The sequence below is a fragment of the Liolophura sinensis genome, chromosome 6, assembly GCF_032854445.1.
Source record: "Liolophura sinensis isolate JHLJ2023 chromosome 6, CUHK_Ljap_v2, whole genome shotgun sequence".
Lineage (NCBI taxonomy): Eukaryota > Metazoa > Mollusca > Polyplacophora > Chitonida > Chitonidae > Liolophura > Liolophura sinensis.
The window spans coordinates 71368546-71599559 of NC_088300.1; the positions used below are offsets into that span (position 1 = coordinate 71368546).

Here is a 231014-nt window from a genome sequence, read left to right on the forward strand (position 1 = left end):
GGATTAACCCTGGATCTACCGCTCCCAAAGCAGACGCTCTACCAACTGTGTTATCTGGTTATATAAATTCAGCTTTTTTTTAGAGACAAAAATCACAACTCTAGATCAACTCCAGATCTATGCATGTATCAGAAGTCAATGACTTTTGGATGATCGATTGATGGCGCTGTCTCCTGGCCCCTTCAGACTCTTTCAAGTATTGGTATACAGCATAAGTATATGATACATACTATGTTATACAGACACTTTAAAAATGGCATTTGTTTGATACAACAGTTGCGGACCATTGCCAAAGCTATAGATTCCGACTCGCTCTAGTTTAAGATGTGCGATGCATGTGTGAGTTACGCGGAGAGATGCAGTGCGAATATCCGCCAACAACTTTAATCACCCACACTGAAGTGAAGGCTTCTTGAGTGAGATGTAAACCTAAATTAATTAGGTTGAAGCCCCCACCCCATCACACCACCCCCACAAAAAATTCTAACGGCAAAATATATCGGATGTCTTTTAAGAAGGAACTTGTTGGAATCATCGGGATGTTGGTGTAATACAACTAGACCTGTAGGCCCTACATATAAGATCCAGTGAAAGTTTTCTGACCGAACAGAGCACACAGTTAAGCCGTTTGAGGATGAATGCAGATAGTCGTTTGAACGAACCAGCTCACTTTCTCCCAAACGCATTTTAATTAACTTTTTAAACATCCCCAGCAGTCGTAAAATGCTTCTTCTTTTTTCAGAAAAGCCTAGCTGTAATCGATGTGGCTTTAAAGGGTTTTGGGCCATAGGCCTAATCCCTGTTTCACTGTTTGCTTGAAGAAAAGTTAATTTATGTGAAGTCATTTTTTGCTTAGAACTCCCATTTATGACCGTGTTGTAGTCAGCATTTGTCCCAAATGTTTCATTCCAAGATATGTACGAACATGATTTGTAATGTAATTTCTTTGTATCCGTTTACCCGAGGGTGTGCGAACGTGCGCTTAAAAATGAATGGCACAGCAGGGGGGATAAGGAGATATCGAACCTACCGATGCATTAGTCGATTGAGTTGTTCCCCTTGAATTTTTGGCCTCGCGAGATTTTAATTAGCACTCTATACCAGAACGAACAGGTCAGAGCTCAGATGCTCGAACTGCCACAGAATTGCAGATGAGAGAACAAAGAATACCACTAAGAATACGAAGGTACGACGGCTTAAATGATAAAAACAAAAAAAGAGAAATGAATGATACCACATCATCATGTGTGTATATAGCCTATGTATCCACTAAAAATTAAAGCTCTACGTGAAAAACCGATGGGTTTGTAGCCAGGACGTGAAAACACGCCTGTTTATATAGTATATATAAGGAAAATGGCGATCTGGTTACCATGACAACCGTAGAGCTGACACAACGTCATCTGTATAGGGGCCTCCGTGGCTCAGTTGGTTAGCGCGCTAGCGCAGTGTAATGACCCAGGAGCCTATCACCAATGCAGTCGCTTTGAGTTCAAGTCCAGCTTATGCTGGCTTCCTCTCCGGTCATAAGTGGGAGGGCCTGCCAGGAACCTGATGGTCGTGGATTTCCCCCTGGCTTTCTGCTCGGTTTCCTCCCACCACAATGCTGGCCGCCGTGAAATATTCTTGAGAACGGCGTAAAACACCAATCAAATCAAATAACAAAATCATCTGTGTATATGTATCCAGCAAAAATTAAAGCTCTACGCAAAAGGCAGTTGAAGTTATAGCCCGAATACGAAATCATATCTATTTTTATTGTATATGTAGGGAAAATGGCAAACTTAAGTTAATTTTATATTGGTAGTATTGACCATAAAGTTTGGTCACAAAAGTTACCAACATTTTTGTGGTCCACCAATACTACTGACCAAAAGAAGTCATGGTCAAATGTGGAGGTGGCCAGCTTTTTTATGATCGTAGCCCTTTCACCACATATTTTTTCTTGATTCCCTCAACCAGTTAGTGGGCAACTAACAAAATTTGAGCGACCAAGCTCTTCGGGAGGAACTTGTCTAAAGTATGTATACCTTCTACCTTTCGTTAAAGCAGATCCTCTGTGCTGCGCCTTCCAAACTGCAGATAGATGAGCTGATGTCCTCTGATTCCATTCCGATTAAACGTCAAAACGTCAAAAGGTCAAAACGGGAGAAAATGGGCAGAATTTGGTGATTAAACATCAGAAAATCTACTCGACTACGATCGAGCCACCCTTGACCTTATGACGTCACATGGGTACATTTAATGCAGACACCTGAGCCTTCGCTATATGTGTGCACCACAGATAAGAGAACAGGAGACAATCGCTATAATTTTAAAGCTAATTTCGAGATCCAAAACCGTAAAGCAGGATACTGTCAGGGTACATACATGGCCTAAAAATGCCACAAGCTGAGAAAATGTGGACCAGATCTCATTAAAAACGCTCTTTGATTTACGGGGTACTCGATCGAAGGCATATGAGCCATACATTCGGAAATAAAAGGCTGATGGACGTGCCTTATAATATCCCCTCACACATTTTTTTTCTGGATCCCGTCAACACATTGCTACAGGTTCCGTTAACATATTTCCCCAAGTTCCGTTAACACATTCCCACACATTCTTCAAATGCATAAAATGCCTCAAATGTTAAATGCTGTAAATTATCCCATCAACAACGTTTTAAAATGTTACGGCGTGTGAAGATTGTTTTTGCAAGACTTTTTTAACACACAATGTAAAATGCATCATAAAGACCAGAAAACAACACGTAAAAGATAAAAAAAATGTGACATCAAGATACATGCAATTTTATAGATCACAAAAATTGCGATAGCATTTTAAAAAGTGTTAAAATTATAAATGCTTTCCATGTCCCCTACTGCTGAGATTTTACAGATGTAACATTATATGTTACAATTATAAATGGCTTATCGGTTTTATGAATGGCTTATAAGCTTGTTTCTACTGAGTCAATGTTAAATCACCACAGGACCATGCAAGTAATGGTAAGCAGTTGTTCACATACGATTGGTCGAGCATATTTTAAATCTCGAGTCCAGCTGAACCACGTGATAAAAGGCAGCAAAGCCTTGTTTTTGCTTGCATGAAGCTTTATTTTTATTTATTCATTTGTTTGGTGTTTTACGCCGTACTCAGAAATATTTCACTTATACTACGGCGGCCAGCATTATGGCGGGAGGAAACCGGGCAGAATCCGAGGGAAACCCACGACCATCAGCAGGTTGCAGGCAAACCTTCCGACGTACCGTCAGAGAGGAAGCAATCCACCTCGGCCACGGAAGCCCCAAGAAGCTTTATAAGCATTCCCGTTCTCGGCTTTTGCTCTCACTGACTCTCGCATATAGGAGTTTGTCAGGTACCTTTGCGAATGCGCAATGGCTGACCCCAGGAACTCCAGTTTCGTCCAAATACAAACCTGACTGATTTCGGATAAGTGAACAATATATAGTATGGTTTTAAACACCAGTGAAATATAAGTGAATAAATCCTTTTTTTATATATAATGTGGTATATTTGTATGTATCCTGGGTAACACGACAGGGCATTCTCGTGTAACTTGAGCTAACACTTTTGTCCTGTAAGACTCCTCAATATATTACGCCATTCGTTTTTTTCTCCCTGAGCACTCGTCCAATCGACCTCGATATTTGTATACACACTGAGGGTTAATATCTTTGGGTGCTGGGAACGGGGGTATGTAGATTACCCTGCTCTCACCCTCTGTATGGGCCTTGGTGACAAAAAGTTATCGACGGTGCCCGTGGGGCTGTTTACCCAGTCGTAACCCCAATCGACGTCAAAAGACCAAAACGCTTACGACGTAATTCCAACCAAACTTGCCTGTTTTGATCCAATTGTCTCCCCTATTCGAATAAAGAGCCCAGTGATAATCTTCAATATTGATTTTTCGACAAATGAAACACTAATCCTAAATTTCAACAAGTTTATAATTTCTCTTGGAAGTAAAACAGCACTTAAATTAACTCGAATATGAATGTAAAACACGTCAGCTTGGAGACAGATAGACAATGAAACCTAGGATAATGCGTAATCGAATCTAGAATAATGCGTAAGCGAAACCTAGGATAATGCGTAAACGAAATCTAGAATAATGCGTGAACAAAACATAGGATAATGCGTATACGAAACCTAGGATCATGCGTAAACGAAACCTAGGATAATTCGTTAACCAAACCTAGGATAATGCGAAAACAAAATCTAGGGAATCTGTTGTTAGAAGGATATCCGGACATTTACAGCTTAGGTCCTTTCAAGGCTGAGAAACACATTATGGACGTCTTGATTACAGTCCAACAATTGTACCATGGGATACCAATCAGTTAATGACATGGTGCTAGCTTATAAAAGACGGGAGCACAACGTTGAGTAAAGGTTGAACATCATACTCTATCACAACAGACATGGAATCCTTTTCCTCTGAAGTCCTGAACGGATCTGCAAGCAATGACACCGATTTCAATTCAACAAGTGATGTTCTAGCGGACGAAGACACGGTGTTCGAACTTTTGACAGGCTTCACTGCTGTTATAAGGCTGGTCAGGATTCCTGGAAATCTCCTAGTCATTGCTCCAGTCATCATGAGCAAATAGCTAAGAAGCGCCCCAAATTTCTCGTCTTAAGTCTGAATGACTTTCTATTTTTAAGTATACCTGTTCCTGTTTACACGTATACAGACTTTACCGGACATCCACCAGCCTCGGAGGCCTGCTGGGCCATTGGCTTCATCACGAACTGGCCTCTGGAATCGTCGGTGCTCAGTTCAGGTGCTTTTGCCATCAACAGGAATATAGCTATTGTTCCGAAGAGCAAATACCACCAGATGAGTGATAATCCTGATGTTGCTATTACATGTACCTGCGTTATTATAGTGCCACTCTTGATTTCACCACCGACATTTTTTGACGCATCATTGAGAAATTTCGGGTGCGAATCAAGGGCTAGAAATGAAGGATGGTATTCTAAGACCTAGCCCAAGACCTCGGTCCAAGGGTGCCTTAATTACATATACTGATACGCGGGAACTGCTGGCCACCCCTAACACCAAAATTCAAAGATCACAGCCGACATCCTTGGCTATCTAAGACCTATTTGTATAGGTTTTGTTATCATTTTCTCTCTGATTTTCATGACTGTTACATTCGGATTGTTCTTTACGTGATTGCAAGCAGGAAGAGAGTTGGCGTCATTGGCCAAACGACAACTTCGGCGCTGGTCGGCGCACGAGACTCTCTCTGATGTTAGCAATGGTGTACATCTTGTATCTTGTCACGACTTACCGTCACTTTTGATCAAGGCCGTTTCCTAGGCCGGAGTGTTTATGCCGGACTGTCTTCACGTAACGTCCTTTACATTGGCGTGGATGTCTGGTGAACACTCAGTGATATATGTTATTGTAGTGGAATTGCCACGCGGGTGAACACCCAGTGATATATGTTATTGTAGTGGAGTTGCCACGCGGGTGAACACGCAGTGATATATGTTGTTGTAGTGGAATTACCACGCGGGTGAACACGCAGTGATATATGTTATTGTAGTGGACTTACCACGCTGGTGAACACTCAGTGATATATGTTGTTGTAGTGGAATTGCCACGCTGGTGAACACGCAGTGATATATGTTGTTGTAGTGGAATTGCCACGCGGGTGAACACCGCTTTAATGCCTAATGGTTAATAGAGCGTCCACCTTGAGGTTGGGAAACCTGGGATCAAACCCGGGTCGGGTCATAGCAAAGACTTTAAAATGCCCCAAGAGGACACAGCACATGTATGAACACCTAATGACTCCTCGGCGTCATATAACTGAAAAATTGTTAAATACGACGTAAAACCCCAAGCATGCAGGCATACATATACATGTATGTACAAAACGTAAACGATGTCTTGTCGTGCATGACAGGTTGTACATCACACTGTTGACAGGTGTCTATTATTTGTAGCAAGAAGTCGCAATATAACCTGTCAATAATGTTACATTTAATAGGTTACGGTCATAATGCTGTTGATTCGGGGTTGAATATAAAAGTAATTGATATATAATATCACGTTTTGTAACGAAACCTAGAATTATAATTTATTACCAAATCATGGCAAAGCATTTTTAAATGGCCTTCCGTGAAAGGGGTATACGTAAACAAACTTCCCACCCTCCGTATACACAAATAAAAATTAGGATTTATGTCAGATCCGAACATACATGTAGGTTATTTCGAAGACATACTTTGCAGTAGTGATTGAAAACTGAGAGATGGGTCAATAGTAAAAAAGTTTACATAACCGAGCTCTATCTCAGTATTAATTAACTGTATCCACATTTGACCAGTCATGTCAGACTTCGGTGTAAATAAGTCTGTTAAATATTTAAAATACGAAGTTATTAGACGTCTACCAACTGCCGCTCCGTCAGCCTACAACTGATGGAGTTGGGAAGACAATTTGCTTTCTCGTTTGGACTCGAGAGAGTATTTACATCGTAAATTTATTCATTTATTTTATGTTTATTTGGTGGTTTACGCCGTGCTCAAGAATATTCCATTTATACGGCGTCGGCCAGCACTACGGTGAGAGGAATACATTGTATTGGCATACGTATGTATAGTGTATACATGTATAGGTATGCTTGAAGTTTTACGTCGTACTTAGCAATTTTTCAGCCATGTGGCGACTAGGAGTAATTGGGTTTGTGTAAATAACTGTCTACCTGTGACAGGGCGAGTCCATGCCGCCAAAGTACTGTCACCACTGAAGTATCATGCCAAAGACACCAGACAAGACACCCAGTCACATTACACTGACAGCGGGCAATCCAGTCCTGTTTTCCGGTTCTAACCTCTTACTGCTGAGTGGCAAAAGAGGAAACTAAAAGCACCATTTTTAAAGTCTTTGTTATGACCCAACTCGGGATTGAATTGGTACGGCCCAACTTGGGCTTAAATTGGTATGGCCCAACTTGGGGAAGTGGTACGACCCAACTCGGGTTTGTATTGGTATGACCCAACTTGGGTTTGAATTAGTATCACTCGGGTTTGATTTGGAGTAAGGTTGAATAAATTTACATATATTTATGTAAATATATTTGTAGCTATATTAACGTATTTGAATTTTTATGACCTAACTCGGGCTTGAATTGTTATGACCCAACTTGGGTTTGAATTAGTATCACTCGGGTTTGATTTGGAGTAAGGTTGAATAAATTTACATATATTTATGTAAATATATTTGTAGCTGTATTAACGTATTATTTTTTTTTCAGTATGTATTCTTATTATGTTTCTGTATGTACTGTTGAGCAATGTAACATATTTTAATTATTTCAGTACTTTTTAATTGACTCGGCTGATTTGATCAGTAGCCAGCATTCCGTGAGCTTACATTTTAGAGATGTTTATACCAGATGTTCAGGCAATCGTAGCACACAGAAACAACACAGAAATGTGTTACTCCAACTCAAACATATGTTAAAGGCAAAGACCACTCTAAAATGAAGTATATACCAGATGAAAGGCCTTTAAAAACTGTCCAGAAAAATAGTTGGATTTACTTTTTTGGAATCTTTCTAAGCCAGTAAACTTGTGTGTAAAGATGAGATTCTTTCGTGGTCTATTGTGACCCAGAAGGTATCAATTACGTCACATCTATACTTTTTGGTTGAAATAATTTGTCTCTACATCAAATCAGCGAGTGTATTCATAGATCTACGTGTACATGTATTTTGAATGATGGAATGTAGCAGTCTAATGTGTGTTACGTGGCAAAAACATTTTGTGACGTCACTGGTCCCATCGTGGTCAGAAAAGGCCACCATAGAATAAAATATTCAAATGCGATTTACTAGGTTAAACAAAATGCAATAAAATAAACCCGATTATATTTTCCTGGAGAGTTTTTAATGGTCTATCATCTGATGCTTCGTTTTAATGTTTTCTTTGCCTTTAAATAAATATGAGGTTCATGTTTGTGTTAAAAAATAATAAACACAAACTTGTGTTGAATCAATTTGAGGTAAATTATGCAATACAACAAAAACTTGTGTATTTTGTAACAAGCTTTGTGTAAAACATCCAACACGTCTTGAGTTCGGCTCTTTCAACACAGAACCTTGTTTTAATTCAACACAAGTTAGAGTTGTTCAAATATCACTCAGACTTATTGGAAGTTCATACAACACAAGTGTTTTTTTTTGTGTTTGTGTGCACGAGCTTGGGCTACAACACGGGACATGTACACTAGTATTTGAGGTATATCCGTACGACACTTGTTTCCTGTGCAGGACATATGTATAAATACATGTATTGCATTTAAAAATGATTTTACCTATAAATCAAGAGATTCCCAAACTATGCATGTTAAGTATAATTTAAAGAGCTACTCCTTTACACAAGTCTGCTTTTTTGAAGAAGAGATAGACAATAAAAGTTGTGGCAAACTACATGGATTGGTGTGACACATTCTAACCATGCACTTTGCATGCTGGATGTCTATGCCTCCTTTGGACGTATTGAGGAATGGTGCGCACATTTTTTGCATAGCAATTTTCTGATTACAGCCATATGATTACAGTGTGGTCCCCTTCGCAAAGTGATTCTCTTCACAAAAATTCAATCTTGTCTCCCTCGGAACTGAAGTACCTTTTACATGAACAAGAATGTGAATGTAAAACGTGCTTCAACTTCCAGATAGATGTCACCAGGAGTGCTGGAATCATACGAAACGGAATGGAATACAAAAGGGGTACGGAACGATTAAAGGCGAAGAAACTTTCTTCTGTCATTTTGAGTTAATACATGAGTCTTTTGGAACGACGTGATCCAGTCGACACGGAATTCCCTGTTGTTGTGGAGATATATGGTTACTGTTATATACTCCAGTCAACAAAGGAAATATTTTAAAAAATACATTTATGATCTTCCTTTTTAGATAGGATTACAATGACAAATACCGAGGTAGAATGATTTCGCTCCAACTTACGACGCTGTCTTGTATAGTGAAGCCTGTTGGAATTGGACCAGAATCAATGGCAACTCTTAAAGAAGGCTTTGACCAAGATTTTTAACAGTGGTCAGAACTTCAGTGAGAAAACAGCTAGGCTTGGTTTTCAGCGGCCATGTTTGTTTTCCAGTTGATTGCAGTAATTCAAAGGCGCTTTGACCAATAGTCTTTGAAGAGCTTCAACAGTTGTCAGACTTTGGCGAGAGAACAGCTGGGAGTGGTTTTCAGTGGCTTTCATTTTTTGTTCTAGTCAGTTAACTTTGTTAATTCAAGAACGCTTTGCCCTACTGGCTTTAAACTATACGAAAGTAGTCAGACATTTGTGAGGACAGCTACGTTTGGTTTGATCCACGTACATAAAACAGTATGCGTGGGCGACCGTGGCCGAGGGAGTTTGCACACCAGCACGGCGCCAGGAGCCTCTCGCCAATCTGGTCGCTGTGAGCCCAGCTCATGCTGGCTTCCTCTCAGGCCGTACGTGAGAAAGTCTTCCAGCAACCTGTGGATGGTGATGGGTTCCCTCCGGGCTCTGCCTGGTTTTCTTCCACCATCATGCTGGCCGTCGTCGTATAAGTGAAATATTCTGAGGTACGGCGTAAATAAATAAATCAGTATATGCGCCGCGGCACTTTTTGTTTCCCCACATCGTCTAGGCCTTAAGTCAGAAACGCCTTTTAACTGGCCGATTGCCTGTATAAAGTTGAATCATACAGCAAGGATTAGGTGAGGTTATTCCACCACCCCTTTGTAAATCCCGTGAATTTAACTCACATTACTTAAACATAATTTCGGTATGCACTTACTATTGTAGTATTGCATTCGAAATAAATCTACATGTTGAAAACGAACGGGTTTTAAATTTGTGACAACAAATCGCCGTGAAAAATATCCCTTGGTAAATAACAGACCTCTCCTGGTCGGCGAACTTTACGTAACCACATTGGTTAGGATATGTTTATGGCACCGTTCTAGAGTCTACAATCTCCGTTTTGATCGATATTCTTTATGCTTCGTAAACTAAGTAATATTATCCGTCGTCTTAGAACATGACATTTCCGTGCCGGCATTTGCTTTGCGAGAAACTATGTCGAGAGTTGGTGTGCGAAGAAAAGACAACAGACTTGTCAAAGACACATATATAGGAAGGCATGTATATATAGCCTATGGAATTACAGTCTGACTATTATAAAATAATCGGAAGGCTATCAAGGCATCCGCGGAAAGCTCGCGTGACAGTCTAAAGGAGAATCAAACGATTCTGGGGGCATGCGCTCATAGCAATGATCACAATCAATTCACCGATTAGACTAGCTGCTCGGCACCAATTCAAAAAAGGAGGATGTACAGTGTTCATTTAAGTATGGACAGACTGTAGCAAAATGAGAGATATGGGAGGTTTGTCTTCTGAAGCCATCAACATTACTAGAGCCAACGATACCGCTTTCAATTTAACACTTTATGTTCTAGCAGATGGAGACATGGTGTTCCAAATTTTGACTGGCTTAGGATGTGTTATAATGCTGGTCGGGATTCCTGGAAATCTTCTTGTGATTGTTTCAGTCATCATAAACAAAGACCTGAGAAGCGCTCCCAATATCCCAACGTCCTGAGCCTTAGCGTTTGTGACTTTCTATTTCTGTGTATACCTTTTCCTGTTCACACCTATACATACTTTTCCGGACATCCGCTAGCCTCAGAGGCCTGCTGGGCCATTGGCTTCATCACTAACTGGCTTGTTGGGTGGTCACTGCTGAGTACAGGTGCTATTGCCATCAGCAGGTACATAGCTATTGTTCTGAAGAGCAAATACCATCAGATAAGTGACCAGCGAGCAGTGGCTGTAATATGGACTTGCGCTTGCCTAATGCCATTTCTGATATTATTGCCGGTGTTTTTTGACAAATCTTTGGGGACTTTCGGGTTCGAATCTCGAGACGGGATCTGCGGTTGGAGCGGGGAATGTATTCTAAGACCCATTTTCATAGGTTTTGTTGGTATATTCCCTCTGGTTTTCATGACTCTTTGTTACATTCGGATTGTTCTGTATGTGCTTGCAAGCAGGAAGAGAGTGGGCGTCATGGGACAAGCGACCACCTCCAGGACGGTTCGGAGCACGGAGGCCCGAATGACTCTGATGTTGGCCATGGTGTATATCGTGCATCGGTACGACTATACCGGCGCTTCTGCTAAACGCTATCTCACAGAGCGGGGTGTTTGTGCAGGAGTGGCTTCTTGTGGCGTGCTTTACTGTTGTATGGATGTCGTCTGTAACTAACCCTGTTGTCTATGAACTCGTCAACAAGAAATACAGGGACGCCTACAAGGGCGTGGCAGCCAAACTCAGCAGCTTTACGTTTGGACGAACGGCGACTGAAAGATTGGACGTGAACCCTCAATGATACATGAACACCCAGTGATACATCTTATTCCCGCGAATATATACATATATAAATGTTGCATCTGTAATTGCTGTGCACACAGACGTTGTGAAAAGACCTTACAAAGTCTGCGTCCAACGTATGACGTAAAAGTGGCTACAGATATACCGGCAGGTTATTTACAAATAACTTTAATGAAGACAATGATAATATGATAATGCATCGTTTTACTTTCGGAACAATGTCGGATTCCGGCATAAAACAATAGTTCCAGTGGCTATCACCAGGCTCCATTTATTATGTCGTGATATTGAATGCATGATATATACATATGTTCTGTCCAGTGTAAGTGTTAAAAAGACCTAAAAGACAAGTGTTTGATAACGATTGATGTACTTAAATAAGTCCATGTCGTCAGCTTGTCGTGAAAATGCCTTATGGTTTCCTGCTGCATTGCCAAGCAGCTGTTGTTTTGATCCATAGCCACTGACGTGTTATTCCAATGGCTCCCCGGTGCGTGTCATCACAGGATGACTTGGTGGGCACGTAAAACTATTGCTGTAAGCTATTTACAATTGTCTTGCGTTCAGAGGATGTTGGGACCTCACTCTATGGCTTCTACTAGAAGCCCGGTAGTCCACACCAGGAACAATAGAGATGCCGGTATAAACTATGTTCTAACTGGCTTTAATGTCAGAGCTTTTAATCAGGAGTTAAGTTGTGCTCCTATAGAGATGTGTTTCCCTGGGCTCTGTTCAGTTTTCTCCATCCATAAACCACGCCGTTATCAAATAAATGAAATATTCTTAAATGTGCAGGATACTATGACCAAATACTTGTATGTGGAGATGTAAATAAATAAATGAATAAATAAATAAATAAATAAACAACAGTAATAGGAAGACATGGTGTGAAGTTCAAACCCAGATGTTGGTTAGCAATGTTTAATTGAGCACTAAATAATTGATCCCTAGGTATTCTCATTTATGAGTTTGCTGATTTATAAAGTTTTGTACACAGGTTGGCCTTATATTTTGGGAGTAATTAGTTATTGAATCACCTTCTGAAAGTTTGGTGATTTTCGCAGGACACTCCAGTTCCCCCCATTCATGAAAATGACCACTATGGTATCAGTGAAAAATCACAATATACATGTAGAATATAAGTACCATTGGAATGGTATAAATTTCACTTCCAATTCTACTGTTCTAAATCCCATTGCTTGCTTAAATCTGATAGGGACCACACCTGTGTATAACCAAAAACTATGAAATGTCTTCATATTTATTGTAATTATACTAGCGGAACAATTTGCGAATGTACTTTATGCGAAGTGAAGTTAAGTCCTAATCATTCTTTCATTCTACCTTTATGCAATTTGCGTTATTGATAAGAATGAGCTATTACGAGTCATTAAGGGGTTCTGTTTCCACCAACTCTCACATATAAACTATTGTTGTTGAAGTATTACACATTAGGTGAAATTTATTTATTTATTTGATTGGTGTTTTACGCCGTACTCAAGAATATCTCACTTATACGACGGCGGCCAGCATTATGGTGGGTGGAAACCAGGCAGAGCCCGAGGGAAACCCACGACCATCCGCAGGTTGCTGGCAAACCTTCCCACGTACGGCCGGAGAGGAAGCCAGCATGAGCTGGACTTGAACTCACAGCGACCGCATTGGTGAGAGACTCCTGGGTCATTACGCTGAGCTAGCGCGCTAACCAACTGAGCCACGGAGGCCCACATTAGGTGAAATAGATCAAATGAACTGAAGACATCATTGTACAAATAACGAATTTCATAATCCGTTGGTATAAGAACCTTTTGTTAGAATATAAAAAGTTACTGGCCATATGTATCTTTATAGAAACTGTTTCCACAGGATATTCCTCCAATCGCTGGCGTCAATGCAAAAGATATTAATTATTAAGCAAATCACAAAAATACGAAAAGAATCATCAAAAAAGAGAAATTTAAGTTTACAAAAGTATATAGACTGTATGTTACAATATACGGAGTGCTGATATGGATTGTGCTAATCAGTTATTAGACAAGAATTGAATTAAACTGACAAGAGACCGTGTTTCAACGGTTATGTGTGGCCATTTGCCATTTACCACACTGTCGTCACTGCTCTGGTTTCACTCTCAATGCTGTGAGTATTTTATTATATTACCACATACACCGCTCGTTTTATTATCTTATTTTTAAAAAATCATTTTTTTTTTCATCATTAGTTTTATGTATATGTAATTTGCTTTATCATCATTATATCTACTGACTATAATGCTACAGATACTTTCCTTGAAACTACTGCAACTAATTCAATTAATTATCTCCAAAACTCGTTCATTCTTCTTCTGAAAAGAAACCAAATTATATACAGCGTCCTAACTTAATACCACCCAGGCAGTGATGGTTAGACTTACGGTTAGACGCCTTACAAATAACTTGATCGCGATATGCATAGTGTTTCAGAGAGAAAATTATGGATATATCTATAATCCGTATCCACAGTGATCTTTTTTACTAACGTTTGCACGAAATTGTGCTTGCAAAGTGGTATGTGGGGAAAAGATCGCAGAATTCGTCCTTGAAAGGTACGTATGGATTTAATGTATGAATGTCATATATTTATAGTCTAGCTTGTGTGATGTCGATTGGATATCTAATAGTGCTTGTGGGAGATCCGGTAATGCCATGATCCATGAAGCAGTATTGATGGAAGTTCACGGTGCATGGGCCAGTGTTATAACCTTGTGTTGACTATACCTTCCCAACTTATAGACGACGCCTGATTAGAACAGCCCTGATTAAAAGGTTGCAACAAATGATGTTCTAATGCTTGAGTGTTGTTATAATAATATGCTAATAATAATATTACTAATAATATTGCTTTAATCGTTTTGAAAAGCAAATACCATTAGGTGAATGGAACCTGTATTTGTACGAGCCCTTATTACAGGAATGATGCGCATTCCGTCTGGTGTTCATGTCTCTGTTACATTCGGATCGTAACATACACGATCGCAAGCTAAAGGAGTCTGGGAGTCACAGGAACCTTCGGCGCCTCTCGCAGCACCTAGTCAAGACTCTCTTTAATGCTGGGCATGGTGTACATCGTGTATCTCTTCACGACTTAACCGTCACTACTGGTATACATCTTTCTACAGAGCGGAGCGTTTGTGCCGGAGTGGCTTACCGCAACATTTGTTAAGGTGTCCGCAGTTAACCATGATGTCTATGTTGAAGAAGTAATACATGGACGTCTTACAATCAAGATCAACAGTTTGGCGTTTGGACGAATCGTGCTTGGACACTGATGCTCCGTGACAAATGTTATTACAGTATAATTACCGTGTAATTACCGTACGTGTACAACAAATGATGTTTTCAGTTTTACGAATATGTCTGCACCGTGTTTGAAAGGTTGGACACTAAAGCTCCTTGATAAAGATTACTGTTGTGTAATTATTGTGTTCACAAATATCATGAAAATCATAAATAATGTATTCAGTTTGTAGGAATGTGGTTATTAGCTCTGTTCAATTGGGAGCCCTAGCTTGTTGACTGGCTTAATGTAACCATAAACTATGGATCCATTTTGAACTAGCCGTAAGCTTTATAAACTGATATCTGCATCACTTTCTCCGTTTTTTTGTCCCTGGAATTATTTAGATATTTACCGTAATTAATTATTTATTTATTTATACGTTTAGTTATTTTTATATTTAATAATTTATTCATTAATTTATTATTTAAAACCATCAATCACAAATCTGTTTAATGGAATGTTCCTGATACACTTGTGCATCAATCAACTCTTTCGACTTAAACACGTGATATATCTGTGTATATAGCTTGACTCTGGATAGAGTGTACCAATTTTACACCTTGTATAAGTGGTTTATCGTGAAATATACATACTTTCCACACTGCACTGGATGTTTCCATGTGTCAACAAAATTAGGTGTCATCAGGTATACAACAGCTCCACAGTACACTAGATGTTTTCATGTATCAACAGAAACATGTGTCTTTAGGTATAAAACAGCTCCACACTGCACTGGATGTTTTCATGTATCAACAGAATTAGGTGTCATAACATATATAACAGCTTAATACTGCACTGGATGTTTTCATGTATCAACAGAATTAGGTGTCTTCAGGTATACAACAGTTCCACAGTGCACTGGATGTTTCATGTGTCAACAGAATTAGGTGTCTTCAGGTATACAACAGCTCCACAGTACACTGGATGTTTTCATGTATCAACAGAATTAGGTGTCATTACATATACAACAGCTCCACAGTGCACTGGATGTTTTCATGTATCAACAGAATTAGGTGTCTTCAGGTATACAACAGCTCTACAGTACACTGGTTGTTTTCATGTGTCAACAGATTTAGGTGTCATTACATAGACAACAGCTCCACAGTGCACTGAATGTTTTCATGTATCAACAGAATTAGATGTCTTCAGGTATACAACAGCTCCACAGTACACTGGATGTTTTCATGTATCAACAGAATTAGGTGTCTTCAGGTATACAACAGTTCCACAGTGCACTGGATGTTTCATGTGTCAACAGAATTAGGTGTCTTCAGGTATACAACAGCTCCACAGTACACTGGATGTTTTCATGTATCAACAGAATTAGGTGTCATTACATAGACAACAGTTCCATAGTGCACTGGATGTTTTCATGTATCAACAGAATTAGGTGTCATTACATATACAACAGCTCCACGGTGCACTGGAAGTTTTCTGTGTCAGGTGATTTATACGTCATTAAGTATTCAAAAACAATACAACGTACTGGATGTTTTCGGTATCAGGAGAATCAGCTGTATTAAATCATCTGATTTCTAATAAAACACAACATCGTAAATGATGGGCGACGAAGAACAGGGATATTTCCTTACAATAGTGTGGGATACACAATTTTTGAGGCTAAACTTGTTGTTACAAAGTTTCCTGTGGTCTCATGAAGATTGTCTTAGCTGAATGTACCAGTATAAAAACATTTGGAATCAAGACCCTTATAATATGTATGATGTGTTGTTTGAAAAATCGTTCGTTCGTTGTCGGAGAAAAATAATTGGCGTTTTCCTCTCAAATAAATCACCTTTGCAGCAGAATAAGTCTGGACTAAGACGAAACATAAGAAACCCGGTACTTCTTGGTTTGACGCCTAAATTGGTCATGTACAGATAGAAAAGCACCAATTGATCTGTCTGGTGTCACAGTGCTCTATAACGGGATCAGATGTCATGTCTGGTGTGTGGTTTGTTTGGTGTCACAGTACTTTGACAGGATCAGATGTCATGTCTTGTGCCTGATCTGCCTGGTGTCACTGTATTTCCACCAGAACAGCTGTCATGTCTGGTTTCTGGTGTACCTGGTGTCATTCTGCTCTGATCGTATCAGATGTCATGTCTGGTGTCTGTACTGTCCGGTGTAACAGTGCTCTGACCGGACAGATGTCATATCTGGTGCCTGGTCTGTCCGGTGTCACACTACTCTGACCCGATCAGATGTCATGTCTGGTGTACCCGGTGTCATTCTGCTCTGACCGTATCAGATGTTATATCTTGTGTTTGGTTTGTTCGGTGTCACAGTACTTTGACAGGATTATATGTCATGTCTTGTGCCTGATCTGCCTGGTGTTACTGTACTCCCACCAGACCAGCTGTCAGATCTGGAGTCTGTTCTTTCCGGTGTCACTGTGCTCTGACCCGATCAGATGTCATGTCTGGTGTCTGGTGTACCCGGTGTCATTCTGCTTTGACCGTATCAGACGTCATGTCTGGTGTCTGTTCTGTCGGATGTCACAATACTCCGATCCGATCAGATGTCATGTCTTGTGCCTGATCTGCATGGTGTCAGTGTACTCCAACATCGGCTATGATTTCTGTGACCGGTTTCACTGTGCCCTGACGGGATCAGATGTCGTGTCTGAAGTCTAGTCTGTCCGGTGTAACAGTACTCTGACCGGATTATATGTCATGTCAGGTATCTAGTCTGTCTGGTTTCATGTCTGGTGTCGTGTATGGCGTCGCGTATGATCTGTCAGGTGTCACTGTACTTTGACCGGATCAGATGTCATGTTTGTTGTTTGATGTCATGTCTGGTATTGTGTCTGGTGCCTGGTCTGCCTGGTGTCATTGTACTCTGACCATATCATATCTGCTGTGTGGTCTGTCTCGTGTCATGGCTGGTGTTGTGTCTGGTGTCTGGTCTGCCTGGTGTCACTGTGCCCTTACCGGATCAGATATCGTATCTGGTGTCTGGTCTGCTTAGTGTCATATCTGGTGTCTAGTATGCCTTACGTCATGTCTTTATCTGGCCTTTCTGATATCTGAAATGTCGTGGTGCCGACTTTTAAACACGACTTTCCGATTTTTTTTTATTTGAATCTCATCTTTTAGAGCGCCAAGTTTAAACGTCGGAGCCCCGAGTTTGTGGGAAGGGAGAGTGAGTGAGTGAGTGCTTGCTTGGGGTTTAACGTCGTACTTAACAATTTTTCAGTCTTATGACAACGAAGGAATCCTTAGAGTGCAGCCAGGATTAACCCTGAATCTACCGCTCCCGAAGCGGACGCTCTACCAACTGTGCTATCGGGGCCAGTGAGGAGGGCAGAGAGAAGTCCACATTTCACCGAATGCTTGTGGATTTCAGTATTACTCCCTTGACACAAATAAAAAGATACATGAAATATTTGTTTTTTTGTTGCTAAATATGGATTAGGATATGTTATTTCATAGAAAAGTACAATAAGGCTGATTGTCTTTGTTTTTGTTGCCTTAAAACTGCTTTAAACTGCAATTTTAAAGACCTAAGGGTGGGGGGAGTGCTGATAACGCGTTCTCAGAACGTTCATCAGTGAAATTTTATACTGAATTTTTTTCATTATACACAGATATTCTAATGTCTGTTTAAACGAATGAAGTCGCTTTGATGGTCATGCATATGCGGCTTTGTAACGACCTGTTTCGGATAAAGCGTTTAGACTCTTTGATACATGAACAGCTTAACTTGGAAATATTAATATTTGTAGTAACATCTAAATTGTTATCTCCGAACAATAAAAGTGTGGCCGTTACTAGTATGTCGTGTGTCCAGACGCAGATATTCCGTCCAGGAGACGCTGTCTGTTGAACAGTTTCATTACTTGTACCACATAAGCAATTTGGATTGTCTGTTGGATGGTTGTTAAGGAGATCGTCATTCAGTAGACTGCGGCCGTTCCTCATATTACTTGTACCACATAAGCAATTTGGATTGTCTGTTGGATGGTTGTTAAGGAGATCGTCATTCAGTAGACTGCGGCCGTTCCTCATATTACTTGTACCACATAAGCAATTTGGATTGTCTGTTGGATGGTTGTTAAGGAGATCGTCATTCAGTAGACTGCGGCCGTTCCTCATATTACTTGTACCACATAAGCAATTTGGATTGTCTGTTGGATGGTTGTTAAGGAGATCGTCATTCAGTAGACTGCGGCCGTTCCTCATATTACTTGTACCACATAAGCAATTTGGATTGTCTGTTGGATGGTTGTTAAGGAGATCGTCATTCAGTAGACTGCGGCCGTTCCTCATATTACTTGTACCACATAAGCAATTTGGATTGTCTGTTGGATGGTTGTTAAGGAGATCGTCATTCAGTAGGCTGCGGCCGTTCCTCACACTTTCAGGTCTCATACCACTGTAGAACCACGGAGGTGGGTTGGATATTTTAAAGAAGGTGATTATCTTCCCGTGGAACAACTCTAAGTTATTCATAATTCAATGAAATTGTCATTTCTGAAAATTTTCGACCATTCAAAATTGGGTGAGGGCTTTATCAAAAGATGCAAAATTCGCTTCAAAAATGAACTTTTATATGCTCTTTCAAAGAATCGTCAAGTGGTGATAAGTGGGGCTTTGTTAATCATTAAAATGCATGGTTATGACTTAATCTCCGCCAGTCTCAGCGATTGGCAGGTTTACATTTACGCCCTCAGTAGTATGGGCGTATTAAGAATAATGTCTTAGAGAGAAAATAATCGATATATGTATTACCGGTACATGGTGTCATTCTGACATCTTTATAGAAATTGTCAAGAAACTGCTCACTAACATGTGAAGGAAAGCTCGGCTATGCCTTCGTATACCTAAGACAGATGTAAGGTTCTCCATAAATCTTTACTGAGCCAGTCCGTCTAAAGACATCTAAAAATGTTAACATGAAGACCTGTCACGTGATGGTAACTCGCTCGTACCATGATCAAAAGAAAGTCGATGCATGCGCACACACCACGAAAGGCAAATGCCCTTTCGCCGATTAAAAGATAGTGTGCGACATGGAAGGCTTACGTTCTGCAGCCATCAACGGTTCTGGAGGTAACCTTACCGGTTTTATGCCAGCTGACGAAAACACGATATTCAAAGTTCTAACTGGCTTCAGCTGTGTTATAATGCTGATCGGGATCCCCGGAAATCTTCTAGTCATTGCTTCAGTCATCATCAACAAAGAGCTAAGAAGTGCTCCCAACTTTCTCGTCTTGAGTTTGAGTATTTGCGACCTGTTATTTGTAAGCATACCTGTTCCTGTTCATACCTACACATACTCCACCGGACATCCCCCAGCCCCAAAGACCTGCTGGGCCATAGGCTTCATCACCAACTGGCTTCTGGCATCGTCAGTGCTGAGTACAGGTGCTATTGCCATCAACAGGTATATAGCTATTGTCCTGAAGAGCAAATACCATCAGATAAGTGACCAACGAGCAGTGGCTGTAATATGTATATGCGTTTTCCTAGTCCCCTTTCTGATTTTATCGCCGACATTGTTTGACGATTCTTTGGGAAATTTCGGGTTTGAATCTTGGGACAGGAACTGCGGATGGGCAGGAAATGGTATACTGAGACTCGTTATCATAGGTGTTGTGTCCATATTCCCTGTGGTTTTCATGACTCTGTGTTACATTCGGATTGTTCTGTATGTGATCGCAAGCAGGAAGAGAGTGGGCGTCATAGGACAAGCGACCACCTCCAGGGCGGCTCGGAACACAGAGACCCGAATGACCTTGATGTTGGCCATGGTGTATATCGTGTATCTTGTCACGACTTTACCGTCACTTCTGGTCAACGGCATTGCACAGGCCGGAGTGTTCGTGCCGGACTGGGTTCACGTAATATCTTTTACCTTTGTCTGGATGTCGTCCGCAGCTAACCCTGTTGTCTATGGACTCGTCAACAAGAAATACAGGGACGCCTACAAGAGTGTGGCAAGGAAAATCAACAGCTTTACGTTTAAACGAACGCAAAGTGAAAGTTTGGACATGAACACTCAATAAAATATGCCACTGTAGTGTAATTGCTGCTCCACACTCAGAGGTAGACGTTAAAATGCTGTAATTACGATAAATATGCACATCCAGTGATAGTTATGGTGTAATTAGGTAAACGTGAACACTCGCTGATAAAGTTACTATGGTGTAAAAGTTTATGGTAAACGTAAAACCCTAGTGATAAGGTTGTTTTGGGTAATTAAAATAACGTCCACACCCAGTGACAAAGTTATTATGACGTAATTACGATAAACGTAAACAGCAAGTGATCCAGTTACTATGGTGTAAAATTTTACCGTAAACATGAACACCCAGCGATAAAATTAATGTGGTAATTACGGTAAATGAGAACAACCAGCGATAAAGTTATTATGGTAATTACGGTGAATGTGAACACCCCGTGATAAAGTTATTATGGTGCGATTACAGTAAACGAGAACACCCCGTGATAAAGTTGCAGTGGTGTAAAACTTTACCGTAAACGTGAAACCTAGTGATAAAGTTATTATGTTGCAAGTACGGTAAACGTAAACATACAGTGGTAAATAGTATTTATCGCAGTGTAATATCAGTGCACGTCAAGTAATAAATGTTATTTTAGTGTAATTGCTGTACACGCGCACACACAGTGGTAACTGTTATTTATTGTAGCCGTGTACATGGACACCCATGTAATAAATGCTATTTTATTTGCGAGTAAACATCCAGTGATGAATGTTATTTTAGTGTAATTAACTTGCGAGTAAACATCCAGTGATGAATGTTATTTTCGTGTATTTTAATGTAACACTGGGCCATTTAGAATCCTTTTAACACTGCATCCACAACCATATGCGGTACACTGTAAATACTTGTAACACTTTATATGTTTATTATTGTTTTAAAATACTTACTCCATGATAATTACGATTAGATATGTTTAATTACTAGTGGGGATTTTTCTCTAATAAGTCATATGTTCAGTGCAGTTTCTCAGAAAGGTATAGGCATTCTAAACACATCGCGTATTTGGTGTCGATCTATGCTACCTATTGTCAATTTGTTATTGTGTAAAACTGTTTATTTAGTAGATGTTATATTACATGTTGTGATGACATATATATTCATGAGTATTTGGCGTGTGAATCTATATGTAACATCTTCCTGTGACAATGTCGATGAATTTCGTATAATTACCCTGAAGAAGGCTGTTTGTTTTTCGTTTTTCGGAGCTTAGCATAGCCTTCTCCACTTACCAGCGATGTTGATCTAAGCGTTACCTACTAGCTCAATAGACGTGATATACCTCCGTAAACATTAATTTTTTTTTATTATTTCCTTTTTGCCACCGTAGTTGAAGGTTGATTACCATGTGACACAATGAATAAGTTTAGCCGTTATAATCACTGTATTAGTTTAACACTTCGTTTAGTTATCACGCGCTGTACATCACGCACAACAACATTAAAAACTGTGTTCGTCTACACGGTAAGCTGAGATGAGTTGATATTGAATTAATTTCGGGGCCTTTTTTTGAGTTTGTGAACGAAAATTTTTCATTTCATTTTCTGATAAATCAGTGGGGTAACAAATCACAACAACAACACACAACATCAGACAACAGCAACACCATGTCTCATCCTTGCCCATTATTTCGAAAACAAACTGCATAGTATTTCGTATTAATTTTTAGGTTTATCGTGGCATGTTTTATGGTTTTTTTTATAATTCACAGAAGTACAAAACATGAGGACTGTGTATGTACATTTATACAAGGATTTCGAGCAGACAAAGTTTCATTATATGGAAGAAAACTAGCAGAATTGTTCAAGGATTGAACATACGTTAAAGTCTATAAACCCCCACATACATCAATATTTCAGTGTAGTAAAATTGTACAAAAATATGCTGAAAAGACATGGTTACTCCTAACATACACTAATAACGAACTTCATTGCAGTTGCATTTATGTTTAAATACCCGCCATCTTGTATTTCTTACTTCTTGAAAACATGCTGTATTGGCAGACCTGTAGTGAGAAGACGCACTGGCTGGTAGCATAATCCTATTTTTCTTTTATCAGCAATAAACTTCCAAATATAAGCTTATTTTTGTAAAAGGCTATGAAATAGAGTTTTAAATATGTGGATGTAGCCCAGTACCAGTTATTATGATACAAGTGCTTTCTCATCTCCATTAAGAAGTTTGTTAAGTCACACGGTTTGTACACAGAAGTCTAAACATTATTTTGAGCATTGGTAACGTAGAAATTATTGCTTTTAAACAAATAATTGTTTAAATTGGGCCGATATCTGGAAACCGACAAGCTCAATCCCTACACGGTCACACTTAAGGTTGTTCACCAAAGATGGGAAGCTAACAATCGTGTTTGTAGCTGATGGAGTCTCTGTGCTGACTGGAAATTTTATCGTCAATGATGCTGTTTTGGTCCTCATCACAAATGGTTACGCAGTTGATTTGAATATTAAAGGCAGAGTTACGGGCAAGTTGTTTTGAGTTGTCAGAAGTGCATTGTGGGACAAAGTTGCCAAAGTGTTGTGAAGATTGCGAAATGCATAGCATTTTCCAGGACAAAAATCAGCAGCGAGAATGAAAGGTGATTCGCCCTGTTGTTGTCTATGTTTAAAAGACAGCAGTGATTTGAAGTGTCTGACTGGTACTTATTGACTTAATTCGTAGGAGCAATCAGTATGAAAAATAATTATAAATTTTGTGTACCGGTAAAACATTTCATATCACCGTCATCATTATACGGTTGAAAGAAAAAATAAAATACATTTCAATGGTAATATATGCTGTACTTTAACTTTATTTCTGAATGGATTAATGCTTGCAAAATATTGTATTGATGTTTGAAATAGAATCACAGTCCTCCTAGAAACTTAGGTACTTCAGTATAAGGTAGGTTTCTTATTTAATCTCAAGTGTTTTTTTATTTCTTTAATTTAAGCGATAAATTTTCTTCACCACGTTCGGGTGACAATGACTTTTGCTGTAAGTACTTATCTGTTTCTGCTTTCTTAATTTCAGATATACTTCAGCATCATTCTGACCAGGGCTTATATTTTGTTTGTCTTCTAAACATTGTTATTATTTTGGGAGCAGCTAAACGCAATATTGTGTTTAAAATCTGTTACAGGCCTTAAACACAAAATTGTGTTTAGTTTTTTAAACAGATTAAAGCGTTTAATATAAGTAATATAATGTTCTAGCATATAAAAAACACATTTACTGTTTTAAACGTCAGGTTTAGGTTTCGCAATAAATTTCTCTGATTGTCTTAGCAGATAATCTTTAGAAATTAACTTTCTGCACTGAGCGTTTTCGTCCCCCAATTAATGCGCAGTGCAATGCCGCTGTAAGCTGAACGACGAGTTTCAGAAGGCAGTCTGCGGTTTGTTCGGCTGAATCTCGACAGGACGAGTCTTCTTTTCCAGTTCAACAGTTTCAGATAAGGTTAGACTTAATTAGCTTTTAGATAACGAATGCACATGGTGATTACAGCATTTCTGCAAGAAATGATCTCTCAGAGGTCAGCAAATATTTACTATTATTTACACATTGAGAATCCTATGGAAAATTGAGTACTAAACAGGGATTTGTACACAATCGAATTTACCTCACATTCGTGCCTGTTATTGACTCAATCCACAATGTTAACATATATTCTTTAATAACATGTAAAGCATGAATGGTATCATATTTTTCCTGGAATCTTCTTTTGATTCTTTTATAATCTTTTGATTATTACGTGTTCGATAATTTACTGTTTATAATACTGTGAATAGTCTTTAAATACATTTGTAAATGGCCTCTTGTTTTCTGGACATCATTGTGGCCTTTTCTTTCTTTACACTTGAAGCATTATTGCATGCGTCACGCCGGAGATCGGGCTTACAGAAAGTTTCTGTACAATTCAATAAACAATTTAAGATCGACTAGTAACCTAAGAAACCAAAATAGTTTACGATCGTTTTTATCGCATTCTTTCACGAGCGTTGTACCTGGAAAATCTGGAAACTACTCGACGTGGGCAAAGACTCTAAACCAAGGTCTGTGTATATGTAATACATCATTGGGTATTCTCTGTTTTCGCTCATACCAATCTTTCATTCATTTTTACCCAACTTCCTTCACCCACAAACCTGATCTCTATCACAGCAATGAATTATTTCAGAATATCCGAACGCTTTCGCTAAGGGCGACTTTTTAATAATTTGTACGATTCATTTTTGTCTTAAAATGATGTATATGCGATAAATGCGTATTTTTTTTCTTACATTGGGAATTTTAGAGAATGAGAGAAAAGATATGAATGCTTTCTACAGGAATGGTGGACGTCAAAGCATGAAAGAATCACATCTTTCAGAACGCATAATGAAAAGGCAAAATACACTAAGATCTCAGCTAAGATCATAGCGGCAGCCAAAGTGTACTGGAGAAATTATGCAGCAGTGGACTAAAATATGTAGTGTGCTGAGGATTAACAAAAAATCTCAATTTCATAATTTGCCATTGCATAATTAGCCTATCCCCAGGTACATGAATGAGTTTACAAAACTTCTGTTCAATACAGCAGGTGTTTTATGATCCTGAACAACAGGTAGGGCTATTTATTCAGCCCGAAGCGGATCTACTAATGAATCACAGCAACGTAAACAATGAACGAGAGACGAGAAGAATGGGTTACACTATCACTATAGGCTGAGGGGTGGACTTCTTACATTGTACATGTATATGGCAAAGGGTCGTATTGCAAAGTGCACCGTGATATGTCCAACGCGTAACATGAGCAGTCACTGTACCGTAATGAATTAATAGATCATAATGAGAATGTTCCCGTTAGCTTAGACCACCATGAACCAATACAATGGCACCCACATTAAAGACATCTCAAAATAAAATAGTAATTTGCGTCTTCTGCCAACCATTTCTAAGGAATGTCTGTTGTACACATGCAATGCCCACAGTTATACCCAACATCACCATAGTGTCGTCTACATCGAGAAATACAGAAATCAGATTCTCAAAATGCCCAACCATTTAATGCAGATTCGATTTCCACGTATGTGTGCATCAGGCCTCTTACCGCTAATGTCAAAGTTTTAGGTGAGTCTCAGCAAGCCAAATCATTCTCCGGTCAGTCACTCATTTTACACCCCAAAAGGAATCTGTTCATTTTACCAGAAAGGTTGTTGTCTGAGTCTGTTGAATATAACACATATATTGTATTAATTCAACATAAAGATTCTATTAAACTAACAGGATATTGTGTTAAAATAATAGAGTACATTCTATCATCACTCAGGCTACAAACTTTCTGTTAAAATTAACAGACTATTTTTTTGGGTGTATCATACGGTTTCGATTTCCATATGTACCATCATTGCTTTAAATTTTGATAATAATAACAAGTATTGTTGTGAGATATACCTGTCGTAATCTTTTCCTGAATACTTGTTTGAAAAATTGTTCAAATAATATTAAGAAAAGAGATTTCATAGATAACCCTAAAAGGACATCAGTTTTTGACAAGTATTAAGCAGCAAGAAACTCGGCATACCTTATCGAAAATTGCAGCTGTATCTGTATATATAGCGAAACTGCATCAAGTATCGTTGGATACCCTCCGTTTGTAGTTGGAGAGAGCAAATAAAACACAAGAATGAAAGAAATTGTTAACAACTTTGATTTCATTTATTACACTTATGGATGAGTGATCGAGTACAATCTATGAATGTGAACACATTTTGGACAATAAGGGCAAAACTGCACATACCGTACAATATGTTACAATATGAAAGATTATAAAAGAATGAAAAGATAATTTCAGGAAAAAGGTGATACTATAACTATATATATATAGTTAGTTGTGAATGAAATGACATATGAATATACACCTTTCACACAATAGGCCTAAATATGCATTTTGATGGTTGGACCAATTATATCAAGGTCCATAACAGATACCGTATATATGGACATCCGTCCGGGAGCTATAGCAAAGGTTTATTTGTTAGGTCGCGTACGAACGGTATGACACTCGGAACAAATATATACCTAATTTTATATATATATATATATATATATATATATATATATATATAATCACAACTGAACATATAATAAATGTAAACATAAATGCTTAAAGATATTCAGTTAGGCCTATAACTGTTCCGCCATAAAGATTAGGCATATTCTGTAGGCCTACATACAGCTGCCATATACCATGTATATGCGATTATAAACTGACGGCCAAAAGAAACTTTGCAAAGAGTTCAAATCAATTTATTTTGTCAAAGCAAATAACAGGATGACTGAAGTTATATATATATTGAAAGGACCAATAAATAGATATTGAAAGTCTTGAGTAAGAACGGACAAACCAGCCCTCAAATCATTTTACAAGTGGACAAACAGAGCAGGGGTAGCCATTCAATCTTGATTAACAATGTGCAGGGTATACAAAAAGTTGATTATTAAAATTTTAAAATCATTCAATATCAAAACCAATCAGTATCGCTTGTGGCCACCCGTTCCTTCAATGCAAAAACTCTCCGACGCATAGAGAAAGTCAGTCGTCTGATGAGATGACGATGCCAAGATGGATTCGTTGCCATTCATCTTGGAGAGCCAACGCCAGTTCTTGTCGGTTGACTGCAAGGTGTGGCCGTTGTCTTACTCGACGACCCATGATATTCAAAAAGGTGTTCTATGGGGGACATATCTGGGGAGCGTGCAGGCCACGGCAAGACGTTGACCCCGTTGGCGTTCAGAAAGTTCTGCACAACTCGACCTGTATGGGGTCTGGCGTTGTCATGCTGGTACAGGACAACACGTGGCTGCTGTTGAAGGAATGGGAGGACAATAGGACGTAGAATTTCATCCACGTGACGTTGAGCTGTTAGGTTCCCGTAGATGATGACCAGTGGTGTTCATTCCTCTCCACAAATCCCATCCCACACCATCACGCTGCCGTCACCAAACGGTACCACCTCCTGGACGCATGATGCAGCCGTTCGTTCACCTTTTCCACGGTAAACTCGCTATCTGCCATCGGCTTGGAACAGACAGAAGCAGCTTTTATCAATCACGTCGCTGCCAACGGTGTACAATTCAAGCCCATAACAACCTCTGGCGCCAAGTTCGGCTGTCAACAGCTGCCCTCTGAATGGTCAATAGGCCCAAATTCCGTGAGCCATGAGCCTCCAGGACACGGTCTGCCAACTGACCCGTTGGCCTAAGGCATTGATTGGCGATGACGTCACTGTCAGGAAGCGATTCCTCAGGTGTAAGGGGCGCAGGTACCCGTCTTCTCTGGGCGTAGTTACCCTAGGCCTGCCTGCTCTTGGCCTGACCGATGTCTGCCCTGTCTATTTGTAAAGTTGCATCAAGTTTGACAAACTAGAGCAGCCGAAGGTCCTTGCAATGTGAGCATGGCTGGCTCCAATGGATACCATGCCCAGGGCCCTCTCGCGTTATTCTGGAGTCAATCGAGGCATTACTTTGGTAGTTTTTAGTCAGTGTGCAAGTCCAGCACACTGTGTGTAACGGTTTTATACACTTATTCCATGTACAGATGCGGCCATCCATGGGTCACGTGATTTTTCAACTTTCTTCGTTGTCTCAAAATAAATTCGTGTGGGCGTAAATGACGCTTGTATTAATTTGCTGAAAAGGCTGGTTAAATTTAACTCAAGGAGTCGTAAAGTTTCTTTTGACCGTCAGTCTATATAGGGCCAACTACTGAATCGAATATATATTAATCTTTAAGTTACAGGGTTACAGCAGGCCTATATATACAGAAACCTACATGTAACTAAACATATATATAAATGCAAGTGTAATTAAATAAATAAACAATCAAAAACATATTTGCCTAATCCAAAAAGCCACTAGGATTAAATGTATAGGAGGTATATCTCACAATTTAATCAAACACAACTTATACATTGGTCCAATATATACAACTGCGATTGAGACCTTTTAAATATGGGATAGCCTATTTATTTAATTATTTATATATTTGTTGGTTTTTACCGTAGGCCTATGCAGTACTATTTTGCATGCTTGTATGATGGAATATAGTACTTGCACTGGCCGAATTAAGAACCTAATAAATGAAAGTGAGATTTTTAAGTACCGCGGGCATGTGGTTAATCACAAATATGTAAATAAATACTTATATGCATGTTCGTATGACAGCGATCTGGTATATGACTGCATGTATGAGGAAATCGGAAAGTATTCGATAGATAGAAATGACTGCAGCTCGCAGTATATCCAACTCACGTCTGGATTCGAACCAGCGACCGTTCATGCACCAGTGGCTGTATAGTACATGTGGCACGAGCCTTTCATTTCGCGTAATTTAAGGATATGTGGACACAAATGTAAACTGAACGGATGCATGTTATTAATTTCAAAATTAATTAATTACTATTATTTTGATGGGATTTAAATCTTATAAAAAGAAGCTTTTAGTTTATATTTTATTAATGTTCATACTAATATCAGTGCTAAAGCTAACTTTGATATCTTGGTCTAAATTGAAATTTCACGTGCAAGTGAAACAAAATTTCCATAGACAAGACCATGACACACCCTATGTTTGTGGGGATACTCGATCTCCGGCACTTAGTAGATGAGCCATTATCTTTTATTTCCTTACACAAATTGTCGTATAAGCCAGGGCTATCTATATAGGCTTTAATGGTCTTTACAATTTCTTTACGTACAGACTGCTGTGTTCTTAAACGTTGATTTCGTCATTTTAGGGGTGTGTTCAGATAACGCCCTATAGTTGTGAAAGTCAGTACAGATCTATATAGGTTTGTGTAAATATAGATAACATGCACGTGGGAAAGGTATTTATGTGCGGAGTTACAGGCATGTGCAGTGTCCCCTGAGTAGCAGGTTGTACAAACATTGATATGAAATTCATACAAATGAAAATGTATTACGTATTTCCTGCACATAGTTTTAACAGCTCGTAACACTGTGTAAATATATCTTTGTGGCTGTTTTAATTTGTACAAGGCTAATAATCGAATTATAAAACAGGAGGAAGTTTGCCGGCTGTGCTTTAGTTCCGGGGAGTGACGCCGCTGCTCGGAACAGCCTGACCGACCTCGCCCATTTGTTGAACACAGGAGAGCTCCACACGAGGAGAGCGTAAACCGAGCACTGGGAAAACAGCCGAAGTATACCTGTTGATAAAGTGTCACGGTCAAACGTGACCAGAATTTGTGAGTCCGAGAACAGGTGAGGCGGCTTTATCCACCAGTAATACATTAGTCTGTGTAATTCTGTTGATTTATGGAATTAAACATTGGCACGTCAACGAATGATACGCCTCGAAACAGTTTCAATCTGGCCGCCATGTTGACGTGTTTTTTTACGTAGACTTCCGAATGCATCAATATTGAAGGTTACAATTGCTTATTTAGTATCGGTAGCAGAGGCGTTAAGGCGGAGTCAAGGGGTGAAAAGAGGGTCATTGCAGGAATTTTGCTATGTTCAAAGTTTAACAGAGTTTACACCTACAAATGTAAGTTTGATTGAGTTTCTTCTACCATTTTGAGATGTTCGTGTTTTTGTGTTTAATGGAGGGGAACGGATTCGGGATAAACCGGTCGTTTTGTTCACTGATAATGACTCCTAAGCTTGAGACTTAATTTAAGGAGAATCTGATATTCAACATGAAATGCCGCTGGAAATAGTGTAAAAAAAAAATGAAGGAAAAGCTCTATCAAGATCAGGCCTAGATATATCTTAATCCTTTAGAATTTAATTGTAAGTGTATGACAGGGTTGCATGGAGGGTACTTTGAATTAATAAACCGAGTGATAAACTCGGGTGGCCTGGTGCAAGTTCTAATTCTAATTATTTGGAAAAAATCAGAGTTAAGGAGGTGGAATATTGGGTCGGTTGCATAGCCTCTGACTTGATCCTTTTGTTAGTCTATGAGCTTCATCTCAGATGTTCATGGTGAAAAGCTGACTTTTCAGTGAATTGATGTCATGTCACTACCACATGACAGTAACCTCAACATTGTTGTCATGATATAGTTTGGAATCCATACATGCAGCATCGATACACAATTTTTGAGTTGTGTCATAATCATTATGAAAAGAGAATGATGCCTTTTTTGACCTTACGTAATTGCTTTAGAGTTTACAGGACATAGAGTGAGACGGGAAATTTTAACACGGTGTTGGGTTGGTACATATAATAGAGAAAACTAATTTAATGAAACAGAAATAGATTAATCTTCTGAATTGTATTCTTGGATGGCTGTGAGATTAAAATGCTTCTAAAAATTTTCTGCTGGTAGTTTTGTCTAAACACAGATAATCCCATGTTATGATACATGACATTTTCAAGAACATCATTTCAAACCTTCCCATAACTATTGATCATGATCCTTTAAAAGTACATGTGTGAAAAGTTTTCCAGGGGAAACAACGACAGTGGCTGAACTAGGTATAGTCTTTATAGTCAGTGTCAGACACTGTTTAATACCGCCCTTTATTGGGGCTTTTCCCACCCTTGGGGAATGGTGAACATGTCAAATCCAGTACCCTGACTTAATCTCTGCTTTGAACTGCCCTCACCTGACCTATAACAGTGATCCAGTTCCCTTGTCCAGTGGTTGATGTGCCCCTCCCCTAGTTTGCACAATTGTTAAAGCAGGAGATTTCATCACCATCAATGAAATGATTTATTTTTTTGATTGATGTTTACACCGTACTCAAGAGTATTTCACTTATACGACGGCAGCCAACATTATGGTGGGAGGAAACCGGGCAGAGCCTGGTGGAAACCCACAACCATCTGCAGGTTGCTGGCAGACCATCACACGTACTCAATGAAATGACGTAACTGCATGTAGTATACAGTGGTTTAATGTGAGGAGTGGTTTTAAGAGCAGTGGGCCTTTGCAGGACATGCTGGTTTGCATGTACATTGGAATGTTACGGCCATTCAGAATGTAATAATTAATATAACATGTATGATACATAATTGATTTACTGTTCCATGTGAGCTGTCAAAAGTATTAGCATAAGAGTTCTAACTCGAAACTCAAAAAATAATAAGTCCCAAATTTTAAGGCGCCTTAATGATTATACATCATTCTACAACTGCATCAGGTTAACAGGTGGTCAAATTTAGGGAAAAAGTCAGGGTTCTGTTCCCGAACTGCAAAGTCGTGTGCCCCCTCACATGAACTTACTTACCATGATGCACGCTGCAATATGATATCAATTATTCATTTATTCCTTCATTGCAATTTGGTACAAGACTGTAATATGTTCATGTACATATGTGAAGGGAGGTGATGACTACAGGGGGAGATAACTGTGTGGTGTATTTGCTTGATCGATAAATTCTCTTATAACCAGATGTGTAATATATATATATGCAACGTTGACATGACGAAACTAAAAGTACAGGTTTTTAAATTTTTTTATCTTGAAGTAAAAGCTGTAAGTTGAAACATTCACGATTTTGTACAGGTTTTATTATAATCTTGGCATAGCAAATTGACTCTTTCCTCTGGCTGAAAGGTTTAGATCTTCAGTTTTAACTGTGCAGAACATGAACATTTTAAATACTTTAGCCGTTTTGTTTATCAAAGTTATGAAGTGCTACTATTCATTTTGACAGTATTCACTTGTTTTTGATGAGTTTGAATCACTTTGTTTTCAGCTGCATACATGAATGTTCTTTTGGTTATTCACTTTGCCAGAGAAATCTTTGAATAAACATTAAACCTGTTTGATGTAAGTGGCATAGACTGTCAGTGTCCATGTACCAGTAAGTTGGCATGTTGACATATCTCACCATATACAGTTTCAATAAGAGACTCTGGTATGAAGAATGAAGGTTATCCTGTAGGTTATCCTGTAGGTTATCCAGTTACCTAATGCAAACAATGTCATGAATGCCAAGGAGTAATTTGGACTTGGGTAAAGTTATTTATAGTGACATGCTCATGGTATTCTGTGTTGGTGTTGAAAGAGCTTGAAATACAAGTGAAAACATTTATCATTTAGTTGAATTTAATTTGAATACATAAAGCTCATAATGATAAAGTCATAGTGCTTTTAATTTTATAGTTTACCAAAGTCTGTAGGTTATCAGATACAGGTAGTAGAAAGATTAGATAGTTTAGCTGTATTTAATTGTGATGTTTGTAATACATGATATAAAAATTGAAAAGAAAACGACAGAAGGACAAAAAGAAATGCCCGTGAAGCAATCAGTGAAGTTAACAGCCCACAGATGGTTAACTGTTGCCAACCCCTCATCCCCACAATGGTCGCCAGATCTCAAGCATGCATGCTTCAGTTGGTAAGTGGAATGCCTTGTCCTCAGAGGAATGGGCAGGCCTCAAGAATGGAGTCCAAAGATAAAAGAATGCATGCAGGTTAAGCTGAAGTATTTTCTAGTAGAGATTGTTATGTGGTTTAGGGGTAGGCTACCATACTTGTTAGGTGTAGACAGGTCACGGTACGATTCTCCAAATCCTGGTTGGATATGTTGGAGAAATTGTACATGTAGGTCAGTTCAGTATTTAAACAGGATTTAGGTCTGCAGAAATGTTGGTATCTATTTCATGACATTTACTGGAGAATTTTAAGGTGGAATGTGAACATTTAAAGACCCACTGCTTGACTTAAAAAGGTTTCTGTGTGTTAACCATAGCTTTTATTATGCTAAAAATTAAATTCCTTGTGCTATTTACATGTGTATGTGAAAAGATATCTACAAATCTGTATTCATCTCAGCTGTAAAAGATGAATTCATTCATATATATATATATATATATATATATACATGGACAATATGTAGAGTAACATAAAGATACCAGGCCAGTATTAATATGGGCTATCTTATGTACAATCTGATGCCTAAATTTACCTGTTAAAGGATAAATGAGACCATTGATATTCATTTCTGGTAAAGGTTGCCTGGTATTTTCTGTGTATTAATAGCACAGTTCGGTGTGTTCAGTTGGCATGGTGATATTGATAATCATTGAAAGCAGCCAGTTTATTTTGAATAAGAACTGTTCAATTATAAAAAAACATGTACATGTGCGATGTACAAAATTTTTGTTATGTGTTTGTAAATTGTATATATGTGATTAACATTTTCTTGTACTTACATGTTGTACATGTGCGCATGTAGTGGAGTGGTTTCAACTGTGAATTAAGTTTTTCAGCTATCGTACGACCTTATAGTCATTAGTCACATTTTTACGCAAGGTTCTTTCAAGCTTCATATGGAAAATTTATTTGTATTAGTCTACTCCATACAGAATTAGCTACAATTTCCATCCTTTCCTTAGAGTTTAGATAAATATTTAGACAACTATTGGCATAAACTGCATGTAAGTCGCATTTAGGCTTCAGTTGGACATAAAAAAATATAAAAAAATTATCATTCAAATTATTTTTGAGTGGTCATAATTTGCCTTTAATTACCTAGTTTAGATTCTGACCCCTCAGTCTGTCATGAAATTAATAAATGAAATATATATATATATAATAGAACTCAATTTAATTATGAGTTGTCTTGTTTTGCTGAATTTAGATTACAAGCAGGGGTGATTGTTTTAGGTTTTTATAATCAACACAATTACCAGTAAAAAAAGCAGTGCTAATAGACATTTTTTACATGTGCATATTTTAACTGTTGGGCAGATCAGTAGGTGAAATAATCGTAACTGCAAATGAAAGGACATGAACAGCTCTGCAGCTGATATCCACAGCACAGGTGTGAAGTATTAAGACTGGCCACACCTGTGTTAACACAGTTCTACAGTTGTAGTATTTGGTCCAAGTTGTAGGCTGTCATAACTATAGTCTGAGAGCTTAACATCTTTATCAGCTCTTTAGCAATTATTAAAAGGTAACCTGGTAATTGGTTCAGAGCCAGGTATGTTCAGGTGAAGAAATTTTTGGACAGTGAAAAAAATGACTTGCCTGCATCATGTGTCTGGTTCAAACAAATTTAATCTTGCAGTCATGAATACATCATTTCAATTATGTTACAGTAACCAATTTACGTTTGTTGCACTTTTGGTTTTATTTTCTAGGTAATGTTAGACATGATTTATTTATCATACCTACATATTCATGTATAAAGGTCTGTATTAATAGGACAGATTTAAAATGCATAAAGCAGTGTGTCTTATTGCTGTTTTACCTGAGGAAATTGGACATGAGCATATTATCAATGTTGACTGAGTTAAATCTTTTCTGGTTTTTAATTAAAAGTTTCAGTGTGAATGAATGACATTCGAAAGAGAAAGTGAGGTATTCTTCAGATATACTTTAAGCTCAGATCAACTATTAATATTGTCTCCTCTGTGGCTGATTTGTCTCAAAATTCATGCAAGCAATTAGTAATACAAATAGGCAAATTTGTTAGACTAATTTTTGTCCCAGAAAAGCTGTGTGTGTCAGGTCTATACAAAAGAAGTATTTGATAGCAGCACGAGCGTTAAGGTCAGAGGTCATCGCCATAGACAAGTGTTGCTGCAGGGCTGATACTATCTCTGTCAGGTGTATTATGAATCTCAGAGCTTTGTTTTTGGTGAAGAAAAGAAAATGTTTATAACAGAAGTTTATAGTCTACCTAACTTTTGTGCTGCAGTTTACATGGACATGTACTTGTAGGCTTGAGGGTCTCCTAGTTTAGGTGTAAAAAGTCATAGAATACTCCAGCTAAAATTCCAGATTTGATGAAGACATTTAAAATCAAGTGGTAACAGTTACGATACTTGTAAGTTTTACGTGCATCTCACTGTTTTTGTGATTTCTGCTTTGTCCCTCTTCATTTAGTTGTAATTATCTTCATTCATTGCCTTAAACTTGACAGCCAAGGACTGAGAGGATCAAAGAATGTGTTAAATTAAAAGGAAGTCGTGTTGAATTAGTGCATACATGTAAGTATGTTAGTTTGCAACTTGCTGCCAATCTGTCACATTTCTCAGTAAATATTTGTGTAGCTCTAGCTTAAATGTAGTGGCTTGTGCAAACTAATGTATACTCATAGGATGTATATATATATATATATATATATATATATATATATATATATATATATATATGGCATGTTTATGTGCAATGTTATGATAAATACATCAGACTTGTTTTCATGTACTGTAATTCTTCAGTTTTTTGCATGTTTGCAAGGTGTTTATTCAAGCATATTCTGAAGGTATTATTCAGTGTTAACTGATAAAATTATACTTTTTTTGAAGCCCTGGAACTGGGCAATCCAGCCAGTCTAGTGTTGTCTCCAAGATCAAATTCAAAATGTGCATTAATTGTGATCTCTCATATGCAAAAAAGTTGAGAAATTCGCATGGTAGTATACATACAATACTTTTTTATTTATTCTTCACTATATTTTTTTTATCTTTAATAATTAGTCGAATTTAATCTAATTTTTAACTTTAAATAACATGTGAAGAGAGAGTTTAACATTGTTAGTTCTTCAGAAGTTCTTTTCCAGTTCTATAGCTTTGATTTATAATAGTGTTAGGGTCATTGTGACTTTCTAAGCTTCAGTGCCTCTGGAGTCAGAGATATAAATATATGTTAAGTAGTCTGGCTTGTTTTGACTGTATATGTGACCTTTTGAGAATTTATTTATGGCTTAAATTTAATTGTAGGAATAAGACATAACCATTTTTATTATTATTTTTTTTTCTTACATCAGGTATGTCAGAGAAATGGCTCAAGGAGGTTTGTTGCCATGGTAACTGGAAGTCTAGACTTCATATTTGGTGTCTTTTTAATTTAAGAAGTGTGATTGTACATTCTAATGCCCATTTGTTTCTTTTTTTTTTTCTTAATGAGAAATTGTTCCCTTCATGGGTGTAATCTGTTGTTGTTGTGTGCACTGATGTGGCAGATGGTATTGTGATGGAACGTGGGTCTTGTAACACCTTTATGCTTGCCGCATACATACACACACTGTTCTAGGCATTCTGCTGTCAGGCTGCAGATGGGTTTAGATTGTGTGGCTGTAGATCTCAGAATTGGCACAGGTACTGTTTAGCTACAACTCTGCTTTTATAAGTTTGATTTATTTTATATGTGTTATACTTTACTTGCTTGTTACAATCTGTTTTAACTTTAATGCAATACATGATTGTAAGTGTAAATGAACGGTGATTCGTCAACCTTTGTTTACAGGTGTTTATTCAAGCATAATCTGAGGCATCATTTTATGTAAACTAATAAAACTGTATTTTTGTGAAACACTGATATTGGCCAATCAACCAAAATCAAGTTTCTCTTTCCTATACGAAAAGACTGCGGAATTATCGAAAAGATTGGGGAATTGGGACGTTCATTTTTATTCGTTTATGTGTACGGATCATGGAGCTGTTTAACTTGACGGCACTGTGTTATGGAGAAGATGAGGTTGGAAAAAATTTATTAGTATTCTAGGTACAGGTATCATCATCAGGCATGTTTACATCAACATCATGATAGGTATCATTGTGTTGATGTTACCCATCATTATGATGGGTATATCAGGCTGAGTGTCAACATCATGATGGGTATATCAGGCTGAGTGTCAACATCATGATGGGTATATCAGGTTCGGTGTCAACATTATGATGGGTATATAATACTCGGTGTCAACAACTTAATGGGCATATCAGGCACGGGGTCAACATTATGATGGGTATATAACACTCGGTGTCAACAACTTGATGGGTATATCAGGCACGGTGTCAACATTATGATGGGTATGTAACATGCGGTGTCAACAACTTGATGGGTATATCAGGCACAGTGTCAACATTATGATGGGTATATAACACTTGGTGTCAACAACTTGATGGGTATATCAGGCACGGTGTCAACATTATGATGGCTATGTAACACTCAGTGTCAACAACTTGATGGGCACATCAGGCACAGTGTGAACATTATGATGGGTATGTAACACTTGGTGTCAACAACTTGATGGGTATATCAGGCACGGTGTCAACATTATGATGGGTATATAACACTTGGTGTCAACAACTTGATGGGTATATCAGGCACGGTGTCAACATTATGATGGGTATGTAACACTCGGTGTCAACAACTTGATGGGTACATCAGGCCCAGTGTCAACATTATGATAGGTACATGTACATGTATAGCAGGCTACATGTCCATGTCATGATCAGTATATGGGACTAGGTGCACCCATTACAACGCGTTCAGGCTTTGTACATTTCACTCCAGCTGCGCCATCTCAAAACCATTAAAATAGCATATGTATAAATATGATTGTTGCAAAAAGATCAGTCCGACAACTAATAGTTTGCATGTACGGATCTGTTATCTGTTCAGGTGTTCTGTATACATGATCATGCCACATTGGTTGAGTTTTTTAAAATCTGGTGGACTTTGGTATCCTGTGATGATGAGTGTAATTGGTGATATAATATGAACAGGTATCTGTACTTGAGGAGCATTAGTGTTAGTGAACTCACACGATAGTGGTAAAAATGATCAAATGATAATGATGAGTGACTTCATATTTCCGATACTGTCAGATACTGTGGCTCATGCATTCTTTACCTTAATGCACATGTTTGTTTGCATTGAACTGTGTGTAGATGTACACTGGTTGAATAAGGCCTATGAATGGGTAAATTTATATACATGTATGTATTTGTATGATTACTGTATGAAATGTTTGAACAAAAAACAAGTGTTTAAAGACAAGTTAAAAGATGTGGTTTCTAGGTACATATACTTGTTCACATATACACAGTCTTTCATTCATGTGGTAGACTTCACACGTGCACAGTCTTCCATTCATGTTAACGACTTAACACATGCACGGTCTTGCATTCATTTGGTGGACTTCACACTTACATGGTCTTCCATTCATGTGGTAGTCTTCACAAGTGCACAGTCTTCCATTCATGTGGTGGACTTCACACATGCATGGTCTTCCATTCATGTGGTAGACTTCACTTGTGCACGGTCTTCCATTCATTTGGTAGACTTCACACGTGCACAGTCTTTCATTCATGTGGTAGACTTCACACACGCACAGTCTTCCATTCATGTTGACGACTTAACACATGCACGGTCTTCCATTCATGTGGTAGACTTCACACATGCACAGCATCCCATCATGTGGTAGACTTTACACGTGCACGGTCTCGCATTCATGTGGTGGACTTCACACTTGCGCAGTCTCACATTCATGTGGTGGACTGCACGCGTGCACAGTCTTCCATTCATGTGGTAGACTTAACACGTGCACAAGTCTCCCATCATGTGGCAGACTTTACACATGCACGGTCTCGCTTTCATGTGGTGGACTTCACACTTGCACGGTCTCACATTCATGTGGTAGACTTCGGACGTGCACCGTCTTCCATTTGTGTGGTAGACTTCACACATGCACGGTCTCCCATCATGTGGTAGACTTCACACGTGCACGGTCTTCCATTCATGTGGTAGACTTCACTCATGCACAGTCTTCCATTCATGTTGACGACGTAACACGTGCACGGTCTTCCATTCGTGTGGTAGACTTCACACATGCACGGCCTCCCATCATGTGGTAGACTTTACACGTGCACGGTCTCGCATTCATGTGGTGGACTTCACATGTACACAGTCTCCCATTCATGTGGTGGACTTCACATGTATTTTTAGTGGTTTAAGGATTGTTTGCCTTTCACAAAGATTTAGAAGGCTAAAGATGAACTATAATTATATGTACACAGGTATATATTGCTCATTTGCCCCTACACAGTTTTTCTTCTTACCTGTGTCGTAATATGTTATGACCTTACTTGTTGAGTTTTTCACCTTGCATGTTTTTGTTTGATGTGTGTGTAAGGTTTGATTAGTCACAGTATTACAGCACAGTGATGTCAATTACTCTATGAACACCCATCTTTTACTGGTTACGTAACCTGGATAAATAATGGGTGATTTAGACAACATTTATGATTGTCTTGTTATGAAGTATGGCAATTGTTCGTTTTCATCTCCCTTCATTTCTTTAGCAGTGTAATTTATCTCTGTTTGGGGGTCGATCTGTTATATTTCTTTGTCTGCCTGTCTATCATCGTCTTTATATTTGCCTTATGCTAATGAATAATTGCGAATAGTCATCAAGGCTCAGTGGTCTGCGTTTCCAATACCAGTGCTTTGACAAAGACTTTTTTGTTTGTGATTATTAAGTGTTATTTATCTGCAACATTTCTGATGACTGATCTCCATTCCCACGGTACATGTGCTCATGCCTGTTGTTCACGCCAGTTTTAAGGAATTTTTACTTCATCAAAAGTCTCTAAAGCCTTTAAGTTTTATTATTGCTGTTTGTTTTCAACAGCATCATAGAGTTTTTTGTGCTTACATACATACATATGGCCTACCTGTATTGAGTTCAGGTAGGAAAATGGTTGAAGCACTTGCATGTTGCAACTATCAGATGTGTTCGAATTTAACTCTCACTGTTTTTAAATGAAGATGCATGTCAGGTAACTAGAGTTTCACTCCCTGGCAATCGGGTTTCTTCACCTAACAACCTGACTTCATCATATGAAGTAGAAAGTTCTTATTATAAGTATATAGTGAAACTTCAATCAAACAGGTAAAAAATAAAAACATGCAATTTTAGATTATTTGGGGGAACTGGATTTGAACTCTGATGGACTTGCCTTACAAAATCCATGCACATAAACAGGGTTCGAAATTACCCAGTAGACAGCTGAATAATGAATGTAAACTGACCTGTATGTAGATACAAATTAGCCAGCCTTTATATAGGCATTAATGCATTTACACATGTTTCTGTTGTTTCATTGACAAACGTGATAAGGTGAAATTTATTAGCAGATCATTCTTCCTGCTTTGTGGAGGCTTGAGAAAGGCTAGGCTGACATTTCAGTGTAGTCACTCACTACAGGTGGGCAGTGTGCCTACCTGCACATATGCATGGTTTACCTGAGAGAAGAGTGTACATGTGCTATTAGTATCTATACATGTGTATGTGTGTATATGTATGTTCAGGTAAAGGCTGATTTTTACAGGTTGATTTGGCAGGTGTACACATGTTACCGATAACATATACATGTAGGTCTGGAATACAGAGGTTACCAAGCAGAAGGGGTGGGACTGAGCTAATACATGAACATATATACCCAGGTATATGTCTATGTAGGTTATATCAAAGGCCATTCCTAAGTTTCAGGTAGACTGTCATGTTTACTGTATGGTGGTGTACAGTAAACATACTGATACATAGGTAACCTGGACAGGTAGGCTCTGTATTAAACTACCTGCATACACCCATACCTGTCCCTGTGTTTCTGACGGTCCCATTTGTTCTGCCTCAACTCTTGCCCTCTAAGGTATCATATGGACATGTATGCCAGCTAGTAGTGTTGTGTTTCTAACCCAGATCGTTGTTTTTTCTCTCAGTGTCTCCGATCCCCCAAGAGTGACTGAGGATTTGGGTTTGGCAGTCGGGTGTAGTGGATAATGCCTGGCGTAATGCACAACGGGTATGACTATGATGACCGCAGCAGGGCTCATCCCCACCCTGGGGGAGGCTCCAGGTGAGAACTACTAACCCTCACTACTTCATTTTGTACCACTTATGTCCACAGGCGTGCTATGGACGTGTTACATATGGCATAGCCCATCCTTCAAGGTGCTTGTTTACCTTATTTACCTGGTGTTATAGATAACCATGGATTGCTGTGGTTCCCAGGTGTGCATGTTTGACTTTAGGGATGGTGAATGTCTTTATATTAGTATCAAGACAAAAAACAGCATTGTTCCCATTACACATATATACATGATCAAGTAAAGTACAGCAGGCTGTGTATACCTGGTTATACAGTACTGTAATATTGATACATGTAATGCGAGGGACATTATAATCCTCAATTTTATAAGTATCAGAATAGTATATCTATAATCGTTACAGAGTTGTGACAATACAAATGCTCATTTTAATTCCTGGAGTATGATGACATAAAAGAGTTGTGAACTTTTAGTTCAGTAACATAAATGCTAGCTTACTCTACTAATGTTTATATGCATAAGCCTGGCGCTTTCAATACAAACAATTCAGAGCTCTGTGAAGAGGGCTATGAACATTTGCATATACTATGTTTATGTGCCCCTTGAAGGGAGTCTAGCTTTAGTGTAGTGACAACCAGGAAGAAGGCATTAAACCTTCAGGATATAAGGCCATCTGTAAAAAATTCTTCCCCGGGGGTAATTTAACCTGCTTCCTCAACATTTTCCACCACCACTGCAACCAATACTTTGAAACATTCCGCGAGAACTATGGAGTGTGGAGAAATAATTTGCTCAGTTTTATGAATCTTGCAAATAAATTATTTTTGACATCATTTTCATAATAATTATATGCATAAATTCCACTGAAAAAAGTGCTTTAATGGTTGAAAAGATTGAAAATTTACAGTAATAAGGAAAAATTGGGGATTTTGAATGGCAATTTTATTATTATTATTATCTTTGCTGATGAAAAAGATAGGGGTTTTAAAGAAATTAAGAAAAAAGATCATCTAAAGCCTCTTTGTACAAACTTTGTAAAATACAAACTTTGATTCACTGCTGTTTTCGGATGGTTGGGTGGGTTACTCTCAACGAACATCGGTTTAATGATTGCCTAGTCAGAAGACTCAGGGGTCTGTTCACATATACATGAACCTTTGTCAATGCAGTATTTATGCTACACCTGAGAGTCAGATCTAGCTGTCAACTTTGGCTGTCTTGTTTTTCTTACATGTACTTTTCTCCAGTGTAGTCCACTTAAGCCTGATTTAGAAGAACATTTTGTGTCTGTAAATTGTAGGTTCAGGTGTGCTGCTGTTGTCAAATACAAATTGAAAAGTATGGAAGTTGGTGTGTGTCTAAACCTGTGTTGGCCATGGTTAGCTGTAATACACCTCCCATAACCCCTGAGGCTCATGGCTAATAAGACTCGAGGATGTCTTTCTTGCTTGATCTGTCTGTCACTAAAACATTGCGATCCAGTTGTTTCTCCTTGGTTATTGACCAGTTTCCTTTTGGATTTAAACCTGGCTGCTAAATATTCTTGAATAAAAAATGTTGTGCAACTTTGCGAGCAGACAGTCTATTACAAAGGCCAGGAATGAGTTCTGCATGTATGTTGAATATAGATGTTCATGTAGTTGTAGTTTATTGTTAAGTTTAGGTTCATCCACAACAGTAGATCATAGATTACTTTCCTGAGGATTTTTAGTTTTTGTGCAGTATATGAGACACCATGAAAGACAAACAGGCTTATAAAGGTTGGGTTCATGTACTTCACCACTTAGCTCACTCTATACACTAAAACCAAGGATGCTAAGCCTTTTTGATGCAAACTCATTTTCCATTTATTTTGTGAAGGCGTGTTGGTTACCTAGTAGCATTAGAACATGCCTGGGAATTTTTGCAAAAAAATCAGTGGTGATATTTGAGTTCACATTAAAGGCATTTTGATATAATCTAACCCTATTAACTTACATTTAAGCATAAAAGCATACAAGTAGCTCAAAGCATATAGGTTAATGGATACTGAGTCAATGCGGAACACTGCACAAACACTGGGATTTAATTCTCGTTACAGAAAACATGTCAGTATAAAACATTTCAGTATAAAGCATGGATTTTTATCTGTGACAAGCTTAGCATTCATCTTTTGATTATGGAGCTCACATGATATTTACATGGATGGTGTGTATATACCATGTCTACGCATACATCTTGAGAATTATGTCATGGACAGTGGGATAACAACTATCCATTTGAACAGAGTTTGGAAAGATAAGATAACCAGGTCAGATTTGGTAAAGAAGGAAAACATAAAAACTGAATCCATAGAAAAGTGAAAATAAATTTTGCACACACAGTCTAGCACACAGGTTGGTGACATTTTACCCCTAAAAGATGGTAACAAATAGTCATATGTCTACTCCTTATCATTAGAAAAGCGTTCTTACATAGCTATATGCAGTGATCACTGGTAAATGTATATTAGTGACAGGTGTGTAGGCACAGGCTTCTGGAGCGGATTCTACAAATGCATTTCTGACTTAGATCAAAGTTGAAATCCTCTCCACAACACTCAGTTTTTGCTACTGAAAGGTAAAATTGGAAACATTTGTCTTATGTTAACACTGATAAGGGGGACAAAATTTTATAAAACCGAAAAATAAAAGAATTCTGACCTAAGTCAGAAATGGCTTTGTGGAATTGGTCCTAGTTCATTGAATACCTCCTGTCTTCCCAAACTCTGATATAGGGAAGAATTTACGCCATTCATTTCAATGTTCATCAATATATAACTGGCAAGATTTCCATCTTAAAACATAGAGTCATTGTATAAGTGAGACATTTTTAGGAATGGCATTAAACAACATCATTGAAAGTAAAGTTGTGTATGCATTATAAAACATGTGGTTTGCAAACAGGTGCACATGTACAAATTATGTACCAAAGAAGTTGAAGAACTGCTTCATGGTGGTAACTGATCTGCCATGTTGATCAGGTTGTGTGTCCAGAAGAGGACCTGCACATGCACAGTTATTTGACCTGCTTGTGATTAGGGTCAGGTCACCCTCGGGAAATTGTGGACGATAATATCTTCTTTGATGAGGTGCTGTTTGGCAAAGTACCAGCACACTCAGACCTTGTAGGTTGTAAAATGCAGACCTGTGAATGAATCGGAGGAGTCCTGTTTTTGGCCTTTTTTCATAAGTCATTGGCACCCATGGATGACAATGACCCTCTATCCGACATTGGAACAGTGTTAATGTGTGTGCCTGTGCATACTGCGGGAACACAGATCACATTCCATTGTTGAAGCTTTCAGCTAATGTATTTCCTTTCCTGGTCACTTTGTGTGCGTGTAGTGGGAACCATTCTCACAACAATGGAGGATCTGAATGACCAGTGTTAAATAAACTCAAACAAGGTTCATAGAGAGGCCCGGCGAAGGTAATACACTCCTTAAAAACATGCCAAGACACCTGTTCCAGAAGACCAGATTGCACATACATGCCCTGTCCATATGGGGCTGTTCCAAGTCCGCATGTTGGCAGCCCAGTCCATATGACCTTATCCCATTCAACACAGATATCACCCCAGTCCATGTGATGATGATATCACCCCAGTCCATGTGATGATGATATCACCCCAGTCCAGTGACAGTGACAGTCCTGCATCAGAAGTTTTAAAATTTATCACAATTTGTCTGCATTTCATTAGGAGCTACTTGTTACTCTCTGGATGAAGTTTTCCATAATGAATACCTCCAGCGTACCTGTACATGTATGTTAGCATACAAGAGCTTTCACCTATGTATATTCTTCACCCTGTAACAAGAAATAGAAGACTGGACAAGTTCGTGTGCAATGACGTGCGAGTTGAAACCAATCTTTGACATGGAATTTATAGATTCCCCCACTATTTTTGTTTATTAGGCCTTTGTTGGAGAATGCTTAAAGGACAAGACGGCACCTGGCTAAAACATACTTCAGTCATAAGTGGGATATTCAAGCTTTCTAAAAAGTGTCATACTTTATTATTTTAATGAGACGGCTTAAGCTGTGACGTAGCCTTTACCCATTCATTCCATGAAGCGACATATGATAACACAGAACCACTGCATAAGACATTTTGAGCTAGTTTACAGCGATTAAGTTACGAGTAGCTGAGGGGCCATTTCACAGACTGTTAATTGTGGGACAGCTCTGTGTCATTTACGGACCACCAGGGACGTAACATCAATTGATTTACAGGCCATGTAATATTCAGCAAGGGTAGGCCTCCCCCATCACAAATTATTTCATACAGTAGCATACCGCCTCTCCCCAAATATACTTTTTGTCGTTCATTTTAGCGCTTAGTCAGCAGTTTGTAAATATCAGATATCAGCGTCAGTGAAAAGTTCACTAGGGATACAGAAGGTTTATGGGAACGAGAAGACGGCATCTCACCGGACAAAACTTCAACTTATTTAAATCTTACCACAGAATCTTTTTCTCTGAATTTATTACAACTGAAGAACATAAATTTTCTCCTTCGTTTTTGTCACATACAAGAGATGTTTTTTATCTTTTATAAAATCCAGTAAAATTATTGAAATTCCATGTTCAAGATGATGTGCTTTCTCTCATGTCCGTGGTAACTAGCTCAGCACTGCTTTCGTCTTAGAAGCGACCACTACAAAGTTGAAGCGTAAAATTCAGAGACAGTCGAATTTCTAGGTCAGCTTCAGTGGTGCTTAGATTTACTTCCATTTGTTTCAGAATTGAGCATGAACCCAGTTGTACAACTCCTCATTTGTAATTTTGAAACATAGGGGTCAAAATCACTAGCGCAACCCCCCCCCCCCCCCAGAGGCTACAACCTGAACCAGTATACCCACGGCCTTGCATCTGCAGCTAGGCTATTTAAACAGAGTTTCTTGTAAATGATATACATGTAGTAGGCCTACTGTATCAACAGTTTAAGTAGTGGAAGAAATATTCTTCCGGTATGTCCAATTTTCGAGAAAAGTATATTATCAATCGGGTCTTGATTGCCAAAGTCCACAAATTTTATCTGCCACAATCTACTGCTTAGACTATGGCATCAGAAATACCTTAGACGTTAGAGGGCTGGTGTAAACATTACGTCACCTTGCCCTTGATAATGGAAGTGTGCTGAAGCTGAGTCAAGACAAAGTTTCACTAAACACTTATTGGGTTGAAAAAAATCTAAAAAAAAAAAAATATTTAATGCCGGTTTAAGATACTTTGAATGGTAGACTTACAATGTGCAATAGTTAGGTGCTGTTTTTCCCGTCAATTAACTTCATCAGCATTTTATTAAAGGTTAGTAGACCAGCCCAGATGGCTCAGTTTGTAAAGCGTCCACTTCAGGGGCGGTAAGTCCAGGGTCAATCCTGGGTTGGGTCACACCTAAGATCTTAAAAGAGGAAGTTGTAGCTTCATCGCTTGGCGTTCGGCATTAAGGGGATAGTGCAATGACTGGTTGACCCGTATCATTATAATGGCTCGGGCGGGGCGGCTTACTTGCCTTCAGTTTCCTGCATCAAGGAGGCATATTACATGTATATGCACTCTAAGCTCTCCTTTGTCGTCATATGATTGAAAACTTAAGTACCCTGTTACACCCTGTTATGTTAGACCCTGAGCACGCACTCACTCAGTAAAGGTTGGTGGCCTATGCTGGGTTTCTTTCACGTGTAAAACTGACCCCCATGCAGTGTAGAAGTGAATGGTAACTGTATGGTGTTGAACAGCCACATTTTAGTCATTAGTAGAGCTTGATCTGTGTGTGTTGCAGTACAGTCAGTAGCGTTAATTTTTATTTTATAACACTGTTAATATTATTTTGGGGGAGAGGGGGCTGTTAATGTTAAAGAGCGATTTTTAAATCTGTCCGTGAAGCCCCTGATCAGTACTGTATTATTGTGATAAACATGATGTGAAATTGCATTGGTAAGCTGTGCGAAGCTGTAAAGTATCTTCTACTGGATAAAGCTGCTTAATCAAAGTTGGCAGCTGTTTAGAGTGCTGATAGCTGTTAAAACTCTAATTAATAACTCTAGTTAATTTACGGCTTGGTTTTGATGAAGTTAAGTGTTTTTGTTTGTATTCGCCGGCATGATTTTTTCTACCCAGTATGCTGACTGCCATTTTAATTGGGATGTGGAGATCTTTGTCAGGTATAAAATACCACAAACTTACAAAGTGGTATTGAAAAATTCTTTCTTTTTTTATTGGTGAAGTCTGATATATATAGGTTCTACTTGTTATTCTTGGTTATAATACCTTAAATGTTACAAAATAGCAGTCCTTTATTGTGTTGATTGTTAACAGATTAACCTGTAGTTTTAAGGTTTATGTACATATACTTCGTATACATTTATCTATTGAATTATATGTAACGTATACTTTTAGATATCAGATGCACATACTTTTCTCTGTTAGATTATTGAAGTTGTCTTTAAACTACTGTCACCTTCAGGTTTGAAAAGATGACATGGTTTATTTATTTGTTAAGCAATTTTAACAATCTTTTCACAAATATTTGCAAGTTGTTTACTCTTGGTCGTGTATATGGACAGAAATGCAGTGTTGTCGTGCAAAACAGCATAGGGTAGTGAACTGAACCTGGAGACATGGCTGAATCATGTACTCTTTACCGGACACAGCAACAGACTTGCTTGTGTTAATACATGCACATATATGCATGTAGTGAGATACATTTCATGCTTTAAATTTACGCAGAAATAAAACAGGATGTGAACCTGACTTGTATAAAGCATGTGCTTGAAAATATCCTCTTGATTATTCTAGCTGTTAAATACCTCATTGAACATGTTTTGTCAAACATATATTCAGTGACAGTGATTAAGCCATCTAAGTCTGAAACCTCAGCTGCTCTTTTCTACGTATACATTGGGAATGTTAAAAAGCACACATTGTTGATCCAAAGGCTAGAAAGCTATTCTATGACACATGTTACAAATGAAAAATTTGGTTTGTGGAGTTTGACCTTGGATGCCAAGAAAAAAACACTTCCTGTTTTATTTGCCTTAGCCGTGATATGATGTACTTTAAGTATCCTAATTTAGGGGCCTCCGTGGCTCAGTTGGTTAGTGTACTAGCGCAGCGTAATGACCCAGAAGTCTCTCACCAATGAGGTCGCTGTGAGTTCAAGTCCAGCTCATGCTGGCTTCCTCTCCGGGAAGGTCTGCCAGCAACCTGCAGATGGTCATGTGTTTCCCCCGGGCTCTGCCCAGTTTCCTCCCACCATAATGCTGGCCGCCGCCGTATAAGTCAAATATTCTTGAGTACGGCGTAACAAAAAAATCAGATAAATAAATAAACTAGTATCCTAATTCCACCTGTCCGAACACCTCTGACGCCAATATTTTGAAACATTGAGACCATCATGGGGTGGAGAGAAATAATATGTGCAGTTTTATGAAGCATGCCTCTTCAATGACGCAATTCTCATTTTTAGTGTCATTTTCATAATATTTATATACGTAAATTCCACTAGAAAAAGCGCTTTAGTGGTTGAAAAGTTTTACACTAAGTGCATTAACGTCGGTTAGCGCGCTAGCGCAGCGTAATGACCCAGGAGCCTCTCACCAATGCGGTCGCTGTGAGTTCAAGTCCAGCTCATGCTGGCTTCCTCTCCGGCCGTAAGTGGGAAGGTTTGCCAGCAACCTGCGGATGGTCGTGGGTTTCCCCCGGGCTGTGCCCGGTTTCCACCCACCATAATGCTGGCCGCCGTTGTATAAGTGAAATATTCTTGAGTACGGCGTAAAACACCAATCAAAAAAAAAAAAAAAAAAAAAAAAAGTGCATTAACATCATCCTTAGCACTTTAATTACCTAAAATTACAAAACTGACTGTCATTGCGCAGTTTCTATTATCATTCAGCTCATGTAGTCAGATTCATCGGGCATATTTGATAATCGGACCTTGTGAATGCTGCTGTACAAGCGTTTGTAGAATAGGAAAGATATGTATTCTCTTTTCCTCAACATCTTTACATGGACTTGTCTGTGGTCTGCATGATACCCTATTTCTCCAGCCTTTTCACCTGTTCATTGTCATCTTTGAATACAGTCTATAAACCTTAATTGTTTGATTATGACGATAGTGTGTGCGGTATCTTGGTTAGTCTGTCAGCAGTGGTCATGTTTTCACAGAAAGTATTTTTTTTTTGTCGGTGTGGGCAAAGAAATGCTCAAAATACAATTAAATCAACACCAGTTGAACATGCGGAAAGGTTGGAGAAATATTTTTTCATGTATACATGTGTGGTAAAAACTGAAGTTGTTGGGGCGCGTATATACACTGTATGTACTAGCTGATAAACTTTATGCTTTTATCTTGATGATATCATTGATCAACTAGTAACATGGCAGTGAGCTATGGTTAAATCTTAACACAATTACACGTACATGGTGATTATCTAGAATTTGTTCGGTGTATTTTCACTATCAAGCATTAGTCTCTTTCTGTATATATACATGTACGTACATATATATATATATATATACATATGGCTATAATATTTGTGACTTTCTACCCAAACAGCTTACCCGTTGTACTTCTCTAGTACAGTGACAGCCAGGGCTTTTGTGAGGCTGACGTTATCTGGTTCATATCATATACGGACTCTTGATGTCTCAATTTAATTAGATTAACAGGTTTATTAACGAATGTCCCCAGGTGAATAATGATAAACTGATAGTGTGTGAACTAACCTCATGGTCTGAGGATAAGAGCTTAATTGCTGATAGATAATTTCTTAACATTTCAATCCATTTCCTTAAGATCTGTTTGTTTCCTTTATTTTATTTTTAAAGCTTTATTCACCAGTTTGACAGATTTTGCACTTTTTTACCCACCAGGCAGATGAGTGCTTGTAATTAGCATATCACATTCTGTTTCCAGCCATCCAATATGGATTACTGGTGCATCTGAATGAGAAAGATCATATAAACAAAGTCTGGTCTTGTTTACTCTTAATGTAGAGCTGTATATGTAGATTTTGTTTATTTTTAAGCTGTATTCGCTGGTCTTACAGCTACATGTAAGTGATGCTCGTTTTCCTTGCCAGGCAGATGGGTGCTTATAATTAGCACAATCAACTTCTAGGCCTCCAATATGGAGTGTTATTTATTGCACCTGAATGAGAGCTAAAGGTCATGAAAACGCCCATTCTTACAGTAAATGTAGGTGTATTTAATATTGTACTTTGATCTGTGGAATAAACAAGCACTTAACCTATAGAACATGTAGCATGTTGACCTCTCTGTTTAGCCTGAAACTACTGAATTTTAACTGTTGTGTAATACTCAGCAGAAATTCTAATTACCATCATGACCTATTTTACAAAACAAGTGATTTGTTTAATGTGATTGGTGTTTTTACACCAGACTCAAGAGTATTTCACTTCAAAACAAGTGTAAACATTATCAATATCGTATGTATTGTTTATCGCAGGCATACAAGGTAGCTTAATACACTGCATAGACTCATTTCTATCATAAGCGTGCTACCTCTGCACAATGGCCTAGCAGGCTCTCACCCGTTTAGTGGCTGTGAGTTCAAGCCTTGCTCACGCTGGCTTCCTCTGGTGGTACATGGAGGTGTGGCAGCATGGGTGACCCCTGTTTCCTCCCAGTATAATTAAAGGAGGTAGCTGTGGTGAAATATTCTTTAGCTTTTACAACGATCATCAAATAAATAAATACATCTATATATTGTACAGTACGCACATGCATCAAGCATGAATGGAGAGTTACAAAGTGTTTTTTGCCCAATCATTTTTGTAACTGAGTAATTTTTGTCAAGATCAAGGCTGGAATGTAAATCTGTCTTGGAATCAACAGTGACCTACTACAACAACAGTAAAGTAATCTTAAGAGACCTAGAATGGCAACCTTTTTCTGTTTTATTTTCCTTAACCTTGATATAATTTTGCAGCTTTCAATAAATGCATCAACTTCAACAGTTTAAGCTTGACTGTCCAGTTGCCTTCACTTTATCTTTTTTTTTTCTTTCACATGCACACTTCACATATACATGAATCAAAGACTCAGCTGTTACAATTTGATGAGTACCAACATGTTGTAATTTGAGGGCCAGATACCATTATTTTCATGCATCTCTAGTATATCTTTTAATATAGTTATTAAATTAGAAAATAGAAGATAATAGTGCAATATCAGATTTAATGGACAAAGAAAATAGATGATAACAGTGCAGTATCAGATTTAATGTACATAGAAAAAATAGATGATAATAGTGCAATATCAGATTTAATGTACATAGAAAATAGATAACGGTGCAATATCAGATATAATGTACACAGAAAATAGATGATAATAGTGTCATATCAGATTTAATGCACATAGAAAATAGATGATAACGGTGCATTTTCAGATTTAATGGACAAAGAAAATAGATGGTAACAGTGTAGTATCAGATTTAATGTACATAGAAAATAGATGATAATAGTGTCATATCAGATTTAATGTACATAGAAAATAGATGATAACAGTGCAATATCAGATTTAATGTACATGTAGATGCTGGTGATCAGACACCGATGAATGCCAGAGATGTCCATGTTTGCTCAGTCAACAGGACATTGTAAGATCCCAATTTGGGATATTTTCTCAACCCATTTCCATTGTGTGCAAACAGCTGACCTCTAACCTTGCCAGAATGTGGTTACTAACAGATTTGAGGCATTTCTTACCTTTGGATCATGCCTTCTGAACATCTTCTTCTGTTCAGTTGAGGTCGCAAGGATTTCCTAAAAATCAAAACGTGCCATTCACAATAAGCAGTTGCTTTAGGTCTGTTTGATAGAGCAGAGGGCACTGTGTTCTCTGACTGGCTAAGTTCTCACACTCAAGCTAGAAAAAATAATGTCAAACATGGTCTTAGACAAATTAGTATCTATGGTATGGTCTTTTTGTGGAGGGTTTTCAATGCTTTGTTGAGAAATGACTGTGCATGGTGTGTTTTGTGGAAAAAACCACAGTAAGGTCATAGCTTTGGCTGTTGCACCCATATGAAAATACAAAGTTTCTTTAGACCATGTTGAGACATGCTTTTGGAGTGTTTTGCAGAGGACTTAAAAGTGAATTGTGTAGTGTGTATGCGGTTACTGGGTCTACATAATCAAATGTGTGGTAATGACGGAGAGGCCAGTCAAACACTCATGAATTGTGCTTCAGTGGGCTAGACACTTAGATGTACATTTACATGTGCATCTTGATTTTAAAACTGTGTTATTTATTAACCCTTAAGAATCTTTTCACGTTTTTGACTGCAGACAGATGTATCTCTGAACTATTCCAATTTCAAATCTCTCTTTAACAAACCCATGTGTTTGCAAACCAATTTGTGTAAGTTAAAACACCTTCAGTGAAAGTAGCGACGCATAATAATGCAAAATCGCATTATCGCAGGGTTTTTTTTTTTTTTTTTTGTTTTTTTTTTTGACATGTCCATTATGCTGAACAAAAAGGATCTCAGGTGGATCAAGAATGCTGTTGTACATGCCAGTGTTCTTGACACCTTTACATTATTCCAATGACCTACTTGAAGGGACGTCATCTGTGAGGCTGCCAGCACCCTGGTGGTTTATTGTGGCAATTCGGTTGCCCTAGTATCTGCTATTCTTCATGTCTTTTGGGGTATTTCATCTTTTCATCTGTTGATGTCATCTTAGTATCAGAGCTTGCTCAAGATACAAAGACTGAAGTGTAGTCAACCTCATATATTTGTCATGACCTATTTTGATAAATACCTAAACATAATGTGAAAATATGAAGTAACTCTTACACTAATTGTAGGTATAGATATAGATATATGAAAATATATTATGGATTATACAGTAAAAGACCCACAATCCTATGTTCTTCTGTAAGCATTGTGAATAATGAAGTTATTTATGTGGGCATCACAATGAGACATCCTGACATGCCTGATGCACATTGTGACAAAGGCCCCAAATCTCATGTGGATTCCTCAGAGTGAAGTTTATTATAGAAATTGATAGTGGTTTCTTTGAAGTAGAAAGGTGATGCTCAAGCTTTTCATAATTTGATACAGGTGAGCAATTTTGTTTAATAGGATCTGGTTATTCATATTAAACTTATGGTCAAAACAGATTAAATCTTCTCCTGGTATACACTGGTTTTTATTGGTGTGTTTTTATCTTCATCAGCTATGATGCATACCGAAGAAACGATGACAGGAGAGAAGAATACTTCAAGTGAGTTACGTCCCTTTAATACACATCATATCCGGTTTCTTTTAAGTAAACCTGGTGAAGGTCTATATTTCACCCAAACATTTTGAAGCCATCACATTCTTATTGTAACAGGACTGTTTGTTTTTTTTTTTTTTTTTTTTAAATAAAAAAGTTTCAGTACATGATTACATGTAGTTTTGCCACCTAAAGTATGATAAATAACCTAATGTTGATGTTGTACCATACTGGTGTTACTTTTGTGGCCGAAACTTCCATTTTCCTCGTAGAATATCACTCTACACATAGGAGCCAATGCGATCACTGTGAGTTTGTCTGGCTTTTGCTGGTTTCCTCTCTGGTGGTACGTAGAAAGGTCTGCCACCAAGCTGTGGATGGTTGTGCGTTTCCGTTGGGTTCTGCCAGATTTCCTCCCACCATAATGCTGGCCGCCAGTATATATGTGAAATCTTTTTGAGTACAGGGTAAAACAACATTCAGATAAATAAATAAATCCATTCAAACCTTCAATCAACTGTCTTAGGTCAGTAGATCTCTGAGAATCCGGCAAAATGTGCTTAGTAATGTACCGTAACTCAAGATGCTTGTAAGCGTTAAATCTGTTAAATCAGTCAGTATGTTAGCTTCATTTATACTGGTTAACCAGTGCCTGAATAATCTTTGTTTGAATCATCTTTGTTTTCTTTTTTTCATAGTGACTTGTATGCCAAGCCCCAGAGGAATGGCTATAGCTCCCAGAACGACCGCTTTAATTGGACTGACCACGTAACAGGTAACAAATTAGTGCTGGTAAATAAGTCAGCTTAGAAAGAGTTATGGACAAGCACTAAGTAGCACAGATCCTTGGGCCAGTTTAACAAAGCCGTTTTGAACTAAAGTTTGAATGTCCAAAACTTTTATCTTCTGTAGAATCAGAGGTCAAAATTTCATTGATGTAATGCATATTTACAAAGATTTTGTTGTGGATAACAGTTTTAGTCTGTTACATTTAGATGTTCTTCCTTGTTGCATGTGAAATCAAGTTCCTCTAAAAAATGGTTTAAGGAATCAAATTTAGGCCGACTAAATAACGTATGGAATGCTTGACACATACAGACAGTTCAAGTATGTTTCAAGTGGTGCTCCATATATTGTCAGAAACTCTATATCTGCTGCCATCTAAACTTAAACTAAGACTTGGCTTTGTCATAAATTTCAAATTTTTTTCTTGGCCTTGGCAATGTTTTTGGCATAATCCCAGCAGCCAGGTTTTTTCTGTCTGTAGTAAGATTATAAATGTGACATGAGACAGCTAGCAATATATTTTCAAACTCTTGAGACAATGTTGTTCAAGTATTCAAATTTATGATGAGGGTTGAGGTAATGTACTATGGGTCCAGTGATTGTATTATTTAAGTATGTCATTTTTTGTTATTGTCATCACTTTGATACCGGTCTGTAAGAGATCTCTCGTGAATAAGCCTAACTAGTGTTTCAGGGTCTCGCAGATATCTGTGAGACAGGTGGGAACTCTAGCGAACTAATGTAAATAAAAGACGTTATTTAAAGTTGTTGCTAGATTGATTACACGTCTGCCATTGGTAACTAACATACAGTCACGTCTTTTAGCTGTGGTAGTTTGCATGAGCCCCCAGCTTTCTTGCCGATATCTACGTAAACTCACAAGACCCCTGAAATGCCAGTCGGGCATATACAACATACATCACTCTGACAAAACCAAAAATTATTCCTGGTAGATATTTGCATGTATTTATGACCAGGCTAAGCTGGTTTTAGTTTGGGCTATGGAAGAAATAGGACTTGTCTACTTAAATTACATGTGCTGTTATTGAGCTGTATGCATTGTGTAACCTGTTATGTATAGGTACCAGTTTGTATTCATTGTCTAGCACTCAAGTATGATTATCCAATTGGGTTAAACAGGGCTCATCTTGGTCTGGAGCACAGTCGCCCTATAGACAGGTGTTAATTTAATCTGGAGCCAGTTGTCAGCCAGACACTGTTCCTGTTATGGCCTGCAGTCCATTTTGCCTGATCCATTGTGCTGTTATTGATTTGCATGACCTGGTTATTAGTTTAGAATTGATCACAGCTTGCCTCTCTGACCCAGCACTATGATGCTTTGTGTTTATCTACTTAGTCATGCACATGAAATCATAGGGTAGTTCGCAATAGAGAAATGTCCCTACAATGAAGCTTGTTGGATGCATAATCACTGACACGTAATCACTCAAAGCCACTGTGTTCTCTGGACATCTGCACCAGTAGAAACCTGTCCATTTCAGCAATACATCAGCCCTTCTTAGGGCTGAAATTTTGCATAATTTCCGTAGTCTGGTAATGATCTTGAACCTGTTTCCTGACCATGTGTCCAGATTTCCTCTCCACCTTGATGGTTGCCATACACTGTTTCAACCTCAGTATTCAATTGAGATTTGGTAGTTTTGTCCAATTTCTCTTTTCACATGGCTGTGGCTCATACATGTCATACACCTGTTTCAAACCACCAAAAATTATCTTTTGGGATATATTTTCATAAATAGCAAAACCTAGCCAAAATAGTTACATGTAAGTGATTATGAGTGTAGGGAGGCGCAGTCCCCAGCAAAAAGTAGCTTTGTACATTTTTGGCTGTACTTTCAAAGCTTTTGCTGCTAAGTACATGTATATACATGTTGTTATGTAGTTATTATGAGAGATGAAAACCTGATACTACATACAAAAAGCCCACCAAAAACATTTAATTGTGTGACTGTGAGAACGTGATTTTTAATTATAAATTTAATTAAAAGCATTATTTTCAATGAAAAAATGTGAGACTCGCATCAAAAGGTGAGCACTGATAGGTATACATGTATCCTTATATCCTAATGTTTCCTTGACACTTTCTATGCTGGTGTATATAGACATAGTCTACAGTACATATTGAAATCAAATGTTGGGACCTCCAGGGCTGAGTTGGTTAGTGCGCTAGCGCAGCATAATGACCCAGGAGCCTCTCACCAATACGGTCGCTGTGAGTTCCAGTCTAGCTCATGTGGGCTTACGTGGGAAGGTCTTTCAGCAACCTGCGGATGGTTTTGGGTTTTCCCACGCTCTGCCTGCTTTCTTCCCGCCATAAGTGAAATATTCTTGTATGCCGCAAAATGCCAGTCTAATAAATAAATCAAATCAAATGTGTTGGATTGGACAGTGATCCACCCCTCAATTTGGACATGGATGTGTCGCTGTATAAATCAGAGCGAAGGTTAAGTGGCCACAATGAAGGTAGATTTATGAACACATCAGCAAGTCGGAAACAGAAAACACTGCGTTCATGTGTACACCCTGTGCATTTCTGTGAGTGCTTTGTACAGCATTGTGGACTCGAGGTTAACAGTGTTTACTACAAACTGTTCATTAGCATCTATGCATTTTGAATGTTGACTATTTTTTGCTGTATCCCGTCTTCATTGGTAAGCATCTTCTAACAACCCAGGACAGCACCAGGATACTGTAGTGGTTAGACCATCCATATTTTTGTACAATTCAGGCAAAAACAAAAACATACTGAAACAAGATTTGTGAGTGGTAAAGGTTTTTCACACCTTTCAGTTCCACTGGCTATTTGCTTTGGGTTTTTAAAATCTTTAATTAGTACAGAGTCCAATCATTAATTTTGTTATCACAATACTTTAGCCAAATCAAGAGTGTGTATGTGTGTGTGTGTGTGTATATATATATCCTATTCTGTTAATCTCTTAGTCAGATACGTGTAAATGTAAATCCAGACAATTTCCCCTCGGTTTGACCTCGTGTCCACCGCTGTGAGAATACTGGACTTCTGGCATGCGTGCACAGGTAGTAAGTTTTACAGGTGGATAATACAACAGATAGCCTAACAAATCTAGGTGTGGTGTGTATGTGTACACTCAGTATTTGCATAGTCTGCAGTTCTAAAAATTCAAGGGCTATGTTCCTGATGGTTTCAAAAGAGTTTTCATTTGATATGTTATGGCCAAACATTTGACGAAGTTTCATACTATAATTGCAACAGAACATGCATTTATAGTTATGTTTAACTTCCTTAAATGAAAAGTTTTACATATCTTTAAATGTTTAGATTTAATACTGGTATTTAGTTTTGTTACAACTAAGGTAATGTGTTTTGATATACCTAGGTACATGTACTGTGTTTGGGTGAATTGGTAACAAGCACACTGCAGATGAAGTACCTGTAATGTTTTGTTCTATCCTCTTGATGGTCTGAATAATTTCTTCAATAAATGTGCATCCAATCTTTCAGTGCATCCTCAGTATAGCAAATATTCAGTATTCATGCATATCTAAGCAATTTCTTAGGCGTTTGTGTTTTGAGTAAATTTGTAAAGATTCTGAGATGATATTTGTCTTCGGAATCCTGTCTTGTAATATGATAAAAAAAATCCTTAAAGAATAGATACGGTATATATGTCTAAACTTGACTTGTTATATATGTGTACATGAAAGGATTGGAGAATGAGGGCAGATATTTCAAAGTTGAGATTGACTCATAATTACCCTGCACCTATTGCCCAGGACTATTTTGCTGTGGACTAATGTAATAGATAGTTACTTTCGATGTAGGTACATGCATATGTTGAAACGTGTCATTGCCCAGCTTTGGACCCAGTTAAGTAGGAATCACCAATGTTGTTCTAGTTGCTATGGTTGTGTGATACATCTAGACAGCCAAATAATGATCCATACATGTAGCTGTTTCGAATAATTGACATCTGTGAACAGTTATAAAATATTATTGAATATTTTGCCTAAGGGAGTTGACTGCAAGCCAAATGCAGGCTGGGAATTCTTCCTTGAAGCATAGCGAGGCGATCAATACACTGTCGTCTATATTCACACCTGATGTGTTCGTTTTCAAGAGCTACTAAATGGAGGTATTGAGTTTGTTGTGATTGGCGTTCTGTCCAGTAGCTACATTCTTCCATAAAGGCGAGCGTAGGGATTGCCATTGACTGTTTCCTTGAACCACTGATCACTCAGAGAAGAAGAAAGCACAGTTTTTTGTTGGAGAGTGGAATTACTCGTGTAAGCACCAGCCGACTGTGCTTTCTTGCTTACTGACAGGGTGCTAGCTGCGATAAAATAAGAACCGAGAGAGACACTCTGAGCCAGCTTTCTGTTTTGCCTGCCACACTTGACTGACTTTGGAGTCACCGAAGCGGAATTTGCTCCAGAGGTCAATTCCATGACTTGAGAGTAACTGGATTCTTTAAGACTGACAAGTAAAATAGCTGTGGTAAATATATATACGTGTAAGTATAAGGAGTAGATTATTCTGCAAATCACAGCCGTGCCATTGCATGAGGCGTGATTTACAGAGAGCTAAGCGCTTAACATAGACAGCAACTCAGCGTGTCTCTGAGATGCCAACGGCCAAACAGTATCTGCGGCCACAAGCCAGAAGGGCATCCAGCACACATCATGAATGGATTTACCAACCGAATTCCAGGAAATCTTGTTAGTTTTGTTTATAACTACAAGAAGCTGACTGACGTTTGATCAAGCTTGTCTTCCCCAAGCTCTTGTGATCATTTCTTGTAGATTATGGGGAATACAGCATTGGTATTTCTGCCATACCTGGATTACATGTAGCAGCTAAAACCGTGGAATGAGTAAATTTCTGCTCAAATGTTTTTGGGATGTGTTTTTGCTACCAAGGATTTTAATAACCGGTTCAAGTGTATGTTACATTCAGCCTCTGTTGAGATGGAGCCAAGGTTTCAGTATCAAAACACCTAAATGGTGATGATAGCAGATCTGTTTGCCAGCAAACCTATTTCAGCTTATTGTTGACAGCTTATCACCTGTTCTACATACAGGTGTATGTTAGGGGCAGAGTATTTGAGTGGTATGTGATGTGAACCCGCATGTATCTGAATTAGTTTTATCTGTGTTGAAGAAAAGTCTCCTCCATTGGCCTTTTTGATTCGTCAGCTCTGGACGAGTTATGATTGTCTTTTAAAACAACATGTTATTTTAACATACACGTGTGTATATATTATTTCCAAGTTTGTAGAAAAATCTTCAATGGCTGAATTTGATTTTTTCAGATCGCTCTAGCCTCGATGGCCGCCATGATGTCTACAAAGGTCACGAACCTGTGTACGAAGTGGATCATCTGGCCACATTCACGGCCACCAGAAGAGGTAAGTCAGCCAATCAAAAAGCGTGTTGCCTAAGCTGTGTCCTACATAGATGTAGATAATATGAAATAATTAGCAGATTTAAGTGGCAGGATCTGTTCCATAATATATGACATTGTACAAGATCTGGAATGCCTAAGCGACGCATCTCATTAAAAAGGAAAGCATTGAAATTCTCTCCTTTTTCGTAAATAAAATGCTGACTGGATTATTTTGTTTCCATGCACCTTAGCTTCAAGTTGAAAGACAGTCATTATACACTTGAAGTTTAGAGACATGATGAATGAACTAGTGACCAGTGCATTTTTGTGTTGTTCATTGACGTGATTCACCTGACTGTTGAACCTGTACATCTATTGATTTGACCCTTATCTTTGTGTCGGTAGTGTACCTTAACCTTTAGAATGCTTGATGCTGGAGCTACTAGTCAATTATTATCATTAGGGACCTGTTCTGTCTGTTTTTTTTCGGGTGTGTGTCGTCAGTTTGGGTGGAGCCTGTCACGTTGACTTGGTTTATGGCTTAAATCACGACTCCTCTGTGTTATCCATTGAGTCTTGCTTAGCTTTTGGGACATTCTTTACGGGAGACAAATAATACAGAACTATTGTCTGACATTATTTTCTCTCTATACTGAATACAAACATTTGCCCACGCCCAGGTTAAAAAACATGTTGTATGCATTTGTACATGTACCAATTTTAGTGTAGCTCATCTTTAAATGACTGAGGTCTTGTTTTAGAAAAAAGTTGTTAATTAATATGTTCAGAAATTACCCACAAAGCCTCTTCATATCATGTGGGTACAGAGTAGATATGATGTTCATATATGTACTTCGTTGGGAATTCTTGAAATATAAGAAATTTTTTATTCCTCAATATATTGATTTTCGGCTTGAGTTTTGGCTTAGTTGTGTTATTTTAATAGAAAAGTTTGACATTTTGTAATTACTGGTACATTCAGACATTTTATTACATGCACTTACATGTGCATATTGTACTTACAGACTCATATTGTACTTACATGTGTATATTGTACATAGATGCACGGATGCATAATTGACTTACATGTACATGTTATACTGTCATCCTACGTGTACATTGTGACATGATCTTGATTTCAAGTGGCACAGTGAGGGAGAGAATTTTTGGAGCGGACGAGTCATATTTCCTTTCTTAATTAATTTCCTGTTCTTAATTCTGAATTATTTGCTGTTTGCATTGAACTCCCTGCCCCCACATTCCCACTGATTCCACATACTACAGGGACTGAGGAATGTACTGGGGTGTGCCTAGATTCACTCCTTTTATTTACTGTCCCTGATGAATGACCTGTGGGTGTTACCCACAGATGAAGTTCCTGGGGTGTGGTTACCAGACTGAAGGCCTCACTACACAATCACTGACTAGTGCAAGGAGTTAAGAACAGGACAGAAATAGATCAGGATAGTATCATGTTTCAGACGTTCAGTATTCAAAGCTTATGAATTATTTTCTATGTTGGGCAATAACTATGTAGTCAATGCGTAACACCCTGACTATGAAACATATCTACAGGCATGCAACCCAAAGCAGAAATGCAGAGCAGGGTGTGCATGTGTGTATTTTGGGGTGTGGTGGGTGGGTATGATACCTGTAATGTACAATTTTACACCACATTGGTGACAAATGGACTGATTATGATTTTACCTGTGCACAGGTATATGTACTGTGTACCATGTACATGTGCAATGGTTGAAGGAGTTTATGCGTGGGTCATACCAGGTATCTCCGTAGCTGATGTCCAGCACTCACTGTGAATTTAAGCCCAGCTCTTACTGGCTTCCTCTTAGGCGGCACGTGGGATGGTCTGTCAGCAACCTGCAGGTGGAAAACTGCTTCTGTTTAACAATTGCTTTGGTGTGATTTTAATAAATATACTATTTCTTTATCTTTGAAGTGACACTTTAAAAGTCTGTGTCATTCCCTGAAGTCTAGCTTATACATTACGTATCTTTGAGCAAGTAATAGTGATATTCACCTGTTATTTGAAAAAGTAATATGAAGACCTGGGCCTAGTTTGCATGACCATGTTTGCCGCATGGCCTTACATGTACCTGTAATGAAATGGCACTGTAAGATCTGTCCCCTCACATGGTACAAGACTGTTTGTTAAATGAAGCCTAGGTGCACTGCCTGTTTACATAGCTTATATCCAGATTACAACAGCCAGAAAGGTTTGTTGCCTGGAATTACTCAGTGCTGCAGATATTAAATGTCTTTTATCGAGTTAGGTGAAGCGTAACTTGGAACTACAGCTGTGTAGACCCCATGTACCTGTACACCCTATTTCAGTCAGAATGGTGTGATCACAGTGGCTCAGTTGTGGCAAGGCCAATCCATCATTCCAGTTTCACTCGCTGTTGTATGAGTACTTTAGTCCGTTCACGCCCCAATCTTCTTTCTTATCAAACGGTATTGTAAATAAAAAACTGTGAACACATTATGTAAGCAGAGTAGAATGTGAGTGTCGGTTGATTACGTTATTTTCCAGAGGTATGGAGGAGACACTATTGGAAGCGTATCTCTCCACTTGTCACCAGCAGTTTAAGTATTCTACATATAGGAGTATAAATGAGTGTATTGAGGTATGGAGGAGACACTATTGGTACCGTATCCCTCGACTTGTCACGGGAAATCAGGAGTATAAATGAGTATATTAAATTGAACTAAACTTTCTCAAGGTATGGATTTATTTTGAATAGGCTACATTGGTTCCTTCACGTGCAACTCTGTGCCATGAGCTATTTCGGCCTTTGTAATACTTAAGGTTTAAGCGTATGCTATAATATAAGACATAAAAATTTAAAAGAAGTTTGAAACAAAAGTTTGTCTGTGTATATGCAAAAAGATAAGTGTCAAATATATTTCAATCAGCGGAGAAAAGTAGGTGTGTCCGGTCTAAGTGACTTAGTAGAACAGTATTAACTTCTTAAATACATGTATCTACTTAACCAAATTTTATGCTGATTGTTTAATTATTAACAGCAGGAGAGTTTACATCTGCTTATGTATAAACAGTGAAGCTTTGGCAAAGTTGGCAAATGGTTTGTATATATAGTATTACAGTCAATATAAATACCAAGCTGTTGGAACCATTCGCACATGTGATTGTACATGTGTGTAATAGTGCTATGTAACCAAGACCACCATTTGTACCTACTTTATGAAGAGCTACTTCTTCTTAGTGGTTAAAACTTGTTACATTGGCCTTAGTGTATACAGGTTGAGTGGGTCTGATTGGCTCTTCGTCTGCTGTAAATGGAGCAGGTATTGATTGATAGATATACACCTTGTAGCTAATGAAGGGAAATCAATAAAACAGTTATTGTGCGCTCAGGTGATAAATTACTCTGGGCGTTTTATCTTATAACTGTTATTCCACACCCCGCATAATCATACCGGTTACATGACAGCCTTTAGTCTGTAATCAATAGTCTTTTAGGCTACATAATATTTTCCCAGGTCTGTTTGCCTTTGAACACATCCTTTTAACAATTCTGTAACAATTACCTGTGGAACTACTACACACCGTAATCCTCTGTCCCAGTACCAGTAGTCCATAATGGACTATTCTTGGCATCCCCACCCCCGTTGCTGTTGACATTTTTCCGCTTGACTTGACTTTATTCTGTCACAGTAGGCGTTTTTAACTAATGTTGGACTCTAGCCACTAGTGCTTTAAGTCGTCAGATGATCTGAAATACTGAAAGATCATTGCATGGAATGAAGGAATAATTCAAAAGGCCATGAAAAAATATCCCCTTAATTATGACATGTTAACCCACATTAATTAAATTAGACAAGAGAAAAGATTCAAAACCTTGAATCCATCGATTGTGATGTTGAATCCACAGATTGTGATGTTGAATCCACAGATTGTGATGTTGAATCCACAGATTGTGATGTTGAATCCACAGTTTCTAGGTCAATTTAAGATCTGCAGTATGGTCATTACAGGCATCCTAATACAATTGACCAAAGGATCACAAAGTTGTCATTGTTTTCTTTAAGCAGTAATATTTGAACAAAGATTTGAACTACAATATTCAATGTTGTCATAAAAATAAAAAGGTAAATCACAATTTTAGAACAGTGAGTCTAATACACATATACATGGCTTCAAATGTCCAATGCAGTTCTTGTATGAACATATAAATTGAGATATTTAAAATGATTATGTTGCTGGTGTCATTTTCAGTTGCCTTCCAATTACAACATTTCACCAAAAATTAGGCATTTTCCCGGTGACACATTTGACTTGATTCTGATTTATTTATCCCCATTTTTGTGCAGTTTAATTTCTTATGGGAATAATTTAAGTGTTGACATCAAAAGTATCATTTAAGGCATCTATGTGCCTCTGAAAGTGTGTTTTTACATGCCAAACTTGAAGCGAAATACAATACATTCTAAGCAAGGCCTATTATTAAACGTACACCATATATGCATGGAGAGTTTTAACTGGTCATGGTGGCCTATCATGTTTACAGTGTTTTCCAGAAGGTCATCTGTTTACATGTACTTTCTAAACTTTATAGTTGTGTTGATTCACAGACTTATCTTTTACCATCAAAGTAAATAATGTTGACTGTCGAAATTTTGAAAGTGTGGGCTAACCCCATTTTAAATCTCTGGTAACTTCTTTTAGTTTCAAAATCAAAGTGGTGTGAAAGCTGTGACAGTTTATGGTAGAAAGTTTTCTGCAGGATTATTGTTCCAATTGGTGGAAGCTGTTGTGGGAGCTCCCGCAGATTCTAGACCCTAAAACATCAAAGTCGTGCCAAGATACTGCACAAAGAAAGAGGGATCAAGATATATGAGGGTCACGTGGCGATGTCAAGTCAATGTGCAGGTGTCAAATTACTGAATATTGTTCACATAGGCAGTCAAGGTAAAAAACTAGGCTGACATATTTGCTGGGCAATTCTTCAAGCTAGTTTTACTCATAATAACCAACTTGATGCACGGTTTATCCATGGACAAGACTTGTGTGTAGACCATATCCTGCCGTAGTGTCCTCTTTAAGAAAGTACCTGGTTAGCAAGAATCAGAGAGACATAGATTTGGCATAGAATCTGTGTGAGACGTGTTTCTGATTGCTATTGGCTGACCACACAGTGGTTGACACATTTCTCTGGTCACTTTAACCGTATGAGAAACAAGAGCAAAAGTTGAGTACCCAAATTCTTCAACTTTTTCAATTGCCTCTGCAACCAATATTTAAAACACTCTGAGACAATTATGGGGTGTAGAGAACAAAATGTTGAAGGTTTACAGTTGTTAGGCCTCATCAGTTGTGGATGGAAGTGATAGAACCAGGCCATTGCTCCACTCTCTCTCACACCTTCTGCTGATTCAGCTGAGGCTTTTAATCCAGAGATTTGTTACCAGTACCAGCTGTTAAATCATTTGAATCAGTCAGGTGTTGTTTAATTCTGTAAGTCTCCAATCTTTCCACATGGTTGCAAGGTGTTTATTCAAACATATTCTGACGGCATTCCATGTACACTAATAAAACTATACTTATTGTGAAGCTTTAAAATTGGCCTCCAAAATCAAATTATGTGTGCATAAATTACACTGAAAGCTGCTCTTTCTTATGCGAAAAGGTTGAGGAGTTAGTGAATATGTATGATGTTGATTTTGAAATAATGCTGGATTCCTTGGAACTTCAATTGAATATCTCTCCAACAAATAGGGAAAAACTGGATTTCTTTCTCCTTTTTTTTCATGCAAAGTGCTGTTTTAGTTGGTTCTTGTGGCACATGTACTCGATGTACCGCTATATATTTAAATGCTGATTCAGAATCCAGTCACAGTAAACCATTATAATTATATTATATATAATATCATATGAATTTGTGGTAACATTCAAGCACCAAGGTTTCATACCACTAGGTTTCAGTAAACACTAGAAGCATTTTAGTATTTTGAATATTGCAGTGTGAAAGCTGCCCAAAGGTGATCTCGATGAAAAGGTAGATTTACATCTGTGGATGTAAAGTGTATGTTCTTTGAAATGTTTAAATATGCTTTACACATTAAATGTTTATTTTAAGACTGCTTTCATTTTGCAGAATGCAGCATCTGCTGAAGATCCCTTCGATTACTTGTGAAGTTGAAGTTTTGACGTTATCTATGATGTGAATATGTTGTTGTTGTGTAGGGTCGTCAGGCCTGATCAGCCTTGAAGAAGGTCTCAGCAAGCTGAGGAACATGGAGGTGATGACTGGGATCTGGACCATGAGGTGCCTGATGGTCATAGAACGTAACTACATCATCATCCTGGACAATCAGACTGGGGTAAGGCGGCGAACACAAACTCATCAGAAACTGTTTGAATTGATCTGCTGAGAAACTCTAAGCAAAGGTTTTATGGAGTTCACATGCACCTCACTGTCTGTTTTATTAGGTAGAAAAAAAATGGCAGTTGAAGAGGTTTGTTACAAATGTTAGCCTCTTCATGACCTAAAATTTCCTCTGTTACAAAGCTACCTCATTTTACCTGATTCTGAGAGTTTTGTTGATTGTAGAAAGGTGTTTGGAAGGTAGGATGACATTCTACTGGAAAAATGAAAGTGTCGGCACCTGGAGAAGTACATTATGGCATTAAATGGCCTTTCAATATGCACTTTTTGGGGCACAATTTTAAGTCATTTGATGTATTTTATTTTTCACAGAAAGACATATCAGTGAGGCTTTAATGTAAAGTTTAAAATTCTTTTATGATACTAAAGACGTTGGTGTTAGTCATTTTAACACATCCATGCTTTGTGACCGGGGTTCCCTTTGGGACAAAGAAATAATTACAAGTAAGTTCACCAGGTGTTATATAGCATTTTGCAGTCGGTAGGACAGAAGCTTGATTTCTCCCAAGTGATCATTAATATCTACTATATCAGCCCGTTAATTGTTTTGTTTGATATTACAGGATGAACACGATCGATTTCCAATTGATGTTGTCCACAAACCCACAGCTATTGTGCGGAATGACCCACGGGAGATTTACAACAACCTGATTCTGTTCACCGTGGTAACAGATCCCAGAAAGGGCGCGCCTGAGCCCAACATGCACATCTTCCAGAGCGTCTCGGCATCAGTAAGTTCTCCCCATGAACAGAATTAACTGTGGTCTTTATTTAAATGATTCATTAGATATTCCTTCATTTCTCAACTTACATTGTATTTACATATGTCTTACGGACGAACCATCTTTATTCTTTGTGACAATTTTTCTTTGCATCTAAGGTAAATGTGTACTAATTATGCTGATAATTAGATACTTGAAGGGCAAAAGCCTGGTAATTGGAGGACAGAGATGTAATTATTTCCACTGTGTTTCCAAAGGTTTTGACAAGTAGGAAGTTAAGTGTCTGCATGAATTATTAACTTACGTTCTTTCTGGAATGCCATATTTCTGTTGGATCTCAGAAAAAGTTATAATGATGAATAAACACTCTTTATGTAAGTCAAAACTTCCAAAATTATGATTTCCAGTCTGAGGTGATGCATGTACAGCTTGAACAGGCAAGAGTTATTTCCCCTTCTCCATCGGAGTATTGGTTCTGCAACATTTGCCTTGCCTTAAAGCTGTTGCCATGGGAAATGTAGTAGTGAAAAGAAATACTGACAGAGTAAAATGTTAACCAAAGACAGGAAATGGAAACTTTTCTCTCAGCTTTAGAAACGATGAAAACCTTTTAATCAAAAATCATTTATAAGTGAGTATTGTGTTTCCAGCACACAACTGCCCTGTGTGCACTCAGTGGTTATTATACAAGTCAGGCTCCTCAAATAACTAGAAATTCCAGAACAATATATAAATAGATCCATTAATCATGCTGGTCCAAGTGGAAAACATCAAGTGCACTCTTTTGTGTGTGGAGGCTGATTTCAAGTAGTTGATAACTAAGATGTCTGCAGTCTCTCGGTATGTTAATTTTCCTTGAATGAGAAAATGGCTGGACGAATACCGCTGTGGGAAATTAATTTTGGAAAGGTCAGTGTTACACTGGTGTAACATGCTCAGTCGAATCAGCTGATTTATGACAGGGTTTTGTCATGTTAGTTTGTCACTTTTTAGATTTGACAGTTACTTGTCAGTTTGACAGGCAGGCGAGCTGCTGCCCCAGTACAGTTGATCATTTTGAATGTAATATGATAAGTCTGCTGGTTTTAAAACCCTGTTACATGATAATAACCTGCTTCCTCTTGTAAAGGCTGTGTGTGCACATATTGTACTGAAGTAGCATGCATTGCTACAGCTACAGAAATCACAGTGCCTATGACAAAATTGTTTTTCTGCAGTTGTTCTTCTCTTTCTTGCATTAATATTTTATAAATACTGATTTGCTTGATGTCATGTGTCTACCTTAGTAATGAACGTCTGCACTTCTTAATAAGCTTGTATTAACTGGTGTTAAAAGTAAATTAGAAGCTTGTAGCTGGAGAGACATCAAGGTGTTGTAGCAAAACATGACAAATATATAGCTGAAGTGTAAAATATCACCAGGCAGAATTAACATTTGTCTGGTGGCCATCGGGATCTGCGCCGTTTCCTCCTACCATAATGCTGGCCGTTGTCGTATAAGTGAAATATTCTTGAGTAAAACAGTGTAAAACACCAATCAAATAAATAAATAGTCAAAATTTGTCGTGTTATGCCTGGAGTCCTGTCATTTTAAGCTTGTGCATAAACAGTTCCTGGTGAGAGCAGCTTACCCTGTGTATTGTAAAGCAGATTCAATGTAGGGGCTGACATTTTTGGCAGCTTCACCAGACACCTGCACTATAAAGTTATACAGTGTATATATTTTTCATTTTTGAGCATATGTATACATGTGTCCTATGCACACATCTACTTACTGTATAGCTGTCAGATACAGGTGGTTGAGTTAATGCAAAAAAGTGTCTGTTTTAATGAAAGTCATCTCTGGTCTCCTCATCGAGGGTCATTTCCTTGTGTGTCGTGTGAAGTGGGGTGTGAAATGTGATGAATGCATTACTGGTGCAAGCAGCCAGTGGTGTATGACATTTCTCTTCTTTTAGTTTACTATCTGTTCTTTTATTTATTTCATATTCACTCAGACAATGTATCAGGGTCAGCTTGTGAAGTTCTGTGTTGTCAGTGTAGTTGTACTTAATAATGCGGAGGATACATGTACATCATCATGGAGGGTTGAAAATTAAAAACTCGATGAATTCAAAACTGTATTCTAAATTTAACTTGTACTGCTTTAACCCACTTGTCCATGTTCAGTGAAAACTTGTTCCACAATTATTTCAACCGACACAAAACCAGTTGGAAGAAATTTGCCCATTTTGTGATTTTTTTTTTCTTGAAATATAATTACTTGGTAATACATGTGCGACTGTTGTTGCATCAAATAATACCTTTGTAAAATGCTTATTTGATTTTATTTTCACAGTGAACCTTTTTAAATAGTGTACCAGGTTATGAGACGTTTCCTTTATAGACTTAAATGCTGTAATTCTTCAACCTTTTCACATGTTTGAAAGGTGTTTATTAAGCATAACCTGAAGGCATTATTTTGTGTTGACTGATAAAATTGTACTTTTTATGAAGCCTTGAAATTGGCCAATCCAACCAATGTTTTGTCTCCAAAATCAAATTAAAAATGTGCAAAAATTGCATTGAAATGTGCTCTTTCATGTGCTAAAAGGTCGAGGAAGTAGGGTAATATAAGCATTTATTGAAATAATGACACCTGACAAAACATTCCTGAATGGAATAGAGAAATAATAGGAAGGATGACATTTTCATTTGACAGTTTGGCAACATTGTGCAACATTGTGCAACATTGTCGAAGTGTGACATAGAATTCAACCAAATATTTTGCTGCTAACATTACTCCAATGTTAGTTTGGAGAGTTTCATGTAAGAAAATGTGATTGGGTTTTGTCTGCTGTTTCCATTGAGTATCATGCAGTGTCCCTAATAAGGGATGTTGATCTCTACTCACATTTGACCTGAATATGTTTGCCTATAACCGGTCTGTCATTATATAACACATCCACATTTCTAGAAGAGGGTTCACTACTGCATGAGGACCTTCACACTGCATTTAATTAGTTAATTATATAATAATTGAATTTAGTGTAGATTGAATATACCAGTGAAGCAAGGTGTAATTTACTTTTCTAATTAAATTTATTAATTGCATGAGTTGAATTTGTGTTTCAGGCCCAAGAAATAGCAGATGAAGTCCACGCAGCCAAAGAAGGGAAGCCAAGACTGTCTCAGGGGTAAGTGGTTACGTGTCACCTGTGTACATTTAACATTATAATACAGTGAGACGAGCAGGTACCAACAACTTGGTATTCAGAAAGCCTCAGAGAAGTGCAGCGGTGTTGTGTGTCCAGGGGCCAGTTTCATGAAGAAAGAACAACTTTCAGTGCAATTCATGCACATATTTAATTTGAATTAGGAATTACATTTTACTTTGGTTGGATTGACCAATTTCAGGGCTTCACAAAAGACTGATTTTATCAGTCTACACAAAATAATACCTTCAGAATATGCTTGAGAAAACAATTTGCAAACATGCGAAAGTTTGAAGAATTAACCCTTACCTAATAAAGTGCACTTTATGTCTCTACCACATATTTTGTTATGGAAGTTAAGTTGCTAAGTGAGCTTCATGAAACTGGTCCCTGCAACCTGCGGATTGTTGCTCTGCCATGTCTGCCTTGATTAATCCAACCATAATGCTGGCGGCTGTCGTATAAGTGAAATATTCTGGAGTACAGTGTAAAACACCAATCAAATTAATAAATAAATGAAACAGGGCCCAGGAGTCTGTTACCTTCTGGTATATATGGTAGTTTCCTGGGCCTTCCTCCTCTTATTTTATCTTACCACAGTCACATAAGTGAAATCTTCAGTCAAAGGAACAGGTCAGTTTTCATTTAAAAAAAGGTTGAAGAATAATGTTTTCCTTTACATTTTATAGCTTTTCACATATAATGTGTGTTACAACCACTTTATGCAATGGAGGTATTTCTTTACTCCCTATAAAATGCAAAGTGTTTAGAATACATTTAGCAACCAATAGATGGTTAAAATAACATATGACAGTTAATCTCAGAGTCTGCCAGAAACCTGCGGATGGTCGTGGGTTTCCCCTGGACTGTGCCCGGTTTCCACCCACCATAATGCTGGCTGCCATCGTACAAGTGAAATATTCTTGAGCATGGCGTAAAACACCAATCAGATAAATAAATAAATGAATAAATTAATCTCAGAGTTGGTTATTGTGAGTTCAGATCCAATGGTGAGCTTCAGTTTGCACGGAACTAGATGTTAAAGAAGTTCCCATTTTCCAGTAAGATGTTGATATGTCTGTGACGTATAATGTGGTTTTCCTGTTTTCAGACATCACCGGATCCCTCCTGCTCCTGTCAAACCTGCACCTGAGCCCCCACATATGCTTAATTCAGGTAAGTTGTTGAGATAAGAGTGTCCGCTAAAACTAAACACAATCACGAAATGTTCGTAAACATTTACATTACATGAATACGTTTCTGAACAACTGAGCTCAGGGGCTTCAATCAGCCTAGTACTAAATGTACTGGAGGAGGACAGCGGTGATCTTTAATTCCTTTTGACTTCAAATTTGTCTGTTCATTCTTCTTGTTTAATTTCATGTTTTCAAGTGGAACATTTAACTCTGTAGATGAATTTTTTTTTTTTTTGCATATCCTCCAGCAGCATTTCATCATTCAAATTAATTTCCTCTTATTTTGTGTTAGCTTGTATTTTAATTCGCAGTTAATAACATTTGGATACAAATGCATGGTCAGCTCTTTATAAGGATATATCTTATAATGGTGTGTCTTATCCATGTGTCCCCCAGCAACCTGTGGATGGTCGTGGGCTTCCCCCGGGCTCTGCACGCTTTCCACCCACCATAATGCTGGCCGCCGTCGCATAATTGAAATATTCTTGCGTACGGCGTAAAACACCAGTGAAATATATGGGAATCAAATAATTATACATGTGTTTAAAGAAGCATATAAGCAGTGCTATATCCTAAACTACTGGAACAGATTTGTTAGGTCTCAAAAAATCATGTTAAGCAGGATACAGAACCGTTTTAACGTCATCGTCCTACGAGACTCATCCGAGACCAAGGCACAATCATGTGACCAATCACATGATACACAGACAGGATCCTCCTCCACTCAAATTACAGAATTCAGCGTTCCATCTTGTTCAGACAGGTATACCTCTGTAGATGGCTTGAAAACGTAGACATGGACATGTGGGAATTCCATGTACTCTGTACCCATTGCACTCTTGTAGATACATAGACCTGTAGTCTGCACCAGTCAAAACTGGGTTTATTACATCTACCTCTATTGTAATACTGGGATTGATAGCCTGTAGTCATGAGTATGGCTGTATATATTCTTTGCCTCTGTTAGACAGTGGTCAGTGGAAATCTCTTGTTATAGATGTTTTATGTAGTGATGTTCAGCTCTTTCTCATTGTCATTGCTGGAAGCGGTAACATATGCGGTAGTGAATCTAGATGGCTGTATTCTTCCCCTGTGTTAGATCAGTGTGCAATGAAAATCTCTTGTTTCATGTAGTGATTTCACAGCCTTCCATTCCGTTTGATGGGATTGTTAGCAAATCTATATAGCTATGTATATTCTTTCCCTATGTTATCTTCTTTTGTAAGTAGTTCATCTAGTTTCCCACTGCTGTTTCTGGGAATGGCAGGTTAGTGAGTAGTAGTATCTCTAAATGGCTGTATTGTTTCTTTTGTTGGCCTTGGACAAGAGCCATCTTGTTCTTGTTGTTTGTGTGTTGATGACCAGTACTATCCACCAACTGCTGAGGCAGAAATGTTTATCCAGTATCAGTAGTTCCAGCTTGTGTTAGACCACAAACAAAATTTTGTTCCCAGTGTTTATGTTTTTGATGACCATGGCATTTCCTAGTTGGTTGGAAGTTGTATCATGTAGGTGTACTCTAGTTAACTATCTATAGGCCATCCTACAATGTACATGATGTGTGTTAGACAGTGGCATTGGAGAAGTTCTGTTGGTGATGTTCATGACTCTCTTAGCAGCTGGGCCCTCTCATTATTAGTCTGCATGTAGTAAATCTACTGAACAGTTTTAGATGGTGTTTAGATTTTTGGAGACATCTTTGTTTTTGGATGTTTATTGTGTTTATGTTCAGAACTTCTCCACATCGCAGCCAATGTCAATGCCGTCGCTGTGAGTTCAAATTCAACTCGTGCTGGCTTCTAATGCCATGTTTGGGTAGGTCTTCCAGTAACCTGCGGATGGTTGTGGGTTTCCCGTGGGTTCGGCCTGGTTTCCACCTACCGTAATGCTGGCCGTTGTCGTATGAATAAAACACCTATCAAATAAGTCACTAGCAGCTGTGGCTGGCTTTGCCTGTAGTACTTAACTGTAGAAGGTGGCTGTAAGCTTTCGTGTATAAGACAGTGGACATGGGAGACAGCTTGTTGCTGGTTGATGTATGCAGGAAAAATCTGACCATTTCTCTGCTTTTGTGTAGTTCTCCATACGTGTAGATCCTATTACCTTTGCTGTAATTGTTAGATCTTAGATTGAACGTGAGTGAGGCTGATGTTTTACATCAATGATACAGCAAAGGCATGCTTCTTAATGGCTTAATGTGACTTCTGTGTTTGGCTAAAATTTCAACTATGGCTATGTTCCTCATTTGGAATGATTCTGAGAGTTCTATTCTTTAAGGCTTTGAAAGAAACTTTGGGGTTTGTTTGAAATGTAACTACCTTACTCAGAAAGTTGAGTTTCTGCTTCAAAAGTGATAGTTTATGACATTGATATGCCTCTAAACATGCATATATACAGCAAAGTTTCAGAGCAAATATATCCCTTTCAGTGGTCTGACCATTATATGCCATCAGTAATGATATGTAGATGGTAAGATGTGCACATGAATATGGCAGCATCTGCAGGTAGGCTTAACATCTTGTTTGAAGAAAAGCTTGCCTGTGGCTCCACATTGACAAAATGTTGAAGAACACTAGTGTCTGGTTATGGATTCCAGCTAGGATAAACAGAGTAAGACCAGGACTGTATTCAGAGTAAGACCAGGACTGTATTCAGAGTAAGACCAGGACTGTATTCAGGGTAAAATCAGGACTGTATTCAGAGTAAGACCAGGACTGTATTGAGAATTCAGCCTGAAACAATGTATGGGATATGCAGTACATGTACGTGTACACTGCATGCGTGACTCTGTATGTGTGTTTACCTCATAACATTGTCCAGTGTAAAGTACATGTGCGCCTACAGAGCCTTCTTAACACTCGCTTAACACTGGCTCCGCATGGTTGGTGAAGGATACAAATGAAGTTGAAAAGACTTTTAACTTAATGAAGAGATACATTATAAATGCTAATGAAATATTGTATGATATTTTAGGTGGACAGCCTTTTAACCAAAACTGACCTTGAGTGATTTATATACTGTATGTAGTTGTCTTAAGAAATGATCATATCCTGCTTTTCACCTAAGTTTGTATATTAGACATAAAAGGCCTTGGTAGCAATTAAAGGTGGCCTAAAATTATCTGACTTCACATGATACAGTAGGACTTTATTGTAATTTAGCGACAAATAGTTCGCTCTCAAGATTTCCCTGTTACAAAACCAGGATTTAAACAAATCTATTTATGCTTCAGTAAGACTTGCAGCAGATATCAGCCCCCAAACATCACTTTAATGTTTGTAATTTTCTGCAAGGTCTTTTTCTTTCTGTTATATAATACAAATCGACCACCACTGAATTGTCAAGAATTTCTCACTTGCACTATGGCAGTGAGATTTATGCATAACGGAAAACAGAGTGCTCGCAGAATAAACCGTCCAGTTTTGGCAAGTTACCATTTGAAGGTTCTTGTGTGTCACATAAGTCATATTGGTGGAAGGCTAGTGGTAACTGGCGAACTTCATGAAACGCCACAGAAGAGAGCGCCACTAATGCCAGGTGCACAATTTAGGCAGGGGATCAAATCTGTGTACAAAAGGTTCTGTAGTTTCCACAAGGGCTTACAATTGTTTTTATTCTCTCATAAACATTAACTATATTAAGTATGGCATGAAATGCTAACAAATAAATAGTTTTAGACTTGTGCTGCATGTTTTATATCATGTGGAGTAGTGCATGTCCACGTGACAGAAATTAAATTAATCACTCAATGAATATAAAGATTTTTTTTTTTTTAGGCAAAGTAAAGAACACTATACTGTAGGTAGACTGTATCTTCTTGCCTTTAACATTACATACTGCTTTTTCCCCATTGTTCTTTAAGTACTGCTATCTAGTTGCCTAAATGTAGATATCAAGTCCTCAAAAGCAGAAAAAGCCAAATTTCTTCATAGTCTTAAGCTGACAGCCTGACTTAAACCCTCAGTGAAAAATATATTTGTCAAGTCTGAAGATAATGAATCTCCTTTTGTATTTTATGGTCCTGTTTCTACCACACACATCCTGCCCTACTTCTCAAACACAGATGTCTGGAGTTTTTTCCATTGATATACTAGGTTTTATGGTTTGGACAATAACCAGGTTTTTATGACTCCATTTTTTCTAATGACAAATGAGGAAGAATATGTTAAATTTTGAAATTTGTTATCTTGATTAATTATAGGTTTAAATTTATTGACAACTGTGTTTTCTACCACACCTGTATAAAACACTGTTAAAGGTTGAGCCAAACAATCCCAGTGTTGTAGTTGCTAGGCAGTTCTTAAACTTTCTGTGGGCTCGTATGCGGGTATATGTAAAGATGAGTACATCTCCAAATATACACTGTTATTAGACGGGTTGATGCATCAAAACTAGGTAAATCTGTGATCTGTAGAGAGAAAAATAAAAGTAGAAATCCTTTAAATAGTTTACCATTTATGATATATGTGTGTTAACCTGTCTGTCTTAAATGTGCTTGAATGTGTATTGTCATGTCTGTTATCTGTCTGTCTGTCTGTCCGTCTGTCTGTCACTGCAATAGCTAAATCATACATGATTAAATGTAAATCTTCAACCTTCATGCATGTGATATGTCTACGTGAAGGGAACACTATTTTAGGGGTCGTGGTGGAGATGAGGGCAGATATCTGCTTGTGTAGTTTTACCCGATTTTGACAGTGAAAGCAACAGTCCAGCAGTTAAATCTGTTCATCACTTTTTACGCTATTTTCATTGTTCTGCAATCAAGCAACTAAATCTGTTAATCACTTTGTCCAAAAAAAAAAGAGTGAACTCTAGCTTATGTATAGATATTAACTTATTTAACATTCATAGCATCTTCTCTTACAAATGTAAAAACATTTTGTGTCCTACAAAAAAAAATCTGTTGTATTATCAGATACATGTTTTAATTCTGTATTCCAATCTCATTTAGGAACAAAGAAATGTGAGGAAAGTAATAAGTCATGAGTGGGGCTGTAGGAGAGAAAAAAGTTTTATGGGCTGGGGTGGATAATTTACAGTGTGGTGGTCATGGTGGCCCTCAATCACAGGGCTGGTACTGTGACCCCAGGGGCTTTCCAGTAGAATGCCCCCAATGTTATATCCTCTGTATTAGACAGTTTAGTGTGTGATACATTCCCACTGGATGGCCATAGAAAGTAGATAGTAAGCTTGTGTGGCGCAGTCTTAAATAAAGTGTCACCAATGCTTGGGGGCAAAACCAAGCTAATGAACCTCTTGGTGTTTGATGCAGTAGATTTAACAAACTTATTTGATAGGTGTGAAAGAAAAGAATTTAGGCTTGATAAGAGGTCTTGAGGGCCTGGTAACATGATATGATACTGGTTAGTTTGTTCATTATGTCATAGTGCATTAACAGGGCGATGTATTATTTGTGGGCCACAAAGCATTTGCATGCTGTACTGCTTGTGCATTTTTGCAGTGGTGGTCATAAACTGGTTTAAGTACGTGTTTGTGCGCTGCAGAGATGCTGGTGTATGGATTAACGAGCTGTCGTAAACAGACGAAATGTGAAATCAGTTGCTTTCATGCGTGTACGTACACGTATATTGCAGTCTATCTGGCAAACTGGTTGAGAAAACAAACATAAAAACTTGCCTAGTAAGTTTTAATCATGCTGCCTAATATAGCAGAAGTTTGGGTATATGGTGGTAAAGAAAAATCACATGACATGCCCCTTTTTTTTTCTTTTAGTATCCTATCTGCATACATGTCACTGGAAAATGCCTAAAAATACATTTCAGCTTTATCCCTTGAATTTGTTCCGTAAAGGTGGAAATTATCATCTTTCAGTTCAAAAGAAAATTACTGAATTTTTTTTCCCAGAAATTTATCTATTCTGCATTGCTTTGAGCTTCAAACATTACCTGTGAGGTACACATGATGTTTTTTGTCCAAATTTAACGTCCAAGCCGAGATAGAACAAGGAAAAAATGATTACTAGTATAACAAGTAAATAATAGTTAAATGGGAAAAACTATGGTGATAGCATTTAAGTCTGAACTACAAGTAATTAGCATATTGTATTAATTTTGTAAGACTTTAAGAAACTGTAAGGTAGCCTTAACTAGGGCGTCTTCAACGGAGAGAATTAAATTTGACACTTGAGATAAATCACTGTTATAGATATAGCTTTGAAATTGTTGTGTAGATTTACAACAAAATATAGTGCTCCTTTTCGAGCTGCGTTAGAGAGAATATGACCTGTGAAAAGTCATCTTGGTGTTCTTCTTTGCTTCCTGGGGTGCTATATTGTATAATAAATTAAGCTGCCATTGGCATCTCAACCAGTTGATCTGGGCACAATACTGGCGAGGTTAAACTATTCGGCCGCTTTTAAAGGCAATGATCCCATTTAGAACTGATCCCATATAAGTGTTATTGGGTTAAATGAAAGTCACTGTTTTTCTTGTCCTCTTTGACCTGATGGTGTTTATTTTAAGCGACTAACTGATCATATATCTATGCATTCCCAGACCTGCCACAGAACTCTCAAGCTGTCCATCAAGTGACTTCATCTGGGTGAAAAACAAACATAGTCATTGGTTTGCCTGTCAATTTGTGCAAAAAAGTTTCAATTAAATAGAGCTATTTGGAGTGTTTTAGAAAAAAAGGTAAACCCATAAAGCACTGAAACTGTTGATAAAGTTCTTGAGAAGTTTTCGGTACACTTGCAAATGAGACTTTTTCTTACTAGTATACAGGTATGTAGTACGGGAGTTTGAAATTGATATGAGAATCTCCATATTATATTAAAACTTTGAGGAATAGTAGCAATATAGAGTTAGATGTGCAATTTGTTACTACAGTTATTATGCAAGTCTTAATTGCTGCTGTACATGAGGGCTTCAGTAGAAAAGATTCAGTTTCCTTTTTATTGACTGAATTGAACTAGGGCTTTTCTCTGTGAAGTGATATAGGAGCCATTTTGAACATATTGAAAACAGACCTGCAGGAAGAAAGCATAGAATTGTTTACAATGGTAAACAAGCTGCTGTTTGTTCTAATAGGTGTGGGAAAATAAATTGCTTTGTAACATTTTAAGCATTATATTTTTGCAGTAGATACTTTTACAGTAATTATTTTATTTATTAAATGTGACAGGATTGTTTTAACTGCTTTCTTAGTTTTTATTATATTTCTGAAATGAAAATGGGTGTGTCATGATGTTATTCATGTGTTTTGCAACAAGAATTTGATGTGATTGATAGTATTTCTCACCCGAAAGAAGAATAGTTTTGTTTTAACGTTAAGTGATGTAGTTTAAATAAAGCATGATAGACCCCATCGATAGTTCAGACACATTTCAAAGCACTGCACACTGTAATCTTAAGCTGAATGTGTGGTTAAATTTAAGATACATGTGCTTTTTTAAGAGACTTGAGGTTATTGGGGCGCGGCCCTCTGCAGAGCTAAGGTGCCTGGAGGTAAACGAGCCAATGACTTGTGGAGGGTTGATATGTTTGATAGAGATGGTTTTGGAGATATACATGTGTCGTCTGTATTCATATTGTCATAGTCTCTGTGCATTAACATTATAAATGTCCAAAGGAAGCTTTCATCTTTCAACATCTGATTAGAGAGTTCTTCCTGTTTTAGCTTCATCACGAACATGCTCAATTATTAATGAACGCCAGGTTTGGTTACGTAGAAGTTCGTTAAGGAATACCTGTGCGTCACTGTCATCCAGCCATGCCCACATCCTGGTTAACCCAGTCTGTCACTTCAGCTATTTCTGTCTTCAATTGGCAGGGATTGATACAGATTTACACACTCAAATAAAAAACAAAACCCCATTCTGTCTAAATTAATCATACCACTCTATGTAGAACTGTGATAAATCAACTTCTGCAGTTAGTTGTACTGTCCATTATTGAATAGTGGATCTAATTCTGTAATTTACCTGTTTCTGAACATTGTCTTTAATTGTCTGTTCCCTCAGATCCCAGACCGCTGTCCGGCATGTACAATATGAGAAGCCGACCCCAGGTCAATCGCGACCGTGAGGACACGGACTCCATGCAGGGCGAGCGCATCGAGTTAGATATGGTAACTATCTACCTCCGGCTTTTTGTCAACCAAATTTTTTTGTGTGCACTCCTCTTGTCTTGATATTATCTTAATGTCACGGAGTTCAGTCAGCTCCTCGCTGTGTCAGCCATATTGGTTTGTGTGTGTAACGTAATGGAGAACGCTGGCTACCTAAATGAGGAAAGTTCGAAGGATTTTACTTTTGATCTGGAGGTAAGTTTTGTATAATTTTGTCTGGTAACCATCCCAGATTTAGAGGTGTAAAACCTGTTAATATTCATGAAGACATGAAGTTACACTTAGAGAGAAACTCTACTGTCTTAAGTATATGTGGGATTTCAAGCAGAACAACGACAACATTGACCTATAAAATATATATTTATACAGACATAGAGGAACAGTGTCTGTCTTGAGATATCTGGTAGTGGGTTTAGAAGTAGATTTTGATCTGGTTATAGTTTATGGCCATTTTCTTCTGTCAGTAATTTTTCGTTTGGGTTAAATGATAGTGTAATTGTTGCAGTTGAAATAGTTATACACTCTTTCTTCAACTAGTATGCAGTTCATCAATGTAAAATGAAGACATCTTGAGTTGACCCATTTACTGAAACAAGTACACCAGTTCAGACATTTAGGAGTAACTCATGTTACAAAAATAATGAAAAGCGGTTCACCTGTGGTATTTAAAAAAAGTAATGAAAAACCCCAAAGAAATAATCTATACAGTTAAAAGCTATACAGAAAAGTCATATTTGACAACGCTATTATTACTGTAGACTTGATATTTTTTGTTTTCTAACTTGTATTTCTGATAACATACAATGTGAATCCTTAACTTTTTTGTATGCATAAATGCTGTTTAAAACATTTGACATTTTGAAGTTTGATGTATACTGTTTAGTATACTGGTGAAACATGTCTATAAAAGTCATAGAGCTGGGTAATTCATTGTACTTGCAATTATCTATCTGTCCATGCAAAAACATATTGGCTTTACAGGTACATCTACAGAAGTGCTTCACTAGAGTTAGGACATTTTTTTTCACTTTGTTTCTTTGTTTAGTGCAGAAGCATTTCGAAAGCAGTCCTGTCACATTGCTGTAAAAGTTACAGATTTATGTCCCTGTTTGTAATTTATTGACTTTTCATGTCAACACTGTATTTGAGAACTGCTTCACTTAAGACAGTTTGAAACAGTACGATACTGTATTTTGATCCACACCTAGCCAGATAGCATAAATTGTGAGCTTTTCACTGTCTAGATGGACGGACATGTACATTTACATACAATCTCGTGAGGTTCTGGAACTCTTCTTTTATTAAGTTTATTTCTGTGTTTTAAATTGATCATGGTTTTACAAAGAGGGGGTTTGATGAAATGAAGGAAATTTGACAGTAATACAAATAATGAAATAGAAGGAGTTAACAGTTAAACACACAATTCAGAGAATTTATCAAATACATTTAGATTTCCTTCAGCTTCAAGTCCAGACAGAGTATGTCTAAACACAACTTTTGTGTGTCTGTTTCATAAATCACTTCAGCGTCAGTAAAACTTGTACACTTTAGTGTTGCTATATTTACAAATCAGCTGTAATTTGTGGAAAAGCGTAGGCTGTCAAGCAGTGCATGCTAGAAATAACTTTGCCAATGACTGTATTGAGATGGACAGTGTGTTGAAACAACTTCAGGCTATATTAATGTGTATAGTAATACAGAAATTGTTCTTATGCATTACACTAGTGTTAGTTAGAAGCAGTCTAGCACAGCAATTTGATAAATAAACTAGAGCTAAGTTGCTGTTTTATTGGAATTTTGCCCCTCAGGACTAAAGGGACTAGATAACCCGGGTTATATTCTTCAGCATGAATGTTTTTCTTCTGTTTTTTTTTTTCTCAGTTCCATGAACCATCAGACTTAACTGGTTGAATAGACTATTGAATCTAAATAAAGTTTATTACTATAACACACCCCAGGTTCTTTGAATCTTTCAGCTTAGAAGGTTGATTCTAAGCCGACCCTTAAACCCCATTACTCTATGTTAAAGATTTTAATATGGTATTGGAAACTACTAAAATAGTACTTATGTCACATATACGACAAACAAACCTTAGTGCTTGGATACAGTGATACATGTTTGTGAGGGTATCTGTAGGTGTAGTGCACACCTTTTGATAACAGCTAATTACTCCTTCAGAGTTAACATGTGAACTGTATCAAGGCTAACTGATAATTAATCTAATTGTAAGGCATAGGAAATGAGATATCTGTCCTGAAATCAACACATATATGTATCATGAAGTGAACAAATTTTTTCTTAATATTTATTCTTGACACAGGAAAAGGCCTTGTATTAAGTTCAAAAAAAATGTTTACCATAAAAATTTGAAGTGCTTTGATACAAGTGTACTGGACATGCAAGAACTAGGGTGAAATGTTATGCTTTAATATGAAACTGTACATTTTTCATATTTTGAAATAATCTTTTAATTAGAATCAGAGAGTTCATAAGACAGACTGATATGTAACCGATCTGTGCTCGTGAATTTTGACAGAATCGTACGTGAATACACTTCTGAAGAGAATGTGCTGAGTGTCCACCCATTATGATGTATGTAAACTTTGTTGATCTAATTGAGTTGAAACGGATAAGACAACCTGTTTTCTGTGTGGGAGCCAACGCAAAGCTCAGCACTGACTTTGTGTAAAAAGCATGTCGCCTCATGAAATGCTTGAAATAACTAAGCCACATCAAGAGCTGTTAATGTAACATTGTGTGCTCAAGTAGCCCGAGGTTATGAGTACTGAAGAGTATATATAATATTGTGAATTGATGGTCAGAGCTCCACGTGTAAACCGCCAGGTCTAGGGTTTGATGTTTTTTTCTGTGGCTAGACAAACCAAGGAGGCAAATGTATTCCATTGACTGTGCACAATGTTGTAAACATGTACATGAACATGTAAATTGAACGAGGAGCGATGTATGGGCAGTGTGGACAAGCATGCATGTTTTTATACCCTGGGTTAAAATTGCCCTGCTCATTACACGCCTGACTAGCTTACATTCATGCCTTATGACAGCACGACAGCTTGATGGTCAAAAGTGTACACTAGTACTGAATTACTGAGCTCAGACATGAAACAAAACAGGCACAGGTTAATGTTACCTATCTCTGTAAGCTGTAATTCATACCTGCTTACTGTATGTTCAGCGTTAACACAACATTCTGCCCTTCATGATTGATCTACTATAATTCATACCTGCTTATGTTCAGCGTTAACACAACATTCTGCCCTTTATGATTGATCTGCTATAATTCATACCTGCTTATGTTCAGCGTTAACAGAACATTCTGCCCTTCATGATTGATCTGCTATAATTCATACCTGCTTATGTTCAGCATTAACACAACATTCTGCCCTTTATGATTGATCTACTATAATTCATACCTGCTTATGTTCAGCATTAACACAACATTCTGCCCTTCATGATTGATCTGCTATAATTCATACCTGCTTATGTTCAGCATTAACACAACATTCTGCCCTTTACGATTGATCTGCTATAATTCATACCTGCTTATGTTCAGCGTTAACACAACATTCTGCCCTTTACGATTGATCTGCTATAATTCATACCTGCTTATGTTCAGCGTTAACACAACATTCTGCCCTTTATGATTGATCTGCTATAATTCATACCTGCTTATGTTCAGCGTTAACACAACATTCTGCCCTTCATGATTGATCTGCTATAATTCATACCTGCTTATGTTCAGCGTTAACACAACATTCTGCCCTTTACGATTGATCTGCTATAATTCATACCTGCTTATGTTCAGCATTAACACAACATTCTGCCCTTCATGATTGATCTGCTATAATTCATACCTGCTTATGTTCAGCGTTAACACAACATTCTGCCCTTCATGATTGATCTACTATAATTCATACCTGCTTATGTTCAGCATTAACACAACATTCTGCCCTTTATGGTTGATCTGCTATAATTCATACCTGCTTATGTTCAGCATTAACACAACATTCTGCCCTTCATCATTAATCTCCTATAATTCATACCTGCTTATGTTCAGCGTTAACACAACATTCTGCCCTTCATGATTGATCTGCTATAATTCATATGTACTTATGTTCAGCGTTAACACAACATTCTGCCCTTTGTGATTGATCTGCTATAATTCATACCTGCTTATGTTCAGCATTAACACAACATTCTGCCCTTTACGATTGATCTGCTATAATTCATACCTGCTTATGTTCAGCGTTAACACAACATTCTGCCCTTCATGATTGATCTGCTATAATTCATACCTGCTTATGTTCAGTGTTAACACAACATTCTGCCCTTTACGATTGATCTGCTATAATTCATACCTGCTTATGTTCAGCGTTAACACAACATTCTGCCCTTCATGATTGATCTACTATAATTCATACCTGCTTATGTTCAGCATTAACACAACATTCTGCCCTTCATCATTAATCTCCTATAATTCATACCTGCTTATGTTCAGCGTTAACACAACATTCTGCCCTTCATGATTGATCTGCTATAATTCATACCTGCTGATGTTCAGCGTTAACACAACATTCTGCCCTTTGTGATTGATCTGCTATAATTCATACCTGCTTATGTTCAGCGTTAACAGAACATTCTGCCCTTCATCATTAATCTCCTATAATTCATACCTGCTGATGTTCAGCGTTAACACAACATTCTGCCCTTTATGATTGATCTGCTATAATTCATACCTGCTTATGTTCAGCATTAACACAACATTCTGCCCTTCATCATTAATCTCCTATAATTCATACCTGCTGATGTTCAGTGTTAACACAACATTCTGCCCTTTACGATTGATCTGCTATAATTCATACCTGCTTATGTTCAGCATTAACACAACATTCTGCCCTTCATCATTAATCTACTATAATTCATACCTGCTTATGTTCAGCGTTAACACAACATTCTGCCCTTTGTGATTGATCTGCTATAATTCATACCTGCTTATGTTCAGCGTTAACACAACATTCTGCCCTTCATGATTGATCTACTATAATTCATACCTGCTTATGTTCAGCATTAACACAACATTCTGCCCTTTATGATTGATCTGCTATAATTCATACCTGCTTGTGTTCAGCATTAACACAACATTCTGCCCTTTATGATTGATCTACTATAATTCATACCTGCTTATGTTCAGCATTAACACAACATTCTGCCCTTTGTGATTGATCTGCTATAATTCATACCTGCTTATGTTCAGCATTAACACAACATTCTGCCCTTTACGATTGATCTGCTATAATTCATACCTGCTTATGTTCAGCATTAACACAACATTCTGCCCTTTATGGTTGATCTGCTATAATTCATACCTGCTTATGTTCAGCATTAACACAACATTCTGCCCTTCATCATTAATCTCCTATAATTCATACCTGCTTATGTTCAGCGTTAACACAACATTCTGCCCTTCATGATTGATCTGCTATAATTCATACCTGCTTATGTTCAGTGTTAACACAACATTCTGCCCTTTACGATTGATCTGCTATAATTCATACCTGCTTATGTTCAGCGTTAACACAACATTCTGCCCTTCATGATTGATCTACTATAATTCATACCTGCTTATGTTCAGCATTAACACAACATTCTGCCCTTCATCATTAATCTCCTATAATTCATACCTGCTTATGTTCAGCGTTAACACAACATTCTGCCCTTCATGATTGATCTGCTATAATTCATACCTGCTTATGTTCAGTGTTAACACAACATTCTGCCCTTTACGATTGATCTGCTATAATTCATACCTGCTTATGTTCAGCATTAACACAACATTCTGCCCTTCATGATTAATCTCCTATAATTCATACCTACTTATGTTCAGCATTAACACAACATTCTGCCCTTCATGATTGATCTGCTATAATTCATACCTGCTGATGTTCAGCGTTAACACAACATTCTGCCCTTTGTGATTGATCTGCTATAATTCATACCTGCTTATGTTCAGCGTTAACACAACATTCTGCCCTTTATGATTGATCTGCTATAATTCATACCTGCTTATGTTCAGCGTTAACAGAACATTCTGCCCTTCATCATTAATCTCCTATAATTCATACCTGCTTATGTTCAGCGTTAACACAACATTCTGCCCTTCATGATTGATCTGCTATAATTCATGCCTGCTTATGTTCAGCATTAACACAACATTCTGCCCTTCATGATTGATCTGCTATAATTCATACCTGCTTATGTTCAGCGTTAACACAACATTCTGCCCTTTATGATTGATCTGCTATAATTCATACCTGCTGATGTTCAGCGTTAACACAACATTCTGCCCTTTATGATTGATCTGCTATAATTCATACCTGCTTATGTTCAGCATTAACACAACATTCTGCCCTTCATGATTGATCTGCTATAATTCATACCTGCTGATGTTCAGCGTTAACAGAACATTCTGCCCTTCATCATTAATCTCTTGTAATTCATACCTGCTTATGTTCAGCATTAACACAACATTCTGCCCTTCATGATTGATCTGCTATAATTCATACCTGCTGATGTTCAGCGTTAACACAACATTCTGCCCTTCATGATTGATCTGCTATAATTCATACCTGCTGATGTTCAGCATTAACACAACATTCTGCCCTTTATGATTGATCTGCTATAATTCATACCTGCTTATGTTCAGCATTAACACAACATTCTGCCCTTCATGATTGATCTGCTATAATTCATACCTGCTGATGTTCAGCGTTAACACAACATTCTGCCCTTTATGATTGATCTGCTATAATTCATACCTGCTTATGTTCAGCGTTAACACAACATTCTGCCCTTCATGATTGATCTACTATATTTCATACCTGCTTGTGTTCAGCATTAACACAACATTCTGCCCTTTATGATTGATCTACTATAATTCATACCTGCTTATGTTCAGCATTAACACAACATTCTGCCCTTTATGATTGATCTCCTATCAATCACTTGATCTTTCAACTGTTGAATAACTTATTCCACCCATCTGGAAGTATTACATTTTGATAGTTTGATTCATGCAAAGATTGGCGATGTACTTTCCCCATAAATTGTGATGTTCCCCCGTAAGTTAAGATGTATCCTGTATTACAAGTGTCACATGTTGTGTTTGATTTAGAGCCTAAAGTGCCAAACATTGGTGATAGAGAGTTCTATGGCAAATGTCACCATGCAAAGATAGTCAGGATTCTCATAGAAATTTCTTGGATTTTATGCTGTCTTATTACATTAAAAAGGCAGTTGAATTCTGTATCCAGGTATAAAAACGCTAAAATTCTACAATCCATCTCTTAATATGCCAAGAGACTTTTGATGGTGCTAATTCTAAGAAACATCTCTGAAAATAACATCTATATAAAGAGCAAAGCCTTGGTTGCTATGACAACTTGATATCATTCGAGAGGAATTGCAAAACTTTGCATGTAAATGTATATACCATTGTTGGGAAGGCAGTATCGGCTTGATTTATTTACATGTACTTGATGATTTCTCTTGTTTGCTGATACCTTGGCTGTAGACAGAATTATAAATATTGTGAAACAACAGAAATAATGTTGATAACTGGTATTATATGTTGATGTATCAGGGGAAGGATACAAAAATATTCCTACAGTTACTGTATGTTATTCATTGCGAAATTAGTTGTTTCAGCATCAGATACGGTGCTTTTATATGTAGTTTGGTATGAAAGTCGATGTGTTTTTTCATTACCGGAATTCGGGCCACGTCTTCAATTAAGCCAGTACATGCTGTGTGTTTGAGAGACACTTTGATAAGACTTTAAACAATGAGTCACTGTTAAGTGTAAAACAGATGAGCTAACAGGTCTGTGTTATTGTTCGTGAAGTCTGAATCTGTATGTATTCTTTAAATGTAGTGGGAATGACATTGTTTTGGCTTGCTGACTTACATTATGCCCACAAGAAAACTTTCATGTTAGTTTAGGTGTAGGAGTGTTACAGTTGAGGAAGCCATGTGGTGGCTGAAATACTGCTTGTTTGAAAGAGAAGATAACACCAGACAAAGTGTATAGACATATGCTTGTATCAATAGTCTCCCACCCAAGTTTTAAGTGGACTACTCTTGACTTTTGTGATGTTGTATAACCTAATCACAGTTCAGAGTAACCACAAACACACACCCACATATAGAAAGACTGAAAGGCCTGCCATTTTATCAGTTTCAACCCATCAGGCACAGGTTATTTTTATAACCTGAGAACCTATCCGTTTCCGCTGTGATGTCAAGTGAACGTTGTTTTTTACTTCTTACCTCATACTATGAAGATCGTAAGTTATGGGCGAGGCAATGTTGCATTCTAATATGTAGTATATCCCATGGCCTCGTAAGACATTTTTAGAGATTAAAAACTGTTTTACTGTAAATCTTCAACCTTCTTGACTCCTAAGGCACTTTATGAATTTATGCATATAGTAATTATACACCCCAAAGCTCTCTCAAACTGTTTCAAAATGCTGATTGCTCGGATTCTTTAAAAATTTTGAAGAATTACAGTAAATGGTTACCCAGTCTTTCAGAATGGGTTTAGGTGTTAACACCTGTTTCCACCCCAGTTATCCAATCTGTCAGAATGGGTTTAGGCGTTAAAACGTGTTTCCACCCTAGTTACCCAGTCTGTCAGAATGGGTTTAGGCGTTAACACCTGTTTCCACCCCAGTTACCCAGTCTGTCAGAATGCGTTTAGGCATTAACACCTGTTTCCACCCCAGTTACCCAGTCTGTCAGAATGGGTTTAGGTGTTAACACCTGTTTCCACCCCAGTTACCCAGTTTGTCAGAATGGGTTTAGGCGTTAACACTTGTTTCCACCACTCGGCCAACGTAGCTACTGTTATATTATTTGTTGCCTTTTCTGATATGGCTAAACCATGTGGTTTTGCACAATCTCTTTGGCAGAATATGGTTCTTTACTATTACCATAGATGGAGTTCATATTCATAAATTAAGTATTTCTTCTTTAAACAGTTTCCACCTAATGACATCTCGTCATATGACTGAAAAATTGTTAAGTACATGTATGACGTACAAGAGTTAAAGATTTAAACAATTTCAACAAACTTAAAGTAAAGATGAAGAGAATGTCCTTCTCTAAAGATGATCATAAGTGTTGAGGCATGTTGTAGATTTTCTGTTTATACATAAAAATATTCCATGTATGATCTTGTGTTTTCAGCAAAAATTGAACGCATGCTGTGATGATATTGAGAAGTTTGTGGCCAGGTTACAGCAGGCAGCAGAAGCTTACAAAGAATTGGAAAATCGGAAAAAGGAGCGAGGAAAAGCTAAATCCAAACAAGTGGGAGGTAAGTAAAACGACCATGTATACACTAACCCTTAAGTAATGAACAGCGTAATGTTTGGATATTTTGAGGATCATAATCTATTTAACAATTTCAGCATTTGGTTCCGTTTGTAATTTGGCATGCACACATTTAAAATCATCACTTTGGAATTAAGTTAAGTATTAACTTTAAACCTCCAAGCAGTTGGCATAATGTCTTAATTGGATTTATTAATTTATTTATTGGTGTTTTACGCCGTACTCAAGAATATTTCACTTATACAACGGCGGCCATCATTAGGGTGGGAGGAAACCGGGCAGAGCCCGGGGAAAACCCACGAGCATGCGCAGGTTGCTGGAAGACCTTCCCACGTACCTTAATTGGATGTTGATTTGGTGGTCAAAAATATTTTGAAGAGTAGGTAGCCTGTAAGTCATTGTTATGGTTGTTATGGAGTTTGAAGAGTAGGTAGCCTGTAAGTCATGGTTTATCGTCATTATGGAATTTGAAGAGTTGGTAGCCTGTAAGTCATGGTTTATGGTTGTTATGGAGTTTGAAGAGTTGGTAGCCTGTAAGTCATGGTTTATCGTCATTATGGAGTTTGAAGAGTTGGTAGCCTGTAAGTCATGGTTTATCGTCATTATGGGGTTTGAAGTGTTGGTAGCCTGTAAGTCATGGTTTATGGTTGTTATGGAGTTTGAAGAGTTGGTAGCCTGTAAGTAATGGTTTATCGTCCTCATGGAGTTTGAAGAGTTGGTAGCCTGTAAGCCATGGTTTATCGTCATCATGGAGTTTGAAGAGTTGGTAGCCTGTAAGTCATGGTTTATCGTCATTATGGAGTTTGAAGAGTTGGTAGCCTGTAAGTCATGGTTTATCGTCCTCATGGAGTTTGAAGAGTTGGTAGCCTGTAAGTCATGGTTTATCGTCATTATGGAATGCAGCGGAAGTTACTCTTCTGAACGCAGAGCAATAAGTCGTGTAGACCATATTTAGGTGTCTCACAAGTTCACATGTTTGGACGAGATGAGTCTCTAGCAAACTAACTGGTCTAAAATATGTGATTTTATGATAGGTGCTAGACTGATGAACCTACATCCTCCATTGTAGTGTCTGTCTGCTCAGCAACATCATTAACAGCTAAGGTACCGTAAAGTCACATCTTTAGGAGTAAGTATGTGACATACCACCCAGTCCCCCCGTCCCCCTTCCCCCGTTCCCCCCGTCCCACCCCACCCTCCTACTCACCCAGTTATGCATGAGCTCACAGGACTGCAGAAATGCTGATTGAGCTTATTGATTTCACTGTCATTGCAAGTACATCTCTGTGAAATTGTTTTTTATTCTATAATTTCTTTTCATCGTCTTAATGTCGGAAAATTGGTTCCACGGTTGTGACAGTGGTGTATGTTAGATGATTTCATTTAAATCCAAGTTTTTCATGTCCAAGCCAGGTTGGACAGTTCCATTTAGAGTACAAGCTATCCCTGCATGGTTAAAATTGAAACGTTTGTCACATATTTCTGCTTGGATGTATGAGGATTGTGGTGTTGGACAGATGGGCACGTGATTACATTTGTAGGTGTTATGAATCACTTCAGTTACGCAATGTGACCTCATTTCCGTGATGAATTTGTTCTTGAACTGTGTTGACGGTAAAGCTCAAATTTCCAGCCCAGGAAAGGTGTTGTTGCAGTGGCCCTATTATCTGATCTGTGGAGTTTTTTTCCCCAATCTGCTGGTTTTCCTGCTTAATAGAAAGTCATATTGTATAGATTTGTGCCTGAACAAAGCAAGGCCTTGTGGATGTATACATTCTCACATGTCTAATATCAGTCATGTAATAATATCAGTCAGTTGATGTCTACAATTCTCTCTAACTTTTTACACTCTTTCATCTGAACTTTATATTTAATATTTTTGTTTTCTCCACCTTTAAACTTCACCGTAATTTGAATGATAGTATTCATTTTCATATTTGAAATCTGCATATTTACAACATTTTCAGACTGGTCTCTTGGCCCTCGTAGTTACATTTAGCAGTTAAATATTTTAATATTTCTGCAAGTGTGTGAATCTTGACTTACATGTTACATATACATCTGCTTTGGGATTTAGCTCTGGTAACCTTTTTCACCTCTATTCCTGAAGAGGTGGTTGCTCCCAAACCTTGCAAGACAACATAATGTTCTAGCTGTCAGATTGTGTTAATGCTGATTATAGCTCTGTCTGATTCAGCCGCATTCTTAAGAGTTTTGTTACACCAATCACAATGCCTGGAGGTATCCACTTACACACTTACAGCCATGTGTGCTGCTGGATTTTGTGAGTGAAGCTAGTTCCTGGTGTCAACCATGTCTGGGTTCCTTCAATTTCAGTACACCTTTTATTTTGATTCTGAGGTCGCACGTGAAGTTGGTGTTTCGAATAATTTATGACCTTGCACTTTAACTTGCCATCAGGCTCTGGTTTCATGCGTGATTAGATAAGTTACAAATAAGAAATATTTTCTGAAGTACACCTTGCAGCCATATACACTTTCAGCATACCAATGCATGTGTGAATAGTTTTAAAGACGTCAGGGTAATACTGATGTGACTGAAGAAACAGATGCCTCTATACATGTACTATAATTGGGTTGGCTGTCTTGTCCAGCATCTGCATTGGGTGTCATGTCCAACATCTGGCTTGGGTGTCATGTCCAACATCTGGTTTGGGTGTCGTGTTCAGCATCTGGGCTGGGTGTCGTGTCCAGCATCTGGGTTGGGTGTCGTGTCCGGCATCTGGGTTGGGTGTCCTGTTCAGCGTCTGGGTTGGGTGTCCTGTTCAGCATCTGGAGTGCAGTTTTATTAGTGAGGCAGCATGACAGAATACTGACAACCTTTGAAACCAGAACTTCTTGGTAAACTGAAGGTATGTGGAATTGGGGAATGTTCTAATAATGATACATGTAGTTTAGTGACCAAAAGTTAACATGTTAGAAATTAGATTGCATTGCTTCAGCCACATGAGCCATTTGATCTGTTATTCTGTTACGTGACTTATACCCATTAAGATTACAACCTGTACTGTCACACATGACACATTTGGTTGTGTGTGACTTGCTTGTAGCAGACATTTTGTGATGAATTTACAACCTGAACATCTCCATCCATACAATGTATGTAGATACCTTATCCAAAAAATAAATGAGAAAAAAATGAAACAATGTTGTGTGCTCACCTTTCAAACCCTTTTTTTTTCCAAGGATTAAACTTGAAATGATTACCCTGAAAAAACATTGCTCTCTTTATTTGTTGTCAGTGAAATGCAGCAGCCAAAGTCTCTTCTTTGCAAGACTGCACCTCAAGACTTCCTTTCCTTTGTGGGCGTATTTTTAGCTTATTAATCAGATAAAAAATCCAGCAAGTTTTTTTTTTTAAGGTGGGCCTATTTGCCTACGTATTTATGTTTAAAATTAGCTTCGCTGATGTTACTGATGTCTGTCTGGTGAACCATCAAGCCCGAGGACCTGTCAGTTGTTTAACCCACTGATAGTTATTGTTATAAAAATCATGGCTATATAGAGCTACTAGAGACTTGGTGCAGTGGAGAGAAAAAAAAAACGCACATTTCCAGATGTATCCACATAATTCCTGTCCATCATTTTGTGACAGACCAAGATTTCATAACTTAAGCTAGGGGATGATGTCAACATTATGTTTCTGTTTGTGCCAAATTAGATCATTGTTTCCTTGTTGCTGTCCTGTGCTCAGACAAAGTGCTTCATAGTGTCTAATACAGCATATTTTACTGGTTCTGGTGCCTATAAAACTGATATCTTACTGGACACTTCCACTGTGTTTAACTGTTCTCCTCCAAGGCCTTCAAGCTCACAAAACAATATGTTAAATATATAAATCTTGTGTACTTCACTTTGACATAATCATTGAGCTTGCTCCACAGTTGAAAAATCTGTATGTCCACGTGTCAGTCTAATCAAATGTGATCTTCACATAATCACATAGGTTTGGGGTTTTTTGTCTTTTCAGATGGTATGCTGAGCATGAGAGCCAAACCTCCAAGGAATGATGATTTCATAGATATCTTCCAGAAATTTAAATATGCCTTTAACATTCTGGTGAGTTTGTACTTTAACTGGTACTGTTGGTTTCTTGCTGTTTTCACCTGTGCTCTTCTGTGAAGTACATAATTACTTAACAGTCCAAAAACAGGAAAACCAAAGTCTTCATTCTGAAGCTCTGATCCAGGACAAGTTTTATAGTTCTTGTATATTATAATTATTATTATTAATCAATTAATAATTAATTATTGTTAGTAAACAACATGCGTGTAGTAGAGATAATGGTGTAAAAATATTGAAACACAGCAAGCAAACTTGGAAATTAAACCAATTAAATGACCTAAAATTTAACCCATGTCTATGTTGCACATTTTGCCTTATTGTGAGAGCTGTATTAACCGTGAAAAGATCATTTGAGGTTTGAGTGGAAGTTGGGATGATACGATAGTTTTATCACCTAAGCACTGCAGCTATCATCTACTTGTATTACAGGTCGGTCCACATACATATTATATGACAAGGAGGGAATGTTCACTAATTTGAAAATCCACCAAGTCTCAGTTGTATTAGATTTCAACAAATAAAGTGTGCACCATTCATCATTGAGATAGTTCTGTGGCTATGACATTTTGGTTTAAACTTTGTTTAATAAACAAGGATAACAAAAATGGACGGGCATCTAATTTGGAATTTATGTACATGCGAGGTGAGATAGGTAACTGAATTGTCATGTTTTATGTCAGAATGAAAGAGGTCGATGAATTTTAACAGTAGCCTTATCATTTCTTTATTCCATGGTGAAGTCAAGAACAGCAAATGCATGGTTTCCTCTTGATATTTCTGAAATGTCTGGGATTGTTTTGTTGAATAAAGTTTAACCTTAGATTAAATTCAGTGACTCATTACTAATAAAAATGTATTAAAATTCTGAGCAATTATTACAAAGTATCATCCAAGAATTTTCTCGGACATAAAATAAGTACTAATCACTACGTGGTAGTAGATTCATTTTAATTAATCTGCATTGAAACTTCATCTTGCTCTAAATTATAAATTATTAGAAACAAAGATGTCTGTGAAAATGTCACAGCAGTTGTGTAACAGTATTTGATGGCCATTTAGCATATATTTAGTTTATATTATGGAATACTAGTGGGAATATAATTAAAGGTGCAAACATGTGCATTTATAAACCAGACACATTTACTTTGTCCAGTTGGTTGTGGAAATTTTATGATAATTCAGTTTTTTAAAAAATTACACTTTTATAATCATATACAATGTGTTATCACCATGTTGGGTAAATTATCTTTTGATGAGATTTGGTAAGGCTTCTGACTCACTGGTTTCCTGTAAAAGACTTCCTTCCCATCATTTAAAAGGACAATATTAATTACAGGTACAGTTTTATAGGAAATGAAAACAAAGATTAAAATGTCACGGTGTTTTTGTCTGTCCAGGCCAGGTTAAAGCCCTATATCCATGACCCAAACGCGCCGGAACTTGTCCATTTCCTGTTCACACCTCTGAGCTTGATCTACGAGGCGAGTCGCGACGTTAACAACCCTCCCCCACTGGCGTCCCGCGCTGTCTCCCCGCTCCTGACCAGAGAGGCCAAAGATTTGCTCCTCAACTGTCTGACCTCCAAGGAACAAGAATTCTGGATGTCTCTGGGAGATGCTTGGTTTATGACCAGGTATTCTTCTCTTCTCCTATCTGCCCAAGTGTAAAGAAATTGCCCATGTTGATATTTTTGACCAGTTTTGCAGCACACCATGATACAATGATTTGTAAATGTTGGTCCTTCAGACTGAGTGAGGAACTTCACTAACCAAGTTGACCATTTTTTTTTAATACTGAATGTTCACTGTTGCTTGACTAGTATGTCACATGTTCAGATCAGATCTTGTTTTGTCATGAGGCATGATGTTTGTGGGGTTTCTGGCCAGGTACACTGGTTTCTCCACGGCTCTGTCCAGTTTCCTGCACCTGTAAAGCAGACCACCCTCAAGTGAGTGCGTATTATCTCCTGTCACTTGCCAAGCTTTCTTAAATCCCTCATCTGACATCTCCATCTCATGTAAAGTATATAATTTTGTTGCTTGTGTCAGGGAGCAATGGCGAGGCTCAGTCCCACCGTACATGCCTCGGTTTTACAACGGCTGGCAGCCGGCACCGTCAGACATAGATGAGGACCCACGTGGTGCTATGAACCAGGCCGTGGTGGCTCAGATGGCTCAGATACGGCACCGTAATGAGCTGGACCTAGCCAGAGACAAGGTGAGGTCAAATGTCACAGATAATTCATGCCCCAATTCAGGAATTTTGTGTACTTGCTGGAATTTGGTTGGCTCGATCTGAGGTCAGCACTGAAATCTATGAACCAAAAATTAACTGGGCACTTCTCCTTAATATCCATAAAACCAGAAGTCCATTTCCTAGAAGTATGCAACTTCCCTATAGTCTCACTAGTCTCCACGGCACATTACGCATGTTACGTCATCTGTAGAAGTTCAAGCCACCTGTTGGAGAAACATGCCAACCTCTTGGGTGGAAATTGTGAACTGAATCGTGGGAAATCTAATGTAAACAGCTCCTACAAGAACTGCCCACACACTTAAACTGAAACGCTGCATTTAAAAACTATGATTTTGCTAATCATTTTTGCTATGCAGGTAAGAATCCATTGAATATTTTTATATTTCCAAGCAACTAAGGCAATTATTGTCAAAGACATTGTTGTCCTTTCACAAAACTCTCCATTGTCATAATTTTCTGTTTAAGTCTGTTTCAACACAACAGTGTTTGAAGCATTTTTTCCCACAATGCATCAGCCATTTGTCAAACGTTTGCTGCGTAATGAGGGGAAAAAAAAAAAGATATGGCTGCACAGATACGTCACAGCATGTGCTCGAGATGGAAGAAAAGTGCCATGGAGACAAGCTGTAGGGAAGTTGCATACTTCTAGATAATGAACTTCTGATTAAACTGATTGAAAGAAAAAAATTCTTGAAGAGGGTCCCTTTCCCATCAATGAACTAAACTACTACCAGTACCTAGTCAGCATGAATGAAATGGCTGATATGTAGTAATGGTATAGTATTTTTTGTTCATATGATTGATATGTGCACTCACAGAACAAATCTTAGCAATCAGCCAATCAGAACTCCTGTACACACATGTACTGGAGCCTTAGTTAACATGTAAACACCAATCAACTTTCCTCTTTGTCCTTCTGTTTTTCAGGCAGCCAATCAGGTGTTGTCCTATCCCCCTGTTGAAGAGAGGTTCCCTCGCCCATACACAGATCGCAGGGATGATCCAATAGAGAACTTTAGCACGCGTTTACCTACCCCACCCCCAGGGGCGTTGGGGGGCGATCCTCGAGTTGTGGGATACCAGGAGTATGTAGAAAGGCATATTGATAGGTGTGGCTTCCCGCTTTGTCTAACACCACTAACATGATCTCATTTGGCGAATGGTGCAGCTGAAGTGCTCTCCCATGAATGATCCAACCCTATTTCTTACCCTATAGTTACTGCAACTATCAGATTCTCTCTTTGAGTAATACGATAATTTGAGTGATAATGTAACTGTTGAGAGATTTTTAAAAAAGATGAGTTTGTATCTCTTGCAGTTTGAATGTTGCTACAAAAGTTTGAATGAAGCTTTTTTTTTCATCTTGTAGTTTGAATGATGCTGTTTTGTTTGTTGTAACTTGAGTGATCGGGAATAGTTTTTGTCTGCTTAGGGATGAAGCTATCGTAGTTCTCGCTCTTGGAGTCCTACCCGTGGTATGAAGCATTGATATCAATCTCCTTCATAATAATAAGTATGCATGATGTGCTTAAATTTACTGAAGTCTATTTTTATTTTGTTTGAACATCGCATTATTTGTCTGTATGGTATTTTCTTCTTTCATTTGATATGAAGTTCATCGTTAAATGATACATGTGTTAGTCAGATTTTCGTTTACTGTGTGCAGATGTTAAGTATTCCTGTGATTTCCTTGAGGGTGGATTAATGAAAATAACAACTGACTTGACTGATCTATTATGCATGTATGTGTCACATCAGTCCCTTGCTGTGAAATCTCCAACTTAAAGTGAACATAGATTCTGCCATCACATATACATAAAGAAAGGATATAGGATACTGAACATAGATTCTTCCATCACATACACATAAAGAAAGGATATAGGATACTGAACATAGATTCTGCCATCACATATACATAAAGAAAGGATATAGGATACTGAACATAGATTCTGCCATCACATATACATAAAGAAAGGATATAGGATACTGAACATAGATTCTTCCATCACATACACATAAGAAAGGATATAGGATACTGAACATAGATTCTGCCATCACATATACATAAGAAAGGATATAGGATACTGAACATAGATTCTGCCATCACATATACATAAAGAAAGGATATAGGATACTGAACATAGATTCTGCCATCACATATACATAAAGAAAGGATATAGGATACTGAACATAGATTCTTCCATCACATACACATAAAGAAAGGATATAGGATACTGAACATAGATTCTGCCATCACATATACATAAAGAAAGGATATAGGATACACTTATCACAGAAAAATATCTTAATAAAAATCAGTAAAGTTTTGAAAGCCGAGAAGATGATGGTCAGTATTTGGGATATGGCACTGATGGACAATTCGCTTGGAGTATTGATGTTCTTATGAACCTGGCCAAGCATTAGTGCTGAAAGCGTCACTTGATAATTGGCTGTCACATCTAAAAACCTATGAGCATTTGATTGTCAGTGTGGTTTCTTATAGTGGATAGACAAATATTGATGCAATAAATTGGATTGCACACTGGTGCAATTTGGAGCACACATTTATGAGCAGGCAATTAAGAACGGCTGCGCATGTTACAATACGTACATGTTGGGCAGGAGACTGCAGTAACTTGTCAGGGTAAGCTAGCAAGAAAACCACCTCAAGAGAGTCATTGTTTCAAGAAAAATATTGTGACTTAGCATTATTTTTCCTTAGCAAAGTCAGATTTATTTGCGAAAATATCTTCCTAAAATCTGAATGAAAGAGTCTGTTATCAATCAGAAGGTCCTGCTATGTTCGGTGAATTCCCTGATGTCAGTCCAGACAGGTAGGCCTAATATTTACACCCATGCAGAACAAAGATGATCAGGTCTGCTAAAACACGACGCTTGTGTCTATGAACATCGCCCTGACCAAGCGCCAAACTAAAAGAAACATCAGCCCTTTGAACACGGAACAGAGCTGATACTCTATGGTTGGGTATCCGGTGTTTTTGTTTGTATTTTCTCATTGTCACATTGTTCAATACCGATGGTGCGGGAGAGCTCCTAGGTTTTGTGACATCACTCTAGATAGCTATAACATGGCAAATTGGAATCACCAAATGGGTGGCTAGGTACTGTTGCTATTTATTTTGTTGATAAGTGGTGTAGGATTTTTACAATATTTTAAGAACATTTCTTACTACTTTATTTATTAGTACAGCTTCAGTGGCTGACTTTATGTTCCTTTTAAACCGGATTGCTGTTTTGAGTTGTCGCCCAATGTTCCGTTAGGCTTATGGTAGCAACTATTTTCAAACTGAATTTCAAAACATGCCTGAACATTAATAGTGGGTAATGAAGTAGGCGTAGTAATTTACATACAGTATAAATATTTTAAGTTGTGTGAATGTGGTAAGATTTCACTATTTATTTATTTACCAATCCACTTAGAACCTTCAGCATATGTATAATTGACTTTCATGAACTCCATAAAGTTACATGCAACAACTGCTACATGACTGACTGCCTTAATAGAGCAACAAAGAAAGAAGCGGCATATTTTGGTTAGGCAGAATGATAGATCCCCTGGTCACTCGAGCCGTTGTACAAAATGATAGATGCCCCGGTCGCAAGAGCCGTTGTACAAAACGATAGATGCCCAGGTCACAAGAGCCGTTGTACAAAACGATAGATGCCCTGGTCACTCAAGCCGTTGTACAAAACGATAGATGCCACGGTCACTTAAGCTGTTGTAAAAAAGGATAGATGCCCTGGTCACTCGAGCCGTTGCACAAAACGATAGATGCCCTGGTCACTCAAGCCATTGTACAAAACAATAGATGCCCTGGTCACACAAGCCGTTGTTCAAAACCATAGATGCCCCGGTCACACAAGCCGTTGTTCAAAATCATAGATGCCCCGGTCACACAAGCCGTTGCACAAAACAATAGATGCCCCGGTCACACAAGCCGTTGTTCAAAACCATAGATGCCCCGGTCACACAAGCCGTTGTTCAAAACCATAGATGCCCCGGTCACACAAGCCGCTGTTCAAAACCATAGATGCCCCGGTCACACAAGCCGTTGTTCAAAACCATAGATGCCCCGGTCACACAAGCCGTTGTTCAAAACAATAGATGCCCCGGTCACACAAGCCGTTGTTCAAAACCATAGATGCCCCGGTCACACAAGCCGTTGTTCAAAACCATAGATGCCCCGGTCACACAAGCCGTTGTACAAAGCCAACTAAGAAGCTCATAGTACTGCCTACATAGATGCACATGTATATATAAATATGTGCACTAGGCAATTTTTCGAATACTTGGCATGGTAGTTCCTTGGGTCTTTAATAGCCGTACTCCTAGCAAATGAGATTTCGAGTGGATGAGTGATTGTGGTGCATAGACTCAACTGTTTTTGAAATTGGCGAAAAAACATCCATTTACATATACACTGTATGTCAGATATACCCTCTCCTCTCCTCACTTCATTGTTTAGGTGGCATGAAAGCCATAATCATTCCTTTATTCCTCAATGCCCTTCTCTCCTTCTCCTTTATGTGTTTTATGTGGTGTGTCTAGATGGTTTTTGGGGGTGGTCTACATGTACATGTCTGTTTTGCATGATTAGGTGGGTATGTTCTAGTGGCGTGTTAAAATATGTGATGGTCATATCTCTACTTTCCCAGTGTGGTCTGCCTTGTGCCATGTTGTAAGATCTGGGGTATATCATTGTAAAGGTTAAAAGACCGGGACAGTAGAACGGCCTTAAGATTGCATGACCTTAGGGGCTAGTATTCACATTAAACCTTACAAAGCCATACCCTGGTTTGGTAAATGTTTGAAATGGGATAGGCCAATATGTGTGAGTGGTTTTTTGGAAGTAACTATTTTTTTTTGTCTTTTTCTGTTTTGTTGACTTTTTTCTTGTTTGTGTATGTGGTGGGTTTAAGTGTGTGTATAATATATGTGTGTCTGAAGCTCCTGAGGCAAACAATAAAAGCAGATACAGCAACCTACATGTAGAAGTTATCATTTCAAAAGTTTGCCTCTACAACGTATGTATGTATTAACAATACAAATCTGCACACCAGTTACAGATGTACATTAAAATTTAGTTCACCTATTAAAGCTTCCAGGTGTGCAAAAATAAGGTGCATATACATGTAATTTTTTATACATGGTCATGATTAAATCTGCTTGTCATAGCGATTCAAAAAACCCTACCCGCTTTGTCAAAAACCTGTGTTTGTTTTGTGTTACTGAAGATACAGCCATTACTCTATTAGGTCCCTACTTGTGTTCTGTATTACTTTTTGTATGTTATATTAGGATATCAGATTGATTAGGAATCCTTGAGTTAATGCATGCATTGTGCTGTCTGAAAGGTAGACAGAAAAATAACTGGCATACATGTACACCTCCCTTCCATGCCGGAGAAAGTCAGTGTTTTAACTGCAGGTTAATACAAAAAATAGTCGCCAGTAGTGAACCTCTGAATAATGTACGTGTACACATAACTAGGAATTCTTTGCCATCAGGAAAAGCTGATGATTAGGAGAAAGAATTGCATCCTGTTTAATAGCTAGTGAAAACTTTCAGTGGATTGTGTGTTTGGGAGACTGGGTCATATTAACCTGGTGGAACTGGAAATACTCTGATTTGATTAGTAGGCTGCCTTAGGGGTCTGTACTGGAAATTTATTATCTTACACTTTTAGTTCTTAATTATTGGACATTCTGCTTCTTTTTTATTTAGTGTTTGTGATAGTATTTTGTCAAATACAAATAAAGATTGATTTTCTTTTATGAGTGTTATTTGAAATTCACCACAATTATTTTTGTGAAACTAGTGTGATGTGTTTTTCAAATAGGTCTGTACAGTCAAATTTGTTGTTTTAAAATCACTTGTTCCATTGTGTCTTTCAGTGCTGCAGATCATTAATTCTTGTAATCAACCCAGAAAAATTTAAAGTGTGCTTGACAAAGATCGTGAGTTATGTTGTCTGTTGTAGAAACAAGCGGATTCATGACGACCGGGGCATAATACCGTCCTCCTCGCAGACGTCCATGAGGCCACATCCCAGGGATGATGCCCAGTTGTTGTTTGCTCGAGACCTTAAAGCCAGAGGAGCCAAGTAGGTTATCTCCCCTGTACAGACACTAAATTGAGCATTTGTAAGATTTACTTATTTATGTGTTTTGTAATTGTAGTTAAATGCAGTCAAAAGCTTCAATTCTATGGTGTTGTGTGGATCGCATCAGTAATGTTGCTTGCCAGTGATGTGAAACCAAGATTTTCAATAAGCTGAAGTTTACTAGTGTCTACATTTACCTAAGCACATAAACTATGTTTTGGAGTGTTATAAAGTGACTGAGAAAACCCACCTTAGAATTCATAAATTCAAAAAAAAAAAAAAAAAAAAAATGAGTGAAGGCAGTTTTTGATGTACAGGTAATGTTCTGAAATCGTTACTTGACTTAAATGCACTTGTACTGCTGCACTTCTTAATTCTGATTATGTGATTGATTTTATTGTTGCTTCCTCTCCTGCTGTACGTGAGAAGGTCTGTCAGCAACCTGCGGATGGTCGTGGGTTTCCTCCAAGCTATGCCAGGTTTCCACCCACCATAATGCCGGCCGCCGTCGTATAAGTGACATATTCTTGAGTACGACGCAAAACACCAATCAGATAAATAAATAAATAAATTTTATTTTTGCTTCCTAGAGTTTATGAAGTTGTACACAGAAGACAAGGAAAGAATGCCAAGGAATTAACTGTTGATGAAGGAGATATATTAGAGGTAATTTTATAACTATATATTATACTATTATTAGATTGTAACCATTGAGACCTATTTTCAAAACTTGCTGATTAAAAAAAAAATGGTAACAGCTTTGAATCCACTGTAAATATTAGTTATATTTTGGCACCCGACTTAATAGTGTCATCTGTAAGAATCCAGCTTCTCCCAACTCACAAGAACTTTGATCCAGTACATTCAGAGCATTGTGGTTTCTTGTATGAGGTGATGGAGAGATTTACAAGTGGAAATAACCTGATAAAATCCAGAAGAAACCATTGCACTGGGCCATTTTTTTAGAAAGGCTGTCCTGACATAAGGCAGCAGTCAGTTCTGTTAGACTGGAATGGTTGACTTCATTGGTCATAAACACTTGTTAGATAATGAAAATAAGGAAAGAACTATATGTGTATTGTTTCTAATGAGTTTATTATTGGTACTGCAGGTTTTAGAAGATACCCGAAACTGGTGGAGGCTGAGAAATTACCTGGGAGAAGTAGGCCATGCCCCTTACACCATTCTAAGAGAGTACAAAGATGAGGATAACGGCTATGACGACAGGGTATGTACTTAAGAGGTCAGGTAAAGGGAGACAAATGAGGATCCTCTGATCCTTTCCTCTCTATAGATCTATGCTTTTTGAGTGAAGTTGTAACTCTAATGGATTTTGTATGTATAATTCGTCACTGATTTCCCAGATATGTTTCTTAATTTTATTAAAGAGGGGCCCCTGTGGCCAAGGAGGTTGGCACTCCAGCATGGTGCAATGACCCAGAAGCCTCCCACCAATGCAGTCGTTTATATCCAGCTCATGCTGACACCCTCTCCGGCCCTACGTGGGAAGGTCTGCCACAACCTGCGGATGGGGTTTCCCCTGGACTCTGCCTAGTTTCCTCCTACCATAATGCTGGCCGTCGTCATATAAGTGAAAAAGTCTTGAGTACGGCATAAGAAACCAATCAGATAAATAAATAAATAATTTTATTATCGATACATTTCAACGAAGTTCTGCATTTTAGTTTTCTGCCTGCTGCATTAGTTATATTTGAATGTTTGCATGTAACATCAGATTGTTGAATGATATGTATATATTTTTTGTATTTGTTGTTTGATTACATATATATTCAGTAATTTCTTGAGCCACATGGAGTCAAAAATCCAAATAATTTTACATGTGTGTAGTTCTCTAATGTGGAGTTTTAACGGCCAGACATTGAACTACCTTAACTCCTCAACCTTTTTGCATATGAAAAACATCTTTCTGTGGAATTTATGCACATTTTAATTTGATTTCCGAGATAAAAACAACACTGGTTTGATTCACCAAATTCAGGGCTTTGCAAAAAGTTCAGTTTTACCAGTCCGAACAAAGTAATACCTTCAGGAGATGCTCGAAAAAACACCTTGCTTCCATGAGAAAATGTTGAAAACTTACCATAGTTCCCAAGTTCCGAAGTTCCTTAACCTTTTAGCACATGAAAGAGCCACTTTCAGTGCAGTGTATGCATATTGTAATTTGATTTTTGGGACAAAACTACATTGGTTGGATAGGACAATTTCAGGGCTTTACAAAAAGTATAATTTTATCAGTCAACACAATATGCTTAAATAAACACAAAAAGGTTGATGAATTACAGTAACAAAGAATCCTTGTCCCATCATGCAACATTCACTTCACTGTTTTGCCCTAATATATGTCATGACTGTTTTGTTGTTAGGAATAGGAAATGTATGTGTTACCTTGTCTTGTAAAGTCTGATCTGAAAGTCCTGTCTGTGTCCCTTATGAATCTCTGTCTGTGTTCCTTATGGATCTCTGTCTGTGTCCCTTATAGATTTCTGTCTCTCTTTTCTAGTACGAATTTCCTTTGATCAAGATTGTTAATGGATTTGGAACAAACTTGAACATTGAATCGGATGACTGGGTGTATTGGTAGCGGTGTACCCCACAAAAATTCTGTGTTTATACATTATTATAAATTACAGGTTTCATGCTATTAATTCCACTCCACTGTGGTGTGATTCTGCACTTTTAACACACTGCATGGAAAAGCCACTGAGATGCGTATAACGCCTGATGCACATTTTAGCAGCGATTCTGCGTGAATGTTATAATGTACTTCTTCTCATTGTTAACTTTTAATCCACAGGTTGATTAGTTTTGAATTAATATACTTTAATGCCTTTAGCGTTAGTGAGCTCAATCCAGCCTTGTATCTTGAGGACTAAATCAAAGGAAAAATTTTGGAACGTATTAAAATTCAGAATTGAAAGCAGGATTAATTGATCGGAAGTGAAAGTCTATTCATGTGATAGAATTAATAATTAAACCACTGCTTTTATCTAATTTTTTACTTACACATATACATATACATGTATCTAACTGTTAAGTTGCTAATTATTAAAAATGCTACTAAAATTTGTTAACTGTTGTCAAAGTTTGTGGGAGTATTTGCAGGTCGTTTGTTATCAGGCTAGTTTATACAGAGGTCACAAAATTAATTAACTTGTACTCATCAACTGAGTCAGAAACTTACAAAGTCTTAAGTTATCAGCTTATCCAGTAGGTCTTCCAGTTAGCCATAAACAATGTTAGTCATCCTCCGAACAAGTTGGTCATTAAACTTTAAAATTAGTCTTCACTTTTTTCAAGTACATTTAGTGACCAACCCACATTGTTTGTAATCAGCCTACCAACTTAGTCATTAGTCTATCTTACATCAGCCTACATGTTTTAAGTCAAGTCCATGCGGTCATTTATCAGCTTGGCAACTTAGTCATCAACCCGCCAACTAAGTCATCAAACCGCCAACTTAGTAATGTACCCGCCAACTTAGTCATCAACCCAGCACAGTACTTGTCAGTTCATCCAGTTAATGGTCAACTTACCGAATTAGTTTTCAACCAAACATATTTCCAGTTCTTCGTGATCAGGACTAGTAGATTTAATCTTTATCAAATTAGTCATCAAATTATCAGTTGTACACAAAAATTAAATGCTTATATTTATTGTAGCTTCCTAACTCCAGAAAATAATGATTTTGTCATATATTTGTATGTACCTAATAATGACTAATATGGAGATCAGTCCAATACTTATTCTTGATGCTGCTAAATCTAAGATTCCTTATTGTCATTTGGAAAATCAAATATTATAGTTAGGCACCATGGTTTGACACAGTCCAGTACTATTACAGAAGTAATATCAACTATACAGTGTAACCCATATTGCTTTATCTTTTAAATTCACAGTAGGTTTTGCTTAGTACACTTCACTAAAACAAATCATTTTAATAATACATTGTCGCTTCTGCTGTTTAAACATAGCTTAATCATCCTGAGAAACAGATGGGCTTTTGCCACGATATGGCAGCAATACGCCCAAAGTAGCATGAAACATATTAATCGTTCATTCGTTCATTTAGACACAGTACCCAGTAGAGCTGGTCCTAGGATCATGAAGCTGTCTCAGACTTAGTCTTAACTTAGAATTCCTGACCTTATTTTTCAACTTGAGCACTTATTTTCATTGTTATCAAAGAAATCTTAAAATAACTTCAGATATGAAAGTAAATATTCTTAAGGTAAGTAAATGGAACAGTTTTATATCTGGGGCCTAGGTGTGAGTTTGCCAGCGAGGCACAATAACCCAGAAGCCTCTCACCAATGCAGTCGCTTTGAGTTCAAGTCTAGCTCAGGCTGGCTTCCTCTCTACTTGAATGTGGGAAGGTACCTCAGCAGCCTGCGGATGGTCGTGTGTTTCCCATGAGCTCTGCAGGGTTTCCACCCACCATAATGTGATATGTACACCAATTAAATAAATAAGTAAATTTTAGAGCTGTAAACTGTTTTGAAGTAAAGAGTAAGTCTGACTTCAGTCCAAGACAGCTCATGATCCTCCAGCTGAAAGTCCCTTACTTGTAGCCGTTGAACAGTGAGGCTGTGTTAATTTGCTGCTGTCTGGGAGTTTGTCAGGGGCCTGGGCTGCGGTCAGGAAGTTGTTCGGGGCCTGACAAGCGGTGGTGGTTCCTCAGTTTTCTCTACTCCTAAATCTGACTGCTGTCATATCTATACATATACGAGAAGCGTTCAGTACACGCTGGAATGAAAGAAATTAATGGAAAATAGACGGGTTAGAGTGAAAACAGCCAAGCATGTGGTGGTGGTGGTGCATGAATAAGAAAATTCTCTATAGTGTTGGGTTAGACCTAGAATTCCATACTTGCCCTGATTTCTGCTGACAAAAAGAAATGTAGCGACGTTTATCTTTTTCAGTTCAGATGTTTTACTCAAAAATACCAAAGTTTTAGTGGTCCAAATGTTTTTGGTATTAAGACAGTAATCATCAGCATGCAATCATGACAGTTGGAGTGGTTGTACTGCTTGATTTGACTGTAATATGGATTTTGTAAAACTGGCCACGTCTTCAGTAGCTAAAGGAATTAAAAACAAAGAAAATCAGTGGCATGATTTACGTTTTAGTCAAGAAGGCAAGGGGTTTGCATGCACACATACTGTCACTTTAACCTCTTGTTTACTGCATGAACAGACTTTCTTCAAGTATGACATGTTTACAAAATCCTGTTGTTTCGATTGTTAAAAGTCTGTGTTATTTTTCCACAGAGAGCTTTCAGCAGGTTCTAAAGAGTGTGGACTGGCCGGATTGAGCTTAACTACAGCACACCCGTTATCCGACGCCCCCTTGTACAGACCTTCATTTATTTACTATACTGCTAATCTCCACAAGTAGAACCACAATATTACACATACATGTTTAGAGTTGTATGGGGAGATGATACCCCCAGTTGGAAAGGATTGTTTGTTTGGATGGAGATGTACAGAAATGTGCCTACATGTGTATGTACATACATTCATGTGACAGGCCTGTAAAGCCATTGTAATGTGTTCATAGCAGGCTGTGTTCAAATCAGCCAGCATATTCGTCTTATTATTTATTACAATTGATAACTATTACTTTCATCTCATGGATGTATGTTCTCTTTCTGACCATTGAACCTTTTCTCTCATGTGGCTCAGATGCCAGAGCGAAACTTCGAAGCAGAACAACTTCACAAACGTACAGACAGTGGAGGATATAGTGCCCACCTTCCAAGCTTCGGAGACTATGGCTCAGCAATACAGCCTCCATCCTCAGCACAATATCCTGCCAATTCCAACAACAACAACAACTATCAAAACTCCAGACAAGGACGTAGAGGTGAATTCCGCTACTTTTAGCGACTTTTGTCCTGTCTGAAGGTTTTTGTTAAATATTTAGACTACAGTTGAATTTGAAAATTTCTTCACCACTGAATTTTATGTATTGTTACGCAATGATCAACATTTTAATCCCATGTGCCTAAAATATTTCATAATCTTTCCATGAATGTATTTCCGTATCAGCAAATACACAGAACTAAAACATGCTATACCCATGTAAGTAGACGGTAGTGTTGAGTTATTGTCCTTGGTTTGCATGAGTTACTTCCCTTTTCATCATTTGAATTTGTGGAAAGTAAACTCCCTTGAGGATTTATACTATACTCAGGAACAAACTAAATAAGTGTTAGCTTTTGTAATGATTTGAACTAATAACAGGTAATTATTTGTATGCATTTGTTAACTGATATGTTTTACCAGATTTAAGTAAAGCTGAAATATAATCAGTTAATCACATGTTTGTGATATAGCGATTATGTCTTCCTTGACAGTGTCTTGTAATGTAGTTCTTCTGAAATGTGTTTACTGTGGAAATAGGATTAAACAGACAGAGAAGTGAGAGCCAAGTCTACTTAAATTGGAAACTTTCATAATTGTAAATATTACATATTTATCAAGTAACTACATATTTTATGAGCTTTTGTAATATTTCCTGCATATACAAAAGCAATAAATCTGCATAAATTAATAAATTACTTTATTATCCCTTTAATTTCAACTCTCTACTGTACATAATATAAACCAGTTGTTGCCTACGTATATGCCGAATTTCTTTTCTTTTTTCAATGTTTGGGCCTGTTTTGACAAAGCAGTTCCATGGCATGTATTTCTCTGTATCTTTTCACCTTTTCACTAGAATTACTGCTTTTGATAAAACATGAATGATATATTTCACGAAAATGAATATTATTAAAATATAATTTTACTTCAATAAAAACTTCTATAAATGCCGTAAGGCTAGCTCCCTTTGGTTATCTGAACTTTCTGAAACTTCAGTAGCTCATAACTACTTATCAACCTTCAGTTTCAGAAAATTTACAGTCTTATTTTCATATGCATAATGAAAGCAATAACTTTTCCTTAAAATTAATAATTCTCAGGAATGATTGCACAAATTTAATAACTTTAGATTAATGTGAAACATGAACTTGTACATTAAAGTCTGGTTAAAAATTCATGCTTGAAATATAAGTGCAATATTGAACGGTAAGCTTTCCTTTAGGGAAATGTATGAGTCACTCACTGTTGACTAGGACATAATTCTAACGTTTTGAAGTTCAAATTAAATAGTGAGGTAACTCCATGTGTTACCATCAAAGGATAATAAGATCCAACAGAATATCGCGTATCACGTCATAATAGACATATCATAATGAGGAATGAAAACTGCCAGTCGTCAGTGACAGGCCTGTGTATGAATGATGATGTTTGATCTGTGGTTCACTAACATACTTGTGTTTTTTAGAATCAGTAAGTGCACACGTTTGACCGTGATGTACTTGTAGCTGCTGCAAGGCTATTTACTGATTGCAGATGAGTATCAATGCATTACTGAAAGTGTCTTCAAAGAAAATGTGTACATCTGATCTAAACATAGAAACATTTTCTTTGAGGAAGAGTGGATGAATTAATGAATAATAACTTTACACTGTTAAATATAAATATTATATTTTGTTTTCCGCAGGTATGGAACGTGTTGTTAGTTTGTTATTGGTCTGACTCGTTCCATCCATGTATATATATATGTATATATATATATATATATGTGTGTGTATTATACTATAATGAACAGTTATGGCTTTTTCCTTAGTTTAGTGTTCTTTTGTAAAGGAAGATTTTCCACCAATCCCATGACTCCATGCAGGTCTCATGCAACAGTTACAGAACATGAAATGGCGACAGGATTTGTCTCCTGCGAACAGCTCTTAACATTTAACAGTGCTGCTTTCATAATACTGCAATACACCAGCTTCAATGTGTGATTGCAAAAACAGTGAAACAGTTTGGTGTATTTATTTTCAAAATTACTGTATTATACTGAATTAAATATGTTAATTAATTTAGAACAGTATATTATAAACTGCACCTGTTGCCCATGTATGTTACCTGTCACTCAAAATGTACTAAATTATGTACTGCGTTTACTGTCAGTAGGCCTACACCTGTGCTTATATCCTTACACCCAGAGCTCAGTCTTGTCCCATCATGCTAGTACAGTTTAGCCTCATTGCATCACTGACTGCAGCAAGAGGCAAAGTGCGTAATTCTCCACGGTCTCGCAATCCCCCAGCCTAACTCTTCTTTCACTGTTTCGTCTGCTCGTACCCTAATATAACCCAGCTTGAATCCAACAGTGCCATTTTAACATTGCCAAAGTCATTAGCTCTCCTGAAATCTATTTAGATTTTTTGTCTTTTAAGCTGCATAGTGAGGGAAATAATTTCTAATAATAATAATAATAATAATAGCTGCAGTTGCTTTTTTGTAAAACAGGTGGACCAGCTAAATTAATGTATTTATGGTGTCAAACTTTTTCATCGAACCTTCTATTACTATAACTTTCCTGATATACCTGGAGCCATTTTTCTGTAATGTGCTGCATGTGTCGGAAATTCAAACATTGTTCCTACTCAAGTCTTCCAAGAAGAATTTTTTTGTCAAATGGTTAAATTTCAAAAGTGGCTTCATTCATTTTCTTTGCTGCTTAGCATTGTGTTGCCATAACGACCTGCCTGTTGTCTGGGTGGCAAGTTTTCCCATTTGCAATTAATTATTATCTGCAGTATTTACAGAATACAGGTACAAATAAGTTTCTCTTTAAAATTTTATTTGTTGATATATATTTTTTTTAAATTGCTTCCAAAGTCGGCATTGTCACCCCCATTGTTATATGCATGACTTTTTAATCAAATGCAAATTCTGGCTATTTATTATGATTTGTAACTTTTTACCAATACACAAACATGTATCATTATTATTTCTATAAATATAAATTTACTGAATAAAAGCTATTTTATTGGTGGAAATATTTTTGTTTCAGTGTAATTATTTAGTCCCGTGCATGGCATGCTATTAAAAAGAATTGAGCTAGAAAATATCTCACCATTGTTCTAGCTGGGCTGGTGCATGAGATTTGCATGGTGTTACAGAGCGAGTTTTAAGTATCATGTCATGACTAGATTACGTTAAATCTTCAGCTTTTAACTCCTACATCTACATGTATATGTTTGGGAGTACTTTTGCTTGTTTATGTCACTAAAGTGTAAAATGTGATGAGCATGATGAGGTTGATGTTGAACGGGTTAAATATCTTCATCTGCAAAGAAATCACAGATTTTCTGTGCAGAACTGAAATTTTTGTCTGTATCATGTTGGCATGCAGGTAAAAAAAAAATTAATACTGTAATATTAAAATATATGGACTGAAGGCAGATGGGATAGTGATCAGCGCACGAGTGTCAAAATCTCTGTTATGCATGTGCATTCCATTTCACCTTATTAAGCATGTAGGCTTTCTGAATATTTAATGAGAAAGGAGTGTCTTTCACATGAATTTGATTAATCAATGTGAATGCAATTCAGTCCTTTTATGTTCTTTGAAATCTTTGTCAAAGTTTCTAAAGGCTGACTGAGCGGTTTCCCCCTCCTGGTTTTGGTTTCCTGGCCCTCCACTGGTTCTTACACAGATTGACTTGTATAATCATTGAAAATCTGTCATAGGAAGAAAACATTTAATCATTGTGAACTCAGTAAAATGGAATAATTACTGGAGAGTGACCAGGCTAGAGAATGACCAGGCTACAAATCAGGCCTCGAATCCATTTCTGACTGAAGTCTAAAATTTAAAATCTCATCACAGCACTTAGTTTTTGGTACTAGAAATTTTGAGTTGTTATTTTCCAAATGAGGTTTCCAGGGTCCAAAACTTAGCTCTATAATCGTGTTCCAAATTTTGACTTAAGTCAGTATTGACTTCGTAGGATCAAGCCCAGTGGTCTGTAAGTACGGGTACTTGCTTCATACTATCTGAGGACAAATTTTCACGCAGGCACTAACAGCAAGGCCTGTGGTTTCCATACAGTCTTCCTGTTTCCTCCATCCATGACACCTGCCCAGTATGAGAAATAACAGTGAGTGTGAAACATCTACACTTCTTGTCACCACGCAGTCCAGCGGACAGACTGCCAGCATTCAACTTGGAGACCACAGGATAAAGGTTTTGGAGTGAAAGCTTTGATGTCTTGAAGGCTACATGGATCAATTTGCTAGTCTTTGATCGTGAAGGAAAGTTATTTCTTTGAATACATGGAACATCTTTGGAGAGCATACCCAAATTCCTCACCTTTTTTTACGTGAAATAACAGCACTCTGTGTGGTTTTTTAATTTGCTTGTCCATACAAAGATATTGTAACATTGATTAGTTGGACTAATTTCAGGGCTTTAAAAAAAAATATAATTTTGTGTGTCTACACAGAATAATACCCTCTGAACATGTTTGAATAACATCTTGCAGACCTGTGAAAAAGGTTGAAGGTTTGCAGTAAATTGCATGGTCTAAAACCATTGTCTTAATAAATGTATGACTGATCGGAGCCATTCTTTTTATACATTGTGAGGAAGCTTCACGGAACAAATAATGAACAAATAATGAACAAATAATGAGGAATAATATTCTTGACAATTATTTGGTCTTCATGATGAAAGGGCAAATGGCTTCAAAAACTGCTCAACAGTTGAATGACATAACAAATGTTATGCTAGGCCATCAGAGTAATCACATGCTTAAGCCCCCTGCACCTAGAGCTACAATTTGTGTTCAGAGCGTATCAAATAAAACCACCTTAATTTGAAGTGTCTTGAATTGGTCACAGTCTTATTTACAAACAAGCACATTTACTGGTGTGCATGGATAAATAATTACAAAAATCTGTGGGCGTTGCTCTTTAGAGTTTTTCGGTATCATTATAATTGATGAAAAGCGCTCATCAGGTTTTTCAGGTGGTCTTGCATGAAGTTGTTCAGATCGTCCCATTTCCACTGATAAGCTTCGTAAAGTAGAGTATTGTGGTAACAAATGATAACATGGTGATGCATGATTAAATATTTCAGTTTTATTTAAACCACTTTCAAGAACCTTCAGAGATCACTTGCATTTCTACCAATATGGCTATATAAGCAGTTTTCGCGTGGTCTGTACATGTGGAAAATATCCGGTCACATGGTTTTCCTCCACCCAGGAAATTGATCGTGTCATTGTGAGGTTGAATACAAATTTTCATTAAACATTAGTACAGCATTATTACAGCATTAAACACTAATAAATCAAATCCTATATATAGGATTGACATATTAAACATGGACAGTGGTACTTACATTCTACTTGTAAATCCTGCAACCCAGAATACATATTTATAAGTATCAGTCTGTCATCAAAAATGCGAGAGAATGCTTGGAATATGGCTAGTGGAAGCTTTAAAGAAATATTTTTATTCAGGGATATCAACACATCAAAAACAAGAAATGGGATTTGTTTGTTGTCAGAGAAGTTCTTTAACCTATTAAATTTCAACTTAAATTTCAAATTGGTCTTAATTCCCAGTTTCTAGCCAAAGATAATTTTTTTTGAAAACAGCTGCTGAAGTTCCGGACCGAAAAGACTTGATTTATCAAAGTTAAATTTATGTTAATGTACAAGTAAAGGTATCTTGAAAGTGTACATGTATATTGGTTGACATACACATATACACGTGCCAGGGCCTATTTCAGAATCATTGGTCAATGAAAACAGTGGGCCATCAAGCATGCAAATCGGTTTAATTTCAGAGGATGACTGGCCAGTGGAAAGGAGGCCAACTCCGCCCCCGGCCGCCCCCGTTCCTGAACCTCCTCCTCCTCCCACTGTGATCACACCTTTGTATGACAACCCACCAGCATCCCCCAAACCAGTACGGAAGAAACATTCTCCAAAGAATCGTAAGTGAAGTAAAAATTTCAGCTATATAATTAGATATATGTTTACTTTTATATTTATGTCCTAAACATTTACTTAAAAAGGCCTGAAGAAAAGTCTGACAACTACAGAAGGTTTGGGCCTATTGTGTTAAAATTTGTGATCTACTGGCACTACCGAATTAGGTATTATAAACATACTTTAGGGTGGCGTGGTTTTATTAAACTGACAACAAGAAAGACTAATTTAAAAGTGAACAATGTAACATTTGCGTGAGTAACGTAATCAGACTGGGCTGTATGCTCTTCAGTGTATGCCCCAAAATACTTATGGTCACAAACATAACCTGTGTTTTCACATTATTGTTGGCCCATTGTTCGTTAAACTACGAACTCTAAATCAAGCAAACTCTCCATGTTTGAAAGCTCAAACATGATTTAATGAATAATGTTGCTAGTGTGCATATATAGAGAACCAGCAATGTAGCGAAGCTGTGCCCCAGGGACTAACTGTTGTGTTGCGAACACTGTTAATTCGTTTAACACAGCTTTATGGTGGCCTAATGGTTTGGAAACCCAGGTCTAGTCATACTAAAGACTTTCAAAATGGTACTTGTTGCTGACTCGTTCGGCGCTCAGCACTGAGATGTTAAAGCAAAGACGCAGGCTGGCCCGATGTCATTATAATGTGACTAGGCGGGGTGTCATGTCAGGTGTCTTCTGCATGATACTTCAGTGGAGGCAACACTATGGTGTCATGGACTCACCCTGCTGCAAGAAGACTGTGTATATGTACACACACCTAATGACTCCTCTTCGTGATATGATTGAAAAATTGTTAAGTACGAAGTGAAAACTCAAGCATTCAATCCTATTACCTTGTCTTGCACATAGTAGATGCATATTGCATTGGAATTAAACTTCATGTACAACTGCATGTGTACAGTAGCCTCTGTTTAATGAGCTGTTCAGAGTACGATTACATTGAATAGCATGATGTTATCTTGATGTTATGCAAAGTGTTGTAATTTCAGTTGGGCAGTGTATGATTTCATCCACTCATATGCCTGCTTACCATTGCATATATACAGAAATACTGCTGAGTAAAGAGCCAAACAAGTCAGTTATTTACACAATTAGCAACATGGAGACTAATTAGCTCTTACTGAACGAAAGCATAACAGAAGAGGATGTACTTGTAACATACTACATGTACATTGTAGTTTGAGTCTGGAAGCAAATGTGCATTAAATTTTGTCTTCCTGTCTTTCATTCTCCTGCAGATGATGATAAGAAAGATGACTTGCATGATGAGCTACAAGCAAGAATGAGCCACATTTTGATTCAAAACAAGTCCCGGTTTGCCAACAGAGATGTCCGAATTACCCAGCATTCCTCACCAGAGGAAGTGACTGAATGGTTGATTGGAAAACAGTTCAGTGCCACGTAAGAGATTTCTGTTCACTGATATACAGATGGTTCATCCATATTGAGGGTGTACACGTGTACAAAGGGGTACGCTCTCAGTGAAAAGGCTGCAGGAACTCTACATGAGCCAGACTTCCTCAAACCATTGTGACCAAATTTAGACTTCATTGAAGTTGGATGTTTTATGTGCCTACATATTCCTCAGTGGCGCTGAACATTTCTTTACATTGAACAACATAGTTTCTTGTATCAAAACAGCTGGTGATAACAGACAGGTACTTCTGACATTCTTCTAGGAAGTTGTACTCATGTCTATAACTACCTTAAATGTGGAATACACATATAATCTGCTGATATGTTTTCCTTTTGAATGCTCACAGAGCTGTGAATGAGTACAGAGAGTACACAGGTGCAGACATGTTCAACTTGAAGCGACAGGAAATGGAGCGCCATCTAGGTCGTGAGGAAGGGGCACGACTGGACAGTCAGCTTAAGGTGCAGAGAAACATTTCAGGAGTAAGTAAATTACAAAAGCAGTTTTATGGGGGAGACCTGAAAGTTGTAGATCTTTTCGAAAATATTTAATCCACATCCAAGATCTATTCTCAGGGTTTTACTTATTGGAAGGAGTAGAATGGCGTTTGTATTTGCGTACACATCATTTTCAATGTTTACTTGAAAGATCTGCGATGGGTAGATTCGCACAAAACTTATGCTCATTAGCATCCAAACTGAAGTTGTACTGTGCATTGACTCCAAATAGCACAGTTGAAGAAGGAATCACAGCTGTGGTTTAAGAGTTTAACACCACCATAGCAGTGTTGTTGCGTAGCCCAATGCAGCTGAATCTTGTTTCGTATCAAATCATATCCCGAGAATGCGGGGCATACAAGGGATTTAACGAGGTACAAAACAACGTTCAGGGGCTGCACGTTCAAGGGATTTGAATAGGTACGAAACAAGGTTCAGTGGTATTGGGTTACATAACAAGCACCAAGACAAAGGTGTTAAAGTCTATTCTACCAAAAAAAAAAAATGAAGAAAATGTGGCAAAAACTGTGTATTTCATGCTGCCATTCTGTTTTACTGCCTCATGCATTTTAGACCAATCAACGGCAAGCTTTCACCATAGTAGTTGACCTATATTGTGTCAAAGCTGCATGTATGATATCATGTCTTGTTGCGTGACATAGAAAACTAAAAGTTTGCTGTATATATATTATGACATCATACTGCTGAAAGAAATGTTTCTTTTTCTACGCCATGGTGTCTGGGTGTGAAATGTATGAAACATGTAAAAATAAAAGCGATGTCTATAAACTGTGCGAAATAACACTTTTATCACTGAAGGAAGTCCTGATAGTTCACCTTTATACAAATTACGAAGCAAATCTCACGAATGAAACAAACTCAAATCTTTTATTTTTAGACATAAACAGTAGGCAATGATACTACTCAGGGAGGTAAATGTACCGGTGTGTTGCGTGACAATATCGATGTTGTTTGAAATGTCATCTTTATTTAATATGTATATTTGCACACGACCCGCAACTAACAGAGGAGTAGAATTCTGCACCCACCTGTTTAGCTATACATTTCTTGTTACCGCCATCATCGTATAAATGAAATATTCTTGAGTATGGTGTGGGACTCCAATCAAATAAATAAATCAAATAATTAATGCATTTATTTGATGCATTCTGTTTCTCTGTCAGTATGCCACAAAGAGTGCAGCTGAGCTGAAGGCCATCTTACAGCGGCGTAAGGAGTGGTCAGATTCTGGCGGAGCTGACCCTCAGACCCAGGACCGGCTGGGCAACCCCCCAACTTTCTCACCAGGACCCCTCCCTGATCTGTCAGCCACAAACTCTGAAGGTAAGGACTGAGCTGCTTGTAACTCTGTAGACATACCGGCATAGGCCTACACATCCTCATTAAAATACACCGGGTCTCTTAACAAATTTCAGATCTCAGGCTGCATCTTCATCCTAAAATAATAAACTTGTCCACCTTATTGCCTAAAAACCTTCCGCTAGACTCCAATAGCGGGAGCGTTATGTTTACTTCAGGTCACATGGCCTTCTAGCTGTTAGATAAGACATTGTCCTGTGGAATATTGTACTGGAACATTCTCCTAATATCAGACACACTGTTAACTTTTGCTGAAAAAATAGAATTTATATTCCTCACGTACCTCACAATCACAAAAAGTTAGCAAGTCTTTTATATTCGCGAGTGTTGAGAAAATGCATGAAAAAATGTCAACTTGTCACTTTTTCCCCATCATTTCATCTTGGAGCATCATGGTCAGCCCTGTAAGTTAAACCCTGTTTTTCACGAATTTTTACCACAATTGCATGAAATAATTAAGTCTGCATTAATCATGTGTTTAATGAAACCAAAAGGGAATTGTGGATGTATTGTTTTAAAAGTGCATGTTTTGGGTTTATTTGTTATGATTTTGTAGGCTTTAAATAAGTGTGGATGATTTCATCAGTACATTTTGCCATAATATTGTCTAATTTTGTTGTCAGATATTAATGCATGTATTCTCCTGTAGTGCATGTACCACACATCACAAGTTTAGTAGGGTGGTGAATAAATACAATCTGCAATACGGGCTAGATCACGACTTTTTGAGCATGACTTTTGTGTAAGGTTTTTTGTATCATTGTTCTGGTGTTAGACAACAGTCTAATAAATAAATGAATTACAGCATGTTGATATTTCTGCTGTCGAATTGGTGTTGGTTTATAGGACATATAAATGGTTGGTTTGTGTAGATTATATCCAAGCATTTGTTGTCTTCATAATCCCTGTACTAGTACATTCAGTATTTGTGTTAATATGATTTCAAAAAACAAAATTTTTACCTTGATATACTAATGGTATATTGCACATATACTGGTACCTGAAAAATGGAAATAAGAGTTCCAGTCCTTGGAAGATCCTGAAGTATCAACCATAACCTTGAAAAGTAAAGAATAAAGTATTGTGACAAGACAATTTTTGTTGATTAACTTTTCGTACAATAAATGACAAACTATTTTGTATGAAGAAGAATATTAAAGCGTTACCAAAGTTCCTGCCCCAGGACAAGTTTGGCTGCCAAATTGTTTGTGTTTGAGAAATTAAAGGCTGTATGAAGGCCCTGAAAAGCCTGTGGAATGTCCTTGAATATTTGGCAGGAAAAAATGTATGAACTCTGGAACAGTGCATTCATTCCTGGAATGATATTGAAGGCACACTATGTATAGCATAGGTAATTGTAACTCAGATGTAGTGTCAAAGGCAAAGAAAAACACTAAAAGCAAGTATGTATCAGATGAAAGACCAATAAAACTGTCCAGGAAAACAGTTGGGTTTTTTTTTTTTTTGAAATTTGTTGAACCTAGTAATATGTATTTGAATATTTTATTCTGTGGTGGCCTTTTCTGACCTCAGTGGGACCAGTGACGACACATAAGGTGTTTGCTACGTTGGATTGTTACATTTCATCATTCAAAATGCATTTACGTATAGATCTGTGAATGCATTTGCTGAGTTGACCTTGAAGCAAATTATTTCAGGCAAAAAGTATAAATGTGACGTAACTGATACTTTCTGGATCACAACAGACCACCATAGAACCTGATCTTTTAACACAATTTTACTTGGTTAGAAAAATTCTGAAAAAAATAAATCCACATATTTCCATGGACACTTTTTAATGGTCTTCCATCTGATGTATACTTCATTTTAGAGTTGTCTTTGCCATTAAGGAGGAACATCGATGGTGCCTACATGACGCACAAAGGGAGGTAATGCTCACACCCTTGTTTTCTGTTACAGCTGACTCCGAAGAGCTGATGGGATCATTACCTGCCAATACCTTACGAGACATGCTGCGACGACAGCGCCAGAAAATATTTGAGGAACAGTTTGATCAGCCCTAGGCAACCTAAAACCAGGACTAAAAGAAGAAGTGAAAAAGGACTGTTTATGGGCCGACCTGGTGCAAAACTTTTGAAGCCTATAATCAATTGTATTTGGAGTTTTCTTATGATTGTACAATCACTGTATGATTTGAAAAGCAAGTATGTATCATATTTTTTCTTTGTTTTACTTTTTGATTTTATGATTTAACATGGCTTGCAGGTTGAAACTAATACCAGTAGCACAATTTTGTTACTACGCATAACTTGTTTATCCTATGGAAACATTTAGTTAATTTAGCTGGGAAGTCTTTTCTATGTTGGTTGTGATATTGAGGTAAATAAAGTGTTTATTTTTACATCAACAAACTCTAGACACATATAACTAGTCAGTGCTGTTTGTATATAAAGGCACTGTGTAGCCTATATTATAATGTGAAATGGTAGTGAACAAATACAATGAAGCTTCAGTTAAATGATAATTTTTTTACTGATATGTCTCAATCCAGTTGCGGTAGGGGAGATATATTTGTTTCTGCTGTTCACTGAGTAACTTTGCCTTCTGAACTAAAGGACCAGTCTTGATGCTTACTGACACTGCACTTAAAAACTGAAACTCAAAATATTTGTTCATGGATATGTTGACATTGCAGCAGGCAGTAACTGTATCTAGGTGTACCTGTACTACATCCTGCTGGGCAGAATGTATTAGACTAATTTGGTTTGAAGCATAATGACAAGGGTCTTAAGAACTGAACTTTTGGAGTGGGTATTATATCTGTCCTGGACAATCATTATCATACTGTGAAGCATACTAATAATATAATGGCAGGTGGTGGACATTTAAGGTACCATTTACTGATTGTAAGGTTTATATAATATGTGATAGGTGAAATATGCTTCATATTGATAGAAGTTTATTTGGTGGTGAGGGGGGAGGGGGGGATAGTGCTGAAGTTTTTATTTTGGATAAAATCAATTCATTGACAGTGAGATCACCATTCAAAGAAATTCAAGCTGTTGGAGGTCATTTTGGACACTATAGCTGTAGCAGACTTCCCCATATGTAGACATATTTTGGAAGAGGACTGAAAGTGATAAGCTTTTAAGAATGTAACGAGACTCGAACTGCAGGTTTAACATACATGCATGTGTACATATATTATAGTTGTTACAATTTCTGACAAAGTCACACTCGTTGACGAATTTGTAACAGTACACAAAAGAGGTGGATTTGTCTTAATTTTAAGAAAGTCAAGAGATGAGACATTTGTATGCAATGTTTGGAATACTATAGTGCCTATATACAAGATCAACACTCTTATTGCATATAAACAAGTATTTATTGAACTAATCAAAATTTACTGATTTGGTGTTTTGTATTTTGTGTTTTCATATACATTAATGATGAATTTACAATGAATAACCTGATAGACATTTTCAACTTTACAGTTGCTGTGAAATGATTTTCAAGAATAAATATGTCGTTTTGTTGCAAATTTCCATGGTTAATACTTGACACTAAACGGTCAGCATACTCCCAACATATTCTGTGATTGAATGTAATAACCATTTTATAGATATATTTATATATATTTAGCTCATTTTACTTATTTCTTCCATGGCTGTCACCTTTTGCGATGAACAGTGGTGGTGGTTTTGTTTATTAAGAGTATCAATTTGTGTAACTAATAGAAGAGCCAAGTCTACTCTTTAAGCTGTTGATGTGTTGGTCAGTGAGACGTCTGCAGTCACACTTTCACAAATACTTCCCTCGTGCGCGACAGAATGAAGTTGTGGAAGTCAAGTGATCTATGGATTGTTTATTTCTCAATGGTTGCCATACAGTGGTATGGTTCGTCAGCAAGAACAAGAAAGGTACTTGTTTGGGTATTCTGGACTGCCAACGTTTACAGGAGTTGTCTCCCTTTTTAGAGAACTGGAAAACTTTTTAAGATCTGTGTCAGACAGCCATATATATAGATGTACATAAATAGACATTGATAAAAAAATTAAAAATAGTGTTTACAGAATATGTACAATAGATTTGATACTCCACACACTGCTTGAAGTCCTTTTGTAAATTTTGTTTGAGGAATACTTTAAATCAAAACCTTCAATCAACACAGTATAGTTAATAGTTGGGTTTAAATTTATACCATTGTGATTACAAACCTTGCGTCCATTTCAGTATTTCCCAGAATTGTCAAATGTCTAATGAAGCAGTACAACTTTTTTATCATATGTGCTATTGCCAGTTATCTCCACTTGGGTTTTCTCCCATCATAATGTTGGCCGCCATCATATAAGTGAAATGTTCTTGAGTATGGCGTAAAACACCAATCAAATAAATAAATAAATAAATAAATATCTGCACCTGATCAACGTCAGATGTGCAGGAGCTGTTTGTTATTGACTTGTGAACGTGAAGATCTGATGAAATACCTATGTGATCTCCAAGCTTGTCTGGTGAAACTTATTACTCCAGTGCATGTCTTGCCTGGTGAAACTTGTTACTCCAGTGCATGTCTTGCCTGGTGAAACTTGTTACTCCAGTGCATGTCTTGCCTGGTGAAACTTGTTACTCCAGTGCATGTCTTGCCTGGTGAAACTTGATACTCCAGTGCATGTCTTGCCTGGTGAAACTTGTTACTCCAGTGCATGTATTTTGAGAAGTGAAGCTGCTACTTTTACTTGTATGTGTAATGTATTGATCAGTCATGATTGGTGTAAAGTTTGACCTCCTTAAAACAGAACGGAACTCACCAGATGGACTGGAAGTATACATGTAGGTGTATCGTTTGATCTATTTGTTGACATGTCATTGGGCTACAACAGTGAATCGCTGGGTAGCAATTTGGCTTCCATTATTTTGTGTATGGATAATGATGTTGAAATCTCTTAATTTTTTCTCAGTTCAATAATGAAACCAGCTTTTGTTGTAGATTATTGTTTTTCTGTTATTATAAGGAATTTTGCAACAACAAAAAAGCATTAATGAAGATTTACAGTACAAATATTAATATGTATTTTCTCCGTTCTTGATGGAGTGAGCTGCATTGGTTCTCTTCAGCATTCATGTAGGCCTATTGCTTGTTTGTCATTTTTTTTTTTTTTTTAATTGGTGTTTTACGCTGTACTCAAGAATATTTCACTTATACGACGGCGGCCAGCATTATGGTGGGTGGAAACCGGGCACAGCCCGGGGAAATCCCATGACCATCCACAGGTTGCTGGCAGACCTTCCCACGTACTTGAAATACTGATAATGGACACGAATATTTTTTATATAAATTGCTGGACCCGATAGATCATCTAGGATAAACAAATTTTTGTCTATTATTATGTTACTTTAAGATGTCAAACATATCCTATTTTAATTGATGATCACAAGTCCCAATAAAGTCTAGGTTTGATGTTTGTTGATTTTTAAGAGAGAGATAATGTCTCTTTTCACCAGCTGAAATTTCTTCCAACTGTAACAAATCCAGTCCAATTATCGCTATTTTGATGGCTTATTTCTATGCACACTTACTAACCTTTTCACACAATTGTTTTCTTTTCACAGATGTTTAATAAAGACTGTTGAATGATGATCAACTGGCTTGTTTCTTATTCATGGCTGGCTATGTAAGCCTACTTGTCTGTGTAACATGAGACTTTGAACCCATGAAAATATGGTGACGAAAATGATTTACAACTGCGTAACAAAGTCACACTCGGCAATCTTTACAGTATAATAATAGTTGTGACAGTATATTAATTTTGGCCTTCCTTATGGATTTAATGGCAAGACCTTAGCACTATCTAATTAAAGAGTAATATCTGTGTTTGACACTGTCAAGCATTCTGCTTTATTTTGGTTTTTTATCATATCACATGACCTACATTACACTACTTACATTATGCAGTTTTACAAACTGCTCAATCAGGTGAGCTACCAGTATTCTCTGAATACCTTCTTGATTTGTGTTTGACCAGTATAAATAGTAGGTTGCATGAGTTCTTGGGCATGGTGGGCTTTATGCACCATAGGCTAGCTTGGTAATGTTTGATACATGCACCAGTCACAATGAGGTGAAACCAAGTTTATCCACTTTTGGAAGAAATTTCTCTGAAATTTTGATGTGGATTGTCGTCTCATGTAGCGGTACATTGACAAGCGATTCCAACATTGAACACATTAATTTGTACTTGGGGATGGGATAAAGCTAAGTTTAGTGTCATTGCATCATGAAGCACACCTTAGAATGAAAATATTTGATTGCAGTTCATGGAGTCAAAATATTCAACAGAATAAATAAGTGTAGTTTTCGTCGGGCTTTACATTTATGCTCTTTTTTTTTTTCACTCCAAATGCTTATGACAAGATATTGATACTATCTTCATGTAATACCTTGTATACCGTTTTGTCAGGTGACCCATGTCGTATACCGTTTTGTCAGGTGACCCATGTCGTATACCATTTTTGTCAGGTGACCCATGTACTTTATTTTAGTAATCCTTTACTCATGTGTAAAAAGAGTAATTCCAACATCCAGTGTCATGATTAAAGTTGGAAAAACTTCCTGTGCCATCAGAGTTCCTAGACTCTGATAGTATGGTCCACAAAGCCCATCTCAGAAGTGTTTGAATACGTTTTTACCCAACAGCTTTGATGTTGTGAACTATAATCATACAGTAGAGAGCTTAGGTGGTTTGTGACAAAAGCTAGCCTTGTACATGTACATATACATGTGGTCTGATCAGGACGCCACAGAATTGTCGTCATGACCCCGCGTCAACCACTGTCAATAGTGCTACACATGTAGCAGATATAATGGATAATGCAGGATAAAAATGCTTTCCCAAGGATAATATCAGTTTTATTCCAAAAATTGTTCAACAGCAGATAAAGCCCATGGAAGTGGCTGGTCCAATCATGTGTAAGAAAAGCTGGTAAAGAAATAAATGTACAAATTTCTTAATGTGTTCACATGATCAAGCATGTCAGAGACGTGGCCCCACAGTGGAATATTGATAGATAGATAAATACACATACATATATAGCCACAGAGTAGTAGAATGCAGCAAGCACAGAGGGTATGATGCGAATGTGACTTGTAAAAATACAAATGGCGAAACAAAAAAGCCATTTCACAAGACTACATACATCAATAAGCAAATAAACTAATTTACACTGGCAAAGGTTGCTCACACTTTTGTCTAAATATACATCAGATTTGATGACATCTAGTATTAAAGCAAGAAAAGATTTTTCCAGGAATATATGTCTAAAGAACTGCCTTCTACAAACTCTAGAAAGGCCTGTTCTCTCCCAAGTGAAGGAATGATAGTAGGTGACTGCATATCAAGGCAATATATCACAAGCATTAATAAGAATTAACCAAATTCACTAATGAATCAATATATTATAAAGAAGATAGTCCCAAGTTTGTCATCAAATAAGCAAGTATCTACAGGTTAGTCAGTTTTGGCCTGCTTACATCATCAACAATAACAAAATCATAAACACAATGATAATCATAATACAAGTTACTCTGGGTAAAAACAAATTTATGGATCTGGTCCCTTGTTGCACAGGAATGGCAGCACATGCTGGTCCCTTGTTGCACAGGAATAGCAGCATAGGCTGGTCCCTTGTTGCACAGGAATGGCAGCGTATGCTGGTCCCTTGCTGCACAGGAATGGCAGCACATGCTGGTCCCTTGCTGCACAGGAATAGCAGCATAAGCTGGTCCCTTGTTGCACAGGAATGGCAGCGTATGCTGGTCCCTTGCTGCACAGGAATAGCAGCATAAGCTGGTCCCTTGTTGCACAGGAATGGCATGGCAGCGAATGCTGGTCCCTTGCTGCACAGGAATAGCAACAAATGCTGGTTTCTTGTTGAACAGGAATAGCAGCAAATGCCGGTCTACTTCTGATTTCATCTGAAGTTAACATGGCTGACAGTTGTGAAAGAATATTATTTTGCTACATTTTACTACTGCACTTTTCTTGTATTCTTGTAAAACATAGCACCACATGCTTGCCTTGCGTATACCTGCCATAGAGGCACAGATGTATGCATCGAAAACACAGACATTAACAATATCGAAACTTTGTGGAAACAATTTGTGCTTTACATGCACCTGTACATGCCATATTATAACTCTTAAACTAAAATAGAAATCTCACAATAGAAGATTTTCTCCAAGATTAAATGGATGAAATCATAAGCAAACAAATTAATACTAAACATGAAACAAACAACTGAAAAAATCGCATGAATTCCTCTACTCCAGCACTTGTTAAAATGTACGACAACCTGGCTCTGTCTAGTTATAAATTTGTTCATTCACTCTCTGCTGGACACTTTACATGGACAAGTATAGATAAAAATATGTCTAAAGTGCTTCTACCTTCCACACATGTACAGTAGTTTTTAATCTAACACCTACAGATTTTGTCTTATTGGGGCAGAGACAGATGCCAGCAAGAGGGAGCCCAATCTTCAGTTTCTAAACAAACTGTTCTGTTTAAAAGTTCTGACATTTCCAGGGCCAATGGAACACACGAGTTCAAATCCAGCTTTGGTCCCAGTGCATGACTCTCCATTTATGCCGACAGGTCTTTCATCATAAGACAAGCAAATATGGTCATGATCATTTTAGGTTTCACTTCCACAATATCCTCTGGCAAAGCGTACACCCTGGCTCCGATTTTCCTAGCTATTGAGATTGCATACTTGGCATTGCTGAGTTTTTCCTACAAAACACACACACAAAAAAAGTCACATCACTTGCAAACAGAAAATGATTCTTGTGACATGTAAAATTTGAACTCAGATTGAAGATGGTAAATTAATGCCTTACAATTTTCAAATCCGATCCAAAAATTTTAACCTTTGAAAGCGAATCCTATAATTAAATCCATGCATCTGAAACTTACTTAGGTGTATATTAAAGCACACAACTGGATATTATAGCCTTTTATGACATGAAGGTAGTTAATATGTTTGATGCAATACAGCACCAGGTTTACTCACCATTTAGTATAAGATCACCCTATTTATTGGACTGTTGTTAAAGTCCATTCTCAAGAATTTCATTATTAAACTTTTTCTATTTTCAGTGTTATTAAAACCTGTTTTGATGGCTTTTGAGGAAAATGGGGTGCCTGAAGTAAACCACCAATCTTTGAGGAGTTACTAGAGAACTCTCCCTTGTCTGACATACGTCATACTGGTGGAGGTCAAGTGGTATTATTTCATACATGACACACAAAGAGTAATGTTGACCACTTATAGCTACCATGATACCAACAACAATAGCAGCAGCAGAAAAAACATAGAAAACTTTGTGTTCAAAATTGGGACTGAACCTTACCAAGCAATTGAAAGGCAAGCACCTTCACCCACAGCACTCTCCCTAAATCACTTCACATTGTGGACAAAAAGACGACTAAGTTTTCAAAATCAAAACTCACCTCTTCAGTTTGTCCGTCTTTCACCAGACTGAAGTTTATGGAGCCTGGCTTTAGACACTCCACCACATCAATGATCACCCTGCCATCTGACAAGACAGGGTCTTGGAAACTGCTGAACTTGCTTTGTTTCCCTCCCTCCTTCAACTGTAACACAGAAGGTGCAGTCCTCATTGAAAATAAGTACATGTGTAATATTTCACCAGAGCAAACCCTCCACAAAAAGTTTTTCATCTGCAAAAAGAGCTGTTTTCTTGAGGCACTCACACAATGTGAAAGCTGCTGAAAGTGAAATAAGTTGCACACATCTTTCATATTCAGTGAGAAATTTTTACACAGAAAAGAGAGAAAATTTGTGAATTCTTACTAAAACTACTTACTTCATTTAAATATATCTTTCAATCAGCATTTCAAACATATCCACACATATCCAGTAGAGCAATCAACAAGGAACACTTACAAAACAAACATTCCACACCTGTGTTTTCCATCCCAATCCCCCCAAAAGGCACATAACTACAGGACTAACCTTTGAGTTAGCCCAGTCCACGATTTCCTTCTCCACGATGGGGTGCCCAGTGCCTGCCAGAGACTGGAGAATACTCAGGGTGTATGCTCTCATCAGTTGCCAGACCAAAGCTGAAATAAACAACAAAATACATGTTCACAGTCTGTTGTGGGAACCAACTCATTCCGATTAATAAGTGTCAATTTAGCCATAGGTGATGAGGGTGTGAACTCAAGTCCAGCCTTGTCTGCACTAGTGCAGTCTTTATAACTATGGCTTTGACATGTACCTGGCAAAGGGCTGTGGTTCTCCGCATTCAAATCAGTCTGGTTACTGCTGCCCCAAACCCTGACTACCATTATTCAAGTGAAATATTGTTCAGTCTAAGAACAAACATCACTCAAACAATGGTAGCTTACCACAGATAAATATATATAGTACTTCATAAATTCCCATTAAAACCTACTGCTGGGTTTTCACATATGGCATTAAAACTAAAACATCAAATTTTAGTATTCTTACAGTTTTTCCATGTTAGGCTTAAAACCGCACAATTCTCATTAACAGTATCCTAAATATTCTAATTTTTGGGACATCTGGTCTGCTCTTTTCAGACAATGTACATGGTAACAGTAGCAGGAATATTTAGTTCCTTTCTTTTTTTCACATGGTTAGTCCATCTAATGAACAACATTTTCGTATATTTTCGTATAATGTAACTCTTTGCTTTTAGCACTATTAATATCAGTCCTAAAAATTGGAAAAAAAGTATACTTATTTTGAAGGCTTTTTGGCACAATAACCAAGGCCAGTTTTATACAAACCACAAGAACATGATATCATTATGTATGATTTTCTGTATTCCAATGTTATTGTTCACAGTAAACTGTTGGTGATTTGGTCACTGTATAGCTCACCACAGTAAACTGTTGGTGATTTGGTCGCTGTATAGCTCACCACAGTAAACTGTTGGTGATTTGGTCACTGTATAGCTCCCCACAGTAAACTGTTGGTGATTTGGTCACTGTATAGCTCACCACAGTAAACTGTTGGTCACTGTATAGCTCACCACAGTAAACTGTTGGTGATTTGGTCACTGTATAGCTCCCCACAGTAAACTGTTGGTGATTTGGTCGCTGTATAGCTCACCACAGTAAACTGTTGGTGATTTGGTCGCTGTATAGCTCACCACAGTAAACTGTTGGTGATTTGGTCACTGTATAGCTCACCACAGTAAACTGTTGGTCACTGTATAGCTCACCACAGTAAACTGTTGGTGATTTGGTCACTGTATAGCTCACCACAGTAAACTGTTGGTGATCTGGTCACTGTATAGCTCCCCACAGTAAACTGTTGGTGATTTGGTCGCTGTTGGTGATTTGGTCACTGTATAGCTCACCACAGTAAACTGTTGGTGATTTGGTCACTGTATAGCTCACCACAGTAAACTGTTGGTGATTTGGTCGCTGTATAGCTCCCCACAGTAAACTGTTGGTGATTTGGTCGCTGTATAGCTCACCTAGGGTAAGAGTCTGGTTTCCTTCCAGGATGTCTTGTCCTCCCACGCCCACCAGTGAGAACTTCATCACCTTTCCCAACTCCACAGCATAATTACAGTTCCCTGAAAACACCAATCAGAATGAATATCTAGCAAATAAAACACACTCCTAAAATGACCTAACATATCATAAAAGATATACATTAAATATCAGTGAATCAATGAATGACATTTTTTTTTTCCAAAAAGTATCACGGCAAAATATTTGGTTTGTGTTTTTTGTCTCAATGTTCTAATGGTTGCCTTTAAAAGACAAGGCAGCAAATAAATAACCTGGAAACGGACATTTTTTTTTATGTGCTTGGTAAATCAATAAATGAATTTTTAACCAGGAATTCTTAAGTAGAAAAAAAAAAAATACAGGATGCGCCATGTTAGAGCAATAGGAAACACAAGGTTGCATCACTTGTACCCCACATACATTCATGTATGGTTCAAACATAAAAAAAGGGTTTGGTTGATGCCAACAGGCGTATCTTTGGGTTATGGAAATAGCTCACACCTGACTGGATAAGAACTGATAACACTGTGGCACTTTCGATTGTCTCAATCTGTGTGAACTGCGATATCTTGAAGCATACATACATTTCCTTTAATGTCAGAAATATCTCACCGAGTTTTTCGAAATTTATCCTCATCTTGTGGAATTTACGGATAACTTTCTTCCAGTCCACACTGCCAGGTTTAATGATGTCATAGAGTTGGAAGATGATGAGGCCATCAACAAGATCAGAATACAGGTAATGGACAAATGGCTGCACGCCCATACTGTTCATCCAGTTGCGATATGCTGCAATGGAAAAGTAAAGCACACTCAAACAGATGATTATAGAAAACTTCCATAAATGTTTAATATCAAGATGTAATGATAAATTAAGATGGATTTTAAAGCTTTTTAAAGATCTTTACGTCAGCTAAGTATTATCAAATTTAAATTCCTAACTTTCTTAATTAAAATTAAGAATCTATTTCACCATTGCTAAAAGATTTGCAGTTTGTGCTTAAAGAGCTACTTCAGTATCAAAACCTCTGTTTTAAAAAGCAAGGTCAAATGATGAGGAGGGAAACAACATGAATTGTTTTTGATAGACTGAAAGAAAATGGCCGTGTATTAAAACTGTTACGATAAGCTTTACAAGGCAACCTGAATACAGAAACAAGTTTTCTGTTGAATATCCTTTTGCTTGGTGAATAGCAGTGTACTTCCACACATTCCTGACATCATTCTATCATAATTGCCTTTAATGGGTCAAATAGTGTTATTCATCATAAATCTTTTTGAGCCATAATCTCTTTTGCATAGAATTACCTTCATGTCATTTTAATGTTTGCACCTGGTTTCTCTTACGAACTGAAGTAGCTTTAAAGACAAATTTCACGGTTGTTCAAAACTGTAATAAGAAGATTCAACTTGAAGCCAAGGTGTTCAATTTTGTACGTTGCCAAAAAATAATTGTTTAAGAGTATATTAAATGTGAATCATTATCTGCTGTTGTTCCATTCAGTCTCTGTATACTGTATTTGGTGCTGGCTGGGTTTTCTTAAAATCATAATTATATAATATGACTTACTACCTGTATTAACTCATACACATTTGAACAACCAGGCCCAAAACACCAAATGAAACAGCTTCAAAATATCCCTTTTTGAAGCGCTTTACTATAATATTTCACATTTCTGGGTCACCCATCTGCAGGTGATGTAGCTTGCATTCAAAGACATACTCTAATTCTTCAACCTTTTTAACCTCTTCTGTGACCAATATTTTGAAATATTCTGAGAGAACCATGGAATGTAGAGAAAAATTTGCACAGTTTTATGAAGCTTGTAACTTAAGCTACACACAAATCTGAAACACATGCTTTAAAGGTCGAAATCATTTAAGGTTTACAGCAGTTTGTCACAGTTACTCTTGTCAAGTACATCAAGATGAACCCCTTAAGCAGACAGTCAAGCCTCACTTTTCTCTTCCCGTGTTTCCTCATACTGCTGTATGTCCACATCCACATCAGCATTATCCAGGGCTGGGTAGGTATTGAAGAGGTTAGCCACAAAGGCCAGGTTGAGCTTGTAGTTACCAGACACGACATCTGATGGCGACACAAAACTCCTGCAGCCTATCTTATCTGCCTCCTGCAGCATCTCCTCGGCCCTCATGTTATGATCACCCACCTACATCGTATAACAACCATACAGGTCATCAGCATCATCACAACAATAATAAACTTCATTTTATCTCGATTAGCCATTATCGTAATAGCAAAAACAATAAACAGTTTATCTTGATAAGCTGCATATGCCAAGGCCTTTTTTCATGCAGGCTGTGTGCTATAACATTTACACAAAATAAATAATCTAATATACATTTTTTTTTGCAACAACTTTTTTGTCCGAATGCTACAGGTAAGTAAAATGAGCTTCAAGATGCTGAAGTCATTACAGACAGCACAAGTACCTCCATAACTACATGGAACCTATCTGTTGATATAAAAGTCGTTCATGGAGAGACAGATGGAAAATGATATGCCACAACACAACCTGTAACACTTTTTTTTTTTTTTACTTCTTTGATTTGTCTTTCATACCATACTGAAGAATATTTCCTTTACATGATGGCAGTCAATTTTAGGACAAAAATTCACCACGAACAGGAACAAGTACACATTTTTTAACATTCTAGCTGAGACAGAGCCATCAGTAAGGACATCAAGTAATGGCAGAGTTCCTGCTGTAATGATATGTCAGTCAGAGCTGGCCTCTGAATCCTGACAGCTGATCATGATTCATCACATTCATCAGCCTTCATGTCAATCCCTCAACCAGAAACATAATCCTTGATCAAACACAACTCGCATCACTTACTCATCACAGACCTAATGTCACAAACATAGCACACACTGTCAAGTGACACAAAAGTAGCACGTTACCTGTAGTGGACTCAATGTGACACCAGAGTCTGCAGGGGCGATTTGATGCAGTAGATAAGTGTAGGCTTCAGAGTCCTGCAGATAGACCAGTAACAAGATATATGAGCTACACATACATGTAGAGCATGTGGGGTGTGTGCGACATGGAAACTATGGAGCAACTGTTTAGATTACGCTATCACCCGAGCTGACAACATCTAAACATGTCACTCAGACCATAAAACTTAATTCATATTGTTTATTAATCATGTGGGGTCATCAAATTCCATACATAAAACATATATGCATACCTAACGTGACGACAATCTCTGTACTGATAGAGTGACAAAATGGGCATATAAATGTAAAGCTGAACTTTGGACTTGTCATATGGGGTTATCAACTGGCACAATGTTATTTACAAATGCAGACACAGATCACAGGTGAAAACATTCTTCTGCACAAACTCCCTATTACTTATTTATCTACACATGGAAGATCTATGTCAAACTTTCATTCATACACCTATTTCCTGCAATGCCAAAATTACATCGGGAAATCAGGAAATGGCTGCATATATTTCTCATTTATAGATGAGCATCAAAGTGTAAATCTAGAACAGCTAGATTTGAACTCCACACTGGTCTAGAGTTACTACAGTTGAATGCAGATGCCAAAACTATTAGCTGAGAAAATGTCAGAAAATGTGAGAACAAAATACCCCATGGGCAACTTAATAATCAACCATTGAATGATGATAAATGCTCATGTGTATGGATCTATATTCAAGAATTTTTCACCTATAGGTTTAGAGGTGAAGTAAACCACTGTCCTTCATCACAGACCTTACTAACCTCCTTACAGCTACAGCCATTCCTCAACGAGTGAGACATAGACTGGAGTCTGCACTCAGATGGTTGAGTGATGTATATCATGGCAATGTGGAGCATTGAACTGATTGTCTTACCTTGATGTCCTCTGTGAAGTTGCGGACCTCCTTGTTACAGCCTGCCCTCCTAAGGTGATAATTCACCCACCTGAGGAGTATCTGCTCAGGGGAGAGTTTCTGTAGATCCTCCAGGGTCTCTCCTTCCTCTAGCAGCAGAGCCAAGCCAGGGTGGTGAGCCAAGTCGATGTCACTCAGCAAGCCAATCTGATAGGGGAATAAAAGGGGATGTGGTTAATGACACAATGTTCACAAACTGACAGTACCTGAGCCAGGCCAAGGTGGTGAGCCAAGTCAGTGTCACTCAGCAAGACGATCTGACATTGGGGAGCTGAGGTTAATGACACGACGTTCACAAACTGACAGTACCTGAGCCAGGCCAAGGTGGTGAGCCAAGTCAGTGTCACTCAGCAAAACGATCAGACATTGGGGAGCTGAGGTTAATGACACGACGTTCACAAACTGACCGTACCTGAGCCAGGCCAAGGTGGTGAGCCAAGTCAGTGTCACTCAGCAAGACGATCAGACATTGGGGAGCTGAGGTTAATGACACGACGTTCACAAACTGACCGTACCTGAGCCAGGCCAAGGTGGTGAGCCAAGTCAGTGTCACTCAGCAAAACGATCAGACATTGGGGAGCTGAGGTTAATGACAAGATGTTCACAAACTGACAGTACCTGAGCCAGGCCAAGGTGGTGAGCCAAGTCAGTGTCACTCAGCAAGACGATCAGACACTGGGGAGCTGAGGTTAATGACAAGATGTTCACAAACTGACAGTACCTGAGCCAGGCAAAGGTGGTGAGCCAAGTCAATGTCACTCAGCAAGACAATCTGACACTGGGGAGCTGAGATTACTGACAAGATGTTCACAAACTGACAGTACCTGAGCCAGGCCAAGGTGGTGAGCCAAGTCAGTGTCACTCAGCAAGACGATCTGACATGGACTTGGTTAATGAGTTTTCAAAATCTAATGGTGACAGAGGGATGTTAATGATGTAGTCTTTACAGGTAGGGAACACCAGATGGGATTCTAATCACACAGTGTTCATTATCTAACAAGGAAGGACAGAGGAAGCACGTCCAGATTCTGATAGAAAACGCAGAAGGGATTTGGGACAAAACAATAAAATAGTATTCACATAAAAGAAATGAGGAATAAGAAATGCCACTGTGTCCCTTGTAGGAGGAGTGTAATAATGTACCATGTCTCTATTGAGCTGGGAGGCAGTAGAAATGCACTGTGTTTTCTTTGTCATTAACAAAAAATCATTAAAGAAAACAATTACAAATTTAATGGACTCACCCTGATGATCTGCCAGAGAAGACCCAGTGACAGATGGGGCTTCCCCTTCTCCAGATCATCTGCACCAATGTTCACAATGTTACAGCCGATGGACTGGGCAGAGTTCAAGGCCAAGGTCAGGTTTTCATGTTTACGGTACACACTGAGGTTTGTCTTGTTGATGGCTCGCTCATCAATTGTGTCATTCTGAGCTAAATTCACAAGTTTGCTGCAAACAAGCGAGCAGACATCATTTAGATAATCAAATCATGACTGTTCTAGCAAATTCAATTTCTCCACAAAATTGAAAAGAAGTACAGAAAGTTTATATGGTCTGAAATGCTGAAGAAATGTATTAGCCATTTTGGAACACATAGCATGTCTAAGTTTTGAAAGAATTAAAAAATCAAGTTTTGCACGGGAAATAATAAGGTAAATGATCGTGTTTAAAAACCACCAGCAGAACCGGTTTCCTATCCTAGTTCACCTATTACTTGTCAGGTCCACTGAGGTGTCTACAACCTAGATTTCATGCACAACACAAAATCCACAATGTCACAGAAAATGGCTTGCACATCACAAAAATCTTATTTTTCAGACTTATGTTGTCACATCTCTATTGGTTTAAATTGGTTCATCAGTTGGAAATGCAAGAAACCTGTTAATCCACTTTTTGAAAATATCCAATTCAATTATTCTTTCCAAATGAACTCACCACAAAATGATCCCATCCTTCATCTTTTCAAAGAGGTCTTTGCCTTCTGGATCAAATGGGATGTACTTCTTGCAGTCTGGGTCATCCCTAAGGTTCCTGTCGACAAAAACCAGATATGGGAAAGGTTCAATACCACCTTAATTTCTCTTTTTGTCCACCTTAATTTCTCTTTTCGTTCTTTGAAATTCCAGGACATTTATGCACAAATAAAAAATGTACATAATATCAAATTTTCATAATATTATGGATATATGTATCCAACATGTGTACATCTACACTACTTGTAATATTCTATAGCCATTAACATGGAGAAGTCATTGTGATTATTTTTAAGTCACGAAATCATAACTTTTGTATACTCAGCAAATGGTACACTTTACAGAATCATGCATAATCTATGATACTCTAAATTCCAACTCTATCCCCTATCTACAGGCAATACAGCTTGTACCTGACAGGCATGTGATTGACCAGTTACAAAACTATATGAAAATGAAATCAAAGAAAAACAAAACCTTATAAGATCATTTTCAGGCTGATATAATATCCCCCGAATCAAGCTTTAAAGCCTGTATACCTCGGTCAATGAGCAGTTCGGTGAAAGACAAAAACAAAAAAAAACAACATTTAACACAAAGCAGAGCATAACCACTTGCATGAATTCGCAGGGAAAGGTTCATGTGCATATTCATAGTAATTTGCCCACATTATTCATCGTCATTTGTCCATTTCGAATATTTTAATGCAGCTACAGTGTAACAATATTAATGCTGAAATTCAAGTCAAAAGGATGTGTAAATGCATACATCATTGTACCAAATGCGTAGCGCATTCCCCGGTCCACGGGCATTTTTTTACACTTCTGTCAATTTCCTTCACTCAAGGAGATTCTCTCTGCTCGATGATAGACATAGTAGATAATAGCCCGCAAAGCGAAAGATCTCTGTAACAATGGCGCTGATTGGTTGAATCACATTCCTCAACCAATCAGCATCCACATTTCAATAGCCCTTTGTTCATCTGGCATCATGCGAAATGGGAGACAAAAAAAAAAAACAGATTTTTTTTTGAGTCTCCTAGGCTAAACGTCACAGAATTTCGCGAATTCACAGAAAAAACACATCCCTGATTTGATGTGCACAAAGAAGAGAAAAACAGGCCATATCCTTACGAGTTAATCCAGTCTGAGAAAGCCACCTGTTCCTCCTTGCGGACTGTATGTGTTGTGCCCTGACTCGAGGCCTCAGACATTCCACTGTGGGTTTCAATGTTGTCTCGCTTGTGGACCATCTTCTTAAAGTTCACAGCAAAATCTTTCTCCAGTTTAAGTTTGGCATAAAGCTGAGAGATGAAAAAAATGAAATTTACTATTTGATGGCCACAATTACAGTTTCAGCTATACTACAATTGTAAATGTCCTTAAGTCAGCATGCAATCAAAATGTTTGTTTATAACTAAATGCATTACAGAACTAAGGCTGACATATGCCTGCCTGAAGGTAAGTTTACTTAATATTAATGAAAAACAGAATAATCTCGCCCAAACATTCTGTTTTTTCTTTGCATTTTTTTCTCTCAATTCAGATTTGTACAAATGACACCCACCTTTTGGAACTCTTCAAAGTCGAGTTTGCCGTCTGGACAGTTCTTGTCGAAGTCCCTGATGAGGTTTCTGACCTCATAGCCAGGCAGGTTCATCCCCACAATCTTGAGGGCATCTCCCAGCTCCGCCAACTCCACAAACCCACTGCCATTTGTGTCCACCTGTAATCAACAAAACACACACTACATTAGTTCTCTGGTTTTCAATATATTAGTACTTTTCGAGCAGATACATGTGTTCCCTCCTAGAAAAATTCATCAAGCTTCGACATGATGGTTTGTCAGATCAGACACTGTTACTTTTAACTCCACTGACTCAGCTATTTCGCCTGCAAGATTTCACCTTACACATTTAGTTTCTCAATCATGGAAAAAAAAAAAAAATTCAATACACATTTACGTCTAATGCTGTTAATCAGTGCAGAGGTTAACATTATCTGCTGAATAGTACAGACAAGGTGAATAATGTACATGTGTTAATAGTTTATTCTGGATAAGAAACCCAGCTAATTCTGTTCAGGGTGAATTAGGAACACTGTTCATCACCACTGAGTGACAAGTCCTGAAACCCATAATTGTGCACAAAATAAATTATAGCAAACTGAAAGTTTTTTCTCAAATAGTTTCCAAAAAATCATGTCCACAAGATAACAGATTCCTAAACGAAACAAAAATGGTTGAATAAAATAAATAAAATGGTCATGTCTTCAAGATTAAAAGAATGTGTTCAGCAGATTTGTAAATTTTTGAGAAATTGTGTCCATATCATGTACAATACCACATAGTAAGTATAACACACACAAGACTCGGGCAGACGCAAATCAAGGTGTTTCACTGTGAAAGGGGGATAAAATATATCCAAACCCCCAGTTTTATTTTTTAGATGCATTAAAATCTTTTCTTCATATGTTTGTCTGTGCATGTACACTCTGAAGCAGGTGTGATTTCATCTGGTCGATAGTTCACTTTGTGCAAAAGAAGCCTTCAATAGTTTCATGTGGATGAACATTATCATACATGCATGTACATGTAAAACGAGGTCTCCTAAAGATCACCACTTTAACAGGAAATGTCACAGCACTTGGTTACATGTGTATTTGTCTCAGGGTTTATAACCCTTGTGAGTTCAAAGTTGAAATTTGCCACAAGTTCAGGGGTGACATTTGACTATAAACGGGACAGTGAGGTTACCATATAATACTGTATGGCTGGGTTCAGTGAAGTATAACAAGCTGAGAGAACAACAACGGAGGTCAAGATGACATGCGATTACCTTATATGTACATACAGTATAGATATAGGACAGGTGCCCCTGGGTGATTGGCTGAGCCCACAAAATGCATGGATCTATAGTGCATATCAGGAAGTGATAATGATCTAAGATCTATCTCAACACAAAAAAAGGGACAAGTGAAAAGTAATAGATTTCTACATATTGAAATGTTCCAAAGTACCCAGTCACTTTAATACTAGCATCATGCAACTAAGGAAGAAAAAACACCCAATAAAATGGGGAGGAAGGCGAAAAAAAAACAGATTTAAAAATAAAAAATTCATGAAATTTGACAAGGTTTACGCCTTTGGTGTCACATTTGCTGGCAGTGTTGTTGATTTTGATATGCTACTTGTACATCATGTACCTTCATATCTCATCTCCTTGATGATATACATGTATGTGTATTTGTATTTCACACCTTGTAACGATATTAAGATATAAATTGGCTCAGTGGCTGCATGTTTATATTAAATTTGTGTAAATCTGTTTGGGGGGGCCTCCGAGTCTCAGTTGGTTAGAGAGCTAGCGCAGCGTAATGGCCCAGAAGCCTGTCACCAATGCGGTCGCTGTGAGTTCAAGTCCAGCTCATGCTGGCTTCCTCTCCGGCCGTAAAGGGGAAGGTCTGCCATCAACTTGCGGATGGCCGTGGGTTTCCCCCGGGCTCTGTCCGGTTTCCTCCAACCACAATGATGGCTGACCTCGTATAAGTGAAACATTCTAGAGTATGGCGTAAAAGACCAAACAAATTCAGAAAAAAAAAAAAAAAATACATGATCTACACATCACACTACATACATACATGTATGTGTCATATAACTTACATTACATGTAACTCAGCGTTATATCACACATACATGTATCGGTACATGTACGTCATAACATACACACCTGACCATTATATTTAACATATCTACACCTCATACTAATTACAAATCTATGACAGCATGATCTGCCCTGGTGTACACAATGGGTGTGTTATATTACTAGTCCATACCATGAATAACAAAACTGTCAGACTGACTAACACATTAACCTCACACACACTTCCTGTGCTAATCGTGGAGCTGTGTAGGATGAATGATGTCCACAAATTACCTGTAGTGCACACCTAGTGGCATGGTAGTTTGTATGACGATGAGCACATGTAAATCTGAACAGAATAGTCACCTACACGTATGCTGTGCCAGGTGTGGCGTATGTTTATCTGTGTCATGTGTGTGGGACATTACCTCATGAAAGTAAAGCTAACAAAAACATAAATTACCTCTAGCATATCCCCATAACGCAAACAGTGTACATCCACACACATCTACCTGTATACAATACATGCACATGTACATATTGACGCTTAGATGTACTGTATGTACATTAACATACAGCCTAATTGCAGAGTGGGCGTTCACATGTGCTGTTCAAACTTTTCTGGTGTGAAATTAAAGTGTAACATGTACTGTGATATTGAATTTGTACGTCATGGAAATGTGTGATGTGTACACATTCCTACATGTACAAGTGTATAGTGTGTACACGTCATCTCCATCTACCCTGTACATTCCTCTAAGATTTAGTCAGACCTCTCCTGACTCCCTGGTATACAGTAGCTCCTCGCTGTCACATTGTCTCATCACACTTATATATTTAGCACATCTTTTTTTCTCAAAGTGTCCACCTGGAAACCTGGATTACCGGCAATGGGTAAAATATGACTCAGCTAAGTAATACCAGAGCCAAAGAGGCCCTAGAGTATGGGTATGAAATTAACGCATGTGAAAGCATTTAGTCATTCAATTGTGTTTTTAATGCCAAACTTTATCACTTTAGTTTATACACAATTAAAAATCTTATTATCAAATTACACACCAATGCGGTAAATGTACATGTTTCTTCTATCCACTGTATAGGCCTGTACAAATGTCAAAATCATTAATATGTACTTTTATAAACATCTGCCTATGAAGATATACATGTAAATACAATGCTAAGTCATATGGCAAAGTGGAGTCTTTAGGTGTGTGTGCATGTCTTCAGGCACCGGCACCTATAGCAGAGTTGATAGAGCGTCGGCTTCAGGAAGCGGTAGATCCAGGGTCAATCCTGTGTCGAGTCACACCTAAGACCTTAAAAGAGGAAGTTGTAACTTCCTCACTGGCATTCAGCATGAAGGGGATAGTGCAATGATTGGTTGACCCGAATGAGTATAATGGCTCGGGCGGGGTGGCTTACTCGTCTCTGTTAAGGGGTCTCAGTGAAGCAGCACTAGATAAGAGAGCGGTGGAAATCCGTTCTGCAACAAGGAGGCACATTACATACACTCTAAGGATTCCTTCATCGTCATATGACTGAAAAATTGTTAAGTATGACGTTAAACACCAAGCACTCACTCTTCTTCTGGCAGGGTGAGTCCATGACGCCAAAGTGACGCTTTATGCATCATCCCCCCCCCCCCCACCATAATGGACTGTTGTACTAAACCTGCATGAATACATGCTACCTCCAGTTTCCTCTACAGCTGCATACGTATAGCTGCATACGTATAGCTGCATTATGTAAATGTATGCACAACTTCCCTAATTACCATCACACAATTCTCTCCATATCTTACATGCAACCACGTATCAGACAGAAGTTAAAACATATGAATAATGTACAGACAGACTTAGCTATACAAACATATATGTACATTTGCATACACTATTACTAATAATGTCAAAAAAATGTGAAATAACCATTATGGCACTGTATTTGCTCTACCCCCCCCCCCCCCTCCCCCCAGAAACAGAAACTTTAAAAAAAAAAAAAAATAATATGATCAACTCTCAGAATCTAGCAAAATGTATATATATACACAGTATACATTACCGTTTAGAAGCTTTGGAAGATGATACAGTACACGAACTATTTAATTCTTTAGAAGTATGTCTCACACCGACACCCAGGTGACAAGGCACAGCATACTGCATAGACACATGTAAATAATCACCTCATTTGTGCTTGTATTATTCATGTAAAGTACATGAACTTTTTATCATGTTCACTTTAAAAGTGTGTATTACTATATCATACAGAAATAATCCAACTTCACAGCTAACCCAATACAGGTAAATTAATGCAATGTAACATTTTTTGGACAGGCTGAATTTTTTTTTCTTGTACATAGTGTTTGTTACTTCTTAATCCTGTCTAAGTCTGTGTCAACATTTCACTTAGAATCTAAACACTGAATGCACATCAAAGATATGTTACAACTCGGAATACAAAGAACTACAGGTGCACTCCATGCTTTGACTGAATGTTGATACAAACCACAAAGAAAGTCTTTACTTATCAAGAACATGCATGAACAAATTAAAGGTCCATATGAACTCATATTCTGCCTGCCAATGGTTCCATTCAGAAGCCTTAAATGACCTTATTCAAAGAATCCAAGTTCTACAAGCATGTTAAAAGTTGGCAGTTTGATACTCATCGTTGTACAAAGGGGTTAAAGAAGCATGATCTATACTGATAAATGTGCATGCAGATGGCAATATAAACAGGTGAAAAGGAAAAGAAAAGCATAATAATATACCTGTAATTAGCACTCAATGAAGCTACATAAATAAATTATCTATTTTATAAAGTACCTGCACTGCTTTACTGTAGCACAGTAATGACCTGCTTAATGACAATCATCTGTATATTTATATTGGTACATGTCAAGGTCACATAAAAATGAACATCTCACTGTACAATGCTGTCATTACCTGATGATGTGCATAATGGGATGTGATTAATTTCATTGTTGTTTTATATTCATCTATTTGATTTGTGTTTTACGTAGCACTCAAGAACATTTCACTTACATCATGGCAGCCAGCCATATTGTCGGAAGACACCAGAGAGAACCCAGGGAAACTCACGACCATGCACAGGTTTCTGCCAGACCTTTCCAAGAACAACCGGAGAGGAAGCCAGCATGGAGTGTGTTATAATCCCATACTCAAGAATTTCTCACTTGTACACTTGCGGCCATTTTCATAGATAGAGGAAACCAATGTGCATAAAGTAAACTATATCACCACCCTTTGTGGAGATAGGCAAACTGTACAATGTACATCTATCATATCCATGGAGGTCATACTGGCGGTAGGCTAGTGATCTCTGGGGCCCATTTGTTCAAAACTGGTGCAAGACTCAATACCAGATTTAACTTTAAGCCAAGTCTTCAATTTTGTACTTAGCCCTAAACTTATTGTGCATCAGTATATTAAATATGAACTAAAACTGCTGCTGCTGTACTTTGCAGAACTGCATTGGCTGCTGACTTTGGTTAACATTTTAAATATAAAATATGATTTAATACCAGTATTACACGTAGCTATTACACGTAGCTAATACACTTTCAAACAAATGGCTCCTGCAAACTTCATGTAAGATCACACAAGAAAGCACTGTCAAACATACTGCACCAAATAAAAACAGCTGGCAGTGCACAAGGCCCAATAAATAATAAGAATGGTCCAATCCAGGAAATACTCCAAAACGGAATAGGGAATTTAGATGTTCAATTTCTCCCACAACCATCCTGTGTCCTGATTACACATGATTCTCCATTTTCAACTGCCAAGTACATGTAAAATTGTTCACTTCAGAAATACATTTCATAATGTAAAAAAATGCCAGTAACACGATTTAGAAAGAAGGTTCAATGCATGTGGGGTACATTATAAATGTCAGATTTTACCAACCCATGTTTGATAGTCTGCACAGCTGAAGCAGTTGTGATTTTCTGACACTTCTTTTCCTTTTTACTCACTGAGGACGAAGATCTTAATACTACCTTCTTAACAAGTCCTTCATGACTATTGTGGAGACATTTTACACCTTGTGAAACTGGCCACAAAACTGGCATATTGGCAGCTTATGTCTCCTACATGTACATGTACATATTTGAGACTGCAGACATCCTGGCATTTCACTTGTGCCAGGCAGCAGCAAGCAGACGAAGTGAAAGATACCATATAAGGATATGAACAAGCAATATTCCAAGAAGTATGGCTGATAATAACCAGAAATTTAGTATGTAAGACAACAGAACAATGTGTATACATACATAAATTGTGAACATCAACATAGCCTAGTTTTGGACTTATAAAGTAGTGAAGCAGAGTTTTGTATGAACTCTCATGTTACTTAGACAATGTTTTCACTGGGGTGTGTGAGCGAGTAAGCCTGGTGGCGCAAGTAAAACAGCCAATGCCTGGATGTTCGCAGTCTCGAATAATAGCACAGAAACAAAAAAGTCACAGTGACACGGGCACAAAAGAGTCTGACACAAAGAAACAGCAACTACAAGTACCATGATGTTAAATTTTCGAAAACCAGTAAGAAAGACTTTACACTTTACATATCCAGTGCAATTTTTCCAAGCAACCCAGCCAGACATGATGTAACCTCCAACTGAATTTTATGATGTATGATGTATAATGAAGGTCTGAGCCACATTACATACGTGTACATGTATTGTAACCTACATAATTATTTAGGTTAAATACTTCTACTTATACAGTTCTGTTTACATGTAGCTCCAAACAGAAACTTGCATACATGTATAAACATGTATGAGTTGTGTTTTGTATCCACATCTGGAACAAATAATAGTTGACATATGCTCTGTAATGATGTCAACCTTGGGCCAGTGGCTGATGGAACACTGACAGCCTGGGTCATACTCACATGGAGGAGGAAAGTGTAAGGGGGGAAGAGGGAAAAGAAGGGGGGGGGGGTCAGGTCCCACAGATTGTAAACCACCAGATGAATCACCCCTTCACAGGGTCTAAACTCCCAGCAACAGGGAACAATGACATCCACACCAGAGAGCACAAACCCAACCAATTCTAAGCCTGTGCACTATGCTAATTATATCCAAGACTTTAGAAACAGGGTATTTTTAAGACACCAAGTTCAACTGACTGACTTGAGAAGGGGGAACCCATGTTAAAGTTACTTTTCCAGAAACTGTAACTTTTAATTGGCTTCAAAATTAAAGAAAATGTAACATTTGCTTCAATGCCCCCTTCCCCTGTGTTACTTGCAGCAATTCCACATAACTGCTCTAGCCAATGCCTCTACAGCCTAATGAGACAGCAGAGACCATACTACCACTTTTCTGTATTCCTTAATCTTGATACAATGTAATTACAGGTGCAACCATTCCAGCTACAAGGGTCATGCTTATAAATGTTCATGCAAGTAGACAGATGACAAATCCTGCAGAGTCCATGCCTTGCTTTAAGAGGCTTCAGTAGGGATAACCTAGCTGTTGAATGTATGTCACACATGTACACTTCAATCTGCACTCAAAGCCTACACAATACAATAGGAGAAGTGTTAAAACATTTGATGTTTTGAGTGGATCTCAAAATACAATGTCTCCCTTCTGCTGAAAGTTTTGAAAGAAAATGTATGAAAAAAATTGCACGCTAGCTGTCTCTCTGTCTTACCACCATTAACAAAGATTGAAATATACACCAGATCAAACACTGTTTTGTACAGATATCTACCATTCAAGCATGGTTATATATATACTGAAGCAATGTACATGTACAGGTACACCTACAGCACACTTCATTTACATACATTTCATTGCCTGCATAGTGTTTCTCAAGTAATCTTCTATAAATATATCTTCTACACTATCCTAAGTACTGGTATTCAAGTTGTAGACCTCATTGGTTGTAAAGAGCCAGTGATTTCAACTGAAGTACTGTAAATTCATGCACCATGTGGCTGGCGAATAAGGTAACGTCATATCAATGGCCATAAAACAAAGTCATGACTTTGACACAATACTTAACAAAAACTACTTTGATTACTTTCAAAAGATGAAATAATTGTTTTACTCGTTGATCAGGGCTTGCAAATTTCAATTTCCACACAGGTTCAAGAAGAGTAGAATAAGAGCGGACATGAGTGCCTGTTGATAATGATTGATCCGTCAAAACACCCCAGCTTAATCACATATCTACATGAACAGTTAACAAACACTTCTCCACTGCAGACATTTCAATTTACAGTAACATGCAAAGCAATTTTCACAATATCCTATCTAATTTACTGGCTGGCAAAATCTAAGGCTCAGATTTCTATCCAAATAACCCTATCTGTTCGATAATTCATCTGCATACCACATATATCATTACATGAAACCAAGAATTATGCAGTTTACCCTGTAGCCTATTTTGTTTAGGGTGCACAGACAGGCACACAGCACATTGCAGTTGCCTAAAACTGTATTTTCTGTTTGCTGCACCGGATAAAGTCTTTGGGCTAAACATTCCTCTGTATAGTTCACAATGAAGTATAATTATTTCTACACATATACAGTTTTCTTTGTAAGGATAAACAAACAAAATAATTTTTATCATATGATAATCCTCCAGACGTAATGGTGCATGTATATATGGTAGTACAATAACCAACTACATGTACATGTACCTGTTCCTCTTCAACTGGCTGATCTAAAAAGACCAGTGATATTTATATATTTACCCTGATGTATATCAAAATGAACACTGCAGATGCCAGCTCTTTTATACACATGTACTAAAATACCTAGCATCTGCATATCAACATAGTGTTACATGAAATGCAGTGCAAACATAGATGTATATGTTGAAAGGTTGCAAATTATAATGTGCATGGAAACAAAAGCAGGAGAAAAGGTGATAAATCTACATCCCTGCTTCAACAAGCTACATATGCCTGTGTGAACCTCCTGACAGTTAACTTTAATAGCTCCCTGACCAGCACAAAATGTACAAGTGTATGTGCTGTATGTCGCCCCACAATCCACCTGTCATCACTGTCAGAGCTACGCCTGAGGTAGATGCATATGTGTCATTACTGAAGTGCATTGAGCTCAAACAAATACGTGTAACTGTATCTGTTGTGAATAATTTTTATCAGAGAACCCTAACATCTGACTCCAGCTATGTCGCAACACGCCACATACATTGCAGGCGCAGCTAATTAAATGTAGAAAAACGTAAAATATTTCCACAGTTCATGTTCATCTGATATTAGCACAGTGTTTGTAAAGCAAACGTTAACTGACGATACGCATGGCCGGATAATATATTATGGGTATGAAAAAGAAACGGAAGTGAAGAATTCAGGCAACCAATAAAACACTTATATGATGTACATCTACATGCAGTCATGACCATGCAAAAACTATTTCACTGCAAGTTTGAAGCATATCTAAAAATTGTGTTGGTGGAGCAGGTACAGAAGGAATGCATAAAATGTGTAAGTTAAAAGAGTTGTGTTTATCAACTGGACAGAATGCTAATAGTTGTTTTATCAGATGGCTTTGTGAGTATAAGAGATGTGCAGATCTATCTTTGATCAGGTTCAGTCAGTATTTGTCAAGATATCATCTACAACATTAGCATTCCACTTATGTCCGTCTTACACACAGGCCAGGACAACTGGCACAGCTCATGTGGATGTACATCTACATATACTTCTACACATGTACACAGTTTAAAAACTTCTACAATTACTTCTAAATAACAGAAAAAATATTCCTTCATTGTTAGTTAACATTAATATATTTCCTGATTTTTAATAAATTACATCAGATATTAAAAATTTCAAGAATTACATACTACATATAGCATTTTCATCCAAGATTTACAGTATTTGGAAGATTTACGGTAGCCTTTGCCACAGGTAAATGACCCAAGACTTTGACCTACAAACTTAGGGATCAGGATGCTCACAACCTGAGGGCAAGAGGTGTGCAGCCCACAGCCAGTGAGAAGTCTCTGTGTCCTCTACAGTCTGGTCAGCCAGTTCAACAGGCTGAGTGATAAGGCCTGTGTTTATGGTGGTAGGGGGGGCAGCTATAATGAATCATCTTGGATGACTAACATAACAATCATCAGAATTAATCAATGTATGCCTAGCCCTTATGTACAATATTACTTGTGTAGTAAGCTTTTCTCAAACACACACACTAAACCCAATATATCCAACATGTACACCTATGTATTGTAACAAATACTGGTTAGATTCTACAGTGTGTACAATGCATGTACAATTCTGTACCTCCAGTTTTCTTGTCCACTAGTAAACACATGTATACTAAAAACTGCCCCTCATACATATGTAAACTGTACTTCTGCCATAACAGGAATACATATACACGTACCCTGTATCCAAACTAAGTATTGATCACATATTCCTGTGTGCAGTACTATATCATAGTACACTATGTACATCCATGACAGCATGCTACAGCCAGTCTTTGTGTCAAAATAGAAATATTTACTGGTATCCAGAATACAAAAAAAGAACATTCCCTAGTTCAGAACTTACAGGTTAATGTACAGTGTATGTTGTCAGGATATGAATCCATGAAATGTCATCCATGAAATGTAAAAGCGATATAAATGCATCACAACTCTGCATGTGTCATAAACATACATATATTCTTTGCACATTTAGTGCAGGATGCCATCAGATTAGGGTGTGCACATTGCCTAAGAACATGTACATATATACATTGTACATGTATGTCATTCTTACGTATCTGGTCATACAATAGAAGTACAGTATGTACAGTAGTAAAAGTGCATGTACATGAACTATCATTTCTATCTATCTAGAAGTAACTATCACATACATCTACATGTACCATGTATACATGTAAACGATCAAACAAGACTGTGCATCGAGGTGTTATATACCTGTATAGGTCCAGATAAACATGAACCTTTATATATATATATATATATATATATATATACAAACGTTAGATAAGGTACATGTAACTTTAGTAAATGCTCGAGTCCAATGTAACTAAAGCTACATGTCCTTGTATGTAAGTGGTGTGGGAAGTTGTCAACCTGTCTACAAGTGGAAGAACATGGACGGAACTGAGATAACACTCCTGCAGGGCAATTGGGTCAGGAGCCTGCTTGTCCATGCTGCTTACTATAGCTCTGAAACTCTATGCCGCTGTTAACCCAACAGTGATATCCATTCATTTGAATCCAGGTATACGGGTAGTAAATTACATGTACCTACTCCTTGTATACCTGATATAGTACCTAACTAGGTTAACCCATGATACATGTAACTCAGTGCAAAAACTGAAGATTTTTGGAGATGTACAAACACTTATCAGACATGAAGAAGCACATCACACTGGTGGGCCAAACAATAACGCTCAATGCAACCTCAGAGATAATCCAAAACTTGTATAGTACTATGGATCAACGTTTGACTTATTATTTACAGTCTGTTTTGTCTGCTGTGGCCACTGGGTTTGTGACATAGGCCTTTACCAGTTGACATGTCAAATGACCTGTCTGCATAAGTAATCCAGCCATGGAATGGGCAGCTTTGGTGCTGCTAATCTGGTATTATTTGAGGCAATTTCGGTTTCACTGCACTATCCATTCCTCAGAAAGAATATATGTGTATACAGCTTAGAAGTCATCTAATAAACATGCTGTAATTCTTCAACCTTTCGCATGTTTGCAAGGTGGTGATTTAAGCATATACCAAAGGTATTATTCTGTATGGACTGATAAAATTATACTTTTTGTCATTGCCCTGACAATGGGCAATCCAACCACTGGAGTTTTGTTTCCAAAATCAAATTTAAAATGTGCATAAATTTCACTGAAAGTTTCTCTTTCATATGCAAAAAGGTTGAGGAATGCATACACGCACGTACAATGCATGTAAGCAAAGTTCATGTAAGCTTTATGCCAACAGCCACATAACTGTATATGCGCATGTACCTTCATTCCTCAACCTTTCTGCACATTAAACAGCAACTTTCAGAGCAATTTATGCACATTCATAATTTGATTTTGGACACAAAACTACATCGTTTGGATTGGCCTATTTCAAGGCTTCACAGAAAGTATTTTATCAGTTTACATAGAATAATGCGTTATGAATATGTCTCAAGAAAACACCTCGCAAACATGCGAAAAGGATGAAGAATTACAGTACTTCAGGGAAAGATGTACATATAGATGTTTACATTATAGTCTGTGTTTTTGTTTTCATCTGTAACTCACACAAAATTAGGTTATGAAGAAACAAATTGCTATTACTCATATCCTCCAGGGATTAACTTTGCACATACATGTACTGTACATGAAACACTGGGTTACATTGAAAGATTGCGTTCTTCTGACATCATCCCTTAAGTTTTGTCAAGGATACAAATAATGGTTGAGCTCTTGAAGGATATTAACCTACATCCTAAATGATAAACTAGGACATTAAAAGAGTACTATTTTGTGCACAAATGATATACATGTAGTGCAAGTACATGTACATTTACCTGTAGTTTCTACATGTCACCAAATACTTAAATACATTAAACTGTTAACATTTGAAATTTAAACCTATAATGATTGATACAAGCAAGAATAAATACACATTCACAATAGCTGAAATGTCTTGCAAAACGATACTGTTTTCTTGCAGTAAGGTCCCTCACTAAGTGACAAGGCCATGGTTAAATGCAGATGTAAAAAAACTGACCAACTGACAGACAGACAGAAGCTAAAAGAGCTACTAGTCGCCCCTAAAAAGCAATTAGTACAACTGGATGATTGACTGATGTACATGTTCCAACAAACTTTTTAGTCCCAAATTATGAAAAACAGGACAGCTAAATATAGGGGCAGGTAAATGTAACTACCAGGCGTATCAAGTACAACCCTGGCAAACCTGATCACATGTCACCGGCACAGGATCTGATGTCAAGTCAGGGGTCAGGTGTGCATACATACACACGTACATGTAGCTTTATGTTACATTCTAGCCTCTTTAACTGACAGCTTGAATCCTCGCAAACGGTTTACCTGTACATGCAGATTTTATTTAGTTTTGATTAGTGTTCACAGATGTAGTCATGAATTGTTCACTTATACCATAGTGGGCATGTTTACGGGTGAAGAAAACCAAACTTTCTTTCGCTATATACACACAGTACCCGACAAACCTCCTGGATTAACAGATTCTGCCACTAAACAGGCTATTTGTAGAAGTACAAATGTCTGCACACACCTACATAAAAAGTGTATGTATGTATGTACAAGTATATATTCACATGACCCATTCAAAAGTTAGCACAGTAGTATATATTTTAATACATTTTAACTGTTTTGCAAAACCCTGGCCAATGTTCCACAATGTCCCAGTATTAACTAGAATTGTATTACAGACCCTTAAATCACTTATTGTGCAGAGACAATTAACTGTTTAAATGACCCATGAATCAGCGTATTATCCTATGTGCTTAATACTATGAATAGGATTCTTGAATATATTCACGTTTTTGTATACAGGCATGTAGACCAAAGGGTGAAGCAGCCTTTACCTGATTTCCACCCAAATTTATTCTCTGAGATTTTTGTCAACAATAGAGGTAGGTTTGGACACTGTGCTAAGCAAAATGACTTTAAATTGTGCCAACACCCAATTATAGCCTGAACAATGAATGTAGTTTCTTCGTCTATGGAAGTCAAACAGTTATCACTGATGAATTTACTCATGTGGTTTGTTCAGATCAGATGAACTTTATGACAAAATTATGTCAAAATCTATGAGATATATGAATTACAATTTAAGGAAGCCGAGATCATTTTGGTGATCAACTGTTTTAATCTACTCGTAGAGTCAAGAAAATATGCTTCTATGGCATACATGGATGATTCCAATACAAGAACTCTGAAGAGTAATAGTCCTTTCTTTTTATTTCCCTGAAACGCAAGACTGAAATACTCTGAAATTCATTTCATACACGGTATGATCAGCAGTTTTACGTGTGTTTCGTGCAGGCATCACACACTACCACGTGATATGAAGAGGATGTCACCATATATGGTCACAAACCTGTTAGCTACATGTTAATACAGGAAGTAAATTCACACCGGACACCTATAGCTCTGACTCGTTAGTAAATATCAAATTTGTCGCCAATCCAGGATACTTTGGACTATGAACTACCGGTACTTTAACTACCTGTGGCTTTATAAGAACCAGTACCTGGGTTTCACAATGGATCTTACATGTACCTTTTCTAAACACTGTCACTTGGCAAGACAGTGGAATGAATTGAGACATCAGATGTATGCACAGTAAGAGATTTTTTTCACAACATTTCACACTAACTTTTCCAAAAGCAGTTTTGTACAAGTGTCTTAACTTATACCCATCTGGTGAAATGTTTTTCATATAGTTACTGTTGCCATTCAAGGTTTTGTCAGGTACACGTATGAACTTACATGTATGCATGTCCCACCAGCCCAAAGTTATAACAAATGTCTATGACAATCGAGCCTATATTCATTGCTAACAGGAAGTACACACACTGTAAACACACTGTACTGTGTGTAAAGCCAAAGTTGTCAATGTTCACAATATGCACATCCACACCTATATTTACACTTGTTTGGGATCTACACAGATACTTTCATTCATTATTCCAAACTGATGAATAGGTTAATAATAGCACACATTCAAGCCAAGGAATACATCTATATGTACCCATCAGTACATACATGTATATCAAAAGTGTCTGCCTATGCGATTATTGCATATTGTACATAAACTTACATAATACAAAGGTCAGACGAGAACATGGTCCAGACTGCAGGTACTTACAGCTGTATATCAGTGTGTCAGTGAGAGGATACAGAAGTATATGGTGTCAGTAATCCTCATATTGGGAGAGGCCTTAGCCATGCTCACTATGAGGATTACTGACACCATATATTTCAATATCTTGTCATTGTGAGTAACCATGTAATAAACTTATCCTACAAAGGATTCATCAATTTCACACAGAAGACAGTAGGCGAATCTCTTCAGCGATGTGATCACTGTTTTCACAATCTCACAATCAAACAAAGGCAGATCAACCTAGTCAATAGATATATATGACATTGCCTGAAGGACACAGCAATAAACACATCCCAAACGTCACCACTGTGGTCCAATGAAAAGCAGAGTATTTCGTCTGATGTGGGATAAATGTACATGTATCAGTTAATACTTGAAGACAACTTGAGTTTTATACATGTATATTGCCATGCTAGAGAAATTCTTCAAGTCTGCTCAAAAGGTAGTGTCACAAGTTACACTTCGATCCCTGGTCCAAGTTATTGTAAAGCGGTAACTTGGCCAGGGCAAACTGGAGTTCAATTCAGGATGTAAGACATCAAGGAAGTGTTGATGTACATACATGTACATGTATATGTAGACCAACGCAACAAGACAGGTGTATCGTGAATAGCCAGAACAGAGAGCTTATCCCAGGAATACCAATACACGCAGATTTAACCTGTGTGGTGATGATATCACACTACAAAATCAAATCTGTTTCATGTGGCAATATGCAAATATGAAAAAATCACCTTTTCCTAAAACCTTTCCCGTACATGTAGCTACTAAAACATAGCAATGATTGAAAATGTTTACATGTACCTCACAGTGCTGTAGTTAACATATTTCTGGTTATGTACTATTTGATAATGGTAGTGTACCTGTAGATAATCAAATTTATGGCAATACTATGGTATATTTATCTATCGAAATATACATATTAGGTCACAAAGAGGCGTGTACCAGCACTATCATCATTCTTAACTACCTGTGAATGTGTGTATTTTTTGCTAGGCTATAGGTCAGCATAAATCTGGGGTACAGCTGAACACTCCCATTGGTACACTATAAACCTGCTGTTTAACATGCTAGACAAACCAAGAATGTCTCCCAGAAATAAATCCATTGAGTTATATCGACAGATATGTTGAACTGTTGATGTCAGAGTAGCTGTAAATCTTTCAGACTACACCAAAGAGACATGACAAGTGTAAAAAAAAAAGAGCCATGTATTTCTACTGGCAATAAGTGCCACAGTATAATAAAAGTGCATAATTTTATAATATTTTTTTTTAAACTTAACTATTGTTTTCTCATATAGGCATAAATCTTCTGGATTTAGTTAAATGATGGCATCGCACAAACATGTGGCAAAAATTGAATTAAAAATGCAATAAACACAATGAGTATTGTTTTTGTTAGAAGTGGTAGCACTTGTATGAAAATATTTTTCAGACTTCTACAAGTTTACCAAGACTACTCCATCACCATTTATCTTTCTGTAACACCTGTGTATGATCTGCATCCGACATGCAATGTCATTTGCACCTTCAGTTCTCAACGTGTCAAATATTCACATAATTATTGTAAGATGTAATTATAAATTGGCTAACAAATTAAGTAATAAATAAGCTTCAGGTCATCTGTTTTATCTGCACAGAGCAGACAAGAAATGCCTAATAAGCTTACCTACAAAAAAATGTTAACAAAAGATGCACAAACTATTTGTACTTGATATCAAAAATGAACCCTTTACATGTAATTGATCTTGTGTACAAATCTGAGCGTATGGTTATGTTAGTCTGGTTATGTTACATGCTGATGCACAGACAATGCCTGTTACAAAAAAAAAAAAAGAAAGGAAAAAAAAGAAATCAGAGGATGGGAGTGGATTTCTAGAGCAGATGTGAACCTGTTTGATTCAGACAAAAGTTACACACAGTATTTACAAAGTGATCAATGGGCTCACATTATAGATCCATCTGGCTACATGTGATTGCAGACAGCGGCTGAAGCTTTCACTCTACCAGAGTAACTCTCGCTTTTCTAACAGATGGCAAGGATGCCATGTTCTACCTGCAAACATTGCATTTTTCATCCCTTTTATTTTGGCCAGTCTTCCAAGACTTAAAGCCAAATAAACCACTTTCTTCACAATAGACAAAGGGTTCAATTTGTTACAACTAATTACAAATGAAAAAAGAAAGGGCAAAAATAACTAGCTTAGAACAAGGTGATCAGATACATTAATGTGCAAGAGAGGTTACTCCTGTAGTAACACTGCAGAATTTGGAGCACAATACTAAATTACTATCTTATGGTGAAAAATTGAGCTACAAGTATATACAATGGTGAATAAGGAATACAGACAAAAACAATCCAGGTTAACTGAAAAGGACATGGAGCACAGTGGTGATCCAAACTTTGTCCAGATTCAGGCAACACTTAAACAACAAAAAAACACTGCAAGATGGACAGAAAATCAATACATGTAGGTCATGAAGACTTACTAAGCCCTAAAATAAATGGACAGTTCCAGACTTAAGGTACAGTGAGCTTAAAAGGATCAAATCACTTTAACAACTGTACTCTTCTGTAGAGGTTAGGAAAACTTTGCTTAGTTGAATTATATTGTATATTCAGACTACCCCGCCTCTTTCAAATCTAAAACTTACAATGTAGTAATACTTCAATACATGTAGTTAATTTAACTAAATCTCGACAATGTACATGTATGAATGCACCAATGCTGCTGTGTCTCCAGTTGTACACATATGTAGGATCAAATGAAAAAGCAAAGAAAGTAAATAAAGCAGTAATTATCACAAAATGACCACCTCATCCCAGCCAATTAAACTGGAACAAAATTGTATAGGCATGTTTGGCTCATTGATAAACAATGAGCCATACGGAAGTGCAATCTGGGTGCATCACCCCAGATTCCCATGCCATTCCAAACCTACAGAACACTGAAAGCGTTCTGGTTTTGAGACTTCTTACAAAAGCATGTAGTCATGAGCGCTTGTGGCCTCTGATCTTACACAATCATTTGAACAGGCTGAACAAATTCCGAGGTTTGGTGGATAAAGGTGGACTTCAGAAAACAGCTAAATGTAAACAAACCTTGCCTCTAACATACTGCACATTTTAACACTTTTGAAGATACATTGTAAATTAGAACTGTTTTCACAGCAACTTTTTTTGTGAAATGTCACAGGCTGCTCTTCCATTTGTTTGCTTATATACTGATTTGATTAATATATTATCCTGCTTACAAAATGTTGGCCATAATGAGACGGTGATTCCTTATTTTATTGATTTGATTGCTGCTTTACACTGTTAATCAAGAATATTTCATGTACAGGACGGCAGCAAGCAATATAGGGAGAGGGAAATGAGCAGAGTCTTCACATGTACATGTATGACCAGTGCTTTTTAATGACCCCAATGTCATCATGCATGTGCTATGTATTAATACCCACAGCACTGCTTAACTGAGGAAGTCATGCCAAAACAAGTGAAACCAAAAGTATGGACTTCAATGTACACTGAAATTGCAAGAATATAAATTTAACCCATATATTTATTTAACATGACAATTAAGCACGCCATGCTGAAAACATGAAACACATCTTACAGGCATAAAGTCATAATCAGCACTTCATCCATACCAAAAATGCAATTAATTCAAAAACAATTATAGTGTTACTAAGGAAGTAACACTATAATGCCAGCTAAATTTCATTCTCATTTGACACAGGTTTCCAGGTACTATAGCAAACCTGTTGATACCACTACTAACCATAAATGTGAAGTTTCAGTTACAATGTATCTGTAAAGGAAGTTATTAAGCTACATGTACATTGATCTGAATATTTAGTACGCAGGAAAATTTGGCTTGATATCTTAAAATGAGAAAGCTGAGGAGAGAAGGGAGGGCTGGTGGGGGAAGGTGGGAGGAGGGTTGGTGCAAAGGGGTTCATTGCAGTGCAACCAGGAGCTAGCTAAAAGTGATGTGACAAATAAAAACAAGAAACACAATGGAATAGGTCTACAAAACGGCCTGCATGGCAAACAATCTGTCACACACTTGCCTCCTCACAGCAAAATGTGTACCAAATAAACAGGGTCTTGTTGCAGGCCCTAAAACCCCTTGTTTCAGTTAACCCCAAAGGTGACAACCCTGTGCATGTTATGCAAGGCTTATTAAACAGAACATTGATCACATTTTCTTGAGCAATTACAAGACAGCACACAGCTTTGTCATGAGGAATCGGCCAGCCTACAGATTACCAAGCTCCTGCGAAGCAAGCTGAACGTGACCCACAACAGAGTAATAGCTAAAATCTTCGAGGAATCAAAGATTCTATTTGAAATGCAACAAAAAGCCTATTTGAACTGCACACAAGTTCAACATTCTCCAGAGAAATTTCCTTCCCTCAGAATGTCAGAAGCATGTACCTGATTAGTGAAGTAACAACAGTGCCTCATGTACTTTCAACTATATCTTGCTGGCATTTGTTCTATGATGTCCTTGAAACAAGGCAACTCTGTTCCAGAACATTATAATACTATCTTGAACAAATGAAACTATATACATGTTTCTTTTACACACATTCAGTATAACATTACTGGTGATATGGATAAAACAAAATAACTGTGCTTGGATTTATAGGCAGAAATGTCCCTATATGCAAGATGTGCTTCTATACAAATGTTCAAAGGTCATTTATTCAGCCTCATTCATAGGCTTTCAAAAAATATGCATGTACATACTACAAGTATGTACATGCATGTATGCTTGAGGTTTAATGTTTCACACTACAAGTATTCATGTATATGTATGTATAACATTTACTATGTATAACATTTACAATGTATAAGAACACGTATCAAAATACATTGTACCTGGTCTTTTCTAAGCCTCAAGACTGGTTATAGAGGCAACATGAGAGAGAGAGAGAGGTAGAGAAAAAAAAAAAAAAGAGGAGTTCCACCTATGCCAAACTTCACTGACCCAGCTGGCTGGTTTGCATTTTTCCAAGCCCAATGTACACAACAAGCAACATCTACATGTACATGAACAAAAATTCACACCACATTGCAATTAGATCCGTGTGAAGTTGAAGAAATACAGGTATATGCATACAACATAGTGAATCAAGTAGGTTTAAATGAGTTTAATATTTCCTTAATGTATATGTTCTTCCTTCGTGTCATGACAAACAGCATAAATCCACTGGTATGCTAAACGAGTTTCATTTGACACTTTTTTTATTAGCCAATTGCTTTTATGAAACCTGGTACATTCAACCAAAATGCAGCCATTTTCCTATGAAAGCAATTTTCTGTGATCACCTATCCTTCATTCACGCATGGAGCTCAACCTTGAATTATGCTGATCGATAATTGTAATGAATTCATTATTCTACCCCGCTGATAGTTGCGGGCCGTGTGCAAATGTACAAATTAAATAGAGATGACCTTTCAAACAGCATTGAGTGTGTCATGCAACACACTGACCGGTCAATTTACCTCCCGAGTAATATGATTTCATACTGTTTATTTCTACAAATAAGAACTTGAGTTTGTTTACTTGCTAGATTTGCTTTTATGATTTATATAAAAGTGAACTATTGGAATTTTCTTTGGTGATAAAACTGTTATTTTGCACAGTTTATAGATATTGCTTTTTTGTTTTTACATTTGTGATATTTTACACCCAGATGCCATGACGTGGAAAAAGGAACATTTGCTTTACTCTGAGCTCAATGGTATGACGTTGTAACACATGTGCAGTAAACTTTTACATGCCCACACGTACGTCACGCACCAACGAGGCGCGACCTCATGCATACGCAGCTTTGAACTATATATAGGTCAACTGCAATGCCCTAAGCTTGTCGCTGATTGGTTGAAAATGCGTGACCTCTGTGAGGAAGGAAAGAGAACAGCAACATGGAATATGCCATTTTTGCCCTATTTTCTTCATTTTTTGAGGTAGAAAAGACTTTAACACTTTCGTCTTCGTGTTAATACTGTTGAACCTCGTTTCATACCTCATCACATCCCGAGAATGCACAGCATTTGAGGGATATGACTCAGTAAAACTCCCATCTGCAAGAACAACTTCAACCTTAACTCAATCCAAAAAGGCATACAAAAGAACTTGTAATTTTAGTGCAGGTAAGTTTGGGTGCCGTGAGCGTGGACCTCTATGAGATCGGCTCCATCAAGTTGGAGTGCGCAGATGTGTGGTGATTTGTTTGAGACGTATTGATGGAAGTGTTACCATGAATGTCAGAATTAAAATAGAACACTGAGTCCATCTAGATAGACTAGGTTTATTTGATGCACATTCTACACTCAGAATGGTCCATATAAAAATGCATACATCACATTTTTTCTTTACATCATTTTTATCACCAAATATATCAAGCATGATAGCATCTATTATATGTGTTCATGTACATTTTTCTATCAATGTGTGAGGAAACTGTGTATAGAAAAAAAAGTGAAGTTGTTATGCATGAATGTACAGGCAGATATACATGTGTGTAAAATATGTAAAAAATGGTACCGACATAACATCGATGACATGAAAGGTGGTTTACTCTTATATGGTCAGCACGTGAGAAGGTCTGCTAACAAGCTGCGGATGGTTGTGGGTTTTCCCTGGGCTCTGCCTGGTTTCCTCCCATCATATTAATGCTGGCCGCCGTCGTATAAGTGCAATATTCTTGAATACAGCGAAAAAAAACAATGAACTAAATAAATAAACCTCATATGGTCATGCAAGTATACTGTATTGGAATAAAAGTGCAACTGGTTGACATGTGCTCATATATTCCATTAAAATCATAAACAATGTCAAGTAAACGATACTTCTATTTTTATAATCAGAAACCAATTTGCATATGTACTTCCTGCCTTTAAACTGCCGTTTCAGATAGGCCTGAGCCAGGATGTCCTTAATGTGTTTATTTAGGTGATGACTGTCAAAGCTAGTAAATTTGACAGGTACAAGTGTACATACATATACATGTACCTCATGATTTGTACATGTATTTCTGAATTTCATGTACATGTATTCAGCAAAAGACAGGAAATTTACCATCATTATGCCACAACCAATATCTTTCAGTTTCAGGGTTACAGCTTCAGATCTGCACATGTGTGTACAGCTATTGTATGCATGTGTCAAGTCTACAGGAAATGAAAACCAGAACCTGATTTTCACCATTGCCCCCAGAACAGGCAACAGAAATCTCCACTGATATAAAGCTTAAACCAAACCTGAAAAGGCTGGATTTGAACACTCAAACTCAATCATCAAGGTCTGGGGAGATTCTGCAAAAGTCAACAACAACTGTGAACTCACTAATCTTTCAGTAATTTTACTCACTGACCGACATAAACCTCAAAGTTAAAATGGATAAGCAGTTCATCAAGTAATATGCCATGCTCAAGCTACTTGTAAGCGAACTCAGGATAGGCTGTGAGTGTCAAGCAGACAAGGATTTGCTGCATACGAACAACCACTGATAGGGTGAGCGACATAACTTACAATATATATACATGTATAAAAGTCCTGCAGCAAACACAAATCACAAACAGCATGTAGCCTTCACCTTGATCATCCATCATGCATCCACAAACATTCATACACAAATTCACTGCTACATGAATATGTTGGTCAGGACGACCCTGTCGTTGACATTTGTTAAGGTCAAGGTCAGATTTCAACTGAGGCAGACTATAATCTATTTTCCTGTGGCTCATGCAATGATACTGACCCGCTTAGAATCAGACTCTGATCCCTGTAGCCAAGTTAAGCTACTGTACACAGTCATGCATGTATACTGTTGGCTTATCTACATACATGTATAATCATACAGGCAAGTACATCCAGGTGACCAAGATGTTTGAGACTGGACGAAGTACTTTACAATCCAGATTCCTCGAGAAGACAATTTCTGAATCATTTGCTGTCCTCATCCAAAAATCATCATCAAAGATTGTGACAATCACTTTCATGACGGTTAGTGTGTGTACTTGATCGGGGAATTACATGTACCCTTAACTTTATTGAAAGTTTACATTGCTAGGAAGAGATCCACTGAGAAAAGATAAGAAAACCCAAGGACATTAGTTAAGAACTTTATACATGTATCTGGAATACAGAGGTATGTCATTCTGAGAGTGACTAATACAAGAAGCTGTGTGAATACGAGTTACCACCTTAATGATTCCAGTGTGAAAGTATCCTCAAGTTTGTCTTTATCACCGACTTTTAAGACTCAGTTAGCCGTGCTAGCCCAGTGGGTGACAAGCCCGGCATTGACAGCTCAGGGATGAAGCCTTAAACCTGGCATTTGTTTAGTTTTCCACAGGAGCCAATGGCTTGATAAGGAATCAACAATAGGATTACAGCAGATAAAATCATAAATGTGATATTGTCACACTGCAAACTGAAGCCTCTTTGTTAAATCTGTCCAGAGCTAAATTTAACTGACCGTACACGAAAAACACCTACAACAATCTAATATGCTCCAACCAGAACCCAGTTGTAATCCATTAAGTGTACTCGTTCTTTGTGTCATTTGAGTTTTGGGAGGGAAAAAATACGTCATGAACATCAATAGGCCTCCTCCCAATCTGTTGCCAAACCTCTGGTTCAACCTCTCATAGGCAAAGGGAAATGTAAGGAAGAATGAGATATCAAATAAACTATGCATGAACTGACTATTGCTCATACTATCCTAGTTTTTTAACCTACAAATGGGCGCATCTATCTCGTGGTCTTTCCAAGGTTCCCCCACTGCTGGATGCCAAATGTAAGTGATATAAGCATGCATGTAAAACACCAGTCAAATAAATTTTTTTTCTTTAGTTTTTCAATAAAGAATTTGCTCATCGTCTGAATATTGACACTGCATGGGATAAGAACGTTGTAAATATACATAATGTACATGTATGCTGAAACATAGCCAACTTTACATGATAAACATCACTACCTTCTGGTAGGTTTGGTTTTCTACTGAAGATATTCAAGACGAAATATAAGAACAGTTGACCACGATGACAAAGAACAGTTGAAATACGGAGCTCTGTTCAGTCATGTACGTGGAATAGGCTTCCCACACTGTACTACACACACAACAGAAACTGTTCACGTTCAGGAAACCCAGGTTGAGCAAAAATCCCTATAACCTAAGACTACATTTTGCAGCCCAAGCTTGGTGAAAGTTTTCTGTTTGCAATTTTAACACCCAGAGGAGCATGGAGGGATAAGTATGGAAGCAACTGTGGCTGGCCAGCAATGAGAGGTATGCGGAGGGAAGCATGCCTGTTGTAAGTTGTGTCAACAGCTACCACTCTCTGGAATCACAACAAACAGGGATCTACACTTAACAAGAGAGAAGGGAGTGAGGAGAGACAAGACCCCAAATAACTTCACACAAACCCTGCCAGACAATGGAATGTTCCAATATTCTGACTAAGCACCATACTCCTACAAGCAGCCACAGGTCAACTATAGGCACTTTGCAGCTTGTTCAAAATCTGTTGACTATTATTAGTTTAAAATGGCCTACACCATCCTGGTCTTTACAAAATAAAGCCTGTCTAGAAATATAGCCATTTCTACACCACTGTTAATTCAACCTTGACCAGTCTGTGTGCTAGTTGATATATACATATAATTTAAATCCTCTCCCATTGTAAATTAAAGGTAAATGTAGATTTGATTAACTCAAGAGTATTGCGATCAACCATTCCACATTAATTGACTTGGAACAATGCAGGGTTAATTAAATGATACAGCAACTTAAATCTCAGAAATTAAGGTTCACTACTACTACTACTTGAGTAATTCAAGACCACAGATATCCAGGCATTTGTTGATTTACTCACACCAATATGCCTGACTCGCACCAAACAGGGCAGTGAAAACATTATCTACATAACATGGGATTTTATTATACCAAACACTCCTTCATAGCCATGTGAATTCAAATCCAGCTTTGCTAATGTTCACAATCTACATATCATGTGCAGATAGTTCTGTGGTATAACATACTATAATTTCCGGATATTATCAGCCCTAGCTCTAAGAATATTCCCACTGTTCATTTCCCTAAATCTTAATTCTCATATTGTCTTTCACCAAGCCATCTGCTAATGACACTGCCTCACAGGAGTGAAATGCCCAGATGTAAGTGCTCTTGAACAAAGACATGACCATTTCAACATCAAATCATGCATGTATGATGGGTACAAAATGTATGACAGGAATAAAATGAAGATCTACTATCTTTTAGCCAATAAAAAATCTGAAAAATTTAATTTTCCTCTAATTAATTAGACACAAATGAATAAATGTTCCAATTATTGTAAGAAGACTCCATATCACATACACATATACATGCTTTTAATTCATAGGTTTATCAGTAGTTACGTAATTTCATGAAAATTTCATAAAGTATATGTACGTGTACATGAATTTCTATTCAGACCATATGCGTACATCTGCTACTGGTACTGCTGGTTTGGCAGAGATGAATCTAACCATTGTTGTTATTAGATGATAACTAAGGTGACCATCAAACTGCCAATCCATTGATAATCAATACTGGCCTATGTAGTGGGAACTTCATGCAGGCACAGACAACTCATCCTAAACACAACCTACTGACGAACCTGGTGACCTAAGCTAATTAACGGGGGTTGGGGAAAAAACACGACCCATTTCACAGCAGATTGACCTAAGGGAGTTATGACTGTTGCTACCCTGACATCACAATTATTAAGGCCCAGATTTATTTCCTTATATTGCCGTGACCTTTAACACTGGCTGTATCATATGAAGGTTTTAATTTAAAAAACTTGGAGTTTTAGTACATGTGCTATGAGCACTGATACTAAAGCAAAAGATATTAAGACGGATATATGAAAATACATCATGTCAAAGTTATAAATTATGTTTCCCTTATTCAATCAACTTTTCCCACTATTTTAACATAGCTACGATCTTGATGAAAGAGACAGATCAGTGATATTGATGATAAAATATATTTTTGTGCCCATTTTCGTTAAATATCTGATAGAGCTGTGTGTATATATGGCCATGCCAAGCCTGTATGACTGTCTTTATGTTAATCATGGTTATAATATTACCTGGGCAACATTAAGTCAATAAGCAGGAAGTTATTTTGAATTCCAGCATTCAACTGATAGGTAGGGCTCTGTACCTCAGCCATTTACTCGACCTAAGCAAGGAAATGCAACATATAGAACAAAACTGAAGGAAATTGACAGAAATTAACTGAAGCTTGAGCAAGGAAGCAAAAAATTATTCAATACCATATGACAGGTCAAGCAAATGTTAACCTGAATCAATTTCAAATGATATTTTATGTTCCGGTATGTAGCCTACAATTTACAAGACAGAAACCAAACAACATTAACATAAGTCATGTAACTAGTTTGATCATGGAACATGACATCTTGGAACTGGCTTCCTCTGCCAAGAACCAAGAACGTGATTTGTTGTTGTAAGGTGACGTTGTTGTAGCACTTTAGCCAAAGTGTTCACGGCTACTGCTGTACCGCACTGAAATTTTATCACCTGGGTAAGAAATTTCATGGCCAAAGTGTTTCTTCAGAAGCTTATTAATGCTATAACCGTAGATCTTCAGCTAATAAACAATTACATGTGAATCTAAACTACCCAGTCGGTAGATTTCTGCGGAGTTTACGGTACGCTCACAATGTAAGATCGGCCCGGCTGGGGGGTGAATGGATGGGACGTTGTTAGAGGCCGGTGTCTGCTGTCGGGGACATCTAGCTGTGGATTCAGGACGAGCCGACGAAAAATGGAGGACGAAATTGAAAACAGAACAGTCCCATAAAATTCTCTCTCTGAAAATGTCCACTTACCGAGGCGAAGGCAGCAGCCAACTCTTGGATATCATCTTGTTGGATCATAAGGGTTTGACGTTTTTGATCGAAGTCCGCCATCTTGAAGCGTTAATGGAAGATCCAAATGGAAATCGCTGGGTGGGTCGAAGTCACGTGATCTAAACTTAAAGGAACCAGTTTTAGCCCCTGAAGCTGTAAATGTCGAGATTTTCAATTGGCTAATAATTCGATCCGCTTGCCATATATGGGCATAAACTACCTGACGAGACGTACGGCGATCTTACACATCTGAAGTAACTTTACTATGTGGCAGACAGACTGCTGAGCGAGGGCTTTTATTAGGGGCTCCGTGGCTCATGCAGTCACCGCTCACAGCCCGGTGCTCACAAGCGACGATCTGCTGGCGGATATCTATTTTTGTGTGACTAAATATTTACGTATGAATGCCTGCATGGCTGTTTTATTATCAAGCTACCACAAGAGCAAAGACAATTATTCTGATAATTCATCTATTATCTCGGTTCAGACGAATTACATTTTTTGTTTTTTAACAAAATACCAGATAGCCTATATTTAATTACCTTTTGACTCAGAAAAAAAGGAACGTTATACCTACGTTACATCGTAATGTAGGCCTACATAGATATCGTGGACTTACTGAACGATAGGCAGCAGATCTATGGCTAAAACAAGAAAAATAAATTTCGTTTGACATGAAGACAGTGATGGGGTTCGACAGGAGCTTTGTTATTTAGTGAATATAGGCCTTAATTAACGCCATTCTAAGCTTAATACATGTAACAACAACCATCAAACTAGGCCTGTAATGGTACGAGATCTAAGCCTATAAGCAAACTTATAAAAACGTGAATAAAAACCGCTGTAGGGCGAAAAGGCAATCACCGAAAAAAGGATTGTCGGATGAACCCATTTGCCCAGCAACGTAAGCTCCCATGCACAAATCAAGAGCATGACGTGAAGACGGGCTCTTGTGGCTAAGGACTTCGCCAGAAATCTATGTCGTTTAGTATAAACCTTATGGTCAATAATTGCGTTACCATTTTTCATAAGAACGTCCAGCACAATTAAAGCACCAAAGAACTATAAGAAAATATATGAAGTAAGGGACAGTTTTCAATGATACAGAAAAGACTCAAGGAATGCTATATCTGCGCGTCAGTTTAATCAGTAGGCCTATTAGAATCGTGTATCAATTAGGCCTATCAGGCCTCTAGTCCCGGCTTTTCACACTAATGAAACAGAGTACAAAAGATTCTGGATAATTATCAAACAAGGTGTTTGATGCAATACCGGTATCGCTGACACATTTCAGTGTTTGTAGTATAATGTTAAAACTGAAACAAGCCTTAATGTCGTAAATGCCACGTGACAGGGAACCGCTATGGTCTATGTACAAGTGTACAAGTGTAAGATTTAGGCTTACTATCTGCAGAGTATGATGGCTGATAAGGGCCACACTGCCCTCAGAAATACCAAGGGGCGAAGCGGCGATGTGAAGAGGCGAAGTTGCGCGTTTCATCGCCCTTGGTATTGCTGGAGGCTTTCTGTGGCCCATATCAGCCATCATAGCAGTCCGCATATATAGGGTCCTTTAAATCCATTGCAGGTTGGAATGTTTACTTGCAGCTTTTGCTCGCTGTGAGTTCAAGTCCATCTCACGCTGGCTTCTTCTCCGACCGTACGTGGGAAGGTCTGCCAGGAACCTGCGGATGGTCGTGGGTTTCCCCCGGGTTCTGCCCGGTGTCCTACCACGATAATGCTGACCGCGGTCGGATAAGTGAGATATTCTTTATTACGGTTTAAAACAACAATCAAATAAATCAATCAAATAAATCACAGCTTTTGCTATAAACTCATGTGTTATTTAAATATAACAGATCGTCAATATACACTGCGCATGGCTCGGATCGACCTTGGATTAAAGTTCTTCATGCAGTCATATTCACAATACACCTAATGCCCCAAAACTGGTACCAGATTTAACTTTAAGCCGAGTCATCAATTTTATACTTGGCCTAAAAAAACTGTGAGCCAGTATATTAAACTTGATCCTGCACGTTATGTCCACACCAACCAGCATGAACTCAGTGAGGGGTACCTTCCGATACTCACCAAATGGTTCACAGTTACATGGAAAAATAGTCGAGTTCATTTAATTCCCAGGGCTTTAAGTGAGTGAGTGCTTGGGGTTTAATGTCGTATTTAGCAATTTTTCAGTCGTATGACGACGAAGAAGTTCGTAGACTGCATGCAGTGTGCTCCCTTGTTGCAGGACGGATTTCCACCCCTCTTTTATATAGTGCTGCTTCACTGAGACGACTTACCAAAGGCAAGTGAGTCACCCCACCCGAACCATTATACTGATACCGGTCAACCAGTCGTTGCACTTCCCCTTAATGCTGAAAATCAAGCTACGACTTCGTCTTTCAAAGTCTTAGGTGTGACCCGACCCAAGAGTGACCCTGGATCTCCTGCCCCCGAAGCGGACGCTCTACAAACTAAGCCATCGTGGCCGGTCATAGGGCTTTAAAGGAGTACAGTTTTGGTAATCGAGCACCTAAATGCGTGTGGTGATGTAAAATAATTGTAGACTGACAGTTCGATCTATATCTAGTTTGGTTATGCCTTTCATTTAAAAATTATGGCATTGTAGGCAGTAACGGGGTCCTCCGTGGCCGTCGTATAAATGAAACCGTGTTGAACAGGGTAAAAACATTATAACGGATTTGAACACCAGGAATGTTTCCTAATATAGTATAAACGTTCATTTCTAGTGAACTGGGGTAGCTGTATAGCGGTAAACCTTGATTAGAGGAATATTCCGAACATTTATGTCCTTGAACACTAATACAGTATCAGCTTATATCAATTTATCATTATTTCATTGTCTAACTGACTGAGTGATTTCGGAGTGAAGGCTATTAGGAAATATCTGATCTGGTATACACAAGTGGAAAAACATCTACTTGTGTATCTATAAAAAAAAAAACATTATCAACTAAACTGCACAAGGAAGTGTGCATATCGCGAATAAATATATGGCATAGACATATATACATGTCAGAGGATTTTATAACGAAATAAATACACATCACTTATGTTTCAGTGTATTTCAGATAAATTCACGATCCAAGGTCATGAAAAAAGTCTATACCCTAACATACAGATATACTTGGCGTTTATTATTCTTCTGAACATGTAGTACAGAAAAAGTATGCATGGAATTCCCCAAAGAGTATAATTCGTGTCTTTAAACAGTGTATACATGTATATATCCAGTAATAATCCTTGCTTTCAAGCGGAAAATATCATTTTTTAAAAATTGACCATGTACAAGCTTTGGTGTTGGTATGATTAAACTTAAGGACGTTACACAAACTTTCTGTAAAATTGAGGAAGTTTACATAACCACATGAATAAACCTTTTGAACAGCGTGCATGTATAATTGTGTGCTGCACGGATCCCACCTAATGTGTAATAATCAGTTAGTGAGCAACCTGGTCGGGCCAATGCGAGTAATATCACTGTTCGGATGTTACTGTTTGGCATATACGTCAGAAGGTTAATCAGATACCTGACAAAAAAGTGTATAGTCAATTCCTTTACGGTTTATCTGGTTTCATTCGCCTTTCTGGAACCAACAGTGAAATGTTCTTAAGTTTAGACATATAAGTAAATCACCAACCACATAATTAAAAATAAACACTCATAATCTTGCTAGCATAACACGTCATGCAGTTTCCACCTTTCATTAGATGGCTGACATGTTGTTTTTGAAATATTTCGCAATGCTATCTTTTTAGTTTCGTCCCTGCGTGTTCCAAGAAGATATGATATATTCAGTTTAGAACGCTATACGCCAATGTATGATGTCATTTGCGCACCTGCCCTCTACTGAGTAAGATGGCAGGTCCGATACTCGGCTGTTACAATACCGCCAGAATTGCATGCGGAAGAAAACAGTGTATAATTGACATACACTAAATACTAACTAAGACTATAATCAACATAAAGATTTTAAATAAAATCAAAGTGAAATCAGATTTCACCGTATGTCCTATGAGTAGCATCTGCTAACTTTAACTGAGGAATAAGGTACACCAATCAGTATGCACAGAGTACATCATCGTGTTGGACAATGAATACGCCGGTTTGAATGCACTAATTTCACCGGCACGCGCTGTGCCCATGGAAACGAAACAGACGTGTTGTAGCTTGTCATCTGACCAATGAGCTCGCTTGTTTCTAAACGCCCGTCAGTCCCAGATCATACACTTTTCGATGGACCGCACGTATACTCGGGGGAATAAATCGTAATTGGGATCGTGTGTTGGACAAAACTACACAGGACAAGGATACTTATGTTTAAATGAGATTTAAAACCTGGCTGAGGTGTGGATTTACAAAAGGCCAGTTTGTGTGTTTGATCGACTTTGACCAAATGCTCTTTTTTCTCTAAACATGATATGCCTGTTAGAACATGCCATTAAAAAACCTAGTTATTCAGCGGACATATAGAGATATCTGTCATGTTAGTTATTCATACACATCTTCCTCTACACTTGCTTTGAGATAACCCTACATAGTAGAGGCCCAAATCATAGGCATACACCCGAATTACTCACTGCACTACTGGCACAAATGCCATCCACAACTGCATAATTAGGATACCTGGCGTGACGAAATGAGAAAGAGAATGAGTTGTGAGAATTTGACACAAGAAAAGCAAAAATGTTTCCTCGAGCGGCTTCGTAAGAACAAACTGTGGGAGAGGCCATGAGTGCTTTCGTCATTCCTACTGATTTTTAGACCAGAAAATAATCCAAAAGGATGAAACAACGAAAGGACGAGGCAAAAGTGAGAAGATAAAGCACCAGGCAAACTACAAAAAGGACAAACAAAAGTACGAAAGTGCAAAGCAAAACAACGATGTTTTCCCACAGGTCAACGTTATGTACATTCGCCTCGCCCTTTCGTACTTTTGTTCCGCCCCTTTGTTATTTCTAGTTTTGCTCCATACAAAACATACGAAAGAGCGAGAGCAGAAAGCAAAAGGCAAAAGTATACGAAAGTGCGAGGTTTGGTGGAGCCTTGCCATTTCGACGTTTTGCCTTCCGGTTCGTCATGCGCTCAGCGACTTAAAAGCAGATAGAACAACTATTAAAGGGAGGAATTAGTGGAATCTCGCCGTGGTTTCGCTCTTTCGTATTTTTATATGAAACAAATCTCCAAATAACAAACCCACAAAACAAACAGACAAAAGGGCAAGGCGAAAGTACAAAAGGGCGAGATGGGAAGACCTCGTTGTTTTGCATGCTTCGCGCCTTCGTATTTTAGCCTGGCCCTTTCGTACTTTTACTTTGTCCTTTCGTAGTTTTACATCGCACTTTTGCTTCGTCATTTCGTTGTTTCGTCCTCCGCATTTTTTGTCTAGTCTAAATAGTCAGTAAAAAGAAGGAAAACACGAATGGCCCTATCGGCTTCCATAACAAACAGCTATAGGAATTACAAACACATACACAGGCCTGTATAGATATATTAGGGTAAAACGGAGAACTATCTATATCCTCGTCAGAAGTACCATGCACAACAGCTTTAGGACGATGACATTCTCACGCGTGCATACAACCAAAACACCATAACATGGCCAACACCTGGGCCCAGATGTTGAAAACTGTCTTAAGACTTAATACCAGATTTAACTTTAAGCCAAGAATTCAGTTTTATACTTAGCCCAAAAATAATTGTGTAACAGCGAAGTAAAATAAATTTGCTACTTTTATATTTTCACTTTGGACAATTGCATTGGCTGCTAAATTTGGCTCAGATCTTGAATATAAAATATGACTTAAGCATTAGTTAATCCGTGTCCAAACAACCGGGTCCTGGGCAGTAAAGCCCGTAAAACGACACTCTCTTTAGCAAAATTTGACGAACTGGTTCACGTTGGACTGTACGGCTTTAAATCATCAGCGCTATATGCTAGCTTTCCACCACCGATACACCTGTTTCAGAGAAATATTTTGAGTTCGGCGAGGTTTAATCTCGAATAATAAAAAAAAAAAAATGCTGATGTTGATGAGCATACGAGCGTGGAATTCTCGCTTCTACATCCTCAATGTTATCTTGCCTAGTCTGAATATAAAGCATATTACGCATGTAAAACGACTCGGCAAACTATTTTAGAAATACTTGGCACCAAATAACAGAACTGACTATATGTGGCCTTTCCTTTGGTAAATCCAAATTTCTTTGAACTGTGTTCATTGCATGGGTATATGCCGGGTAAAACTTTACCAGCTGTCGTGAAGAGGATGTTTGAGGAAAAGAAAAGCTGTAAGAAGAGCCAGATGTGACAGACATTTAACTTCCTGTGAGTCAAATTCATAGCCACTGGCGGCTCGCTTTACAAAACCACAGTAAAACGCACACTTACATGCTCTGACTCACGATTAATTAAACCCAAATGTGCAGCGTTCTGTACGTCTATATATGGTGTCCTTAACCAGATGTCTCACTGTATAAAAAATAATCCACAGAAGTAAGCTTTACTTAAAATATGCACTATTTAACCCAGGGCATATATCTATATATATATAGACCTGAACCTAAAGTTATGAAAGGCTCGGCATGCTGAACAAACGGCTCGCGTTTTGGATTATACGTATCAATATATAGGCTTATGCACAATGTAAAACCAGTACAAAAATAAGACCAAAACGAAAACACTAGTTTTCGCCGAGTTAGTCTTTCATATTCCCAGAAAATTCCCCCTGCCGATGAACTGAGCATGGCGAGAACAACTCTTTATAGCGAACGTGAACCATGCAAACGTGAACGTGAACGCGACAGCAAGTGAACCATGCAGCCGAATATGGACACCGGTTAAGGCCACCATCGTACCCAGTTCATTTATCGTAGTATCGACCGATGATGGCAGGAAACAATGGGACATAAATGATGGCACAAGGGCACGAGGCGATGACACAATGACACAATGCGATGGGATGATCGCATAATGACACAAGAGAAACGACGACACGATGTCATCGATATAAAAGTATGGATTTCATTAAGGATTATACAATATGAACTATTTTGTTTATTTATTTATGCATTAATTAAATTGGTGTTTTACGCCGTACTCAAGAATATTTCACTTATACAATGGCGACCAGCGTTATGGTGGGAGGAAACCGCACAGAACCCGGCGGCAGCAGGTTGCTGCCATAAATTCCCACATACGGTCAGACGTCAGATGAGATTGACTCAAACTCACATCGACCGCATTGGTGAAAGGCTCCTGGGCTCCTTGAGGCCCCCTTAATTATTTTGCATCAGATGAAATAAAACCATGAAGATAGCCTATATCCGATTGCATTCCTCAGGGATGCTGCGTAGGCCTATGTTTAGAACATACATAACACTAAATTTCATAAAGCTAATTTTCTACAGCCTATCCACATGGATGAAAACCTGACATATCCAAAATGTATAACCATACATTAAGATATAGTTGGAATACTGTTCATATGTGTAATAAAAACATGTATTCGTTCATTCATTCACTTTTTGATTTAGTCCAAGTTGGTTCTATTAATTAGTGTGTAATCAATATATTTATTTAGACTCAGGCCCCAACAAACTTGAATTTGTTTTTTTAATACTTTACATGTGAATTTCTAAATAAATTTGAAATAATATGTTAACTTTAAATGTATCGATGTTAAAGAACGTGTATCCATGTTTACACACACAACCGTTGGGAACGTGACTACAGGTCAAGCCACACGTGAGTCTGGCGTAATTGTATTATGACATCAAGAGTTGTCCCCCTTTCGCATCTACATCGCTCTAGCAAATAGATAATATTGGTGATAGAAAATTTGGCCTTAAGAACATCATGGAGATGTAGGCCTGTATGAACTTTATACCGGATGTTTGAATTGGTCCAACAACATCATACATTTTCCAATCCGATATCAGGGTGAGAATGTTTCACCAATTCTACTTTCGGTTTATTTAAATAATCTTGGTTTAATTATTTATTTCATTGGTGTTTTACGCCGAACTCAAGAATATGCAGCGTCCCGCATTCTAAACAATCTTAATGATGTAATGATAAAGGCGTATGTAATAATTTACATCTTCTAAACGATAAATGTTTTTCTCAAGGTATTTGTTCTTCTTTGAGCCGAATATATGTTAACAGTAGCCAATTCAGATATAGCGACATATACAGTCGGTGATTTTTTTTATAACTGTATTTTAACACATGGTGGCGAATTCGTCCAAAAACAGTCATTGTGTTTTCAACAGCCAGAATTAAAAACTCCCATAATTGTATTTATAGTTGCAGGAGTTACTTTAATATTTATTTTGCATATTTGTGTTACCCAGTGTTCACACTCAACATAAATTTTCTGTGGTTCAAAACTGTGTGTTTTATTTTGTCATATCCAGTCTATAATATTATATTATTACAGCATTTACATGTTAATAGAGTGTATTTCTTATATATTGTTATCAGCCTTACTGCCTGTCAAATCAAGTGTATATATTTACCCCTATGTAGGGAGCACATACTTTTGCACAGACTTATCATGTAAAAATTACCACAATCTTCGCCGAGGTTAGCATACACACAGTATGTTAATTCTTTTCCAGCGTTCGGTAATTTGACAGATCTGGGCAAATCAGTTGAACTGTGCATGGGAAATGTATACCGTTATACGCCTATACTTGTTTTGGCCTAAATTAAACCGCGACCTGCGTTAAGCGGCGAAGGACACGGAAGGGATGAGCCATCATTACAAACAGATCTCAACTCGGCGCGGAGCGAAAAACAGAAGGCTTATAAAGAGCCTCACATTTAAATATAGAGTTGTTTAAAAGTATTTATTAAATATGATATTATGATTTGATATTTTTGTACAATTCAGTCCGAAGATAATTTTAGACGAAGATTTTTCTGTCAAATAGAATGATAACTTTTTTCCATTGATAGTTATTTTTTCAATTTTACACCATGCCGCGAAGCTATTCGACCTGTTTCGAAGAAAATGGGACAGAGAGGGAGAGAGTGAGTGAGTGTGCTGGTCAGAGAGAGACAGATAAACAGACATTCTGTCAATAATAGTTAGATAGAACTGGAGATGGTTTCCTCGTCAGTAGATTGTATAGACAGCTTCTACTCCTTTTCAGTGTATCCGAGGTCTTTTAACCGCAGACGCGTTTAGTTCTGTGAACGCGTACATTGGACAGGATGCTATACGGAAGTTTGCGAAAGCAATATTTGGAGGACCGTGGTCAAATAAGCATTCACACTGTCTCGCTGTACACTAGAGAAATTGATGGATGTTCTGTGTCTATGTCATCATGTAATGAGTACATAAATGCGAGGATTTCTCATTGCTAGAGGTATATGTATGGGGGAGATAAAGGCGGAGCGAACGGAAAGTTTCACTTCCGAGTCACCATGGCCCCTATGTAAGTGAGTGAGTGCTTGATTTTTAACGTCGTACTCAACAGCTTTTCAGTCATATGACGACGAAGGAATCCTTAGGGTGTATGTAATGTGCCTCCTTGTCGCAGGACGGATTTCCACCGGTCTTTTATCCAATGCTGCTTCACTGAGACGACTTACCGAAGGCAATTAATCCGCCCAGCCCGAGCTATTATACTGATACGGCTCAACCAGTCGTTGTACTATCCCCTTAATGCTGAACGCCAAGCGAGGAAGTTACAACTTCCTCTTTTAAAATCTTAGGTGTGACTCGACCCAGGATTGTTTCTGGATCTATGGCCTCTATGTCTACTTTGTGAGCAGTCGTGACAGTTAAGTTTGACGCATTAGTTTCATTTCGTTGTAAAACGGGTCCTAATCCCACGGATCAAAAAGAGCGTTGATGGAATGTTATTCTGTAAGCCTCTGGATCGTGGATTCTCTAGGGCTCATTGGTTTTCGGACATTCCAGAGTCGGCCCCGGGTTCCCGTCTTACCGTTTTAGAGGTTTTTAAACAAGTTTTTAAACTTGTTAAAAACGCTGCCGCAGTTTACTCCAAAAAACCGATTTCTTCCCCGCTTAATTAAATGTGACCGTAATCGTAAAAGTACATAAAATATTCCTGAATAAGGCCTTAAACATTACACTGTTTAATAAAATTATATATTAACAGTAGATGGGGAGTGGGCAGTGTCCTTGTAGTCAGAGGCGCTTTCATAGGACAAACAAGGCACAGGTTGATAACCGGCCTTGGAGAGTGACTAATGTACATTTGGTACTGCATTTGGGGCCTTGGTGACAACATGTGTCTAATGTCTCTCGCGTGAGGCCGTTCGCGCTAAGATGTTACGCATACCTGTACTAAAGTTCGTCAGTAACTTGCCACAGTTCGGGGGTTTACCCTGCATGGGCACTCCGGTTTCCTCCAATATGCATGGAGTTGGGTTGCTAATGGTGAGTGTCACTTTGAAATATACCGGATACAAGACGTCATGCCCAGTAAACAATGATCGAGTAGGTGTGTAATACAAAAGTGTGGCGAAAGAAGAGACCCTGCACATGGTATTTGTTAGATCCCGTATGCTATGTGACGATTTCAATCAACATCACAAGTTATTACTACAAAACTAGATTGTTACATCAAACGCCTTCACTCAAAGTATCTTAAGTTTCACAATGGGTATAACTCTCTTGTAAGTGAATAATTGACAGAGATTCCAGAATATCTGTCGCTTTGCTTCATGACTGTGTCTAATTCGGCTTAACTCTTGGCTACAACTAGGGAAGGTATATTCATCGTGTTGAATTTGATCGCGACGTTGGGCACACTGAGATACGTATTTCATTATCTAAAAGTTATACGCTATTTAAATCCTGATTTTACTCATTAGCTTAAAACATAACTAGCGTCTTTCCAAAATCATTGAAAACTGTTGACTACTTCTCTTTGCATGATTCCGTCCGAGTTTCGTACTTCATTAACTTTCTTAGTTTTTTTGATGGTTTGTTGTCGTTTTGGGAATTGGCCTTATTGACCTGATACTTCCATTTTGGTGCACAGCTGGTGTACAAATGTCTGTTTTGACACATAGATTGATCACTCAGTGCCTAGATCCAAGCGGTTTGGAAGAATACACCACAGGTATAGGCACAGGTACAGGTAAGACATCTCAGATTCATTTTGTGAACGGTTGTGGATAATACCAAAGTTGTTGTTGGTGGAACTTTAGTGGAACAATTTAATCTCCTTGCTGACACTCACTTTGTGACATATCTTCTTATATGTAGGCTATGTAGGTTTCAAAATGGAGAACGACTTAGTGAGACATTTGCCAACATCTACTGGAACACCATCGCTAGACATGCCGAGGTATCCACATGAAGCAGAAACGTAGCGGCCAGTCTATCCCTTGCTAATCCATATAGATGACATAGCTATTTCTTTGTTCCAGGGCTACGTTATACCAGTAGCAATCGCCACTTGTTTGTTCCGTGTTCTCGTAAACTTTCATCTCTCAGATGATACTCCACGTTAACTGAACGGTTAGGTTGCAGTCCACACCCCTCCATCCCCGGGCTTTGTCCGGTTCACTCCAAACATAAGCATGGCCGCCGTCATATAAATATTCTCAAGTACGGCGTAAAACACCAATCAAGTAAATGAATAATTATTTCAGTAATATAATAGCTGTATCACCCTGCCGACATGATTATAGCGCTGCCTCAGTGAAGCGCCATGCCAATGACACCGGACCAGCACCCACTCACATTATGCTGTAAGGGTGGTGTAAGTGTGTACGTGGTGCATTATTACATTTGTCTATATATTCAGTAGTTTGGGAGTGTTTACAGTGAAACCCTGAGTCTGTGGAGATTTGTCTGTATGGCGTGAACAGGGAAAACTGTGAAATCAGAAATACTACTGCCGATATATTTTGCATACTTTTAGATATTGTTGTGTTCTGTATAATAATCTGAAGGGAAAACACCGTGTTGACCGTTAGTTCTTCTCTTTATTGGGCAGTCCGGTTTGTGAGTCATTATAACTACCTAATCAGAATATTTTACGTACAATACATTCAGAGTCAGATATATATAATATAGTTCAATTTTAAATATCTGTATCCTCGAAGTTCATATCAATAAATCTAATAACACAGAGGTATAATTATAGTTATCATTTTCGTGCTGAGCTACAAACTTACCTGAAGGGAAAACACCGTGTTGACCGTTAGTTCTTCTCTTTATTGGGCAGTCTGGTTTGTGAGTAAAGTGTTCACTGCTGGCTGTCCTTTTAAAGACACAGAGAACAGTTGTCAACCACGACGTGTTCCCTTCAGGTTACGCTTGTGTTGTGTTCCCTATGGTGACCTAATCTCCAGTCAGCGTCTGACTGGGCATGGTAACCATAGGACTACTGATTGTTAGACAAAACTCAAATTAAGGCGAAGCCTGCAGTTTGCACTGGTTTCCACAATGTACCTAATAAATCTTACTCATCTAGCATGACAAGTAATACACACTTATTCCTACATCTTTGTTAAAAATAAGACCATATTAGTATATAAAAATACAAAATTAACTCGTATGTGTATACCCACATATGAACATACAATAATTCTTTACCTTAATACAATATAAAATACATAGTAGACACCCATATGAAATCTAATAACCTAACTGGTAACATATGTACCTGCAGAATTTATTCACATATAGATATAAACACAAAGCCATACAATAATTCTTTACATTAATACTAATATAAAATACATAATTGACACCATATGAAAATCTAGTAACAATAGTCTTTAATATCAATTAGACAATCTTTTTAGTTTACGTATACCGTATATGTACAATACAACAATATTTTACCGATCGTGCTTTCAATAAGGCATCACCGAGAAAACAGGGAGTGGTGAATTGCGCCGTACGTACACTATATAGTGAGATTATATTTATCGTTCCCGTAAATGTTGCCAAGATATCTATAGCTCCAGTTCAAACTAAATTGACATACAGGGAACAGCAGATTCAGGAAGTTTCAAATAAATAAGTCATGTGCCGTTTAATAGTTTGTGATAGACTTGTCACATGTTTATAGCGTCACAAGCTCATATAGTATGGTGTAATCGAAAACAAAAGTGAAATGCGAAATAACTTTTCAGACATGCACAATTCTTAATAACTGGAAACAAATAGCGAAAAAATTGCTGAACTATAAGTTACAGTAAAACACTGTCCCAACACAGGTTTATATATAAGGACTTACTTTTTTTTTTTTTTTTTGATTTTTATCGCCATTCTCATGAATTTTTTACTCACTTACTGGTGGTCAGTTGTATTAGTTGGGGGAAATAAGGTTGCACGGCGTTAACTACCGAAATTTGGAAAGTTACTGACTAACTTTCCTTCGTGTGACGTGCATATATTCACAGCACATATATTGGTAGAAGACAGCTGGTCTTCATTGATCTGCGCAAGCGTTCATACGAGTGTCGGCAATCGTTTATAGTCACCAGGGTTCCATGAAACAATGAAAATGGAAGAAGGTAAAAAAATTGCTGTCCTCGGTTGGAATTGAACCCTTGTCTCGTATGTCCTCTAGACTGAAAACATGCGATTCATTTTTGTTTTGAAAATATATGTATTAACCAGAGTTCAGGACACAGGCCTACTTTACACCTCGGTCACGACCCACTCCTCATAAGAAAATTAGATTTTCCTGTACTGACACATGTAGTCTTGTACAACGGTGCAGCGAACATACACTTTATAGTTTTATAGTTCAACATTGGTTGCACAGGATATGTGAACGTATGTTTTCACACTGCCATACGTGATTCCGTCGACCTTAAAATAGACTGCATGACATTTGCTTCAGTACTATTCTCCTAGGCCATCATTTAACCTTCCTTTTATAATACTTATGGCCTAACTGTTAAACATTTTCTATGCTTAAACTCTTGTTTTTGGTTGTGACATTTCTCTAGTGAAATCGCTTCTGTTGGACAAATAACGCGAACGATGGAATTTGAATCATCAGCAAATATGGGGCGTGTAACTTGTGCAATACCTGAAAACTTATGCAATCAAACAAATAATCTGTTAAATTTAATAGCAAGTCTGTTGTATGAGTGACGCTAGAATGTATTCTGCTATTGCAGCAGATTGTTCTTTTAAATATAACACACATACTGATTCAACATAAATATTCTATTTAACAGAATATGATGTTGATTAGGTCAGAATATTGTGTTATTATAACACAATACATTCTAGCATCACTCAGATAACAAACATTCTGTTAAAATGAACAGATTATTTTTTTGAGTGTAGGCTTGGTACCCTCCTGACTGATTACACAGGAATTATAGTGTGTGTTTCGTGGGAACTATATCCGACTGCCTAGGTGTATTTACATTATTAAACAGGCCATTAAAACATCATATGACCGCATGGTTTCATTCAAAGTTATTGGTACAGCTATATAACCTGTTGTGTGAATAGGCCAGTCTCTCCCGATCACGGAAGTAGGCCTGCACCAGTGCACTCTTGTATGACAAATCTTAATTGTCACTCACAACACCGACAGGAAATTCCGAGAGAATTTTTTGTAATATGTGCACGAGGTAAAAAAAATAATTAAACATTGCATATAGGAAGCATTCGCCCTCACTCCCTCCTCAACTCTAATTGCGTGAACCCTTGAACCCAGTTGGCTGTCCTATAATTTAGAAAGGCCAGTAAATCTGCATGTTGCATGTAGATATAAACCATATCTTTTTTATTAACATTTTAAAAATTTATTCTAAGAAAATGAAAATGCGTATATATAGTTGCATAGAATAACTTATTCATGTAAGCCTGCTGATGAAGGTTGATGTTATGTTGTTGACACAGCCGCTCATAAAATATATAAGAACTTGAAGTTAAATAACTTTTACCCGAAATACTAAGTAAAGTTGATGAGATGTGGTACTGTCCAACAGTATGAAGATTATTTTCAGTGGGAAGAAGTTATATCAGTCACACATGAAACTTCAATTTGTACTCAAAACGTAATGTGTACTATTTTGTACACATTGTTTGTGTAGCTCGCGTGTATATATCACGAGTACACAATGTGGTACACATTTTCAGGATAGGTACACAAACAATATGATACACGTTTTGTATGTGCTTTACACCACATTGCTTTTGGGGAGTAGAAGATCGCTTTAAGTGGGTAATGGGAAGAATTATTTTGAAAACAAATTACTACCGGTAACATTTATTCTCAAATCAGAAAGCACGACACATACTAAGGTGAGTTACAGGAATAAGCAGCGGGTGTCATTCTCGCTTTGATTTCAGATGTATAGGGCTGACGTTTGCAGGTTAATAAGGAGGCCCACTGTGTATCGATTTGTTTTCCCTTTCTTTTTCCGCCTTCATCGGGCTCCGCTAGACACGCCCTTTCCTGCGCTCTGTGCAGCATTCACCCAACATCTGCCTTCGTTCTCTCCAGTACAACTAGGTTATATACATAGGCTCCTTACAGCTTTTATCATACAGCTTTCGGATTCACTTGAATAAAAAGTTTGAGTAATTCGGTTTAATGTCTCACTGCAAATGTTTCAGCCATATCCAGTGGAGTAAACCTGGACACAACTGTAAGGCACCAGGGAACACTGAAAAACGCTTGGATTCATTTCAATATAGCTATACATATGTAGCTGACTGTGTGTATGGCTAAAACAAGTTAGTGGGAACACCGTCCTTAGAATGTCATTATATACTAACGCCAGGACTGACGCAAAAAACAACTACTACAAAAATAAGGTAATATACCGTATAATTGGTTCTAACCAGTTTTATATCCTTCCGATTTCAGGCCTCCAATGTCATATTAAAGGGAAACAAACTTATTGCGGCACTTCCTCTTCCAATGTGAACGCTGAAGGGTTATAAGTCATCTAGGGTCTAAACTGTCTGTCTGTTTCATTGTTATATAAGTCAGGGGAATTTTCAACACCCATTACAGTTAGTTGTGACTTTAGTCCGATACGGATATAGATCGAAGAAAAGCAGTTGATATTCACATAGGTATGGGACAACGTGGTCTAATTGGAGTCCTCTTATTTCTGTACATATGCAATGCCCGAGCAGACATTGTAACACCGCCACCCCAAAATGACGACGCTGGATATGACGCTAGTTTGTACACGGAGGACGTCGGCTTTCGCCCACCACTGTGTCAACTAAAGGCGAACGTTAGTGATGCCAAAAAGTTCTTGCGACTGATGCTGTGGAAAAAAGCCGATTTTGCTTTCTTGCTGTTGAAAATTCCACCTACTGTCGCAGTTAAGTATAAGAAACACGTGTTTCTGCCTTACGTCTGGGTATGGACGACTTCTCTACCAGACAGTGGGTATCCTTTCCTGCGATTTCAGTATGATGCCGGAAAACTGTCTTTTGGTCTTTTAGATTTCTATACTTTACGTAATATTAAGCTGGAACTTGAACCACAGTCCCCAAACTGTTCATTACATTTCGGCGAGGTCAACACAACGACAGCTATAGCAACTGCTTTAGGAAACATGGCACTGGATAATTTCCCGCCTACCATGGAGCGGAATTACAGCCTGTTTTGTCACATTATTAAGCTTGACCCATTGGCTGACGGTCAACCATTGTTCTACGTTTATACTTATTTTGGCTACTGGCAGGACCCCACAGCTTATGTATGCTGCAACTTTTATCGTGAGCAGGGATCGTTTCGTCTGAATGTGAGGTGTAATGACAACCCCTTTGTGCTGACCGAGTGGCCAACGCTGTTTTATTTCTTAAGTGTTATTTTCTTCTTGTATTTGCCGCTTCCCTTAGCACGCATCTGTGATTATGTCACTGCGTCCCCTGGAAGCGCATTTTCCGGCCAGAGACCCAAAACCCAAGACTCATCGGATGTTGACGACACTGGTAATGAAGAAGTTCCTCTGCTAGATGGCGGTACTCAGAGTAGCAGGTCGGATTTAGAAGCCCACGATGAGATCTGGCTCTATCTGGGAATAGATAAACCAGTTAATTGGGCCTGTCTAATAGGAACACCTTTCAGGTGCATAGGGGATAGGTTTCCCATATATGTTAATAAATTACAGAGATTTGCTCTCTTTTCCATTTTGATTCCATTACCCGTGTATATTAAGATTGTGTACTACACGTTAAAGGGCACATTTTCCACAAACGCGCGTGTAAGAGCCGGGATACCAGTTGGTTTTTTGAGCATTCCATACGGACTTCGCCTGAGTGCTGGTAACTGGCTGACAAGCCTCGGTGGACCAACTGTCGTGCTGGCCATTTACCTCACAGTAGGACAGATTTGCATATGTGCTCCCAGGGACATATCTGCCCTTTTCATGTCCGTGTTTAAAAGAAGGCCAGGTAATCTAAGACGGGGAGATAACCTAAGAACGCTGTTGTCGCTGGACTTATCTGCCATAGAACATTTCGGGGCTGTTCAGCTTTGTGACAAGAGGTCACACAAGCTCGTCTGCACTCTCATGCTTGGAAATCTCTACACTCTTCTGAATCCAACATTTTGGAAATTTGTTTTCACCTTTGTCACAGATAGATTTAAGACATGGTTCAAACCCCAAGACCGTTACCGCCTCGTCACTGTCATACTGGCCATGTTGTATGCAGTACTGTGTTTTATTGAAGTTACTCTGTCCATTGTGTATTATGGATGCCCCACTATCTTTTACTGGGTGAACTTGGCGAAAGCGTACATACGTCATTACGCTTTACGCAGTAAGTTTAAAGTTGTGTTAACTCCTTTTGTTCTTGTGTGTTTGCTTTTCACGTATTATGCCTTTTTTCTTATATTTATACGGGGAATGTTTTTCGTATTGTCCTCTATTAATCATACGTATATAGGGATTATCATTTATCCGAGTGTTGCTCTTGGTTTTGTCATTGGTGTCGGTACAATGCTTCTATATATAGGGACTAGCTCTCAGAAACTAATCGACTCTTATTTGCACATGCTCCATGAGCTTGTCGACATTAGTATACAGATGCAAAACTCCAGAGAAACAGAACAGGTTGCAAAAATCGAAAACAATACCATAGTCTTAAGAAACGTTGACGGGAGATGGATTCAAACATTGGATATTAACGAAATGACCATACATTTTACCAGTGAACAACGACAGGTTCTTTCGCTAGCTCAACCTGTTCTAAATGCATACACACGACAACTGAGGAAAGTGCCTCAATACGTTCGCTGGCGTGGAGAATATCCGGGAATTCCCGCCAAGCTGTTCTATCATGTGATGGAGAAACACCAGCCCCTGCGCGTCGCTGTGTTTACCTTCGTGGTTGAATTTTCGGCCTTTTTACTTGTTGTGGCTTCTGTGGTGAGCTTGATCATAGAATTCGATCGTGTCAGTAGTTTTACACTTCCGGCTCAGGTAGTGACAGCCATTGCGCTAACCGTGTTGCCCAAACTGAATGCTTTCCTGATATCGCCCATGGAGAGTCGCATCCAGAATGAAATTAAAGCAAACAGACTGAAAATAACAGTGAAGCAGTTCTACCACCGGAATCCGAACACGATCCACGCTGAAAAGACACGGCGTTTGTACTCTGATCTCTCGTGAAAGATAAGCCTCAATCTACACACAGAAACCGGAACTCAGCTGGATAACTCACATAGATGTGATGACTGAATCTAAGGCAAACTGCAGACCTAGGGTCGTTCTGAAATAATTTTGTACTTTTTAAACTCTTTTACATATTATGGACTTTATTTAGTTATTATCTTTTCAATTCAGACAAAAGCGGTCAGTCGAGGCCTTACGACGTCATATTATGTTCATATTCATACATGTATTGATTTATACCTGTTTACCGAGGCATTCACCGCTAATGGTGACAGTACCCGCCTCGTAGTCGCTAGCCCCAGGATCAAACCTGGGTCGAGTCATATCAAAAGAACTGACTCCATATATCAGCAACATTTAATGATGGTTACGATATAACAGGTTCAAATATGTCTAAATGATGTGTGTAACATTTTCGCCACTGACGTTTTGTTTTGTACAATGTACTGTGTTGAGTTTATGTTGTATACAACAAAAGATTATATCTTTTTGTGCACTACTATGTTGAGTTTATTTTGGTTAGCGCGCTGGCCCAGCGTAATGACCCAGAGGCCTTTCACCAATGCGGTCGCTGTGAGTGCAAGTCCAGCTCATGCTAGCTTCCTCTCCGGCAGTAAGTGGGAAGGCTTTCCAGCAACCTGTGGATGGTCGTGTGTTTCCCCCGGGCTGTGCCCGGTTTCCTCCCACCATAATCCTGGCCGCCGCAGTATAAGTGAAATATTTTTGAGTACGGCGTAAAACACCAATCAAATAAGAAATAAATTTTGTATACCACAAAAGATTATATCCTCTTGTGCACTACTGTGTTGGGAATCATTTTGCTATTTTTGTTTTTGATATAATTTTCAATTTGATGTGTTATTTTTGCTACGTTATACCAGTAGCAATCGCCACTTGTTTGTTCCGTGTTCTCGTAAACTTTCATCTCTCAGATGATACTCCACGTTAACTGAACGGTTAGGTTGCCCTCCACACCCCTCCATCCCCGGGCTTTGTCCGGTTCACTCCAAACATAAGCATGGCCGCCGTCATATAAATATTCTCGAGTACGGCGTAAAACACCAATCAAGTAAATGAATAATTATTTCAGTAATATAATAGCTGTATCACCCTGCCGACATAATTATAGCGCTGCCTCAATGAAGCGCCATGCCAATGACACCGGACCAGCACCCACTCACATTATGCTGTAAGGGTGGTGTAAGTGTGTACGTGGTGCATTATTACATTTGTCTATATATTCAGTAGTTTGGGAGTGTTTACAGTGAAACCCTGAGTCTGTGGAGATTTGTCTGTATGGCGTGAACAGGGAAAACTGTGAAATCAGAAATACTACTGCCGATATATTTTGCATACTTTTAGATATTGTTGTGTTCTGTATAATAATCTGAAGTGAAAACACCGTGTTGACCGTTAGTTCTTCTCTTTATTGGGCAGTCCGGTTTGTGAGTCATTATAACTACCTAATCAGAATATTTTACGTACAATACATTCAGAGTCAGATATATATATAATATAGTTCAATTTAAATACCTGTATCCTCGAAGTTCATGTCAATAAATCTGATAACACAGAGGTATAATTATATTTATCATTTTCGTGCTGAGCTACAAACTTACCTGAAGGGAAAACACCGTGTTGACCGTTAGTTCTTCTCTTTATTGGGAAGTCCGGTTTGTAAGTAAAGTGTTCACTGCTGGCTGTCCTTTTAAAGACACAGAGAACAGTTGTCAACCACGACGTGTTCCCTTCAGGTTACGCTTGTGTTGTGTTCCCTGTGGTGACCTAATCTCCAATCAGCGTCTGACTGGACATGGTAACCATAGGACTACTGATTGTTAGACAAAACTCAAATTAAGGCGAAGCCTGCAGTTTGCACTGGTTTCCACAATGTATCTAATAAATCTTACTCATCTAGCATGACAAGTAATACACACTTATTCCTACATCTTTGTTAAAAATAAGACCATATTAGTATATAAAAATACAAAATTAACTCGTATGTGTATACCCACATATGAACATACAATAATTCTTTACCTTAATACAATATAAAATACATAGTAGACACCCATATGAAATCTAATAACCTAACTGGTAACATATGTACATGCATAATTCATTCACATATGGATATAAACATAAAGCCATACAATAATTCTTTACATTAATGCAAATATAAAATACATAATTGACACCATATGAAAATCTAGTAACAATAGTCTTTAATATCAATTAGACAATCTTTTTAGTTTATGTATACTTCATGTGTACAATACAACAATATTTTACCGATCGTGCTTTCAATAAGGCATCACCGAGAAAACAGGAAGTGGTGAATTGCGCCGTACGTACACTATATAGTGAGATTATATTTATCGTTCCCGTAGATGTTGCCAAGATATCTATAGCTCCAGTTCAAACTAAATTGACATACAGGGAACAGCAGATTCAGGAAGTTTCAAATAAATAAGTCATGTGCCGTTTAATAGTGTGTGATAGACTTGTCACATGTTTATAGCGTCACAAGCTCATATAGTATGGTGTAATCGAAAACAAAAGTGAAATGCGAAATAACTTTTCAGACATGCACAATTCTTAATAACTGGAAACAAATAGCGAAGAAATTGCTGAACTATAAGTTACAGTAAAACACTGTCCCAACACAGGTTTATATATAATGACTTATTTTTTTTTTTTTTTTTGTTGATTTTCATCGCCATTCTCATGAATTTTTTAATCACTTACTGGTGGTCAGTTGTATTAGTTGGGGGAAATAAGGTTGCACAGCGTAAACTACAGAAATTTGGAAAGTTACTGACTAACTTTCCTTCGTGTGACGTGCATATATTCACAGCACATATATTGGTAGAAGACAGCTGGTCTTCATTGATCTGCGCAAGCGTTCATACGAGTGTCGGCACTCGTTTATAGTCACCAGGGTTCCATGAAACAATGAAAATGGAAGAAGGTAAAAAAATTGCTGTCCTCGGTTGGAATTGAACCCTTGCCTCGTATGTCCTCTAGACTGAAAACATGCGATTCATTTTTGTTTTGAAAATATATGTATTAACCAGAGTTCTGGACACAGGCCTACTTTACACCTCGGTCACGACCCACTCCTCATAAGAAAATTAGATTTTCCTGTACTGACACATGTAGGCCTGTAGGCCTACAACGGTGCAGCGAACATACACTTCATAGTTTTATAGTTCAACATTGGTTGCACAGGATATGTGAACGTATGTTTTCACACTGCCATACGTGATTCCGTCGACCTTAAAATAGACTGCATGACATTTGCTTCAGTACTATTCTCCTAGGCCATCATTTAACCTTCCTTTTATAATACTTATGGCCTAACTGTTAAACATTTATTCAACTTATGCAATCAAACAAATAATCTGTTAAATTTAATAGCAAGTCTGTTGTATGAGTGACGCTAGAATGTATTCTGCTATTGCAGCAGATTGTTCTTTTAAATATAACACACACACTGATTCAACATAAATATTCTATTTAACAGAATATGATGTTGATTAGGTCAGAATATTGTGTTATTATAACACAATACATTCTAGCATCACTCAGATAACAAACATTCTGTTAAAATGAACAGATTATTTTTTTGAGCGTAGGCTTGGTACCCTCCTGACTGATTACAGAGGAATTATAGGATGTGTTTTGTGGGAACTATATCCGACTGCCTAGGTGTATTTACATTATTAAACAGGCCATTAAAACATCATATGACCGCATGGTTTCATTCAAAGTTATTGGTACAGCTATATAACCTGTTGTGTGAATAGGCCAGTCTCTCCCGATCACGGAAGTAGGCCTGCACCAGTGCACTCTTGTATGACAAATCTTAATTGTCACTCACAACACCGACAGGAAATTCCGAGAGAATTTTTTGTAATATGTGCACGAGGTAAAAAAAAAATTAAACATTGCATATAGGAAGCGTTCGCCCTCACTCCCTCCTCAACTCTAATTGCGTGAACCCTTGAACCCAGTTGGCTGTCCTATAATTTAGAAAGGCCAGTAAATCTGCATGTTGCATGTAGATATAAACCATATCTTTTTTATTAACATTTTAAAAATTTATTCTAAGAAAATGAAAATGCGTATATATAGTTGCATAGAATAACTTATTCATGTAAGCCTGCTGATGAAGGTTGATGTTATGTTGTTGACACAGCCGCTCATAAAATATATAAGAACTTGAAGTTAAATAACTTTTACCCGAAATACTAAGTAAAGTTGATGAGATGTGGTACTGTCCAACAGTATGAAGATTATTTTCAGTGGGAAGAAGTTATATCAGCCACACATGAAACTTCAATTTGTACTCAAAACTTAATGTGTACTATTTTGTACACATTGTTTGTGTAGCTCGCGTGTATATATCACGAGTACACCATGTGGTACACATTTTCAGGATAGGTACACAAACAATATGATACACGTTTTGTATGTGTTTTACACCACATTGCTTTTGGGGAGTAGAAGATCGCTTTAAGTGGGTAATGGGAAGAATTATTTTGAAATCAAATTACTACCGGTAACATTTATTCTCAAATCAGAAAGCACGACACATACTAAGGTGAGTTACAGGAATAAGCAGCGGGTGTCATTCTCGCTTTGATTTCAGATGTATAGGGCTGACGTTTGCAGGTTAATAAGGAGGCCCACTGTGTATCGATTTGTTTTCCCTTTCTTTTTCCGCCTTCATCAGGCTCCGCTAGACACGCCCTTTCCTGCGCTCTGTGCAGCATTCACCTAACATCTGCCTTCGTTCTCTCCAGTACAACTACGTTATATATATAGGCTCCTTACAGCTTTTATCATACAGCTTTCGGATTCACTTGAATAAAAAGTTTGAATAATTGGGTTTAATGTCTCACTGCAAATGTTTCAGCCATATCCAGTGGAGTAAACCTGGACACAACTGTAAGGCACCAGGGAACACTGAAAAACGCTTGGATTCATTTCAATATAGCTATACATATGTAGCTGGCTGTGTGTATGGCTAAAACAAGTTAGTGGGAACACCGTCCTTAGAATGCCATTATATACTAACGCCAGGACTGACGCAAAAAACAACTACTACAAAAATAAGGTAATATACTGTATAATTGGTTCTAACCAGTTTTATATCCTTCCGATTTCAGGGCCCCAATGTCATATTAAAGGGAAACAAACTTATTGCGGTACTTCCTCTTCCAATGTGAGCGCTGAAGGGTTATAGGTCATCTAGGGTCTAAACTGCCTGTCTGTTTCATTGTTATATAAGTCAGGGGAATTTTCAACACCCATTACAGTTAGTTGTGACTTTAGTCCGATATGGATATAGATCGAAGCAAAGCAGTTGATATTCACATAGGTATGGGGCAACGTGGTCTAATTGGAGTCCTCTTATTTCTGTACATATGCAATGCCCGAGCAGACATTGTAACACCACCACCCCAAAATGACGACGCTGGATATGACGCTAGTTTGTACACGGAGGACGTCGGCTTTCGCCCACCACTGTGTCAACTAAAGGCGAACGTTAGTGATGCCAAAAAGTTCTTGCGACTGATGCTGTGGAAAAAAGCCGATTTTGCTTTCTTGCGGTTGAAAATTCCACCTACTGTCGCAGTTAAGTATGAGAAACACGTGTTTCTGCCTTACGTCTGGGTATGGACGACTTCTCTACCAGACAGTGGGTACCCTTTCCTGCGATTTCAGCATGATGCCGGAAAACTGTCTTTTGGTCTTTTAGATTTCTATACTTTACGTAATATTAAGTTGGGACTTGAACCACAGTCCCCAAACTGCTCATTACATTTCGGCGAGGTCAACACAACGACAGCTATAGCAACTGCTTTAGGAAACATGGCACTGGATAATTTCCCGCCTACCATGGAGCGGAATTACAGCCTGTTTTGTCACATTATTAAGCTTGACCCATTGGCTGACGGTCAACCATTGTTCTACGTTTATACTTATTTTGGCTACTGGCAGGACCCCACAGCTTATGTATGCTGCAACTTTTATCGTGAGCAGGGATCGTTTCGTCTGAATGTGAGGTGTAATGACAACCCCTTTGTGCTGACCGAGTGGCCAACGCTGTTTTATTTCTTAAGTGTTATTTTCTTCTTGTATTTGCCGCTTCCCTTAGCACGCATCTGTGATTATGTCACTGCGTCCCCTGGAAGCGCATTTTCCGGCCAGAGACCCAAAACCCAAGACTCATCGGATGTTGACGACACTGGTAATGAAGAAGTCACTCTGCTAGATGGCGGTACTCAGAGTAGCAGGTCGGATTTAGAAGCCCACGATGAGATCTGGCTCTATCTGGGAATAGATAAACCAGTTAATTGGGTCTGTCTAATAGGAACACCTTTCAGGTGCATAGGGGATAAGTTTCCCATGTATGTTAATAAATTACAGAGATTTGCTCTCTTTTCCATTTTGATTCCATTACCTGTGTATATTAAGATTGTGTACTACACGTTAAAGGGCACATTTTCCACAAACGCGCGTATAAGAGCCGGGATACCAGTTGGTTTTTTGAGCATTCCATACGGACTTCGCCTGAGTGCTGGTAACTGGCTGACAAGCCTCGGTGGACCAACTGCCGTGCTGGCCATTTACCTCACAATAGGACAGATTTGCATATGTGCTCCCAGGGACATATCTGCCCTTTTTATGTCCGTGTTTAAAAGAAGGCCAGGTAATCTAAGACGGGGAGATAACCTAAGAACGCTGTTGTCGCTGGACTTATCTGCCATAGAACATTTCGGGGCTGTTCAGCTTTGTGACAAGAGGTCACACAAGCTCGTCTGCACTCTCATGCTTGGAAATCTCTACACTCTTCTGAATCCAACATTTTGGAAATTTGTTTTCACCTTTGTCACAGATAGATTTAAGACATGGTTCAAGCCCGAAGACCGTTACCGCCTCGTCACTGTCATATTGGCCATGTTGTATGCAGTACTGTGTTTTATTGAAGTTACTCTGTCCATTGTGTATTATGGATGTCCCACTATCTTTTACTGGGTTAACTTGGCGAAAGCGTTCATACGTCATTACGCTTTACGTAGTAAGTTTAAAGTTGTGTTAACTCCTTTTGTTCTTGTGTGTTTGCTTTTCACGTATTATGCCTTTTTTCTTATATTTATACGGGGAATGTTTTTCGTATTGTCCTCTATTAATCATACGTATATAGGGATTATCATTTATCCGAGTGTTGCTCTTGGTTTTGTCATTGGCGTCGGTACAATGCTTCTATATATAGGGACTAGCTCTCAGAAACTAATCGACTCTTATTTGCTCATACTCCATGAGCTTGTCGACATTAGTATACAGATGCAAAACTCCAGAGAAACAGAACAGGTTGCAAAAATCGAAAACAATACCATAGTCTTGAGAAACGTTGACGGGAGATGGATTCAAACATTGGATATTAACGAAATGACCATACATTTTACCAGTGAACAGCGACAGGTTCTTTCGCTAGCTCAGCCTGTTCTAAATGCATACACACGACAACTGAGGAAAGTGCCTCAATACGTTCGCTGGCGTGGAGAATATCCGGGAATTCCCGCCAAGCTGTTCTATCATGTGATGGAGAAACACCAGCCCCTGCGCGTCGCTGTGTTTACCTTCGTGGTTGAATTTTCGGCCTTTTTACTTGTTGTGGCTTCTCTGGTGAACTTGATCATAAAATTCGATCGTGTCAGTAGTTTTACACTTCCGGCTCAGGTAGTGACAGCCATTGCGCTGACCGTGTTGCCCAAACTGAATGCTTTCCTGATATCGCCCATGGAGAATCGCATCCAAAACGAAATTAAAGCAAACAGACTGAAAATAACTGTGAAGCAGTTCTACCACCGGAATTCGAACACGATCCACGCTGAAAAGACACGGCGTTTGTACTCTGATCTCTCGTGAAAGATAAGCCTCAATCTACACACAGAAACCGGAACTCAGCTGGATAACTCACATAGATGTGATGACTGAATCTAAGGCAAACTGCAGACCTAGGGTCGTTCTGAAATAATTTTGTACTTTTTAAACTCTTTTACATATTATGGACTTTATTTAGTTATTATCTTTTCAATTCAGACAAAAGCGGTCAGTCGAGGCCTTACGACGTCATATTATGTTCATATTCATACATGTATTGATTTATACCTGTTTACCGAGGCATTCACCGCTAATGGTGACAGTACCCGCCTCGTAGTCGCTAGCCCCAGGATCAAACCTGGGTCGAGTCATATCAAAGGATTTAAATACGGTACTTGTTGTTGCCTCATTTATTTATTATCTCGTTCTGTGCACGAAATTTACCTGTGTTCAGGATAAGAGCTCTTACATTTTGCATCGCGGGGAGTTAATTAACTTTGGTTACTGTAAATACGCACATTTAAGAAAGCTTGGTGGAACAACGTCAATGTTAAACTGTCTTAGCGGTGTAAAATCAAAAGAACTGACTCCATATATCAGCAACATTTAATGATGGTTACGTTATAACAGGTTCAAATATGTCTAAATGATGTGTGTAACATTTTCGCCACTGACGTTTTGTTTTGTACAATGTACTGTGTTGAGTTTATGTTGTATACAACAAAAGATTATATCTTTTTGTGCACTACTATGTTGAGTTTATTTTGGTTAGCGCGCTGGCCCAGCGTAATGACCCAGAGGCCTTTCACCAATGCGGTCGCTGTGAGTGCAAGTCCAGCTCATGCTAGCTTCCTCTCCGGCAGTAAGTGGGAAGGCTTTCCAGCAACCTGTGGATGGTCGTGTGTTTCCCCCGGGCTGTGCCCGGTTTCCTCCCACCATAATCCTGGCCGCCGCAGTATAAGTGAAATATTTTTGAGTACGGCGTAAAACACCAATCAAATAAGAAATAAATTTTGTATACCACAAAAGATTATATCCTCTTGTGCACTACTATGTTCGGAATCATTTTGCTTTTTTTATTTTTGATATAATTTTCAATTTGATGTGTTATTTTTTCACTGTTTACAAATTCAGTATACCTATCGCCAATTCTAAATTCGATGTGCTTATACCAGAATCTATAAAAATGTTTGATGTTCGTACTTATTTTATTTCATTTCCCTGCATAATGCGCTCTTTGTATGGTATTTATAGCTAGTCACTTGTAGCAGTCATAAAAATGCTGTTCAGAATGGTTATGCTGTTATTATTTGTTGTAAAATACCAAAAGGTTTGTTGCTTATCTGTTTACAAATTCAGTATGCTTATTGCAAATCTTAACTGCGGTGTGTATATAGCATAATCTATAGAATATTCGATTTACATACTTATAGCTTATCAGTTCCTGTTGTTCAATAACGTAGGCGCTGATCAAATAAAACTGTGTTAATATAATACAAAGATTTCATAAGTTTTAGTCGTGTTCTGATTTACGTCTTGTTTTATGGCGCACGAAATAACACCCATTAACAGTTTTATTCCTTGACAGTACATGTATAGAGCGTATGGCACTCGACAAAGGCATTGCGAACAAAGGTGATGATTTCAAATTCATCTCTGCTTGATTGCACTGAATGAATAGTGAGAATAAACCAGATGAGTATACATGTGGATGTAGTTTTGCACACATATACAGCAGAGTAACCATGTACAGAATTTCCCCACAAAGGTAATGGTACATTGTTTATAGCTGGAATGGTTACAATTCTTATTTAAGAATCGGTTAAGAACTTTATTCAAACGCTCACTTTATATTTATTTATCTATTTAATTGGTGTTTTACGCCATGCGCAAGAATATTTCTCTGATAGGATGACGGCCAGCATTGTGGTGGGAGGAAACCCACAACCATGCACAGGTTGTTCATGGAAGGAAGACCTTCCAACGTACGGCCGGAGAGGAAGCCAGCAAGAGCTGGACTTGAACTCACAGGGGCCGCATTGGTGAGAAACTCCTGGGTCATTGCGCCGTGCTGGCACGCTAACCCCCTCACCCACGAAGGTCGCTGCATCTGGATAAGGTATGTCTTTAATTCTCTTTTAGGTCTTGAGAGAAACATTCATGAGAGGAACATTCATGACACAGCTCACCATAAGTACAACTGCTGGAAGTAATATACATATCTTGACCCTCACGTATTCTGTGCCGGTAACAGCCATACCATATTTCTGCTTAATTGCTTCCTTATATCTATAAATCGAAGCTATTAGGGCAGACATTGTGATAGCAACACACATGATTGTTAGGTTATTAACTTTCTCGTCAACATCGTAATGAAATAACTAAGGTTTCTTTAGCGAGATGGAAGAACAACTTCGTTGTTTCAAGACGCTGCCTTCACAAATGTTTTGATTCTTTTGTGAATGGATGACATGCGCAGTTCACCTTTATCGACGGAGCAGTCTAAATTGGCATGGAAGGAGTCAGCAAAGTTTCATTTTGTGTTGCTTTACCACATGGTGTCATATGCAACGTTTTATGTTTTTTCTATCTCTTTTGGTTTTACTTCTGCTCGATGGCACAGACACGCAGTTACCTGTGGGTAACCTGACTGTAAACTCATACGATGCCAAAATTTTAGTGCGGGATTGCACACAAAGGCGATCGTTTTGTTTTCTTTACACTAAACGGGAGCAACATTTCATTAACAGAGAAGCTCATTTTGTTTTACCCGTACTCTTGGATATGGACATCGAATTCATCGTATGGTTCTTTTCCATTCATAAGCTTTGTTAGAAAAGCATTTTGCAACGCAAACAATTTCATAACCTCTGGGCAAAATGGTATGTCGAAGAAGACCAGCCTTGCCGAGGGGACGACTGCATATATCTGGGGGCGTTTCGGTCCTCTTTAATCGGTACACTTTTCAGGTGTGTGAGACAAAGGTTTTCCAGTGCTGATGTCAAGACTGTGCAAGATGATCATATTTTAAGTGTTGATTCCCTATCTACTTTAAAATGACTTATTACATGCTGTTCGTGTTAAGTACCATAAGGCTACTGAGCTTATTAAGGCCAAAATTCCTGTCGGCTTTCTGCGTATACCGTGTACCGATTTTCGGCATGTTACGGCAACTGGTGGACACAATTTGGCGGACCGATGATTGTACTTGGAATTTATTTCACAGTGAGTCAAATCTGCATATGTATTCTGAAAAACCAGTCGGCTTGCTTTGTCTTCGTGTTGTAGTGACATGGCGGCTATGAGATGAAGTCAACTTGGAAGGCAAAAGTTCACACAGTGTAGTTTAGTTTTTTACTCTCCTTATTTTTTACTCTCCTTAATCCATCATTTTTGGGATTTGTCTGTCTCTTCTGCTGCAAAAGATTCCAAAAATACACACGCTCGGTAAACCTGTCACTTGCTATCAGTAGTGTTTTACTTTACGACCAAAATTTAATGGAGTGACCCAATTGCAATTGTGCAATTGGGGCAATTTGGGTTCAAGATTTGCCCCGGATTGAGCAAAGGACCATTGACTGAATAATATCTCCACACTTTTAGGTTGATGACACACTATAAAAATCTGCACTGTTAGTTTGCACCTAGTTAAAATACATGTACATCAGAATTTTGTCTGTTATGGACAGAACTGAGAACGTTTTTGCCAGTGTTCCTTCCGATCCCCCTCCCCCTTCCGGATGTTGCCAGGGTAACAACATGCTATTACTTCACTTTCAGCGACCACAGCTCCAAAAAATGGTGGTCATGCTAGGTTGCTTTTTGGATATATTGCAGAGAAAAGTATAAGCTGTAGTGGTGGTATGGTATTGTACCACGCGAAAGTTAGGGCACATATATTCCTGAGGTTGAATTTGACAAACTTACTACATAAAAAGCAAGGAAAATCAATGCGCTCGTGTAAGCTTAGGACGTGCATTAAATCACATCCTAATAATGCCGGCCATACCGTAACCTTTTAAGCGTTTCAGTTTTCCTTGCTGGCGAAGGAAATAGATGTAGTCGCAAAGATACAGAGTCGTAGAAACTAAATGCAACGAGGAATATAAGAAAAGATAGGTATATAGAGCTAATATGTATTAACATAACTTAATCACTGAAAGAAAACCGACGACGCTGCCTTTTCCGTGGAGTCACTATTCCGCCAGCTTTACGCGCGTGGTATTTTCATATAGAAATGACGCCGAATGCAGACCTGTTCATCTCAAAATTTTACTTAGAGTAATCAAGTAACTAAAATTAGTAATCTCAGACAAAAATTAGTAGTTTTTGAGCACAACAATTTATTGTTGACTATCAGATACTCCCAAGGTCTTTTGGTAAGTCAATAAAAAAAAAATAAAAAAATAAAAAAACCAGGAGACCAATTTTTTTTTCTTACAAACAATTACAAAAAACACTCAAAGTTCATTTATTAATATTAACACACTCAGACATTGACTTGTGAACAGCACAAGAACTAAACAACTCATTAACCGTGTAAAACACGACATTTTGATCTATTAGAAAGTTTTACTGTCCAAGAATGAAAACATCGTTCCAAAATTTTACACTGAAACAAAAAGGCGACGGTTCAACGACATTTTGCAGCCACAGAAAGGTAATATGCAGACTTGAAGCGGTCTATTTCAGATGTAGGGTAGCCAAATCTGTCCGGGAGTGATTTAAATAGAAGCAAGCTTTCAAAAATACTGTCAGACGAGCAATCTTTGATCAGTTCGGTTTTTTTCGGGCACAAGAGAAAACCCTATCACAATGGGCACTAGAATGTGGAATAGTTAGAATCCCTCATATGACAACTCATAATAGTAACTCTCCACAGTTAGAATCCCTCATATGACAACTCATAATAGTAACTCTCCACAGTTAGAATCCCTCATATGACAACTCATAATAGTAACTCTCATTCTCATTCCAACTTCGGTAAGCTGCAAACTGACCTAGAACTGTCTGGCGCTGAACATCTTTTGGAATAAGGCGTGGAAATTAGTCGACAAAAAACCTCTCTTGTCTTCTACGCTAGACCTCTCAGCTGGATCAGCCACCTTGGCATGATTTAGTAAGCCATCTGAAAAAAGGTAAATTTCTCCAAAAAGCACTTAGTTAATGTCTGATAATACTTAACAGACTTGTGAAAATCACTGATTCTTTTCCTTCCTTAGATAATTTTCTCCTCTGTTGCCCAGGAAAGCTTCTGTATCATCACCAATAAGTATACTCTGCTTGTCTTTCAAGCTATAAGGCTGCAAGTAATGGACTTCCCTCTCATGACTTTAAGTAACGATTAAATATGGTCCCTACTAGTCTTTGAAGACATCTTCCAAAGATGTGAATTTTCCGCTCTTCAGTTGAAAAGCAAGAAGCACTGAATCAAAAAGAGAATGGACATACAGAAGGAAATGAGCCAACAAACAGTTTGTTGGTGAACTAACGACAAACAGAGTACTTTCAATGCTCTTCCTGCATAAGAATCATTCTTATTTGGCTCCTGCTCTATTTCCTATTTTTGATGAGAAAATAGACTTTCAGAGCATCCCAGTTCTGAACCATCTGACGAAGGCACCTGAAACAAAACCAAAGATGTTGTTACCAATAACTTTCAACTTTATACAAATTATTAATTCCAGGTATAAACAAAATAATAAGTAACTTAATAATGAAGTGAACATTTCCTTAAACAGACACTATAATATACTACTTACTTGGAAGTTAACATTTCTTAATCATCTATATGTTCCAAGAAACAGATAATATTTACACTGGCAATATGCATTATAATGTAAAAGAGTAACTACCTGCTGATACTAAGCAATTTGGTATAGACATGCTTCAACGTTTTCCTCTCTTCGATGCCACAGAAATCGTATGTTCTTTTAAATTTATCAAGTCGTGTAGAACTCTTCTGGAAAAAAAAGTAGATGCCAGTCAAGGCCTCTTCAAAGGGGGCACTCAGTTGCAGCCTTCCGTGCCCCAATGTGAATGGTATATAAACGAGCAAAGGAACACTCTTGGATGGTCATCTTTAGCATATGCATAGACTCCTTTGTGCTTCCCGACCATGACGTTAGCATTGCCATAGCCTAAAGCAAGACAATTTGTCCAGCTCTACCCAGCAGATTTCACCTCTGTATCCAGAAACTTGAATTACCTGTTGATGATCAAAAAAGAAAGATTTTTTACATCATGAATCATTAACTAAGAAACAGTATCGTAACCTTTAGTTTTAGAAAATCTGGAGTATTGTTTTTAAAAATTCACTGTCAATAAATTTTCTGTTCACTGAAATTTATTTTTAATACCTGTGGCAGATCATTGGAGATTGCGAGTCTGAGCAATTCAGATGTGACTTCTTTGGTTTTTTGAATTTAGGCTCGTCACCACGACTGGGGAATTGCTTGCTACTACTGTCATTACTTCAATCTGTGGAAATGGTTAAAGTCATTAGAAACAGAAGAGCATATATACATAATAATGAAATTATAGTTTAAATCACTACCAGCTGAACACATTTTATACAACTTCTTAACAATAAGCCTACATAATATTTATATATATATTGTATGCTTCTAATTTCGCATAAAAAATCTCCTCCACTAAACCAGCATATATATGTATATTTTTTCATGCAAATTTAACAGAGGATTACAAATTATAGCTGCCAATCAACTGACATGCGACTGGTATCCACAGAAGATAAAAGCAAAATCATATTACCCTTTCCCTTCATTGTATCTTTAATCTGAGAGTCTTAATAAACCACTTTGTTTAGTTAAAGTTTAGTTTGTACATCACTCTATAGAGTGATGTACAAAATAAAATCAATAAATCACAGCAGAAAATGCTTACTATCTATGAGATTCCGATGTGGCGTTAAGCCATAATCATTCATTCATTCATTCTATGAGATTCGTAAGCTTTTTTCTTTTCACACAAAATATTACAATACTTTACCTAACACCATGATGTCAACGGTAATGACAGCCCAAGTGCTAACCAAAAGACAACATGGTGGTAAACACCAAAAAGAATTCCATAACTTTAGCTATTTCAGAGTCGGGAAACATCCTTTGGAAGCACTGGGTTAGCCAGTCAGCAATGGCCAGCGGCAAATTCAGCTCTGCAATCATTTCGCACATCATCACTTCAACTTTTACGATTTGTTGCTGAAGCTTTGTTTGGCTGTTTTTCTCCCTCCTCACGACGAATGTGGTCATGGTGCTTGATGGAGCAGCCCTCGAAACAATGTTTTTATGATACATGGAGTTGGTATGATTTCTGCAGTCATTTTGTCCTCCGTGTGCGCAACTAAAATCTTTTCTACACAGTCGGCAGTGCACATCACACTGCGCTTTAGCAGGTGCTCCAAGACATGGTCAGACATTTGTATATGTCCTTCAGAATCTCGACTTGGATAATTTGTGTGTCTGTTTGGTGGGTATCTCGTCATCATCGGACATATCAGAATCGGACTCATGAGCGCATCTTGATATGGTTGGCAACAAGTATGTAAGAAGTGAATTGGCGGCAAAAGCGGCAAGTCAGTTTTCTCCACGGTACGGAGCAATGCATATCGGCATACTGTATTCAGTATTAACAATACTGCCACCCCTGCGCGGAGAATGCTATGTAATGGGAGATCACTTATTGCAGTCGTTAAAGAGTTGTTTCCTTTATCGGTTCTCAAGAGTAAACCGAAATATTTGTCACTGAATTGTGCGGAGTTAATTCAACAGAATTAGTGGTATAAACACTTCAATATTCATAATTATTTCGGGGATGGCGTAGTGGCGTAATTATTGATAAAAATCCTAACAATTATTTGTTCAGTGTTCTAGCACGGTTACGTCGCTGTCCGTTACTTGCTGTTTATAACACGATTGACACCGTAGTGTTAGAAAGGAGAAACAAGTCGACACAGTTGAATGATGTAATACGGAGCAGTGTGCTTGAGTAGTGTGCTTGAGTAGCGTGCTTGCCCCGTGTGCTTTCCTTTTTGTAGTTTTATCTGTATTGAAAACTGACCATTTCTTTGATTTCTGTAAAATGGGTATGACACAAGGAAGTCTTTCCCCAGTGATATGCTATTGCATGAAACACATTCAGGGGTGCATGAAAGGTTCTCTCCATAAACCATTTAGCAAACGTCAGGAGACAGGATGTGCAGGGTTCAAACCCGGCACTAAACAAGGATTTTGTAGACTCAATCATGCACATTCACTGTTCCTGGGGTCTTAGTGACAATAAGGACAGCACTCATATGACACTCTGTGCTGAATTATATACGGTGAGGACCACCGGCATGGTGTGCACACCTGTACGTGACAGATGGGAAAGTTAGCCAGTAGTTTACCTCGGGAACCACGGTTTCAGCCACACGTAACACCGCCATCGTAAAATGTAAAAAGTCTGACGTTAAAAAAAACAACGCAAATATATATTTAAAATTTATTAACAGGAAGGGAAAATCTGTAGTTCCCTAAAAAAACAAAAAAAAAAAAAAACAAAAAACAAAACAAACATGAACTAGTGATGAGGGTCTAAGATAAAGACCGATTTTGTCCATTCCTCGATCGTAAAGTTAAACAAAGGTAAAGTGAAGTTAAATAGATAATTTAAATGAATAGATAAATAAATACCAGTAAATAAGAAAAGTTTTGGAGTGGGGAGAACATGAGAAGAAAGGGGCCGAAAAGACTGTTTAACTTTGACCATGCCGCGAAAACCACAGCCTAAAGTGTTTATCTAAAAGACAAAATCGTTAATCTTGACTCACTCAGCAACACATAATTTGCTTCAAGAAACAGTATATAATATACACTCTCTCAGATAAATCACACAACGTTTTTGTAAGTAAAACAAAATCGAATACAAAATACAATAATTATAAATTGGAATATATTTATTTGGAATGTCAAAATATTGTCCACAAATATGAAGTTTTAAAGTTCATATACAAACGAGTATAATATGTACAAAAAATCCATTGGAATACACGAATCACAAACCAATTCAATTCAGGGATACATCCTAAATTTAAGTTACATCACGAAATACTGTGCATCTGTCTAAGCTAGCAACGGGATGTGCAAATTTTCCGAGCTGTTGCAGTTAACCGGACATTATGAAAATATCATTAGATAGATTTCTATACAGGATATAATGTTTCACGGACACAATTTGTAGCAATTATTAACAAGACAGCATTTCGGCCAGTGAAAGTATTTCTTTGGTTAATCTCTTCACATACTTGAGCAAGTGTGAAGTCTGGGAGAATTCTTCAAAGTTTTCCGGGGAAGCCAAATACAGATGTTCCATACCGCCTCTCGAATAAATGTCGCTAAATTATGGATAAACCTGGTTAAATGAAGACCGACCGATTGAGTTTCTGAGAAAGGAACATTGCGTCAAACACGATTAGATATCCGCCAAGCCAAGCTCATTTAACTGAATCCATGCATTTATCATACTCGTATATTTTACTGAATATTCTGTAAGACTTTTTTTACTTGACGGTGGTCAGGGTTTTTAGTGAGAACAAAGCCGTGGAAGAAAATAAAATTTTAAGTGAAGATTGCGGGACAGCGTCCTGTCAGATCTTGCCTGAGCTTTGATGCAGTTAATAAGAAAGCACCTTGCTAGCCGGTTCCATGGTGTGAATATGATGATAATTGGTTTCACTTATAGAACCCTAACTCACCCATTCAAAAAGTAACTGAAGCACTTTCTATTTTGTATGAATAAGGAAGACAGCGTCCAGGAAAGGAATAAAGTTTACATAACAACGACAAAACATTTACAATACAAACAACAAATTAATCAGGCTCGCAGCCAGGTCCGATCAGACACTAATTCCTGTACTAATTTACGAAACCTTCTAAACGGAAACAGCAACCAGACAGCGCATGCTCTGTATGCAGATGGGAAAGATCGCATTCGCTGTAGTTGGAGGTAAATATTCATAACTGAAAATATATGTAAATATGTACAGGCCTATTGTACAAATCCAACAAGCACCTGGGTGGTAAAAATTTCCTCGTCTTCAATCTGCAAAGGGTAGTGCGGAGGACACATACTCAAGGCCTTTAACTCATCGAATTTATACATAAAGCCTGATTTGACTACTGGTAAAAATAGAAATAATATTGTTATTCATTGGGACATTGACAGCTACCCTGCATGTCACTGATACATGATTACATTTGCCTCTAGTTAAGTTACGCGCCGCATCCATTGTCAATGTTTGTGACTTCTGTGTACACGGGCAAGAGACAGTGATAAGTACAAAATGGCAACAGGAGTGGGGAATGGGTACGGGGGTGTTGGTGTGAAAGGGTTGACAAGGAGTGGACCGTTCAAGGTGATAAGCCAACACTGCTGTATCCAACAGGTCAAATAGATTCGGTAAACTTGTTTTTACAACGTTGTGAACTAAAACTAATCATATGTTTTAATTATTTTATACAATGTCTTAACGACTTTATTACAATGTTATAAACTTAATATCACTCGTCAGCACCATCCTGGACTCCACACCCCGCCAAAGTTTTTGGGGTCACCTGCCGGGTCATCTGGAAGATCACCTGCAGGAACCATGCTCTTCCGGTAATTCTCCAACCTGTCCCGCATCATGGAGACTATTTGCGGAAGTTGGCTGGCTAAGTCAAAATGTTCCGTGGGATCAGCTAAAAAGCAAATGGAAAAGAAGCAGACGGTTCGGTCAGTTGACAGGTTAGCCAATCAATTTATGCAAAAGGTTAAACACACAATTTACCAAAATAGTGTTACGATGCAATCAGTTAACTTCAATATTTCAACGTTAATTTTTTGTCATACACCCATACATAACGATCCCAATTTCGTTTTTTAATACATCTATTGAAAGCAGGCATTTCTTTCCTAAGGTATACGCCAGACAGCGTGTTCACAGTGTTCACTAGCAGTGTTTCGCATATAGAGAAAAGTCCTTTACCTTCAATGTCATACAATCTGTAAGTGTCGTTTCGCCGTTGATAATAGAGGGATGAGTCCACCTCCAGATCGCTGTCTACAGTAGGCGGAGGGTACCATCCGTTATACCTACCTGCTGACCCTTTGATAAGTTTGTATTTACCAACCCTGCAACAAATGTATATCAAACTAGAACGCGAATGTCCGAAATATCGTTCGCATCCCAGCCCTAGCAATGGTTAGCGTGCTAGCGCAGCACAATTGCCCAGGAAACAATCACCAACATCACTAAGAATTCAAGTCTAGCTCATGCTTGTTTCTTTTCCGCTCGTAAGTGGGAAAGCCAACTGCGGATGGTCGTGGGTCCCCCCCATCCCCCCCCCCCCCCCACCACCACCACCGACCTTGTTCCCACCATACTGGCGACCGATGGCGTATGAGTGAAATTACGACGTAAAGCTCCAATTACATTAATACATAAATACCTTTTCTTGCAGCAAGCCTGCATGGGCTCGTATTGTAGCTGGAGCAAACCAGTCGAACTAAGTATCAGCAGCATTATAACATACCTTATTGCTGCGTTCTCTGCTATGTCATTGATGTTATACACAAACTCAGTACGAGCCGACGGCGCTCCTTCACTCACAGTAGCCCACTGATTAACTCCGTCTGTGGTAGGGTCTGTAAACGTAAAGTGTATTTCAACATAATTTTTTCACCCTGTACCCATAAAACAATCATGGAATCGTTTACGGTATAGACTGACAAGAGATTTTGCATAGACATAATCTGGAAAATATTACAAATACGATTATGTCAATCTTTTAGGCTAAAGTTACGCGAATTTAAATGGATTTTCCAGCGATTTAAATGGCCAAACTAATGTAGCTTGACTGGTTCTTCGCTACTTTAAAATCGCAACGTAACAGGGAGCAGGGACGTCGCTCTGGAAAACAGAAAACAAAAAAAATGTTACGAAGGTTAAACAATGGCTTTACAGAGCATTAGGCCTACAACCCAGCCAATGCGTTGGCATTGTCTCACGCGTATACAGGGACTTGTTAAGCTGTTTACGTCTGTTGGTCACTTACCCGGTGTTGCACCAGCAAGATGTAGAATTGTAGGAAACCAGTCAACAGCATGGATCATTCTACAAGAAACAAGAATGTAATTGAAAGAAACTTACAAAAGACAAATAAAAACAAACAAAACCTCGAATCGAATACGTGAAATCTCTACTTGAAACTGCTCATGTCTTTTGGAGTCTTTCGAGTGTAAGCTGAACACACGAACTTACTCTGTGTTCGTATAGCGGGTTTTATTCATCAAGTTCTTGCTGTAGACAAAAGCTGACCCCTTAGTACCACCTTCCCATAAAGTCGCCTTAGCACCTCTTAGCGGAAAGTTGTTTGCTCCTCCAACAATCGGGCCGCCGTTCTTAAAATACATAACAATCGTGAGTATATATCGTGATATAGTTAAAATGCTTTTCTCATTCTCACAAAGGTTCTAGTCTCTCAATACCGATCAATTCGAACATAAAAATTGACAAACAAACAGTCTGAGTTATAGTAATCATTTCTGTTTCATACAAAATTGAGTCTGGGCACAATCACACTTCTTTGTTTCTTCCATAAAAATATGCCATATTGTCCACTTACATCAGTTGTGAAAATGATAACGCTATTTTCCATCAAGCCCGTCGACTCAAGAGCTCTGGTGATGTTTCCCACAGCCTCATCCATGGCAGTAACCATTCCTGAAAAAACACAGGACCGGAAGTATACAGAATTTTATTTTCATCCAGATATAAACATAGCATACTCAACGAAAAGTAGCAAATTTCCTGTACATCTGTTCAACACGCTTATTACAAAACAGAAAGAATTATAGTGGCAGTTATCACAGATCAGTGTGGCAATACACCCATACCTCATTCCATGTATAATTAATAATAAACTGCTTTTCTAGCACTAACATGTCCTGCGCCCTTACCGACTATTGCAGGACGACCTTACGGTAAGTTGTTGGTAAAGTACCTGCTGAGGAGTGATAGTCTCCTCTGTACCATTGAGCACGTTTTCAAACCTTACCACTATCTGATACGTAAGTAAAATAATCCTCAGCCCACTGGCAATATTGGCTAAACTGTTCTAATCCAATCATTTTGGAAAACTGTATTATAATCATGTCGATAATGCATGACTTTTACCAAAGGCATCTATAAGTGAGAGCATTTTTGTCTTACCACTGAACACTCGTCTTTTGTAATTGTGGATATGTGCGTACATATCTTCGTATTTCTTGGGCACCTACAAACAATATACAGAAAAATGTCTTCAGTAACAAATCCACATATGTCTAATTCGGCAAATGTTTGGCTTGGAACTGTATGATGTATCGCATAAAATCAGTTATTTTCCGGACAAGGCAAGAATTACTTTAACTCATGGACAGAAAATTATTTGAACTGGATTCGTGACCAGTTAACAATTACATGAAATAATAGCTTTCTGACAACACCTAAACGCCAACGGGCATTTCATTTTTGTTTTATATTGTTGTGGTGGTTGTTTTGCTTGTTTAGAAGCTGAAACGTTCCTTGCACAAACATATCGAATTTCTATCTATGCAAACCTGATTTTAGCGTAACAAAGTTTAGGCAGTTCGCTTCAGAGATGGACTGCCTAAACCACTGGCTTAACTATATAATTGAGACTTTCAAAATTATTCAGGGGTATGACGACGGCGTTCATTTACCTACTTTCAAGACCGGCTTGGGATATAACTTTGGTATACAGACTGTACAGATGTGCTAACCTGCAATGGTCAATGGACGGCTTACGCTACAGTTTCTCTACAGACCAGGTGTATTTACTAACCAATGGCTCGTGAGGGCCTAGGGACATGCTAGCTCTGCAGAATGACCAGATATACTTACCTGCAATGGTTCGTGAGGGCTAAGGACATGGTAGCTCTGCAGAATGACCAAATATACTAACCTACAATGGCTCGTGAGGGCCTAGGACATAGTGGGCTCTGCAGAATGACCAGATGTGCTTACTAACAATGGCTCAGTGAAGGCCTAGGGCATGGTAGTTTTTGCAGAATGACCAAATATACCAACCTACAATGGCTTGTGAGGGCCTTGGACATGGTGGCTCTGCAGAATGAACCAAATATACTAACCTACAATGATTCGTGAAGGCCTAGGAGATGGTGCTCTGCAGAATGACCAGATGTACTTATCTACAATGGCTCGTGAGGGCCTAGGACATAGTGGCGCTGCAGAATGACCAGATATACTTACCTACAATTTCTCGTGAAGGCCTAGGACATGGTAGCTCTGCAGAATGACCAAATATACTAATCTACAATGGTTTGTGAGGGCCTAGGACATGGTAGCTCTGCAGAATGACCAGATGTACTTACCTACAATGATTCGTGAGGGCCTAGGACATGGTGACTCTGCAGAATGACCAGATGTACTTACCTACAATGGCTCGTGAGGGCCTAGGACATGGTGGCTCTGCAGAATGACCAGATATACTTACCTACAAATGCTCGTGAAGGCCTAGGACATTGTAGCTCTGCAGAATGACCAAATATACTAATCTACAATGGTTTGTGAGGGCCTAGGACATGGTAGCTCTGCAGAATGACCAGATGTACTTACCTACAATGATTTGTGAGGGCCTAGGACATGGTGGCTCTGCAGAATGACCAGATATACTTACCTGCAATGGTTCGTGAGGGCTAAGGACATGGTAGCTCTGCAGAATGACCAAATATACTAACCTACAATGGCTCGTGAGGGCCTAGGACATAGTGGCTCTGCAGAATGACCAGATGTGCTTACTAACAATGGCTCGTGAAGGCCTAGGGCATGGTAGTTTTGCAGAATGACCAAATATACCAACCTACAATGGCTTGTGAGGGCCTTGGACATGGTGGCTCTGCAGAATGACCAAATATACTAACCTACAATGGTTCGTGAAGGCCTAGGAGATGGTGGCTCTGCAGAATGACCAGATGTACTTATCTACAATGGCTCGTGAGGGCCTAGGACATAGTGGCGCTGCAGAATGACCAGATATACTTACCTACAATTTCTCGTGAAGGCCTAGGACATGGTAGCTCTGCAGAATGACCAAATATACTAATCTACAATGGTTTGTGAGGGCCTAGGACATGGTAGCTCTGCAGAATGACCAGATGTACTTACCTACAATGATTCGTGAGGGCCTAGGACATGGTGACTCTGCAGAATGACCAGATGTACTTACCTACAATGGCTCGTGAGGGCCTAGGACATGGTGGCTCTGCAGAATGACCAGATATACTTACCTACAAATGCTCGTGAAGGCCTAGGACATTGTAGCTCTGCAGAATGACCAAATATACTAATCTACAATGGTTTGTGAGGGCCTAGGACATGGTAGCTCTGCAGAATGACCAGATGTACTTACCTACAATGATTTGTGAGGGCCTAGGAAATGGTGGCTCTGCAGAATGACCAGATATACTTACCTACAATGGCTCGTGAAGGCCTAGGACATTGTAGCTCTGCAGAATGACCAAATATACTAATCTACAATGGCTCGTGAGGGCCTAGGACATGCTAGCTCTACAGAATGACCAGATATATTTACCTACAATGGCTCGTGAGGGCCAAGGACATGTGTGGCTCTGCGGAATGACCAGATATACTTACCTACAATGGTTAGTGAGGGTCTAGGACACGCTAGCTCTGCGGAATGACCAAATGTACTAACCTACAATGGTTTGTGTAGGCCTAGGATGTGGTAGCTCTGCGGAATGACGAGTTGTACTTACCTACAATGGTTCGTGAAGGCCTAGGACATGGTAGCTCTGCGGAATGACGAGTTGTACTTACCTACAATGGTTCGTGAAAGCCTAGGACATGGTAGCTCTGCGGAATGACCAGGTGTACTTACATGCAATGGTTCGTGAAGGCCTAGGACATGGTAGCTCTGCGGAATGACCAGAAGTACTTACATGCAATGGTTTGTGAAGCCCTAGGACATGGCAGCTCTGCAGAATGGCTAGATGTACTTACCTGCAATGGTTTGTGAAGCCCCAGGACATGGTAGCTCTGGAGAATGACCAGATGTACTTACCTACAATGGTCCGTAAGTGTGTAGGACATGGTAACTCTGGAGAATGACCAGATGTACCTACATGCAATGGTTTGTGAAGGCCTAGGACACAGTACCTCTGCGGAATGCCGACTTGTACTTACCTGCAATGGTTTGTGACGTCCTAGGACATGGTAGCTCTGTAGTATGACCAGATGTACTGACCTACAATGGTTCGTGAAGGCCTAGGACATGGTAGCTCTGTAGAATGACCAGATGTACTTACCTACAATGGCTCGTGAGAGCCTTGGACATGGTAGTTTTGCAGAATGATCAGATGTACTAACCTACAATGGTTCGTGAGGGCCAAGGACATGGTAGTTTTGCAGAATTACCAGATGTACTAACCTACAATGGTTCGTGAGGGCCAAGGAAATGGAAGTTTCGCAGAATTACCAGATGTACTAACCTACAATGGTTCGTGAGGGCCAAGGACATGGTAATTTTGCAGAATTACCAGACGTACTAACCTACAATGGTTCGTGAGGGCCAAGGACATGGTAACTCTGCAAAATGACCAGATGTACTTACCTGCAATGGTTCGTGAAGGCCAATGTCACGGAAGCTGTGCAGAATGACCAAATATACTTACCTACAATGGTTCGTGAAGGCCTAGGACATGGTAGTTTTGCAGAATGACCAGATGTAGTGCCCTACAATGGTTCATGAAGGCCTAGGATATGGTAGCTCTGCAGAATGACCAGATGTACTACCTGCAATGGTTCGTGAAGGCAAAGGACATGGTAGCTCCGAAGAATTACCAGACGCACTTACCTGCAATGGTTCGTGGACGGCTTGGAATGGCAGGTAAAGAAACAATGGCGTGGCAGGGTCGTGGCCGTTGATTACGTCCACTGCTCTTTGTCCAAACACATACTACACAAAAACAAAAACAGATCTAATATAAATCTTCCACATTTATTTATTATTTATTTATTTGATTGGTGTTTTACGCCGTGCTCAAGAATATTTCACATATACGACGGCGGCCAGCATGATGGTGGGAGGAAACCGGGCAGAGCCCGGGGAAAACCCACGACCATCCGCAAATCTTGCACAGATTGGATCTCAAGGCAAAATCAGTTCCTGTGGTATATTTAGGGTATGATTCTTAAAACGACGAGCTGCCCAAAAGGAAACGCAATAATGTTTTGCGTGATGATGATCAGAGAAGTATTTTTAAGATGTCACAAGAGGAGCCTTTATCATTTTGTCATGTTTTATTCTGTACAGTAACAGGAAATAACAATGAAAATAGAAATCCTGATCAACGTGAAGAAATTAGCATATCATGGAGAACATTATATTCTCAAAGCATTCTGTAGTACGCCAATAACTCTTTACGGTAATCTTTCGTTTGCAGGCAGGTGAAATATAGATATTGAGATCGTCCTTACCGTCGAGTATGTTCCGTTGGGAAATGTGTAAACTTTGTCGTCAAGCCTTAAGTCATAGCCAGCGTCTGTTAAAAAATGTCAAAAATGGAAGTAATTCCTCTTATTAACTTGATTACTGTATTATTCCATAATCAAAGATTATTTCACTTATAAATGATCTCCATTTTGGGAGGAGGTCATAATCGCATGGAAACAACAGCACTGCGTGAAGTACGTGATAATTTTTCGGATACTGATATATTATCTCAGATACTTCTAGAGCAAAAGTTCATTTGTCACGGGCTAGCTGACGTTGCCTCACCCAACCATTCATTTATTATTTATTCAATTATAAAAGTTATACGCAAAAATTCTTTACATATATGTTAGTTGCTGGGCCATATATTCATTTATCAGAGCGCCTTATTACATGCCGGGTTATTTCACTTATCCACATATGCGATGAAGGTTACATGTGGGGGGAGTCAACCAGAGCAAATAGGAAACAGCGCACCTAGAGCCAGGGTCTGGCTCCAGCATGCAATTTCACTGACCCAACACCAAGTGACAGATCTTTATTCTATGTATCATGCAGTTATCAACCTAGAAGTAGGGCCCGCAGACATTAACATGCCTTTCAAACCTACCTCTGGTGTGAATGTAGTAGTCCTCCGCGCCCAGATAGTAACCGAGGAAAGAATCGAACCCTCGGAAAGTCGGTACGTATTTCCAGTTACAAAATCCCAGATGCCATCTAAAGGTAAAGGCTGTGAAAGTTGGGGATTGAGATTTACTGTCCCCTTCTGGACTATCCTGGTGATTGGGCAGAACCGTGCTCCTACCCAGGAAGGATTTATATTCATGTCTGTCACGTGCGCGCCACATGGACAACGGGACACAGGAGGGAATCGTGAGGCACAGCAGAGAAACAGGAGGGAAACTTGAGACACAGGAGGGAAACGCGAGACACAGCAACGACTGTGAGATACAGTAGGGAAACGGAAGATAAAGCATGGAAACGTGAGATACAGCACGGAAACGTGAGACACAGTAGGGAAATCTGAGATATAGCTATGGGGAACGTGAGACACAGCAGGGAAACGTGACCTACAGCAGTGAAGCAAGAGACACAACAAGGAACATGAGACAAAGCACAGAGTGGTGAGACAGAGTTGGGAAAAGTGAGACAGAGTTGGGAAAAGTAAGACACCGCTATAGGGAAACGTGGGACACATCACGGAAACTTCAGATGCCTCTAGTATGTGCGCTTAACCACTGAATGTCATCAATGTTACCAATTTGCAGAGGTGATGTGTAGAATGCCTTAAAACACAATTCAGTTCAAATATGAAACCGGCGGTTAATAAACATGCAGTTTCCATGGTTATGTGCTGTTATAATTGTTCTCTTTTGAATTTGACAACGATGTGCAGAAACTACTTCGTAACTATATCCTTAAAACTCCTTCATTCCCATTCATCAGGTAACCCACACTTATTCCTTGTTGATTGCTTTTTATTTTACCTGTACAATTACATCTAATTAAGATTTCCATTCTGAATTCGATGTACATTTGGTGTCTGGATTAACTGACCACTTGTGTCCAGAATATCGACAAACCAACACTAACCACTTGTTTCTCTTTTACTCATATCAAAACATATACGTACATTTTAAGTGCGGCATGTGCGGGTGGTATTCAGCTCCAGTCTAACCTTGAGGTGTAAAGTGCAGCCTCTGTGGGTGGGATCCGTTCTACTCTGACCTTGACATGCAAAGTACAGCATCTATGGGTGGTATTCACTTTTACTCTGACCTTGAGATGCAAAGTGCAGCCTCTATGGGTGGTATTCGTTCTACTCTGACCTTGACATGCAAAGTACAGCATCTATGGGTGGTATTCAGTTCTACCTTGGCCTTGACATGCAAAGTACAGCATCTATGGGTGGTATTCAGTTCTACTCTTACCTTGACATGCAAAGTGCAGTATCTATGGGTGGTATTCAGTTCTACTCTGATTCTGACATGCAAAGTACACCATAGTGCAGTATTCAGTTTCTATTCTGACTTAGGTCAAGAAATCACGAGCATACAGCATGAATTTCCGTGGTTTTCACAGCTATATATTCCTCCCAAATGACATTTGGTAGGGCCAGTGGCCCTTGAATATTTCAAATGTTCTGTATTAAATCTGATGTTAGATCTACACGTTTTGTCATGTCTTCACAAAGTGAGCACATACTTTCCCACCATGTGGGTGCTGTAGCCGACTTCTTTCAGTTTCTGAGGTAACGCTGTTACAGAGAGAGGCATGCCTCGCGGTGACAGCGGGCGGATTATGCCGTTCTGAAAAACATAAAAAAAAACACATCTGTGCTCTAAGACTCCTATGCAAAAGATTCTAGAGTTTATAATTTTTTTATTAATTTAAAAATATTAAAACCACTGTGTTCACACAGAAATATTTTAAGACAACAATATTCCTTGACTCTCCATCCTGAAACAGAGGTTTCAACAAAGGTGTGGAATTTGTTGTATAATACAAAAGATTGAAATAATTCCTTTGAGGGGACAACCTTGGGTGTAGCCTATACCTACAAAGTGCTGTGGTTGAAGTGAGTTTTCCGATTAAGATGTCCCTTTTTAACGAACAGGTGCGCGGGACGTATTACTGTATATAGTTACATGTATAAAAAACAAGTTTCGTGATAATGTCATTCCATTATAAGACCAATCGGGACTTTAAACATGACTTTTGAACACAATGGTATAGCATAACTCGTCACATAACAAAAGGCTATTCAAAATCGCTAACGTCCAATACAGAAATAACATTACATCACATGCATAAAATAAGTTTGACAAACTTTCGGTATGCATCCACACTCACTAAGTCATACCTTGTATAACCGTTCTCTTTACTACACTGCATGTCGCTTACGAGATCTAAAGAAACAACAATTCAGTATTGATAGCGGCTATATCGCTACTACACCTGATTTTGGTGGGATTCTGTATACCCGTCTTCATCAGCGGGGACATACTAACCTGAAGGCCTGTATGATAAGGGTATTTCCCGGACATGAAACAGTTCCGAGATCTGTAAACAAGCACGAGACCGATAAATACATAGACAAAAACATTTGTTTCATGAGTAACCAAATTAGCTGTGGTAATATTGAAGAGATCACATCGGAGTCATGTATTATGTATGACTAACAGTTAAGCTGATTTGCATACACGAACATGTACTCAACATGTCAATGGAACGAACAGAAGATTATTTTCAGACCTATATTTTACGTACAGGGCTTTATTTTACTTACGGTGAACAAACTTGTTGAACGTAGGAAGAGTTAAGAATCACGCCATTTCGCGCGAGACGCTCGAGATTTGGCGTGATCATCTGAGGGTTGTGCCAGCTGACATCATTCCAGCCTTGAAAAGTGAGATGAAAAGACAAAACTGTATTTTAAAACAACCTGTGATATGTCAGCATAGGTATAGGAAACATAAAGATTAAATCCACTGTGTTGATATTACATTACCTCGCTCGAGTGAACAGAACTACGGGCGAAACTGTCCGTACATAAGCCTCATTTTAGTACTATAATAACTGATTTTTTATTTATTTCAGGGTCACCTTATGACCCTTTATCTGCGTCTCTGATAGCCCGCCGAAAAATTTATTTATTTATTTATTTAATAGTTGTCAAATTAATACCAAGTCGATAGAGAAAATATCTAACCGCAAACTATAAAGGTTATTTCATTCTGTTACTCTATTTTCATTCCACCCTCCCCCCAACCCAACCGTGATCATTTTTTTGGTAAATAATGGTGTGAAGTTAACAATTTGATATGAATGACCTTTGATCATTTATTAAACTATAACGGTAACTAAGCCTACATGTATAACGACACTAATAATTTATCGTGCATGTTTTCATAAAGCGATCTTATACCCTGATAAACACGAAATGTATCATACATAAAATTATCTACTTTGAACATGTCACAAATTAGATTCTTGTTTGTTTCAGAAAAATACAAAGTAAACTGTCATATATGTACTGTCTCTACTGATATATGACAGGAAGCTAGAAAGAAGACTATACCTACGGGAGTTGAAATCAACCCTCGTGACCCTCTACTTTCCCCGCTCTAAAAAAACACCCCGGCTAATACCAGTTCGTAGCAGCAACCCGTTCAGTATTTCATAAAGTCATTCAAAGTTTGTGAGATAAGACATTACCCTACCTAAATCATCTGCCACAATAAAGATGACATGTGGACGGGTAGCGCCATGGCACCCCGACAATGTGAAGCAAATCAGCAGAAGCAGAGAGACGACGGTGTGCACGGCTTTTCTCCTCTCCATGTTGTTCTTGCCTGTCTGTCAGCTGACAAGGAAATCCTCGGAAATCACGAGGCCTAGGCCAGTACATTAAAGAACAAAGCGGTTGGGAGGTACTACAGTTCACCGTACTCAAGCCTTGAGCTTTAGAAACTGATAGAATGTGAGTTGGGGACTGTGTTGTAGATATCGACAAATATAATAGGTGTATGTATAGTTTATAGGACTGATGACTTAATGAAATTAAAAATAAACCCTTACAGCATCTGTGACTGGCAGCTGTCTGCATAGGCTATATACCTAACACATACAGAGAGAGCTATACCAATGGATCAATATTGGAGTTGGCTGATTCAAAGTCAAAGTCAGACTCGTATCAAAGTGTGTTGTTCAATGCTATGTCCTTCATTAGAGGAGCCTATAATCGACTTTTCAAGAAATGCTTCCTAAACTAAAAATAAATTCACATTATACTGGCATTGGCACTGTAAATATACGGGCCACCATTTTAACATGTTCATAGGCACTACACCATAATCATTCTTCAGTATGTTTTTATACAACTGTCAAAATGCACGTCTGAGCTAATGTACATTTTGTACATTGCATGATTGACTTACAAGATTGACTTATCGATTCAGTTATGATTCTATATATGTAGGCTATGTCAGTTCTGGTGATTCATCAGTGATTATATAGTTGATGAACTTTATGTGCTTCCAAATATAGCATCTCATTGCGGTATATGTATTTTAAAAACTAACGAGAACTAAAACAGCTTGTCAGTATAATCGATACAGCAGCTGTAAATGGGCGAGAGTTTTTTGTTTTTTTTTCTTCCGGTATTTTGAGGCCTGTACACTTGATATAGGTCGATTCAGCAGGTGTGGCTGTGAAGCGTTTTGTGTTTGATCTAAAAGTGTACAGCATTGTGTTAAACCAGAGCAGCGATGATAGTGTTCCATTTGAGAAATACGGTTCTTGTCAATTTACCTCAGTTGGGTTTTATTCTACCTGTTCAAGTAAATCGTTAACAAATTATGACTCACACACGCCCCTATAGCACCATGGCTTTAAGAATTGGGTAAAAAAATGCAGTGATGTTAATTACAATTTTGTTTGTTTTATTTTGCATTTTAAAGGCTGTGTAAGACTAAATTTGTGGTTGCAGGAATGCAAACTGTGGGCAATATTTTTACACGAAGTTTTATGAATTCAACCTCTGGTAATCGGTGATTCTAGCCAGCTAGATCTGGGGCATCCACTCTGGCAGCCTTTTGATTTCACTGTTGTGTAGGGGAAGATAGCAAAAATGTATTTTTCTGTTTGCATGCTTTTTTTTGTGAGTAAGTATGTCATCGGGTGCCTGACGGTCTCACAAATGCGTTTGCTTTCAGTTCAAGTCAAGCTCATTCTGGCTTCCTCTCCGGTCGTACCACCTGGCTCTACCCGCTTTCCTCCCACCGTAATGCTGGCCGCCGTCGTATAAGTGGAATATTCTTGAGTACGGTGTAAAACACCAAACTCTCAGTTAAACAGATAAATCTGATTGGGTGACAGACATTCGTATACCATCTGTCAACAATAATGGACGTTTCCAGGTCAATAATCACAAGACCAATTCCCAAAACGACGTTTAACACAAACCGCCATAGATCTAAGAAAGTATGGTATATAAAGTACGAAATTAGGACGGAATCGTTCAGAGAGACAGCCAACAGTTTTCGTTGATGTTGGAAAGATGCAAGAAATGTTCTAGGCAAATAATGGGATCTTATTCAGCACGATGAATATACGGCTCTGTAGGGCTGTGATTACGTATACCATCACAGCCCTGCCTTGTTCCATATGCTTACCCTGAACACCTCTTTACTTCCCTTGCTGGCTTTAGTATGCTACCGCTGGGTAAGCCTACCAAATTTGTCCGTCCGCAGTCATAGTCGTCTCAGCTGAAATGTTACCATGTGTCATCTCTAGTAAATCCACACAAGCATGAAACTAATGGAAACTGGATAAATTCCAACCCTAACCGTCATGTCTGAATACATACTCCTCACAGCCGATACAAGGGAGATAACTACTGACATTACTAGCAATTAGCATATTTTGAACGTCTTGTTTAATCTTTTCTTTAATTGTTTAAGAATTTTTTTATTGATTAATGTTGATTATGGGTTCCCTGGAGGTCATTACTGTAAGACCGATCCTAAACAGTAGCCTGAATGCGTGTCAAAATGTCTAGCTTGCCCTCACGGTGAGGAGTATGCATTCAAACACCGCGGTTGGAGCTGAAATTTATCCAGTTTCCAACAGTTTCATGCTTACTCTTGATGACACATGGAAACACCTACCTGGAATTGATGGCTGAGACCACTATGACCACGGACAAACAAATTATTTGGTGCCCAGCTGTAATATACTAAAGCCAGCAAGGGAAGTACAAGGTGTTCAACGTAAGCTTATGAAACAAGATGAACAGAAGTTTTGACGCATGAGTTTGAGGAAACCGGACAGAACTGAGAGTGAGTGCTTCCGATACATCTGACAAACGTTGTGCCAACAAATGAGCTAGAGGAAACCAGTTAGAGTTCAGAGTAAATACTATCCAGGTACCTGGCAATCGCTGAGGCACATGAGCTTGAAGAAAGCTGAGGGTATCAAAAACGCAAAAATGTAAACTTTAAGTCCACAATACTTCCTTTTGTTTTTGTATTCAAGCTTTACATCTCGCATATTCAAAACCATTTACCCTAAAGTACGTGAAATCCGGATTGTCCGGAAACGAAGAGTCTAAATCGCTAAAACAAAAAATCTATATATTTAAAACAATAGATATATAAGTACTGTGAAAGTTAGACATATCCAATAAAACGTTATATTCAATATCTATAATGTAATCGAAACATAACTGAAATTTACACACAATAAAAAGCCACAATATCCTGTCAAATTCCAGTAAAAACTCTGGAAACGCCGAAGCTGTTTATGTAACCTGAAAATCCAGAGTATGTTCAATGTAGATACAAGCCATTCAGTTGCAAAGGTTAAAAAATATTTAGAAAATGTAAGCATGTAATCTCAAAATGTATGGTGTACAGAAAAGCATTTAGGAAAGTTTAGATAAGCTCATACCAAAACTATATATGCTTCAACATCGATATATATATATATACTTGAAGAAATAAAGAAAGATCCCCTGGTAGGGGGAATTAACATTGGAAAAAAATAATAAATTTAAATATTATAATTTATAAATAAATAAATTTATTTATTTCATTCGTGTTTTACGCCATACTCAAGAATATTTCACTTATACGACGGCGGCTAGCATAATGGTGGGTGGAAACCAAGCAGAGCCCGTGGGAAACCCACGACCATCCGTAGGTTGCTGAGAGACCTTCCCACGTACGGCCGGAGAGGAAGCCAGCATGAGCGACCGCATTGGTGAGAGACTCCTGGGTCATTACGCTGCGCTAGTGCGCTAACCGCATGAGCCACGGAAAAGTAAATGAAGATGCTTCTGTTCAAGTATTTGTACAAATTCGTTCTGTAGGCGCTGATCTCTTCAGAACACCTGAAATTCATTTTCTCTTTCTTTTATCGAGTAGAATTTTTTCACAGTCATCTTAAGTTTATTTGTTAGCAGTTCTTGCTTGACAGCTCGTTCAGCCTCTGTGGTCAATATATCGTTTAGTTTCGGTAAAACGGTTAAAACGGCTCCCGTAAGCACTTGGGATGACACGGTGAAGTTGTGCAGCTGGTTAAAGGAGACGATAAGGTTAACAGCGGCTGCGACCAGGACGGTAAAGGCCGACAACTCTACCAGGTAAACGAACACTGAACGTCTTAACGGCCGATGCTTTTCAGCGACATAACGAAAGAGTTCGGAGGGTATTCCCGGACTTGCGCCTCGCCAGCGGATGTACATGGACTCTTTTTTCCTGTCAGTGTCAAGGAGAGTTGGAGCCAGCGACAAAAGCTGACGCTGTTCCTTTGTGAAATTAATCGATACCTCGCCAATTGCAAGATTTTCGATCGCTGCCGCATCTACATTTTTTACAACGAGACTCTTGCCTTTAACGACTGTACCCTTTTCTTTTGTTTCTTTCTCTAAGGCTAGATTAATTTTAACTATTTCATAGAACATTGCCATGTAGGAGTCACTGAGTTTCAGTGAGCTTCGGACAAGATAAATCAGCATCGTGCCAATGCCAATCACGTAACCCAACGTGATATTTGGATAAAGTATGATTCCGGCATAAGTGTAATAAAATACAAGCAATATGAAAAATATTCCACGAATAAACAGAAGAAAAAACGCGTAATAGTTTGCAAGCAGACAAGTGATGATGAAGGGGGATATCAAAGCTCTACAACTACCATGTGGGGCGTAATATATTAAGAAAGCCCTGATCAGATTTATCAGATGAAAGATGGTGGGGCACCCATAGTAAACTACACACAGCGCTATCTCAATTACACAAAACAGAAAATATAGCAGACCTAAGGCACAGCTGATAACAAGTGGCAGGTTTAGAGCGCGTATGCATCTTTGGAATCTTTTGCAGCAGAACTGATAGACAAATCCCCAAAATGATGGATTAATCAGAGTAAAAAGATTTCCCAGTAATAGACTAGAAACGAGATTGTGTGAGCTTTTGCCTTCCAAGTTCACAGCCCCAAAACGCTCCACAAGTTTTGTATCCAAGGACAGTAGCGTCATCTGATAGCGGCCTTCTCTCTTCAACACAGAAACAAAGCAGGCCGACAGGTTTTTCGGAATACATATGCAGAATTGACCCACTGTGAAATAAATTCCAAGCACAACCATCGGTCCGCCAAAATGTGTCAACCAGTTGCTGTGACTTGCCGAAAACCCGTACGGTAGACTCAGAAATCCAACTGGAATTTTGACCCTTATACGTTCAGTAATGGTACTTTGCGCGGACAGCGTGTAATAAATAATTTTTACGTAGATAGGTAATGGAATCAACACTGAAAATATAAACATTTTGCACAGCCTTGATATCAACACGGGAAATCTTTGTCTGACACACCTGAGAGGTGTCCCGAGTAAAGAGGACCAAGTCACCGGCTTATGAACTCCCAGAAATATCCAGTTGTCCCCGCGGGAGGCCATACGTTGGTAAGAGCGGATCCTAGAGCGATTAGCTTTCCTTAGCAACGGTGTCTCCTCATTGTCAAAATCGCTCGGATGTAGAAAATCCGACGAGTCTACTGTTCCATGAGGCACAAGGACATAGTCACCAAACTTTGACAACGGTATGGGTACGTACATGAAGCAGAGCAACCCGATGAAGTAAATGAAGGTTGACCACGCAGATAGGGGAATCTCGCTGATATCGCACGCTATGTCCATGTCCTTTTTCTTAAATCGGCAACATGAATAGATGGTGAGGTCCTTCCAGTAACCAAAGTATGTTAAGAAATGGTACAGTGCCTTTTCACTTGGTTGCAGACGGGTATGTTTTTTGTAGCAAAACACACTGGCGTTCCATCCATTGGTTGGTGGTAAATTCTGTTTTACCATTCTGCCCAGAGCCTTTGCAATTGCCAGCGTTGTAGAATGCTTTCCTAACTGCAGAGAACAGTTGTCTTCTTCGGCTTTAAGTGTTAGCTGTACATCAAGAACGTAGTGCTTCAGAAGTCCAAGAGATAGATGTATGAAGTCGTAGTCAAAGCTTAGGAATGGAAAAGAACCATTCGACGAATTCGATGTCCATATCCAAGAGTACGGATAGAACAAATTGTGTTTCTCTATCACTGAAATATTGCTCTCGAATTTTAGTGTAAAGAAAACAAAACTCGCCTTTCTTCGTATGCAATCACGTGCAAACGTTCTGGCATCAGATGAGTTTACAGTAAGGTTACACACAGGTAGCTGCGTGTCTGTGCCATCGATTCTTCCACGTAGGTCGAATCGACCATCCACAGTTTGTGATCCCGATTTACCGTAAGCCTGTGCACTGACCAAAGGTAAGACCAGCAGAGGTAGAAATAACAGAAAACGGCATATTTCTCCATATGGCAAAGCCACACCTGAAGAAACTTTGCTGACTCCATCCATGGCGATATAGACTGCTCTGCTTATAAAGGTGAACTGTGTCACTCATCCAGACATTCCAATCATAGAATAAAAACTGCGTGAAGGTATAGTCTTGAAATAATGATGTCATTCTTCCTTCACGGAAAAAGAAACCATAATTATTTTATGACGATACTGCTAAAGAACTTAATAACGTAACAATCATGTTTTTGTCTATTATTATGTCTGCCCTAATAGCTCCGAAGTTATAGATACAAGGAAGTAACTAAGCAGACATATGTGCATGCGAATTACCGGTACACAATAGATCAGGGTCAGCGTATGTGTATGTCACTCCCAGCAGTTATACTTATATGGTAAGCCAAACGATAATACAACTCTCCTATGATGTAACCCAGTATTATGAATATTTGTCTCCCAAGCCCTGATGGAAAATTACAGCTTTATCTTATCTATGTGTTCGTTTGGAATAAACTCTTTTTCGGATACTTAAAAAAGAATTGTAAGCATTACAACTATAAACTATGTAGCATTGCCTTTGTTGGGAAATTCTACTCAGGGTTACTCTGTTGTACTGTGCGTGCATATATGTGCAGTGCCACCGAACAGAGTACATCTAGATGTTTGTGCATGTCATTTATCAGTTTTTCTATAACTTAGTATGGATTAGTTCAGTCATAATAATGCGGTTTATCGTCTGAGCGATAGACCCTTTTAATCTTTATTGGCAGGCGGTCAAGTTTTAATGTTGAGTTGAGAACTGAGAGTTATACCCCTTCTTGGTTTTGGATACAGTGCTTTCCACAAGTGTTTGTATAAGTAAGATACATAATTTAATACAGACGTACTTTGACTGGGTCTAAGTGGGGAGGAGGGCGAGGGGAGTGTGCACCAACTGTAAACGTTTATTCCACGCTGATTTGATCGAGTGTGCACCAACTGTAAACGTTTCTTCCACGCTGATTTGATCGGGTCAAACAGAGAAATGTTCGATTCTACTGATATAAATTTTCCATCTTTATCTGATCATCGATTTTTCTCTTACTCATAACGGAAATTGTTAATTCGTGTTGCATTACTGGGTATCTTTTTTTAAGCTTTATTTGACACAGTGGGCCAGCGTAAGCAAGGCTTATAACGTGGCCCCATTTTAGGTGAAACAACAGGCAAAAGACAAGGGCATTTAAATAATATTCTCTCGCACTGCCGTCAATCATTATTAAAGTGACAGTTACGGTAATGATCATTGTACAAACGGTAGTTAAGGATGTTAAACAATAATTTTTAAAAAAAGAAAGAAAGAAAGAAAAAAGCCTGCCCGGATAGCACAGTTGGAAAAGCGTCCGCTTCGGAGGCGGTAGATCCAGGGTGAATCCTGGGTCGGGTCACACCTAAGATCTTAGAAAAGAGGAAGCTATAACTTCCTCGCTTGGCGTTCGGCATGAAGGGGATAGTGCAACGACTGGTTGAGTATAAGTCTTCGGTAAGTCTTCTCAGTGAAGCAGCACTAGATAAAAGAGCTGTGGAAATCCGTCATGCAACAAGGAGGCACATTACATACACTCTAAGGACTCCTTCGTCGTCATATGACTCAAAAATTGTTAAGTACGACGTTAAACCCTAAAATAATATTAATACCCTTACTAACAATTATACTACTACTAATAAAATTAATTTATCGAAAAAAGAAAAATCGGTCAGCATGAGAGAATGCGTAATCAGGGTGGGTAACTAGAGATTATGGGTCATATGAAAGAAATCGCTTAATACCCTTTAAATAGCTACATACACATGTTGCAATAAGTATTGTTAGACTATGGGTATAATAAGCCAAAATCAATTCCCGATAACGAACCTAGCCTGGGTTAAACAGAGTAACACTCTCAAATATTCAAATGGTTGGTTGGATAATTTAATAAATCAAAAAGGAAAATAATGAGTTAAACCACAAATAGCAATGCAAAGGATATATGTAAATATATAATAAATGTTACAATAAATGGCGGCAGCTTACTCGTATGTACAAATACTTCAGTCCTGATTTACGCTACAGTCCTTAACTTGACTTTCCGTCCTTGTCCAATCGGCCCTGGAATATTTCAGTCCTGTTTGTGGACGTCCGTTCCTCTTTACTGGCGCAGTTTGTTGATCTCCCCCAACCTTAACACTGTTGAATACTCCGACTCATCTTACGAAGGGTGGTTGATACTCTTCTGGTGTCGAGACCACAATTCCTCCAGCCGGCACGTAATACATACCAATAATAACAGTTCACAAACAGCAGAATGTCCACCAACAATCACCCGTTGGTCCCAGTCCAGCTAATCCAAATTACACCGGCTTTTCCACTCCAAAGGTACTAACGATTTCATCTAACTATAGCTGTATCGTCCGTAACTCAAATAAACCAGCACTCCGCCAAAGGCGCCTTATAGCTCTCCACATATCAGTATCACTGCCTATCTCTGTTAATAACTATCACTGACTCTCTAAGCCTACAAATCTGCCGCCTTATACATTGTCATCGAAGCTTCGAGAAAGAACAGAGAAAAACATAAACAGGGTCATTTTCCAAAAGCATCGGTCAATCGAAACTGATTGGCTAGAAATTTACAAGATGTTCTATATTTAGACTACCTGGCTGCGACTGAAATAAACACGTCACGTGACTAAACCGCGCTAGGAAATGTACAACTATAAACATACAATGTACTTTTACATGACAGTATATTTATTGTTAAATCAGAAAGGGCCTTATGGAATCGGCGGCCCTTTTGCTCTGAACGCAATCACTATCAGTCACCATAACATAACAATGGTGAATTTTTCCTTTCCACAAACAGTGCGAGACTGGAACTGCCTTCCAGCGCATTTAAAAAATATGACTACCAAACTTGATTTTAAGAAGAAAATACATTTATTTTATTTTATTTTTTTAAATTTATTTCGTCATAAGTAATTCCACCCCCTAAATGGGTTTATGTTGGCGACAGAGTGAGCAATATTCATCAATGTACACTACGAAATGGCTGTAGTTGACTTAATGGTGACTTATTTAATGATTTCATTGTAAATTCCCGAAACCGTCTGTGTAATAATATACCTGGGTACATTTTATTTCCAATTGCAATGAGGTGTTTCTTCTGTCAGCTTGTTTTGAGGTAGCCTTTCCTCGTAATATATCAATATCGGCCGTGTACTGGTACATGCATATCGTGGGGATTAGCCAATAACACTGTGCGTTTTTGATCATGTGATATATCAGATGTATGAACGAAATATCGCCTTCATCAAGATGGCATTAAGACTGTTCAGAAAACGAAAACGGACGAAAGTCATTACGCTGATATAAAACAATTGAGTTTTCTTCCGAGGCCGGGACTTTCTTGAAAGCTTACTTTTCCACAAAAAGAGTGTGTATAGAAATGCTTCTTGTCCTTGTTAGCATGAATGAGATTATAAGACCATTTTGCTGTGACATGGCATATGGTAAATATATTGTGTGTGAAGGTTGCTTAAAATGGTTCCATACGGAACCCTATGAGACATGTCCTTGGGATGTCCAGACAAAACAATTGGATTTATAAAGGTTGTTCAACTCGTTTATGTCTATATTTGTAAACAGTTTGCTATAGATGTATTTAATGATGGGTAATAGTATTAATTTCACCATTTCACGTATATAGAAAACTTGCAATGAACGAGTCTTATTTAAAATGTTGTATTTGATTTGACTGGTGTTTTACGCCGTAAAAAAGAATATTTCACTTATACGACGGCGGCCAGCATTATGGTGGGAGGACACCGGCCAGAGCCCAGGGAAACTTACGCCCCTCCGGAGGCTGCTGGTAGACCTTACCACGTACAACCGGAGAGGAAACCAGCATCTGCTGGTTTTGAGCTCAAAGCGATCGCTTTTGTGGGAGGCTCCTGGATCACTGTGTTGCACTATTGCACGCCAACCACAAGGCCATCGAGGCCCCAAAAATGTTGTAAGTGGTAGAGCATATGTATATGTGTACTTGATGAAAATTGTAACTCGATTACATGTAGGTCTGAACTTGCAAACATTTTGCTATGGATGTATAACGCCGGGCAATATTATGCCGTCTCCCATTCTAAGTTCTAAGTATTAAAACTTGTGATATATACTAGACTTTAATAAGTTATAATAAGTAGTATGTATACGTTCGTATATAACGCAAAATCACACAATGGTAATTTCTGCTTGAGTACAATATTACAATATTGTGTGTAGCTCTACATATATTTTATAAGGATATCATTATACACTGACGTTGACCACTGTAGCTTGTAACGCGACAGGTCGTGTCCGCCAAGCCTTACGTCACATTGGTCAGACTGCTGGACATTGTGGGTCCCGTGTTTCTAGTGTTTTCATCGACGACGTCATTTACGAATATTTCCAATCAAAAAATACATAAGTAGAGAGGTTATTGCGAAATATAAAACATCCCTCAAAATGAAATTTTTTTCCCCTCATTTTTTGGGCATATTTTTTCCTTTTCCTTAAGATCATACTCTTCGCTTTATAGTACTTTTTCATGCAATCATCCGTTAAAGATCCCAGGTCTAAGCCTGCTATATTTTCCTACACCTACAGGTAGTCTGTCAGCAAGCTGTGGATTTTCGTGTGCTTCTCCCGGGCTCTGCTCTTTTCCCCCCGCCATAAGTGAATTATTGGCGTTACGGCGTTAAACATCAATGAGATAAAATAAATAAATACATCTACATGTAAGACTGTAAAATTCTGCTTTTTAGAAATCTTCGCTCGTGTCGTGTACTTCTAGTGCTTTAATGTTCTGACCAGTCAAACCTGTCAAACTTCTGCGACTTTAGCCAACACCCTGGTGTGCGCCTAGGGAGTGCAGAAGACGCACAGACGGCCTCCACATCACAAGAAAGTTTTGGAAGCTAGACGGATCAACAGAAGACGCAAATCTAGATCTGACTACACATATTGCGGGTAAGACTAAGGCTCGAATGTTGAGCTCAGAATAGCTCAGACATACATTCGTAACTTCCTGAGCCTAACAGATGACGACGTGCTACCGCTATCGCTTGACAAATTTTATTCTTCGGGTGAACACGTGATATTTGAAAACGCCATGAATCAATCAATGCTTGGAGTTTTCGGTCATATGACGACGAGGAGTCATTAGGTATGTGTACATTGTGTCTTTTTCGACGTGCTACCGCTATCGCTTGACAAATTTTATTCCTCGGGTGAACACGTGATATTTGAAAACGCCATGAATCAATCAATGCTTGGAGTTTTCGGTCATATGACGACGAGGAGTCATTAGGTATGTGTACATTGTCTTTTTCCGGCAGGGCGAGTCCATGCCGCAAAAGTGCTGCCGCCATTGAAGTATCATGCCGAAGACACTGGACATGACAGCCCATCCAGTCACATTATACTGACACCGGGCCAACCCGGTGTTTCCTTACTTTAACCTCCCAGTGTTGAGCGCCAAGCGAGGCATCAACAAATATCATTTTTAAAGTCTTCTGGGCCTCCCGACTTCGAGGTGGACGCTCTAACAATCAGGCCACCGAACCGGTTCGAAAACACCTTAAGAAAGCTATACAGACTACAGCAAGGCCCTTCGAAGGGAAGTATAAGAGCTTCCAAAAAACGACCAACAATATGATAGTCCTGTGTCTGTATGAAAATGGAGAAGGTGTGCCATCTGTCACTCTGGCAAACTGAATAATATATTCGCATGTGAAGGATTGCTCCCTTAGCACCAATTGGAGCGGTAGAACTATATCCAAGAGTCTGATTCGGTTTCAATGTCACTTTTATTCTTCTGTCACTTTACAATTCAGCATTTCGAATGATTGCTTGATGCAGCACACTTCTTTCATCAATTGTGGCTTATATAATATACATGTAAAAAATTAACAGACACCTAAACCTTTTATTAAGTTTTTATGCAAAAAAGAAAACAAAAAAGTTCAGGTTTAAAATCAAAAGTAGCGGTGAAAAAGCAAATAAAACCCACGTTCTCATGGGATGATGTGAAAGTAAGAGACAGTTAATTTGCCAGTTAGTCAAAATGCACACCAAAATGCAAATAAGCGCAATTTATCATTGGTCAGTGGATTCCCACACACACCAAAATGTAAACAAGCACAATTTATCATTGGTCAGTGGATTCCCACACACACCAAAATGTAAACAAGCACAATTTATCATTGGTCAGTGGATTCCCACACACACCAAAATGTAAACAAGCACAATTTATCATTGGTCAGTGGATTCCCACACACACCAAACTGTAAACAAGCACAATTTATCATGAGTCAGTGGATTCCCACACACACCAAAATGCAAACAAGCACAATTTATCATTGGTCAGTGGATTCCCACACACACCAAAATGTAAACAAGCACAATTTATCATTGGTCAGTGGATTCCCACACACACCAAAATGTAAACAAGCACAATTTATCATTGGTCAGTGGATTCCCACACATACCAAAATGTAAACAAGCACAATTTATCATGAGTCAGTGGTTTGCCACACACGCCAAAATGCAAACAAGCACAATTTATCATTGGTCAGTGGATTCCCACAAATGCCAAAATGTAAAACAAGCACAATTTATCATTGGTCAGTGGATTCCCACACACACCAAAATGTAAACAAGCACAATTTATCATGAGTCAGTGGATTCCCACACACACCAAAATGTGAAACAAGCACAATTTATCATTGGTCAGTGGATTCCCCCACACACCAAAATGTGAAACAAGCACAATTTATCATGAGTCAGTGGATTCCCACACATACCAAAATGCAAACAAGCACAATTTATCATTGGTCAGTGGATTCCCACACACACCAAACTGTAAACAAGCACAATTTATCATGAGTCAGTGGATTCCCACACACACCAAAATGTAAACAAGCACAATTTATCATTGGTCAGTGGATTCCCACACACACCAAAATGTGAAACAAGCACAATTTATCATTGGTCAGTGGATTCCCACACACACCAAAATGCAAATAAGCACAATTTATCATTGGTCAGTGGATTCCCACACACACCAAAATGTAAACAAGCAGAATTTATCATTGGTCAGTGGATTCCCACACACACCAAAATGTAAACAAGCACAATTTATCATGAGTCAGTGGATTCCCACACATACCAAAATGCAAACAAGCACAATTTATCATTGGTCAGTGGATTCCCCCACACACCAAAATGCAAACAAGCACAATTTATCATTGGTCAGTGGATCAAAAACGCCTTACACATGAGTAACGTGTTATATTATTACTCTATGTGATCAGTTTACTACTGAGACAGGAGGTGTAGCCTGGTTTAATACTTCTGAAAGTTTCATCCAGTTAGAACATTTCTTCTCAGTGTAGGGGTCCTCTAGTACCCAGTGTTGTAGTATACCCAGGGAAGGGGAATATATGGCTGGATAGGACATATCAAAGACATAGGGCACAGCCATGAGAAGTGTTAGTATGTTGAAGACATTCCCGTTGTTTGCAAGTATGAACTCTCCATCTGCAAACACATAGGCACATTTGAAGGTGTCGCCTGCAAGGAAAGGCCTAAGAGATGGGGGTGTCAAGGGAGCACTCTGAAGGTTTTTCGGGACTGTATCCAACTGCTGAATCTGCAGAATATCAAAACAAATGTAAATTAGCACTTTCTGTTAATATTGTTGGATATTCGCTTTGCTGTATTCAGAAAATATTCACAATTCCCCCACCTCAAAGTTCTGTTAGAAATTTGTGTTGATGCTAAATCTGCTTCCACATCATCTGAAGTCAGTTTTCTGCTCTTTAACTTCACAAATCCCTATCATAAGAAGTTTATACTCCAATACCGTCATGTGACATGGGTAAAAATGTCAACGTCTAACAGAAAGTCAGTGGAAATCTGTGCAGACTCTGATCTCCAGATGATATCACTCTTCAAGGCTACCAATTGATAATGTCACTTAGTATGTGGTTGCACCTTGCACTTGCCTGGATATTGGAAAGGCAGGACAGACTTCTTCCCTTTGCCGCGATCCTTCATGACGAGTTTCTCAAGGTGCTGAATGAGCAGTATTTCCCTCATAGTGTCACTTTCCTAAAAAGAAATTTAACAAGACTAAATCTTTGCTCTTTGGAGTGCTGCTCAGAAGTACATATACAGTAAGAAATACACAAATAATATGTTCTGAAGATTTAACTGTTGAGTGATTTATTTCAACACATCAGAATTGGAGGCATGCTGTTACTTGTCAGATATATCGGGTGGGCATAAAACATGGACCGTACTTTATAGCTGCATTGCTCCATTATCCTTTGTTTAAACCCTTTCAAACTTTAGACATTCAAATGGCATGATTTTATTATTATGCTGAACAATTTTCAAGGTCATAGCTTGAGTAGTTTGTACACAGGGTTAAAATGAAAACATAGCCTCAAAAACTCACGTTCCGGTGACCCACATTGCACCACCTGTCAGGTGTCTTGAGTAGTGTCAGAGAAACCCTTCTGCCAGATAGGCACAAGTTTTGCTGAATCAAGATGGTTTTCTCTGCGAAGGAATTGATCACCTTTTGAAATAAAACAAGGTAGATCATCATTTTGAAACGTACGGAACATGCGTTTTTGACTCTATTTTGCTTTTGGGCCCATGAACAGAAATCTTAAGGGATGAAATAGAAATTTGGTCTGTATACTTAGGGTATAATGGCTTTTGAGTGTGTAAATTTTTAGAAGCTCACGTAAGAGGGTTTCGGAAATATTGAGTGTCAAAGTACAGTCCATTTTTTTATGCCCACCCGAGATATTAAATCACATCAGCTATGTGGTGTTAACATTAACAGTAACCAATCCTTACCAAAACAGCAGTTTTTTTTTCAGTGAGTTCTACTCACATCCAATGGCCCATATTTGTCCTCAACAATCTTCATGACTCACTCTAACCTGGTATGTATTCTCTGTCATCTGGCAGAAAAATTCGTACAGTACCTACAATAGTTTGCGTCCATGATATTTTATCCAGAATACATGAATTAACGCAACCCACGCACAACAGATCCTGTTATTTTTAAGTTAAATTTTACAACTGCAAAAAGACATTTTCAGCCATGTTTCAGACATTAGAAAAGTTTTTCCAACTAGACACTTTATCCGAACATGAATTATTGCTCTGTTCTCTAACAAGTGATGTAACAGAAAGCTGCAGCAAGATAGCAAAAAAAAAATAGAATTTATGAACTTACAAACTCGCCCGGTGCAAAACAGGGGTTTGTTTAGCAGAATGGGAGATATTTTGCCATCTTCTATTGTCCTTGTCCACTGCAACCGATTTTTGCGCATCACGCCCAGAAGGAGTATGATGTGGTTTCTCCCACGAGGCCCTTCCCCTTCCTTCTGTAATTAGGCAATGTTTTTCTTAAAATCCTCGTCAGAAGTCATTCTTAAAGCTTGCATTGGACCCCTTGATGACAATTTCAGTTGTTTTCTACTGCTTCCTTCAGAGGGAGATCGAGGGCTTTGGCTGTTTGCTTTAAAACGTAGTGTCCTTATACGCTGACTTATTTTACCGACAAAGAAGACTGAAACAAAAATGTATATTAGGAACTAAGCATTGACTATTCAAGATGCATACTACATTTTCTTAACAATATGTGTAACAGGTTGCAGTGTACTGCATATACTAACAAAAGCTGGTGTGATTATATACAATTAATCTGTTGTCAGAGGTCCTAAGTTAGAGTTAGTAATGATCCTCAAAAAATGTTTTTAACTTCTAACTGGGAAAACAGTCTTTATAAGTGGATCCAAAACAGACCGCTTTGCTTGATGCCACAATATGCATCTGCTAATGGAAAAAGGTATAATATTTTTGTTCAGACATTAAGATCAACTGGTTTGGAAGCTACTAAAAAATAACAGGAATTTCTACTATCATTTTAAAGGCCAATTCCTATCACACATACATGATTGTAATGTTTGTGTTCACATTCTCCTCATTGTAAACAATTATTTAAAGACTTACCCACGGATGTGTCCCATCATGGTAAGAAAGTGCAGGGAATTTCTTGATCATGGCCTTGCCAATTTCCTTATAATATGAGGCATCCTTCATGTCTGGATACATCTGGGTGTAATAGATAGCAGTCTCTAACACTGCAGAGTTGAACACCCTAGACGATCGCTCGTCTAGGGTGTTCTTCTAGGGAAGATGGAGAGGTGATCGATGGAGACAAAGACGGCAAGGTTATACGAGATGGTGGAGGAACTTTTGTTTGTAGGCTTCTGCTCGTTCCTAATGAGCCTTCTTCCATACTGGATGAAAGAAACATAAACATATTTAAAGCAAAACAACAGAAGCTTAAATGGTACCACATGGTTATTAATTCATAACTTAATAGGGTTAAAACCCTCTGACAAACACTACAGATTACACTATAGGCTATACGTGTACCAGCAAGGACACCATAATCCTTTGCTGAGAAATCAATGAAACCATCAAAATACAAAAGCAGCAGTCAAATACATTATACAGAATTAAACATATGACCTAAAACCAATCTCACCAGTCCACATACTGATTGAGTGTTGTTTAGTATCATAATCAAGAATGTTTAAAATGTGGATGGAGGTACCCGGTGGCAAGAAAGACAAATTATACAGTGAACTATTTCATATGTGACACAAATACTATTTATTTAGACGAAACATTCATGTGAATGAATGGCGACAGCTAAACGCGTTTGCCTGAAGGTTAGGCAAAATCATTTTTGCTAGAACGGTAAGTAGGTCACCATCCGCGTCGGATTCGTTCGCCATAAATAATGTTTTAAGTAAACTTCAGTTTTTGTTCAAATTACTCGTGGAATGTGTTATTTATTTACTTAGAGAGTACACGTATGCCACATATATGAACAAATTACTTTGTTCGGTGTTTACTCCAAAGCGTACTTCCCGGCCCTAGTCGGGATCACAACGCTTTCAGGATATTTTCATGCCTTCCAGTAAAACATGCATTGGATCATGGACTAAGCACTGATTAGATCAAAATTAGGAAGAGAACACAAAACACTTTTACTACTGATCCCCCAAAAGGTGCTCCAATACTGTTTAGCTTGTTTAGATAGATTTCCATTCTCAAGTTTATCACAACACTGCAGATGATCATCAGAATTCCTTTGATGCATTTTTTCGTCAGTGAAGATAACACTCAAACTGCCTTCTGATATGTGACATGTGCGACATTTTTTTTGTAAGCAAATGACACATTCAAGCAAATTCAAAGAAATGGTTTCTTGAAACCACCAAGTGCATTAGCTGCAGGAGTGTCAGCTGGGGCCATAATTAGTGCTCCTTCAATTAGTTTGTCTTGTCCATCCACTTTAATGGTCACTCCTCCACTTGAAAGCTTAGTAACCGTGTCTATAAAGTGTTTTAAGAAGACGAAACTGCCATGCTATAATATTCTCTATCTAATGAGTTCATCAAGCACGCATAAGGAACAGTGTCCAACAGGTGCTCATCACAACCCCTTTGTCTTAAGGCAAGCCTCACCTGATGTTTATACAATTCCAACGGTTGTTTTAGCATATCATCCGTATTTCTTGCGATAGCATTTAAAGCAGTTTGAGACAAGTGATGATGAGTTTCCCAGTCCTCAGCAAGTAACTTGCAGTTAAATACTGTTCAGGTAGAGCTGACCGAGGTCCACAATCACTGACATGATCATAAATTTTGCTCATCAGTTTCATTATTGATATCCTGACCATCAAAATCTATATGGGTTTGTTTATGTTTCCGACTTACATGGGTTTTGAAACAAGAACATTTATTTGTGCTATACTCACTCCTTCAAACCGACAATACACTAAGAACCTGATTGCATGTTGTATACCCTAGTTACATGGTAAGTAAGAGCTGCAAAATCTTCAACACAGAAAGGGCACATTGGATATTGATGTTCCATGGCAATGTATGCCAAAAAAGCAGTGAACAAAGGTGAAATTTCCGCACCAATCATTTATGTATGAATGTATGTATGTATCTAAGGGTAAGCGATAAAGTTGTTTTAGAGTACTGGTTAGTTTCAATGGAAACACAAGATGCTGTTGTATGTATTGGTACTTCTGAACTAAAGGCACTTACAATGTGTTTTTTTCACATGCAAATAGCAACCTGAAAATGCAAGAAACACATTTTTATATACACAGTATACCATGTAAATAACTAATAAATATTGTATTTCAATTCAACATATCCGTAATTATATTGTTTATATTGAAACTGAAGTTAATGTGTATTGCAAGAAACGATAGTGACTTCTGATGTCGTTTGGAAAATAATCTCTAGTATATAATTTGGGATATTTATTCATAAAGACATTTTGGAAGGAGCTCCTTTTGTTGACTGTTTCAATTTACATACGCTTCGCAGATTGTATTGGCATCTAATGTACGATATAATTCCCTATTATTATTTATCAGTGACAATTATGAGAATATATCTAATCTTTGTTGACTTCCTGTACATTTTAATGTTAAGATATCTTTCATTTTGGTGTCTGCTTTAAGACACTGTCGCAAGCCACTAAAGTGCCCGGGTGTGTCTTTCTTAATCCTACATTTCTACCAAACAAATTTCTACTAGGACCAGGATTAAGTATTAAATGTAATAAATATACATCAGGCAGTTTCATTTCATGCTTATGTAATGCGTTACGCTAATGTGGTATTACATGTTTAATGGAAAATTGCTAATAAGCATGTATTCTTCTTCAACTTTGAGATAGTATCGCAACAACATCAACATATATTTATATTTTCCGATGGCCGAATTGAGGTTAATCATTTCTTACTGACAAACAAAATGTACAAACATCTCTGTTAGATGTTGTACTGGCACAAAACAATGCGGACTTACCAAATAACCGAACTGGCTGGTGACTGAAGCCCAGTGGAAATGCATATAATTTTCACACCCAGAATGAAACTGAAAAAAACGACGATATACCTTTTCAAAATCTACAGTAATCATCGATGAGTATTTCTTGAACATAAGATGTAGTTGTTTTGGATCTTACAAACGAAACCGATACAAACACACGATGACACGAATTTTACTGCTTACATTCCTTTCGTAAGAGTAGCAAGTTTATGTTTAACTTTACTAGTCAAAGACGCTGGCGGTAATACATTTAAAAAATATAACGGTTGGAATATATGATCACGTGCTTGAACAATGCTCAACAGAAGTCAACACTAACGGTGTTTTAACAGTAAGGTTTAACATTAGTGTTAATTTCGAGCTTAGCAAATATTTTATTAAAATCTTTTTCTGAAAATAAATAACTTAATGGTATACCTATCACCTTTTATTTCATTCTTTGTTAAATACAAATATATTTAGTTAAGATGAGTTTTGTGAGTACGGCTCAACGATAAACCAGGCATACTAGTCCAACTTAATGTATATTATAAAACATGTACCATATTTATTTCTCAACATTTCATGACAAAATTAAAACGAAATGAGTTTTATGAGTTTTAATACCACTGTCCTTTAAACCGGCCTTTGACAAACAGCATTTCATAATGATCAGAAAGTTTCCAAATATAAAAATAATACGCATATAAAACAATATAGACAGCTAACAACGCGTAAAAGTGTTAAGGGTCTCGTTTTCATTTCCATCCGTTTCGCAGTTAACACGACCGTTATCATATCAACATATGCATGTCACCAGAATAACAGGAGTGTTAATAATTGGGGCACTTTAAAAACATTAACGTGTTAAATCAGTAACACTTTTATTTAGTGTGTGTCTGGCAGATACCAGACAGCTCATTAACCGTTCAGTACGTGCGAAGGTCTGTCAGCAGCCTGCGTACGGGCAAGGTTTTCTCCCGGGCATTGCCCGGTTTCCTCCCAACATAAGGAGGGGCGGGGGGGGGGGGGGAGGCATATTAACATTTCATGAGAATTATCGATATATCTTTTGATTCATTTATCCTCCCCCCCCATAACATCACTCTTTAACAATTTCACAATTTCAACCAGATTTTGGAAGATTTAGAGATCAGCACTGGGTTCAAATGTGAATACATATTTCAGCTTACCGCCAAATCATGGGGGTTAACA

At 38.2% G+C, this 231014-nt stretch overlaps 5 protein-coding genes across 10 annotated transcripts; 2 read left to right on the forward strand and 3 right to left on the reverse strand.

The window, feature by feature from the left end:
* The first annotated feature begins 19746 nt into the window (after positions 1–19746).
* Positions 19747–20742, forward strand: LOC135467521 (melatonin receptor type 1C-like). The gene has a single exon (XM_064745293.1). It carries the CDS (start codon positions 19747–19749, stop codon positions 20740–20742), a length of 996 nt encoding a protein of 331 aa, XP_064601363.1.
* A 9140-nt stretch (positions 20743–29882) lies between these two features.
* LOC135466853 (epidermal growth factor receptor kinase substrate 8-like protein 2) lies at positions 29883–120784 on the forward strand. 6 transcript variants are annotated; one of them, XM_064744596.1, is made up of 24 exons: positions 29883–30000; positions 41214–41350; positions 53554–53601; positions 54294–54370; positions 59691–59786; positions 65991–66127; positions 66756–66923; positions 70029–70090; positions 71220–71284; positions 79289–79395; positions 88661–88790; positions 92798–92886; positions 94290–94525; positions 94941–95109; positions 96076–96257; positions 101151–101273; positions 101864–101939; positions 102385–102501; positions 106976–107156; positions 112983–113132; positions 114392–114554; positions 114917–115052; positions 116252–116411; positions 118368–120784. In XM_064744596.1, the coding sequence occupies exons 2-24, from the start codon at positions 41274–41276 to the stop codon at positions 118469–118471; spliced, it is 2853 nt and encodes a 950-aa protein (XP_064600666.1). In that variant the 5' UTR covers positions 29883–30000; positions 41214–41273; the 3' UTR covers positions 118472–120784. The 6 variants fall into 6 exon arrangements, with proteins under 6 accessions (XP_064600666.1, XP_064600672.1, XP_064600667.1 ...); XM_064744602.1 differs by having other exon boundaries at positions 96076–96233; positions 118368–120783; XM_064744597.1 differs by lacking the exon at positions 29883–30000 and adding an exon at positions 30223–30286.
* Positions 120785–123299: 2515 nt separating this feature from the next.
* On the reverse strand, positions 123300–162607 carry LOC135466427 (plastin-3-like). The gene is made up of 13 exons (XM_064743885.1): positions 162328–162607; positions 135435–135593; positions 135002–135171; positions 133831–133926; positions 133137–133344; positions 131854–132039; positions 130908–130982; positions 129942–130152; positions 128594–128770; positions 127942–128043; positions 126444–126553; positions 125918–126061; positions 123300–125197 (listed from the first exon to the last, which is right to left on the reverse strand). Exons 1-13 carry the CDS (start codon positions 162406–162408, stop codon positions 125048–125050), a joined length of 1869 nt encoding a protein of 622 aa, XP_064599955.1. The 5' UTR covers positions 162409–162607; the 3' UTR covers positions 123300–125047.
* A 34905-nt stretch (positions 162608–197512) lies between these two features.
* On the reverse strand, positions 197513–210811 carry LOC135467691 (arylsulfatase B-like). The gene is made up of 14 exons (XM_064745499.1): positions 210685–210811; positions 209751–209862; positions 209473–209524; positions 208667–208770; positions 207072–207178; positions 206446–206510; positions 205823–205924; positions 202138–202201; positions 201551–201648; positions 201187–201326; positions 200981–201039; positions 200459–200570; positions 199912–200057; positions 197513–199624 (listed from the first exon to the last, which is right to left on the reverse strand). The coding sequence occupies exons 1-14, from the start codon at positions 210803–210805 to the stop codon at positions 199452–199454; spliced, it is 1455 nt and encodes a 484-aa protein (XP_064601569.1). The 5' UTR covers positions 210806–210811; the 3' UTR covers positions 197513–199451.
* A 3308-nt stretch (positions 210812–214119) lies between these two features.
* Positions 214120–216869, reverse strand: LOC135467523 (uncharacterized). The gene has a single exon (XM_064745295.1). The coding sequence runs from the start codon at positions 216867–216869 to the stop codon at positions 214347–214349; it is 2523 nt and encodes an 840-aa protein (XP_064601365.1). The 3' UTR covers positions 214120–214346.
* Positions 216870–231014: the final 14145 nt, after the last annotated feature.

Bases quoted from the DNA above. Each gene is read 5' to 3' on its own strand.
- LOC135467523 (XM_064745295.1), bottom strand. From the start codon at position 216,869: ATGGATGGAGTCAGCAAAGTTTCTTCAGGTGTGGCTTTGCCATATGGA.
- LOC135466853 (XM_064744596.1), top strand. From the start codon at position 41,274: ATGCCTGGCGTAATGCACAACGGGTATGACTATGATGACCGCAGCAGG. The intron at 71,285-79,288 runs GTAAGTTGTTGA...CTGTTCCCTCAG, and splicing joins CCCACATATGCTTAATTCAG to ATCCCAGACCGCTGTCCGGC. The intron at 88,791-92,797 runs GTAAGTAAAACG...TTGTCTTTTCAG, and splicing joins TAAATCCAAACAAGTGGGAG to ATGGTATGCTGAGCATGAGA.
- LOC135467521 (XM_064745293.1), top strand. From the start codon at position 19,747: ATGGAAGGCTTACGTTCTGCAGCCATCAACGGTTCTGGAGGTAACCTT.
- LOC135466427 (XM_064743885.1), bottom strand. From the start codon at position 162,408: ATGGCGGACTTCGATCAAAAACGTCAAACCCTTATGATCCAACAAGAT. The intron at 135,594-162,327 runs GTAAGTGGACAT...TGTTGATTACAG, and splicing joins TGGCTGCTGCCTTCGCCTCG to GTGGACACAAATGGCAGTGG. The intron at 130,983-131,853 runs GTAAGACAATCA...GTCTATCTGCAG, and splicing joins ACTTCACAGAGGACATCAAG to GACTCTGAAGCCTACACTTA.
- LOC135467691 (XM_064745499.1), bottom strand. From the start codon at position 210,805: ATGGAGAGGAGAAAAGCCGTGCACACCGTCGTCTCTCTGCTTCTGCTG. The intron at 209,863-210,684 runs GTAGGGTAATGT...TCACTTTTCAAG, and splicing joins TATTGTGGCAGATGATTTAG to GCTGGAATGATGTCAGCTGG. The intron at 201,327-201,550 runs GTAAGTGGACAA...ATGTATTTTAAG, and splicing joins TTATCATTTTCACAACTGAT to AACGGCGGCCCGATTGTTGG.